The following is a 288,358-nucleotide window of genomic DNA, read 5'->3' as shown; positions in this document are numbered from 1 at the left end:
TTTCCCTAGGAATATGGCTTCCTGAGAGCTGAACTGTAGTGTTTGTTTTTGTTCTTTTGGGTCTTACCACCCAGCAGAGCTACGAGGCTCTGGGCTGGTACTGAGGAGTGTCTGCAAAGAGTCCTGTGATGTGATCCATTTTCAGGCCTTGCAGGCATGGATACCAGCACCTGCTCCAGTGGAGGCAGCAGGAGAGTGAAGTGGACTCTGTGAGGATCTTTGGTTGTGTTTTTGTTGAGTGCACTGGTTTTGTGTTGGTTAACCTCCAGGCAGGAGGTGCCACTTTCAAGAGTTTATCAGCTGTGGCCCTGTAAGGAGGATGCAAATTTGCCCTAGGGAGACCTGGTTAAGTGTTCAGGTTTCTCAGGCAGTGGGCAGGGCCATAGAGCTCCCAAGAGATTATGACCTTTATCTTTTGCTGCCAGGGCAGGTAGAGAAAGACCACCAAGTGGGGATAGGGATAGGTGTGTCTGTGCTGAGCCTCTCCTTGGGCGGGGTTTGCTGCAGCTGCTGTGGGGAATGGGTGTGTGGCTCCCAGTCCAAGGGAGTTATATTCCCTGGAGGATTATGGCTGCTTCTGCTGAGTCATACAGGTTGCCAGGGAAGTGGGGGAAAGCTGGCAGTCACAGGCCTCACTTCACTCCCACTCAGCCCACAGTCCTAAAGGCTGGTCTCACTCCCACCGAGGCCCTGCAACAGCACCAAGTCTATTTCCAGGCAGCCCGTGACCAGGGCTGAGAACTTGCCCCAGACCATGAGCCTCCCTGCTGAGAAAGCAAGTTAACTCACAGTTTTTCAGCATCTCAGGGAGCCTGCAGCAGTGATCCAGTTCCTTCAAACTGTCTGTGGATTCTCTTGGCTTTCCTGGTATGTTCCTGTGCTACAAGAATTGTAGCAAAAAAGCTCATGATGTGAGTCTCCACATGCTGCTCTCCCCATATGAGCAGGAGCTGCAAGCTAGTCCTGCCTCCTATTCGCCATCTTAATCCTGGTTTGGGCTGATTCCATGTCTTTGCTATTGTGAATAGTGCTGTGATGAACATACATGTGCATGTGTTTTTATGGTAGAACAATTTATATTTCGCTGGGTACATACCCAATAATGGGATTGCTGGGTCAAGTGGTAGTTCTGTTTTAAGTTCTTTGAGAAATCTCCAGATTGCTTTCCACAGTGGCTGAACTAATTTACACTCCCACCAGCAGTGTCTAAGTGTTCCCTTTTCTCTGCAACCTTGCCAGCATGTTATTTTTTGACTTTTTATTAATTGCCATTATGACTGGTGTGAGATGGTGTCTCATTGTGGGTTTGATTTGTATTTCTCTAATGATTAGTGATGTTGAGAATTTTTTCACATGCTTGGCCATGTGTATGTGTTCTTTTGAGAAGTATCCGTTCATGTCCTTTGCCCATTTTTTAATGGTGTTATTTATTTTTTGCTTATTGATTTGCTTAAGTTCCTTACAGATTCTGGATATTAGACCTTTGTCAGATGCATAGTTTGCAAATATTTTCTCCCATTCTGTAGGTTGTCTGTTTACTCTGTTGATAGTTTCTTTTGCTGTGCAGACGCTCTTGGTTTAATTAGGTCCCACTTATCAATTGTTTTGTTTGTTGCAATTGCTTTTGGAGTCTTTATCATGAACTCTTTCCAGGGCCTGTGTCCAGAATGGTATGTCCTAGGTTTTCTTGTAGGTTTTTTATCATTTTAGGTTTTATATTTAAGTCATATGTCTTTGTGTAAGTATTTATGAGTTGTAATTTTTTTTTTTTTTTTTTTTTGAGACAGAGTCTCGCTTTGTGGCCCAGGCTGGAGTGCAGTGGCGCTATCTCGGCTCACTGCAAGCTCCGCCTCCCGGGTTCACGCCATTCTTCTGCCTCAGCCTCCCGAGTAGCTGGGACTACAGGTGCCCACCACCACGCCTGGCTAATTTTTTGTATTTTTAGTAGAGATGGGGTTTCACTGTATTAGCCAGGATGGTCTCCATCTCCTGACCTCGTGATCCACCCACCTTGGCCTCCCAAAGTACTGGGATTACAGGCGTGAGCCACCGCCGGGCTAAGAGTTGTAAATTTTTTAAGTGGAATTACGGATGAGAACGTGGCCAGGCACGGTGGCTCATGCCTGTAATCCCAGCACTTTGGGAGGCCAAAGCAGATGAATCACTTGAGATCAGGGGTTTGAGACCAGCCTGGTCAACATGGTGAAGCCCCATCTCTACTAAACATACAAAAATTAGCCGGTTATGGTGGTGCATGTTTGTAATTCCAGTTACTCAGAAGGCTGAGGCACAAGAATCGCTCGAACCTGGGAGACAGAGGTTGCAGTGAGCCGAGATCACGCCATTCTACTCCAGCCTGGATGACAGAGTGAGACCCCATCTAAAAAAAATAAAAAATAAAAAAGAATGAGAATGTCTTAGAATACCTAGGACTGCAATCAAGGTGACCTAAGTTTAATTTCTGGGAAGCAGATTTGAAAGTGATTGAATTTAGTGAATAAAAACTGAATCAATTTTATCATGGGATGGTGAGAATGAAGCATAGAAAAAGAAAACCCGATGAGCAAAAAGTATACATTGTTGTCCAGCACGCTCAGTCAGTCCAAAAATATTTATTGAATATCTATGATAGAGCAGGCACATGCAAAGGAGTGAGACACTGACTCAAACAGGAATTCAGCCCTAGAAAGATTCTCTCTCTGAGGAGGCACTGCTAATCTTTTGCTCCTGTCTATGGCCTTGATCAGATTCCATCTTCACTGAGCAACTTCAGGTTTATGCCCTGATCCTGCACATTATACATGAATCTTTCAGGCATTTCAAAGAATGTCTCCCAATAAAACAACCACTTTTAGAATCATAATAGCAACATCAGTGTTTACTTTGCACCTGACAGCCACTAAACACTTTACAATCTAATTTAGTCTTTGCAGTTATTCTCTGAGGTACGTAATATCTCCATTTTCTAGATGAGGAAACTGAGGCTCAGCAAGATTAGGTCAATTGTCCAAGATCACATTGCTCCACATAGTGGCAGAGTGAAGATAAGGACATAGTTCTGAGTCCAAAGCCTGTGGTCATAATCCCTGAGCTATCCTGAGTCTAGGATTCTGGTTTAGACAATTGGTCCTTCTTTAATCAGTTGAAACAAATCAGTGCTTTGCTGCCCGTCAACTTTGAGTGACCTGATATAGCTTAATTTTTGCCTGACGAGTAGGCCTTGACCCAAGGTTACAGAAATTCATGGCACCATAGTGAAAGGCTTAGCTTGGGAGCCAGTGCACATCCCAGAAGGACATCTATCTTACTTTTGCCCTTCTAATCCCAAAAGAGGTAAACAGCAACAAGGACCATGGTGTTTATGTAACAGGAAAAATGGCCCATGTGTGAAAGACATTGTGTTCTTCCTGAAAGGTTTTCTTCCATGTCACTGCTACTCATCCTTTACCAGGAACCATGCCACTGGCTTCAAAGGAATAAGGGAGAATTCATCCTGAAAACTGCTTTGCATCAGCACCTCTGTCAGTGAAGGTATTTTTGGACCACCCCCATCTTTATCCAGAAGATTTCTTCCAGAGGCCAAAACAATGAAGAGGTCACAGATGAGGTGGAAGACATTTTGGGAAACAAGACATAATACTATGGAAAATGTCATTAAATACCAACAAAATAATGTCAAATACATACACCTATTTGGAAAGGCAGAGGTGGAGGAGGAGGAAATAACAGAAGAACAGCTCAAATACAGAAGACAAGCATAAACAAGCAATGGCAAATGAATAGTGGCTACTACGTGTTGGTCCTGTGTGCCAGGTACTTTATATGTGCTGTCTTAGATGATTCTCAAAAGGGCCCAATGAGGTAGGTTTCTCAGATGAGGTCTCTTTCCTGTAGTGACTGCTGAATCAGGATTTTTCCCCACTTGGCCAGCTTTTGAGCATTTCCAATTCTGATGCTGGGGGAGGGGAGAGGGCACCAAGTGCCTGATGCTAGGTGCTACTGGAGGGATGGAGTGGACCTTGGGCACCTAGAGGATAGCACAGCCCCAAGAAGAGGAATGAGTGAGCCCAGAGAAAACAGCCAGACCAGGAACACCCACACTGGACTATGAGTGAGCAAGAAATACATTTTTGTTCATTCATTTACTTACGCATTCATTCATTCAGCAGCCACTTACATAGGTTTACTATGTGCCAGGCACTACTCTAAGGGCTTCATATATATTCACTCCTTAAATACACAAAACAGCATTGTGAGGCACATGCTAATATTATCCCCGCTTTACAGATTAGGAGACTGACACAAGAAAAGGCTAAATAACTTCCCAAGACACAAGTATCTTACAAGGCTATTGATTTTAAGAGTTTTATTCATTACAGCAGTGAGGTTACCCTAACTAATACAGTTTCACTGTGAAGATATTTTCTGTTCAGACTTAAAAGACTAATTTTGCCAAGGAGTTTGCAAAGCCCGGAAGAGTAGCTTTAAAGACATTGAAAGTGAGGTTCAAAGGACAGCTCATATTTTGTTGTGGCTTCATTCAAAACATTTATGGCAATGATAAGTTTATTCGGATGATATGAGAGGGAATAATATTCTATTAATGATTTTTTGAAGGCATCTATACAATTTTATCTAAAAAATCTCTTGTGAAATTCACAGTCTTTAAACTAAAATGAATAGGCTTATCATTTGGGTTCTGATGCCTGTGTTCTCGTCTGCTGAATGGTGTGTTCTCATCTGCTAAATGAGGGGTAGAGATGAATGAGCTGGAAAGTACCTTCCAGCGTCGACATTCTAGGCTGGCTCAACATGGGAAATTTAACTTAAAGTAGGAGTAATTGCTTATTACAAACAGTTCAAGACTTAAGGACAAATCAAGCTTCTCGCTCGTCTTAACTCTGAGCTTGGAGCAGAAGTCATGAAGTGTCTGTGTAAGAATGTGAGCATATTTACAGACACCAGCTGATATAAAGGATTCTAGCTACATTTTAACTTGGCTATCATTTTTTAGAAAGTCACATACATTGTATGACTCTACCTTAAATAAAATGATTAATTGAAGTATTTCTTTTTTTATGCAAAGTAGCGTACTGCTAGATCCTGGAAAGGTTTCTAAGAGAAAACACATCAAGGCTCAGCGGCTCACGCCTGTAATCCCAGCACTTTGGGAGGCCAAGGCGGGCGGATCACGAGGTCAAGAAATCGAGAAAACACATCAGCTCAGCTAAGCCAATTTGACTTCCTCTTCCTTCCGTCATTTTCTTCACCCCTTTATTCTCTGTCCTTTGAACTCCTCCTCATTACAGCCCCTAGCTCTCTAATTTCGCAGTCCCACCATTTGACATTGAATTCACCTTTCCTTTTGACAGGACCTGCTGCTTTATCTTTTCCCTTTTCTAACTTTGCAAAGATAAAATCTTATTTCTCAATGAAAACTGAGACTCAGTTACAAGGTATACCCAAGAATTGACTTAATTGTCAAAGAAGATTAGTGATGAGTCAGATAACTGAGCTAACCCAAATCCAACTTTAAATCTGGCATAATAATGGTCCTTTTTCAAACTCAGAGCATAACCAAATCACTACTTTTTGAAGGCTTCATGAAACTCAATCAAGCATGCAGTAGGGTGTGTGAATGGCAATCTTTACAAGAATCATTAGTACCAGCCTGCCTTTCACCGGCTTGAACCTAACCAAGCTGGAACAACCTCAGGTGTAACTAGAAACTGAAATCTAAATAGCAAATTTTAAACTTCTGCTCCATTGAGGGTTAAAGTAGCAACTGCAATTAATTTTATCAGTTAGGCTGAGTAGTGTCTAAAAACAGATTTGAGAATTTGATTTTACTCTTCAGATAATTGAGTTCTTATTTATTCCATAAGCTAAAGTTAGACTCTAAATCTAATATTCTCTCTTTCTCTTTTCCCCCAGCTCTGTCTCCTCACCTCCTTTACCTTGGTCCTCCCACTTCCTTTTTATCTCTCCCTCCCCTGTCCTCCCTCTTCTCTCTCCTTTACCTTTGGTTGCTGGTGGGGGAATGTCCTCCAAGGCTCAGGCTTTTTACCATTTCTCCTTTGAAGGGTCCAATCCATTCTTGTGAATCCACCTCTCTTATCTCTGTCTGTGATTTCTATTTTTGGTCTCTAGTTCTATTCTTTCATCTAAATTCCAGGTCTGCATGACACATTTGCATGAATGTTGTAGCTTGTCTCCAAGAATGCTGCATCAATTTCTTCTCCTGTTAGTAGATTCTATCCCTTCACCCCCTTGAATCTGGGCTGATGTGTGACTGTTTTAACCAACAGAAATAGTGATGCTGTGACACTTCTAAGGCTAGGATTTAAGAAGCCTTGCAGAGTCCACCAGGGTCCCTTGGAACACAAATTGTGGTAGAAGCAATCCCTGAAGAAAGCCAGCCATCATGGAAGAAATCCAACTACCCTGAGACCACTATGCTGTAAGGAAAACCAAGCCAGCAAACAAAAAGAAACCATGTCCGGGTGCGGCGGCTCATGCCTGTAATCCCAGCACTTTGGGAGGCCGAGGTGGGCGGATCACGAGGTCAAGAGAAAGAGACCATCCTGGCCAACATGGTGAAACCCCATCTCTACTAAAAATACAAAAATTAGCTGGGCGTGGTGGCACGTGCCTGTAGTCCCAGCTACTCGGGAGGCTGAGGCAGGAGAACAGCTTTGAACCCGGGAGGCGGAGGTTGTAGTGAGCCAAGATTGCACCACTGCACTCCAGCCTGGCAACAGAGTGAGTCTCCGTCTCAAAAAAAAAAAAAAAAAAAAAAAAAAATCTCTCTGTTTCTGGTGGAGACAGAGATGCTCCACCAGTATACCCAAATGTCTCAGACATCACAGGCATCAGGCACATTAGTAAAGAAGCTGTAAGCTAACCCCAGTCATTTGACTGGAATCATATGAGGAACCCCAAGTAAGAACTACATCTCTGAGCTCATCAAGGCCACAGAATGGTGAGAGGTAATCATAAATGGTTGTTTCAAGCCACAAAGTTCAGGGGTAGATGGTTATATGGAATAAATAATTAGCAGAGGTGTCTAACTTTCATTCAATCACTGACTCTTTCATTCAGCAATTGTTTATTGAACACTTACTGTATGTGCATCAACTTGCAAGGCACTAGGAACAAGAATGAACAAGACAGGCCCAACCCCTACTAGTTTTATGGGGTTGACTGTCCTTTGGCAAGACATTGAAAAATTGGTTGATTGATCATTTCAACTTCTAATACCTGTTCCCCTGTGCTCACTCTAAGCTGGTGACTTTTCTCATTTTTCATTGAGACTTTAGAAAGAATCAGAAAGGAACTCCATCAACCTTGAATGTAGACTCCTAACCTACCAGCATCTATGTAAAATTCTCCACCTTTTCTTTTCTCTGGATGAAGTGTCTCCAGAGATTGCCCCATCCACTTGAGCTCTGGATCCCATCCCCTTAACAATGACTTCTCAATCACTTTCATCAGAAAGCAAACATGCTCCAGATGATCTCAACCAGGATCCCAGCTTGAATACCATCTTTGGGCTGATGGTCCTGGAACCCATATCTCCAGCCTTGATCTATCTGCAGAACCACAGACTTTTATATATTCAGCCTTCTGCTTGGCCCTTCAACTTAGATATCTGATCTATCTCAAACTTAGCATGACCCAAATAGAACGTGAGATGTTTCACCTGCAACCTACCCGCTCTCACATTCTTCCATACCCCCATAAATGGCCTCTTCACCAATTCTATCTCTAAAATAGATAAGTTATCCTTGTTTTCTTTCTCCCCATTCCCCCCACATCCAACCCAGTAGGCAGTCCTATTGACTTTACCTTCAAAACATATCCTGAATCCACCCACTCCTCTTCAGCTTCAGCATTTCTATCCTGGTCCAAGCCACCATCCTCTCACTGAATTGCTGAAATTTCAAGCCTCCTAACTTGCCTGCCCCATTTCACTCTGACCCACACAACCTGAGCCTCCTCTTCATATGGGTGACTGACTGGAAACATCCAAAGGGCACTGAAAAGGATGTTAACATTCTGCTGGGGTTTAAGAACAGGCCTAAAGCAAGATACACTGCATGACTCACAGCAAATTACTCTAAAATCCCTCTCCAGCCATCCATGCCCGTCTCCACGGCAGCCACTCAGAAATCTCTCCTGGCTCCTTTCCCCACCCTTTCTTTGCAAACTCTCCCGCTAAACTCCTCCGGCGTTGGCTGTTTCCCTCTCCCCTCCCCACTTCTGCTCAGCTCTTCACTAAGGAGACCCAATTAGCTTTTCTAGGTCTCCTTCAATTCATTTTTTATTCCAAGCAGCAACACAAAGCCAGGCTCTAAGACCTCCTTAGAAAGAAAGGGGGAGGTTGCAAACATTTGTTATACTATTCTGTTTCCTTTTCACCCAGTCACAGATTCTCTCTAGGGAAAACTTTACTGTTCTCTGAAATGAGGACATCATACTCTCCGGGTCACCTTCCAGACACCCCAGCATACTTCCCCCAATCCTTTTCTCCTATTGGGTCCAGCCAGGTTCTGCTCTGACATAGGCCTTGTGGGGGTGGGGTAGAGGGCCACTACTGAGGTTGCTGGTGAGGACCAAGTCCTCTAGACTTTCTCCTAGAAAAGTGACTTTCACACTTTTCTTTTGCAACTCGTTGTAAGAAATACATTTCACATCTCAGCCAAGTGCACATATGTGTACACACACACATCTGAAGCAAAAGTTTAATATTACTTAACCTTCACTCTGATATTTTCTATTCTATGTATGTCATTTCAAAATGGTACTAATCATCTTTTAGTGATACATACCAAAATATTTACAGATGAAACGATATGAGGTCTGGAGCTTGCTTCAAAATAATTGAGACAGACGACTAGATGAAACAAGATTGGTCATGAGTTGATCATATCAAACTGGGTGATAGGCACGTGGGAGTTTGTTACACTATTCTAATATTTTATATATTTGATATCTTTAATAATAAAAAATTTAAAACAAAATAAAATTATTGGTCATGCCCCACTAAATTGGTTTCAGAACCCACTAATAGGCCAAGAACTAGTTTGTAAAGTACCTTCTAGAAAAATCTAGGAGTTGGGAAGTTTAAAATTAGATGGCAGGGAAACAAATCTACAACTAAATTTAATCTAACACTCTCTTTACACCCCACCCCCTAATGAAGTCTATTTCTTCTTCCAGGGTTAGGAGGTAGGATATTTACTGAGTTTTCTGCCACCCTCAGAGTATGATTTCATATCAGATGTCATTATTTGCCAGAACTGAAACAAAGAGGTGATCTCCACCCACCAAGATTCAAGCCAGTTTCTCATGAACTGCAGTTTCCTAGACATCAGGGGATTTGTCCCTGGGGGCCACAGGGCCAGCCACCTGGGAGATTCTATCTGTGAGCAACCCAGTCATGTTGGAAGCAAACTAAGGGATATTGTCTGTGACCAAAATCCTGGAAAGGATCTGGTAGGATCCTGGGCTGGGCAAGAAAGGCTGCTCAGTCTCTCCTCCACAGCCAGGCTGTTCACCACTTCTGGTTCATTAGCTGCTCCCTGGTGCTTTCCTGGTGTTCTCTGATGACCTCCATGGTCACCCCATGCTCTTCTTATTTTTTAATTAGTTTCATGGAAGTAAGAGCTCAGGCAGCCCTTTAGTTTGTGGCCAAATATAAGGTTGTTGGTATCTCTTGGTCACAAGGTTTTCCTGAACAAGCCTCAGCTCTGCTTCTCCAGAGCTCTCCATTGTGCTGAGTGGATGCCTCAGCCGCCTCTTGTGTCTGAAAGCACACATGGACCATTTCTCTATTCCCTTTGCTAGGTAGCTATGAACTCTACCTAGAAATCCCACTTTGGTTTGAAAAAAGAAAAAAAAAAAAGTCTTTCCATAGCTAAAGCAACTCTGTCACACAAACAAAGGCCCCGCGAATTTTGAGTTCACAATGCTGACTTGGCAAACCCAATCTTTTCCCCACCTGAGGCCTGTCACCTTCATAACTCAAGGTTCCCTTCTCCCATCTGGCCCACATTTTCGGTAGTTTCTGAAAGCAAATAATTCCTACTAGTGGTTTCTAAACCCTTATCAATTGAAACACCACAGCGGCCCAATTCCCAGTGGATCCCAACACTATTATCGTCTGTATGGATAAAAATGAATATGGTTCAGGGAGGAAAAACAATGAAAAGATGGTAAAGACAGTCAAGGCAGTTTTGTCTGGTGTCTGTTTTAAGTGGGGAAAAAAAGGAGGTAATCATTGCATTCCATCTAGACATGACAGTGAGATTTACTGGAAGTATTTCCAGTTGTGTTCATCTGCCAACCCTCCAGGAATGCTTGATAAAGTTTATGTTTGATGTCAAGTTGCCAGCCACCTGGGATATGATCTCCATAGTTGAGGTTATGTTTATGAAAAAAGGCAAGCGCCCAGTTGAGGAAGGATGGGCAGCACCTATTGCCTGTAACAGAGAGTGTGATCCCATATACTATTTAGACCAGAAGGCTATAAAGCTCATTCTGAGGCCGACTCCACCATCCCAGCTTTCCTGAAAGGCATCTACTGGGTAGTGATAGACCTGTCTCATAAGGACTCTGGTTATGGGGCTCCTGACATTGTACCTGCAACACCCATTGACCTGTCAGATCTTCTGAGTGGGGACTGGCATAAAACTGCAGCGCATCTTTCCTGGAAACCATCAGCAAGAAAACCCAAGCCCGAGTCCTCTGACTCCTAAACAGAAACATGGAAAAGGAGGCCCCTAAATGCACTACTGAATTCTAAGATTACATAAACAACGCTGCAGAAAGATACTGCTAACTTATAAAAGTATGGACCTCCTGGAAGAAATTAAAAGCTATCCCAATTTCCATAAAATGTACTATTAAAAGGTTGCTAACATCCTTCTTAATAACCTACATACATAAATAGCTGATTCCAGTGGTAACCTTCCTTACCACATTGGAAAATGTGGCAGTCTACCATGGCGGGATGACAGTGAACTTTATTTTATTTACTGTAATTCTCTACTGGAACCTATTTCTCAACCTGCCTTTGGGTTGCTATCAACAGCTCTCTTGGAGACTCCCTGGTTGTGGAGCCCTCATGAAGCATCAGTTCCTCCAATTGGCTGAGAAAACTGACCCATTCACAGTGACTCTGAGGAGTAAGACTCTGAACCCTGGTAAAAAAAAAAAAAAAAAAAAAAATTCATACACACTCAGAAAGCTGCTTCTGTAAGCCATGACATGGTGATGCTGCTGCTTCTAAAATGCACACTAGTCCAACTTCTCTGGGGTCTCTAGCCACCAGAGATGGGGATGAGGTCTGGTCTAGGACTAGGCCACAGTACAGTCCCTTGGTATCAGGAAGTCTGGCTGTCAGAGTCTTTCATCACTACAGCAGACAATGGTGTTGCCAGATGGTGTTGCTGGATGACCAGTGTCAGAGGAACAGCAGTCTGAGTGGTGGGACTCAGGAACCCACTGACACTCCTTACACTCCTTATACTACCTACCCCATGATGTGTGCCCCTGACTTCCTTTTCTTTTCTGAAATGCATTCACATTTCCTGAAAAAAACTTATCTTTATGGAGGCTCAAATAAAAATTTTTTAATTAAAAAAAACAAACTGTGTTTAGCCTATAAGCTGACGAGGGAGTGGATAGTCTCAATCTAAAGCTGTCTCAAAGTCCCCGTGCAAGTGTGACTCGATATCCATTCACCCAACTCTGGGTCAGACATTCTTACAAAGATTGGTTCTGCAGTTTCGGAGTGGGTTCCATCACTTCCTGATGATTCCAAGGTGCTGCTCCATGAGGAGATCTGCTGAGACTGCATGCACGTCATTTGCTTTGCACGTCAGTCTGCTGGCAGGCCCTCTTGCTGAAGGTGCCCCTGAAGTTCAGTTCTGGGGGGACATTCAACTATATTTACAAATAAATATGTATGTTTATCTGGAACTGAGGTACTGGTGAGTTGCTGCTACTTCAGGGCCAAGGTCCAGGACACCTTCTCTCAATTTTGCCTTGTAGGCAACACACAGGAACTAAAACCAAAGAGAAAGGCTGGGAAAGGATAAGAGATTGTAACTTATGTTTTCTCGGTTTCCTTTGCAGCTCGTGGCAGAGAGTTGAGACTTAAGTAAGAGTCAGGGTCACTTTATGAATTTCTTTCTTTCTTTCTTTTTGAGATGGAGTCTCACTCTGTCATCCAGGCTGGAGTGCAGTGGCGCTATCTCGGCTCACTGCAACCTCCACCTCCCGGGTTCTAGCGATTCTCCTGCATCAGCCTCCCAAGTAGCTGGGAGGCGTGTGCCACCATGCCCGGCTAATTTTTGTATTTTTTACTAGAGACAGGGTTTCACCATATTGACCAGGCTGGTCTGGAACTCCTGACCGCGTGATCTGCCCACCTCGGCCTCCCAAAGTGCTGGAATTACAGGCGTGAGCTACCGTGCCCGGCCTTCTTCTTCTTCTTTTTTTTAAAGTATTATTAAAAACTTTTATTTTAGGTTCAGAGGTATATGTGTAGGTTTGTTATGTAGGGGAACTCGTGTCACAGGGGTTTGTTGTACAGATTATTTAATCCCCCAGGTACTAAGCCTAGTACCCAATAGTTTTTTCTCTGATCCTCTCCCTCCTCCCACCCTCCACCCTCAAGTAGGCCCCAGTGTGTGTTATTCCCCTCTTTGTGTCCTTGTGTTCTCATCATTTAGCTCCCACTTACAAGTGAGAACATGTGGTATTTGTTTTTCTGTTTCTGCGTTAGTTAGCTGAGGATAATAGCTTCCAGCCCCATCCATGTTTCTGCAAAAGACATGATCTCATTCTTTTTTATGGCTGCATGACATTTCATGGTGTATATGTACATTTTCTGTATCCAGTCTGTCATTGATGGACATGTAGATTGATTCTTTGTCTTTGCTGTTTCTAATAGCGCTGCAATGAACACATGCATGCATGTCTCTTTATGACACAATGATTTATACTCCTTTGGGTATATGTAATGGGATTGTTGAAGTGAATGGTAATTCTGCTTTTAGCTCTTTGAGAATTGCTACACTGCTTTCCACAATGGTTGAACTAATTTACACTCCCACCAACAGTGTATAAGCATTCCCTTTTCTCCACAACCTTGCCAGCATCTGTTATTTTTTGACTTTTTAATAATAGCCATTCTGACTGGTGTGAGATGGTACTTCATTGTTGTTTCTCTAATTGCATTTCTCTAATGATAGTGCTATTAAGCTTTTTTTCATATGCTTCTTGGCCACTGTATTAATCAGGGTTCTCTAGAGGGACAGAACTAGTAGGATAGATAGATAAATATAAAGGGGAGTTTATTAAGGAGTATTAAATTCACACGATCACAAGGTCCCACAATAGGCTGCCTGCAAGCTGAGGAGCAAGGAAACCAGTCCAAGTCTCAAAGCTGAAGAAACTGAAGTCTGATGTTCAAGGGAAGGAAGCATCCAGTATGAGAGAAAGATGTAGGCTGGGAGGCTAAGCCAGTCTGGCCTTTTCACGTTTTTCTGCCTGCTTTATATTCTAGCTGAACTGGCTGCTGACTAGATGGTGCCTACGAAGATTAAGGGTGAATCTGCCTTTCCCAGCCCACTGACTCCATTGTTAATCTCCTTTGGCAATACCCTCACATACACACCCAGGATCAATACTTTGCATCCTTCAATCCAATCAAGTTTACACTTAGTATTAACCATCCCAGCCACATACGTATTCTTTTGAAGAGTGTCTGTTCGTGTCCCTTGCCCACTTTTTAATGAGGCTGTTTGTTTTTTTCTTGTCAATTTGTTTAAATTCCTTATAGATGCTGGGTATTAGACCCTTTGTCAGATGCATAGTTTGCAAATATTTTCTCCCATTCTGTAGGTTGTCTGTGTATTCTAATGATAGTTTCTTTTGCTCTGCAGAAGCTCTTAAGTTTAGTTAAAGCCCATTTGTCAATTTTTGCTTTTGTTGCAATTACTTTCGACATCTTCATCATGAAATATTTTCCAGTTCCTATATCTTGAATGGTATTGCCTAGCTTGTTTTCCACAGTTTTTATAGTTTTAGGTTTTACATTTAAATCTTTAATCCATCTTGAGTTGATTTTTGTATATGGTATAAGGAAGGAGTCCAGTTTCAGTCTTCTACATATGGCTAGCCAGTTATCCCAGCATCATTTATTGAATAAGGAATCCTTTCCCCATTGCTTGCTTTTGTCAAATTTGTCAAAGATCAGGTGGTTGTAGGTGTGAGACCTTATTTCTGGATTTTCTATTCTGTTCCATTAGTCTACGTGTTTTTTCTTGAATTAGTATCATGGTGTTTTGGTTACTGTAACCCTGTAGTATATTTTGAAGTTGGGTAGTGTGATGACTCCAGCTTTGTTCTTTTTGCTTAGGATTGCCTTGGCTATTCGAGCTCTTTTTTTGGTTCCATATGAATTTTAAAACTTTTTTTTCTAGTTCTGTGAAGAATGTCACTGGTAGTTTGATAGAAATAGCATTGAATCTGTAAATTGCTTTGGGCTGTGTGGCCATTTTAATGATATTGATTCTTTTTATCCATGAGCATGGACTGTTTTTCCATTTGTTGGTGTCATCTCTGATTTCTTTGGCAAGTGTTTTGTAAATCTCATTGTAGAGAACTTTCACTTCCCTGGTTAGCTGTATTCCTAGGTATTTTATTCTTTTTGTGGCAATTGTGAAAGGGATTGTGTTCCTGGTTTGGCTCTCAGCTTGGCTGTTGTTTGGTGTATAGGAATGCTAGTGATTTTTGTACATTGATTTTGTATCCTGAAACTTTGCCAAAGTTGTTTATCAGCTGAAGGAACTTTTTGAGTTGAGATTGTGTGGTTTTTCTCTATATAGAATTATTTCACCTGCAAACAAGGATAGTTTGACTACCTTTCTTCCTATTTGGATGCCCTTTATTTCTTTCTCTTGCTTGATTGCTCTGACCAGGACTACATTTGGTACTGTGTTTGAGCAGGAGTGGTGGGAGAGGACTTCCTTGTCTTGTGCCAGTTTTCAGGGAGAATGCTTCCAGCTTTTGCCCATTGAGTGTGATGTTGGCTGTGGGTCTGTCATAGATGGCTCTTATTATTTTGAGGTATGTTCCTTCAATACATATTATGAATTTCAAGGGCCCTTAGCACTTTTACTTCCCTGGGCTTCTTCCTTCATTAAAAATATTTGAAATTATATTTTGTCACTGCATTGCTGTAAAGACAAATAATATTAGTATGAAAACATTTTCTTCAACTGAAAAGTTATTTTTTCTTCTAATTTTAAAAAAAATTAAAACATTTTCACAGACCTCTGAAAATAGTGTGGATCTTAGTTGCTGTACCTACTGTGCCTGTTAAGATATGCCCGTTAAGTATCTGTTGATGGATGGGTGGATGGATGAATGTTATAAAAAAGTTAACTTTAGGGGTAAGAACACGACATAGAAGAGAGATGGAGGTATGAGGGAATCATTTACTGTGCTTCCTTCTATCTGTTCACACTGCCCTCAGCTCCCTGTTCTCAGCCATGATGTCTGGATCTCCAATTCACTTTGAAGGATGGGAGCATTGATGTGAAGCTTCATTTCCCACATATAAGTCACCACAACACTAATACAAGATTATAGTTTTCAGATTTAAAATAAAATTAATTTAAGCACACTGACAGAAATATCAAGAATAAATTTTGTCTTCTACTGCAAACATCACTGCAGATGTCTTAGCATTCGTCATTAGAAAGACTATTCTAAAAGATGTTTAGAAAACTACCTTCAGAATCTTGGGCCTTATTATCATAATATTTTTCAGCTGTTGATTAACTGAGTATCTAGTCTTATGATCCACTGAGTCACAAATAGAAAGACATAAGATTGGCAGTGGCTCCTACAATATTTCATATTTGTTATTTTCAGAACATATCAACAAGAGAAAATTTATTATAGTATTTTTTGTTGATGTGGCCCTAATTTGCTTTTCCCCACTGTTCTACAGGTCTACAATGGTGAGAATCTAAGATGGAATCCTGAAAATCCTATGCTTTTCAAAATATATTTTGAGTTCCCTTTAACCTAACACAGAGATGCCAAGTGGTGTGTTTAGCAGTAGACTGTGTGTGTCCTCAAGCAAGGATGGAGTGGCACACTAGAGAGTTTGAAAACGGCTCTTAATATTGTCAGAACTAAGTTAACTGAGTTATTATCTTAGAGCGGCAGTAGGCAAACTACAACCTGTGAGCCAAATCTGGCCCACCACCTGTTTTTGATTAGACCAGGAGATAAAATGGTTTCTACATTTTTTCAATGGTTGGAAAAAAAGCCTAAAGAAAAATAATATTTAGTAACATGAAAATTATATGAAATTCAAATTAAAATGGTAGAATAATATTTAGTGACATAAAAAATTATGTGAAATTCAGATTCCAGCATACATAAATAAAGTTTAATTTGGAACATAACTATGTCAATTTATTTATGGATTATGGCAGCTTTCATGCCAAAGAGCAAAGTTGAGTATTTGCAACAGAGATAATATGGCCCACTAAGCCTAAAATATTTACTACCCGGCTCTTTACAGAAAACACTGGACCCCTGTCTTGGAGCACAGAAATTCCTGAACAAGATCTGAAGCACCAAGTTTCTTTTAGTAATCCCATTATGGGAACTCTTTTTTTCTTTTTTTTTTTTTTTAAGCATTCGTCATTAGAAAGACTATTCTAAAAGATGTTTAGAAAACTACCTTCAGAATCTTGGGCCTTATTATCATAATATTTTTCAGCTGTTGATTAACTGAGTATCTAGTCTTATGATCCACTGAGTCACAAATAGAAAGACATAAGATTGGCAATGGCTCCTACAATATTTCATATTTGTTATTTTCAGAACATATCAACAAGAGAAAATTTATTATAGTATTTTTTGTTGATGTGGCCCTAATTTGCTTTTCTTGTGGGTGACTCTTGTCACCCAGGCTGGAGTACAATGGCACAATCTCAGCTCACTGCAACCTCCACCTCCCGGGTTCAAGCAATTCTCCTGCCTCAGCCTTCTGAGTAGCTGGGAATAGTGGTATTCCCAGCTAATTTTCTGTATTTTTAGTAGAGACGAGGTTTCACCATTTTGGCCAGCCTAGTCTCAAACTCCTGACCTCAGGTGATCCTCCCGCCTCAGCCTCCCAAAGTGCTGAGATTACAGGCATGAGCCACTGCATCCAGCCGCATTACAGGAACTCTTACCCATGAATAATGCATAAATCATACTGCTAGTTCACCTGTGTTAATCTTTTACTATGTGCTGGGCCCCATGTTAGATGTTTCCATTCATTATCTCATTTAATCTTCACAACCTAGTGAGGTAGATAATGTCAACATCTCTATTTTATAGGTTAGAAAAATGAAGTTCCAGGGAGATTACCTAACTTGCCCAAAGTCACTCTCAGCAAATGGCATTAAGGATGTTTGTCACTAGTACTTCCCCTCTGAGAAAAGACTGCATAAAACTTAACTATCTTAGTCTGTTTGGGCAGCTATGCCATGGACTGAATGACTCTAACAACAGAAATTTCTCAAAAATTGTGCAGGCAGAATTTTGGGAGATACAAAATCCAGGCATTGGCAGACCCAGTGTTTGGTGAGGAGCTGTGTCCTGGTGGAGAAGGAGGGAGCAAGCTCTCCCCTGTCTTTTATAAGGGCACCAACCCCATCATGAGAGCTCCATCCTCATGACCTAGTTATCTCTCAAAGGCCCCATCTCCAAATACCGTCACACTGAGGATCTAGGCTTCAACATATAAATTTTATAGGAATACAAATATTCAGTACATTGTACTTACTAACTACTGTGCAAAGTAATTCTTCCTTTTATTTGTCTTAAATTTGCAACTTTCAAGCTTCCCATGAGACTTACTCCTGGTGAATTTGTGTTTATCTAGTCACAGCTTTCTCTGCTGTATGTATTTTAATCTTATCCCCTTCTAGGCCTTTCTTCAGGGGAAATGGAGGCTCTGTGCTTTCTGTATATGGAAGTCCCCCCTGCTCTTCTTCAAGCCTGCTATGATTTGATTTCTTTGAATGCAGTGACCAGAATAACACATGATATTTCTAGGTTCAATAAACTGGCAGGATAGTGGTTATTTTCATTTCCCATGTCTCCTTAATGATTCATAGCATTTCACTGTTGTTTTAGTTCATCTTCTTGGGGCTACAGAAGCAAAATCGGTAAATGTTTTCAGCTTACAATTTCCCAATCATATTCCTGGAGTATAACTTTGCTCAGAGCCAAGCATCTTATTATATTGCTCACATTAGGTTTCTCTGAATAGTTTAAATATCATTTTTCTGCAGAGTTAAAGGTTTTTGGTTCTTATTCTAGAGAGAAAGGCACAGTACAAATAGCGTGAGTGTGTGTCCGTGCACTGGGAAAGGCTGACCAGTGAGGCAGGAAAAACCTATATTTCTTTAAAAGAAGCAGAACTTCCGCATTTTCCCAAGAGTAACAGATAGGATCTAATCTCTAACAGACTCTGTTCCTGTGACTCATGACTCTAGATACATCTTGTAACAATCAAGCTTTATCTTACCATGGATGAGAGTATCTATCACCTGAGCAATGCGGATAAAGCAGATCTTTTTAAAGGCTTCTATGTCTTCCAAAGAAGTAGAAACAATATTTTGATTCAGATACATCTTATGCCTATCTTCTTAAATATATTTTTGCAAAACATATATTTCTGACAGGTTTGTAGGTAAATTTGCATGTAAGCTTCAGTGTAATTGCCAGTTGATGGTGGGGGGTTGACCCTGACACAGCTCCTGACAGTACATGTCTAGGCTCTCTAAGGTAATCAGTCTCACAGGCTGTATAATTTGAGATGATGCCATTCATCAACCTGGCTGAGAAAGACTGTAATTCCTGCCTAGCAATTCATCTCCACAATGAAAGATTCTATTGATGAGGCTCCTTCTGGACATTCATGCAACTTTTTCAAAGTCTTCAGTGTTTTTCGTGACCTCTCCCCTCTATGATATTCATGTTTATTCTGTCTAGTCAGCTAGTTCCTTTTGTACTAACTTCTCCAGTCTCTTTTTAGAAAACCTAATAAAAATTTCACCCACTCTCACTATTTAACACATTTCCCATTCTATATGTTTTTTTTTTTTAATAAAATTAAGTTTAGAAGCCAAGAAAAATACTTTTGTGATAAGGGAAACCAAGTGTGTGGTATCCCTGTTGACTGTACTGGGCACCTTTCCTCAACCAAGGTGAACATCACACTGGCCTGAGTTCTCTCAGGTTCCCAACACCTCATGGCAGAAAGAAGAGTTCTGGCTCCATGGAATAAGTATAAATTGTGAAGAATGAATAATTAATTAGGATATTGCTTTAGAACTTATTTTTATAACTATTATAGTAAATGAGTGTAATAAATCCATGTGTGAAGATAAAATACAAACAGAATACGTTTTATTTGCTTAACGAGAATCTATACTATAGAGTAGAATCATGTCTTACCCAGAACATAGACTCTAAAATCAATCTGTAATAAGAAGATTACATATAATCCAATCTTCTCTTAAAAAGAATCAAACACAGTATTCATGGCTTTGGACTTACAACTTTTTGCTATGTGTGCAGGATGGACAGAATATAATAAAGAATACACATGCCAAATATGTTTACAGTATTTTATTTCCATGAACGTAGTTGAACTGGACTCACAATATGCACATATTATGTGATATTATGTGACTCTACTATATCGCATCTCTTCTGAATAGTAGTAGTAATGATGATGATGATCATGATGACAATGATTATGCTAAAATTGTGCAGTATGGTTACTGGTAGACACTAAAGCCACTGAGATCATCACAGCACCGCTCAGATCTCCGTCCATGTTGTAGGGTCTACCTTAGCCAAGGACAAAATGGTGCCAGCTAAGTTCAAAGGTAAACTAATTTAGCATATTTCAAATGTCTTAATATAATAGCCAACCCAAACTTTTGGAACCTGTTTTCTACTTATTATCTTTCTTTCCATATAAGCAAGTAATTTGCTTATATGGAAATATATGGAAATCACTTAGTAATTTCCATGTCTCATTAATAGTCTGAGACCGGACTCAGTACAGACCTGAAGAAACAGCTTTCTTTGGCATTTCTTCCTGTAACCTCTCCCTGTCATCAGACACTTCCATTGACAAGGAATGTACCCCAGGGTGGGTCTCATTTGCTGATTTTAGGCTTTACTCTATAGCTCAGCCTCTCATGTATTTTGTGAGTGGAGATTCCCCACCCACCCTACCCTATGATTGACTATGATATTGACTTATAGTCAGTCTCCATGAGACGGAGATTAACTAGAATTACTAATTCATCTTCCTTATTACTCATTAGATAAGACATAAAGAGAAAAATAGTAATTAGGTATCAATGTTCATAATTCACATATAGAAGTCAGCTGGATTACATTATCTAGAATGCACAAACTCCAGGCTTGCTGAAAGGCTACAGAATGTGACAATGTCACACATTCCTCAGGTGGTCATAATTCCACAAAAAGGGGCTTGCTTACTGGGCTTTTTAGAACTGGTACAATTTTATCAATAACATTTCACATATTGACAAACAATTTATTTAAACTTGGTGTAGATATTGTGTCACAGCATCAGCCAATGTTCTCAGAGGAGGATCCAAAGCATTTCTGGACAATCAAAGCTCGGGGACAATGGATCAAGGTGTCTGCAAGACCAGGTTTGACCTAAAGCCCATGGAGCTCACTGGGAGCCAAAAGTGAAAAAGAGCACTGTCATTCCCAGGCTCTAAATGGGTCCTACAGGACAGAGCCTGAGATTGAACTAATGCTTAGTTAAAGCAAGAGCAACCAGCCATATTTGAGGCTTGCATCAAGGTAAAGGGGCCATAAAACTGGCAGAGCGTGAAAAAGACAAAGCTTTTAGCCCATGTCAAAAATAATTATGTAATGTGAATCTCTAATCTTGTAATTATCTATACTAAATAAAATACTCTAGAACTAGAATTATTTCTAATTTATTTCTAATTATTTCTGTATCTAGAAATAATAGTCTGTGGTCATGGGCTTTCTATGCATGCCAAATGTGCAGTGAGGTGTTCGTGAGAGGAGAGACAGGACAAAAGGTTATAAATCTCAGGTTTGTATCTTTTAGAGACCTTCTTGGCCCTTTTCAGAATTGTGGAATGTTAGCTATCACCTAGAGAGACTGCCCTACATAGGGCACTTTTAATACATTAGGGACCCAAGAAACCAGGAAAAATCTTACTTTAGGAGAGTAGGTTGCAGGTAGCCCTTGAAACAAAGAATTTCTACAGCCAATTTTGGACTCTCCCTGTTTTATTAAAATGCAGTATACATGTGAACTCTTGCCTATTTAAAAAAATTCTGAACCACAGAATATCACAATAAAAAGCCAGAAAGAAGAAGGTAAAATGAAACCCTGCATTTTGTCATGTAGTCATTCTGGTTTCTACAACAACTGGAGAAGAAACAAATTAAAAATTACCAATGCTTCTTAAACATTTTGAAAATTCTTATGAAAAGTTTTTCTCTAGTTTTACATCCTTACTGATTCCCCAAATTGACCTCATTATTGATAATGTAATGGAACATAAACAGGGAAATATAGTCATGAATATGAAACATTTGTACTTAAAAATCTAGTCTGAACCATCATAGTTTTATACACTATGTTCATCAAAATATAATATCACATGTCATAATCTGTCAGATTTTGGAAAGAAAAATATTTTTATCAAATAGTGTTAATCCTTCTTTTTCCTAGTTGAAATCTTATTTTTGAAGCAATTAATACTTTATATAACTCACATAATTTGTCAGTTGTTCAGTAGGCCGCTAGGAGGGCAAACCCAAAATTCAGACCGTAGTGTTGTCTATCATTATCAAAATTAGTTATTTTCTCTAGGAAACAGCCTAATCAAAAATTAACTTGCCACTTTATTTTTAATTGATACGTAATACCTGTACACATGTATGGGGTACATGTGATGTTTTGTTACATGCACAGAATGTGTAATGATCAAGTCAGGGTATTTAGGGTACCTATCACCTCAAGTATTTATCATTTTTATGTGTTGGGAATATTTCAAGTCCTTTCCTCTAGCTGTTTTGAAAGATACAATATATTGTTGTTAACTATAATCACCCTACTCTGTTATCAAACATTAGAACTTATTTCTTCTATCTAACTGCATGTTTTTACTCACTGACCAAACTCTATTCATTCTTCCAACCCCCAACACCCTTCCCAGCTTCTCGTAACTATCATTCAACTCTCAGTCTCCATGAGATCAACTTCTGTAGCTCCCATAGATGAGTGAGAACATGTGATTATGTGATATTTGTTTTTCTGTGCCAAGCTTAATTTCACTTAACATAGTAACCTCCAGTTCTATCCATGTTGCTGCAAATGACATGCATTTATTATTTTTATGGCCAAATAGCATTCCATTGTGTAAAAAGTATAGCACACTGTCTTTATCCATTCACCTGTTGAGAGACACTTAGGTTGATTCCATATATTGACTGTTCTGAATAGTTCTGCTGTAAACATGGGGGTACAGGTATCTTTCTGATACACTGATTTCTTTTCCTTTGGATAAATATCCAGTAGTGGGATTGCTGGATCATATTATAGTTCTATTTTTAGTTTTTCTGATAAATCTCCATACTGTTTTTCATAGTGGCTGTACTAGTTTTTATTCCTATCAACAGTGCATAAGAATTCCCTTTTCTCCATATCCTCACCAGCATCTGTTATTTTCTGTCTTTTTAATAATAGCCCATTTAACTGGGGTAAGATGATATCTCATTGTGATTTTAATTTGCATTTCCTTGATGATTAGGAATATTGAGTATTTTTTCATATACCTGTTGACCATTTCTGTGTCTTATTTTGAAAAATATCTATTCATGTCTTTTGCCCACTTTTTAATGGGATTGTTTGGTTTCTTATTGTTGAGTTGTTTGAGTTCCTTGTATATTCTGGATATTAGTCTCTGACTGAATGAATAGTTTGCAAATATTTTCTCCCATTCAAGAGATTTTCTCTTTATTGATTGTTTCTTTTGCTGTGCAGAAACTTTTTAGTTTAATCAAGTTCCACTTGTCTGTTTTTGTTTTTGTTTTTGATACTTGTGCTTTTGGGGTCTTAGGCATAAAATATTTCCCTAGACCAGTGTCCTGAAGTGATTCCCCTATATTTTCTGCTAGTAGTTTTATAGCTTTGGTTCTTACACTTAAGTCTTTAACATATTTTGAGTTGATTTTTGTGTATGGTGAGAAATAGGGGAACATTCTTCTGCATATGGATATCCAGTTTGCCCAGCACCATTCACTTTTTTAAAAAGGCATATTTATTCAGCATCATGTTCAGACAGACTATTACATCTGGCAGTCAACAGTATGAGTGGAAAAAATCTACATTAAACCCCTTTTGTTGGGATGCTTTACACTTTCCACAGAACAGAAACATTAAGCTGTTATACAATTAGTCACAACTACAGTCCTCAAGTTTTTTTCTAATACAGATGAGTATTGTCTAAAACATGTCCTTTTTTGTGTGTGTGTGGTAGCTAGGCCCTGCCAGCACTGTGCTTGGCCCAGTTCACAAATCTCTTGTAACCTATAGCTTCCTTATCACTTCTCTAGGTTTCCTCTACTGCTAAGCTTTGTTTCCTGGCAGTAACTAAAATCTTCTGCTACTGCCATAGCTATTGCTGCTACTGGAACCACCATAGCCACCTTGGTTTTATGGTTTGGCAAAGTATTGGCCTCCACTACCATAGGAACCAGAACTTCTGCCTCCAAAGTTTTCTCCCTTCATGGATTCAAAATTTGAAGACTGACGGTTGTAATTGCCAAAATCATTGTAGCTTCTGCCACCTCCAAAATTGCTTCCACTGCTAGCACTAACGCTGCTTCTGCCTCCTCCATTGTTATAGCAGTCATAGGTGCCAGTCCTGCCATAGCCACTGCCCTGGTTTCCGTAACCGTGTTCACCACTTCTGTAGCCTCTGCTTCCGCCTCCAGAATAACCAGGGCTTCCTCCTCCATAAGCACCAACATTACAGAATTCATTATAACTATGCCCACTGCCGCCAAATCCATCACCACCACAGCTGCCACTAAAGCCCACACAACCATTAAAGTTTCCTCCATGACCAAAATTGTCATTTCCACCAAAACCACCTTCACAGCTACCACCAAAGTTTCCAAAACTACTGTGACCTCTTTGGCTCCGTGAAGCCATCTCTTGCTTTAAAAGCGCTTTCCTTACTTCCCCATTATATCCATTCACAGTATGGTGTTTCTGAATGACAGTCTTATCCACCGAGTCATGGTTGTCAAAGGTTACAAAAGCAAAGCCCTTTTTCTTGCCACTGCCTCAGACAGCCATGATTTCAATCATTTAAATTTTCCCATACTGTTCAAAATAATCTCTTAGGTGATGCTCTTCAATGTCTCCTTTAATAGCACCAACAAATGTCTTCCTCACAGTTAAGAGGGCACCTAGTCTTTGGGAATCTTCGCTTGAGACAACTCCCTTTGTTTCCACAACTCTTCCATCTACCTTGTGTGGCCTTGATTCATGGCGCTAGGTGTTTGGATCTCTCGTTACCACAGATTCTGTGAGTGTTTCCCATTGCTCACAATGGCTCCTCACACTCCCGTTGGTTGTTTCACCAAGCCTTTGATGAAGACCTTCCACAGCTGTTTGGTCTCTTTAGGAGACTCTGACTTAGAGTGGCAGATGGCAGATGGCAGAATTAGACAGATGGCAGTGGGAGGATACTTTAATGATACTTTTTCCACAGATAGAAAAGAGTAAGCTAACAAACATATATCTCATTTATTATTTGTTTGTTTTTATACATTTAAGAAATACAAGTGCAATATTGTTACATGGATATATTGTGAAGTGGTGAAGTCTGGGCTTTTAGTGTATCCGTCACCCAAATAATGTATATTGTACCTGTTAAGTAATTTCTCATCATCTACCTTCTCACACTCTTCCACCCTTCTCAGGTTCCATTGTCTCTCAGTCCACGTATATACATTATTTAGCTTCCATTTATAAGTGAGAACATGCAGTATTTGTCTTTCTGTGTCTGACTTGTTTCGCTTAAGACAACGGCCTCCAGTTCTATCCATGTTGCTACAAAAGACATGATTTCTTTTTATGGCTGTATAGTATTCCATTGTGTATATATACCACATTTTCTTTATCCATTCATCCATTGATGGACACTTAAGTGATTCCACATCTATGCTATAGTGATTGTAATTTTGTGCTGTGATAAACATGCAAGTGTAGGTATCTTTTTGATATAATGATTTATTTTCTTTTGGGTAGATACCCAGTAGTGGAATTGCTGGATCAAATGGCACTTCTATTTTTAGTTCTTTGATACATTTCCATACAGTTTTCCAAAGAGGTTGTACTAATTTACATTCCCACCAACAGTGACTGGCATTCCCTTTTCTCTATATCCTTGTCATCTGTTATTTTTTGTCTTTTTAATAATAGCCATTCTGACTGATACAAGGTGATAGCGCATCATGGTTTTAATTTCCCTGATGATTAGTGATGTTGAGCATTTTGTATATGCCTCTTGGCCATTTGTATGTCTTATTTTGAAAAATATCTATTAATATCCTTTGCCCACTATTTAATGAGATTATTTGGGGTTTTTCTTGTTATTGATGAGTTGTTTGAGTTCCTTGTAAATTCTGAATATCAGTCTCCTGTTGCATGCATAGTTTCCAAATATTTTCTCTTTTTCTGAAGGTTGTCTGATCACTCTGTTATTTTTTCTCTGCAGAAGCTTTTTAGTTTAGTTAAGTTCCATTTGTCTATTTGTTGTTTTTGTTGCTTATGCTTTTGAAGTCTTACTCATAAAATCTTTCCTAAACCAATGTCCTGAAGTGTTTCCCCATATTATCTGTTAGTAGTTTTGTAGTTGCAGGTCTTATATTTTAAGTGTTTAATCCATTTCAAGTTTATTTTCATCTATGGTGAGAGATAGGGGTCCAGTTTCATTATTTACATATAGATATCCAATTTTCCAAGCACCATGATTGAAGATGTTCTCTCTCCAATGTCTGTTCTTGACATCTTTGTTGAAAATCAGTTGGCTGTAAATATGTAAATTAATTTCTAGATTTCCTATTATGTTCCATTGGTCTATGTGTCACCAATACCATGTTATTCTTGTTACTATAGCCTTATAATGATGCCTCCAGATTTGTTCTTTTTGCTTAGAATTGCTTTGGTTTTTTGGGTTCTTTTTTGGTTCCATATGAATTTTAGGATTGTTTTTTCTATTTCTAAAAATAGCATTGGTATTTTCATAAGAATTGCATGGAACCTGTAGATTGCTTTAGGCAGCATGGCCATTTTAATGATATTAATTCTTCCAATTCATGAGCATATGATGTCTGTCCATTTGTTTGTGTCCTCTTTATTTCATCATAGTTCACTAGTTTCCATTATAGAGGTCTTTCACTTCCTTAGTTAAATTTATTCCCACATATTTCATTATTTTATAGCTATTATAAATGGAATCACTTTTTTATTTCTTTTTCAGCTGGCTCAATATTGTTGTATATTAATGCTACTAATTTTTGTGTATCGATTTTGTATCCTGCAATATTACCAAATTTATTCATCAGATCTAAGAGTTTTTTGGTGGAGGCTTTAGGCTTTTCTAGATATAAGATCATGTCATCTGAAGAGAGGAGCAATTTGACTTCCACTTTTCCAAGTTGGATGCCTTTTATTTCTTTCTCATGCCTGATTGTTCTGTCTAGGACTTCCAGTACTATGTTCAATAGGAGTGGTGAAAGTGGTCACCCTTGTCTTGTTCCAGATCTAAAGGCCTTCAATTTTCCATTTAGTATGGTGTTACCTGTCATATTTGGCCTTTATTATTTTGAGGTATGTTCCTTCTATACCCAATTTGAGGAGGGTTTTTTTTTATCATGAAGAGATGTTACATTTTATCAAATGCTTTTTCTGCTTTTATTGAGATGATCACATAGTTTTTGTCCTTTATTCTGTTGATGTGTGTATGTTGAACTGTACTTGTATCCATGAGATAAATCCCACTTGATCATGGTGTACTGCTGGATTTTGGGGGGTTGTATTTGTTGAGGAATTTTGCATTTAAATTCATCAGGGATATTGGTCTGTAATTTTCTTTTTTATTGCAAACTTGTCTGGTTTTGATATCAGGGCAATGCCAGCTTCATAGAATAAGCTATGGAGAAGTCCGTCCTCCTCAATTTTTGGAATTGTTTGAGGTGTTAGTTCTTCCTTGTAATTATGGCAAAATTTGGCAGTGAAGATATCCAGTCCTGGACTTTCCTTTGTGGGGAGACTTTTGATACTGCATCAATCTCATTACTTGTAATCGGTCTGTTCAGGTTCTCTCTTTATGATTCAGTCTTGATAGGTCATATATGTCCATGAATTCATCTATTTCCTCACAGTTACCTGGTTTGTTAGTGTATGGTTGTTCATAGCAATCTCTGATTATCTTATGCATTTCTGTGACAACAGTCGTAATGTCTCCTTTTTCATTTCTGATTCTATTTGTGTCTTTTTTTTTCTTAGTCTAACTAGTGGTTTGTTGATTTTGTTTATCCTTTCAAAAAACAAACTTTTCAGTGTGTCGATCCTTTGTATGGTTTTGTAGTCTGTTTCATTTAGTTCTGCTCTGATCTTTATTATGTCTTTCCTTCTTTTCTTGCTCTTCTAGTTTCTTAACGTGAATTATTAGAACTTACTGGGGATCTTTCTACTTTTTTTGATGTCAGATTTATTGTTATAGAATTCCTTCTTATCACTGCTTTGGTTTTATCCCATAGGTTTTGGCATATTGTGCTTTGATTTTCATTTGTTTCAATTTTTTTGAGCTTCTTCCTAATTTCTTCCTTGACCCAGTGGTCATTTAGGAGCATGTTTTTAAATTTCCATGTAATTGTACGGTTTCCAAAGTTCCTCTTCTTACTGATCTCTAGTTTTATTCCATTGTGGTCTGAGAAGATACTTGATATGATTACAATTTTTAAAAATCTGTTGAGACTTGTTTTGTGTCCTAATATATGGCTTATCCTGGAGAATATTCCATGTGTTGATGAGAAGAATTTGTATTCTGTAGCTGTTGGATGAAGTGTTCTCTGTCTGTTTGGTCCATCTGGTCTAATGTGCAGCTTAAACTCAATGTTTCTTTGTTAATTTTCTGTCTAGATGATCTGTCTAATACTGAGAATGGGATGTTGAAGTCCCCAACTATTATTGTGTTGGAGTTTATCTCTCCCTTTAGATCTAATATTTGCTATCTGTCTGGGTGTTCTGGTACTGGGTGCATATATGTTTAGTATAATTATATCCTCTTGCTGAGTTGATCTCCTCATCATTATATAATGACCTTCTTTGTCTCTTTTTACTGTTTTTCACTTTAAAGTCTGTTTTGTCTGAGGTAAATATAGCTATTCCTGCTTATTTTTGGTTTCTGTTTGCATGGGATATCTTTTTCCATCCCTTTATTTTCAGTCTATATGTGTCTTTACAGGAGAGATGAGTTTCTTGTTGGCATGTAGTTGAGTCATGTTTTTTAATTCATTCAGCCACTCTGTATCTTTTAAATGGACAGTTTAATTCATTTACATTCAAACTTTTTATTGCTATGTGAGGGTTATTCCTGTCATTTTATTAATTGATTTCTGGTTGTTGTGTATATCCTTTGTTCTTTTCGTTCTCTTTTATTATTTATCACTGTGGTTTAGTGGTTTTGTGTAGTAATAACATTTGAATTCTTTTTCTTACTTATTTATGTGTTTGCTCTACCAGTGCATTTTATACTTTTGTATGTTTTAATGAGGATAGATATCATCTTTTGCTTCCACATGTGGGACTTCCTTACGCATTTCTTTTTCTTTCTTTTTAAATTTTCTTTCTGTTTTTGTTTTTTAAGAGATAAGTGTCTTGCTATGTTGCCCAGGCTGGCCTTGATCTCCTGGGCACAAGTGATCCTCCTGGCTCAGCCTCCCTGGTAGTTATGACTATTGGTATGCACCACCACATCTGGTCAAGTATTTCTTGTAGGACCAGTCTAATGGTGAAGACTTCCTTTAGCTTTTGCTTCTATAGGAAAGACTTTATTTCTCCTTCACTTATGAAGGATAACTTTTCTGGGTGTAATATCTTTGGCCGACAATTTTTTTTTCCTTTCAGCATTTTGAATATATAATCTCATTCTCTCCTGAGCTATAAAGTTTCTGCTAAGAAATCTGCCATTGGTCTGATGAGGCTTCCCTCATAAGTAACTAGATACTTTTCTCCTGCTATTTTTAGAATTCTCTCTTCATCCTTGACTTTCGACAGTTTGACTATAATGTGCTGTGGAGAGGACCTTTTTGAATTTTATCTGTTTGGAAATCTCTGAGCTTTCTGTTTCTAGGTATCTAAATTTCTTGCTAGACTTGGGAAGTTTTCAGCTAAATTTCATTAAGTAGGTTTACTATCCCTTTTATTTTCTCTTCACCTTGTGGTACATCAAAAATTCAAATAATTTGGTTGCCTTATGGTGTTCCATATGTCACATAGGCTTTGTTCATTCTTTTTTCTTTATTTTTGTCTGACTAGGTGATTTTAAAAGACCCTATTTTGGCTGGGCACGGTGGCTCACGCCTGTAATCCCAGCACTTTGGGAGGCCAAGGTGGTTGTATTGCCTGAGGTCAGGATTTCGAGACCAGCCTGACCAATATGATGAAACCCCGTCTCTACTAAAAATACAAAAATTAGCCGGGTGTGGTGGCATGTACCTGTAATCCCAGCTACTTGGGAGGCTGAGACAGGAGAATGACTTGAACCTGGGAGTTAGAGGTTGCAGTGAGCCGAGATCACACCATTGCACTTCAGCCTGGGCAACAAGAGCAAAACTCCGTCTCAAAAACAAACAAACAAACAAAAAACCTTTTTCAAGTTCTGAAATTATTTCTTCTGTTTGGTCTAGTCTATTGTTAAAGCTTTCATATGTATTTTGTATTTTATTCAATAAATTCTTGCATTACTGAATTTATATTTGGTTCTTTTTTATGATATCTATGTCTTTAGTAAATTTCTCATTTATGTCCTGAATTTTCTGATTTCTTTGTATTGTTTTTCTGAGTTCTCTTGTGTCCCACTGAGCTTTTTAAATATTATTTTGAACCATTTTGAATTATTTTTCTGAGATTTCGTAAATTTCTTTTTCATTGGAATCTGTTGCTGGAGAATTATTGTGTTCCTCTGGAGGTGTCATATTTCCTTGTTTTTTCATGTTTCCTGTGTTCTCATGTTGATGTCTGTGCATCTGGTGTAATGGTCACTTCTTCCAATTCTTTGAATTTGCTTTCATAGCGGAGGACTTTTTCCTGAAGATGTCCCTATGGCATTGGTTGGCAGGGTACTTTGGCTTTGAATTAGGGTGTGTGCAATAGTGTAGTCTCTTTTTGATTTCTTTGCCTATAAACAGTGTCAAGAGTGTCTGTAGTTCCCTCAGTGGCTTAGGGTGTAATCATTAACGGAGGGCGTGGTGAAGTTTTGCTGGAGACAGGCACATCAGGTGGGCCAGCCATTGGGTCCCAATGGTGGCGGCAGCATGCCAAGCATGCCTGTCCTTCGCTCCCAGGGAAGTATATGCTGGCATTGTTTTTAGCAGGTACAGGTGAGCCAATTCTTGGGCCTCTAGGCTGCTTACTTGGGAGCCAGTAGTGGCAGTGGTGGGTCAGGGAGGTGGGTGGGTCCTTGGGCCTCTAGGCAGTGGGTGTAGTGTGGCCAATGACAGTAGCAGTAGTGGGACAATTCTCTGGCTCCTAAGTGGTGTTGACGGTGGCTATGATAGGCTGGGTGAGCCAGTCCCCAGGCCTGAAGGTGATACACATGGGTGAGTGCCAGCTATGGTACTAGCAGCAGGTTGGGTGGTCTGTTCTCTGGCCCCCAAGAGGAGTCCTCACATGCCAATGGTGGTAGACGGGGAAGGGAGATCCCCAGGTTCCTGAATGGCGTGCCTGGGCACTGGTGGATATGAGCTGGGCCATGTAGACCTGTCCTCAGACCCCTTGGAGGTGCATGCAGGTACTGGCTGTGGTAGGCAGGGGTGAGATGATCACCAGGCCTCTGGCTGAAATGCTCAAGTAGGGGGAAGCTGCGGCTATGCTGCAACTCTGCTCCTGTGAAAAGCAGGGTTGCTTTCAGTGGCTGCAGTCTTAAATGTATGGCAGGGGGGCATACAAACTTGGGCCCTTGGTGGCAGATTTAAGGAGGATAGCCTGTCCTCAGGGTGCTTTCAAAGCAGCCATGCTACTAGGAGTGGCAGGGTTGCTCCCAATAGTTTGCACTTCAGCCCTGGTGGCAGCAACTAGCAGCAGCACCTGGCTGCATGCAAGGTATGTTAGTGGGGCTCTATGGATATGGAGATGCAAGGGCTACTGAGCCCCAGGGCAGGATGCAGGCTGGTGGGAGCTGGACTCTCAAAATGGCACTTTGCTGTAGCTGCTTAGGACTCCGGGCATCTGTGGGACCCCCCTCTGAAGCAATCCTGTTATGCAGTCTCCAGGCAGATCCCTATGTTAGTCTCAGGGCCCTCATGAGTTGAGGGGCTCTCCCATGGCTAGGATTGGGAGAGTCTGCAGTGAGAATGTAGACCACTGGGAGTCACTCACTTACTCTTTCCCCACATTGAGGAGCCTCTGCAGACTCCAGCTGATCCTGTCATCCCTGAGCTGACTACCTCACTCCCCTCTCCTTTGTCTTAGGTGTCTACTGTCATTTCTTTGTTGAGTTCCAGTGTTCTTAGGTGATCTGTTAGAAATGTGATTATCTGCTGGGCGTGGTGGCTCACACCTGTAATCCCAGCACTTTGTGAGGCTGAGGCGGGCGGATCACGAGGTCAGGAGATTGAGACCATCCTGGCTAACATGGTGAAACCCCGTCTCTACTAAATATACAAAAAATTAGCCGAGCATGGTGGCGGGCACCTGTAGTCCCAGCTACTCGGGAGGCTGAGGCAGGAGAATGGCGTGAACCCGGGAGGCGGAGTTTGCAGTGAGCTGAGATGGCACCACTACACTCCAGCCGGGGCGACAGAGCCACCTGCTCCCTCCTCTGTTTAGGAAGATGATTAAGTGCCAAACTACGTAGGTTCAATCAATCCATCTCCTAACTAAATAACTTTAGGCAAGTACTCACCTTCTCCATGCCTTAACTTCCTTATCTGTAAGATGAGTAACACCAACCTTATATGATTTATGTGGATTAATTGAGTGAATATTTGTAAAGCACTCAAAATAATGCCTGTATGTAGAAAGCATTATATAAGTGTTTGCTAAATAAAATGAATACTTCCTTGATTTAACATTTAATTAAGATGACTTAAATAAATCACCATTATGTCTGACAAATAGTAAGTAGTCAACAGGAGTTGCCATTACCATTACAGGAGGTGATGTGGTGATCATTGCTAAACATTTCCTTACTAGCAGACTTTCAATCCTACACTGGGGAGAAGTCTGTTTGCTCATTAATAATGGGAGTTCATAACCCTTATGCAGTTTTTTTCCTTATAGGCCATATAATCAAGTAAAACAGCGATGGTAAGGGAAAATCTGTTCAAGAAGAGATCCCGTAGGAGTTTAAAAAAAAAAAAAGGGGGTGGTAATATAAAGTTGTAACTGTCAGGACTGTTCAAAGCTGATGAAAATGTTAGCGAAGAACCAAGGCTTTACCTTTAGGGTGGGCATAATTAATACGGAAGAAATCAAGCTTTCAGAGCCTTTGCCAGAGACTGGCAGCAACAGCATCCCCTGGGAGCTTGTTAGAAATGCAGAATATTGGGCCCTCCCAGAATCAGAATTAGCAAGATCCCCAGGTGGTTCTTATGCAAATTAAAATTTGAGAGGCATTGTTGTATAATATTTTTACTTTCCATGTTTTTTTCCTGTAGTTTATTTTGAATATGCCATATCAATAATACTAACGTTTTGGCCATATTAGGTCTTTTTTAAAGTGATACATGTTTCTTTGAAGGTGTGACTAAAATTTGGCTACATGCAATGGTTTTAGTATATCCCAGGGACAATTTTTTCTAATCAAAAGTCACTTCTGGTTTTATAATACAAATAAGCATGAAAGGAGGCACCATGCATGTTTTATAGCAAATGTCACTGTCATTTCTCAGGTTTATTACATGAAGGATGCATGTTTTTAAAAAAAAATCATCTCCAAATCACCAGAGTTCAGAATTTTATCACTTTTCACTGTTCACTCTTGCTTAACCTGAAGGTGACAAATGAAAACCGATCTCTGATTCATGCTTCTTCTGCTATAATGAAGCCACAACTCACTGACTTTTAAAATAGAATGTTTCAAGACCAAATATTTTATTTGGATGTATCTGAGGGGCTAAAATATTTCTATTGAAACTCTCTGTGAGAAAACATTCTAGATATGAAACATCTGTTTTTGGTCATTCCAGTTAAAGACTAATATTTGCACAGGGCAGAGAGGCCCATGGTAATATTGTGTTGTTCTAAGTACAGTATTCCCATGATTCAATATTCCTGAAGGATTGGGTCAAAGTATTCACCCAATTAACATGGCTCAAACATTCCCAACATATTTGTGAATATGTACATCTGCAAATATATTAAACACACTTTCCCACTTCCTCTTTTTCTATGTTTTTGGGGATAGAGGGTGGGGAGAGTGTGGGTGGGGTTGGACACAGCTATGGAAAAACCCTGAAGCTCAAAATCAGGGGTAAAGTGCCTAGAAAGAGTCAAGGGAGACAGGAATGTCAGATTTAGTATTTCTCAGTAGGAGTCATTACAACCAGTGGCTCTTTCAGACGACCTTCTGGGTCAGAGTGAAGATGATCAAGACACCTGCCATTTACTATGGTGTGGCTGTGGGGGCCATTCGTCCCCACCTTTTGCAGAGCAAGAGGTCAGAAAGTTCCATCGTCTAGTCTAACTTTCTTTGTGTAGGGTACTGGAGCTGAAGGCCTTGTGATCAAACCTTTAGGTTTTCAACCTTGGCTGCACAATTGGAATCACTTGGGGAGCTTTAAAAGTTACTGATGCCCAGGTTTCACCCCCAGACATTCTGATTGAATTGTTCTTGAGTACAACCTGGGCATTGAGATTATGATGACCAGTGTGCAGACGGGGGCCTCTGTACCACAACCCTTGGCGCTCCTCTCTCACTTCCTCAGAATACACCCTCCTCTCTGATTTCTGCTCCTCGTATCATTCAATTCCTTTTCTATACCCCCAGAGTTTCCATCGCAGTTCCTTTCCAAGGCTGGGTTCTTCTGCCCACAGTGTTTGAGCCCTCAGTCTCTTGGTTCTTGGAAATCATTATGAGCTGAATTGTGCTCCTCAAAATTCACACATATGTTGAAATCCTAACACCCATCCAGTACCTTAAAGATGTGACTATAGAGCCAGGGCCTGTAAAGAGGTAACTAAGGTAAAATGAGCTCATATGGGTGGGCCCTAATCCAATATAACAGGTGTCCTTACAAGAGGAGGACATTAGGAGACAGATAGGCACAGAGGAAAAACCATGTATTACTACAGAGAGAAGATGGCCATCTACAAGGCAAGGAGAAAAACCTCAGAAGAAAGTAATCTTGTCGACACCTTGATGTCAGACTTCTAGCTTCTGTAATTGTGAGGAAGTAAATTTCTGTTGTTTAAATCCCCCAGTCTGTGGTACTTGATACAGCAGCCCAAGCACACTAAGACAGAAATCTTCCCAGCACACAGGGTGCATTTTGAGTCACAGCCCTTCTCTCTGCAGAGACTGAGTTTGCTGGCATGTAGATTAGCCTTTAATATCTGAGAGAGTTTTTGCATAGAGAGGAACACCAACAATTATATGAACCTTAATGTCAGTGGAGTGAGCATTTAGGTATTGATATAAAATTTGATTAAATTCCTTTAAACAGCAATTGCAAACTTAGTATGTCTGATTCTTTTGAACATTTCAACACCTTAAAATACAAAATACACAAAATGCATTTTGTAGATAAAACAATAAAACTTATTACAACATTTAACCTTAAGCTATTCCAAACATCAAGTACCATGTGGTGAATTTATTTCTTCCTTAAAGTTGTTTTATACCTTTCTAGGATTAGAGATAAACTTATTTTGATTTCTTCCTAATGTTTCAGTAATATTAGTTGGATACCTTCTGGGTAATAATTTTTACTCAACCCCAAATTCCCTGGGGTCCTGGATTTTTTTTTCTTTTTTCTTTTTTTTTTTTTAGATGGAGTCTCGCTTTCTCGCCCAGGCTGGAGTGCAGTGGCACGATCTCGGCTCACAGCAACCTCCGCCTCCCAGGTTCAAGCGATTCTCCTGCCTCAGCCTCCTGAGCAGCTGGGATTACAGGCACCCACCACTACACCCAGCTAATTTTTTGTATTTTTAGTAGAGATGGGGTTTCACCATGTTGGCCAGGCTGGTCTCAAACTCCTGACCTAGTGATTCTCCCACCTCAGCCTCCCAAAGTGCTGGGATTACACAAAATTCAGTTTTTTCTTCTAAAGTGACTTAAACCTAAGACAATAGCCTCTCTTTCTTATTATTTAACTTTGTTGTTAGGTTGCTTAAACTTTTTAAAGTCAACTCCTTTCTCTAGATTTTAGTTTGTCCCCAGAACTTTGTGTTTGTTTTCTGAAATAATGTATTTTAAAGTCTCACTTGGTCAAGACGATATAATACATTACCCTGTATTGGGGTAGATTGATCTGTCATATTAGGGTTTTAAACAACATATATGTTCTTATTGGTACTTTATTGCCTTTGCTGGAACCACCAGAGTTTCATTACCTCAGTCTGTGTGCTTAGCAAACCTCTGTAGGACATTTAGGAAATTTATCGTTTTGGAATACACGAATGGACCTCTTTTTTATTTGGTTATGCAACTGACCCCTGGTGCTAATTAACAATCCAATTATTCTGTACTTTTTGTTAACTCATTAGTTAGAAGCTCATAACCCTTCATAAACACCACTTGTTTCAATTTAAACTTATTCTATTTTTATGCTTATATCACCACATAATGACTAGAGCCTATCTTCTGCTTGAGCTTGAGTGACATCACAAGCAAAATATCTTCTAATTAGTTAACCTTGGAAGATGCCATTTTCAAAGCTTCTTACCCAATCCATGGCTTCTTCACATCCTTACTTCACCTAGGGGAGCAGGGAGAAGGGCAGTTTTGGCCACACACACAAATGGGATCTTTTGTGTTGAGCTGATGAATAGAGATAGGATGGCATGTCTTCTTTTTTGGCTGATTTTGAACCTCTTCGGAGAGGCTAAAAGCAGACACAGTCAAGTGGGACTTTGTGAGATTTACCCAAACTGAGCTGCTTTGGAGGCATATGCAACAAAGAATGGCCCAGAGTTAAAAGGAAGGTTCTCCTTGTTTTTTTGGAGACAGAGTCTTGCTCTATCCCCTAGGCTGGAGTACAGTGGTGTAATCTCAGCTCACTGCCACCTCTGCCTCCCAGGTTCAAGCGATTCTCATGCCTCAGCCTCCCAAGTAGCTGGGATTACAGGCGTCTGCCACCACACCCAGGTAATTTTTTATTTTTAGTAGAGACAGGGCTTCATCATGTTGGCCAATCTAGTCTTGAACTCCTGACCTCAGGTGATCCTTGGCCTCCCAAAGTGCTGGGATTACAGGTGTGAGCCACCTCGCCCAGCCCCCTTTGTTTATTATAATGATGATGATGAGGATGATGATGATGACAGCTTTTTATTGTCTATTGCACCAGAGCCTGTGGTCCTACTTTGTATGTTTTATATATATATTATATAGTCCTCAAAATAGTCTTTATTTAGTCCTCAAAATAGTCTTTTGAGCTAGGTATTACTTATTGGGCTATTATAAATAGTGCTGTTTTTCAACCTCTTTTAAAGGTTTTTTGGTGCAAAAAATGTGAACACGTTTTTGTTGCATGTATACCTATGGTTGGAATGGATAGGTCCTGGGGTATGGGTAGGATCAGCTTTGGGAGATTTGATATATATCACATCATAGGAGCTCAAGACTAGCGTGGGCAACATGGTGAAACCCTGTCTCTACCAAATATACAAAAAAAAATTAGCCAGGCGTAGTGGAGAGTGCCTGTAGTCCCAGCTACTCAGGAGGCTGAGGCACGAGAATTGCTTGAACTAGGAGGCAGAAGTTGCAGTGAGCTGAGATCACGCCACTGGATTCCAGTCTGGGCAACAGAACAAGACTGTGTCTCAAAACAAACAAATAAACAAATGAACAAACCCCAAAGATACATATTTATCACATATCAGCAGGCACATTATATCAACGACTTATTGTTGATGCTAACTTTGGCCCACTTTCAAGGTCATGCTTGCCACTCTTCTCTTGCTATTTTTCCCTTTTCATATTCTATTCATTAGCAGTAAGTCACTAAGTCTAGCCTACACTCAAGGGAAAAGGAGATAAACTCTACTTCTGGAGGAGGGTATATATGAAAGACTTTATAGGCTTATGTTAAATGACCACAGTAATTAATAAATATTTAGAAGGAGACACTTTGAGGTTATGCAAATATCTCACTCATCCTAAAAGTTTCACTCACTAATTTTAGCATTCATCAGTGGATCCTGCTCATAGTAGCTATTACTGTGGTGTTCTAATGGTGATTTTCTATTTCTCTCATTCCTTGTATATTTAGTACTTACAATTCTTCTGTAAGGAAGATTTGTCCCTTCTTACCCATTTATGTATGTATGTATGTATGTATGTATGTATGTCAGTATGGAGTCATGAATATCACGAAGATTCTATTTTGGGGCTTTAATTCAATACTACCATTACTTAATTTGTTGCTCAAATTGTTCCAACTTTGGCCATTGGTAGCACTTTCAGTTGGTTCTTGTATGTCTTCAATATACACCATCCTTTTTTCTTTCTTTCTGTCTTTTTTTTTGAGACGGAAGCTCACTTTGTTGCCCAGGCTAGAGTGCAGTGGTGCCATCTTGGCTCACTGCAACCTCCGCCTCCCAGGTTCAAGCGATTCTCTTGCCTCAGCCTCCCAGGTAGCTGGGACTACAGGTGTGTGCCACCACACCTGCCTAATTTTTTGTATTTTTGGTAGAGATGGGGGTTTCACCGTGTTAGCCAGGATGGTCTTGATCTCCTGAAGTCATGATCCCCCGGCCTCGGCCTCCCAAAGTTTTGGGATTACAGGTGTGAGCCACTGTGCCTGGCCTTTTTTTGTTTGTTTTATAGAGCACTTTCTTCTTAATCAGCTTTGTTGAGGTATAATTTATATACCATAAAATTTATTGACGTGTATGCACATATTCAACTTTCATACTCATCACATCAGGAGGTACATGATATCAATATGAATTTTAGTATATTTACAGAGTTGTAAAACTAATAGGACAAACTAATTGTAGAATACTTCTACCATCTCGAAAGGAAGCCTCATCTTCATTTGCAGTCATTTTCCCATTCTCAATCTCAGCCATAGGCGTTTACTAATCTAATTTCCATCTCTATAGAGTTTTTTTCTGGACACTTCCTTTCTGGCACTGTAAGATGCTCCAGGCTTATATTGTATTTACTCTGCTCTAGATCTAGAAACAACTATTTCTTTAAGGAGCACTGGTTCTGTTTGTTGGAAAAAGGTATTTAGATTTGGGAGGCCAAAGCGGGTGGATCACCTGAAGTCACAAGTTTGAGACCCTGGCCAACATGGTGAAACCCCATCTCTACTAAAAATACAAAAGTTAGCAGGGCATGGTGGTGCGTGGCTGTAATCCCAGCTACTTGGGAGGCTGAGGCAGAATTGCTTGAACCTGTGAGGCAGAGGTTGCAGTGAGCCGAGATCATGCCACTGCACTACAGCCTGGGCGACAAAGTGAGACTACATCTCAAACAAACAAACAAAAAAAAGGTATTTAGAAATAAAGATCTAAGTAGTATGTGTACTTGTTACTACTCGACTGTCATTGCTTCAGCTTCTGTTAGTGAACAGAGGTAGGAGATATATGTATGTATACTAACCCATGTATCTACAATACCTGTATTTATGCTCATATATCTGTATACATATTAATATAAGTTCATGCTGATAAATGTGACTCTAATCCAGCACCACAGGGGTCATTCTAACCTTTCACTCTTGCTTATTTGTAACTTCTTTCTCATGTCAGTGAGAAACCTGGCTCTCATTATTTACAATATATTGTCTTATTCAATTTTTATTTTTTATTTTTTGTTGTTTAGTTTTTATTTCATGATCATAAATGTAACTGTGTAATCCAGCTAGACATGGAAGGGAATAAGGAAAATATGGAACCTAAAGAATAGCAGAGATAGCACAAAGATTATAGGATACTGTGAGCAAATGGGTTGGAGGGGGCTCTCCTGAGCTACAGAAGCAATTCTCTTGTGGTTAACATAAAACACGATTCAAATTTATTAGCGTTTTCCACAGTCAGCAATGATTTTCTTGCTGGTCTTGCCATTCCTGGACCCAAAGCATTCCATGGCTTCCACCTTATTAGTGCCCTCTTTCACCTTGCCAAAGACCACATGCTTTGCCTACCAACCACTCAGTCTTTGCAGTGCAAATGAAAAAATGGGAACCGTTTGTGTTGAGTACAGCATTTGCCATGGACAAGATGCCAGAACCTGTATACTTCAGGATGACGCTCTCATTATTAAATTTCTCACCATAGATGGACTTTCTACCAGTGCCATTATGGCATGTGAAATCACCACCCAGACACATAAATCCTGGAATAATACTGTGAAAGCAAGAACTCTTTATTATTATTATTATTATACTTTAAGTTTTAGGGTACATGTACACAATGTGCAGGTTAGTTACATATGTATACATGTGCCATGATGGTGTGCTGCACCCATTGACTCGCCATTTAGCATTAGGTATATCTCCTAATGCTATCCCTCCCCCCTCCCCCCACCCCACAACAGTCCCCAGAGTGTGATGTTCCCCTTCCTGTGTCCATGTGTTCTCATTGTTCAATTCCCATCTATGAGTGAGAACATGCGGTGTTTGGTTTTTTGTCCTTGCGATAGTTTACTGAGAATGATGATTTCCAGTTTCATCCATGTCCCTACAAAGGACATGAACTCATCATTTTTTATGGCTGCATAGTATTCCATGGTGTATATGTGCCACATTTTCTTAATCCAGTCTATCATTGTTGGACATTTGGGTTGGTTCCAAGTCTTTGCTATTGTGAATAGTGCCGCAATAAACATACGTGTGCATGTGTCTTTATAGCAGCATGATTTATAGTCCTTTGGGTATATACCCAGTAATGGGATGGCTGGGTCAAATGGTATTTCTAGTTCTGGATCCCTGAGGAATCGCCACACTGACTTCCACAATGGTTGAACTAGTTTACAGTCCCACCAACAGTGTAAAAGTGTTCCTATTTCTCCACATCCTCTCCAGCACCTGTTGTTTCCTGACTTTTTAATGATTGCCATTCTAACTAGTGTGAGATGGTATCTCATTGTGGTTTTGATTTGCATTTCTCTGATGGCCAGTGATGATGAGCATTTCTTCATGTGTCTTTTGGCTGCATAAATATTTTCTTTTGAGAAGTGTCTGTTTATATCCTTCACCCACTTTTTGATGGGGTTGTTTTCTTCTTGTAAATTTGTTTGAGTTCATTGTAGATTCTGGATATTAGCCCTTTGTCAGATGAGTAGGTTGCGAAAATTTTCTCCCATTTTGTAGGTTGCCTGTTCACTCTGATGGTAGTTTCTTTTGCTGTGCACAAGCTCTTTAGTTTAATTAGATCCCATTTGTCAATTTTGGCTTTTGTTGCCATTGCTTTTGGTGTTTTAGACATGAAGTCCTTGCCCATGCCTATGTCCTGAATGGTAATGCCTAGGTTTTCTTCTAGGGTTTTTATGGTTTTAGGTCTAACATTTAAGTCTTTAATCCATCTTGAATTAATTTTTGTATAAGGTGTAAGGAAGGGATCCAGTTTCAGCTTTCTACATATTAGCCAGTTTTCCCAGCACCATTTATTAAATAGGGAATCCTTTCCCCATTGCTTGTTTTTGTCAGGTTTGTCAAAGATCAGATAGTTGTAGATACGCGGCGTTATTTTTGAGGGCTCTGTTCTGTTCCATTGATCTATATCTCTGTTTTGGTACCAGTACCATGCTGTTTTGGTTACTGTAGCCTTGTAGTATAGTTTGAAGTCAGGTAGCATGATGCCTCCAGCTTTGTTCTTTTGGCTTAGGATTGACTTGGCGATGCGGGCTCTTTTTTGGTTCCATATGAACTTTAAAGTAGTTTTTTCCAATTCTGTGAAGAAAGTCATTGGTAGCTTGATGGGGATGGCATTGAATCTATAAATTACCTTGGTCAGTATGGCCATTTTCACAATATTGATTCTTCCTACCCATGAGCATGGAATGTTCTTCCATTTGTTTGTATCCTCTTTTATTTCATTGAGCAGTGGTTTATGGTTCTCTTTGAAGAGGTCCTTCATGTCCCTTGTAAGTTGGATTCCTAAGTATTTTATTCTCTTTGAAGCGATTGTGAATGGGAGTTCACTCATGATTTGGCTCTCTGTTTGTCTGTTATTGGTGTATAAGAATGCTTGTGATTTTTGTACATTGATTTTGTATTCTGAGACTTTGCTGAAGTTGCTTATCAGCTTAAGGAGATTTTGGGCTGAGACAGTGGGGTTTTCTAGATATACAATCATGTCGTCTGCAAACAGGGACAATTTGATTTCCTCTTTTCCTAATTGAATACCCTTTATTTCCTTCTCCTGCCTAATTGCCCCGTCCAGAACTTCCAACACTATGTTGAATAGGAGTGGTGAGAGAGGGCATCCCTGTCTCGTGCCAGTTTTCAATGGGAATGCTTCCAGTTTTTGCCCATTCAGTATGATATTGGCTGTGGGTTTGTCATAGATAGCTCTTATTATTTTGAGATACGTCCCATCAATACCTAATTTATTGAGAGTTTTTAGCATGAAGGGTTGTTGAATTTTGTCAAAGGCCTTTTCTGCATCTATTGAGATAATCATGTGGTTTTGTCTTTGGTTCTGTTTATATGCTGGATTACATTTATTGATTTGCATATATTGAACCAGCCTTGCATCCCAGGGATGAAGCCCACTTGATCATGGTGGATAAGCTTTTTGATGTGCTGCTGGATTTGGTTTGCCAGTATTTTATTGAGGATTTTTGCATCAATGTTCATCAGGGCTATTGGTCTAAAATTCTCTTTTTTGGTTGTGTCTCTGCCCGGCTTTGGTATCAGGATGATGCTGGCCTCATAAAATGAGTTTTAGGGAGGATTCCCTCTTTTTCTATTGATTGGAATAGTTTCAGAAGGAATGGTACCAGTTCCTCCTTGTACCTCTGGTAGAATTCGGCTGTGAATCCATCTGGTCCTGGACTCTTTTTGATTGGTAAGCTATTGATTATTACAATTTCAGATCCTGTTACTGGTCTATTCAGAGATTCAACTTCTTCCTGGTTTAGTCTTGGGAGAGTGTATGTGTCGAGGAATTTATTCATTTCTTCTAGATTTTCTAGTTTATTTGCGTAGAGGTGTTTGTAGCATTCTCTGATGGTAGTTTGTATTTCTGTGCGATCGGTGGTGATATCCCCTTTATCATTTTTTATTGCGTCTAGACATCTACAGAACTCTCCACCCCAAATCAACAGAATATACATTTTTTTCAGCACACCACACCTATTCCAAAATTAACCACATAGTTGGAAGTAAAGCTCTCCTCAGCAAATGTAAAAGAAAAGAAATTATAACAAACTGTCTCTCAGACCACAGTGCAATCAAACTAGAACTCAGGATAAAGAAACTCACTCAAAACCACTCAACTACATGGAAACTGAACAACCTGCTCCTGAATGACTACTGGGTACATAATGAAATGAAGGCCGAAATAAAGATGTTCTTTGAAACCAATGAGAACAAAGACACAATGTACCAGAATCTCTGGGACACATTCAAAGCAGTGTGTAGAGGGAAATTTATAGCACTAAATGCCCACAAGAGAAAGCAGGAAAGATCCAAAATTGACACCCTAACATCACAATTAAAAGAACAAGAAAGGCAATAGCAAACACATTCAAAAGCTAGCAGAAGGCAAGAAATAACTAAAATCAGAGCAGAACTGAAGGAAATAGAGACACAAAAAACCCTTCAAAAAATTAATGAATCCAGGAGCTGGTTTTTTGAAAGGATCAACAAAATTGATAGACCGCTAGCAAGACTAATAAAGAAAAAAGGAGGGCAAGAACTCTTAATAACCAAATTCTTTCTCTCCAGTGCTCAGAGCATGAAAGTTTTCTGCTGTCTTTGTATTAATAGCTTTGTCTACAAATGGATCTAAGGAAATGTGGCCCAAGGGCTCGCTACTGACAGTGATGTCAAAGAGTATGGTGGGGTCGACTATGGCTGGTGTCAGGGGGTCTGGGCAGTGACAGTGTTTGCAAAGCACTGATTCGTTTTATATACATGTGTATTAGGTTGATTGGTGATCCTCAAATATATATGCCTATGTCTTAACCACTGGAAGCTGTGAATGTAACCTTATTTAGAAAAGGGGTCTTCACAGACATAATCAAGGATCTCAAGATTCATTTACATTAGATTATCCCGGTGGGCCCTAAATCCAATGACAAGTATCCTTATAAGAAACACACAGAGAAGAGAAACATAGAGGCAATAGGAGAAGACCAGGTAAAGACAGAGGCAGAGACTGTAGTGAAGCAGCCACAAGTCAAGGAACACCTGAAGTCACCAGGAGCTGGAAGACACAAAGAAGGATTCTCCCCTAGAGACTTCAGAGATACCGCAGCTCTGACAACACCTTGATTTTGGACTTCCGGTTTTCAGAACTATGAAAGATTAAATTTCTCTTGCTTTATGCCACCAAGTCTGTGGTAATTTGTTACAGCAGCCTTAGAAAACACAACATGTAAAAGAGTTTCAGAATTGCTAACCATGCTCCTATGAGAAATAAATTTACCAACCAGAGTGTAGTGTTTGTATACAGTTTTGTCTGCCTTGTAGTATCAAGTCAAAATATTGCATTTCAAAGCTTCTTAGGTCAGCTCTATCAGTAAGTGCTCTTTTGTGGTGGGGAGTGGTCTGGCTTCTTTCATTAAGCATGATTCACTGTTGTTGGATGTATCAGATGTGTTATTTTTTATTGTTGAATAATATTCCATTATATGAATACATCACAATTTTCTAATCCATACCTCTGCTGATGGACATTTGGTTTTTTACCAGTTTGGGGTTATTACAAATAAAGCTGCTAAAACCATTTTTGTCCAAGTGTTTGTGTAAACATGTGATTTAAAGTTCCATGATAAATACTTAAGAGTACAATAGCTCAGTCATATGGTGGGTTTGTGTTTAAAATTTTAAGAAACTGCCAAGTTGTTTTCCAAAAGGCTGTACCATATTTTACATTCCCATTATCAGTGTGAGTTTGTCGTATAAAGAAAGAAATTAAAAACTTTTTGATAAGATTCAATTTATCATTTTTTTCTTTTGTGATTCATGCTTTTCTGTGTCCTAATTAAGAATTCTTTGCCTAATTCAAGGTCACAAAGACTTCTTCATTTTCTTTTAGAAATATTATAATTTTAGCTCTTAAATTTAGGTTAGGATCCCCTTCAATTTTTTGCAGAGAGTGAGATGTAAGGGTAGAGGTTCTTTTTTTGCACAGATGTCCAGTTGTTCCAGCACTATTTTTGGAAAAAAATCATCTTCTCCCATTACCTTGACATCTATTTGAAAAAGTGATTGACCATACATAGATCTATTTCTGGAGTCTCTATTGTGGCCTACTGACCTATATGTTTATCCTTGTGCCACTATTACACATACTGTAGACTTGATAGCCAATAGTGAATGTCCTCCAATTCTGTTGTTCTTCAAGAAACATTTTCTTGGTTATTCTTGGTCCTTTGCATTTATGTATGAATTTTATTAACAGTTTGCCAATTTTTTCTCTCTCTCTGTGTCTCTCTCTCACTCACTGTCTCTCATACAGACACACACATATGCACACACACATAACTGTTGGGATTTCAAAATTTCTCATTTTAATTATGATAAAAATACAGAAAATTGCACCAGTTATAGGTATATAGCTTGATGAATTTCCACAGAGTTAACACATTCATATAAATAGCCCCAAGATCAAGAAACAGTACTATAACACTAATCCAGGGCACCCTTCAAATAATCCACCCAAAGGATACACTTTATCTGGCATTTTTTAACTGTATGTTTGTGAGTTTCATTCATATGTTGAAAATAGTTACCATTATGTTTATTCTCACTGCTGTATAATATTCCATTGCATGAATATAACATTTATTATCCATCCTATTTTTGATAGGCATTTGGGTGTTTCCAGTTTGGAGTTACTATGAATTGTGCTGTGAACATTCTTGCAGTCTTTTAGGGAAGACATGGAAGCATTTTTACTTGGATATATATCTAGGAGTGGAACTGTGAAGTCTTAGGTTTGTGTATGTTCAGTTATAGTAGACACTGCAAGCATCATCCAAAATTATTGTATTATTTTACGCTTCTAATAGCAGTCAGTGTATGTGTTGTTCTGATTGGTAACACATGGTATTTTCTCTCTTTTTCATTTTTGCCATTCTAATAGGTAAATAGTGATATTGCATTGTGGTTAAACTTCAATTGTGGTAAAATACACATAACAAAACTTACTATCTTAACCATTTTAAAGTGTACAGATCAGTAGAATGAATTCTATTCACATTATTGTGCTACCATTACCATCGTCCACATATAGAACTCTTTTCATCTTCTTAAACTGAAACTCTGTACCCATTAAACAATAATTCACTTCCTCCTCCCTCCAGGCCTGGCACCTCCATTCTATTTACTATCTCTATGATTTGAACTAATCTAAGTATCTCATATAAGTGGAATCATACAATATTTGTCGTTTAGCGACTGACTTATTTCACTAAGTATAATGTCCTCAAGATTTATCCGTGTCTTAGCATGTGTCAGAATTTTCTTCCTTTTTAAGGCTAAATAACATTCCATTGTATGTATATACCACCACGTGTTTATCCATCTGTCATGGACACTTGGGTTACTTCTACCTTTTGGCTATTGGAAATAATGCTGCTGTGAACATGGGTGTGCCACATCTGTTTGAGTTCTTGCTTTCACTTCTTTTGTTTTTATACCCAGAAATGAAACTTCTGGATTATATGGCAATTGTATTTTTAATTTTTTGAGGAACCACCTTACTATTTTCCATATTGGTTGTACCATTTTACATTGCCACCAAGAGTGCACAAGGATTCCAGTTTCTCCACATCCTTACCAACACTTACTATTTTCTGTTTTTTTTTTTTTTTATTATAATAGCCATCCTAATGGGTCTAAGACGGTGCAAAAGATAATTTGCTTTTTCCTGGTGAATAACGCAGTTAAACATCTTCTCCTGTGGTTATTGGCCTGTAATCTCTTTTGTAGATTTTCCATTCAAGCCTTTGCCCACCTTTCTTACAAGTTGTCACCCTTTTTCTGTTGTCCTGTAGTTTATTTACATATTTTGAATGAGTACTATATTAATCTGTTCTCACATTGCTATAAAGAACTACCTGACACTCAGTAGTTCATAAAGAAAAGAGGTTTAATTGACTCACAGTTCCACAGTCCGTACAGGAGGCAGGGCTCGGGAGGCCTCAGGAAATTTACAATCATGGCAGAAGGTGAAGGAGAAGCAGGCACAATCTTCACATGGTGGAGCAGGAGAGAGAGAGACTGAGCGAAGAGGGAAGTGGTACACACTTTCAAACAACCAGATCTCATGAGAACTCTATCACAAGAAAAGCAAGGCAGGGAGTCCACCCCATGATTCAGTCACCTTCCACAAGGCCCGGCCCCTGACATGTGAGGATTATAATTCAACATGAGATTTGGGTGGGGACACACAGCCAAACCATATGAAGTACTTTGTCAGATGTATGTGTTGCAAATATCTTCTCTCATTCTGTGGGCTGCATTTTCTAGTGGAAGGGGGAATCAGTGGCTTATGCTGTCTCTATGATTTTGAAAACCAAACTTCAGTTCTACCCATTCCTTAAGGTCTAACAGTACTTGGGTCTTTTCTATGAAACATTGTTTTATTAGTTTCTTATAACTCCAGCCTCCATTAATTTTCACCATCTCTGCCCTTCTAGAGTGTTTACCACCTGATTTTGTGATCTACTGGTAATATAATTAGTTCGTATCCTTGTTTGCCTCTCACATACTCTACAGCCAGACCACATTGCTTACGTGCTTTGCATGCACTACTTTCCTGCCTGACTTTAAATCAGAGGGCAAGGGCCTTTTTAACAAATGTTATCCTTAATACATACCAACAAGTACAGCTGTAGCAAGAGCTACAATACTTGTTATCTGTAACAAGAGCTACAATACTTGTTATATGTTATATGTAATACTTGTTATATGTAACAAGAGCAAGAGCTCAATACTTGTTATATGACTTGAAAAATGTAAATATTACCAGGAATATCTACTATCCACTAAAGGAACTGATAGCAAATAAATTGTTCCAATTAAATATTTTGTTCAAGAGGTCTTTAAAACAGAGCCAAGTAAGTCATCAAGTGAGTCTAACCTCTACAACATAAAGGAATCGTATTGAAAGTGTTTCACTTTAACCTCCCTGGATTCTATTTGGAATTTCAGTTATTAACAGTCCTGCATACCACCTTCATCATCTACTTCATCTAGTTACTCACTTACTTCTAAAACTACTTCCTTTTGACCTCAGGTTGGTAAAATTAGCCTACTCTCATGTTTGTTTATGCTTTTGTTCTGCTGCTGGTCTCTTTGGTCAATGTCCGTCTATTCGTATTATGAGTTTGGATCAGCCTGAAATAGTAAAGTGGGATAAGGTGTCAACATGATCTTTGACAGTCTTATTATGTGCACAATTAGCTACCTAATATAAATTTCTCAACAAGTATGCGGGTGCTGTAGCTGGTGGTGGCAAAGTTTACATTCTTTGAAAATCAAATGATTTAGACATCTATATATTTGACATTCACTTTTAAAATGCTTGTAAATGGAACACAGCCATTGCTCAATTTACACTTTCCTTTTAGTTCTCTGTCAGTATGTTTGTGAACCCAGAAAGAATTTTTCCCAGAAGTGATATCTGAGTTTCATTGGGTAAAAACAAAAGATTTTAAAAGCCTCATTTAATATTTTTTTGGTGGAAACAGCTACTTAATTAAATTTTATTATTTGTCCTCTGGGACTGAGATGAAGAAAAATTAGACATGTAATCTCTTTGGGGGGTGTTTTGATGGATTGCCTGCATTTCTCTCACATATCAGATAACAAGATGGCCAGTGTTTTTATAGGCTTTGTGCCTTTACCCTTGGAATTCTACAAAACACATCTCTCAAGTTCACATATAACTTGGAATGAAATGCTCCACATGTGCTTCCAGAATTCTCTTTTCTGCATCAAATCAGAAAAAATGAGTCATAACTCCTAAGGAATTTTCTATCAGCTAATGTGATATTTAGGGAGGTACACGGAATTGTTGAAGCCTCTAGGGCACTATTTAATGTATTATTGCCAAAAAAAAAAAAAACAGTAGAGCAATTTTCTATGATATGGCTAATTCAGTCATTATTACAATAGGGATGCAATAGATATAAAGCATTTCCTCAAGAGCTTAACTCATTATGGAAAAGCAAAACTGGGTAAATTAGAATGCTTAGAAACCTGAGGTGGGATAACAAAATGGATATTCTGGTTAGAGCGAGGTCTGGTTGCACTTAACACAGACTGATTACAGTACTTTAACGAAGTAAGGAGTTTATTTACCCAATGTAACAAGAGTCTGGGGGTAGGAAATGTATGGATAGTGAAGGCCCTTGAGAGAACAGGCCCCTTTCCCCTCCTGCTCCACAATGCTCAGCACTTACGAATGACTGCCCCACTTTGACACTGAATCACAATCTGGACAAGAGAAAAGACAGGTTAAAAGTAGAAAGCTTATGCCAGCTGAGCAGTCCTTTACAGAAAGATGTAGGTATCAAGGAAAAAATAGTTTTCCATGAAGTAGCTTTTGATCTAGTTTATTGGCCAATGGAATAGATGACCACCCTAGCTGGAAGGGTGTTTATGGAGGTATTTTAAATTATTTACTATTATCTCAAGCAAATTCAAGATTCTGTTAGCAAGGAAGAAGAGTACATACTCGATAGGCAAACCAGCAATGTCTATCACATTTCACTAACTGAATTAAGTGCCACACTTCATATTTTAAATCTTGCCATCAGACATTTAAAAGAATGTATTTCATCCATTTCCACACAATTCAAAGTTCACCACCACACAGGTCATAAAGAAGTTTTCTTTTGGTTATTGTTTCTCAACTTACCTGATATTTCAATAAGAAATGATAACTTATGATACAGCCACTTGATGGACTACTACACAGTCATTAACAGTGAAAAATATGTAGCAAAAGATTTGCACAAGCACTTCACAAAAAAGTAAATGACTAACAACATGAAAAAGATGCTCACCTTTGTCATTGGAAATATGCAAATTAAAGCCATAATTAAATACCATAATACACCTAGCAAAATGTTTAAAATTAAAAAGACACACAATATCAACTGTTGGTGCATATGTGGAGCAACTGAAATCCTCATACAGAAATTATTAGAAAAATCTTCAAAATACCCTTTTCCCGCCAAATAAAGGGAAACAAATCTTGAGCAGAAAGCAGAGCTGAAGTCTGCATGTAACCAGGAAAAATGGGGCTAGTCTGAGTGCAGATGCCAGTGGTAGCTATGTGAGGAGCTGAATCAGATACTCCTGCATTTAGGGGGCACCACAGAAAGGGTTAAAGTGCCCCCAGGTTGCTAGCACCCTGGACATATAGTAGAAGCAGATACAAACTGTTTTTGAAGAAAAGTCTCCACACTTTAGGCCATTAAATTTCCCACATATTAAGATCAATGAAATATCATTCACAGTCTTTAAGATCGCCAAGCATACAAGGAGGCAAGCCACTATGGGTGAGGTAGATTAAAAACAACATACAACTTGTTTATATATTGGAATGGTTTCATTGGGCAAAAACAAAAGATTTTAAAAGCCTCATTTAATACTGAGTACTGAGATACAGATACAGAGTACAGAATAAGTAGGTAAGAAACATTTAAAGAAGTATGGAACCACAAAGATTGGGAAAGAATACAAGAGTATCAGGAATAACTGGGAAGATATGCATAACAATAAAATGGAACTTCTAAAATGAAAAATAGACTTTTAGAAATTAAAAAAGTCTCAATGTATGGGTTTAACAACAGATGAAACATAGTTGAACAGTGATCTGGAATACACATCTGAGGAAATTACCCAGAATAGAGCACAGGGAGTAGTAAGAAGATGAAAAAGATGAAAGAAGCTAAGAGATATGGAGAACAGAAGAGGAAACAGAAACATATGTATTCTGAACTCTAAGACAGTAAAGAGAACTGAGAAAAAGGAATTAATTGAAGAGATAGTGATTGAGAATTTTACAGAAGTGATGATAAATATAAATCTGTAGAATAAAAGAAACCCAAATGTAGACACATCATAGTGAAACTGTAGAAGAGCAAACACAAAAAGGTTCCAAAGTAGCGAGAGGAAAAGAGACAAATCATCCATATGATACAACAGCAGTGACAAAAACCAAAATGAGATGGCATAACATCTTCAAAGTGTCCATTTTGCATTGTAGATCCAACCCATTGTCAGAGGATGACAGTGATATAAATACATTTTCAGATAAACAGTTTCTCACCAAGAGACTGCTATTAAAGGAACTTCTAAAAGATGTACTTTAGAAAGAAAGAAAAATGATCATAGAATGATCTGAGATATGAAAAGGAATAGTAAGTAAATAAAATACAAACATGTAAGCACATATATATACACACATACATAAACATCTGTGTATAGTCTGGAGAGAGGTATCCAGATTTAAAACATTCTAAGGTTTTTGGATTGTCTAGGGGTAATGTTTAAGATCTTTAACTTAAAACTTTATTGTATTAAATATGCAAGGCAAAAATTTAAGGGTAACACAAGAATTGTTAGCATAAATTTGAAAAAAATATGGAAGAATAAAACACACATGCCCCACATTTTTTTAAAGGCAAGGAAGAAAAAAGAAGCATAGAAAGAAAAATGAGACTAATAAAATTAGTTCAAACAAGTCCAAATATATGTCAATAATTATAATGAATGTAAATGGAATAAACTTGCCAATTAAAGGTTATACTGCCATATTGGATAAAAAAACAAAATCCAGCTGTGTGAAGTTTATGAGACACAAATAAAAAGGACAGAGAAAGGTTGAAAGAGAGGTGGGGGAGAGAAAAGACATATAAGGTAAACACCAATAAAAAGAGAGCTGGGATGTTACCTTAATATTTGACAAAAATTTTAAGACAAAAAGCAGTATTGGTGATAAAGAGGGCAACTACTAAATAATAAAGAATAAATTCATCAGAAAGGAAAAATATAACAATTTAAATTTCCATTTTCCTGATAGCCTCAAAATATAAAAAGCAAAAATTCATAGAATTTCAGGGTAAAATGGCCAAATGCAGAATTATAAGTCCTCCTTGTTCTTTACTGTAAAAATCATAAATAAAACAATGAATACATTCAAAAGATATTTGTATTAGCTTGTGGGATTAAGGATTTTTCTCCATTTTCTAAACTTTATTGCTGTGATATTGCTTTTATAATTCATATATTTTTTTCAGAAATGAAGTATGCACGTGAAATTTTTAAATAACCGATGGTTAAGTATGGTTTTACTAAATTTGGGGGTAATTACAGTGTATAGTTTTAGATCCTGCCCCCAATGATTATCAGGTTGTGTACATTTTAAAGGTAATTTCTTGTTTGTGTTTTGCTAAAATTTCAAATGATTTTTACATGGACTCAAGTGGTTCAGACACCACTTGACTTATACATTAAAGAATGTGGCTTACTACACAGTTTCTGCTTTACTCAATAAGAATAAAATAATTCTGGAAAGAATGCATAATAATGCACTCCAAACTTAAATATGCTACTGATTGTTAATGGCTACATTATTCTGGATATTTGTATCAACACAGCCACAACTTTTCTAAACTTCTGCCCAGATATTACAATTATTATCCTAGGGATTACTCACTCTCAGAAAAGTAGAGGAAGATACAAATTGGCAATTCTTTTTCTCACATTGATACTCCTTTGGACTTAAGTGAACCAATATTGTTATTACTAAAGCTCAGTATTCCACCTCTATTTATACTTTCTGAAACGTATAAGCAACACTTAGATGAAATAGGAAGAGATCACTGTACACAAATGGAAAATAAAGCAGCATGCAAGGAAGCTTGTTCTAAAGAAAACAAGCACAGGTGGCCGGGCATGGTGGCTCATGCCTGTAATCCCAGCACTTTGGGAGGCCGAGGCAGGTGAATCACGAGGTCAGGAGTTTGAGACCAGCCTGGCCAACATGGTGAAACCCCGTCTCTACAAAAAATACAAAAAATTAGCTGGGCATAGTGGCAGGCGTCTGTAATCCCAGCTACTTTTGGGAGGCTGAGGCAGGAGAATCACGTGAACCCAGGAGGCAGAGGTTGCAGTGAGCCGCGATCATGCCACTGACCGCACTGCAGCCCTGGTGACGGAGTCTCATCTCAATAAACAAACAAACAAAAAAGCACAGGTTACTTTATTACAGTATTGAAAACCGAGACAGCACAGGGATTCTCTTTGAATATATAACCTAAAAATTGAAACTGTAAAATTTAATCTATTATACAGAATTTTTTTTCATAGTTGTTTAAATTTTACTGTTTGCAATTCTAGAAAAATAACATCATGTTGGAAAAGTAGCAGTAATTTAAAATGAATTATATTTTGAAAAATATAGAAAAATGACAAGAATTCTAAATTTTTGTGAATATTTTACCCAAGAAATGTGTTTTAGAATCTTTTGAGATTTGAATTAGAAAATATTGTTGGTCCAGTTCTTTCACTGTTTAAAGCCAACAGTAAAAGAATAGGAAAAGAATATAGTTATTTCCAACTCTGTGCTATAACAATAAGATAGTAACGTCTAGAAATTATATCTTAAAACCTTCAGAGTAAATTAATAAAAATTCAACATACTTCAAGTTATCACTTTATTTTTTCTATCATTACCTTTTTGTTTACTGTTTCAATTTATTGAATTATACATACAATGAAGAGTACAATAATAAATGTACATACAGCTTGATGAATTCTCACATAGTGAGCCTGTGTTACAAGTAATCTATTATTAACTTTTAAGATGATACAGTGCTATGATCGAAGGACTAAAATGATCAACATCACCATAAAAAGCAGAGTCATAAACAAGAACAATTAAGTGTAATTAAATCAGGTGGGAGGCACACTTACAAAAATGAAACAATTTTTGGCTCACATTTTACACCGCACAGGTATTCTGTATCTTTAGAACATGAGAAAATACATATTCTCAGTCTGATAGGTCTCTGACTTGGGGGTTCTTTTACTGTACTTTTTTTTTCTCTAGTAGCTGAGCATTTTAAAGCAATCAGCAGAAAAAAATATAAAACTTCAGAACCAATTAGACTTTTAAAAGCAACGTTCTTGCCCTTTCCAGAGATACATTCCTTAATCCTCCTACAAATCATGACCTTACACGGTAACTTTAAGGGTGAACATCAACTTATCTACATTTTGGTGCTTTCTTTCCGTTAATTGGCAGATGGTTTATATTAACCTAAAATTGAAGTCATTGTTGGAGGACCCCTAATTCCATGTCTAGTCCTAGTGCCCAGAGGCTACCAAAGACGATACGAATAGCTTCTCAGGCACTCTGCCCACCATTTACCTTGTTAATACAAATCTTTCCCAGACCTGGGTCCCGAAATAATTTTACCCTGCAGAGCAAAGGTGTTATGGTGTTCATTCAGTGAAGTCTTCCCTGGTTTTTAATCTTTGTATTTTCTGCGTATACTTCAAGCCACCGTAACTTTCCCAGTTACCAAGAAACTGTGTAACACAGGTCGCTATTTGTTTTGTTCGGAATTTACGAACAATTTAACCACACACGTAATTAGCAACATTAAGGGGGCTCCTGCAGGCAAAGAATCCACAGAATGAGAGGCCCTTGGTACCCAAATGAAGCAACAATGAAAGATCGGCGAAGCTCAGCAAGGTTCCTGAGCGCCACGGACGCCTGCTCTGATTTCAGGTTGCCGGCGCGCGCCCGCGGGTCTGCCTTTATGGATGAGGCGCAAGAGGGGTCCAGGAAAGAGGGTGCCCTTAGAGACTCGGAGATTAGCGTGGGCAACCCTGCCACCAGCTGCCCCTGCCACCAGCCGCCCCCACCACAAAGAAGAGGAAACGCTCCGCATCCCGTCACCAGGGCAACTCTGCAACCCGACACCAAGGCTCAAGATTCCGCATCCCGGGCAGCGGACACAGGAGAAAAGCACATCGCGGCCCGGCCGCGGGGCTCCAAAGCGTCCGTTTTGCCGCTGTTCCTGGGGTGCCGAGAGGGACGCGGGGGCCACCCTTTCCGCCGGCCCAGGGTCCGACGCTCCGCCCTTCACCGCAACGCCACCGCGCCCGGCCGGAGCCTCCCGCACGTGGCGGCCGTGATTGTCCCGGGGCGGTATCCCTCCGCGCCCCCGCCTCAGTCTCCCCCCGCCCTTCCCGGGACCCTCCGTGCCCGGGCGCCGCGGAAGGATCGCACGCACGCGCGCGCGCACGCCCAGCCGTGTCCGCGGAAAACGGAGGGCGCTGCGGTAAGGAGCAGCCGTCGCCGTCGCCGCCGCCGGCACAGCCGCTTCGCAGCCTGCCGCCGCTGGTTTGTCAGCCCCGCGGCTGCGGGCGGCCGGGCGGCCGAGCGCGCTCTGAGGTTCGTCCCTCATCGCTGAACCCGCGTCCTCCCTCCGCAGCTCCTCGGGGAGGGGGGCGGTCGGTGCCTGCGCAGAGCCGCCTCCTCCCCGCCCCCGCCCCGCCTCCCCCCGCGCCGCCGCCGCCGCCGCCCGCTACCACCGCCGCCGCCGCCGCCGCCGCCGCTGCCGCTGCGCCTGCTGCTCCTCGCCGTCCGCGCTGCAGTGCGAAGGGCTCGAAGATGGCCGGTTGGCAGAGCTACGTGGATAACCTGATGTGCGATGGCTGCTGCCAGGAGGCCGCCATTGTCGGCTACTGCGACGCCAAATACGTCTGGGCAGCCACGGCCGGGGGCGTCTTTCAGAGCATTACGGTGAGGACCAGTGGCGGCCGGTACCTTGGTCCCTGCACCGGAGCGGGGTTGGCCGGCCGCGGGGGCGCCGCAGCGCGGGGCTGGAACACTGAGGGCCGAGCCTGCAGGTGTGCTAGGCAGCGGACGCCGAGGATGCGGCTGCCGGGCGGGCGGGGAGGCCAAGGCCTGGGGACGCCCCCTCACCCGGGGCTGCGCTGACAGGCGGGGGGCGGCGGCCGGACTCCTTGCTGGCCCTGGCCGGGGCGCCCCTGGCGTTTCCAGCGTCGGTCCAGGTGCCCGGGTTGGGGGAGGGGGCACGCACCGGCCAGGGCAAGGGGAGGGGTTCCTTTTTTCTCGTAGTGCGGTTCCTCTAGGTTCTCTTGAAGCCCTGAGGTTTGCTATGCACGTCCTGGGGTGGAAGCGGGGGTCGGGGATCCGGGCTGGGGAGCGCGGGCCCCGGGTGGAGGTCCCCAGGCTTTCTGGCCGCCTCTTGCTCCGCGGACAGCGCGCCTCCCGCGCCTCCGGCTGTGGGAGGCGGCGGCCCCGGCCCGGCCCCCGGGATTCTCGAAGCGACTTTGCGTAGGTTTGCCGATGTCCAGGCCTCTGGGGCTTGCGAGAGATGTACGCCGACCGCGTAGGTGGATTCGTGAATCTCGACTTCAGCTCTAGCTCTATAGGCTGTTTTTTTTTTTTTTTTAATTCTCCAAGATGGCGAACTGCCATTGATTTCTCTCCTCATATGGAGATTCATCGATATACGGTTATCCCCAGTTACGCAACATAGCTCAAAAAAGGGGTGCTTTTCGGGGGCTTTCAATTATCTGTGAAGACCAGGAGCACACTTCACTTCTCTAAAGTCCCTCCCTCTTTAGTGGTGGCAGTAGAGGAACTACTGCAGTTTTATGCTTCACATTGCCTGATTTTCTTGAGACTTGATGGTTTTGAGTTGGTTGCAGTATGTTTGGGGAATATTTGCCACTAAGCCTCCAGCTTATTGTTTTGCCTGTTTCTGCCCAAGGCTGTTTCTAAAATTATGATAATTGTATTAAATACGAGACCATTCCCTTAATTTCTTAGCACCGCGCTCCCTTCCCGTTAAACACCAAAATTCAGGTCCCCTATTAAGGGTGCTAATTATTCTTTTACTACTTAACATGGTTTAAAGTCTAACTTTGGAACTCAGTCCTTGACAGTAGTACTTTAAGGTCTCGTATACCCGCAGTGGACTACAATTCTTGTAGGGAATTGGCATCTGGTCATCAACTTTTTTCCTGCAGTCCTCTTGTCTTTGTGTGTGAGTTCCCGCTGTCTGACTAGGAAGATTGCGGGAGTGTGCTTGGAAATGGCTGGGGCCTGCTATGACTCTGCAGTTCTGATGGGGGCGACGCCTTCCTTCTTATTCATGGAATGTTAGAATGCACGTTTTCTCCTTTCCGGTTCTGGTGGCTACCTCAGTTTCTTTCCCAATCTCCCTCCATTTTTTCTGTTTTACTATTGCCTACCGCAGTGCTGTAGACAGAATCCACTTTGCGTTTGCCCAGAAAGAAAACTGATTACTGAGTTGGGAGGGGAAGGGAAGTTGGAAAGAAACAGGAGTCGTGGCTAGAAAAATAGGAGGGAAATATGAATTTGGAAAAGCACTGATGTCCAGGGATTGAAGTCCATATCATCAGGTATATTTCTAGTTATTCTAAGCAGAAAAGTGAACAAAGAACAGGCTTTATTTTGGGAGACTTTGAAGCAACTTTAAATTTGATGAAACATGATTTACTGTAATGGGACTGAATATGATAGACCAGCTGTGTTCAGAGTTGATAGCTGAATTTTTACCATTACGTAAACACTTTCAGGCACCAGCTGACTTAATACAGTTTATAAATAACTCTTTAAGTTTGCACTTTGTCTAGTGTCAACTATCAACTCTTTAGAGTTTCTTTGTATAAACTGGTCTTGGTTAAGAGACGACACCGTTAACTGAAGTCAAATCAACTGATGTAAAAGATGTGATTATATAGGATTAAGTAATTATTTAGAAAAGACTGAATCTTGGTTTTACATTAGTGAAATGTGGTTATCTGGCAGTGGTAGTATAAGCCTAGCACACAGCCTTTCCTGTTACATCAAGCCCTAAAAGGAATTAACTACAACTTAATTTTTTTTTTTTCTTTTTGGTGGGGGGCAGCCAATAGAAATAGATATGATTGTAGGAAAAGACCGGGAAGGTTTCTTTACCAACGGTTTGACTCTTGGCGCGAAGAAATGCTCAGTGATCAGAGATAGTCTATACGTCGATGGTGACTGCACAATGGACATCCGGACAAAGAGTCAAGGTGGGGAGCCAACATACAATGTGGCTGTCGGCAGAGCTGGTAGAGGTAAGTAAAGCATTCTTTTGGTTAAAGTTGCATGCCACAGTTACAATTTATTAAGCAGTTTCTTTTAACATTTTGAATAAAAGTTAGTCTATAATGGCTATTAAGGTGGTTTTTGTGAACTGCCCAGCACTATGGAAAAGCACTGCTTTAGTTTTACCTACTCTACAGCATCTACAGCCTGGCCTCTTAGATCCTGATTTTGTTTCTAGGATAGAATATTCGTATCAACTCACTTTAAGCTTTAGTAAACTTAAAAGTCTCTTAAACTGCTTGACATGTCAAATCATAATCCTGTGGTGTTTCAGATTGTTAAATTCTTCGAATCACTTGGTTATTTTAGTCCCTTTCGGTGCGTGTTTGACCTTTGGATCTCCTTTTTTTTCTTGCTTGTATTCTAACCATTTCACTGCTCAGCATAAAGAAGGAAAAATTAACATCCGTTCATTTTTCAGTTAGGAACTTTGCTGGGGAAAAGATAATTAGATGAGGATTTTGGAGTAAGTTGTCCATTCACTGTAATGTTTTCAAAGATTGTGTCTGAGACTTAGATTTGAAAAGTAGGAAATTACATTTAGTTTGTATACTTGGTCCAAAAATCAGGTGTCTCCAGACTGTTGTCAGCATTTTAGAAACTCTTAATTGCACTAAAGAAGTCTCCCTACTTTTTCAAAATAAACTTTTGAAATTGAGGTTTATTATGACATTTAATTGATTTACAAATACATTTTAATGTGTTAACGCATACGAATATTTTGTAAATAGAGAGTGCTTCTGTAGCCTCACATAGCTGACTTGGCACATCTAATTTTAATAACAGCTCTACCATGTGAGGGGAGTTGAAGCTGCCGTGAGTTATAATTAATGCTATGGCTGTACCAGTTCCCTGTGATTATCCTAAAAGTTACTCGTATTCTGGTGTGAGTTGATGTTTATTAAAGTATTTATAAGAAAATTAGATGACTTTGAAATAGTGACAAATCTCTTTAAACCTTAGCTGCACTATACGCTAAAAAGAAGTGTCAAACACAAGACAAAAAAACAGAATATTTTATACGATACAGCACTACTGACATCTAGTGGTAGTGAATATAAAATTTGACATATACATATATTTTGGGTTATAGACCTTTGAATTGCATCATAGAAGAGCAATTAGAAATCGTAAACCTATTTTTTTAGACGCAATTAAAAACAAGGCTACTACGGTGAAGTTATCAGAATTTTTTTGCCCTAAAATAGAAGACAAATGATCCCTTTTTTTTTTCTGTAGCTAGTGTAAAGATAGTTGTATAGAACTTTTGCTTGCATTGATTGGCTTCCAAGATGCAGTCAAGTTTACTATTTTCTGTTTAGTATATTACTAGTTTGAAAGTTCTTTTCGGAAACCTACTTGACTTCAGTGCTTGGCAGTTCATGGAAAACTAACTTAATGTTAACTTATTAATCGGGGTTCTGTCTGCTAAAACTTATGTGACTTTCTTGATTAACACTTCTTTTGAAACACTTTTCTTCTTTCTCTTTCAGTCTTGGTCTTTGTAATGGGAAAAGAAGGGGTCCATGGAGGCGGATTGAATAAGAAGGCATACTCAATGGCAAAATACTTGAGAGACTCTGGGTTCTAGCTGCTAGGCAGACTGTTAAGTATTAGGGGAAAATTGCTCTTAAACTTTCCTAGCTGTAAGCTTAAGTCTTAATTCTGGAAATTTTATTAGCAATGCAGGGTGATGGGGTATGAACCTGTGTCTCCTTTGTATCCCTCTGTTGGTGGGGAAAGGTGTCTTTCTTTCTGCCCTCCCCCCCCAAAATAATTCTGTTCACTTTTGTTTTGTTTCCTTGTGTACTCCAGCATTGGTTATAGTCATGGGAAAGGAAGGTGTCCACGGAGGCACACTTAACAAGAAAGCATATGAACTCGCTTTATACCTGAGGAGGTCTGATGTGTAAGCAGCCTCTCCCCATCTACCTAGCAACTGTCTTCATCAACAACCCTAATTATGGTCACAATGCTACCAAACTATAGATGGTAGCTAATTTTTCTTCACCTATTTTCTAATGTCATGATTCCTGTTTGCCCAATGGATCATTTGTATGTTAACCATTGTATGTAACCAACCCTTATCTGGCAACATAATTGCAGCACAATAATGATTTGCATGATACCTTGAAATTGGGGGGAGGGGGCATGCCAAGTTGGGCATCACTTTGTCTTAGCAATTAATGGGATATTGATTACTAAAATAAGTTAATATTAAGCAAGGTGCCGGTTGTACAATCTCTGATCAGTGTCTTTTCAGCACTTTGAGCATTTACTTGGCTCATTTAGTCTTCCTTTTGTAGCGCATGGTTGGGAGGAAAAAGTGCATGCATCTTTCCTTCACTCTTCTCTTTTTCCTACCCGCCCCACCCCCCGCCGGGCCCCCGACTCCCTTCGGACATAGGCATTTGGTTTGCGTCCATCTTTTTTAATGCAGTGCCTGTTTTTTTAACCAATTAATATCCCTTTTGTTGATGAGCTATTGAGAGCTGCAGTAGTTTGCTTTTAGTATTGTTGTTGCACTTGAGTAGAGACAAACCTTTATTCATAGTGTCTACAGGACATATGAAGAGTGCAATGGCAAAACAAGAGCAAAAAGCACTTCCTCCCATGACCTTACAGTAACCATACTGATTGAATCCCCAGGGACATTCCATCATTGCAATAGCTCAGATTTTTCTTCCTTTTTCTTTGCACACCAGCTCTACTCTTTAGTAAAATTGTAAAAGGCTGCCATTATGGACATTAGGTATCCCAACATAACCATCTGGAGTGTGTCCAGTTTGTTCTTCATAGGACCAATTTTTATTTGCAGCTTGAGTTTTTATATGAAGTTGCATTTTTGTGGACTTGGCTGTCTTGTGATGAATTTTTTTCATATGTATTCTGTGCCATACTATTGTTAAAATGAACTGTTGCTATTGTGAGATGGATTTTAACTGACCTATTAAGGGTTTCTTTCGAATGGCACTACTTTAGGGACATTCTAGTGTTTGCTTCTATTGTTTGGGCCTTGTGGATAATGTACAGATTTAAAAACAAATCTTGTTGCTGATTTGTCCATTTCTTTCCCTGCACTTTGTTACATCTGGGATACAGTCTAACTCATCTGATTTAATATGCATTTAAAAAAATGCCATAACTATTAAACACCTTGTTTACAGACAGATGAAATAAATTTATTCCAACCAAATACTCTAGGCTCCTGTTGTTTATATACATTGTTTATATAAACTGTTAAAAGTTGATTTTTGACAAAGCGGGAATACACAGAATAGGCCAAAGTCTGCTGCAAGCATAAAACTTTAACAACATTAGGTGATGGCCTACTTCAAGTAATATTACAGATAAAATTAGCGCCTGGGAATTCCTTTTTAATGGGCTTTGATCTGTTACACATAGCTTTTGGTCATTTCAGGCTCATCTTCAGGCGTATGTGAGAAGCAACTGACTTATCTGCTAGAAAATAAGTATTTTCCTCTTCTTGCTGGTTTCTAGATGTGAAATCTAATAAACAGTAAAGGGAGTACCAAGAAGGGTTTCTGCACTATTGTGGATTTTTCTGTGTTGAAATGTCATATGACTTTAGATTTGGAGGCTGTGTTGGCAGGCTGAAGTCAGCCAGCTGGGGCCCTCCCACATAAGAGCAGAAGACATTCCTTAGGCAGCATATAAGATAATTGGGATGCTTTTGCATTTTTTGGCTTTGTAGTGACATGTTGACCATGGCTATGTAATAGGTTTAAATCCAGAGGCCATAAAATCCCTGATATGTATTGAAGTTCGGTAAATATGTAAATTTAGGGCTATTTAGATAAATCATTATTACCAACAACTGTCAAGCAGACGCTTAGAGCCAGGGGTGCTCAAAAGTTAGTAGGGCTCAATAAAACTGGGGAGCTGGTTATAAGGCAGATTATGGACTCTGGGGTTCCACTCTGGAGATGGAGAGTCCATAAGCCCAGGAATCCCTTTTCAAAAACAATCACTGGGTCAGTCTGATTCATTTTAAGTGGTATATATGCTACCTTTTGAGAAACAATGGGTTAGGGAATAGGAATTAACCTCTCTGTCTTAAAATACGCATCATGAAAGAAGTTTTTTTTTATTTGACTAGTTGTCAGGCATAGGTTGTGAATATGGTTGTACATAGAGATGTACAAATATGGGAGATAAAGGATTTGGGGCTATTTTGGTAGTTGGACATAACCTAGAAATAGTAAAACTATAATAAAAACCTGGTATCAGTTTCTTGACCTGTTAAGGCCAAAAGATTGGGCAAATGAAAATTCAGTGGTTGAGTTGTGATGATTTGAGATTTTACAGTAATACACATTCACTTTACATGTAAAGAACTATTAGGGTAACCAATTATAGAAGGCAGTGACCAAAATTCTGAAACTGTCAATGAACTAATCTGTAAGTAGGTGAGGGGGCAGTGTGTATGTGTGTGTTCAGAGAGGAGGTTGGGGGTAGAGAAGGTGGTAAAGGGTGACTGTATCATTAAAATAGTATATAATGAAATTATTCATTGGCTCTCTACCCACAATTTCATTAGAAAAATACTTAGGGAAATATATACCTGTGTACTTTGCTTTGTACTTAGTTGTAGGAATTTAGCATATGGAAATGAAGCTATACAAATTTGTATACCAGAATGTGCATCGTGCCGCATTACTTATGACATCCGAACTTGGAAAATATCTACAAAGTTCAGCTTTTTAAGGGGTATGGTTTGAATAAATGATTTTAAGAAGTCCATAGGACAAAATAGTCATTGAAGAATGACATGAGAATGCTTACCAATGAATGTTAATGATATAAATATGTCACGACAGTGCACATACAGTATTAATATACATGTATTTTACATATGTATTTGTGAAGGCAATATATTAAGATAAATTTATTTCTGGAGTGAAAGTTTCCAGGTGACTATATTTTGATTTCTAGTGTTTTAATGTTACTTTTGTAATCAAGAAAATTTTAAATGTTTTTTAAATAGAAATTGGATTTTAATTGGACCTACTGTCCTGTTCAAAAAGCTATACCATGAAATTACAGAACATTTCAAGTGAACATTAACAGAACCTAGTAACAGCCCTAGCCAGTGCTGCTAAGTAAGACACTTCGTAGATTTTCTTTACAATTAAAGTAATAATTTGGAATTTCAAAAAAATTTTTTTTTCCATGAAAACTCCTAACATAAAGGAACCAGGTCCTTGTTCTAAACTTTGGATTAAAGACTGAGGGAATATAACATCTAATACATACTTAACCATTACTGTGACTTTTTTTTCCCCCTTTTCCTATTTTAAAATACTGTTTTAGGTTTGTTTTTATTTAATAATTATTTTGAAGGCTATTACTTATTGCGCATTTATGTGCCAGATACTGAGCTCAATGTTTTGTCCTCACACCCTCACTCAGGTTAAATGAAAATTATGCAAATGACCAAGCAGGTTTAAAAAGGTTAGGGCCATACAATTATGTCAAATTCCAAACTCTGCTTAACTAACTACTGTGGTAATCTTTGATGTCCTGTTTCTCAGCCCTGTGGTTCTTTAATTTTCTATAAAAAAGGGGAAGAGGAATGAGGTATCAGCTAGCTGATGTTGAATTCAACCGTTTATTTTCCAAAGTAGAAATACCTATTTTTTTCCTGATTATGAACATTATTTTTTAGAAGGCAATTTGGAAAGTGAAATTTTCCCTTGATATACCATAATTTACAACAGGGTACCAAAATGTACACTGTTTATTTTTGGAATAATTTTGGCAGCAGTCTGAACTTTTTGGGATATTACCTAACTAACTGCATGTGAATGGTCAGTTATCTTGTATAAACTAAGGTGATGTGATTTCTCTGACCTCAATTATTATCCCTTTATAGGATATATATAAATAAGGCTAATATGTTAAGTAATACTACAGTAGAACAAACATTTACTGGATCTTAAAGTGGAAAACATGTTTATTAACATTCAAACTCCTCTCATACAAGGCCATATAAAAATCCTTAGCATTTTGATTATACATTAGTCTACATTTTCTACATAGTTACAATGATGTATAATTTAGCTTTTCATAATACAGTGTTTCAATACATCATTAGTTCTGTTAAACATAAGTCACTTACTTTCAAATCCAATACTTGAACAGTTTCCTCTGTACATAGTTTAGCAGGGCTAATTAGCATAAGATGCCGTTTATTAAGAGGTATATGATCTGAGTATTAACAGTTGCTGAAGTTTGGTATTTTTATGCAGCATTTTCTTTTTGCTTTGATAACAACACCACAGAACCCTTAAGGACACTGAAAATTAGTAAAGTTCAGAAACATTAGCTGCTCAATCAAATCTCTACATAACACTATAGTAATTAAAACGTTAAAAAAAAGTGTTGAAATCTGCACTAGTATCGACCGCTCCTGTCAGGATAAGACTGCTTTGGAACAGAAAAGGGAAAAAACAGCTTTGAGTTTCTTTGTGCTGATAGGAGGAAAGGCTGAATTACCTTGTTGCCTCTCCCTAATGATTGGCAGGTTGAGTAAATGCCAGAACATATTCCAACTGAACAACTCTAGGTAACTTTATGGAGGTGGAGGCTGGGTTAGTTCATGCTAGGTGGCTGTAGCACTGACCTCATGTATAAAACGCAAAACACTTAAATACTGTGGTCTAGGTCTTAATTGCAAGCTATACTGAGGATTTTTTTTTTTTTTTTTTTGTATGTTTTGGCTATACTTTCATTCCAAAAGAAGAGCTGAATTGATGCTTGAGTTACAGCACCAGTCTATTATTAGTGAATGAAGTATACTCTTGCAGATAAATACCAGATCAAAAGTCCCGTTTCAGTAATTTGATTAAACTGTAGAATACTAAAAAATAAGTTATTTCTACAGAAATCTTTGAAGGGAGCAAAAAATCAAATTACAGTATATACCTAAACATTTTAAAGGGAAATAAACCAATCATCTTCTGAAAGTCAAACAGTATTTGCTATGTTGTAATCTCGTTCACCATTAGGCTGCAACTGGACCACGACATCATGTTCATTAATTTCATTTTCTGCATCACTACTGTCAGTATCTTCATTGTCGTCTTCCTCATAGTCTGAAGATTCTGTCATGTTCTGATGTGAGCGGGATTCTGATAAAGCCCCAAATGACTGGGCACTGACAGAAGCTAAAGGTCTAAGTAAAGGGGTATGTTCTGTCACTTCATTTTCTTCTTGACTACTATCTGTGTCAGAGTCTGAATCGCCTTGAGAAGGAACAACTTTTTGCTTGCACACTGGACAGGTTTTTTTGGTTTTAGTTAGCCAAGGGTCTACACACTTGCAGTGATAAGCTGTTGAAGCAAAATATACATCTTTAGTTAGTATGCTGCGGTTGATACTTTTATATTTAATCTCTTGGCATATTTATTCAGTGTTCTGTATGTATCATGTAGGGACGGGAAGAAAATTTATAAATTTTTTTTTTTTTTGAGATGGAGTCTTGCTCTGTCACCCAGGCTGGAGTGCAGTGGCACGATCTCGGCGCACTGTAACCTCTGCCTCCCGGGTTCACGCCATTCTTCTACCTCAGCCTTCCTAGTAGCTGGGACTACAAGCGCCTGCCACCACGCTAGCTAATTTTTTTGTATTTTTAGTAGAGACGGGGTTTCACTGTGTAAGCCAGGATGGTCTCGATCTCCTGACCTCATGATCTGCCTGCTTCAGCCTCCCAAAGTGCTGGGATTACAGGCGTGTGCCACCATGCCCGGCCTGAAAGTTTATAAATTTTTATAAATACACCACCATCCTTGAATGAGACCACTAATTAGTACAGGGCCTGGCTTATGGTGTGCTAATAATGATTTTCCATCTCTTCCCCTGGAATATGGAACCTAAATATAAATTACTATATGTAAATTCAAAGCAGTATGTAATTACTCATACCATGGGAACAGGGAAGGATTCTGAGTTTGTCTCCATCTTCATACTCATCCAAACAAATGGCACATACATCATACTCATCTCCTGAAAACAGAAAATATGTAGAGAACTATTTTTTCACCTTTCAAACTTTTCAAGTTAGTCCTCAGTTATTGCCTTTTGATGTATTTATTTTATTTTTGAATGATGCTTTTTGCGTCGGACTCAAGGATCTGCTTATCTAAGTCCTAGGACCTGAAGTTTCAATTTAAGTAATTAACATTTTACCTAAACTAGTTAAAAATTGATGACAAATTTGTTTACCTTGATTATCTTTGCAAAATATTTTAATAAGACTCATAATTACATCAGTATTCTACCTAATCAGATGCTAGTTTTGAAATATTTAATGCCAGAGAACAAAATTTCACTACTAAAATGTTCAAATTCTGAGTCATTTTTTAAATAAAAATGGAAACATGAGAATATACTCAAATGTTTAACTATATTAGCAAATAAAAACGGAATCGAAATGAGTCACACTGGGCTTCAAATCTCCAACATTTACCAAGTTCTGTGGTGCTTGGCAAGTTGTTTAGTCTTTGCCATCCAGTTCTTTATCAGTAAAAAGATTAACTTACCTTGCAGGTTATAAGGATGAAATGAGCAAAGGGCCAGACACATAGGTATTCAATAAAGGGTATACTATTAATATTGCCACTTTAATTGTCTTACTGTGGAATTTATCAGTTTTATAATCATAGAAATTTATTAATTCATAGCTCTTTTTGGAATGCCAGTGTAGTTTTTTAAGTTTTTAAAGGAACTAGCAGTTTTTTTTTTTTGGAGACGGAGTCTCGCACTTTTGGCCCAGGCTGGAGTGCAGTGGCGTGATCTTGGTTCACAGGAACTAGCAGTTTTTTAAAATACAGCAGCTTTTTCAATTAATAGTGGCTTAGACACCACTGTGAGTGCTTGAAAGCACTTTTGTGAGTTTTTTCCCACTACATGAATATGTTAGATAAAAACTTATAAAACTTTTAGGGAAAAAAGACAGTTAAATTCATTGCCTATCCCACACAGAAGGGTAACAACCTTGGAAGACATATCAGAAATAAAGCCATTATCTGGATGGATAGTCTGGATGAACATGACACATAAAAAAGGTGCTGATAGTTCTTCTGAAACAATCCCTTTAATGTCCTAGTCATTTAAAACGCACATTCAGGAGGAGCCCAAAATAGCTTTAATGAGAATTACTAATTTTTGTCCATTACCTTGAGTTTGGTTACTATAGTATCTAAATTACATTCTGTAACAAATGCATGTGTACATGTGTTAGACTCTTGTGTGTGGAATTTGGTGAAACTTACTAGACTCAACTATTAGAAGACTAAAGGACCTCTGATATATCTGTAATTATTGTTTTTAATTATAATTACATAGATCTATTTACATGGACTTTGAGGACAGATAGTTAGGCAATTCAATCATGACTGATTTCTCATACAAATCAACCTCTGAGTCACATCACCTTTTGAAAACGCCTACTAAAAACAAAACAGTTAATGTAGCTGAACAGGAACTGACTGTGGCTCAAAGCTGTGCCAAGGCTCTAAGGCTCATTTTATTGAGGTAGGGAGATCAGCCTGTATTATCCATGTGAGCTCAATGTGATCACAAGGGTTTTGAAAAGTGGAAGAAGGAAGCAGGAAAATTCAGAGTCGGGGCGATGTGGCTACAGATGAATGGTCAGGGAGATGCAACTACTGGCTTTGAAGATAGGGGGAAGAAGGGTCACAAGTCAAGGAATGTGAGTTCCCTCCAGAAGCCAGAAAAGGTAAGGAAATGGATTCTTCCCTGGAACCTCCAGAAAGGAACACAGTCCTGCTGACACCATGGTTTTGGCCCTGTGAGACCTGTGTCAAATTTCTAACCTATAGATAATATATTTTTGTTGTTTTAGGGCATTAAGCTTTTGGTGATTCGTTATCAAAGAAATAGGAAACTAATACAGGTATATTTGGGTTATCTTTAAATGTACAGACTTGATGATTTGGAGTCACTGAGCTTTGTTATCAATCCTTTGAATTGTTCAAGTAGTAGATTTATATTAATATCCCATATTTTACTGCCACAGCACTTAGTTTGAAGATGACAGGTCAAGATTCCAAGGTACAGTTTGTGATCATGGACCAAACTGGAGCTTAGTGTTCTGTAGAAAATTAACCTTTATGGCCTTGGATTTGTGATGAAATGGTAAAGCACATATTAGAATGCCTGAGGTTCCCATCCTGGTCCTTTTATTAGCTATGTAACTTTATGTAAAACACTTATCTTTATGTTTGTTTTCTCAAAGGCAAAACACAAACATTAATATAATTATGTATAAGGGTTATTGTGAAGATTAAAAGAGATAATGCAAGTAGAGTAATTTACATGGTGTTTCACACATACAATACCTCTTAACCAATTTTTACCTAGTAAAACTAGCCGATAGGCATACCTACTTATCACATGGTAGAAGACTGTGGCTAGGAGGCTATTCTCTAATCAACCTTATGCTTTTGTCCCACCAGATGATCAGCTGCATGCTTACAAAAGGCTAGTGGCAGTGGTCATTGAACCTGTTTGTTTTACTTAGGGTAATTATGTAATTCAGTTAAATATTCAGCAGTCCATAAACTGTGAGTGTAAAAGACTTCTGGTTTTATTTGAAAGTTAGGTTGAATGCATTAGAAATACTTAAAAAAAAAAAAGCTAATTGCTCCCCTCAACCCATCCCCAGCCAAAAAGTCGTTAAATTGGGTATGGGTAAAAAAACTAAAATACTGGACAAATGTAGAAAGCAAGGATGAAAGCAGAATCCAGTTTTCCCCCCACTAAAATACTTGAAACTAAAAATGGTAGAAAATGCTTCATGTACCATGGCAATTTGGAAATCCAGCCAGTGGATTCATACTCAAAAGGCTGTGGTCCAACATCAATTGTTGAGTGGATTTATAATTACATTTAAAATAGAAATTAAAGGCATTTATCTATTTTTATGATTTATAAGATTTTAAACATTACCTACTGTCTCTGGCAGTATAAGATAAAAGGGCTATAACAAGTGCTTAAGTGTTAGTTTTGTTACTATTAGCACCATGAGTTGGGTTCTAAACTGGGGATGATTTTGCTCCCAAAGGACATTTGGTGATATCTGGAAACATTTTTGGTTTTCATATCTGAGAGTTGTGGCTGGCATCTTGTGGACCAGGGATGGTGCTAAACATCCTATAATGTACTGAACAGCCCCCTAAACCAAAGTACCCCATCTAAATGTCAGTAGTGCTGAGGGTGAGAAACCCTCATAGAAACCCCTGCTGGCTAACAAAACTTTGCTAATTCACTGGTGGATAAGATGTCAGAAGTTGTGGGAGAAATCAGATTCATGTCTGTTACATGAAACAATAGGACACGCTTTTGTCTGGAATGTTTTTGGCACTACTGTAGAATAAAGTTTCAGAAAAATTTCATGAAGGTACTTTTAAAGTAAATCTCATCAATCTGGGAATGTTAAAACATGTAGCTGGACAGAACTTAGATTGTCTCCTCTTTAAACTTGTTCATCCATGATTTTTCCCCATTTCAAGCCCAAAACTTTGGCTCATCAGATACAGAAAAGCATTGGCCCTTCATAACAAGACTCACACAAAGACCTAGGCAGCCAAGGCAGTGGCATGAACTGAGTATCAGGCCTAGGCCTATCTTTGATGCTGCTTTTCCTTAGAGCCTTCATACAGTCTGTCACCAGATCCTGGAACCTTTTATCTGCAAAACATACCCTGAATCTTTCCCCTTCTATCCATCACCTTGATTACTCTGGTCTAATCTTCTAGATTATGCTAAGAGCGTCCTCTCTGGTCTCCCATCTATTCCTGCCCCATGTAGTTTTTAGCACCTAGAGTGATCTTTTAAAAATGAAATATCACATCATGCCATTCTAATTTAAATGGCTTCCCTGAGAATAAAATTTGACCTCCTTATTATGGCCTTCATATAACTATATATGATCTGATCCGCCTACCCCCCCATCCTATCTCATCTCATACCAATCCACCCTTCATTCATGCTTCATCCTTGTGGCCTTCTTTCAGTCTTTGAATAAATATGATAGTAAGTTAGATGGGGACCTGAATTTGGCCAGGCTGTAACAAAAACATTTGGACATAAAATTAAATTTAGAAAGAGGAATTACCATTTCTAAACAAGGCTTAAAACTGAGCTAGTTAAAATAGTCACAGTGCAGACAAATTGATGTAGAAGTTAATTGTTCAATTCTATACCAAACTAGCCTGGGTATCAAGTAAACCAAGAATAGGTTTCTTCAAAGTAAAAGATAAAAGAGATTGAAGATTCAGGGTTAAATACATATAGATTTCACTAGTGATACTGACTTTACATATGCATTATAAATAATCTGCCTAGGGATGATGCATCATTAGAGTCATGAGTTGCCACTTACTCGCTGCTTCTGCCAGTGAAGAAAACAGCAGCTTTTTTTTCTTAGTATTGAATTCTTTTTAATTGCCCTGTAGTCCAAAAGTGTGTTTGGTATGAATAGCAGCTTTTTTTCTAGCAAATAAGAAATAAATGAATCTTATTTTTTATTCTTCTTTTCCCTATACCAGTTCCCAAGAAATCTGAACAAAATACAACAGGATAAAATATTTTAAAAAGCCAGATTTGCCTGAGAACTCTTTCTGATTATTTCCAAACCCTGGGCAAAGGAATTAATATTTATTATTAAGGTTAGATTAAAAGCTGTTAAAATGTAGTTATAAAAAAAGTCTTTAATAGCTAAAGTAAAAAATTATAAAAATTAACTATTGCTCCATTTTTATGCAGTCTACTAAAATGCTATGTTGCTTTTTTCCAGTCTCTGAAATAAAAATCTTTCCCCTCCTGTACATATAATCTTCAAAAATCTCAATGATTAAGCCATAAAGGAAAAATGCCTGGTAACTTAAAATGTCAGATATGAAATCCACTTTTATCATTTATATATCAGGGATCTGGCTGCTTTAACATGCTAATGGGGCAAGGGAGACAGCTCCCAGAGAGAGCTGCTTAATAGAGAGGGATGTTAAGTGAAAACATAAGGATTTTCCATCTGTTAGGAAACTGTGTGTGGTATCTAGTTCTTATGGTTAGACTTAGAGAAATACATTAATTGAATGACACAGGAAATACAGGAAACCACATTTTGCTTGAAGAGCAATTTTTGAGGACAATTAATGAGTAATGAAAAAATGTGTAAGGATGCTGGCTGCTTCAGAAGCAAGAAAACAACTAAAAGGCTACTACTATATTATATGTGCTAGAAATGGGTAAGTTAATACTTAAATCGTTTAACTATTAATCAGCATGAACATTTCTGAAAGAACTTCAAAAGTGAAGATGAATAAGATAGGAAGATTTAAGATCCTGTCCCCAAAGTGTGGTAAATAGGAAAGTTGACAGATACTACATTCAAGTTGTTTTTAAAAGTTTCTGTGAATTGTATTACAAGCTATGCCAATGGAAGATATTTCCAAATGCCAAATTATTTTTGGTTCATTGGCAAATATTTCCAAAACAGAAGTACTTTTTAGCACAATGAAGCAGCTGATTACTAGAATAGTTTCTTTTTTTCTTTTTTGTTTTTTTGCAGGTGGGTGGGTAAGGAGTAAGGGTAAGGGTGGTAATACAAATGTTATAGAGTCCCCTAACATTTTCACTACATTCTAAGCCTACGGGAGTTCTCTTAAAGACTTCCATGGCTTCCGTGGTACTATCACTGGTATGAAAAGTACCCACAGACGTGTTCTACACTTTCCTCTATGTTTTCAATTAGATGCAATAAGGAGAAAATTGCAACAACCAAAGGGTTTTTTTTTTCTAACATCTATGTGTATACCTTGTTGAAACCACTAGAGCACACCAGAACATAGTATAACAAATAGACCTTTTACTTAAGATGTCAAATCTCATGATAACCAAAAAATTCTAAAACAAAAATACAACTAGCTCAAACTTACTGTTATTGAAATTTCAAGTGTAATGTTTTTATTTTCCAACTGCTTCATGATTTTGGCAGTCTTCTTTTTAATCATAAAATATGTTTAATGACTGAATTTTGATGACACTAATATTTTATGATTTTTATTTAAGAGGTTGTTTTGCTTTTATAATAATAATTGCTACCACTTGTTGAGTTCTATGTGCCGCCAAGCACTAGTGTAGGCATTTTTCATAAACTGATATAAATCCCTCCCACCACACACCTTGTGAAGTAGGTACTATTAGGTACATTTACACATGAATGGGTGTTTGGCAAGGTTAAGAAACTTGCACAAGGTCACACAGCCAATAAATGGGGGATCCAGAATTCCAGCCCAGGTCTTTTGGGCTCTAAAGCCTTTGCACAGTCTTAGCTGTTATGTTGTATTATATTGCCTCCTAGGTTATGTATGTAGAATTTTGGTCACATTTAAATATTTCCCTTTGGTTCATAGTGTTAAGAAATATACTTAAGTAGCTACATATTCACTAGGAATGAAAATGTTTCCAATTCATAAGCCAGAACACTTTTTTCTTCAGATATTTAACACAAAGAAGGGATGAAGACCATTTTTTATTCCCATCTCCCATGGTTTCATACTTTTATAAACATTTCTAGAATGCTACACAATAGCAGCTAATATTCTGCAATATCAAACATTTCTTATATATTCTGATGGTGAGATGATAGTGCCTGTGCTAAAACAATCAGATGACTCCACTGAGGGAAAGAGCATTGCATTAGCAACTCTCTGGGAGAAATGTGTTAGTGAATTATTTCATGAATGCAGTGAGAATAAAATGATTGTCTTAGAGGCCATAAATAAATCCATTTAAGTTAAAACCCAAGTCTAGGAATTGATATCCACTTTGGCCAAAGTTAACTTTGGGTAATCTAGCTTAAAAAAAAAATCCAACTTTTCCCTATAGTATTTTAAACAGTCATTCTCTATTACTCTTTATTGGTTCTAACTTGGTTGATATTATCCATGCAGATAAACTACAACTGTACCCAAAGCCTTTCTGAATAAAGATTTATCATGCTGAGGAGAAAAACCAAAGTTAATGGGAGTTTTGGAATGGTAAATATTGTGCCAGACCTCAAGTACTTAAAAAGCATTTCCTAGGCCAGGCATGATGGCTCATGCCTGTAATCCCAGCACTTTGGGAGGTCGAGGCAGGTGGATCACCTGAGGTCGGGAGTTCAAGAATAGCCTGATCGACATGGAGAAACTCTGTCTCTACTAAAAATACAAAATTAGCTGGGCGTTGTAACACATGCCTGTAATCCCAGCTACTCAGGAGGCTGAGGCAGGAGAATCGCTTGAATAAGGGAGGCAGAGGTTGTGACGAGCCAAGATTGCACCATTGCACGCCAGCCTGGGCGACAAGAGCGAAACTCCGTCTCAAAAAAAAAAAAAGCATTTCCTTTTACTAAGTACAGAAGATTCATTATTCTTCTTTTATTATTCTTTTTCAGGCCACTAGGAAATGAGGGTATACAACACCCTTCCAGAGCCCGCTTAAACAAACTCAAATTTATGTACATCCTAATCTAAAATTTTTCTTTTCCAACATATAAAGGAAATTAAATAAAAAACCTGTCCGTCTCAGTTACACTTGCGGCAGTGGGCCTACATTATTTTTGCATAAAGCCCAATTGCTTCTAGATGACTTCTGCTTGTTGATTAGATTAGTCTAATATATGTTGCAGCTCTCAGAGTGGCAAAGGTGACTACAGGAAGTCATACATAAAATTTCCTTCTAAATAGTGCATACAAATCAATAATAAAATAGTATGATCCTAACAGAAATGTGAACAAAGGGCATGCCAGGTTTCAAAAGCAGAAATATAAATGGATATTTTACCTTGTTAATGCAGAATATGATGAAATGAGTATTATATACTGCCAGTAGACTTGAACTTTCAGCAAATTAAGTTTGTCTCCAAAATGGTCTTTCCTTTTCTCTTTGACATAGTGAGTTAAAGAGGAGAAGGAAAAGCAGGAGTGGGTGGAGGGAATGACGAGAGAAGGAGAATGGGAAGAATGAAAGCCATGAAATGGCAGTGACTGAAGAGAGTAGGGGAGTATTTACTAGTGTTTGGAGTCAGGAGGTTCAATTGCAGCCCTGCCACTTACCTTTAGCTGCTTGTGTATCCTCAGGTAATTTACTTGACCTTTCTAAGTCTCATATTCCTTATCCATAAAATAGACATGACAGTACTTCCCTAATTAGGCTGCTCTGAAAACTAAGTGAATTCATGTATGCAAAGTACACAGTTTGCTTTAATACTACATAATAGTATGTGTTACATGCTTATAAGACCTAAAATGCAAAATTACCAAATTTTGATTTGGTGCAATGCCCATCCCAATCCAACTTAATTCCAAATAACCCATTTGGTACAAACAACACGGACTAAAGTAGAAAGAGGCAGGGGTGGACTGAAGCATGGTTCTCCTAAGCAAATACAGCTACAGGCAAATGATAAAAGAGTGCCATGATACAAATCAACCTATAGCACCAACTCTCTCAGTCTCCTTCAGTCAAAGCTATTACAGTACAGACCTTAGGATCTTTATCTCTGGACATGAGGTAATAAAACAGTTCCTTTTCAAATAACTCATGAATGCACTGATTTCTTAGGAATCATGGTAGTAATTCCTCACCCAACTTGCATCCTCAGTTATTTCACTGCTTTGTGGGCCTTCTGAAAAGTATTCCTTTAGAACAGCTGAGAAACATTCCCTTTTCTGACAGACAGCAGATACAAAGAGTCACAACTTAGCAGAAACCCTGAGTAGAAAAGCACCATAAGAACCAGTACTGGTAGCAAAGCCTGAACTGTAATAAACAAATTGCCAGAGACTCAGTGTGGACAAGTCTGAGAGTTAAAAAACTTCCAGGGGACCCAATGCTTTGAGTTTTACCTCCTGAAGCTCTACCAGGAAAAATCCCCTCAGGTATTGGGGGTGGTTGGGAGAAGCATTATGTTCTGAACAAGGCCTTCCCCCAAGAAAAACTATTTTACCAGATCATAATCTACTGTGGTTTTAGAATCTAACTGACCTGGGGAAAGGGCAAAAATACCCAACTCCAATCAGCTCTAACCTATGTAGAACAGAAGATACCCAACTCCAGCTCCCTCCAGCCATCTGGTCCCACCTAATTCTGGGAAAAGAAGTGAGGGGCACTTGTGAAGTTCAGACCCTTGGGCCACAGGCTCACTTAAAGACTGAGACAGGCCAAGTGTGGTGGCTCACATCTGTAATCCCAGCACTTTGGGAGGCTGGGGTGGGAGGAGTGCTTGATTCCAGATGTTCAAGATCAGCCTGGGCAACATAGAAAGACCCCATTTCTACCAAAAAAAAAAATTAGCTGGGCATGGTGGTGTGTGCCAGTAGTCCCAGCTATTCAGGAGGCTGAGGCAGGAGGATGGCTTGAACTCAGGAGATAGAGGCTGCAGTGAGTCAAGATTATGCCACTGCATTCCAGCTTAGGTACCAGAGTGAGAGCTTCGCTCTGTCCTAATTTTAAAAAAAAGGTTCAGATATAATTATAAAACTATAGAATGCTTCCCCTTCCCCTGTACCTCACTACTACCTGACTAATGGCCTATTTACCGCAATTCTTTTCACCCAGTATATCATGGCATCATGTCCCACTTTCAACCAAAAATTACAAAGCATACTAAAAGGCAAAAACACAGCTTGAAGAGACAGAGCAGGCATCACAAACAGACTCAGATATGGCAGGAATGTTGGAATTATCGGATCAGGAATTTAAAACAACCACCATTAATATTCTGAGGGTGCTAGTGGAAAAATTACGCAACATGCAACAATGGTTGGTTAACGTAGGCAAAGAGATGGAAATTCTTAGAAAGAATTAAAAAGAAGTGCTAGAGATCAAAAACACTAACAAAAATGAAGACTGCATTTGATTAGCTCATTAGTACACTGGACACATCTTGAGCAAAGTATCTTTGAGCTTAAGGACATGTCACTACAAAACTGAAAAGCAAAGAGAAAAAAGACGGAAAAAAATGGAATAATGTCCAAGAATATGGAACAACTACAGAAAATGTAGCATATGCATAATGGAAACATCAAGAAAATTAAAAGAGAAAAGAACAGAAGCAATAAATAAAGTAATAATGACTGGGGATTTCCTGAAATTAGTTTCAGACACCCCACCACAGATCCAGGAAGTTAAGAGAACACCAAGCAGGATAAATCCCAAAAAAAGAAAGAAGAAAGAAAAAGAGAAGAAATGAAGAGGAGCAAAAAAAAAAAAAGAAAAAAGAATGAAGGAAAATGAAGAGAATCTGAGGGACTTCTGGGATAGCATCAAACAGAAGAAAACATGCATTATGGGAACCTCAGAAGGAGAAGAAAGAAAGGGGTAGAGGACTTATGTGAAGAAATAATGGTTGGAAACTTCCCAAATCTGAGAGAAATGGATATACAAATTCAAGAATCTCAGATAATTCCAACCAGAATAAATCTAAAGGGATCTAAGGGATCTACACTGAGACATATCATCATATTATAATTAAACTGTCTAGTGACAGATCTTGAAAGCAGCAAAAAAAAAAAAAAAAGCAACCCAGTACATACAAAGGAGCTCATATTAGATTCTCAGCAGACTTAGCAGAAACCCTCCAGGCTAGGAAATGGGATGATGTATTCAAAAGAAAAGCAGTGCCAATCAAGAATGCTATGTTTAGCAAAAGTGCCCTTTCAAAACCAACTAAAACAGAAATTAAGACCTTCTCAGATAAAAATTGAGGGAGTTTATCACTACTAGACTTATTCTATAGGAAATTCTAAAAGAGCATCTACAAGTAAGTGAAAAGCTGATAAACAGGAACATAAAACCATATATAAATAAAAACATAAGTCTCAGGTAAAGTTAAACATATAGACAAATATAGAATCCTGTATTATTGTAATGTAGGTGAGTAAATCACTTATAAATCTGGTATATAATTTTTTTTTTTTTTTCCGAGACAGGGTCTGGCTCTGTCACCCAGGCTGGAGTGCAGTGGCATGATCTCGACTCTCGGCAACCTTCGCCTCCCAGGCTCAAGCCATCCTCTTGCCTCAGTCCCCCAAGTAGCTGGGATCACAGGCACTCGCCACCATGCCTGGCTAATTTTTGTGTTTTTTGTAGAGATGAGGTTTCACCATTTTGCTCAGGCTGGTCTCAAACTCCTGAATTCAAGTGATCCACCCACCTTGGCCTCCCAAAGTGCTGCGATTACAGCCATGAGTCACTGCACCTGGCCCAGAATTTTTCTAAAAGCATAAAAAGTAATAATCTATGTTAAATGATAAGCAATGTAAAAACAGGCAATTTGAGTCATCAATAACATAAAATGGGAGACAGAGAGACAGGTAAAGGAGCATGGTTTTTATACGTGATTGAAGTTAATTTGTCAGTTTGAAATATTTAAAATGTTAGTTTAAAATAGATTGTTAGAACTTTTAAGATGTTTTATGGAATTGCAAGGGTAACCATGAGGAAGATATCTGTAGAATATATACAAAGGGAAATAAAGGAATCAAAATGTCACTAGAAAAAATCAACAAAAAACACAGTGAGAGGAAAGACAAAGCAGTAAGACAGACAAAAAAACAATGAACAAAAGTAATACTAAGTCCTTTCCTATCAGTAATTACTTTAAACATAAAAGTATTAAACACACCAAAGTAATACTAAGTCCTTTCCTGTCAGTAATTATTTTAAATGTAAAAAGATCAAACATACCAAGACATTGATTGAATGGCTAAAAAATATGAGATCCAACAATAAAGTGCTTACAAGAAAATCACTTTATATCTAAAAACACATGGGGGCCAGCCATGGTGGCTCACACCTGTAATGCCAGCACTTTGGGAGGCCGAGGTGGGCAGATCATGAGGTTAGGAGTTCGAGACCAGCCTGGCCAGCATGGTGAAACCCTGTCTCTACTAAAAATACAAAAAATTAGCTGGACATGGTGGCATGTGCCTGTAATCCCAGCTACTCAGGAGGCTGAGGCAGGAGAATTGCTTGAACCCAGGAAGTGGAGGTTGCAGTGAGCCGAGATCGCGCCACTGCACTCCTGCCTGGGCGACAGCGAGACTCCTTCTCAAACAAACAAAAAACACACATGGGCTAAAAGTGAAAAGGTGGAAAAGATATTCTATGCAAATGAGAAACTGGAGAGCAGGAGCGGCCATACATATATCAAACAGAATAGACTTTTAAGGAAAAAAAACTATCATAAGAGAAAAAGGGGGACATTACATAATGATATAATGGTAAATTCACCAAAAAGATATAACAATAAATATATACACATCTAACATCAAAGCAGTCAAATACGTGAAGCAACATTGACAGAACTGAAGGAAGATGGCCAAGTGCGGTGGCTCACGCCTGTAATTCCAGCACTTTGGGAGGCCGAGGCAGTTGGATCACCAGAGGTCAGGAGACCAGTCTGGCCAATATAGTGAAACCTCATCTCTACTAAAAATACAAAAAATTAGCTGGGTGTAGTGGCAGGCGCCTATAATCCCAGCTACTCAGGAGATTGAGGCAGAAGAATCGCTTAAGCCCAGGGGGAGGAGGTTGCAGTGAGCCAAGATTGCACCACTTCACTCAAGCTTGGGCAAAAGAGCGCAACTCCACCTTTAAAAAAAAAAAAAAAAGAACTGAAGGAAGAAATGAGCAGCAACACAACACTAACAGGCAACTTCAATACCCCACTTTCAGTAAGAATAGAACAACCAGACAGAAGATCAAACAAGACACAGATGACTTGCATAACTCTTTAGACCAATTGGAACTACCATATACAGAACACTCCACCCAACAACAGGGGATACACATTCTTCTCAAGTGCACATGTAATATTCTCCAAGAGAGACTACATGTTAGACCACAAAAAAAGCCTTAAATGTAAGAAGATTAAAGTCATACAAATATATTCTCCAACCTCAGCACAATGAAACTACAAATCAATAGCAAAAAAACAAACAAAAAAAACCCCAAAAAACAAAAAAACAGGCAAATCCACAAATGTATAGGAATCAATGCAGTTTTAAACAACCAATGGGTCAAATAAGAAATCACAAGGGAATTTAGAAAATATCTGGAGATAAAATGAAAACACAGCATACCAAAACTGATGGAATGCAACAAAAACAGTATTAAGAGGCAAGTTTTATTAAAAAGGAAGACAGACCTCAAATCAACAACTTAACCTGGCACTTAAAGGAATAAAGAAAAATAAGCTAAATCCACAACTAGCTTAGAGCGGAGATAAATGAATCAAATAGGAAAAAAGATAGAAAAAATACAACAAAACCAACAGTTGGTATTCTGAGAAGATGAACAAAATTAGCAAATCTTTAGCTGCAATAACTAAAATGGAGAGAAGATTGAAATAGCTAAAATTAGAAATAAAAGAGAAGATATTCAACTGATGTCATAGAAATAAAAAGAATTATGAGGCTAGTATTAAATTACAATCAAACCAGATAATCTAGAAGAAATGGATAAATTCCTAGAAACATACAGCCTACCAGTACTAAATCATGAAGAAATAAGAAATCTATGTGAACATACCTATAACTAGTAAAGAATTGAAATAGTAATTAAAAACCTCCCAACAAAAAAGGCCAGGACCAGACAGATTCACTGGAGAAGTCCATCAAATAAGTCCATCAAATAAGAACTAACACTACTAACACTAATCCTTCTCAAACTCTTTGAAAGAATCAAAACAGAAACTCTTTGAAAGAACTGCAATCACTGATACCCTTTCTTCCAGTTGATTGAATTGGCTACTGAAGCTTGTGCATCCGTCATGTAGTTCTCGTGCCATGGTTTTCAGCTCCATCAGGTCATTTAAGGACTTCTCTACACTGGTTATTCTAGTTAGCCATTCGTCTAATCTTTTTTCAAGGTTTTTAGATTCTTTGCGATGGGTTCGAACTTCCTCCTTTAGCTCGGAGAAGTTTGATCGTCTGAAGCCTTCTTCTCTCAACTCGTCAAAGTCATTCTCCATCCAGCTTTGTTCCGTTGCTGCTGAGGAGCTGCGTTCCTTTGGAGGGGGACACGTGCTCTGATTTTTAGAATTTTCAGCTTTTCTGCTCTTGTTTTTTCCCCATCTTTGTGGTTTTATCTACCTTTGGTCTTTGATGATGGTGACGTACAGATGGGGTTTTGGTGTGGATGTCCTTTCTGTTTGATAGTTTTCCTTCTAACAGTCAGGACCCTCAGCTGCAGGTCTGTTGGAGTTTCCTGGAGGTCCACTCCAGACCCTGTTTGCCTGGGTATCAGCAGCAGAGGCTGCAGAACAGCGAATATTGCTGAACAGCAAATGTTGCTGCCTGATCGTTCCTCCGGAAGCTTCATCTCAGAGGGGTACCCGGCCGTGTGGGGTGTCAGTCTGCCCCTACTGGGGGGTGCCTCCCAGTTAGGCTACTCAGGGGTCAGGGAACCACTTAAGGAGGCAGTCTGTCCGTTCTCAGATCTCAAGCTGCGTGCTGGGAGAACCACTACTCTCTTCAAAGCTGTCAGACAGGGACATTTAAGTCTGCAGAGGTTTCTGCTGCCTTTTGTTCAGCTATGCCCTGCCCCCAGAGGTGAAGTCTACAGAGGCAGGCAGGCCTCCTTGAGCTGTGGTGGGCTCCACCCAGTTAGAGCTTCCCGGCCACTTTGTTTACCTACTCAAGCCTCAGCAATGGCGGGCACCCCCTCCCAAGCCTCGCTGCCGCCTTGCAGTTTGATCTCAGACTGCTGTGCTAGCAATGAGCAAGGCTCAAAAAAGAGCCCGCATTGCCAGACAATCCTAAGCCAAAAGAACAAAGCTGGAGGCATCACGCTACCTGACTTCAAACTATACTACAAGGCTACAGTAACCAAAACAGCATGGTACTGCTACCAAGACAGAGATATAGACCAATGGAACAGAACAGAGCCCTCAGAAATAATATCACACATCTACAAACCATCTGATCTTTGACAAACCTGACAAAAACAAGAAATGGGGAAAGCATTCCCTATTTAATAAATGGTGCTGGGAAAACTAGCCATATGTAGAAAGCTGAAACTGGATCCCTTCCTTATACCTTATACAAAAATTAATTCAAGATGGATTAAAGACTTAAATGTTAGACCTAAAACCATAAAAACCCTAGAAGAAAACCTAGGCAATACCATTCAGGACACAGGCATGGGCAAGGACTTCATGTCTAAAACACCAAAAGCAATGGCAACAAAAGCCAGAATTGACAAATGGGATCTAATTAAACTAAAGAGCTTCTGCACAGCAAAAGAAACTACCATCAGAGTGAACAGGCAACCTGGAGAATGGGAGAAAATTATTGCAATCTACACATCTGACAAAGGGCTAATATCCAGAATCTACAAAGAACTCCGACAAATTTACAAGAAAAAAACAAACAACCCCATCAAAAAGTGGGCAAAGGATATGAACAGACACTTCTCAAAAGAAGACACTGATGCGGCCAACAGACACATGAAAAAATGCTCATCATCACTGGCCATCAGAGAAATGCAAATCAAAACCACAATGAGATACCATCTCACACCAGTTAGAATGGCAATCATTAAAAAGTCAGGAAACAACAGGTGCTGGAGAGGATGTGGAGAAATAGGAACAGTTTTACACTGTTGGTGGGACTGTAAACTAGTTCAACCATTGTGGAAGACAGTGTGGCGATTCCTCAGGGATCTAGAACTAGAAATACCATTTGACCCAGCAATCCCATTACTGGGATATAGCCAAAGGATTATAAATCATGCTGCTATAAAGACACATGTACACATATGTTTATTGCAGCACTATTCACAATAGCAAAGACTTGGAGCCAACCGAAATCTCCATCAGTGATAGATTGGATTAAGAAAATGTGGCACATATATGCCATGGAATACTATGCAGCCATGAAAAAGGATAAGTTCATGTCCTTTGTAGGGACATGGATGAAGCTGGAAACCATCATTCTCAGCAAACTATTGCAAGGACAAAAAACCAAACACCGCATGTTCTCACTCATAGGTGGGAATTGAACAATGAGAACACTTGGACATAGGAAGGGGAACATCACACACCAGGGCCTGTCATGGGGTTGGGGGAGGGGGAGGGATAGCATTAGGAGATATACCTAATGCTAAATGACGAGTTAATGGGTGCAACACATGAACATGGCACATGTATACATATGTAACAAACCTGCATGTTGTGCGCATGTACCCTAGAACTTGAAGTATAAAAAAAAAAAAAGACAAAAGAAGGAACACAGTATGCCAGTATGCTAGCCTGAAGAGGCAATATACTATATGATTCCAACTACTTGACATCCTTGAAAAGGTGACTGTGGAAACAGTAAGGTCAGTGGTTGCTAGGGGATGTGAGAAGGAAGAGATAAACAGGCAGAACACAGAGGATTTCTAGGGCAGTGAAGCTACTCCGTGTGATACTATAATGATGGATACATGTCACTATAAATTTGTCTAAACCCATAGAACGTACAACACCAAGAATAAACCCTAATGTAAACTATGGGCTTTAGAGGATAATGATGTGTCCATGTAGGTTCATCAGTTGCAACAGATGTACTACTCTGGTGCAGGATGTTGATAATAGGGGAGGCATACAACACCGAGAGTAAACCCTAATGTAAACTATGGGCTTTGGAGGATAATGATATGTCCATGTACATTCATCAGTTGCAACAGATGGACCACTCTGGTGCAGGATGTTGATAACTGGGAAGGCTTTGCCTGTGTGAGGGCAGGGGATATTGGGATATCTCAGTACATTCTACTCAATTTGGCTGTGAACCTAAAACTGCTCTAAAAAATAAAGTCTTAAAAAAAAAAAAAAAGAGAGAAAGAACTGCAACACTTCCAAACTCATTCTATGAGGTCAGAATTACCTTAACACCAGAATGAGAGAGAGACACAAAAAAAGAAAACTGCAGGCAAATATCCCTTAAGTATACTGATGTGAAAATCCTCAACAAAATACTAGTAAACTGAATTCAACAGTACATTAAAAGGATTATACACCATGACCAGTGGGACTTATTTGTGGAATGAAAGGATGGTTTAACATATGAAAATAAATCTATTTAATACACCACATTAACAAGATGAAGGACAAAACCAGATGATCATTTCAATTGATGCAGACAAATTCAACAATCTCATGACACAAACACTCAATAAACTAGGAATAGAAAAAAACTATCCCAGCATAATAAAAGTAATATATGAGACGGCTACATTTAACATCATAGTCAACAAAAGAAGACTGAAACTTTCCCTTTAAGAGCAGGAATAAGGCAAGGATGCCCACACTCACCACTACTATTCAACACAGTACTAGGAGGTCTATCCAGAGCAATTAGACAAGAAAATGAAATAGAAAACATACAGACTGGAAAATTAGTAAAATTAATTCCCTTCACAGGTGACATATTCCATACAAACTGTTAAAATTAGCAAATTCAGCAAAGTTACAGGATGCAAAATCAAAATTCAAAAATTGCATTTCTATACACTAACAATCAATTCACAAAGGAAATTATCACTCAACCAAAGGAGCCGTAAAAAAAAAAAAAAAGGAAATTAAGAAAACAATTCCATTTACTATAGCAACAAAAAGGATAAAATACTTTGGAATAAGCTTGAGCTTATTAAAAGGTTTCTACACTACAAACTAAACACTGCCACAAGAAATCAAAGACAGAAATAAGTGCAAAGATATTCCAGGCTCATAGATTGAAAGACTTATTAACATTGTCAAACTGTCCATGCTACCCAGAGTGATCTACAGATTCAATGTAATTCTTATCAAAATACCGATGACATTTTTTGCAGAAACAGAAAAAAGCATCATAAAATTCTCAAGGGACTATGAATAGCCAAAACAATCTTGAAAAAGAACAAAATTGGAAGACTCATACTCCCTGATTTCAAAACATTCTACACAGCAACAGTAATTAAGATGGTATGGTACTAGAATAAAGATAGATATATACACCAATGGAACAGAATTTAGAGCCTAGGAATAAACCCTTGTATGTATGGCCAAATGACTTTTGACAAGGATGCCAAGATGACACAGTGAATAAAGGACAGTCTCCTTAACAAATGGTACTGGGAAAACTGGGATATCCACATGCCTAAATAAATAAATATTAAGCTGGACCTTAACCTTATTAAGCTACACCTTACATAAAATTAACTCAAAAGGGATTAAAGACCTAAATGTAAGGCCTAAAACTATTAAACTCCTAGAAAAAAATATAGGGGAAAAACTTCAGGATGTCGGATTTGAGAATTATGTCTTGGAAGTGACACCATAAGCACAGGCAACAAAAGAAAAAAATAGACAAATGGGACACGAGAAACTTTTGTGCATAAACAGACATGATTGACAGAGTGAAGGGGCAGCTTATGGACTGGGCAAAAATAACTGCAACTCATGTATCTGATTTGGGGTTAATATCCAGACTATATAAGGAACTTCTACAACTCAACAGTAAAAAAAAAACAAAAAACAACAAACCTAATTTAAAAATGAGAAAATGACTTGGATAGAAAATTCTCCAAAGAAGATATACAAATAGCCAACAAATACTTGAAAAGATGCTCATCATCACTAATCATCAGGGAAATGTAAATCAAAACAATGAGACATCGACTCATACTCACTAGAATGGCTACTATCAAAAGAGCAGAATGTAAGTGTTGAGCATGTGGAGAGCCCTTGTGCACTGGTGATGGGAATGTAAAATGGTGCAGGTAGTACAGAGCGCAAGCAGTAAGGAGATACTTCTAAAATTAAAAAGACAATTAGAATATGATTCAGCAGTCCCACTTCTGGATATATATCCAAAAAGAATTCAAAGCAGGATCTTAAAGATAAATTTTCACCCATGTTCACGGAAGCATTATTTATAATAGACAAGGGGTAGAGTGGAAATAATACGAATGTCTATTGATAACGAATGGAAAAGGAAAATGTTATATACATAAAATGTAGTATTATGAAATCTTTAAAAATAAAAGAATATTCTGTCACATGCCACAACATAGGTGAACCGTGAGGGCATTATGCTAAGCAAAATATGCCAGTTGCAAAAGGACAAATACTGTATCAGTCCACTCATATGAAGTATCTAAAGTAGTCAAATTGTAGAAAAGAAACAGCAGAAATGTGGTTAGCAAGGGCTGGAGAGAAAAGAAAGAGGGAATTATTAGTGTTTAGTGGGTACAGTCTTAGTGTTATAAGATGAAAAAATTCTAGAGATTGGTTGCACAATAATGTAAATATACTTAACACTGTTGAACTGTACACTTAAAAATGGTTAAGATTGTAAATTTATTGTAATGTGTTTCTTTACCACAATAAAAAATGCAAGCAAAAAAAGGTGAAGAAAAAATAAAAACTTTCATAAACACAATTTGAGGTAATTTTTGCCCACAGAACTGACTTGTGAGAAATGTTAAAATAAGTTCTTTAAAGAGAAGAAAAATGATATAGGTCAGAATCTTAAATCTACATAAAGAAAGTAAAAGTCCTGGAGAAGAAATAAGTAAAAGGAAAATAAAAACTTCTACTTTTCTTATTCTTACTTGATTTTACTTGTGAACAAACAAATAGCAGTTTGTTCAAAATAATAACAGCAATAATATATTCAATTATGTATGCTACAAATGTATAACATATATAAGTGAAATGAATAACAGCAATGATATAAGGGATGGAGGGTAGAAATTAGGAATATTTTGTTATTATTAGGAACTTGCACTACCCACAAAGAAGTATAGTGTTGTTTGAAAGTCAAATTGGATTAGTTGTAAATGTACAATGCAAATTCTAGGGCAACCACTAAAAAAGAAAATACATACACACACATAAATAACATTAATATGCTAAGAAAGGAAAGTGGAATCATTATGAAATGCTTAATTAAAACCACAAATGGTGAAAAAAGACTGAAAGAGAAAAACAGAAACGGGGCAACAAATACAGAACAATGATAAATATAATAGATATTAACCCAACTATATTCATAATCACTTTAAATATCTATGTCCTAAATATGCTAATTAAAAGACAGATTGTCAGAGTGGATCAGATAAAAAAAAATAAGACCAGCTATATTTTGTTGAAAAGAAATCTACTTTAAATATGAAGACACATACCCTGGTGTGATTCCATCCTGTGCGGCTGTTCTCTGGAGCAGCAGTCGTTTATCTCCGTCCACCTTCTCTCCCACCTAAGTGCGTGTCACCACCCCATGGAAGATTTGATGGACATGGACATGAGCCCCCTGAGGCCCCAGAACTATCTTTTCAGTTGTCAACAAAAGGCCGACAAAGATTATCACTTTAAGGTGGATAATGATGAAAATGAGCACCAGTTATCTTTAAGAACAGTCAGTTCAGGGACTGGTGCAAAGGATAAATTGCATATTGTTGAAGCAGAGGCAATGAATTATGAAGGCAGTCCAATTAAAGTAACACTGGCAACTTTGAAAATGTCTGTACAGCCAATGGTTTCCCTTGGGGGCCTTGAAATAACACCACCGGTGATCTTACGGTTGAAGTGTGCTTCAGAGCCAGTGAATATTAGTGAACAGCACTTAGTAGCTGTGGAGGAAGATGCAGAGTCAGAAGATGAAGAAGAGGCGTATGTGAAACTCTTAAGTTTATCTGGAAAGCGATCTGCCCCCGGAGGTGGTAGAAAGGTTCCACAAAAAAAAGTAAAACTTGCTGCTGATGCAGAAGATGATGAAAATGACGACGATGATGATTTTGATGATGAGGAAACTGAAGAAAAAGCACCAGTGAGGAAATCTATACGAGACACTCCAGCCAAAAATGCACAAAAGTCAAATCAGAATAGAAAAGACTGAAAACCATCAACACCAAGATCAAAAGGACAAGAATCTTTCAAAAAACAGGAAAAAACTCGTAAAACACGAAAAGGACCTAGTTCTGTAGAAGACATTAAAATGCAAGCAGTTCATCAATTATGTGAGGAATGCTTCCGGATGACTGACTAGGAGGTTATTCAAAATCTCTGGCAGTGGAGGAAGTCTCTTTAGGAAAATAGTTTAAACAATTTGTTAAAAATTTTCCATTTTATTTCATTTCTGTAACAGTTGATATCTGGCTGTCCTTTTTATAATGCAGAGAACTTTCCCTACTGTGTTTGATAAATGTTGTCCAGGCTCTATTGCCAAGAATGTGTTGTCCAAAATGCCTGTTTAGTTTTTAAAGATGGAACTCCACCCTTTGCTTGGTTTTAAGTATGTATGGAATGTTATGATAGGACACAGTAGTAGTGGTGGTCAGACATGGAAATGGTGGGGAGGCAAAAATATACATGTGAAATAAAACTCAATATTTTAATAAAGTAAAAAAAAAATTAAGACACATAGATTAAAAGTAAAGAGATTGACAAAAATATCATGCTAACCCTAATCCAAAAAATGTGGGAGTAAGCATATTTTCAGACAGAGCAGACATCAGTGCAAGAAAAATCATCACAGATAGGCATTACATAACAATAAAGGGATCAATTCTCTAAAAAAAAAATAATAATAACAATATGGCTGGGCACGGTGGCTCATGCCTGTAATCCCAGCACTTTTGGAGCTGGTGGATCACTTGAGGTCAGGAGTTTGAGACCAGCCTGGCCCAACATAGTGAAACCCCATCTCTACTAAAAAACACAAAAATTAGCTGGGCTTGATGGTCTGCACCTATAGCCCCAGCTACTTGGGAGCCTGAAGGAGAATTGTTTGAACCTGGGAGGCAGAGGCTGCAGTGAGCTGAGATCGCACCACTGCACTCCAGCCTGGGCGATAGAGCAAGACTCTGCCTCAAAATAAATAAATAAAAATTTGTAAAAATTATATATATATAAAAAACAATATTTAATGTGTATGTACCTAATAACACAGTGCCAAAATATACAAGGCAAAAACTGATAGAACTGCAAAGAGAAACAGATGAATCTGCTATTACAGTTGGAGACATCAACACCCCTCTATCTGAAATGGACAGATCCAGCAGGCAGAAAATGAGTAAGGACACAGTTGAACTCAACAGCAGCACCAGTCAACTGGATTTAATTGATATACACACTACTTCATCATCCAACAAGAAATAGAATATACATTCCTTTCCAGCTTACATGGAACATTCATCCACTGAGAGACCACATTCTGGGACATAAAGTATACTTTATTTTTTAAAAATAAGTCTTACAATATTACCATGCAGACCACAATGGAGTTAAACTAGAAATATATAATAATATATAAATACAGATAGCCGGAAAATTCCAAAACGTGGAGATTAAAAAACACACTTCTGAATAACAAGTAGGTCAAAGAAGAAATCTCAAGAGAAATTTTAAAATATTTTGAGCTAAGTGAAAATAAAAATACAACATATCAAAATTTTTAAAATGCAGTAATGTTACCAAAATGGCAGAGTAGAAGCAATCTGAGTTGATTTTCCCATACAGAAAATGAAAAACAACTATACAGTGACAACATTATCACCACCAATATTCCAGAACACAAAACTGAGGCTGTGACAATCCTTAGTGTCACAAAGAAGTGAAAAATTATGAGAAAAGAGAATGGACTTCTCTATCCATGATGCCCCTCGACTTCTCTATCCATGATGCCCCTCCCTTAAGTTATTAGGCACTGGGTAAAAAAGTCTCCCAAGACTTATTGTTCCTATCCTGGAGAAACTAAGACTAAGGTAGTTTCCCCACCATCTAGGGTTACTATGTGGGAAAGCTGTTACTGCCTTAACCCACAGGAAGCATTGCTAGTGCCTGTTGGGAGAAAATCTGAAGACAGCTATGGACAAACATGGAAGTAGGGCTAGCAACTCCAGTGAAGGAAACTTGGGGCTGCTCTTCATCTCAGCCAAAGGAGATGCCAAATCAGAGGGACAGTGGATCAGTAGCAGTAGGAGGCACATTCCACGGGTCCTCTGCGCACAAACTCCTAGCTAATTCCCTTCCCCGCCAACCCCAGCCAGGGAATCCCCTTTGGAAAATCCCCTAACCCAAGATGGTCAGTGCTCTGAACTTTCGTGAAAGCCAGGCAAACCTGGGCTTAGGGTGCCATCTAGTGCTGAAAAGAAGGCAGTGATTTAAGTCTAAGAGAATGCAACAAACCACACCCAAAAGACCAAGCAAAGGCAGATAGCAAAAACTAGAATAAATAACAAATCAATGTGAAGACATAAATGTACATCTGTAAGAAACAACATCAAACAGGGAACCACGACCTTCCCAAATTTACAAAGCAAGGAGCCAGTGATACCCTACCAACCTGAGATGAAGATGTGTAGGTTCTCTGATCAAGAATTCAAAATAGAAATTTTGGAGAAACCTGGGGAACTCCAAGATAGCACAGTAAAACACTTCAGAAACTTACCAGAAAAATTTAACAAAGAGATTTAAAAAATTAAAAACACAGAAATCTTGGAACTGTGAAATACATTGGCTGAACTGAAAATGCATGAGAGAGTTTTGACAGAACTAATCAAGCAGAAGAAAGAATCAGTGAGCTCAAAGACAATTTGAAAATATATAAAGAGAGGAGACATAGGAGAATAAAAAGGAAGAACACATATAAGATCTAGAAAATAGCCTAAAAAGAGCAAATTTAAGAGTCAATGGCCTTCAAGACAGAGTTAAGAAAGAGCAAGGGGTACAGAGCTTATTCAAAGAAATAATAACAGAAAACTTTCCAGATCTATAGAAAGATAAATATCTAGGCATAGGAAAGTCAAAGATTACCAAACCGATTAAACCCCAATAAGACTATCCCAAGGCATACAATAATCAAATTCTCAAAGGTCAAAAACAAAAATAGGAGCATAAAAGCAGGAAAAAAAGAAGAAGCATAACATATAAAGAGCTCTAATTCATCTGTTAATGGACATCTAGTAGAAACCATACATGCCTGAATGGAGTGGTATGACATATTAAAAAGCTACAGGAAAAAAAAACAAAACTGCCAACTGAGAATAGTGTCCCCAGCAAAGCTATCTTTCGACCATAAATGAGAGATAATGACTTCTCTGAAGACAAACAAAAGCTGAAGGAATTCATCTTATAAAAAATGTCAAAGGTAGTTCTTCAATCTTGAACAAAAGGACACTAACATGCAACAAGAAAATATCTGAAGTTATAAAAGTCATTGGTAAAAGTATATAGACAAATTTAGAATACTCTAATACTGTAACTGTAGTATCTCTAGTATGAAGACTAAATCTACCAAAATAAAAACTACAACAATCTGTTAAAAGTCAGGCAATATAAAAAGATGTAAATTGTGTCAACAAGAGGTCAAAATGTGTGTCAGGGGATGAAATTACGATGTAAAGTTTTTCGTCTTTTTCTTTGTGATCAACATTGAGTTCTCATATATTCAAAATAACTTACAAGATGTTTTTTGTAAGCCTCATAGTAACCACAAAGCAAAACACCTATAATAGGTAACACTAAAAATAAACAGCAATGAATTAAAACATACTACCAGAGAAATTTGCACAATCACAAAGAAAGATGAAAGAGAAAGAAAGAAAAGAAAGTAAAAGAGGAGTTACAAAACAACCAGAAAACAAACAACAAAATGACAGGAGGAAGTTCTCACCTATCAATAATAACAATGTAAATGAACTAAATGTTCTAATTAAAAGACATAGAGTGATTAAATGAATAGAAAAACAGAACTCAATGATCTGCTGCCGATAAGAAACTCACTTTACCTATAAAGACACATAGACTGAAAGTAAAGGGGTGGAAAAAGATACTCCATGCAATTGGAAAACAAAAAAGAGCAAGAATAGCTATATTTATATCAGATAAAATAAACAAACACTATAAAAAGAGACAAAAAAATCACTATATAATGATAACTGACATTTACAGAACACTTCATCCAACTCTGTGGAATATACATTCTTCTCATTAGCACATGGAACATTCCCCAGGACAGATCACGTTAGGAGAAAAAACAAGTCTCAGCAAACTCAAAAAAGTCAAAATTGTATCAAGTATCTTTTCTGACCACAGCAGAATAAAACTAGATTTTTATTCTTTTTTAAAGAGGAACTTTGGGCCAGGTGTGGTGGCTCATGCCTATAATCCCAGCAATCTGGGAGGCTGAGGCAGGCAGATCACTTGAGTCCAGGAGTTCAAGACCAGCCTTGGGCAACATGGTAAAACCTCATCTCTACAAAAAAATTAGCTGGGTGTAGTAGTGCATGCCTGTACTCCCAGCTACTTGGGAGGTGGATACTGCACTGAGCTGAGATTGTGCAACTGCACTCCAGCCATGGGCCAAAGAGTGAGACACTGCCTCAGAAAAAAAAAAAAAAAAAAGGAACTTTGAAAACTATAAATACGTGAAAATTAAACAACATGCTCCTGAATAAAAAATGGGTCAATAAAGAAATTGAAAAGGAAATCTAAAATTTTTTTTGAGCAAATGAAAATGGAAACACAGCATATCAAAATCTATGGGACAAGCAAAAGCAATACTAAGTAGGAAGTTCATAGCAATAAGCCTCCATCAAAAAAGGAGAAAAACTTCATATAAACAACTGAACAATCCACCTCAAGGAACTAGAAAAACAAGCATAAACAAAATCTAAAATTAGTAGAAAGAAATAATACAGATCAGAGCAGAAATAAAATTCAGACTGAAAAAATACAAGATAACTGAAAGAAAAAAATGTTTTTTGAAAAGATAAAGTCCACATTCCTTTTGCTAGACTAATAAAAAGAGAGAAAACGCTCAAAGTATAAATGAAAAAAATTACAATCAATACCCTAGAATATAATGATCACTAGAGATTTTATGAATAATTATATGCCAACAAATTAGATAACCTAGAAAAAATGGGCAAATTCATAGACATGTACACGTATCGAGACTGAACCATAAAGAAAGAGAAAGCCTGAACAGACCAATAGCAAGTAATGAAACTGAAACAGTAATTAAAAGTCTCCCATCAAAGAAAAGCCCAGGACTGGATGGCTTCACTGCTGCAAACTACCAAACTGGAAAGGAAGAAGTCAAATTAACTTTGTTCACAGACGACATGATTGTATATTTTAAAAACCAAAGAAAACTCCATTAGGAAACTGTTAGAGGCCGGGCACGGTGGCTCATGCCTGTAATCCTAACACTTTGGGAGGCTGAGGCGGGTGGATCACTTGAGGTCAGGAGTTCGAGACTAGCCTGGCCAACATGGAGAAACCCCATCTCTACTAAAAATACAAAAATTAGCCAGGCGTGGTCATGGGTACCTGTAGTCCCAGCTACCTGGGAAGCTGAGGCAGGAGAATTGGTTGAACCTGGCAGGCAGAGGTTGCAGTGAGCCAAGATCACACCACTGCACTCCAGCCTGGGTGACAAAGCTAGACTCCATCTCAAAAAAAAAAAAAAAAAAAGAAAGAAAGAAAAAATAAAAGAAACTGTTAGAATATAGCAAATTCAGTACAGTTGCAGGTTATAAAATCAACATACAAAAATCAGTATCATTTGTATATGCCAATGGCAAACAATCTGAAAAATAAATCAAGAAAGTAATCTCATTTACAATAGCTACTCTGGAGAGCACAAGCTGTAATTCTTGGTGGCTTCCATGCAGTATTAAGGTTGTAAGTGTGCAGCATTCAAAAGAATACAAGTGGGCTGTGAACCAACCACTTGCTAGATAGATTAGCATTACTAAAAGAGAGCCAAGTGCTAATATCCAAGACAATTAAAAAAAAAGCCTCAAAAGGCAGCTCCTCCCATAACAAGCCCAGAGGCCTAGGAAGAAAGAATGGTTTAGTGGGTCAGGCCTGGGGAGCCACTGCCCTGCAGCATCTTAAGAGGCTGCTCCCTGCATCCTGGCTGCTCCAGCCTCAGCTCAAAAGAGCCCCTGGTACAGTTTGGGGCACTGCTCTGGAGAGCACAAGCTGTAATCCTTGGTGGCTTCCATGTGGTATTAAGGCCATAGGTGTGCAGCATTCAAAAGGAAAGAAGGCTCGCCAGGTTCCAACCTAGATTTCAGAGGATGTATTAGAAAGCCTGGGTCCCAGGCAGAAGTCACAGGACATAGCCCCCACACAGAAACTCTGCTAGTGCAGTACTGAGGGGAAATGTAAGGTTGGATCCCCAACACAGATTCCCTACCAGGGCAGTCTAGTGAAGCTATGGGAACAGGACTGCTACCCTCCAGACCCAAGAAGCGTAGAGCCACCAGCAGCTTTCACCCTCAGCATTGAAAAGGCACAGACACCAGACTCCAACCTGTGAGAGTGACAGGGATGGAGCGTCCCAAGGCCTCGGGAGCCCACCCCTTGCACCAGTGTGCCTTGGATGCAGGACACAGAGTCAAAGATTATGTTGGAGCTTTAAACTTTAATGTCTGCCCTGCTAGGTTTCAGACTTGTGTGGGGCCTATTTCCCTTTCTTTTGGCCAATTCCTCCCTTTTGGAATGGGAATGTTTACCTAATACCTGCACCACTATTGTATCTTGGAAGTTAAGAATTTGTTTTTGATTTTACGGGCTAACAGGTGGAAAGAAATGTGTCTTGAGTCTCAGATGAGACTTTAGACTTTGGATTTTTAAGTTGATGCTGGAATGAGTTAAGACTTTGGATACTACTGGGAAGAGATGATTGTATTGTACAACACAAGAGGAACATGTGATGTGGCGGGAGAAAGGGGACCACTCGTACACTGCTGGTGGGAATATAAATTAGTATGGCTACTAAGGAAAACAGTATTGAGGTTCCTCAAAAAAGTAAAAATGAAACCACCATGTGATCCAGCAATCCCATTGCTGGATATGTGTCCAAAAGAAAGGAAAATCAGTATATTGAAGAGATATCTGCACTCCCATGTTTACTGCAGCACTATTCACAATAGCCAAGATATGGAATCAACCTAAGTTTCTATCAATGGATGACTGGATAAAGACAATGTGGTATATATACACAATGGAATACTATTCAGCCATAAAAAAATAAAACCCTGTTATTTGCAGCAACATGGATGGAATTAGATGACATGATGCCAAGTGACATAAGCCAAGCCCAAAAAGACAAATATCCCATGTTCTCACTTGTATGTGGGAACTAAGAAAACTGATCTCATGGAGGTAGAGAGCAAACCGGTGGTTACCAGATGCTGGGAAGGGTGGAAGGGAGCAGTGAAGGGAGGCTGGCTACTGGGTACGAAAACAGTTAGAAGGAATAAGTTCTAGTTTTTGATAGTATGGTAAGGCAACTATAGTTAACAATAAAGTTATGTATTTCAAATAGCTAGATGAGAAGCTTTGAAGTATTCCCAACACACACAAAAATGATCATTGCTTGGGGTGATGAATATCCCAATTATCCTGATTTGATCATTACATATTGTATGTATGTATCAAAATATACCATGTACCCCATAAATATGTACAACTATTACATATCAATAAAAAACTGTAAAATGCAATGAAAGCAGTACAGGGAAATTTATAGCACTGAATATATATATATGTTAGAAAAGAAGAAAGAGCTAAAATCAATAATCTCAGCTTTACCTTTAGGAAACTAGAAACAGAGCAAATTAAATTCAAAGTAGCAGAAAAAAAGAAATGAAAATTGAACAAATCAATGCAAGTAAAAGCAGAAAATCAGGCTGGGTGTGGTGGCTCATGCCTGTAATCTCAGCACTTTGGGAGGCCAAAGTGGGGGGATCACTTGAGGCCAGGAGTTCGGACCTGGCAACATAGTGAGACCCTGTCTCTAAAAAAATAAAAAAAAAAAAATTAGCCGGTCACAGTGGTGCACATCTGTAGTTCCAGTTACTTGGAAGGCTGAGGTGGAAGCGTTGGTTGAGCCTGGGAAGTCGAGGCTGCAGTCAGCCATGGTTGTGCCACTGCACTCCAGCCTGGATGACAGAGTGAGACCTTGTCCCCCCAGAAAAAAAAACAAAAACACAAAAACACACACACACAACCAAAAAAACACCAGAAAATCAATACAGAAAAATCAACAAAACCAAAATATTGTTATTTGAAAAGATAAATGAAATCAATATCTAGCTAGGTGAACCAAGAAAAAGAGACAAAAGATACAAATTATTAATATCAAAAATTTTAGAAAAGGGGTCATCACTATTAATCCTATGAATATAAAAACAATAATAAAGGAATACTAAACAATTCTGTGCCTACAAATCTGGTAACAGATGAAATGTACCAATTACTCAGAAAGGCACAATCTGCTGAAAGCCACACAAAAAGAAATATACAATCTGAATAGGTCTAGGTCTATTAAAGAACCTGAACCGATAAATAATAACCTTCCAAAACAGCAGGCACCATATCCAGATAGGTTCACTGGTGAATTCTACCAAACACTCAGGAAAGAAATTACCCGAATTCTTTACAATTTCTTCCAGAAAACAGCAGAGGGTATATCATAACTCATTCTGTGAAGCCAGTTATTATCCAAATCTCACAACTAGGCAAAGATATCACAAGAAAGGAAAACTACTGACTAGTAACTATCATGAACATAGATGATAAATCCTAAACAAAATATTAGAAAATTGAATATCTGTATATAAAAAATTATATACCATGACCAAGTGGGGTGCCCAACTTGATTTATAAATTCAATGCAATCCCAATAAAAATCTCAGCAATTTATTTTTTTGGATATCAACAAACTAGTTCACAAGTATATATGGAATGGCAAAAGACCAAAACAGCCAACACCATACTGAAGTAACAAAGTCAATGAACTGACACTACCCAATGTTAAGACTTACTATAAAGTAATCAGCTGGCGTGGTGGCTCACGCCTGTAATCCCAGCACTTTGGGAGGTGAGGCAGGTGGATCACTTGAGGTCAGGAGTTCAAGACCAGCCTAGCCAACATGGTGAAACCCCGTCTCTACTAAAAATACAAAAAAAATTAGCCAAGCATGGTGGCACATACCTGTACTCCCAGCTACACGGGAGGCTGAGGGAGAAGAATTGCTTGAACCTGGGAGGCAGAGGTTGCAGTGAACCGAGATTGCACCACTGCACTCCAGCCTGGGCAACAGAGCAAGACTCCATTTCAAAACAAAACAAAACAAAAGTACAGTAATCAAGGCGGTGTGGTACTGGTGAAAGAATAAATAGATAAATGGGACAGAATAGAGATTCCAGAAAAAGACTCACACAAATATAGTCAACTGCTCTCTAACAGTGGAGCAAAGGTGATTCAAGGGAGAAAGGACAGTCTTTTCAACAAGTAATGCTGGAACAAGTAGATTTCAACATGCCAAAATATATAGTAGGGGACTTCATCAACTTGATAAAGGGCATTTATTAAAAACAACAACAACAACTCACAGCTAAAATACACACTGGTGAAGGACTGCAAGTTTTTGCCTTAAAATCAGAAAGAAAGTAGAATGGCCACTTTCACTACTGTTATTCAATATTGTACTGTAAGTTCTATAAGCAGTTACACAAGAAAATGAAATAAATCCATGTTGGAAAGAAAGAAGTAAAACTACACCTATTCACAGATGACATGATCTGTGATATGGTTTGGCTGTGTCTCCACCCAAAATCTCATCTTGAATTATAATACACATAATCTCCACGTGTCAGGGGCAGGACCAGGTGGAGGTAATTGGATCATGGAGGCAGTTTCCCCCATGCTGTTCTCATGATAGTGAGTCTCACGAGATCTGATGGTTTTATAAGCATCTGGCATTTCCCCTGCTTGCACTCACTCCGTCCTGATGCCCTAACAAGATGTCTGCTTCTCCTTTGCCTTCCACCATGATTATAAGTTTCCTGAGGCTTCTCCAGCAATGTGGAACTGTGAGTCAATTAAACCTTTCCTTTATAAATTACCCAGTCTTGGGTATTTCTTATAGTAGTGTGAGAACAGTCTAATACAATCTGCTATATAGGAAATCCCCAAGAATCCACAAGAAAGCTACCAGAGCTATATACAAATCCATCAAAGTTGTAGGTTATTAAGATCAATGCATAAAAATCAGTTGTGTTTCTCCACACCAGCAATGAACAATCCATAAAAGAAATTTAGAAAGGAATTCTATTTATAATAGTATCTAAAATAAAATACCTAGAAATAAATCTAAGGAGATGAAAGACCTATAGACTGAAAATTACATGACATTGCTGAAGGAAATTAAAGAAGACCTCAATAAATGGAAAAGCATCCCATATTCATGGATCGGAAGACTTAATATTGTTAAGATGTCAAGACTACCCAAAGCAACCTACAAATTTAGCACAATCCCTATCAAAATTCTAATAACTTTTTTTGCAAAAATAGAAAGTTGTATCCTCAAATTATTCTCAAGTTATTATGGAATTACAAAGGACTTTGAATAGCTAAAATACTGAAAAAGAACAACAAATGTGGAAGACTCATAATTCTCAGTTTCAAAATTTACTACAAAACTAGAGTAATCAAAATAGTGTGGGACTGGCATAAGGATAATCATATAGACCAAAGGAATGTACCTGAGAGTCCATAAATAAAACCATGCATCTATGGCCAATTTATTTTTGATGAGAGTGCCAAGATATTCAATGAGAAAACAGTCTCTTCAACAAATGGTGCTGGGATAACTGGATTTCCACATACAAAAAAATAAGTCGGGAGCCCTACCTCATATTTACTATATATGAAAATCAACTCTAAATTGATAAAAGACCTAAATATAAGCTAAAACCATAAAACTTTGAAGAAAACATAGGAGTAAATCTTTATGACCTTAGATTTGGCAATGTATTCTTAGATATGACATAAGGTAAAAACTGGACTTAATCAAAATTTTTAAACTTTTCATTTCTGCAAAAAAAGTTCTTGGAATTTTGATAGGAATTGTGCTGAATTTGTAGACTGCTTTGGGTAGTCTTGATATCTTAACAATATTAAGTCTTCCAATCCATGAATGTGGGATGCTTTTCCATTTATTGAGATCTTTAATTTCCTTCACAAGCAAAAAAAAAAAAAAAAAAGGTTTTTGCTTATGCTTCATATCATAAGCAAAAAAAGAAAAAAGGTAAATTGGACTACATCAAAATTTGAAACTTCTGTACACAAAAGGACATTATCAAGAAAGTGACAACTGACAGAATGGGAAAAAATATTTGCAAATCATGTTATCTAGAATATACAAAGAACTCCTATAACTCAAGAACAAAATGATAAACCACCCAATTGAAAATGAGCAAAGTACTTGAACAGATAATTTGCCAAAGGAAATATCCAAGTGGACAATAAGCACAAGAAAAGATGCTCAACATTATTAGTCAGTAGGGAAATGCAAATAAAACCACATTAAGGTACCACTTCATACCCATTAGGATAGCTATATTAAAACAAAACAACAGAATACAAGTGTTGACAAGGATGTGGAGAAATACGAACCCTTAAGCATTGCTGCTGGGAATGTAAAATGGTACAGTAACTGTGGAAGACAGTATCCAGGTTCCTCATAAAGTTAAACAATATCACTCCTTGGTACATACGCAAAATAATTGAATCCATGTACTTAAACAGATACTTTTTTATCAATGTTCATTGCAGTATTATTTACAATAGCCAAAAGGTGTAACCAACTCATATCCACTAATAGATGAATAAATAAACAAAATGTAAAAATACACAACAGACTGTTATTCAGCCAGAGAAAGTAAAGACATTCTGATATATGCTACAACATGGATAATCCTTGAAAACATTATGAGAAATGAAATAAGTCAGAAACAGGACAAATATCAGGTAATTCCACTTACGTGAGGTACCTACAGTAGTCAAATTCAGAGACAGTAAGTAGAATGGTGGATGCCAGTGGCTGGGGGGAAGTGGAAATGGGGAGTTACTGTTTAACAAGTACAGAGTTTCAGTTTGGGAAGATAAAGAAGTCTGGAGATGGATGGTGGTGATGGTTGCATAACAATATGAAGGTACTTTAAAATGATTAAAATGGTAAATTTTATGCTGTGTGTATTCCGCTACAATAAAAAATACAATCACTTGTGCATATATTTGGAGGTGGGGTGGCCTTGACAAGTCGATTTTTACCTTTAAGTGGAAAGGCAAAGTGTTAAACATAGGTAAACACTACTGAAAAAAAACAAAGTGGGAAGACTAGCTCTATCAGGTCTTACCATAAACCTACTGTAATTGAAACAGTGTGATACTGATACATGGTTAAACAATAAAACCAAGAGAAATCCAGAAACAAACTCACACATATCTGGACCTCAATTTATATCAGAGGTGACACTGCAAAACAGTGTATTATCAATAATTAGCTCTGGAACAACTGGATACCCTTATATAAAATATCAAACTGGAAAAAAACTTAAACTGGACTCCAGTTTTACACAATCAATTCATGTGGATTAAACACAAAAGACAAAAATATAAAGCTTTCAGAAGGTAATATAAAATAACATCTGTATGATCTTGGGATAAAAACATTCTCTAAAAACATAGAAGAGGCTGGGCGTGGTAGCTCACGCCTGTAATCCCAGCACTTTGGGAGGCCAAGGTGGGCGGATCATGAGGTCAGGAGATCGAGATCATCCTGGCTAACATGGTGAAACCCCGTCTCTACTAAAAATACAAAAATGAGCCAGGCATGGTGGCGGGCGCCTGTAGTCCCAGCTACTCGGGAGGATGAGGCAAGAGAAGAGTGTGAACTCAGGAGGCAGAGCTTGCAGTGAGCTGAGATCACGCCACTCCACTCCAGCCTAGGGGACACAGTGAGACTCCATCTCAAAAAAACAAATCAAGACAAAACAAAAATAGAAGAACACTACCATGAAAGTCAAGAATTTTGGTCCATAAACTAGAAAAAGACAGTTAAAACACATAGAATTATTGAAGAACTAAATTGCCATACACTACACCTCCAGAAGGGCTTGTAGGAACATATAAAGAATTCCTCCTGTATATGAAACAGACACATCGGCATATATCATGAAAGGTACTTCGTGAAAGTGAAAATCTAACTGGCAAATAATGTGAACAGATATTTAATCTCATTGCAAGAAGGGAAATAAAAAGTAAAACAACAATGAGTTATAAACCCACCAGAATGCTAAAATTTAGAAGTCCATCAGTACAAAGTATTGGATAAATACATGGAACAACAGCAACTCCTATAGACTGTTGGTGAGAGTAGAAATTGGTACCATCAATCACTTTGGAAATGATTTTGCATTATCCAATAAAATTGAAAATAGCTATATACTATGATCAAATTAATCTACTTCTAGGTATATATGCTAAAGAAATTCATGGACATACGCACCAGGATATATATACAAGTATATTCTCAAAAGTATGATTTATAATAGCCCTAAACTGAAAAAAAAAGAATGTCAATTAACAGTAAAGTGGGTAAGTAAAATCTTTAAAAGACAGAATGAAAGTAAATGAACTATACCTAAATGCAACTAAGTGTATAAATTTCATTAAAAAATTAATAAGAGGTAAGAAAAATACAATTCAAAAATAGGCAAAATTAAGCCAACTGTTTAGGTATGCATTCATATGTGGTACAACTTGAGAAAGGCAGTGAAATTATCATAAGCCAGGATAGTGATTACCTCCAGAGGACAAGAAAGGATTATTTATCTAGAAGGGAACATAATAGCTCCTGGGGTGACAGTAATGTTCTATCTCTTGAACTGGATGATATCTAGAAAATATGATTCTAGAAATCCTACATACTCTTCTGTATAAATGTTATACTTTACATTTTGAAAAAAGTGATGATAAACACCACTCCATAGAGAAAAACAGTTATGCTGATGGGTTCATAATGGGTTCAGGCTGCCAAGCAACCATATTATATTTCCCTAGTCCATTCCTCCTCCTACTCTCCTGGAATAATAGTATTTCATACCTCTGTTCTTAAAAGCTCCAATACCTCCTCCTCTGTCCTCACCCTCAGTTGGTGATTTCCTACCTAACTGAGAGAAATGAAAGCAAAGAACATTTCCACAGACTCACCACTACAAATACCCACCTACTATGATTTTTCACCCACATATTCTACTTTCCCTTAGCTCAAGTCTCTATGATACTACCTAAGGCCAGTTCACCTTTTTGTGCAAGAGATCCAATCTCCTCTTGCCTTCTCAAGAACATTACAGGAACTCTCCCATCTGTCACCTACATCAGCAATTTCCTTTAGCAAACAAACATGCTGTTATTTCTTGACTCAACTTCCCCCAGCAGCTATGACTCCATTTCTTTGCTTTTTTAGTTAAACTTCTTACAAATATTATCTCCAATTCCTCTCTTTCCACCATTCTCTCTTAAATCAGCTACAATCAGATTTTTGGCCTGACCACTCTGTCAACTGCTCATCAAGATCATCAATAGTCTCTAGTGGTCAATACTGAGCTCTCATCTTACTTATGTTCAGCAGCATTGACACAGGTTATCATTCCTTGCTCCCTGATAGATTTGCATCACTGGATCTCTGGTAAATCACGCTCTCCTGATTTTCTTCCTATGTAATTGGTCACACCTTCTCAGTCTCCACTGCTGCCACTTCTGATTCCTCTTCTACTGAATGATGGAATGCCCCACAGTGTCTTTGGTATTCTCTCTATCTGTACTCACTCTCTTGGTAATCTCATCCAGTCTAATGATATAAATACATTTTCGTGCTGGTATTTCCAGTTCAGACCTCTCTCTTAAACTTCTAATATCTAATAGACATCTGAAATTCCATATGTTCAATACCAATCTTCCAATTTCCCTCCTAAAACCTGCTCTCTCATACATTAACTATCCTTATTCTATTTAAGGACTTTCCTTAAATAGACAGACCATCCATTTTGTTGTTCAGACCAAAAAATCTGGAGTCATCCTTGTCTCCTCTCCCAATATCTAGTCCATCAGTAAATTCAGTGTATTCCATCACCAGATACAGCCAGTATTTAAAGATTTCTTCTCCTCCACTGGTATCAGCCCAAGCCACATTTATATCACACCTGAATTACTACAATAACTTTCCTGTCTGTTCTCTCTGTTTATACCCTTTGCCATCTAATAACCTATTCTTAATGTCAGCAGAAGGATCCTTTTAACAGTTGACTGAGACATTCTCTCTCTCCTCTGTTCAAAATCCTACTATAGCTACCCATCTTACTCAGAGGAAAAGCCAATGACATGCATTCCCTTTAAACCCAGGACAGTATCACCATTTTTTAAACTTTTCTTTTTTTTTTTGAGATGGAGTCTTTCTCTACCGCCAGGCTGGATTACAGTGGTGTGATCTCAGCTCACTGCAACCTCTGCCTCCCGGGTTCAAGTGATTCCCCCGCCTCAGCCTCCCGAGTAGCTGGTACTACAGGCATGCACCACCACACCCGGCTAATTTTTTTGTATTTTAGTAGAGACAGGGTTTCACCATGTTGGCCAGGATGGTCTCGATCTCCTGACCTCGTAATCTGTCTGCCTCGGCCTCCCTAAGTGCTGGGATTACAGGTGTGAGCCACCGCACCCGGCCTTTTTAAACATATTTTTAAACACACAAAATGAAGCCTAAAAAGTAATTCCTAATCTTCAGACTAGTTCTTGTCTATGTGGAAATCTTAACTAATCCAAGCTGGGCCCAGTGGCACATGCCTATAGTCTTAGCTACATGAGAAGCTGAGGTGGGATGATCACTTGAGCTCAGGAGTTCAAGCTCAGCCTGAGCAACACAGTGAGAACCCATCTCTTAAAAACAAAACAAAAAAAAACTATTAACTAATCCACACTGTATAATGATAATGTAAATGTAAAATGCAGTGCATTTTTAGAAATGTCTATTCATTTCTTTATTTTAAAATGATGTTCTTTTTCCTACTTTTTTTTGTTGTTAAGTGTTCTATTTTTTAATGTTAATGGTAAATGGCAGGTTTATAAACATTTTATCATTTGAAAAATAAAAATGTGGCAGAACTATGTTTTATTGCCTTTTTCTCTATTTTCTCCCTCCACTCCCTACACTTTTTCACTGCTGAATTAAAAAACAGAATATTTTTACTGGTATATGAAAATGAAGTCTGGGAAGTGCCAGCCAAACGGATTTATCAAGTAGGTATCTGCACTAAAAGGTCACTAAATCACAGAGAAACTATTCTATAGGGGAAATTTACATTGGCTATGGTATTATAGTCACAACTCTCCTCTAGCTCTGTCAATACTGGCTATATGATATTAAAATTCCTAATGTCCCTGACCCGATTTTTCCTCATCTATAAAGGGAAAATAATAATAGTATACAGTTCATAAAAGTATGAAAATTAAGATGAGATATATAAGTGATGATATATAACAGCTACCTACCTATGTGTTTAGTTAATACAACACTATACAGTGTTATATCGTGGGAGACAGAATAGGAGGAAGGTAAGTGAGAGTAGTTCACCTGGTGCAGAAAAATATTTTATCCACTGACATTGTTTAGAATTAATGGCACATGGTGATAATATTTAAAAGCATTTTGGTTAGTTTAATTATTGTTTTTAAATTCTCTGCAGACTGTGCATCCCTCTCCTGCTTTCACCAGGTCATCACAGCAAAACATCATCTCTCGCATTCATTCATTCATTTATTCATTCATTCATTCTTAACTGAAAGTCTACTTAGCGTTAGGCATAGTTTATGGTAGGGACACAGAAGGTAGTATAAGAGTATAGTCTTAAAAAGTCAGGAAACAGGCCAGGCACAGTGGCTCATACCTGTAGTCCCAGCACTTTGGGAGGCCGAGGTGGGTGAATCACGAGGTCAGGAGTCCAAGACCAGCCTGGCCAAGATAGTGAAACCCCGTCTCTACTAAAAATACAAAAATTAGCCGGGTGCGGTGGCAGGCACCTATAATCCCAGCTACTTGGGAGGCTGAGGCAGGAGAATCGCTTTAACCTGGGGGGCGGAGGCTGCAGTGAGCCAAGATCGCGCCACTGCACTCCAGCCTGGGTGACAGAGTGAGACTCCATCTCAAAAAAAAAAAAAAAAAAAAAGTCAGGAAACAACAGATGCTGGAGAGGATGTGGAGAAATAGGAATGCTTTTACACTGTTGGTGGGTGTGTAAATTAGTTCAACCATTGTGGAAGACAGTGTGGCGATTCCTCAAGGATCTAGAACTAGAAATACCATTTGATCCAGCAATCCCATTACTGGGTATATACCCAAACGATTATAAATCATGGTACTATAAAGACACATGCACACGTATGTGTATTGTGGCACTATTCACAATAGCAAAGACTTGGAATCAACCCAAATGTCCATCAATAATAGACTGGATAAAGAAAATGTGGCACATATACACCATGGAATATTATGCAGCCATAAAGAAAGATGAGGTCATGTCCTTTGCAGGGACATGGATGAAGCTAGAAACCGTCATTCTCAGCAAAATATCACAAGGACAGAAAACCAAACACTGCATGTTCTCACTCATAAGTGGAAGGTGAACAATGAGAACACATGGACACAGGGAGGGGAACATCACACACCAGGGCCTGTTGTGGGGTGGAAGGCTGGGGGAGGGATAGCGTTAGGAGACATACCTAATGTAAATGACGAGTTGATGGGTGCAGCAAACCAACATGGCACATGTATACCTATGTAACAAACCTGCACGTTGTGCGCATGTACCCTAGAACTTAAAGTATAATAATAAAAAAAAATTTTTTTTTTAAAAAGAGTATAGTCACCCTGCAGTCTTAAATAAACTAAGGATAATTATTTAGAAAACAAATACTTACCTTTCTTGAATTTATGTACAGGAAGTTTCTTAAGTTGATCTTTACGAAGTCTGTTTCTTCTAGCTCTATGTCTATCCTGGACAAATTTTGTGATCTAAAAATAAAAGAGTAAAAAAAGGAGTCAGATATTAAATGTGCAAAGAGAAAGTGACCATTAAAATAACAAATATCTTTTAAGTTTCTGGATAGCTACTGCAAATCAATTCAATTCATTTAAATTCTAATTGCAATAGTATTGTTAATTAAAGCATTAAATTACATTAGTGATTAGTTAACCCATAAATTACCCCTTGAATTTTTTATTAATTGATCTTGGTTATCTCTGAATTACCTACAAAGACATTATAAAAACTATATAACTGTTTGCTTGCAAAAATACAGATGGTAAACTATAGATTTTATAAAGACTCCAGTGGGTTAAAAAAAAAAAAAAAGAATGGGAAGGTTGATATTCCTATATATTACAAACTGATAAAAATTTCAAACATACACTTATTAGTTACTGCAGAATAATGGGCAGAAATAATGCAGAACACCTTCACTACAAATATTCAGAAATGCTGGATAAAATATACAAAATATTTTAAACTATAAATTGCTATGCTTGCAAGAATAAAAAGAAAGTACACAGGGCCAAAAACCAAATACCAAAAACACCCTCTGTAAAGGAAAAATTTGACTATGTCAAAGTTAAGAACTTCTCTGCTTAAAAGGCACTGTTAAAAAAATAAAAGACAACTGAAGCAAGAGGATTGTTTGAGGCCAGGAGATCAAGACCAGCCTGGGCAACATAGCGAGACCTCATCTCTAAAAAGAAAAAAATTAGCCTGGCACAGTGCCGTGTGCCTGTAGTTCCAGCTACTTGGGTGGCTGAAGTGTGAGAATCATTTGAGCCCAGGATGTCAAGGCTGCAGTGATTCATGTTTGTGCCACTGTACTGGAGTACAACAGAGTGAGAGCCTGCGCAACAGAGTGAGAGCCTGTCTCCAAAACATAAATAAGTAAATGAATACATAAATAAAATTTAAAAATTAAAAATACAGATGAGCCACAGACTGAAATAAAATATTTGCAAATTGTATACAAGATAAGGGATTTGTATCCAGAATATATAATATATAAACCTCTCAAAACTCAATAATAAGAAAACAAGTTACCCAACAGAAGAAAATGGACAAAATATTTGAAGATACTTCACCATACAAGACATACAAATAGCAAATAAGCTCTTGAAGAGATGTGCAACGTCTACTAGTAGTCAATAGGAAAACAAAAATTCAAATCACAAATACTATAATACAATATACCTATTAGAGTGACTAAAATGTAAAAGACTGACTATACCAAGCGTTGGCATGGAAGTGGAGGGACTGGCACTCTCATACACTTTCTGGTGGGATTGTAAAATGGTACAACCACTTTGTAAAAGAGCTTGGCAATTTCTTATGAATCTAAACACACATTTATCCTGTGACCCAACTGTCCCACTCCTAGATATACTTACCCAATAGAAATGAAAGCATAATTCCATACAACAAATGTCCATGTCAGCTTTATTTGTAATAGCCAAAAACTAGAAACAACCCAAATGTTGATCAATAGGTAAATGGGTAAACAAATCATGGTATATTCACACAATGGAATATATCTCAGCAATAAAAAGGAAAGAACAATCCATGCACTCAATAACATATACAAATCTCAAAATAATTATGGTGACAGAAAGAATACAGACACAAAAGAGTACAGACTTTATGATTCCATTTATATAAAGCTGTAGAAAATGCAAAGTAATCTATAGTGACTAAAATCAGATTTGTAGTTGTCTGGGCATGGAGAAGGGTAGGGAGGGGAGGATGAAGGAAAAGTTGGAAGGGGTAGAAGGAAGGCATTGCCAAACTTTTTAGGGTGGTTAATATTTCATTATCTTTCATTAATATTTCAATATTTCATTATTAGGGTGGTGGTGGTGGTTTCGCAGGTATATACATACATATCTGTTACATATGGATGATATATGTGATATACACATGTATAAGTGATATATATGCATATAAACCTACGTCAAAACTTACAAAAGTGTACAATTTAAATATGTGTAATTTATTATGTCAAATCATACCTCCATAAGTTTTTTTAAAGTTTAATGGTAACCACTAAAAGAACAGCAATATAATGCAAATTTTCATATCAATAGGAAAAAGAAAGTAAAAGTTACTATCGCAAATTTACACAGAAGAAAATACAGAATAAAAAGTAAACAATAGAAATTAATCCAAATACATGTGTGATCACAATATATGTTAAATGGATGAAATTCACCAGTTTTCAAAAGGAGTGTATCACATTGTATAAGAAAAAAATTCTAATCATATGCTATTTACAAGACACAAGATTAAAACTGAATGATACATTAGGACAAAAATAAAAGTAAAAAATAAAGGGATAGGACCAGGTGCAGTGGCTCACACCTGTAATTCCAGTGCTTTGGGAGGCCAAGGCTGAAGGACTGCTTGAGCCCAGGAGTTTGAGACTAGCCTAAGCAACATAGAGAGGCCCCATCTCTACAAAAAAAAAATAAAAACAATTAGCTGGGCATGGTGATATGCGCCTCTAGTCCCAGCTACTTGGGAGGCTGAGGTGGGAGGATCACTTGAGGTTATAGTGAGCTATGATTGTGCCACTGCACTCCAGCCTGGGTGATAGAGCAAGACCCTGCATAAAATAACCAAATTAACATAAAAAATAAAATAAAGGGATAAAGATCTACCATGAAAATATTAAGCAAAAGAAAAGCTAGACTATCAAGCAAATAGAATTTAAGGCAAAAAGCATCATTAGGAGAGTCATGACAACAATAAAAACAACACCTCATCTAGAAACAAAATAGTGAAATACATACATTCACAAGCTCGGCAACTTATAGCTTAAGCACACAAAAAATTTAGAAGACTATAGACCTGTGCTGTCCAATATGGTAGCCACCAAGTACATGTGACTACTGAGCACTTGAAACATAGATAGTCTGAATTGGGATGTACTGTAAGTATAAAATAGACACCAGATTACAAAGACACTATACAAAAAGAATGTAAAAATATCATATATTTGTATTAACTGAATATTGTTATATATTTTAGATTTATTGAGTTAAATAAATATAGTATTAAAATTAATCTCATCTGTTTCCTTTTTTTAACCTTTTAAATTTGGCTACCAGGAAATTTAAAATTACAATAAAATGTGCGTCATAATATTGTTCTATTCTTAGCACTGCTTCAGAAAATAGAAAAAGAAGGCAGAAAATTATTAACGATTGTGGTGATGGTTGCATAATTCCATGAATATACTTAAAATTATTGTACTGTGCACTTTAAATGAGTTAATTTTAGGTTACATTAATTATGTCTCAATAAAGCTGTTAAAATAAAAGACTAGACAAAACAAATTCACAAGTTCGAACTAATGGACATAGAACTGCACTTCACATGTTTTCACACACATGGAATGTTTACAAAATTTAATCAGAAAACCATGCCACAAAGGAGGTTTTTGAAAATAATCAAAGAATCCATAACAATGTTTTCTTACCTCAACACAACTGAATTAGAAATCCATAAGGAAAAAAATACATATTTTGGAAATGTAAAACTGTACTGAAATAATTCATAAGTCACAGAACAAATCATAATGAATATCTACATTTCTAAGGGGGTGTTATAATCAGCATGCCCCTTTGCCACCTGGATTCTAAATAACTTGAGAAATAAGACCATGTACTGGCCAGAAGGATGAAGGTGAAACAACTCACTGGAGAGAGAAACAGAACTTTCTGTACTCGTTTCAGCAACACAAATACTAAAATTGGAATGATACAGAGAAGATTAGCATGACCCCTGTGCAGTGCAAGAAACAGAACTTTTTATTGAGCAATAGAATTAGGTTGCCTTAGCCACTCAGATATAGACAAAGACAACTTTGGAATGAAGTAGGCCTTCCCTTCACCCTGCCGCAGAATTGCAGAACCAGCCCTAACCCTGGAGGAGCTGAATGAACATCTATGTCCCAAAGTCAGGTTAATAACAAAACAAAGATGGTGGAGCTGAACCAAGTGTGCCCAATTTGCCCTTCCTAAAGTGTCAGACAAGACACTTTATCTCCTCTAAGGTGGAAAGAGTAAATGGGCAGAGAAGGGCTAAGAGCTATAGTAACTGAGTTCCCCCTTCATATGGATTGAAACATTAAGAGTGATAAAGAAACATCCTATATTAAAATGAAAAACTTTTAAATTTAAGTCAAATGAAAATAAGAATTTTCCTTATCAAAAGTTGTGGGTTTCAGCTAAAGTTATTGTTGCAGAAAAATTTATAACCTAAATGCATATACTAGAAAGAAAAAAATAAGCATTTGGCTGAATAAACTAGAAAAAGAAAAGCCATACAACCAGACAAGGTAGAAGAAAGAAAATGATAAGAACAAAAATTCATGATAAAGATAAAGTAAAGAATTTAGCATTAAGTTCTACTAAAATGTAAGCTGCTTAACATCATGGATTTTTACTGATTTTGTTTACTGATGAATCTGCAGACCCTTGAACAGTGCCTAGTTCACCATAGGTACAGAATAAATATTTATTGAATGAAAGCCTACTTCTTTGAAAGACTAATAAGGCAATAATTTCTGACAACATTGTGAAAGGCACAGATGGATATGAATAAAGATAACTTATTCCACAAATAGTAGAAATTCTCTTTAAATTGTTGAGTATATGAATATTATAAATCACTTTATTCCAATACACTTGAAAACAGGAAATTTCTTAGAAATACTTTAGTAGGAACTGGAAAACCATCTGAATGTCTATATAACTATGAAAAGGTCACTAGACCTAGATGATTTTATAGGCATCCTCTATAAAAATGTCAAGTAACAGATAACCCCAATTTTCTTTAAAAAAAAAAACTACTTTAGAAAGTAAGAGAAAGCTTAGTTTTATGAGGCTATAATTTTGATTGCCTAGTTAATTTTAAAATTATGGTAAAATATACACAACATAAACCTTACTATCTCAACCACGTTTAAGTGTACAGTTCGATGGCTTAAGTACATTCATACTGCTGTGCTACCATCACTACCATCCATTCACAGACTTCATCTTATTAAGCTGAAACTCTGTATCCATTAAACAATAACTCCCCCTTCCTCAGTCCCCTCAGTCCCTGGCAACCACCATTCTAGTTTCTGTCTCTATGAATTTCGCTACTCTAGGTACCTCGTATAAGTACAATCAGTATTTGTCCTTTTGTGACTGGCTTATTTCACGTAGCATAAAGTCTTCAAGTTTCATCTATGTTGTAGCATGTGTCAGAATTTCCTTCCTCAATAACACTGAATAATATTCCATTGTATGCATACTCCACATCTTGTTTATCCATCCATCCGTCAGTGCACACTTGGGTGCTTTCATCATTGGCTATTGTAAATAATATTGCTATGAACATGGTGTACAAATATCTATTCGAGTCTTTGCTTTGAATTCTTTTTGGTATATACCCAGAAGTGGAATTACCAGATCCATGTTTTATTTTTTGAGGAGTTGCCATACTGTCTTCTTTAGTGGTTGTTCATTCTACCTTCCTACCAACAGTGCTCAAGGGATTGTCTAGTTTTGATGTCAAGGTTATTCTGGCCCCATAAAACCAAAGCTTTCTTTTACCTGAATATTCAGATTGCTAATATTCTAGAATTTTTACATCGATATCCAAGTATAAAAAAGTAATCTATATTAGAAATCTGAATAATCCAGAGATGTAAGGACAAAATTTATACATCATAAACAGGATTTATCCCCAGAATATAAGGAATTTCAAAATTTACAAAGCATATTAATGTAACCCAACATAAACATGATAAAAGAGAGAAAAACGAATTATTATTACAACAGATAAAAAACATATAATCCAGTACCCATTTTAAAAAGTCAAGCAAATAAAAATCTGATTTATGTCCAGGATTTATACTGCTTTTTCCCCTTTATTTTCCCAAAAAATATAGCACAATGTTAAAGGAGGTACAACAACAGACATCCATTTCCTGTTCTTCACTTTTTTTTTTTTTTTTTTTTTTTTTTTTTGAGATGGAGTTTCGATCTTGTTGCCCAGGCTGGAGTGCAATGGCGTGATCTTGGCTCACTGCAACCTCTGCCTCCTGGGTGCAAATGATTCTCCTGCCTCAGCCTCCCGAGTAGCTGTGATTACAGACGCCTGCCACCATGCCCAGCTAAATTTTGTATTTTTAGTAGAGACGGGGTTTCACCATGTTGGCCAGGCTGGTCTTGAACTCCTGACCTCAGGTGATCCGCCCGCCTTGGCCTCCCAAAGTGCTGGGATTACAGGTGTGAGCCACCGCACCCGGCCCCGCTGCTCTTGCATTTCAAGGGAAGGCTTCTAGCATATCACCATTTAATAATGTTTATTTTAAGATTTTAGTCTATATTCTTTCTACAAGGATATTTACTTGTACTCCTGGTTTTCCAAGGGTATTTTTGTTTGTCTGTTTTTTGGTTTTCTAACTTACTCTCTACTTTCTTGCTTCTATGCTGAAACCCCAAGGGAATCAACAAACAAATTACCATAATGGAATCTGTTACATGATTACATGATTAATGACATGATTACATGATTAATATATAAAAATCGATAATGTCCCCTGACCAAACCTTGCTTTCTAAATATAGCTCTCTAATTAAAAAAAACCACGACTCCTTGGGAAAAGGTCTGATGCTAGGGCTGGGACAAGAAAAATATAAAAAATATAAGATGAACCTGAAGCATCTTATAGTACAAGGTAGTAGTCAAGAAGTGCTTAATAATAAAAAAAAAAAGGGATAGCATTGAATCAAAGGAACACAAGATCCAGCATGACAAGAGCCAAAGTTAAACAATTTAAAAACAATCAAAAAACAAAAATAATGTATGAATATTACTGGATTATAACCTAAGTATAAAATAAATATACATGAGTGCATACTAATATAAGTGGTTGAATAAATAAATGCTGAGAAGAGAAAAATCTTCCTTGCAGAAGAATTTCAAATAATGCAGATATGCCCTCCCCTTCCCACCTTAAGGGTGGGCTATACTTAGTGCCTCACTTCTAAAGAAAGAAAAGAGTAGAAAAAGGAAAAACTATTAACTTTATAAGTGGAGAAATTCAGCAAACACTACCTTAACCAAGGGATGAAGGTTAGCATCATCAGTGATGTTCTACAGATACCATATACCCCCAAATATGATGTGATGAGAAGGGCACTTCACGTCTGTGATACTCTTTTGAAAAACCTGTAGCCTTGTCTAATCATGAGAAAAAAATCAGGTTGAGAGACATTCTACAGGATACCTGGCTAGTACTCCTCAAAACTATCAAGGCCATGAAAAACAAGAACAGCAAAATTGTCATAGACCAGAGGGAAGACAGGATAATGAAATACAATGTGGTATCCTAGATTTGATCCTGGAACAGAAAGAGTACATTAATGAAAAACCTGGTAAAATCCAAAATGTGGAGTTTAGTTAATAGTAATGTACCAATGTCAGTTTCTTAGTTTTGACAAAAGTCTCCCGGCAATGTAAAATGTGAACAATGCAGGAAAGTAGATGACGGATGAACAGGAATTCTCTTCTTTGCAAACTTTCTGTAAATCTTAACATTATTCCAAAATTAAATGTTTAATAAAAAGCAATGCTCTAATACTCAATTATAAGAATAACCAATTATAAAATATAATTTCAAAAATCTCTTTTTTGGTAGCAAGAAAAACTTACTATATGTGTAATAAGTCTAAAAAAAGACATGCAAAACATTTATAGGAAAAAAATTATTTAACTGATGGAAAGACCTAAATAAGTAAATTTAAAAATACCATAGCATCATAGGAAGACTGAACATTTTAAAGATAGCATTTAATCTGTAAACTAATCTATGAATTCAATATAATAATAAATGTACTGAATATTAAAATACGTATTCTTTATGACAAAGAAGTTGGCAAGAAGAGTGGGACTGTTTTATATCTTTGCAAATCTATTTTAATATCTGTCCAAATAGAATACAGAGGGATTTTCAAACTGCTTCTGTTTTCAAATATTTTGATATTGCACATCATGTAGCCTCTAGAAATTTTTACTATACACCTCTAAAAGAATGAGAGTGACCAAAGGAAATACTACCTTAATATTATTGCATAATAATTTTGACCTTGCAGACCTACTAATAGTCTTGTGACCATATTTTGATAAGCACCGTTATGGAGAAATAATATGTCATTCCCCCTTAACCTTAAGCTCTCACATTATTTTTTTATACTTTAATATAAAAAATTGCAAACATACAGAAGAGTTGAATTTTATAATAAATACCCATATATCCACCTGGATTATATAATTAACATTTTACTATGCTTTTTGTCACATCTCTATTTACCCATCAATACATCTTACTTTTTCCTCTTATTTTTTTACAGTGTATTTTAAAGTAAGTTGCAGATATCAGTGTACTTTCCCTAAAATACTTTGGCATGCATATCATTACTAGGTCTAGTAAATTTTTTTTACAGTTCATTTTGAGGTAAAATTTACATATAATGAAATGTACAACACAACTAATTTTGTGAATCCAGACACATACCATGCATTTTTGCAACCCACATCTCTAACAAGATACAGAACACGACTGTCATCCCCCAAAAGTTCCCTTATACTCTTTTCAGTAAATTGATCACTTCTCTCTAACCACCCCCCCGAGGAAATCACCATTCTTACTTTTTCCTATTCACATTATATTTGTTTCTTCTAGAACTTCATATAAATGAATTTATACAATATGTACTCTTTTATGTACATATTGTTTAAATTCTCTCACTCAATACAATGTTTTAGATTCATCCATACTATTTTTTAAAAATTATTAAAAGTTAATGTACCTACCATGAAAATGACTATCAAGATGAGACAGATGCCCACTATAATAAGGAAGGGAATTAGGTAGTATTCCAAAGGAAGACTAAATTCTGGAACTAAGATAAGGTGGCCCCTAGAAGAAAACAAAAATCAATAATTGAGAAATGAAGAGTTGTCAAATTCTGATGTTAATTAAAAACAAGAAAAAATATTTTTAAAAACAGACATATAGACATTACAATTAAATCCACTACATACATTTCATTTTCTAAAATATGACTTTCAATAATTTAAGGAATGCTTTCTACATCTTTAAGTCTATTTTATATATTTTTCCTAATAGCATGCCTATATGATTAAACCGGGTAAAGAAAACTAGCCAATCAATACTGTCTATCCTGGAGATATGTTATTTATTTATTTATTTTATTTTACTTTATTTTCTCGAGATGGAGCCTTGTTCTGTTGCCCAGGCTGGAGTACAGTGGTGCAATCTCAGCTCACTGCAACCTCCACCTCCGGGGTTCAAGTGATTCTCCCACCTCAGCCTCCTGAGTAGCTGGGATTACAGGTGCCTGCCACCATACCCTGCTAATTTTTGTATTTTTATTAGTAGAGAGGGTTTTGCCATGTTGGCCAGGGTGGTCTTGAATTCTTGACCTCAGGTGATCCGCCTGCCTTGGCCTCCCAAAGTGCTGGGATTACAGGCGTGAGCCACCACGGCAGGTCTAGAGATGTTGTTTATTGAATTTAGTAACTGGGGCAAAAGTTATATTTTATATGTAAAATCATGGTAGTACCTTGGGTACCAAAAAGAACCTCCACCTCAATCAAATTACTATTCATAAGTTCTTCCTATGGAAAAACTCTAGAGTCAGTATTGATAAAAATTATACTGTTTCCTCCCTATCTGCTTTACGTGTATCTGTTGTGTCAGGTACAATGGATACAGGTCCTATACTCTACAATTATCTATGAGATATGGAATGAAAAACTGGTCAAATAATTCATAAGAGTTATGGCTTCCTGTATATCCCCCACCTTCTCCACCACTGGACTGAAAAAAACTACAGAAATGTGTATGTTGTAAGGTGGGGAATAGGAAATGCTACATGCCTTAATTCTCATTTATCGTTAACCATGTTATTACTGTGACATTATCATTACAAAAATTGACAGGGACCCATGAAATAAAACTGTAATCAGAATAAGCACATCATTTGTGTTGCATGAGGAAATTTTAACATGGCATCAAAGCTCTGCATTAAAAATATCCTTAGTTTAGGGAAGAGTCTATATAATGTTCGGTAATATGACAGATATGACAGATGACTCCATTGGGTCCACTGTGCTACTAGACTAGTATGGTGCCAGCAAAGCTACTCTGTTATCCACTGCTAGTTAATTTTTTAAGTAGTAAAGCCAGCTATTTCATAACAGAAAGGTTCAATGCAAAACAATCGTTCTCAGTATAAAGGAAAATAAAAACAAATTTACTCCTTTCCTCATACAGAGGTGCTTAGGACACCATAGCACTTAAGACAAATAACATGTATGCAACTTATTTTTTTCCGAGACTATTTTTAAATCTTCATGCTATTATTTCTTATACACTCACACAAGGGGCTCTATCAAGCTTCAACAAACAAAAAAGAAAATACCAGGAATTTACCCCAATAATTTAAACTTTCCAAAAATTGCTACGATTGCTAGAATACAAGTAGCTTTTTACTTCACTTTCCAGCAGAATGGGGGATGACAAAGGATTTCACACACATTTGTATAGCTTTGCACAAAATACTAAAGTAACTAATATATCATCAGTGTAAAAAAGAAAATCAGCAGCAGCAGGGCCTAAGCTGCTCTATTTGATACCATCTCTTCCAGCACGAGGCCAGCCAGCTCTGCAAATAAAATCCCTGTTCCTGGCACATACCCTCTGAAACTGCCCTGAGCCAGTGGTACCACTTTTAAGTATAAGAGCCTTTCCATGAGACGCTAATCCTCTATAACCTCCCTACCCCACAGCCACTAACCTGCTATAAATAAACACTGTCAGGGTTTAGAAGCCAGACTATTGCATATCCTAAATTCAACCCATTGTAACTTAGTATCTCAGCAGTAGGAAGGCTTACAACTCTCGTGTTCTGTTTTTTTTTTCCTTCTCTTTTTATGTTTATGACTTCCTAAGGCACATTCAGCCTTGATGAGATAAATAAATCCTGTCCTATGAGACAAGCCCCAGGGTTGCTCAGAAATAAACAGAGCTTCTAGGTGAGAAGGAGCAAGCTAAAAGAACAAATCAAGAAGTCCCAGTGAACTAGGAACTTCCTGTGTGCTTGTAACTATAGAAATGGAATCAATTTCAGAATTTCCCAGTAAGCATTATGCTAAGATTCATACGCCCAGGTTCTAAATCTAATATTCCACATATCCTATTAATGCTTTCCATTATAAACTAAATACCATTTTAGTTTACTGTCAAGATATATTGTGAGGATTTTAAAGGGTCAACAATTGATAAAAGATTCTGAGCATCTCGCCTGTAATCCCAGCACTTTGGGAGGCCACGGTGGGTGGATCACTTGAGGCCACAGGAGTTTGAGACCAGCCTGGCCAACATGGCAAAACCCCGTCTCTACTAAAAATACAAAAAAAAAAAATTAACCAGGCATAGTGGCCAGCACCCCTGGGCTGTAGTCCCAGCTACCCCAGGGGCTAAGGCTGGAACCTTAGCTTGAACCCAGGAGGCAGAGGTTGCAGTGAGCTGAGATCGCACCACTGCATTCCAACCTGGGTGACATAGTGAGGCTCTGTCTCAAAAAAAAAAAAAAAAAAAAAAAAAAGGTTTTGAGCATCTTGAATCAAAAGCTCAATGTACACTCAAGATACTGTTTTTTTCTTAACCAAATTGCTAATGGTGGATGTAGTGATAGTGATGATACAGGGAACTACAACAGAACTACAATGTAATTTCAGTCCTCTGGCTCCATTTCTATTTCTTCTGTCAGCCCAGGTCTCCCACAGCTGAACTTGCAGACTTATCCTTGCCCTAGTCCCAGATTAATCTGTATTTGAGGAAGAAGGTATTTAAACAGGTTAAGTATCCTACCACACTGCCTCCATGTCCATGCCTAAATACAGCACATCTCATGAGCTCTGCAGCTAAGATTTGATCATTGAAGCAGAGTCCTAAGCAACCCAGAAAATAAGGTCTTATTTTCCTTTGTGTGACTTCCCAGGCTAATTTCAAACCAGCTGCCTAGGCTTAAGCTTGATAATAATAACCTGTCTAATTTCCCCATCCTTCTGTTGACACATGAAGTCTTGTCTGTTCTTTTCTGACATCCAACCCCCACCAATCAAACTACTGAGCCTCAGTGGATTTACAGCCACACAGCAGAGCCTTCTGTCTATAGATCAGCTTTCCAGGCAATAACCTGTATTCAGCCCAACTGCTGGATATCCCCACCATTTCATCCGACTACTTGCTTGAACTTGCTCCTTTCAGACAAAGCTCACAGCTGCCTCATTAAACATCTTACATCACTTAATAAACAGGCTCTGTGCTCAGCCCTGTGTCCCCATTTACTGCCAGTGCACTGCTCTGTCTTCTTGAGGAATTCTGAGGTAGCATAAAAGCAGTTTAATTTCATTAGAATTTACTATCTACTGTGATATAGTCAATGGGCCCGGTGCTAGGGATTAAATGTGAAAAAATAGAATCCCTAACCATCAGAGAGAATATAGAAATCTTAAAGGAACCTCAATATTCTTTGTTCTAACTCTTCATTTTCAAAAGTGAAAATATGTCCATGAAGATTAAATACCCTCCCAAAGGCCACACCCCAGCAATCCCTCCAGTGAACTGCACTCTGATCAAAAACAAGCTTTGTCTCTGCCCACAACTTGTAAAAGTTGTATGTTATCCAATAATTTGCCTTCCCTAATTAAAGCTACAAAATGCTTCTAGAATTTAAGTTTTTAAAAGACCAAAATTGACAAAGGACATCAAACAGTTTATGAAACTATTCCCTGTGAATAAAGAAATGCTAATCGGACCAACTCATTTTCTTCTTGTCAGATTGGGAGGTCATAAAAAGACTGATAATATGTATTTCTGGCAAGAGTAGGGGAAAACACTGGCTTTCCTAAAATGTTGGTGGAAACATAACTGGTTCCCCTTTTTAAAGAGCAATATGACAATTGTTTACTGAAATTTAAAACTGTTTCTCCTTAATCAAAAAATTCCACTTTTAGGTGCTTTTGCTAAAGAAACATTTGTGCAATTGCACATAGTATATGGTCAAGGATATCATTATGGCACTTTCTGTAATAGACAAGAATTGGAAGGTAAGCGTTAACATTTATGAAGCATTTACTATGTCCCAGGTATTCTTCTAAGAATTTTATTAATGTGTTTAATCCTTCCAGCAATGCTATATGCTGTAGGTTCTATTATTGTTCACATTTCAATGAGGAGAGAGGCTACGGCCCAGAGATAATAAATTTTTTGTTGAAGATCACACAGCTAAGAAGTTGGAAGCTAGGATTTGAATCCACACAGCTCTTACTCCAGAGGTCATGCTTATAGCCAGTGGCTTACTGGCAAAGTAAATTAGAATATATCTAAACAATGGACTATTGTTAAATCCAGAATATATCATCCTTTTTAAAAGCAGTTAAAAGAGTGAACAGTAGCTAAAAAGAATAATGGATGAATAATAATTGATGAATACTTCATTAATATGACAAAAAACCAGAATCTTACTTAAAGAGGAAATGAGAAGCTTTCTTACTAAAGGGAGTAACAAGGGAAAGATGCCTATCTCTACTACTATTTAACATGGTGTTAAAGTTATTACCAATGCAATTAGATAAGGCAAAGCAATTAGAAGCATAAGAATTGGAAAGGAAAAGATAAAACTATTCCTATTTATATGAAAAAACTGCTACCAACAGTAAGAGAATTTAGTCAAATTGCAGGTTATAATATCCATACTCAAAAATGAGCTTTCAGCTGTACAAATAAAAACCAGTGAGTAGATGTAATGAACGAGGAGACTCCACTTATGATAGCAAACAATAAAATATCTTGGCATAAATTTAACAAGAAATGTTTATCTCACATAGATTTTGGACTAAAAAAACTAAACAAAGCTGAATACATAAAAACAGAATTGGCTGGGCGAAGTGGCTTACTCACACCTGTAATCCCAGCACTTTGTGGGGCTGAGGCGGGCAGATTGCTTGAGTCCAGGAGTTCAAGACCAGCCTTGGCAACATGGCAAAACCCCAGCTCTACTAAAAATACAAAAAATTCGCTGGGCAAGGTGGTGCATGCCTGTGGTCCTAGCTACTCAGAAGGCTGCAGTGGGAGGATCACCTGAGCCTCGGAGATCAAGGCTGCAGTGAACTGGCGCCACTGCAGTCCAGCCTGTGCAACTGGAGTGAGACCCTTTCTAAATTGAAAAAAAAAAAAAAAAAGCAGAATTGAACAAATGAAAGGACATACCACACTCTTGAATAAGGAGACTTATCCTAAAAATGTCAATTCTTCCTAAATTAATTTATGAATATAATGTAATCTCAATAAAAATCTCATCAGGTTTTTCTGAAGCTAGACCAGTTGATTATTAAATTCCTTTGGCAGGAAAAACTGGAACCCTCATACATTGCTGGTGTGAATATAAATTGGTGAAGGCACTTTGGGAAAAAGTCTAGCAGTTCCTCAAAGTGTTAAACATAGAGTTACCACATAATGCAACAATTCCATTCTAGGTATATACCAAAGAGAAATAAAAACATATGCACATGTAAAAATTTGTGCACAAATAGTGAAAAAAGCATTATTCGTAATAGCCAAGTTGTGGAAACAAGCTAAATGTCCACCCATAAACTGATGAATAGATAAACAAAACGTGGTATATCCATACAATGGAAAACTATTCAGCAATAAAAAGAATAAAGTACCAATACATGCTACAATATGATGAACCTTGAAAACACTACACTAAATGAAAAAAAATCATACAATATTATATGATTCCATTTATGTGAAATAACCAGAATAGACAAATCCATAAAGACAGAAAGTAGATTAGTGATTGCCTGGGGCTGGAGTGGACGAAGAAGGACTGGGGAACAGGAAGTGACTGCAAATGTGTACGGGGTTTCTACTTGGGATACTGAAAAAGTTCTAAAATTAGAATGTGATGATGGTTGCAGAATTCTATAAATACACTCAAATCACTGAATTTTACACTTTAAATGGGTAAACCTTATGGTATGTGAGATATATCTTAATAAAATTGTTTTAAAAATTTCATTGGGAAGGACAAAAAAAAACCCATTGGAATAACTGATGGCTATTTGGAAAAAGATTTCATTGGATCCATTCTTCAAGCCATATATAGGATAAATTACAAATGAACCAGAGATTTAATGTTAAAAACAAAATCATACAAGTATAAACGTGGGTGAATTCCTCTATAACACAGGAGTAGGGAAAACTTCATTAAGACTCAAGATCAACAGCCCAAGGGAAGAGAGATTTGATTTTTGGTTACATTAAAAAAAAACTAACACCATAGTGAAATAAAAATTTCAAAATACAAAAAAAAATTGTAATATTAAAAAATAAAGGACCAACACACCTAATAAAATACAGAAGTTCTAAAAATAGGGAAGAAAATGACCAATAATCTAATAGGAAAAACTGGCCTAGAGGTAAACAGCTAATAAAAAATAAAAGTAGTGCTTAAGCCTAAGAAAAAAATGCTCAAATGTGCTTGTAATATGAGAAATACACATGAAAACTATAATAGAATACCATTTCTCACCTATCTGATTAGTAAAAATAAAAAAATCTGACAACAACTTTGTTGGTGAGGGTACAATAAAAGAGACACCCTCATAAACTGTTGGCATGACCCTTATGGATGGGAAATGACAATATCTAGCAAAAATACATATACATTTAACCTCTGAACTAGCAATCCCACTTCTAGAAATCTACTCCAAAAGTATACTGGCAAAAACATGAAAACATTTAGGCATAAGGTTATGCATTACAGCAGTATTTATAATTACAAAATAACATAACCGATTCAAATGCTGATCAACAGGGGACTGGCTGATTAAACTGGAACATCCACAAAATAAGAGTTCTATGCAGCTGTACAAAAGAATGAAAAATATCTCTATCTACTCAAGGATAAATGATTAAGTCAAAAGCAGGATGGGGAATACTGTTTATGCAGTAAGGGTAGAAGATAGGGGAGAGGAGATATATATTTTCCTACATATTTTTAAACTTAATGAACTAAAGAATAAATTAAAATCTTTTTTAATTGTTACTTATAAGGTAGGGAGAGGAACAAGATGGACAAGATGGATGATACTTAGAATCTGAACTTCTTTGAATATACATTGTTTCACTGATTTTGAGTTAAAGTTTATATATAATTTTTAAAATTACACTTGGGGGTAAGGGGAGCAATCTCCAAACTCTGAAAGCAAATGAATCAAATAAACCTGTGTTTTCAATTTATAACATCAGCACACAGACTATTTCACTTATCTTTTAAAAAAAGAATTTGCCTGTAGCCCCCAGCTGCTGGGGAGGCTGAGGTAGGAGGATCGCTTGAGATCAGGAGGCAGAGGTTGCAGTGAGTTGAGATCATGCCACTGCACTCCAGCCTGAGCAACAGAGTAACAGCCTGTCTCAAAAATAATAATAATAATGATAATAATTTAACTTTATCTATTATGACATACTCTAAGCAGAGAAAGAACTGTTTTTTAAAAAATGTTGGTAATAGCATTGATATTCTTCTTCTGAGTCTGTTGTATACGTACTTTACAATTAGAAAAGACAATATATTATTATGTTGGTGTCTTTCAGCATAGAAAAATAAAATACCCATTTAAGATCAATAAAGTAAAAATTCTAGACCTTTGAATTTAAATTGGAAGCAACAGTATATACTCATGATTTATTGTATCTTTAAAAGCCATATATATTTCCTAGTTCTGCCCACTGAAAGAAAGAGAGGGGGCTTGAGGGTAAAGTAGGTGGTAGACAGATAATAAATAGACAGACTGATAAATAGATAGATGATAGGTACAGGTAGGTAGGTAGGTAGGTAGGTAGATAGATAGATAGATAGATAGATAGATAGATAGATAGATAGAGTAGATCTTTATGTACAGGTCTACAATTCCTTATGACCAATTCTAAAACCTAAAAAGCTTTAAAAAATAACGTTTGCAATTCATTTGACAGTCAACTTGAAGTGAACTGACATGAAAAAATAGCCATATATTTACTGCAGATACATTAATTTGTTTGATTATGGGGTGTTGCCTCAAATTCTATTTGGAATGTTATTTAACTTTTTAAAATTCAAACATTTTTCAATGCCACAATATATCTGTAGCCAAGAGGTGGGATAAGAGAGTTTGTAAACTTGTATTCACCTGGAAAGGGTCAAAACATTAAGTAAATAAAGCAGGTTACAAATTATTAGGTACTGTATGGTTCCATTTTATGAGCATGTGATCACTAATTAAGGTGAATAATCAAATATGGGGAAAAACAAAGGGCTTTTTAAAAAACAGTAGTTGTTAAACAATAGTGTCATATAGAGACTTTCACTTTAAATGTTTCGTATTTCAATTTTTCCATATTTTGCTAGTATCTATATATTGCTTTTTAATTTAAAAAGTATGGTTTTATAATTAAAAACAAAAAATACTCTTTAAAATACATATTAAAATATATAGAATATTCTAAATGAGGGAGCAATATTGAGGTAAAAGCAAGTACTAATTCTCCCCTCTTTTAACCAAGCAAATACGGCTGACAAAACACCACTTTGCATAATTGTTTTTTGATACAACTTCCAAAATTACATTCCTTAACTTAAAAATATGTTCTGAGCATATAATATGTGAACAGTATTTTAAATATCAACACTGTAGTGGGGAACTAACAATAACAGTAAACAGAAAACCTTGCCCTCTTCTTTTTATGCATTTTCAAACAGAAATATTCCTGGATTTCTTTTCCCCCTAAATAATTAGAATCGGATTTCATTGTGCCAGTTTCCTCTTCTGGCAAATGTAGATAATAAGTGATAATAATAACAACCACTAGAGGGTTGTTGTGAGGATTAAATGGATAACAAAATGTAGAAGTCTTGCTTTCATGAGTGCCCAGCTTTGCTAAATGCTCAATAAATATTTGCTGCTTTTATTATTATTTTTGTTGTTGTTCCTCTTAGACCAAAGTCTGTTCTGCTCAACTACGTTTTGGGGATCTGTGTCATGGAAGTTCTGAAGTGTTCATTGTACCATTTTCTCTCTGTTTTCTGTATTAGCTGAGACAGCTGTGCCTTAAGTTAATTTCAATCTGTATATTATCTTTGTAATGAGATTATTTTGTGGGGGTAGGGGAGAAGAGTTTCATATAAAAGTTCTCATTCAAATCAAGCTTCTAAAACTTGAAAACTGACTTTTTGCCTTTGTAAATGTTAGTCACTTAACACAATGTTTTGGATTCTGTGTTTATAATATATAAAATATCTTTTTAGTAATATACAAACATTTCTTAATAGAAAATGTCATATAAGCATAAATTGCATTGTTTTAAAATACCAGTAGTTTGATTAAACTTTAAAATGAAAAGTTATCTTTTTAGCAACAAGAGTGACTTACTCTCACTAGCATGAATATATTTTCAACATAATCATACAAAGTAGTAAAATACTTTAAAATACGTCTTAAAAGCATAATGATTTAAAAAGGGATAATTTAGCACTACAGAGTTCATTCTGAAACATAATCTTGATTACAATATTATATAATTCTACCTTAATATAAAGCAGAATTTTAAGCAACATGATTTTTTATATCCATTACTTACCCTTTTTCATATGTGAATTCATCTTTCAGAGAATTAGCTGATGATTCACCAATAAAGACAGATGGAATGTCAATTTTCTTTAGTACCTCAACTGTATAAAAGAATAATGAAATTATTCTTAAAAGCCCATATTTAGTGTATAATCAACTTAACTTTCTTCATAATAGCAGCAAATGCAACTGGAAACAATTACAATCAACTTTAATTGTCTATTGCTTGATTTTCCAGATTGCAGATTTTATTCATCTTCAAAATGGTTGAGAAACATAACATTTACAGTAACAAAACTAACATTTTGCATATACACATTACCTGAATTCTCTCAATAGTCTATAAGATTGAGATGTAATTTTTATTTTTAATATTTCCATTTGATTTCTTCCTCTCTAGACATAACTTATTAAAGAAGAAAGATGAGGAAGAAATTTTAGGTTTTCTTCCCACACATAACTTAATTCCTAAATGAAAAAGAGAAAAAGCTTCTTTTACATACCCATTTCCAGGAGACGTATAAGCCAGAGAATATAAGAAAAGACAACTTCACAACAATCTAAAAAGTAATACCACACATCTCTGGCTTTCCAGACTGAAAGGCTGACAGGGGTTGAGAAAGGGAATAGGGTAGGAAAGCTGGTCTCTACTTCCTTGTAATCCTGGCGCTCATGGCAAAGCTTTGTGTTTGATTAGTATCTTAAGATGTTTGACTCTTCTACACATATTCAAAACCAAAATCAAATGGCATCCAAAAAGAATTTTGCAAAAATTACCCATTACTCAGGAATAGAAAGAAAAACAATCCTCTTAATGTTGCCAATAGAAAAAGCAGCCTCATTATTAGCTGTGAGTTAGTTTAACACATTTGGTTTTAGTGAAGGCCCATTTGTTTCCTTTTTATAGTTTTCAAAATAACTTTGTTCTGCATTTTAAAAACAATGCATATTCATTATGCATTTAAAAGGGAGGGGAGGCAAGTAAAGAAAAAGAAAACAAAACCAAACCATAATCCTTCCCATCCAAGGACAAATGTTTTATTTAAAGTAATAAGCAGTTCTGTAAGTTGTGACAAATACATACAATTATAACCACAACCACAGTTAGGATATAGAATGTTCCATCACCCACCAAAATTCCCTCATACAGTCAACCCCTCCCCCCAAACTTACAAATTACTGATCTATTTTGCTGTTATTGTTTTCATCCTTATAAAGACAAGGTTTAAAATCTTGATATCCTTGGTAGAGTAAGCTTTTTTCACTTCTAGATTGTTTTACGCAAATATAAACATTCAACTCTCACACATTCTCTCTCTCTCTCTCTCTCTCTCTCACACACACACACATGCGCGTGCACATACACACCAGAAAAAAACATGTAAGCCCCAAAGAGGGCAGAAACAAAAAATATTAGTCAAGAAATATTTAATCACTATTTTTATATCAACGTGATCAATACAATTTTATTTTTTATATCAATGGGATCATATAATTTTTAAAGTGTAAGCTTTTTTTTTTACACAATGATACAGCTCAGATATCCTGTTATGTCAATAAATACAGATCTACCTCATCATTTATTTTTATTTTTATTTTTTAAGAGACAGGGTCTCACTATGTTGCTCAGGATGCAGTGCAGTGGCTATTCACAGATGCCACCATTGTGTACTACAGCCTGTAACTCCTGGGCTCAAGTGCCCCTCCTGTCTCAGCCTCCCAAGTAGCTGGGGCTACAGGCATTATTTCATTTTTTTTAATAGATGCAGAGGTATTGTTATAGGACTATATATTATCTTTTCATATTTGGGAGATATTTTCTATCTTGCTAAGATATTTTCTCTACCACATATGAGTTTAAAGCTTATTTTATTTGATACTTAAAACTTGGAATTATATACCCTGTGTATGATGCTTTCTTCTTTCATGAAGATACTATGACAAACTCAAGGAATAACTTTTGGTTTGTAACTATTGGCTAATAATATTGGAAGTAACCTAGCTTCTTTGAATTATGATATCTAAAGAGATGTAGAAAGCTCCTTACTTTAATAAAATGATTAAGAAAAAGGGAGAAAATATTGTAAGCAAATATGAGTAGCCATCTTGAAAATGGCAACATTACCTACTGAAAACAAAACTAAATATGTTTTACTTCACAAAATACTTTTAAAACACTCTATTTTGATCTGTAAAACTCTGTGAAGTATATATTGACAAACAAAGATAAATTACAATTTGAATGATCCAGCCCCAAACTCTCCAGATTCGTATATCCAATTGTCCATTCAGTATCTCCATTTGATTGCCTAATAGATGTTTCAAACAAAGTTTCTCAACTGAACTCTGAATGTCTCTTTTCCCTCAGTCGATCAACTCTATTTCTCATCTCTGTAAACAGCATAGCCATTCACTTAGTTTCTCAGACTAAACATCTTGGAATCATCCTTGACTCCTCCCTTTCCCTTACTCCCTATACCAAATCCTGTCAGCTTCAAAATATAGCCATATTCCTACCACTTCTCATGACTTTAACTACTAATACTCCAAACCACCATCACTCTTGCCTGGCTGCTGCAGCAGCTTTCTAAATGTTCTCTCTGTTGGCACTTTTGCTCATCTTTCACCTTCAGTGTTCTCTCCAAAGAACAGGAAAAGTGCTCCTTTTATAAAATATGTCATATTACCTTACACAGCTGTTTAAAACTTATTTTTTTATTCATTCATTGATTCATTCATTCAATCATTTGGAGACGGAGTCTTGCTCTGTCGCCCAGGCTGGAGTGCAGTGGCACGATCTCGGCTCACTGCACCCTCTGCCTCCCAGGTTCAAGTGATTCTTGTGGTTCAGCCTCTTGAGTAGCTGGGACTACAGGCATGCACGCCACCACACCTGGCTAATTTTTTATATATTTAGTAGAGACAGGGTTTCACAATGTTGCCCAGGTTGGTCTTGAACTCCCAAGCTCAGGCAATCCTCCCACCTTGGCCTCCCAAAGTGCTAGGATTACAGGCCTGAGCCACTGCGCCCAGCCTAAAACTTATTTAGAATAAATTCCAAAGTCCTTATCATGGCTGACAAGGCCCATCATATTTGACCCCGGGCTCCTTCTCTAACCTTATCCCCCGACTCCCTCCCTTGTTCACTACTCCAGCCATTGTGGCTTTATGCCACACTTTGGAAACACCAAGCATGCTTTATCTTTGAGTTGTTGTACTTGTTGTTCCGTCTCCTTGGAATACCCTCCTTCAGAAATCTGCATGACTCAGTCTCTAACTTTAGATCTGTGCTCAAATTGCAATGCCTCACAGAAGCTTTCTCTGACCACCCTATCTAAAATAGCTGCCTTCCTTTCATCTCTGTCATTCTATATCCCCTTATGCTGATACTTTTCTTCATAGCATTTATCACTACTTGACATTATAGCACATCTATTTGATTATGTGTTCATTTCTTCTCTCCTACTCTAGAATGCAATAAAATGATAATAATCACAATAGTAATAGCTGAACCATCATTAAATGATTGCTAAGAACAAGGAAGTCTTCTAGACGCTTAACAGGCCTTAATTCATTCAATCTTCTTAGCAACTAAATAACTTAGGTACTATTATTATCCCAATTTCACAGATCAGAAAAACTGAAGCATATAGATATTAGGTAATATACCCAAGGTCATACAGCTACTAGGTGGTAAAGCTGGGATTCAAACCCTGACAGGCAGTACCCAGAAAGTACTCTCTTAACTACTGCACTCTACTACCTCAATGAAAGATATGAAGGCAGAGCCTCTGACTGCATCATTACTTGCTATAGTCATGGTGCCTAAAACAGTGCAGAGTAAGCTGTCAAAAAGCATTTGTTGAAGAAAGAAATCAAAGAAAAAAATGAGAAAAAAATGACCCAGAGATATTAACAACTTGACCTGGTTATACAGTTAGATATTTGCACAGTTTGGACTCAAACTGGAGGCTTCTGACTCCTTATCTAGGCTCCTCTCATTCTGCCATTGCATGGGTTTTCTCATATACCTTCTCTCATAAGGTTTTCAAAAATTTGTCAGGTCAAATAATTATTAAAATTATTCACACTATTATAGATGAAAATAATAGGCTTATAAAGATCAAGTAACTTTCCTGAGGGCGCAGGTACCTGGTTCATATATCAACTAGCCTGGCTTAGAATAAACACATATTTCCTGGTTCTGAAGTTGGTGTCCTTCCTACCACTTTCTGCTGTCTCCTAAAGATAAAGAATGTTATTGGCTTACTGAATTAATCCATTCTGTTCCTGGCTGAAATAAAAATTGATATATTCCTTACGTGAAGTGTCAACAGGAAGGGGCTTTTACAACTTCCTTTTGTTTCCAGATGTTAGTATCTCTACTTGGTATAAGATACCAGTATTCCTAGGGAAGGCCTTGAAAAGAGGGACAGATACAAGCCCCTTCTGATAAATCCATGCTTTTCTTACCTCTACCAAGTAACAGCAAAGATGAAAATGGTAAAGATCTTTACAACATTTGTCTCTGTACATATAAAATGTTTAAACACATGTGCAAAGATGGAGCAAAATATCATAAAAAATAATCTAAGCAACAAAGAACCAAAATTCTGAGCAGTCTTTGAATAACAACTCAGTTGAAACATTTCCATGGCAACAGCAGGCTTATATGGTTATGTGCTACTTTTAATATTGAACGTATTTTCTTTAGGAGCTGACATGATTATCACAAAAAGGTTTTACAGTATTACAAAGAAAAAATAAGTGATAAAGGGAACTGACAATTTCAGCCTGCAAAATTTTTACTGAAAACATGTCAAAAGAGTAAATAGTTTACAAATAATAATCAATTTGTTCAATCCAAAACATATTCAGCCCTTGAGAGGGTCTTGAAGGTTTGCTAAATCCTGGGCTTGGGCCTTTAGCAAAACACACAAAGAATAAGTAACTTGCTCAAAGTTATACAACTGATACAAGTAGGATTCGATTTCGAATTCAGGCCTGTCTATTTCCAGACTATGCATGCTTTCCATTTTGCCAATAAATGTATACAGATCACAAAAGTTATTGACCACGGGATGTATCAACTGGGATAATTTTTTTTAAAGAGGGAAATAGTTAAAGGAGAAGTAAAATGTGTCAAATTCGCAGTACTAACATTACCAGTTTATTTGATAAGTAAACTCACTTAAGTAAGTCCTGTAATTCCCATGTAGTAGCTGTCAAACTATTCCTGAAATGCTAAAACTTCTTATGGGTACTTAACGGATTCTACAGTCATGAAGATTTAATCAGCTAGGAGGTTTAAATAATAATTTAAAATATAAAGAAATTAACTAAGAAATGTATTAATAAATTTTACTTTTTACATACTATAATTTTGCCTCACTCTATTAGGGTTAAGAAGGACAAAAATGCCCAGGCACGGTGGCTCATGAATGTAATCCCAGCACTTTGGGAAGCTGAGGCGGGTGGATCAACTGAGGTCGGGAGTTCAAGACCAGCCTGACCAACATGGAGAAACCCCATCTCTACTTAAAATACAAAATTAGCCAGGCGTGGTGGCAGGTGCCTGTCATCCCAGCTACCCAGGAGGCTGAGGCAGGAGAATCGCTTGAACCCAGAAGGCAGAGGTTGCGGTGAGCCAAGATTGCACCATTGCACTCCAGCCCGGGCAACAAGAGTGAAACTCCATCTCAAAAAAAAAAAAGAAGAAGAAGAAGGGCAGAAACAAAAACAACAGAAAACACTGTCATAGGCTAAAAGAAGACTTTTTGGTTAAGGAATATAAAATATTTCCTTTTCAGGATGTAGTTACTTAAACTCCTAAATACATTCCAGTGTTTTCTATCAGTCTATAGCTTTATGCCTATACTTTGCTCTACCCTGAAAATATGAATCAATAGGACTTAATAACAAAATATATTATGGTTATGCATTCAAAAGAATAAAATAAAATAAATTCTAATCATGAGTGTTGACAGTAAATCATCTTAGTATCAATTAGAAAGGTTTTGATAAAACCCCATAGTGCCCTGAGTAATAGAAACTACATTAAGTGAGGCGTACAGCTTAAAAGTCAGTATCTTATTACAGCCAGTTATGCCACTAAAATTGGCTCGTTTTTCCCTACAAGCTAATAATTAGTAGAGAGTCAGGAAAGACATTCCCATCTGAAATGAAAAACTATGAACATGCCAATGTATGACAAAGGGCTAATAACCAACTGGTATAAGGAAGCACAAGTATGTGGCTTTGGAATTCCAGCAGATTATAGCAGCTACTTAGTATATGTGCATACCCTAAAATAATGCTGTGAATCTCTAAATAAATTACAAAACGCCTTCTATGGCATTCTTAACTCAGCATGTTTATCCCTATTAAAGCTGTTTCCCCCACTTTGGTTTTTAACAAAATATCAATAAATAAAACACGTATGTTTAAAAAAAAACCTGTTCAGAAAAGAAAGTCATTTTCATCTCTACTACGAATAAAATCACCCGAAGAGAGTTAAGAATGAGGGATTATCTGAAAGAGAAGAAATTTTGCTTTTTAAAAAGAAAATGAGAGAAGGAAAATCCTGTTAATTTTTAGTTACAAATGATCTGTCAAACAGGAGAGAAGAAAAGTGATACCTGTACTTACTGTCGTTGGATCCCATGCTAATGAGGTCATCAGAATCAACATTGTGAACTATGGCTGCCTTGTATCCTGCTCTCTGTGCATTTAAAACCTGCAAATCAAAAAAAAAAAAAAAAAATCATGTTATAAGGAAGACAGTGGTTTGTCACAGTGTCCCTCAACTCTATAAATCAGCAAGTCTATACTATATACCTAGGACTAGATTATGAACATACATAGAAGTAAATCTCAGGTATGCTCTTGAGACATATAGATGTTTTACAATTGATTATAAAAACTTATTGAAGTAAATAAAGGATGAGGATACAAGCTAAAACATTAAAAGGACCCAAAGCAATAAATCTGTTTTGCTCTAAAGAGGTAGAAACTTGCTATAATCAGGCTTAGGAGTTACCAGACCTTGAGCATTCAATTCCCACCTCTGCCATGAATTAGTGGGATGAACTTAAGCAAACTACTTCTTTTGTAACCCTCAGTTTCCTAACCTTTGAAATGAGAATGACAATATTCTTGTCATATGTAAAATAATATTTTAAAAATACTTAATACCATACCTAACACACAGAAATAAGTCAGATAAAACCAATTCATATCACTAGCTTGATCATCCAAAATATTCTGTAAAATTCCTTTACAAAGCTTTTTAAAAAATTAAAAATACCTGCAGGCTGAAGTTGCTTACTCTGGTTCTATCTAGCTATTTGATCTTTCCTAAAGCTAGCCTCCAAAATAGTAATCTTTGCACCCTAAGAATATAGTTGGGATGTGAGAGCCAAGATGGCCGAATAGGTACAGCTCCAGTCTACAGCTCCCAGCGTGAGCGACGCAGAAGACAGGTGATTTCTGCATTTCAATCTGAGGTACCGGCTTCATCTCACTAGGGAGTGCCAAACAGTGGGCATAGGACAGGAGGTGCGCCAGCTGAAGCAACGTGAGGCATTGCCTCACTCGGGAAGCACAAGGGGTCAGGGAGTTCCCTTTCCTGGTCAAGGAAAGGGGTGACAGACGGCACCTGGAAAATCGGGCCACTCCCACCCGAATACTGTGCTTTTCCCATGGGCTTAGGAAATGGCGCACCAGCAGATTATATCCCGCACCTGGCTCGGAGGGTCCTACGCCCATGGAGTCTCGCTGATTGCTAGCACAGCAGTCTGAGATCAAACTGCAAGGCGGCAATGAGGCTGGGGGAGGGGTGCCCGCCATTGCCCAGGCTCGCTTAGGTAAACAAAGCAGCGGGGAAGCTTGAACTGGGTGGAGCCCACCACAGCTCAAGGAGGCCTGCCTGCCTCTGTAGGCTCCACCTCTGGGGGCAGGGCACAAACAAAAAGACAGCAGTAACCTCTGCAGACTTAAATGTCCCTGTCTGACAGCTTTGAGGAGAGCAGTGGTTCTCCCAGCACGCAGCTGGAGATCTGAGAACGGGCAGACTGCCTCTTCAAGTGGGTCCCTGACCCCTGACCCCCAGCAGCCTAACTGGGAGGCACCCCCCAGTAGGGGCAGACTGACACCTCACACGGCTGGGTACTCCTCTGAGACAAAACTTCCAGAGGAACGATCAGACAGCAGCATTCGCAGATCATGAAAATCCGAGGTTCTGCAGACACCGCTGCTGATACCCAAGCAAACAGGGTCTGGAGTGGACCTCTAGCAAACTCCAACAGACCTGCAGCTGAGGGTCCTGTCTGTTAGAAGGAAAACTAACAAACAGAAAGGACATCCACACCAAAAACCCATCTGTACATCACCATCATCAAAGACCAAAAGTAGATAAAACCACAAAGATGGGGAAAAAACAGAGCAGAAAAACTGGAAACTCTAAAAAGCAGAGCGCCTCTCCTCCTCCAAAGGAACGCAGTTCCTCACCAGCAACGGAACAAAGCTGGACGGAGAATGACTTTGACGAGTTGAGAGAAGAAGGCTTCAGACGATCAAACTACTCTGAGCTACAGGAGGAAATTCAAACGAAAGGCAAAGAAGTTGAAAACTTTGAAAAAAATTTAGACGAATGTATAACTAGAATAACCAATACAGAGAAGTGCTTAAAGGAGCTGATGGAGCTGAAAGCCAAGGCTTGAGAACTACATGAAGAATGCAGAAGCCTCAGGAGCCAATGCGATCAAATGGAAGAAAGGGTATCAGTGATGGAAGATGAAATGAATGAAATGAAGCGAGAAAGGAAGTTTAGAGAAAAAAGAATAAAAAGAAACGAACAAAACCTCCAAGAAATATGAGACTATGTGAAAAGACCAAATCTATGTCTGATTGGTGTACCTGAAAGTGACAGGGAGAATGGAACCAAGATGGAAAACACTCTGCAGGATATTATCCAGGAGAACTTCCCCAATCTAGCAAGGCAGGCCAACATTCAGATTCAGGAAATACAGAGAACGCCACAAAGGTACTCCTTGAGAAGAGCAACTCCAAGACACATAACTGTCAGATTCACCAAAGTTAAAATGAAGGAAAAAATGTTAAGGGCAGCCAGAGAGAAAGGTCGGGTTACCCACAAAGGGAAGCCCATCAGACTAACAGTGGATCTCTCGGCAGAAACCCTACAAGCCAGAAGAGAGTGGGGGCCAATATTCAACATTCTTAAAGAAAAGAATTTTCAACCCAGAATTTCATATCCAGCCAAACTAAGCTTCATAAGTGAAGGAGAAATAAAATACTTTACAGACAAGCAAATGCTGAGAGATTTTGTCACCACCAGGCCTGCCCTAAAAGAGCTCCTGAAGGAAGCGCTAAACATGGAAAGGCACAACCGGTACCAGCCACTGCAAAATCATGCCAAAATGTAAAGACCATCGAGACTAGGAAGAAACTGCATCAACTAATGAGCAAAACAACCAGCTAACATCATAATGACAGGATCAGATTCACACATAACAGTATTAACTTTAAATGTAAATGGACTAAATGCTCCAATTAAAAGACACAGATTGGCAAATTGGATAAAGAGTCAAGACCCATCAGTGTGCTGTATTCAGGAAACCCATCTCACGTGCAGAGACGCACATAGGCTCAAAATAAAAGGATGGAGGAAGATCTACCAAGCAAATGGAAAACAAAAAAAGGCAGGGGTTGCAATCCTAGTCTCTGATAAAACGGACTTTAAAACAATAAAGATCAAAACAGACAAGGCCATGACATAATGGTAAAGGGATCAATTCAACAAGAAGAGCTAACTATCCTAAATATATATGCTCCCAATACAGGAGCACCCAGCTTCATAAAACAAGTCCTGAGTGACCTACAAAGAGACTTAGACTCCCACACAGTAATAATGGGAGACTTTAACACCCCACTGTCAACATTAGACAGATCAATGAGACAGAAAGTTAACAAGGATACCCAGGAATTGAACTCAGCTCTGCACCAAGCGGACCTAATAGACATCTACAGAACTCTCCACCCCAAAACAACAGAATATACATTTTTTTCAGCACCACACCACACCTATTCCAAAATTGACCACATAGTTGGAAGTAAAGCTCTCCTCAGCAAATGTAAAAGAACAGAAATTATAACAAACTGTCTCTCAGACCACAGTGCAATCAAACTACAACTCAGGATTAAGAAACTGACTCTAAACTGCTCAACTACATGGGAACTGAACAACCTGCTCCTGAATGACTACTGGGTACATAATGAAATGAAGGTAGAAATAAAGATGTTCTTTGAAACCAACGAGAACAAAGACACAACATACCAGAATCTCTGGGACACATTCAAAGCAGTGTGTAGAGGGAGATTTATAGCACTAAATGCCCACAAGAGAAAGCAGGAAAGATCCAAAATTGACACCCTAGCATCACAATTAAAAGAACTAGAAAAGCAAGAGCAAACACATTCAAAAGCTAGCAGAAGGCAAGAAATAACTAAAATCAGAGCAGAACTGAAGGAAATAGAGACAAAAAAAACCTTTCAAAAAATTAATGAATCCAGGAGCTCGTTTTTTGAAAGGATCAACAAAATTGATAGACTGCTAGCAAGACTAATAAAGAAAAAAAGAGAGAAGAATCAAATAGATGCAATAAAAAATGATAAAGGGGATATCACCTCCAATCCCACAGAAATACAAACTACCATCAGAGAATACTACAAACACCTCTACGCAAATAAACTAGAAAATCTAGAAGAAATGGATAAATTCCTCAACACATACACTCTCCCAAGACTAAACCAGGAAGAAGTTGAATCTCTGAATAGACCAATAACAGGATCTGAAATTGTGGCAATAATCAATAGCTTACCAACCAAAAAAGAGTCCAGGACCAGATGGATTCACAGCCGAATTCTACCAGAGGTACAAGGAGGAACTGGTACCATTCCTTCTGAAACTATTCCAATCAATAGAAAAAGAGGAAATCCTCCCTAACTCAATTTATGAGGCCAGCATCATCCTGACACCAAAGCCAGGCAGAGACACAACCAAAAAAGAGAATTTTAGACCAATAGCCCTGATGAACATTGATGCAAAAATCCTCAATAAAATACTGGCAAACTGAATTCAGCAGCACATCAAAAAGCTTATCCACCATGATCAAGTGGGCTTCATCCCTGGGATGCAAGGCTGGTTCAATATACGCAAATCAATAAATGTAATCCAGCATATAAACAGAACCAAAGACAAAAACCACATGATTATCTCAATAGATGCAGAAAAGGCCTTTGACAAAATTCAACAACCCTTCATGCTAAAAACTCTCAATAAATTAGGTACTGATGGGACATATCTCAAAGTAATAAGAGCTATCTATGACAAACCCACAGCCAATATCATAGTGAATGGGCAAAAACTGGAAGCATTCCCTTTGAAAACTGGCACGAGACAGGGATGCCCTCTCTCACCACTCCTATTCAACATAGTGTTGGAAGTTCTGGCCAGGGCAATTAGGCAGGAGAACGAAATAAAGGGTATTCAATTAGTAAAAGAGGAAGTCAAATTGTCCCTGTTTGCAGACGACATGATTGTATATCTAGAAAACCCCATTGTCTCAGCCCAAAATCTCCTTAAGCTGATAAGCAACTTCAGCAAAGTCTCAGGATACAAAATCAATGGACAAAAATCACAAGCATTCTTATACACCAATAACAGACAAACAGAGAGCCAAATCATGAGTGAACTCCCATTCACAATCGCTTCAAAGAGAATAAAATACTTAGGAATCCAACTTACAAGGGACGTGAAGGACCTCTTCAAGGAGAACTACAAACCACTGCTCAATGAAATAACAGAGGATACAAACAAATGGAAGAACATTCCATGCTCATGGGTAGGAAGAATCAATATTGTGAAAATGGCCATACTGCCCAAGGTAATTTATAGATTCAATGCCATCCCCATAAGCTACCAATGACTTTCTTCACAGAATTGGCAAAAACTACTTTAAAGTTCATATGGAACCAAAAAAGAGCCTGCATCGCCAAGTCAATCCTAAGCCAAAAGAACAAAGCTGGAGGCATCACACTACCTGATTTCAAACTATACTACAAGGCTACAGTAACCAACACAGCATGGTACTGGTACCAAAACAGAGATATAGATCAATGGAACAGAACAGAGCCCTCAGAAATAATGCCACATATCTACAACTATCTGATCTTTGACAAACCTGAGAAAAACAAGCAATGGGGAAAGGATTCCCCATTTAATAAATGGTGCTGGGAAAACTGGCTAGCCATATGTAGAAAGCTGAAACTGGATCCCTTCCTTACACCTTATACAAAAATTAATTCAAGATGGATTAAAGACTTAAATGTTAGACCTAAAACCATAAAATCCCTAGAAGAAAACCTAGGCATTACCATTCAGGACACAGGCATGGGCAAGGACTTCATGTCTAAAACACCAAAAGCAATGCCCACAAAAGCCAAAATTGACAAATGGGATCTAATTAAACTAAAGAGCTTCTGCACAGCAAAAGAAACTACCATCAGAGTGAACAGGCAACCTGCAAAATGGGAGAAAATTTTCGCAACCTACTCATCTGACAAAGGGCTAATATCCAGAATCTACAATGAACTCAAACAAATTTACAAGAAAAAAACAAACAACTCCATCAAAAAGTGGGCGAAGGACATGAACAGACACTTCTCAAAAGAAGACATTTATGCAGCCAAAAGACACATGAAAAAATGCTCATCATCACTGGCCATCAGAGAAATGCAAATCAAAACCACAATGAGATATCGTCTCACACCAGTTAGAATGGCAATCATTAAAAAGTCAGGAAACAACAGGTGCTGGAGAAGATGTGGAGAAATAGGAACACTTTTACACTGTTGGTGGGACTGTAAACTAGTTCAACCATTGTGGAAGTCAGTGTGGCGATTCCCCAGGGATCCAGAACTAGAAATACCATTTGACCCAGCCATCCCATTACTGGGTATATACCCAAAGGACTATAAATCATGCTGCTATAAAGACACATGCACACATATGTTTATTGCGGCATTATTCACAATAGCAAAGACTTGGAACCAACCCAAATGTCCAACAATGATAGACTGGATTAAGAAAATGTGGCACATATACACCACGGAATACTATGCAGCCATAAAAAATGATGAGTTCATGTCCTTTGTAGGGACATGGATGAAATTGGAAATCATTATTCTCAGTAAACTATCGCAAGGACAAAAAACCAAACACCGCATGTTCTCACTCATAGATGGGAAATGAACAATGAGAACACATGGACACAGGAAGGGGAATGTCACAGTCTGGGGACTGTTGTGGGGTTGGGGGAGGGGGGAGGGATAGCATTAGGAGATATACCTATTGCTAAATGACGAGTTAATGGGTGCAGCACACCAGCATGGCACATGTATACATATGTAACTAACCTGCACATTGTGCACATGTACCCTAAAACTTAAAGTATAGTAATAATAAAAACATAAAAAAAATGTTTAAAAAAAAGAATATAGTTGGATATGTGGCAGAATTTTCTTACATGAAAGATCTGGAAAGTGTCAAAACATGTTATTACATCTCACTTTAAAAATAATATTCTGTTATAAGTAAAAATAAACCCAGACCTAAACTACTTATTGTATGACCTTTATACTATTAGCAAAAATGAAGGATCAGATAGATCATTATTTGCATATTGGTTGAATAAAATAAAAATTAGGAGGGCAAACATACATATACATAGTTTTGAATACTTGAAATACTTTTGAGTATATATAGTTCTGGATACTAATGATAGTAAGAAACTCTTGAAATACATTACCTTATGAGCATTCCATAACGGTATGTCTCAGAGTGTTTGAGTGTTAAGTGTTTTTAAGAAACAGGCATATTAATTTTTTAGAAGAATTTCCAAGTCTAATATTAATTCCATTTTAGTTATCAGCATTATAATGATTCAACACTCTGCTATAATTCAATAAAAATAAAACCTGAGTCATGTTCCAAAGGGCCAGGGAAAGCCCAAAGAGTCAAGTTCCCAAATGTAAAAAGGATGTGCAATTATTCAGACTCTGGATCTGAAAGCTAGGTAAGAGAAATGAGGTCTACATATTCAACCCCAGTCAGGTCAGTTGACTTGGCACAGAGAAAAATTCTTTTCTACATTATTCTTGACTTCTCTAAAACTATCCCACCAATTCAAGTTAGAGTTCTGAAAGAGACAACAGTGTGGATAAATCAGAATAATATTATCCTATTACTGAAAAAAACTAAATCTGTAGGAGCTATGACTGCCCCAAAAAATTAATACTTTGTTCATCTTATAGCCTCCATAGCACCTATGAAACAGCCTGACACAGGGTAGGCCAGTATTAAATATTACTTGAATCAATTAAATGTATTTTTTTAATGTGCTTAAATTAATAGCTCATATTATAACATTATAAACACAGGAGATAAAATCAGGCAGAAAGTGATTTTTTAAAAAACTAAAATAATATAAATTGTTTGTTGGCACAGGACTTACTGCTCTAATGTAGGAGTGGCAAGAAATCACCAGTCAACAAAACTGTGACAAGTATGTTTTAGAGTTGTGCAAAGAAAGGTCAATAATCAAAAAAGTAAGTTTAGCATTTTTGCATATGAGTACATGTTTTATTTTTAGGTGGATTTTGTTATCCAACTATGAATGTTGAGAAAATGCCAGTCCCCCACACCCTCTTCCCCTTAAATATCACTACTTTCCAAAGGGAGGAAAAAAATAATCTCTTAAGAATGTAGTCTATAAACCTTGATTATTTGTTACATATATTAACTTATTATTTCTGCATTATATTACCATGGCAGTACAGACTTCACTTGGCTTTTATTTAAACAAAAGTATACTCAGTTGGGGTTACTATTAGTTTATCTGATGCTTTCATGACCATTTTAACTTTTCCCTAAAAGCTAACCAAGGAACTGAGGAGAAATGTTTCTTTCCACACCGAAAAAGTAACTGTTGCCAAAGACACAATTTAAGAAATATAAAATTAGACCAATATCAAAAGCTGTTTCCTGCTAATACAAAACTTAAGTTTTAAATTTCTTTTTAAAGCCAATCAAAGCACATAGTCATTGAAATTACATAATTTAACTTTTTTCCCTGAATAAAAATATGTATGAAGGCAAACATGCAACATGTTAGAACACAGAGAAAAGTGGTCTCAGAAACCACAACAATGAGTAAAAACTGTGGCTGAATTCAGCAAGTATTTGCTGAGCTTACATAATGAGTAAGATAACTGTATCCATACTAGGCACAATGTGGAACTCGAGGGTCAATCAGAAAGTCATTATCCTTAAGGAAATTTCAGTACTCATGGGTAGCCAAACAGGTCAGTTGCTTTCTTGACCCTGTATAGAACTGGCTTTGTCTTCTGAATGCCTATCAGTACTTCAAATTCCATCATCTCCATGAAGCTTGCCCTGTCCTGTACCCCTGTGCCACATGTACCTATATTAATTGCTCCCTGCTTAGAGTATTTATATTAATCTATTTATATTTTTCTTCAAGATCTTATATAGTGTCTTATACTTACACATATACATGTCATACCCCAGGGGTCCCCAACCTTTTTGGCACCAGGCACTGCTTTTGTGGAAGACAACTTTTCCACTGGGGGAATAGCTTCAGAATGAAACTGTTCCATCTCAGATCATCAGGAATTAGTTCAATTCTCGTAAGAAGCGTGCAACCTAGGTCCCTTGCATGCACAGTTCAGAATAGGGTTCACGCTCCTATGAGAATCTAATGTACCACTGATCTGACAGGAGGAAGAGCTCAGGCAGTAATGCTTGCTGGCCCACCGCTCACCTCCTGCCACGTGGCCCGTTTCCTAACAGGTACGGGACCACGGCTAGGGGCTTGGGGACACCTGTACTATCCCAATTCCCAAACAGGTCTTCAGGGGGTCCTTAAATCTGCGGTTGTCTACATATAAACTTTTCTGGAGAGAAGAGACAAAGTAATAATCTTGCAAGAGGCTTTCTCGCTCTCAAATTATTAAGAATCATCAATATACATGAATGGATTTATAACAGTCTACCACGTTTAACTAAATCTAGCAATTAGGCTTTTAAAACTGTACCAAGCAACTTAGGAGAAAATATGTCTTTCACACATCCAAAATGCACTTGTTTCTATAAATACAGTACAAAATTATATCAATATCAAAAGCTGTTCTCTGTTAATATAATAATAAAACTCCTAAAATAGAAACCTTAGGAAACCACTAAAATGGGAAGAAATTCTGTAGACATAAGTGTGATCTCCAAAAAATAGAAGCATGTTTTCAAAAATGTAGCAAGTATGAAGGCTTTCCCAAGGTTTTTGTTGTTGTTTTTATTGATTTTTAAAATAAAGAAATGAAATTAAATCAAAGAACACATTAACATATGGACTAACAGGCTTATGAATACAAACAAGGAAAATACATCCATGTTTATGAACTATAAAACTCATGTGTCAGTCAAATTAAATTACATTTTCAACTAAGCAGCAGCTGGTATTTTTAAGAACACATGAGGCAGAAATAAATTTTAAATCATTTAGTAAGCATTTGCAAAGTTTCCCATTCATAAAATGCAACCTCAAACACATGGTGTCAGATGGAAGCAAAGAACTTAAAGATTCATGAAACAAAGCATGCACAGTGAACAAATCTAAATCCCAAACAGCCATCAAAACTGAAAACTACATTATAAAGCCTTCTGAATTGTATTGGCAATCTGCCTTTTTAAGGAGACCGACCAGAGCTATTAGCTCAAATTGTGGTAAATGCACCGAGTATTTTACATCCAATAAACAAATTACATGCAACTAAATTATATAGACCAGGTGGCACCTAACCAAGAGGTTTAAAGAAATAATGGAACTGTTGGCTTGTTATTATAAATAGCCAGTCTGTCAGAAGATAGCAGACTGCTAATAGAAGAGTCTTCAATAAGACAGGTTCTAAAAGGAACCCTGGGAACAACACAATAATTCATCTTATTTCTAGCCTGAACAAATTTATAATACTGACACTAATAAAACATGCCTTATAAGAAAATAGAGATGATTATGCTGTTGAGATGATCATGAATAGAGACCTTTTAAAAAGAAACCTCTGTGAGCTAGTGCTTTATACATATTATCTCTAATATTCAATACAACTCCACAATGTAGATATTCTTTTCTACCGTTTAGAAATGAGGAAAGATGGGTAAATGTAACTACCCTAAGGTCACACTTAGGCAGAGCTGAAATTTAAACACTGCTTTGTCCGGTTAGATAGAGAAGCATGGGGTTGTCCAATGGATCAGGATGAGGCCCAGGATCATTAACCTTATGTAACATTTTACAAATGTCTAGAAAGAGGAATTGAACTGAGAAAGCATCAAGATGCAGATAACATTAATCTCAAAATCTTGTGGGCAAAATAAAACCTATAAACAAAACAACACAAGCCAAGAAGAAATGTGTTAAAATATTGTGGGAAGAGCTGATAGAAACTTAGAGGGAAAAAGGCTGTGGGATGAAATACCTATGACAGATTTTATGAGACTTGAATCACACCTCAATAAAAACAGGAAATTCTGGTTAACAGTGGGAAAAGGTGGGGATATTTTTTCATATGGGAAGAAGAGAGCTACAACAGGGCAAATGGTATGTTAAAAGACACATTTAAAACAAAACAAAACAAAAAACTTAGTGACCTGACTTAAAGAAGAGTGTTACTGAAAGGCAGAACAGCAGATTAGTTAAAAGTACAGACTCTGGGAACTAGACTACCTGGGCTCAAATCCTGCTTCTATTAGACATGCAAGTGATTTAATGTCTATATTACTAGTATTACAATATACACATTTATTATTGTTTAATCTGAGGATTAAATAATTTAATATATGAAAAACACTTAAAACAGTACTTAAACATTACCTGGCACATACTAAGTAAGAGTTATGTTTATTGCCATTGCTACTAGTGTTTATTGTTGGACAGTCAGAAGTGAGAAGAGAGAGAAAAAAAGACATTGTGCAGTACCCTGAAGGCTCTATAGAAAAGTAGACTTGTGGTCTCCTCAGTCAAGAGTTCACAGTAGGCACTTGAATAAGGGGTTGACATGGCTAAAACACTGCTTTGGAACAATCTGGTAATGATTACATTGACTTGGAAAGGAGAGACTGAAGATTTAGAAGCTTTTATGACAAGGCAGGATGACAGCAACGACGTGAAAGAATACTATCTCTTATTCTTCATAACCAATTTTTGAACTTAGGGAACTTGGAGAATGCCTTTGGCCAAAACAGGAAAGCTGAGAAACTTTGTTTTGATAGGAAAGTAGCAGAGACTGGCTTTAAGCATACTAAATTTGAGAGGTAGCAAGTTTTCCTAGGTAGGTAGAACACAACAGGTTAGGACTTAAGACAAAAATGTTCAGGCCGGGCGTGGTGGCTCATGCCTGTAATCCCAGGACTTTGGGAGGCTGAGGTGGGCAGATCACAAGGTCAGGAGTTCGAGACCAGCCTGGCCAAGAAATTCGAGACTAGTCTGGCCAACATGGTGAAATCCCATCTCTACTAAAAATACAAAAATTGGCTGGGCGTGGTGGCACACACCTGTAGTCCCAGCTATTCAGGACGCTGAGGCAGGAGAATCACTTGAACCCAGGAGGCAGAGGTTGCAGTGAGCTGAGATCGCGCCACTGGACTTCAGCCTGGGTGATACAGCAAGACTCCATCTCAAAAAAAGACAAATCTGGCTACCTCGTTGTTTAAAACAAACTTCTAATAAAATGCAATCTATTCACATTGTTACATTTCCTATAATCTTCAATCCTCTTTAACTTCTATATATGAACTAAGTTAAGTGTACTTCATTGTTTCTCTGGGAAGAGATATTGCAAATAAGCAGACGTGTATATGTCCAGGCTACACACCTGCAAGAATGGTAAAAATGTAAGAGAGGTGACTTTCCTTGGTGAATAATAACCTTGAAAAGAATCCAGTTATTATTTTAGACAGGAGTCTGGATATTCATGTAAAATGACACATACTTAGAACTAGAACATTATTTACTTGAAATACAAATCTGCATTTCAAGTTCTAAAACTTTTATCTGAATTATAGTGCTGTTTTGCATGAAGAGTAATTTGTAATGTTTGAAGAACAGAGAAAAGGCAAGCCCAAAAGCAGGACTACTTCAGACAGACAGAGGATATTCCAGCAACAGCATACATGCATTTCCTGCAAATGCCCAGCGTTTCTGAGAACATCTGTCTTCAGATAATGGGCAAAAGATATCTGATGATAAACAGTAGCTTTTACAAATATACTCTCTTCTAATTTTAATAACATAAATTTTAGTTCACTATTTCAAGATTTTTATAAATACAAATAGATCATTTATTTTAATTGGGAAGTTAAAAGAGGATATACTGAAATATGTCAAACAGAGTAATGCATGCAGAATAAAAATATATGTGAGTTAGAGGAAAATTTCAGTGACAAGTCATAATTTTATTACTAAAACAAGTAAACTAACAAGAATAGAAGTAGAAAAAAGTAATAAATACTGGGAAAATTCATCTACCATGGTTTAGGAATAAACATAAAAATACGTCTCTCTCAAGGTGTATTTTAAGTGCTTACTCACTAGGAAGAGAATGACTAAATTTTCTTGAATTCCGATTTACTCATGATGTCTTCAGTAGCTTTAAAGCATCTTTCTTTTCTTTTTGCTCCCAATCTACTTTCATGTTCAAGTATGAAGTTGGCTTCATATTTTAAATTGATATTTTAAAATATCTTCTGTTAATAGTGTTATTTACAAAACTCTTACAATTAACATTCTATTTGCTGGTAAAAGATTGAATGCTTTCTCCTTAGTAACAGCAACAAAATGAAGATATTCACTCTTACTGCTTCTATTCAACATTGTACTGAAGCTCTTAGCCAATGCAATAAGGTGGTGGGAGTATGGCAAAGGGAGAGAAGAGAAGAGAGAGTGTGTAAAAGTGCATATGGATGAAGAAATGAAAAACTAAAACAGTCTTTATCTGCAGTTCACATAATCATCTACTTAAATGAATCTGTAAAAAGACTTCTAGAAGACAGGGCATGGTGGCTCATGCCTGTAATCCCAGCACTTTGGGAGGCTGAGACAGTAGGATTGTTTGATTCCAGGAATTGAAGACCAGCCTGGCAATGTAAAGAGGCCCCATCTCTACAAAAAATTTAAAAATAAGCTGGGTGTGATGGCACACGCCTGTAGTCCCAGCTACTCAGGAGGCTGAGGTGGGAGGATCACCTGAGCCCTGGAGATCAAGGCTATGCTACTACATTCCAGCCTGGATGACACAGCAAGACCCCATCTCAAAAAAAAAAAAAAAAAAAAAAGGCAATAAACGCTTAAGAGAATAGATATCCCATTCTCCATGATGTGCTTATTTCACATTGCATACCTGTATCAAAACATCTTATGTACCCCAAAAATATATATACACCTACCATGTACCTGCAAAATTAAAAATAAAAAATTTTTAACCAAGACAAAAAATGAAGGTGAAATTAAGACATTACCAGATAAACAAAAACAGAGAATCTGTCACTGGCTCTCTAAGTTATATTAAAGAGAATCTTTTAGGCTGAAATGAATGGAAAGTGGATAATCACTTGAATCTACACAAAATAAAAAATATTTGTAAATGTAACTACATAGGTGTTATAAAAACAGTATAAAAATATTTTGGTTATTAACTCTTTTCTCCTATATGTTTAAAAAGACAATTGCATAAAATAGATGTAATTTGTATGACAACAGTATTACGACAGTGAGGTAGAGGAAAAAGGAAATGAAGGTATATTGGAGTAAAGTTTTTGTGTACTATTTGAACTGAATTAGGATTAAACCTAACTACTTTGTCTCAAGTTAAGATATAAATTGTAATACCCAGGGCAACCACTATAAAGATAACTAAAAAATGTCTAGTAGAAGAAACAAGGAAGTCTTAAAGGTATGCTAGAAAATAACTATTTAACACACAAAAAGGCAGGAAATGAAAAGAGAAGGAAAACATATAGAAAACATGTATGTGATAGTTAATACTGAGTGTCAACTTGACTGGATTGAAGGATGCAAAGTATTTTTCCTGGGTGTGTCTGTGAGGGTGTTGCCAAAGGAGATCAACATTTGAGTCAGTGGCCTAAGAGAGGCACATCCACCCTCAATCTGGGTGAGTACCATCTAATCAGCTGCCAGCACAGCTAGGATAAAAGCACACAGAGGAAAGTGAAAGACTAGACTAGCTAAGTCTTCTGGCCTCCATCTTTCTCCCATGCTGGATGCTTCCTGCCTTCAAACATCAGACTCCAAGTTCTTCAGCTTTTGGACTCTTGGACCTACACCAGTGATTTGCCAGGGGATCTCGGGCCTTTGGCCACAGACTGAAGGCTGCACTGTTGGCTTCCCTACTTTTGAGGTTTTGGGACGTGTACTGGCTTCCTTGCTACTCAGCTTGCAGGTGGCCTATTACAGGATTTACCTTGTGATCATGTGAGTCAATACTCCTTAATAAATTCCCTTTCATATATACATCTATCCTATTAGTCCTGTCTCTCAGGAGAATGCTGACTAATACAGATTTTGGTACCAGGAGCAGGGCAGAATGATATAGCTTGGCGGTGTCCCCATCCAAATCTCACCTTGAATTGTAATAATCCCCACATGTCAAGGGCACAGCCAGGTGGAGATAACTGAATCATAAGGATGCTTTCTCCTATACTGTTCTCATGGTAGTGAGTAAGTCTCACAAGATTTGATGGTTTTATAAATGGGAGTTCCCCTGCACAAGCTCTCTCTTGCCTGCCGCCATGTAAGACGTGACTTTGCTCCTCATTCATCTTCAGCCATGATTGTGAGGCCTCCCCAGCCCACGTGGAACTGTGAGTCAATTAAACCTCTTTCCTTTATAAATTATCTAGTCTCGGGTATGTCTTTATTAGCAGCATGAGAACAGACTAATACAACGTAACAAAGTGACAGATGTAAAATGCTACTTCATAAGTAATTATATTAAATGTAAATAGATTAAACATCCCAATCAGAAGCCAGAGACTGGTAGAATGGATTTTAAAAACATGACCTATCTATATGTTGTTTACAAGGGACTCACTTTACATTATTCAAAGACACAAATGGGTTGAAAGCAACAGGAAAGAAAAATGTATACCATGCAAACAGCATACAACTGGACAAAATTGCTGCTAAGACAAAGAATGCTACAATGTCTTCCATCAGGAAGATATCAGAGCTATAAACTTACACAGACCTAATTGCAGAACTCCAAAATACATGAAGCAAAAGCTAAGATAATTAAAGAAAAATACACAATTCAACAATGATAGTTGGAGACTGCACTGCCCCAATTTCAATAATGAATAGAACAACTAGTCAGAAAATCAGTAAGGAAACACAAGACTTGAGCAGCAGTATAAATCATCTAGACCAAACAGATATCTATAGAATGTTCCACCCAAAAACAGAATAAAGATTCTTCTCAAGTGTATACTCTCCAGGACAGACCACATTAGGCCATAAAATAACCCTAGATAACTTTAAAAGTACTGAAGTCACACAAAGTATATTCTCCAATCATAGTGGAATGAAATTAAAGATTAACATCAGAAGGAAATTTGGGAAATTCACAAATATTTCAAAATTAAATAACACACTCCTAATCAATGGGTCAAAAAATCACAAAGGAAATTTTACAATACTTTGAGATGAATGAAAGCAAAAACAAAACATACCTTAACTTATTTCGATACTACTAACACTATACATTTGAAAAAATCATATCCTTTCATGATAAAAGTACTCAACAAACAGAAATAGAAGTGAACTCAACCTGATAAAGAGCATCTATGAAAAATCAAAGCTAACATCATACTTCAGGTTAGAAGACTTAATGCCTTCTCTCTAGGATCAGAAAGACAAGAATTCCACTCTTGCCCCTTCTATTTAGTATTGTACAGGCAGTTCTAGCCAGGAAAATTAGGCAAGAAATTGAAATAAAATGTTTCCAGATTGGAAAGGAAGAAGTAAAACTATACGTATGTGCAAATGATATCTTGATCAATCAATCAATCGATCATATGAAAGAATCCACAAATAAACTGCTAAAACTGATAAACCAGTTTAGCAATGTGACAGTATACAAGATCAATATACATAAATCCATTGTTTTTCTATACACTAGCAATGAACAATCCAAAATAAAATTAACAGAAAGATTTTTTTCTTTCTTTCAACAAAAGAAGTGCAAGGCTTGCCTGCTAAAATTACAAAACGTTGTAAAAAATTAAAGATCTACATAATAAAAGGAAATGACATTTTATGTTCATAGATTGGAAGACCTAACACTGTCAAGATGGCAATACTCCCTACACTGACCTACAATTTCAACTAAATCCCTATCAAAATCTCAATTTTATTTTGTTCCAGAAATGAAAAGCTGATACTAAAATTCATATGGGAATTCAAGAACTCAGAATAGTAATTAAAAAAAAGAAAAAGAAAAAAGAACAAAGTTGGAAGACTTGTACTTCCCAATTTCAAGCTGTACTGCACAAAGCTATAGTAATCAAGATAGTGTGGTACAGCCTAAGAATAAACATACAAGTCAACTTATTAGAAATAAAATTAACAACACAATATTTCATATTTAGAATTCCTGCCAAAATATCTAACTTGAATCTAATCATGAGGAAACAATCAGACAAATCCAAAGTAAGGGGCATTCTACAAAACAATTCTGGATTCTTCCAAAATATCAATGTCACAAAAGACAGAGGATGGAGAAACTTTTGTATCTAGCCATGAAAGAATAACTGATATGGATTTCTCTTCCCTAGACAAAATTTATGAAACAACTGCATTCAAAACTAAACAGCACAGGACTGTGCTCCAAGAAAATGAAAACAAGGTGATCTCCACAACTGCCTTGGCTTTCTGCCTGAATCATACATAACACAGCAGAGCAAGACAGAACACAGCCAACTCACTGAGTTGTGAACACAAAGATCTGATTTCAAACAAGCTGAAGTGGCTCAAATTTGAATTTGCAGGTTAGAGTACCACAGAGAAGGGAGGTATGCAGAGAAATTACCTTAAAAATGGGTGGAGCAAGATAGCAGAATAAAAGCCTACATCATTCATCCCCCTCTGCAGGAACACCAACTTTTAACAACTATGTGAATACAGAAAAGCACCCTCAGAAGAAACAAAAATCAGGTGAGCAATTACAGTACCTGGTTTCAACTTCAAATCGCTGAAAGGGACATTGAAGAGGACAGGAGAGACAGACTTGAATCGCTGACACCACCCTTCTCCATTCCTCGCCCACTTCCCGGCAGCAACCATGCAATGCAGAGTCTGTGCACTAGGGGTAGCGAGAGCACAGTGACTAGAGGACTTTACATGGAACTCAGGGCTGCCCTGTCACAGCAGAGAGTAAAGCCATGCTAAGCTTAGCCAGCACTGGTGCAGGGGGAGCATCTGGACCATCCTTAGCCAGAGGGGAATTGTCTATCCCAGTACCAGCAGTGAGAACTTGAGTTTCTCTGCAAGTCTCACCACATGGGCCAAAGTGCTCCAGGATCCTAGACAAACTTAAAAGGCAGTCTGGGACACAAGTACAGTTCCTAGGCAAATTCTAGTGCTGGGAAAGGCTCAGAGCCAGTTGACTAAGGTGTCATGGGACCTAGGGAAACACCACCTGGGACAGTTAAGGGAGGGCTTTCGCCACCTCTCTCCCAACCGCAGGCAGTGCATCTCACAGTAACAAAAGTGACACCTTCCTTCTGCTCAAGGAGAAGAGAGCAAAGGGTAAAAAGAACTGTGTCTTGCATCTTGAATACCAGTTCAGCCACAGTAGAACAGAGCACTGAACAGAGTCATGAGGCCCCCATTCCAGCCCCTAGCTCAGGGACAACACTTCTAGATACATCCTGGGCCAAAAGAAAACATGCTGCTTTGAAGGGAAGGACCCAGACCTGGCAGGATTCACCACCTGCTGACTAAAGAACCCTTGGGCCTTGAATAACAAGTAGTGATACCCAGGTGGTCCTTGGGCCCTGAGACATGCTGACTTTAGGTATGACCCAGCACATTCCCACCTGTGGTATTTATGGTAAAAGACTCCTGTTTGAGAAAAGCAGAGGGAAAGGGAAAGGAGACTTTGTCTTGCACCTTAGGTATCAGCTCAGCCACAGTAAGGTAGAGCAACAAGCAGGCTCTTGGGGTCCCTGACTCCAGGACTAAGTTCTTGGACAGCATTTCTGGACCTGCCTTGGGCCAGAGGGGAGACCACTTCCCTGAAGGGTGAGTCTCAGGCCTGGCAGTATTCACCACAAGCTGACCAAAAACCCCCTGGGCTTTAAGTAAACATCAACAGTGGCCTGGCAGAATCCCCCGTGGACTGGTGGTGGTGGCAGCCATACAGAGATGTCCTCTGCCTATGGAGAGGGGAGGGAAAAGCAGGAAGGACCTTGCCTTGTGGTTTGACTGCCAGCTTAGCTGCAATATAGTAGCACATCAGGTAAATGTCTAAGGTTTTTGACTCTACTCCCTGGTTCCCAGACAGTATCTCTGGACCCATCAGGGGCCTGGGGGAACTTACTGCCCTGAATGGAAGGACATAAACCTGACTGGCTTCACCACCTGCTGATTGTAGAGCCCTAAAAGCCTTGAATGAAAATAGGTGGTAGTCAGGTAGTGGTTACAGTGGGCCTTGGGCAAGACCCAGTGCTGTGCTGACTTCAGGTCTGACCCAGTACAGTCTCAGTGGTGGTGGCCTCAGGGACGCTTATATCACCATACTCTCAGATCCAGGCAGGCAGCTCAGGACAGAAAGAGAGAGAGACTCCATCTGTTTAGCAGACAGTAAATGAAAAGAACAAGAATCTCTGCCTAATAATCCAGAGAATTCTTCCAGATCTTATCCAAGACCATAAAGGCAGTACCTCTACAAGTCTGCAAAAACCACAACATTATTGGACTTGAAGCCTAAGTCTCTTTGAATACCTGGACAACTTTCTTAAGAACAATGTGCACGAATAAGCCAAGGTTGTGAAGATTACAATAAACACCTAACTCTTAAATGCTGAGACACTGAAGTACATTTACAAGCATCAAGATCATCCTAGAAAACATGACCTCACAAAATGAATGAAATATGGCACCAGGGACCAATCCTGGAGAAACAGAGATATGTGACCTTTCAGACAGAGAATTCAAAATAGCTGTGTTGAGGAATCTCAGAGAAGTTCAAGATAACACAGAGAAGAAATTCAGAATTCTATCAGATAAATTTAACAAAGAGACTGAAATTCTTTTTAGAATCAAGCAGAAATTCTGAAGTTGAAAAATGCAATTAACACACTAAAGAATGCATCAGAGTCTCTTAATAGTAAAATAGATCAAGCAGAAGAAAGAATTAGTGAGCTTGAAGACAACCTATTGGAAAATAGTCAGAAGAGACAAAAGAAAAAAGAATAAAAAACAATGAAGCATGCCTATAAGACCTAGAAAATAGCCTCGAAAGGGCAAATCTAAGAGATACTGGCCTTATAGAGGAGGTAGAGAAAGAGATAGGAGTAGAGAGTTAATTCAAAAGGATAATATCAGAGAATGTCCCAAACCTAGAGAAAGGTATCAACACTCAAATAAAGATAGTTATAGAACACCAAACAGATTTAACTCAAAGAAAATTACCTCAAAGCATTTAATAATCAAACTCCTAAAGATCAAGGATAAAGAAAGGACCCTAAAAGCAGCAAGAGAAAAGAAACAACATACAATGGAGCTCCAATACGTCTGATAGCAGACTTTTCAATGGAAATGTTACCAGCTAGCAGAGAGTGGCATGACATATTTAAAATGCTGAAGGAAAAAACCTTTTACCCTAGAATAGTGTATGCAGCAAAAATGTCCTTCAAGTATAAAGGAGAAAATAAAGACCTTCTCAGACAAACAAAAGTTGAGGGATTTCATCAACACCAGACCTGTACTACAAGAAATGCTAAAGGGAGTTCTTCAATCTGAAAGAAAAGGATGTTAATAAGCAAGAAGAAATTATCAGAAGGTATAAAACTCATTGATAATAGTAAGCAAACAGAAAAACACAGAATAATACAACATTGTAATTGTGGTATGCAAACTACTCTTACCTTAAATAGATTAAGTAACAAACTAATCAAAATCAATAACTACAACTTTTCAAGACACGGACATTAAAATAAGACATAAAGAAAAACAAGAGGCTGGGCATGGTGGCTCATACCTGTAATCCCAGCACTTTGGGAGGCTAAGTCAGGTGGATCACCTGAGGTCAGGAGTTCGAGACCAGCCGGGTCAACATTGTGAAACCCTGTCTCTACTAAAAATACAAAAAATTAGCTGGACGTGATGGCAGGCACCTGTAATCCCAGCTACTTGGGAAGCTGAGGCAGGAGAATCACTTGAACTTGGGAGGCAGAAGTTGCAGTGAGCTGAGATCACACCATTGCACTCCAGCCTGAGCAATAACAGCAAGACTCCATCTCAAAAAAAAAAAAAGAAAAGAAAAAGAAAAACAAAAAATTGTAAAGCAGAGGGATGAAGTTGAACTATAGAGTTTTTATTAGTTTTCTTCTTCCGTGTTTGTTTGTTTATGCAATCAGTGTGAAGCTGTCTTCAGTTTAAAATAATGGATTATAAGATAGTATTTGCAAGCCTCATAGTAACCTCAAATTAAAAAACTGAAAACAACAAATATACCAAAAAAAAGCAAAAAATTAAATCATACCACTAGAGAAAATCACCTTCACTAAGAGGAAGACAGGAAGGATAAAAAGAAGGAAAAGAAGATCACAAAACAACCAGAAAACAAATAACAAATGGCAGAAGTCAGTCATTACTTATGAATAATAACACTGAATGTAAATGGACTCATTTCTCCAATAAAAACAAAGCAGCTGAATGGATGAAAAAACAAAACCCAATGATCTGTTGCCTACAAGAAACATACTTCACTACAAAGATAAACATAGACTGAAAATAAAAGGACAGAAAAAGATATTCCATGCCAATGGAAGACAAAAAAGAGCAGGAATCACTATGCTTTTATCAGACAAAATAGATTTCAAGACAAAAACTGTAAGAAAGAAAAAGAAAGTCATTATGTAATGATGAAGGGGTCAATTCAGCAATAGATATAATGATTGTTAATATACATGCACCCAATAGCGGGGTACTCAGATATACATTAGTAGAGCTAAAGAGAGAGAAAGACCTCAAAACTATAACATCCCACTTTCAGCATTGAACAGGTCTCTCAGAAAATCAACAAAGAAACATTGGGACTTAATCTGCACTATGGAACGAATGAACCTAATAGATATTTACAGAACATTTCATCCAATGGCTGCAGAATACACTTTCTTTTCCTCAGCACATGGACCATTCTCAAGGATAAACCATATTTTAGGTCACAAAACAAGTCTTTTTTAAATTTTTATTTGTGTGGTGAGGTCTCACTATGTTGCTTAGGCTGCTCGCAAACTCCTGGACTCAAGCGATCCTCCTGCCTTGGCCTCCTAAAGTGCTGGGATTACAGGCATAAGTCACCACACCACACCCAGCCAGAAAACAAGACTTAAAACATCAAAAAACTTGAAATAATACCAAACATCTTCTGACCATAATGAAATATAACTAGAAACCAATAACAAGAGGAATTCTGGATACTATATAAACACATGGAAATTAAACAATATGCTCCTGAATGCCCAGTGGATCAGTGAGGAAATTAAGGAGGAAATTTAAAAATTCCTTGAAATAAATGAAAATGGAAGCACAACATACCAAAATCTAGGGGATACAGCAAAAGCAATACTAAGAAGGAAATTTATAGCTGTAAGTGGCCTACATCAAAAAAGAAGAAAAACAACAAATAAATAACCTAATGATGCATCATAAAGAACCAGAAAGCAAGAACAAATTGAACCTAAGAACCCAAAATTAGTAAAAGAAATAATAAAGATCAGAACAGAAATAAATGAATTTGAAATGAAGAAAACAATATAAGAAAATCAATGAAACAAACAGTTTTTTGAAGAGATAAATGAAACTGACAAAACTTTAGCTAGACTAGAAAAAGGGAAGATGACTCAAAGAAAAACAAAAATGAAAAAGGAGACATTACAACTGATACCATAAAAATTCAAAGCACCATTAGTGGCTACTATGAACATCTGCCAATAAATTGGAAAATGTGAAAGAAACGGATAAATTCCTGAACACAAACGACCTAAACATAAAGATATCCAAAACCTAAACAGACCAATAACAAGCAAAGAGACTAAAGCCATAATAAAGTCTCCCAGTAAAGAGAAGCCTGTGACCTGATAGCTTCACTGCTGAATTCTACCAAACATTTAAAAAACTAATACCATTCCAAATAAAACTATTCCATAATATACAGAAGGAGGGACTGCTTCCAAACTCATTATATGAGGCCAGTACTACCTTCATACCAAAATCACACAAAGACACATAAAATAAAGAAACTACAGGCCAATATCTCTGATGAATACTGATACAAAAATCCTCAACAAAATATTAGCAAACCAAATTCAACAATACATTAAAAAGATCATTATTCATCACCAACTAGGATTTATACCAGGGAATCATGGATGGTTCAATATACACAAATCAATCAATGTGACATATCATATCAATAGAATGAAGGACAAAAACTACATAATCATTTCAGTTGATGCTGAACAAGCACTGGATAAAATTCAAGATCCCTTTATAATAAAAACCCTCAAAAAACTGTATATAGAAAGAACATACCTCAACATAATAAAAGCCATATACAACAGACCCACAGCTAGTATCATACGGAATGAAGGAAAACTGAAAGCCTTTCCTGTAAGGTCTGGAGCACAACAAGGATGCCCACTTTCACCACTGTTATTCAACATAGTACTGGAAGTCCTGGCAGGAACAATCAGAAAAGAGAAAGAAATAAATGGCATAAAAATTTGAAAGGAAAAAGTCAAATTACACTTGTTCACAGATGATATTATCTTATATTTGAAAAAAACTAAAGACTCCACACATGAAAAAAAATAAAACATTAGAACTGATAAATCTGGTAAAGTTGCAGGATATGAAATCAACATACAAAAATCTGTAGCATTTCTACATGCCAATAGTGAACAATTTGAAAAATAAATTTAAAAAGTAATCCCACTTACAAAGTAATCCCACTTACAAAAGCCACAAATAAAATTAAATAAATAGAAATAAGCTTAACGAAAGAAATAAAAGATCTCTACAATGAAAACTATAAAACACTGATGAAAGAAATTAAAGAGGACACAAAAAAATGGAAAGATATTCCATGTTCATAGATTGGAAGAATCAATATTGTTAAAATGCCCACACTACCCAAAACAATCTACAGATTCAATGCAATCTCTATCAAAACCAATGACATTCTTCACAGAAATAGAGAAAAACAATTGTAAAATTTACATGAAACCACAAAAGACCAAGAATAGACAAAGGTATCCTCAGCAAAAAGAACAAAACTGAAGGAATCACATTACCTGACTTCAAATTATACTACACAGCTATAGTAACCAAAAGAGCATGATGCTGGCATAAAAAGATACACAGAACAATGGAATAGAACAGAGAACACAGAAACAAATCCACACACCTACAGTGAACTCATTTTTGACAATAATGTCAAGAACATACACTGGGGAAAAGACAGTCTCTTCAATGAATGGCGCTGAGAAAACTGGAGGTACATATGCAGAAGAATGAAACTAGACCCCTATTTCTTGCCATATAAAAATATCAAATCAAAATGGATGAAATACTTAAATTTAACACCTCAAATTATGAAATTACTACAAGAAAACATTGGGGAAAATCTCCACGATATTTGTCTGGGCAAAAATTTCTTGAGTAATACCCCGTAAGCACAGGCAAGCAAAACAAAAGGGACAAATGGGTTCACATCAAGATAAAAGCCTTCTGCACAGCAAAGGAAACAATCAACAAAGTAAAGAGACAACCTACAGACTAGGAGAAAATATCTGCAAACTACCCATCTGAAAAGGAATCAATAACCAGAATATATAAGGAGTTCAAACAATGCTATAGGAAAAATGTCTGATAATCCAATTAATAAATGGGCAAAAGATTTGAATAGACATTTCTCAAAAGAAGACATACAAATGGGAAATAGGCAAATAAAAATGTGCTCAACATCACTGATCATCAGAGAAATGCAAATCAAAACTACAATGAGATACCATCTCATCCCAGTTGAAATGGCTTTTATCCAAAAAAACAGGCAACAAGAAATGCTGGAGAGTATGTGGAGAAAAGGGAACCCTGTACACTGTTCGTAGGAATGTAAATTAGCACAATCACTATGGAGAACGGCTTGGAGATTCCTCAAAAAGCTAAAAAACAGAGCTGCCATATGATCCAGCAACCTCAGTGCTGGGTATATACCCCAAAGAAAAAAAATCACTATATGAAAGAGATACCCAAGCTCCCATGTTTGTTGCAGCACTGTTCACAATAGCCAAGGCTTGGAAACAATCTAAGTGTCCATCAACAGGTGAATGAATAAAGAAAATGTGGTACTTACACACAATGGAGTACTATTCAGCCATAAGAAAAAATGAGATCCTGTCATTTGCAACATGAATGAAACTGAAAGCCACTATGTTAAGTGAAATGAGCCAGGCACAGAAAGACAAACATCATATGTTCTCACTCATTTGTGGGATCTAAAAATCAAAACAATTGAACTCATGGAGATAAGAGAGTAGTGTAGTGGGGAGAGATGGGAATGGTTAATGGGTACAAACACACACACACACACACACACACACAGAATAAATAAGACCTAGTATTTGATAGCACAACAGGGTTACTATAGTTAATAATAATTTAATTGTACATTCTAAAGGAAGTAAAAAGTAAAACTGAATTGTATGTAACACAAAGGATAAATGCTTGAGGTCACAGATACTCCATTTTCCATGACGTGATTATTATACATTACATGTCTGTATCAAAAGATGTCATGTATCCTATAAATACATACACCTACTATGTACCCACAAAAATTTTAAATAAAAAACTAAAAAAAGTTGTAGATGGTTCCCTTTAGGTCTTTGGCTAAATATAAGAATGGTGTATGCATGCATACAGTGAGACCTTATAAGCCTGGACAAACAAGCTCACTAGGGGAAAAAAAAAACAATTACTGGAAAAAAGATTAACAATTTCTAGAATTCAAACAGGGTCAGGAAAAGTTCAAGCTCTGACCAGCCAGAAAGGGGAGACTTCCTTGAATACTAGATCATTCAGAGGACACCCTAGAAGGGTTATATCTTATTAGTACAGCTAAAATAGTAGTGCTACAGTAAAGGCAACTCTTCATCAACTTAACAAACTTTAAAAACAAGCCTGAAAATAACCAAGTTCATCTGCAAGTAACTTAACTGCCAGCCAAAACAAAATTAAAAGGTCTTTAAAGAAAGACAATAAAACCAAGACATATGACAATACAACACTATGTCCAACATCTAATCAAAAGTTACTAGACATGCACTATTCACAACAAAGATGCGGAATTGACCCAAATGCCCATCAATCATAGACTGGATAAAGCAAATGTGGTACATATACACCATGGAATACTATGCAGCCATAAAAAGGAACGAGATCATGTCCTTTGCAGGGACATGAAAGGAGCCGGATGCCGTTATCCTTGGCAAACTAATGCAGAAACAGAAAACCAAACACCATGTGTTCTCACTTACAAGTGAGAGCTAAACAATGAGAACACATGGACCCAGGGTGGAGAACATACACTGGTACTTCTCAGGGAGGGTCGGGGGAGAGAGAGCATCAGGAAGAATAGCTAATGGATGCTGGGCTTAATTCTTGGGTGATGGGTTGATCTGTGCAGCAAACCACCATGGCACACATTTACCTATGTACCAAACCTGCACATCCTGTACATGTACCCCAGAACTTAAAAAATGAAACTTGAAAAAAAAAAAGTAGACATGGCAAGAAGCAAGAAAATGTGACCCATAACCATGAGAAAAATCATCAACAGAAACAGACCCAGAAATTACATGGATACGGAATTATGAATAGCAGACAAGGATTTTAAAACAGCTATAAATTATAATTTATTATTATAAGAATACATTTACATGTAATATAAATAGACATAAAATTATAAATTATGTTCAAGGATTTGAAGGAGAATATAAACATAAGGCTCAGAGAAATGGATGATACATACACACACACACATTTTAAAGATCCAAGTGAAACTTCTAAATAAAAGAGATACAATATGAAAAGTTCACTAGGTGGGCTTAAAAGATTATAGACATTGTAGAATAAAGGATCAGTAAATGTGAAGACAAAGGAATAGAAATTATTAAACTGAAACACAGAAATGCACAAAGTAGGAAAAAAAGAATCAAGAGCTGCTGTAGATTAAAGGAGATATGACAACTAAGCTGAATATGTTTAGTTTGGGATTCATGATTGGATCCTGAAATGGTTAAAAAGAAAACAACTATAAGAGATATTTTAGACACAATTAGGAAATTTAAACATGTAGTTTATATTATTAGATAATATTTATCAATATTAAATTTCTTAAGTGTGGTAACTACATGTAGGAGAACGCTGCTGTTGTACAGAGAGAGAATGAGTAAGACATAAAATATGGGGCTTATTTTAAAACTGTTTAAGAAAAAACACTTGGTAGTTACTAACAATGGATTAACTTCAGAAGTATACCTGTATTTTCATCTTTGTTATAACATGAACCACAAGCTTTTGTCTTGAGGGCATTATTTTTTAAATATCCAGCCGAGTACTGTGACAACCTGATACATTTTCATCAGGCTAGCTTCACATACTTAACTTTAAATAGATTAATTTTCAACTACCATCGCTCATTAAAAAAATGATATAAATATGGACTAATTTCATCATGGTCTCAAATTGAAAATAAAAACAAAATCATCCTGCACTTAGTAAAGATAAGTGCATAGCACAATACTAGTAAGCAAAATTTGTGAAAATTTATATTTCAGAATATTACTTTAAAAATTAACAAAATATCTGTTTTCATGCTTCTTGGTGTAAACATTAATTACTAGAAAACTAAGCCTGTTTTCACCTTGAAAAACAGAGATCTGACAAAATAACATTTAGAGCATTTTAAGTGCCAGGCTTTAATGTTCCTTAAGAACAATCTGTTTTGTTTATGTATATCTCAAGCCTAGAAAAATATCTCTCATATAAATAGTTGTTTAAAGTAAACTACAACTAAGGTAACTGATTATCCAGCCCTATCCAGCAATATATGTCAAAAAAATAAAATTTCCTCGTATCTGTTGGTTAGTTCCTTCCTACCCCCATCCCCACCTACCCTCCGTGAAAGCACACAGGAAATTTTACTTTAGTCATTTTGGATAAAAATTTTTGTGATATGTTGCATTTTCCCCACCTTTTTACCAAATGTGACTTGACCTTTTCCAGTTACTCGGGATCATCATGAACATGCTTCAACAGACTATAGTTTTTCTCCTTAATGTTAAGTGTCAAATGTTACTTCCTCTCTCTGTGCTTACCACTGGTACTCTACTAATAGTCATTCTGGACTTCCTCCATCCATATATTCTTCTCTGTGGCAGAGAAAAAAAAAAAGAACTAAACCTGATAAGAATTCTATTCTTTAAAAAAAAAATTAAGTGCATAAGAATTCTGAGAAAAACTGCCAGGAAAAGTACATGGTTTTAACGCTGAAGCTTAGCAACATTCATAATGGTGGTACAAAGGCAAGTTTCCTTCTCTTCTCTGAGGCTATGTTCTGAGAGAGTTGACCTTTTGCTAAGTGGCATATTACCACTGTACATGTTAAGCTTAGAGGTAAGCTAAATTTATTTATTTCATTAGAAAACATTTTTGGTAGGGCTGGTAAAATCTTCTGTGTGATACAAAAAGCCATACTTATTTGTTTCAAGTACAGTATACCAAAAAACAGAAGCCAAAATGCTTGTAACTTAAATTATTAAAGATCCTATGTTGGCCGGGTGCAGTGGCTCATGCCTGTAATCCCAACACTTTGGAAGGCCGAGGTGGGTGGATCACTTGAGGTCAGGAGTTCGAGGCCAGCCTGGACAACATGGTGAAACCCCATCTCTACTAAAAATATGAAAATTAGCCAGGCGTGGTGGTGGGTGCCTGTAATATCAGCTACTCAGGAGGCTAGGGCAGGAGAATCATTTGAACCTGGAAGGTGGAGGTTGCAGTGAGCCGTGATCAAGCCACTGCACTCCAGCCTGGGCGACAGAGCAAGACTCCATCTCAAAAAAAAAAAAGATCTTTTATTTTTTCCAATGGCATCATTTTAAAGTCAATCTATGGTATATGGACAAACAATTTTAAATACTGGGAGACACAATTTAATACGAAAATTACAAATAAAAAGCAATTTTTGAACTTAGAAGTGCTTAGGCAAAAAGCATACTTCTTAGTGTCCCTGCCAGTTTTCACTGCTACACAGAAAAGACTGGCCTAAATCTGCATTTTTCAAACTATAGGTCATGATCATTACCAGGCAGTAAAGTCATTTAGTGAACCCAAGTGAATTTTATTTTTTAATAAAAAGGAATTTCATATACCAAGTTATTATCGTATAGGTAGTATATTATCGTATATCGTATAGAATAGTACTTACTATTCCATGAAATTTTATTGTCAGACTGTGTGCTGTATACATACTAGGGAACAAGTAAAAATAAACTTCTTACTGTGGGTGGGTTGCAGTCAAAAAAGTGTGAAACCCACTCATATAGATAGTTCTTAATATTCCATAGGTTGTTGGCAATCAGAAAAAAGACTGATGCCTTTCAACATGATTGTTCCATGTTGCAACAATCATGTTCTGCAACATCCCATTAAAAAATCAAAGTCATTAGCTTATAGGTCTTTGAATGTGGCTATTTCCAGTATTATGAAGCTTAATACTATAGCTGGAACAAGATTAGTACTAAAGATAATAAAATGAATAACATAAAATTAAAATTAATTTAAAAGTTAAATTACATTCGTCTTTTTTTCCCAGTGACATTAAGAAAATCTGAATAATCTTTATGTGTAGTTATGCTTGCTATAAGTTAAAACTTATAAGTTATGCTTGCTATAACTTAAAACTGCTTTAAAAAAATCTTTACTTTGTAATGAACCACACAAGTTAAAATAAACTATACTAGTTAAAAGCTGCCTAAATATTTGTCAGAATTGCAATTTAAGTCTAAAAAAGCTATTCATAAAATATTCTCTAGTTACCTATGTATATTAAAGTAGATATTTAAAATAAAGAATCTGATCTAAGTTCATATTTTTTAGACATTGATAGGATTCATATTCCAATCAAATCTTAATGATTTCTCATCCTAACATAGCAGAGGCCCCATTTCAGCCCACCCACCACTGAAAATAAAGGCTTTAGAATAACTTTCTGTGCAACAAGAGGATAATTCTCTGTACTTACAATCAGCTTACTAGGAATTTCACAAGTAACAGAGCAACTCCCATTGCACTTGAAAAGTAACTGTGATGGAGCAATTACAGTAAGAATTTTGATGTTCAGCGCCACCCAGTGACAGATCTCTGAGTATACTCCTCCAGTACTGCCTGTTAATTGTTTCTGGTATTGTAGGCACTGTACTAAAAGCTCAGTACACAGAACTGCATAAAACGTAAGCTCTACTCCCAAGAATCTGAAATTAGAAAAGATATACCCATGGGTTTTTTAGGTTAGGATCAGGCTAGACGTAATGAAAACAGTATAATGTAGCAAAAAGAAACAACTAGAAAATACACAGTATTGCTAGAATTTGTTCTGGCCTTACAAAGAGCCTTTCCCATTGCAAGCTATTATAAACACAAGATAAAAAATGAGTAACTTTAATGAGCAGTCACTTTATGGTATACTTAACATCACTTTATTTAAAACATTTGAAATCAATGTAAAAATAGTGCAAATATAGAGCTTTCTCATTATGAAGATCAGCTCATTTAACATAATCTGTAGATGGAATAAAATCTTGAAGATAAAGAATTACCAGGCCAGATGCAATGGTTCACATCTGTAATCTCAGCACTTTGGAAGGCCACGGTAAAAGGATCACTTGAGCCCAGGAGTTTGAGACCAGTCTGAGCAACATAGCAAGACCCCCTCTCAACAAAACAAAACAAATTAGCCAGGCATGGTGGAGTGTGCATATAGTCCTAGCTACTTGGGAGGCTGAGGTGGAAGGATGGCCTGAGCCCAGGAGGTCAGGGCTGCAGTGAGCCACGTTCATGACACCACACTCCAGCCCAGGCAACGGTGTAAGACCCTGTCTCAAAAAAAAAAAAAAAAAAAAAAAAATTACCTGATAACAAGGTCTTTAATGAAGTCTGATTAAAGTGATACATTAGAAAGTAACAGGTCTCTCTTAAACTAAGTATTGAGTACACAGAAATTCATTTTACTATTATTTAAATTGCACATATACACATTATGGATACTTTTACTGTGTCTGCTATATTTCAAAACACAAAAAGGTGAAAAGTCAAAACGAAAAAGAAAACAGCATAATACAGATACTGGATGGTTTTAGAGGCTGGCCTCTTCTATCTAGTTATAAATTGGGTTTTTGCAGTTCTAGCAACGTGACACAACTAGACCTTCACTTTAATGTCTACCTTCTAAGGATTCCCTAAAGAAAACACACTCTAACTCTGCTTCTAAATCTTTCCAAGTGCAAAATGGAAAAGTTCTCTGGAGAACTGATTTTCTCTTCCTTCAGCATAGCCACAAAGGAACAGTAAATTAACCATCAGCCTGGACACAAAATACCTTTTCTCTCCACCCAGATGTCTAATAGAGGAGAAAAAGTATTTATTCTATAAGGGAAGAAAATGAAATAAATTAATGAGAGACATACAGAATAGAGATAATTCTCAAAACCTACTATGATCATCTTTTTGAGTCCAAAAAAATAAGAAATTAAGAAGTAGAATCTGTTTCTCAAGTGCTCAAAACAACGCAGATGAGAATGGAGCAATAGATCTGAGGATTCAGATTGTGAATGTAAATCATTAATTTCATCTATTGGATAAAAACTCCTGGGAACTTTGCAGTATCAAATAATCAATTATTGAAATAAGATCCAGAATTGTAGCAAGCAATCCTGCCAATATTACATTCCATTTCAACATTGTTCTTTCCTGGACATTATTTTAGGACTACTGCAGCCCATGTTGAGAAGAGCTACTCCTCAGAAGAGAGTATCAGGCTCTTATGACATTTTAACTCTCATTAATATTATAGTTCAGTGATAAAAACTATCTTTCTCTCCTTCTTTAGATCCCATCTTTCCTCCTTACCTAGACATTGTTCATTTATAGTATATCTGAGTAATCTGAATATCTTGATTTTAATACATTTCATTGCTTGAGTCCAAAATAAAGCAGTAAGTCTCTTGAAAAGTATATGGTCTAGCATTCTGATGTCTGTGATTAAAGGATACCTATGTAAAAATTCTGAAGCAAAAGAATGTTTGGGGAATAGATATATAAATAAAGTTACTGGCATTACATTGCTTCATTAGATTAGGATAAAGCACATGTAAATTAATATTTTTCAGCTTTTTTCATTCATGAAAGATTAACTTCCTGGTAAAAGAAGGGAATTTTGCTTTGTTTTTTTAATATTGAATAAATTTATCTATAAAGAAACCTAATCATGAAAATGCAAGTATATTTACCAATTAAAGAGTGGAAGAAATGAATGAACAAATGAATGAATGAATTAGCAGCACAAAGCTGTTTGATTGAACTATATATGGATAGAACTGCTTCCAACCATCGAGTATCCTTGAATATGTTCCTTTAGTGGAATCTTTTAAACATGATTCTGAAGTAGATTAATAACAAATGTTATACATCACTTTATAGAAATAAATACATTATGAAAAATTAAATGATATTAAATGACTTTCAGATAATTTGCAGAGTTTAATTTCTACTTAAGGTCATATCTACTTGCTTACTACTACTGAAGTAGTAGTGCAGAGTATGTTCTGGGGACAACAAGCAATGTGTTTGCCTGAAGGCCTGAAAGGGGATAATGTAATGAAAGATAAGTCTAGAAAGGAAAACTAGAGGGCTACTTTCTGAGATAACAAAAAATCAGCAAAAAAAAAAAGACAGAAAGAAAAAGAGTTATTATGATATGATCAAATAATCCCAAAAATGTTTATGGTAATTTAAAAAAATTCTATAAACATTGAGAACTAGAGAAAAATATCTGTGGGATAAACAAATATCTAGACTTAGAAATAATGCCAAAAGCATTAAGTGAAATGAACATGAAGCAAATGGAAAGTTCCAGTGATACTGCTTAGGCTCTAATCTTTTCACATTTTATTATAAGCCCTTAAGGTTTTTAAAGTAAATCACTTTGCAAACATTTATTATTCATCTACCAATGCCATATAATGCATTAGGCACTAGCACTACAGAATCTAAAACATGATTTTTTTCTCTCACAGAGAGAAACAGAGACTGATGTGGGATTAAATAGTATATAAAAGATAGGGGCCGGGTGTGGTGGCTCACACCTGTAATCCCTGCACTTTGAGAGGCCGAGGCAGGTGGATCACCTGAGGCCAGGAGTTCAAGACTAGCCTGGCCAACGTGATGAAATCCCATCTCTACTAAAAACACAAAAAATTAGTTGGGCGTGGTGGCATGCACCTGTAATCCCAGCTACTCAGGAGGCTGAGGCAAGAGAATTGCTTGAACCCGGGAGGCAGAGGTTGCAGTGAGCCAAGACCGTGCTACTGCACTCCAGCCTGGGCAACAAGAGCAAAACTCCATCTCAAAAAAAAAAAAAAAAAAAAAAAAAAAAAGATATGATGAGTTCTACCTTGAAGAAAATCAGGAAAGCTTTCAGACAGGACACAGTTTATCTCAGATTTAAAATAAAGTCAGATTGGCCAGACAGACAAGTAGAAGGAGGACATGCCAGATGGAGGACATGACAGAAACTAAGACAGAGTGGGAGAGACTGCTCAGCACATAAGGGGACTTGTAAATTCTTACGAGGTGGGAGGAGTGGCAAAGTAGAGATGAGACTTGAGAGAGAGGCAGAAGTCAGGTAAAGTATCCCAGTTAAGTTTTGTATCTGTATCCCAGTTAAGTTTATAAAAGCCACATTACAGCAGAAAATAGCTCTGAAGAGACCCAACATATTCCTTATCATCTACAATCCAAATGTACCTCCATTTGGAGGTACATGCCCAAAAAAGGGGGGTGTGGGAAGGGAGAATAATATCTAAGTCCTTTCAGTCTTGATAACTGGCCTAGATGGCTTTGCAGCTGCATTTTTCAAAAATACTCATTCACACATAAGATAGAATAAGATTCAGCACACACTGCTGAATAAAGTGCATATGTTGCACCATTTCTGTTTACCAGCCTTCGCTAAAGTCCAGCTAAAATACAGTAAATTGGCTACTCAAAGAAATTGGTGACTTGCCATTATACCCAAGTAATGAAAGCATCTGGTACTGAAATGACAATGGACAGATTTTTTTATAACTTGTCTTTATTCAGTTATAGACACAGAAAATTGTATAGCTCTGAAAGTTCAATGTTAAGTGATTATTTTAATGGCCTTTCAATTACTAGGTATTTTTACAGATTTTTTTAAAGTCGTATTTCTCACTGGGATGCCAATTCAAGCCTTTTGAGAAATGTCTCCCTCAAAATGCTTCACAGTCAATTTTCTAATTAAAAGATTTAATATAGCCTTAATTTATTTGCCAAAGTGCCAACAATGTTTTTTAATCTCAAATGCTCACCAAAAACTAACATTTCCAAACAATTATATTTTGTCATAGTAAAGAACAGCATCATACAAAGACAAAATAGCACTGTTTTGCTTTTCCTCTAAAGAGCTGTATTTTTCAGAGGATACAGTTTTTGTAAAACAGTATAAGTGATTACTTTTAGAATAAGTACCTGACATGTAATCAATAGTTCTTCTTACTGGCTTTTTGGATATTCTACATATTCAAACATTCATTCTGAGCATGGGTTTTGCTGCATCTCCTCAAGGCAAGACAGATTAAAAGGTTCATATGTGCTTCTCTCAACAGAAGATAAAAAATTAAAACAATGGCTCTCTTTATTTGGAAAGCAATTCCCTTTCCTCCAGGAATTGTTAATTGCATTTCCGCTGCCTTCGTGGCTATCTTTGAGTCACAAATCACTTGGGATGGTTTGTATGAAGAAAACATGCCATTTTAAAAATTATAACATACATTCCACTTATTCATTTCCTTTTAAAGAAGTAAGAAAAGTGTAGGTTTCTTTAATCTTTTTAAAATAAAACTAAAAGAGTTGTAAAAATCCTGAAATACCCACCAACATTAATCATCTGAAATGTCTCAATAAATTTTTATTCCTTGTTTCTTTTCTCTTTGTGGTCTACAACAAAGAGTTCCTTTCTCCAAGGAAAACTTTAAAAGATAGAGCCAATTCTCCTTTGTCTGAGATAATTTGTATGTCACTTTGGATAAGAGGCATGCCGAAATATAACCCTGCACTACCATCAATTGTAGTATTATGTATGGAGCTGAATTAAGTTGTCCTCAGTACTCAGTCCTAGTAAGCTATGTAATAAATAAGGAAATATATCATTTTTCTAAGTATCTTAAGTCAATGCATCATACAAAATTGTGGATACACATGAATGAACCACTACTGATTATCTACAAGAGATATTTATCTGCAATTCTGAAAGAAATATTGTACATATTAACACTGATGACCGAATTCCACAACACACTTAATATAAAACTGTATATAACCATTTTGGAAGCTCATTAAATGCAGTCAGAGATTTCTGATATGAAAATTACAGCTAATAAGGCTAACAGCTTATCCATCAGTAACCACTCTAGAAAGGAAATTTTCTTTAGGGTGCGATTCCAGTTGTTTTTCCAGTAGCCATAATGACTTTATCCTTACCCAGTCACACTACCTTGATAGGTGATCCATAATTCTTACTATTACAAATTTATGAAACATACTTTCCACAATGGCATGACTAAACTGTCATTATAAGCCAAGTTAGAAATTTACATCAGCTGACACTGAGTTGCTATATCACATGTGACTTATCAGACAATTTAATTTCTGAAAAGTCAGCAATTTTGCCATTTTTACCCTTATTCTATTTAATTCTAATGGTAAAAAGCATAAAACATCAACAGCTAAGACCCACTGCCTCCTTCCTGTGTGCAAGGTGCTGTTTGGTAGGCATTTAACATTGATTAGTTCATTTGATCCTCCCAACAATCCTATCATATAGGGAACATTATAATTCTTATTTTACAGATAAGGAAATTGAGGTACACAGATGTAAAATAACTTGTCCCAGATCATACTGCTAGTAAATGATAAAGATGAGATTGAAATGTATACAGTGTGTTTCTAGACCTTGATTATAATCAATGTGTCTCCCTTGTAAACTGATATTCCAGAAATTTATACAACCCTGACAAAGACAGAAATCACTAGGAATGATATAAGTAAGGAATCTTTAGCCTTAAATGGCCAGAATACACTCCACTGTATATTTGTGGAGGAAAAAATAACCACGTTAAAGAACACGTACAACAGACTATACCCTTATTCATTAAAACTGTGCCTACATGGTAAAGGACAATGAAAATTTTTTTAACATTTCCCTGTCTAACATTAGAATGGCTCAACTGAAACTGTCTTCCATGTTTTTCATACGTACATGTTTTTCAAGAATATATTAGACACATAAGCAAAAGGCTATTACATAGTTTGATTTAATAAGTCCTTATTGATTGTTTACCACGCACTATAATACAAATTGGATATATAAACATGATTAAAACATGAACTCTAAACACCTTCAATTCACAAATAAGTGAGATATATATATTCAATAAACAGTAATAACAATGTGATAAAAAGCAATGAAGGAAGTATTTACAAATTGGAAGGGTGGCACATTGAGCTGGAATGGTCTGCACTGCAACATAGGAAGTAGAAAGAAAAGTAAGGCTTCCTGAGGAGGTAACATCCTCAGCTAGCATGTAACCGATGAGACAGATAAATGGGTGGTAAAGATCATTGGAGACACGGATCTTGGACAGAGAAAATAGTACATGTAAAGGCACAAATGTATGATCAGCATGGCACAGCCAGTTGAGAGAGTTCAGGTAGGCAGTATGGCTGCAGCATAAAATTCAAGGCAAGCAGTGAAAGATGAGCTGGAGTAATGACTAAATCATTAAACTCCTTTAGAAGTACTCAAAGACACAACATACCAGAATTTCTGGGACCATTCAAAGCAGTGTGTAGAGGGAAATTTATAGCACTAAATGCCCACAAGAGAAAGCAGGAAAGATCCAAAATTGACACCCTAACATCACAATTAAAAGAACTAGAAAAGCAAGAGCAAACACATTCAAAAGCTAGCAGAAGGCAAGAAATAACTAAAATCAGAGCAGAACTGAAGGAAATAGAGACAAAAAAAACCTTTCAAAAAATTAATGAATCCAGGAGCTGGTTTTTTGAAAGGATCAACAAAATCGATAGACTGCTAGCAAGACTAATAAAGAAAAAAAGAGAGAAGAATCAAATAGACGCAATAAAAAATGATAAAGGGGATATCACCTCCGATCCCACAGAAATACAAACTACCATCAGAGAATACTACAAACACCTCTACGCAAATAAACTAGAAAATCTAGAAGAAATGGATAAATTCCTCAACACATACACTCTCCCAAGACTAAACCAGGAAGAAGTTGAATCTCTGAATAGACCAATAACAGGATCTGAAATTGTGTCAATAATCAATAGCTTACCAACCAAAAAGAGTCCAGGACCAGATGGATTCACAGCCGAATTCTACCAGAGGTACAAGGAGGAACTGGTACCATTCCTTCTGAAACTATTCCAATCAATAGAAAAAGAGGAAATCCTCCCTAACTCAATTTATGAGGTCAGCATCATCCTGACACCAAAGCCGGGCAGAGACACAACCAGAAAAGAGAATTTTAGCCCAATAGCCCTGATGAACATTGATGCAAAAATCCTCAATAAAATACTGGCAAACTGAATCCAGCAGCACATCAAAAAGCTTATCCACCATGATCAAGTGGGCTTCATCCCTGGGATGCAAGGCTGGTTCAATATATGCAAATCAATAAATGTAATCCAGCATATAAACAGAACCAAAGACAAAAACCACATGATTATCTCAATAGATGCAGAAAAGGCCTTTGACAAAATTCAACAACCTTTCATGCTAAAAACTCTCAATAAATTAGGTACTGATGGGACATATCTCAAAATAATAAGAGCTATCTATGACAAACCCACAGCCAATATCATAGTGAATGGGCAAAAACTGGAAGCATTCCCTTTGAAAACTGGCGCAAGACAGGGATGCCCTCTCTCACCACTCCTATTCAACATAGTGTTGGAAGTTCTGGCCAGGGCAATTAGGCAAGAGAAGGAAATAAAGGGTATTCAATTAGTAAAAGAGGAAGTCAAATTGTCCCTGTTTGCAGACGACACGACTGTATATCTAGAAAACCCCATTGTCTCAGCCCAAAATCTCCTTAAGCTGATAAGCAACTTCAGCAAAGTCTCAGGATACAAAATCAATGGACAAAAATCACAAGCATTCTTATACACCAATAACAGACAAACAGAGAGCCAAATCATGAGTGAACTCCCATTCACAATCGCTTCAAAGAGAATAAAATACTTAGGAATCCAACTTACAAGGGACGTGAAGGACCTCTTCAAGGAGAACTACAAACCACTGCTCAATGAAATAAAAGAGGATACAAACAAATGGAAGAACATTCCACGCTCATGGGTAGGAAGAATCAATATTGTGAAAATGGCCATACTGCCCAAGGTAATTTATAGATTCAGTGCCATCCCCATCAAGCTACCAATGACTTTCTTCACAGAATTGGAAAAAACTACTTTAAAGTTCATATGGAACCAAAAAAGAGCCCGCATCGCCAAGTCAATCCTAAGCCAAAAGGACAAAGCTGGAGGCATCACGCTACCTGACTTCAAACCATACTACAAGGCTACAGTAACCAAAACAGCATGGTACTGGTACCAAAACAGAGATATAGATCAATGGAACAGAACAGAGCCCTCAAAAATAATGCCGCATATCTACAACTATCTGATCTTTGACAAACCTGAGAAAAACAAGCAATGGGGAAAGGATTCCCCATTTAATAAATGGTGCTGGGAAAACTGGCTAGCCATATGTAGAAAGCTGAAACTGGATCCCTTCCTTACACCTTATACAAAAATTAATTCAAGATGGATTAAAGACTTAAACATTAGACCTAAAACCATAAAATCCCTACAAGAAAACCTAGGCATTACCATTCAGGACACAGGCATGGGCAAGGACTTCATGTCTAAAACACCAAAAGCAATGGCAACAAAAGCCAAAATTGACAAATGGGATCTAATTAAACTAAATAGCTTCTGCACAGCAAAGGAAACTACCATCAGAGTGAACAGGCAACCTACAAAATGGGAGAAAATTTTCACAACCTACTCATCTGACAAAGGGCTAATATCCAGAATCTACAATGAACTCCAACAAATTTACAAGAAAAAAACAAACAACCCCATCACAAAGTGGGCAAAGGATATGAACAGACACCTCTCAAAAGAAGACATTTATGCAGCCAAAAAACACATGAAAAAATGCTCATCATCACTGGCCGTCAGAGAAATGCAAATCAAAACCACAATGAGATACCGTCTCACACCACTTAGAATAGCAATCATTAAAAAGTCAGGAAACAACAGGTGCTGGAGAGGATGTGGAGAAATAGGAACACTTTTACACTGTTGGTGGGACTGTAAACTAGTTCAACCATTGTGGAAGTCAGTGTGGCGATTCCTCAGGGATCTAGAACTAGAAATACCATTTGACCCAGCCATCCCATTACTGGGTATATACCCAAAGGACTATAAATCATGCTGCTATAAAGACACATGCACACATGTTGATTGTGGCATTATTCACAATAGCAAAGACTTGGAACCAACCCAAATGTCCAACAATCATAGACTGGATTAAGAAAATGTGGCACATATACACCGTAGAATACTATGCAGCCATAAAAAATGATGAGTTCATGTCCTTTGTAGGGACATGGATGAAATTGGAAATCATCATTCTCAGTAAACTATCGCAAGGACAAAAAACCAAACACCGCATGTTCTCACTCATAGATGGGAATTGAACAATGAGAACACATGGACACAGGAAGGGGAACGTCACGCTCTGGGGACTGTTGTGGGGTTGGGGGAGGGGGGAGGGGGGAGGGATAGCATTAGGAGATATACCTAATGCTAAATGACGAGTTAATGGGTGCAGCACACCAGCATGGCACATGTATACATATGTAACTAACCTGCACATTGTGCACATGTACCCTAAAACTTAAAGTATAATAAAAAAAAAAAAAAAAAGTACTCAGACTCATGATGAGGATCCACTAAAGGGACAAGAAGACTAACAAGCCTACTGTATTCATTCCTGAGTTGTGGTTTCATCTTCAAAAACAGATATTCAATAACAGTATTTCCCTAATTTTCAAAGTGTACCATCTGCCATCCCTGCCTATAAAGGAAAGTTATAACAACAGCAAAAAAGTATTCTAGTTTCTAATTATCAGACTGTACCAAGTCCAGAAATTACATAGCATAATAGTGTAGTAAACCTTGGGATCAATAGAATTAGTTTACTTTTAATTTCTTAGCAGCAAGAAATTAATGAAACATTACAATAACATTTAATTTTAACTGAAGCAACCTGTAATTACTATAGTTTAGTTCTGGATAAAACAGTTAAATTTAAACTATCATAAACAACTCTGAGGAGTAGGAAGTCTACTACTTTGACTTCAAGCTCTAATTTATTCCCATTTAAAGGCAATTGAGAGTCTATATTTGGAACTAACATAAAGTAGTAACAATACCTATCATTTACACAGTGCTATACATTTTCAAATCCCTTCATATTTATTATTTTATTCCTCTCATAAGTTTATTATGGAGGTATCATTTCTTCCATGCAATCAAAATTGCAGAGAAAATTCATGCGCAGCATGACAAGGCGGTTTTTCTTGCTGAACAGACAAATTATCTAAGACCAAGCAACATCAAATAATAGCCCATGTCCTATTCTGGGAGATACATGCAAGACACTATATGACACTCAGCTCTGAGGTAGTCCAGTAACAGTTACATCAAGGTTTATTTTACATAGGCCTCAATGTGGCTCCTTTGCCAATGCCAATCCCAAAACAGACTTTAAAAAACCATACACCTAGAGCGGCACTGGTGATATATGGTGAGGGAGGTGGGTAAACCTTGTTTTATTATCTGAAATGCTAGCTTAACCCATGTCAGAGAGAAAAAACTTTATACAGGGGCAGATTTAACTTATTACAAAAGAGAAACCTCAATGACAATGTAGATACAGGTATAGATGTAGGTTTGAGATTGATACTTGAAGGGTAAAAGCATAAAACTAAAGGCTGAAGTTAAGTTTTCATTCCTAGACGAGATCAAGTAACATTCCACTGTTAAACCACAGTTCAAGATGTCCAACAAATGCCTGAAAATTCTTAGGACCAGTAAACATTATTTCTATTCCATGCATCCAGTTTATTTTCAATCTTACTGGATTTTAAATTTTAAATGTTTTCTGAAACAAGGGAGGATTTAAATGATTTAAATTAGCTAACTGAACAAATAGGAAACAAAAAATGAAAAAAGAAAATCATACCTTTATATCAAAATTACAATCAAGTCTTCTAATTAACACAATGAAAGTGCCAGATGAATTGTCTTTTACTGGTGGAGGCACTATGGGTTCACAGGCATTCTCTGGTTTTGAGTTAATCAAAAAACCCTGAAAAAGAATTGGTAAAAATTATCTCTCTTTCACTCAATAAATCAATCAACTTACTTCTACAAATATCTTTTCAATTTGTCATGTGTTTTGCATTATGCTAGATGTATTATTGGGCATGTAAAATTGCTCACAATCACAGAACTTCTAAAGCAGCATTTGCTTTCATAAGCATTTAGTTTTCTAAAATAAGTTCTATCTTTCGCATTGAAGTTAAAAAAATAATAATAATAAGCAAACTCATGCATAAGCCAATCACCCCAAAGACAACCACCGGTATATTTTCTAACAATATTTGACATTTTCAAACCAAGCAAATATGTCTTAAAAATTAACTTTCTTTCATGTTAGCAGACAATGAAATGCACATAATAAATAAATTTCTAGAAATTTAGTCTGCAGAAATGCTAGCCTGAGTATGTAAGGTGTATGTGGAAAGATAGTCATTGGTACATTATTTTTAATACCAAAACTGGAAATCATGCATATCCACAAGGCAACTATTTAAACAATTATAGTATATTTATACAATAGGAAAATAATACAGCCATTTAAAAAAATAAAGAAGACCTGTATACACTAAACTGAAAAGACGTCCACAAGATAACTATGAATTTAAAAAGTAAACAGCAAGTTGTTTTCCCAGGAATGCAGGATGGTTTGACATAAGAAAATGTAGGAACAGGCTGGTCACGGTGACTCACACTTGCAATCCCAGCACTTTAGGAGGCCGAGGCAGATGGATCACCTGAAGTCAGGAGTTCAAGAACAGCCTGGCCAACATGGCAAAACCCCGTCACTACTAAAAATACAAAAATTAGCCAAGCATGGTGGCACACACCTGTAGTCCCAGCTACTTGGGAGGCTGAGGCAGGAGAATGGCTTGAACCCAGGAGGTGGAGGTTGCAGTGAGTCAAGATTGCGCCACTGCACTCCAGCCTGGGCGATAGAGCGAAACTCCATCTCAGAAAAAAAAAAAAAAAAAAAAAAAAATCTGGTAACAGATTAAAACAGAAAAATCAAATGACTATCTTAACTTATGTAAAAAGTGAATAAACACATAAAAAGATGATCAAATTCACTGATTTCATTTATAAAGGAAGGAGGCAATTAAAGCTATGAGACAATGCCTCAACAACAGTTCTGTATGGTCCCTGAACTGGTCACACCAATCATCTATTCCACAGGATTTGGCAATTTCTCCTCCCTGAAATTATATTGCTCAGCTTGTGATATGGAAAGTGTTTGTACATATCTTGGGTATAAAATGTATCACTCTTTCATTTGCTCATATAATAGCTCCTCTTCTTAATCCCATAAAGCACTTGGTTTTTGTTTTGCAAGGAAGTACAACTGTGGTCATCCTTCCAATGATAAATATTTGCTTTATTCTTGTTAAATTTGCACCCTGCTCTGAGTGCCTTTCTGCAAACACTAACTTTTTGCTCCAATGCTAAATCAAATAGTGTAGGAAATATTTTTCAACATGGTTATTATAGCAATTAAACTCAAGCCATATAGGTTGGCTTTCAGTTCCAAAATGGTGATGCAGAAGCAAGCTGGTTTGACTCCCCCCACAGAAAAAGAAAAACAAATGTACAGCAATGAGATTATGGCCAGAGATAAGCCAGAACTCAAATACGAGGAGAGATCATTCCCAGGGCCACAGAGAAGTGAAAAAAAAACTCCCAGCAGACACAGAATCAGACTTCCACATCCACTATGCCCCTCCCCACATTTTGCCCAGCACCAACAGCAAGGAAAATTTCCCTCCAACTCACTGTTTCTACACTGGAAAAGTAAGACCAAAGCGGAACCAGATTGCCCACTATCTTGGGTTCCCTATGAGGAGATTTGTCCCTTCCTTAACCCACAGAAATCATCACAAGTACCTGAAGGGAGAAATATCCATGAGGTAGATAGAGACTAAGAGGGGAAGCAGGACTACAATCCCTAGCCCTGGAAAGGAGAGCCCTCCTTTGTAACTCTACCAAAGGAGATGCCAAATCACAGTAGCTATTAAGTAGCACCATACAGTAGGTTTATCCCACAGGTCCACTGGGCATGAACAGCCAGCCTTCCCACACTGCCAAGATATCCCCGTTGGGACCTGCCCCTTTGGGAAGGGCAGCACTTTGATAATTTACTAGAGCCAAGGTGAACCTAAGCTTAAGGCATCACCTAAAGCCAAAAAGGAGGCAGTAACCTAGCAGTAAATAACCTCTAACCAAATACACCCAATAGAAACTAAAACAAGCCAGACAGAGAACAGAATAAATAACTAATCTTTCAATGCAAAGACACTGACATACATCCACAAGAAACAAGAGCAAGCAGGGAACCATGATCCCCAAATGGACGAAGCAAGAAACCAATAAGCTACCCTAACAAGATGGCAATATGTGAACTTTTTAACCAAGAATTCAAAATAGCAGTTTTAAGGAAACTCAGTGATCTCCAAGATAACACAGAAAAGAAATTCAGAAATTTATCGGAAAATTTTAACCAGAAAATTGAAATAATTTTGTTTAAATCAAACAAATTTTGGAACTGAGAAATACATCTGCTGACCTGAAAAATCATTAGAGGCTCTCAACATCAGAATGGATTAAGGAGAAGAAAGAATCAGCCAAGTCAAAGACAGCCTATTTTTAAATACACAGAAGAGAAAAAAGAAAAGAGTGAAAAGCAATAAAGATCTCCCACAAGATAAAGAAAATTACCTCAAAAGACTAACTCTAAGAATTATTGGTGTTCAAGAGGGAGCTGAGCAAAAGCAAGGTATAGAAAGCTTATTCAAAAAAATTATTAAAAACTTTCCAAAACTTGAGAAAGATATAAATAACCAGCTACAGGAAGGTCAGAGAACAAACAGATTTGACCCAAATACGACTACCCCAAGACATACACTAATCAAACTCTCAAAGGTCAAGGACAAAGAGAGGATCCTAAATGCAGCAAGAAAAAAGAAAGAAATAATATACAAAGGAGTTCCAATTCATCTGGCAACAGACTTTTCATTGAAAAACAATACAAGCCAGGAGGGAGTGGAATAACGAGAAAGAGACAGCGAAAGACAGGAAAGAACAGAAAGAGAAAGGAGAGGGAAGGAGAAGGGATGGGAGGAAAGGGAAGGGGAGGAGAGGAGTGGAGAGGATAGGAATAAAGAGGAGCAGAAAGGAAAAAGGGAAAGGAGGGAGGCAGGGAGGAAGAAAGGAAACCTATCATCCAAGAATACCAAATCCAGTAAAGTTATCCTTCAAATAATAAGAAACAAAGTTTTTCCCAGATAAACAAAAGTTGAGAGAGTTTACCACCACCAGGCCTGTCTTAAAAGAAATGCTAAGGAAAATTATTTAATCTGAAAGAAAAAAGACTAATGTGCTAAAATTAAAAAAAAAAAATAGTTGAAGGTCTAAAACCCACTGGTAAAATTAAGTACATAGACAAACCCAGAATACTCACACCATAATTGTGGTGTGCACTCCACTCATAACTCTAGCTATGTCCAGAAGACAAATCTATTTAAAACAATTGTTTAAAAAAAGAAAAACAAAAAAAATTATAGCTACAGCAACACAGGAAGAGATACGTAATATAAAAACATGTGAACTGAGACAACTAAAAGCCAAAATGTGAGGGATACAGTTAAAATGTAGAAGATTTTTTTTCATTTTCCTTTGTTTCTATTCTTTTCTATGTCACTTAAAATGTCACCCTTTAAATAACTTGTTATAAGATGGCTTTGTAAGCCTCATAGTAATGACAATGCAAAAACCTGTACCAGATTCACTAAAAATAAAAAGCAATGAATTAAAAAGTACTATCAGAGAAAATCACTTAACCACAAAGGAAGACAGTAAGAAAGGAAGAGAAAAATTACAATACAAAAAACAATCAACAAAATGGCAGTAAAAGTCCTAACTCATCAATAACACTAAACGTAAATGGAATCCATTCTCCAATTAAAAGGCACAGAATGGGTGGATGGATAAAGAAACAAGACCCAATACTATGCTGCTTACAAAAAAACCATTTCACCTATAAAGATACACATAGCCCAAAAGTGAAGAGTGAAAAATGAAATTCCAGTAGTAGCTATACTTCTATCAGATAAATCAGACTACAAATCATCAAACAGTGTAAAAAGAGACAAGGGGCCAGGCGCGGTGGCTCACGCCTGTAATCCCAGCACTTTGGGAGGCCAAGGCGGGTGGATCATGAGGTCAAGAGATCGACACCATCCTGGCTAACACATGAAACCCCGTCTCTACTAAAAATACAAAAAAATTAGCCAGGCGTGGTGATGGGCGCCTGTAGTCCCAGCTACTAAGGAGGCTGAGGCAGGAGAATGGCATGAACCTGGGAGGTGGAGCTTGCAGTGAGCCGAGATAGGGCCACTGCATTCCAGCCTGGGCGACAGAGCAAGACTCCGTCTCAAAAAAAAAAAAAAAAAAAAAAAAAGAGACAAGGAAGGTCACTATATATGATAAAGGGGTCAATTCTGCAAGATGATATAACAATTATAACTATTTATGCATCCAATATGGGGCAGCCAAGTATATGCAGCAAACATAAACAGATCCAAAGGGAGAGACAGACTACAATACAATAATAGTAGGGAACTTTAGCACACCACTTTCAGAAATGTACAGATCATCCAGACAGAAAATCAACAAAGAATCAATAACCGAAAGGTCCTGACATTTACAGAACATCTCACCCAACAGTTACAGAAAAGACATTATTTTTATCAGCACATGGAACATTTTCAGAATATACCATATCTTAGGCCACAAAACAAGTCTGAAAAATTCAAAAAGTAGCAATCATACCACTATCTTTTCTGGCCACAATAGACTACAATAACAAGAAGAACCTTGGGAACTTCACAAATACATGGCAAGTAAACAAAATGTTCCTGAATAACCAATGGGTGAATAAAGAAATTAAGAAAAGAAATTTAAAATTTCCTGAAACAAATGAAAATGAAACTACTACATACCAAAATATATGGGATACAGCAAAAGCAGTATTAAGAGGGAAGTTTATAGTAATAAATGTGTCAGAGGTGTCTGAACCAAAGCAACTCCATCTTGAATAGGAGCTGGGTAAAATGAGACTGAGACCTACTAGGCTGCATTCCCAGATGGTTAAAGCATTCTAAGTCACAGAATGAGATAAGAGGTCAGCACTAGACACAGGTCATAAAGACCTTGCTGATAAAATAGGTTACAGTAAAGAAGTCAGCTAAAATCCACCAAAACCAAGATGGTGATAAGAATGACCTCTGGTCTTCCTCACTGCTACACTCCCACCAGCACCATGACACTTTACAAATGCCATGGCAACTTCAGGAAGTTACCTATATGGTCTAAAAAGGGGAGGCATAAATAATCTACCCCTTGTTTAGCATATCATCAAGAAATAATCATAACAATGGGCAACCAGCAGCCCTCCAGGCTGTTCTGTCTATGGAGTAGTCATTCTTTTATTCCTTTACTTTCTTAATAAACTTGCTTTCACTTTGCACTGCAGACTCGCCCTGAATTCTTTCTTGTGTGAGATCCAAGGACCCTCTCTTGGGGTCTGGATCAGGATCCCCTTCCTGTAGCACCACCAGTGCCATGACAGTTTACAGATGTCATGACAACGTCAGGAAATTACCCTATATGATCTAAAAAGGGAAGGCAGAAATAATCCCACCCCTTGTTTGGCATATCATAAGAAATAATCATAAAAATGGCCAACCAGGAGCCCTCTGGGCTGCTCTGTCTATGGAGTAGCCATTTTTTATTCCCTTATTTTCCTAATAAACTTGCTTTCACTTTACTCTATAGACTCACTCTGAATTCTTTCTTGCACGAGATCCAAGAACTCTCTCTTGGGGTCTAGATCGGGACCCCTTTCCTGTAACAAATGCTTATATCAAAAAAGCATAAAGATTTCAAATAAACCACCTAACAATGAACCTCAAGGAACTAGAAAAACAACACCAAATGCAACCCAAAATTAGTAGATAGAAAGAAAGATCATCTATTCCAATTTTTTTGTATACAGAAAAATACAAAATTACAAAAATACAAAATACACAAAAAATACAAAAATTAGCTGGCTGTGGTGGTGCATGCCTCTGGTCCCAACTACTTGGGAGGCTAAAGTAGGAGGATTGCTTGAGCCCAGGAATGGAAGGCTGCAGTGAGCCACGATCATGCCACTGCACTTCATCTTGAGAAAGAGAGTGAGACCCTCTCTCTCAAAAAAACGAAACAGGAGGGTATAGGGCTGGTCAATGAACAAGACAGCTTTTGAGGTTATATCTTAAATATTCCTGTTTTTACTATTAATGTTGATGATTATTACAACAAACATAATGTCTGTTATATATCTATATCTATATCTATATCTATATCACCAAAACATCTAGAAAGAAGTTTCATGAATGTGTTGAAAGGGTTAGCCCCTTTGCACAGGCTCCAGTCTACTGTAACAACTGATAAGTACCACTTCTGCAGACAGCCAGAAAAGACACTTTTATGGAGATGCTTGTTTTTATTTTTTTTTTATTTCTTAGATCACACTGGTTAAGGAGAAATATACTCCAAATGCCTAATTTTTCTTCTCCTGGTTTTGGAATTTTGGTTGTCCCATCTAAATACAATATATCTTATTAAACATCCACTATAACTTTCTTTATATCATCAGAATAACCTGATTGCAAATAAAATTTCATTTACATATAAATTAATAAATATCTTCTCCCAAAGTTTACTACTTCAAATTAATCTGCAGACATAAATAGTTTGCTAGTGACCTTGACATTAAAAGAAAAAAGGAGGGAGGGATGGCAACAAATCATAGTATCCAGAATAAAGCTAGGAAATACGATCAATAATTTCTTTTTTATTTGAGCTGATATGGAGAGATTTAAGCAAAGGGAAATCATAAAAGACCAGTTGACATTCTTTTTGTCTTTATCAAATTTAGTTCTTAATAACAATAGCATAATTGGCAAACATTTAATGATTATAACCTTCAGTTTTCTTTTACTTAACACAGTACTGATTTGTCAGGATTTTGATTTTATGATACTCCAGCTTTATGAAGAAAAGGTCATCTGGTGTGTGCCTCTCATTTGGTACACACAGATAATGTGTGTTCACTCAATGGATATGATACCTTGACATTTTAGAAAACAAAATGAATGTGCATTCTGGAGAACAATGCCTTTTAATTGATGTTACTGTCTTGGTGCGTTTATATTGCTATAAAGGAATACCTGAGGCTGGGTAATTTGTAAAGAGGTTTATTTGGCTCATAGTTCTGCAGGCTATACAAGAAAACACACACACACACACACATACACACAAAAGGCATGGCACCAGCATCTGTTTCTGATGGCCTGCTTCCACCCATGCATGGTGGAAGGTGAAGGGGAACCTGCGTGAGAAGAGATCACATAATGAGAGAGAAGAGAGAGGCCAGACTCTTGAACAACTAGCTCGCACAGCAACTAAGAGTGAGAATTCATTCATTACGGCAGCAGTAACCAAGCCATTCATGAGGGATCCACTTCCCTGACCCAAACAACCTCCCATTGTGCCTCACCTCCAACACTAGGGATCAGATTTCAACATAAGGATCAAATATCCAAACTACAGTAGTTACATTCATACTAATACTACAACCACATCATCATTCTAAAAAAAAAAAAAAAAAAAAAAAATTCCAATCAAACATTGCCATTCTAGCTACATGCAACAAAATAATTTCTCTAAAAACAAGACTTCTAAGTGGATTGTGCTTACACTAGCAATGCATGTCCTCTACAATTGCCACATAATCAGTACAACCCAGTAAACAATATTTATGCATAATTCATATTCTATAGTATTTGACAAATCCTGTAAAAACATAAAGAGGTTAAATGTAATAACTACAGAATTCTTAACAAAATCTTTGACAGCAAGAGTTCAGAAACAAATACAAAAAGTAAATCCATGAAAACTTAACAGGCATCAGAAAAATTCTCCTTTGGTATTATAAACAAATGTAGGCCAGGTGTGGTGGCTCACACCTATAATCCCAGTACTTTGGGAGGCCGAGGCAGGGAGATCACCTGAGGTCACGAGTTCAAGAGCAGCCTAGCCAATATGGTGAAACCCTGTCTCTACTAAAAATACAAAAATTAGCCAGGCGTGGTGGTACACGCCTGTAATCCCAGCTACGCAGGAAGCTGAGGCACGACAATTGCTTGAACCCAGGAGGCGTAGGTTGCAGTGAGCTGAGACTGCACCATTGCACTCCAGCCTGGGTGACAGAGTGAGTCTGTCTTAAAAAAAAAAAAAAAGAATCAAGACTAAGAGGAATTCTTTGGTAATGAAACAAAAAACATACTGTTTTCCAAAACATAACAAACACAACCACAACAACAAAAAAGACCCTCACTCATTCATTACTTACCACAGCACTTGCCATTTGCAATTTGTCATTATAACTCAGTTTATAGTTGAACACAACCAGGTTAATTAAAGTTGATACAATTTGCTTATCAATCTGATTAAAGGGATCATAATGATGGAAATGGTCAGATCCTAACTAGAGGAATTATTTCAGTATTCAGAATTCAAAGAGAATGGCAACTGGCAAGAAGGGATAGTGCAGGCAAACAAAAGTAGGGAGAACAATTACAATACCTTAATAAGGGTACTGTCATTAGTTATTCTGTTAATTTCAAAGGTGATGATTACTCATTCATTTATTTCATGAAACAGCGAATATATCAAATGTAAAATATAATGAATTATTTTATTACTTATCACTTACAGAAGAAGGGAGATATTACTAAACTCATCAAAGTGGCTGGACATTCTTTTATACCAGCAGTATATAAAAGTACCTGGTTTCATATCCTTGCCAGTTGTGGATATTGTTAGACTCATACTTTTACTAATTTGATGAGTGTGAATTGGCATCTAGTTATGATGTATACAAGGAGACATATTTAAAAGATGTTCACTAAAAAAGAAAGTAAAAAACTGGCATCTACCAGCAAATGAATGAAAAAATAAATTGTGGTATATTCATAAAATGCAGTATGCAACAGTTAAAATGAATTAGAAATATGTAATAACAAAAATTTCAAATATAGTGTTAGATGAAAAAGCAAGTTTTAAAACCAGAGCAAAGAAAATTTAAATGGAAGCACAACGTTTATAGATATATATATGGTAGAAAAAATATATATATATGTTTTATAACATAAATGAGAAAGATACACATAAGTTTCAGGATAATGATCATCTATAAGGAGCGAGGTAAGGGAACAGAATATGGTAGGATAAAAAGGATGTTTCAGTAGTGTCTGTAATATTTTATTTCTTCTTTCAAAAAAAAGTAAAATATTAACCTCTAGGTAGCAGATATACAGGATGCTCTGTTTTTATATCAATGTGTCTGTTTTTATATCAATATCATACTGTTTTGGTTCTTATAGCTTTGTTATATATATGTGTGTGCATAATATGTATATATGTGTTTGTATATATATGTATAAATACATTATATATACACATTATATATACATATATATATATATATTTTTTTTTTTTTGTAGATGGAGTCTCTCTCTGTTGCCCAGGCTGGGGTGCAGTGGCATGATCTCAGCTCACTGCAACCTGCATCTCCGTTCAAGTGATTCTCCTGCCTCAGCCTCCCAAGTAGCTGGGACTACAGGTGCCCACCACCATGCCCGGCTAATTTTTGTATTTTTAGTAGAGACGGGGTTTCACCATGTTGGTCAGGCTGGTCTCGAACTCCTGACCTCAAATGCTCCACCCGCCTCAGGCTCCCCAAGTGCTGGGATTACAGGTGTGAGCCACCACACCTGGTTGCCTTGTAATATATTTTGATGTCAGGTAGTGTGATGTCTCCGGCTTTGTTCTTTTTGTTCAGGATTTCTTTGGTTATTTGAGGTCTTTTCTGGTTCCATATAAATTTTAGGATAGTTTTTTCTATTTCTGTGAAAAATGACATTGATATTTTGAAAGAAATTTCATTGAATCTGTAGACTGCTTTAGGCAGTATGGTCATTTTAATTACACCAATTCTACTCCATGAGCCATATTCTTGTTCATATCTATATCATCTTAATTTTAATGGTGAGCATATATCACTCTTCTAATGAGAAAAATATTTTTTCATGAGCAGAAGAATAAAAAATTAGTCTTTTGCCATATTGAACTTAGAAAGCCAGTAAGAAAATCTAATAAAAACTACTAAGTGAACAAAAAAGATGCCCAGTAATGCAATGAGAAAATGAAGGGAGTGTGTTGATTTATTAAATCAAAAACCTGAGCCTCCTTTGACTTCCTCTCTGTGTGTGTGTCTTTATCTCCCCTCTTCTCTAAGTGATAATTTGCCATGATGAAATAATTATTTTCTAAATCAAATGAAATGCTATATTCCTGCTTCATTTAATAAATGAATAAGCAACCATTACTTTTTGAAATTAAGAGGGAAGGGTTTATTTTAGAAGCTCAAAATTCACTACAAAAGTATTCTTTTTATATCATCTAACTATGTGCATTTGAAAATGTCCTTAGATGTTAGAATTCTTATTTCATGTATAACCAGATGGTTTTACTCTTTATTTTGACAATGCTATTTCTTTATTTATCCTTTGAAAAAGGAACTCTGACCTTTGTTTTAGTTTACAAACTGAGGGTGATACTGTAACATAAGGGTGAGGAAGTCCAGCACATTGAGCCTTAACCAAGGCTTTCTTCACATCACAAAACTGTGTAAGTGTTCTGAGAGGAAAAATATACTAAGTGGCACTGAGCTTCTTTCCTGCAAAGAAAGCAGGCAAAGGAAGTAGAATAAATAAAACATCCAAACAACCACATTTCTTTGCAATGTTTGCATTTTCCTTCACCAGGGAAAAAAACTCTCTTCTAATCTCAAGACTTTATATTAAACAAAATCATTTCCTGTAATAAGAATTTTGAAATTAACTAGTAAATTAACTTTCAAAGAACAAGCCTAGTTTGTGGAAAATTAACTGGTGATGATATAGGGCACTAATTTAATGAATAATGATGAGGGGAAATAAATTACACATCATATAAGAAAAACTGCTTATTTGCAACTTTGTTCTGGATAGTAGGAACAGCATAGTCTAGGACAAATCCGCATCCCATGATCTTCATCTCTTCTATCTTCTTCCTCTTCAACATAAAGAATATACCCTGACTACCAGGTTACAAAACACAGTATATGTGGATCATGGCAAATCTAGCCCAAAAGTTGTGTTGCTGAAAATGAGATTTGCCATTGATAATTATACTCAGATAATCTGACACTTGGCTTACTGATCAAAGCTTCCTTCTCAGAGATAAATCTTGTTTTCAATTTTTTAATAATCATTATCTCCTCCACCTATCAAGGCACTTCCTAAAAATATAGAAACAAGAAATCTGGAGAAGCTTGATTCTCCTGAGACTGGCCATCAATGTGTAACTAAATTATTCCAATTATACTGATAATAAAAAGTATAGCAAGAAACCTTGCTTGCTAGCATTACAAATCTACATGTAAAGTCTTGACTACTGTCTTGGTCTATTTTGTGTTTCTATAACAGCACACCTGAGGCAGGTTATTTATAAAGGAAGGAGTTTTATTTAGCTCATGGTTGTGCAGGCTGTTTAAGAAGCATGGCACTGGCACCTGCTCAGCTTCTGGTGAGGGCTGCATCAAAACATGACGGAGAAGGCCAAAGGAGAAGTGGGCATATGTGAAGAGGGACCAAACCTAAGCGGTGTCCTGGCTTTATAACAACCCACTCTTGAGGGAACTCATCTATTCCATTAGAACTAATTCCATCTAGCCAGAGAGAGAATGGCATCAAGCCATTCACGAGGGATCTGCCCCCATGACCCAAACACCTCCCACTGGGCCCCATCTCCCAACACCCCCACAATGGGGATCAAATTTCAACATGTGATTTGGTGGGGACGAAAAAACCATATCCAAACCATAGCAACTACTCAATAATGATTCTTTAATACTTGGTTATCCATTTGAAAAAAGTAAAAATAGAGTCGTATGTTACATTATACAATAATAATTCTTGGCCTCCTAAGCATAGAGTGGAGGAAGGGGATGGGGAAAGGTAATCTTTACCAATTTTTTGAGGACAGGAAAGTATATTTATACTGCTAAGTAACATTATTTATCTTTTCAAAGACAAAATGTGTTTTCCAAAAAGAACAGTTGTATCGTCCTGAATTTTGCCAAAACATATAAATATACTGTTCAAATGAACTGTAAACTAATTACTAATGGTACTCAAAGGTTACAAGGTCTAAAAAGGTTGTCTGGAAAAGGTAACTTCCTAAACAGCCAATTAAAATATAAAACTACAAACACAGGACTTACCTAGATACAAAAATAAAATCTTTCTTTTAAAACTTCTGTAACACTGATGTGCCATATTTTGATCCAGGAAAAGATTTACATTTTTGCATTAAAGTTCAAATAGCTCAAGATTCCTTGGCTTTCCCATTTTCTTATACTTGAATAGTATTTTTTAAAATACAGGAGAGGACAGAAAAAGGCTTTAAATACAATTAACCTAATATTGGGGCATATATAAATAGAATGCAAACAGAATTTCAACTGATATGTTATATCTGACGTCTTATAAATGATTCTGATGGAATCCAGGGATGTTATAAAAGCTACAAAATATAGAACATAAATTAGAACTACAAAAACTATCTCACCTAAACTTTCCGGACAGAGTTTAAAAGTAAGATATTTTGGGCCGGGCACGGTGGCTCACGCCTGTCCCAGCACTTTGGGAGGCCAAGGCGGGTGGATCATGAGGTCAGAAGATTGAGATCATCCTGGCTAACACGGTGAAACCCCATCTCTACTAAAAATACAAAAAAATTAGCCAGGCGTAGTGGCGGGCACCTGTAGTCCCAGCTACTCGGGAGGCTGAAGCAGGAGAATGGCGTGAACCCAGGAGGCCAGAGCTTGCAGTGAGCCGAGATCGAGCCACTGCACTCCAGCCTGGGTGACAAAGTGAGACTCCGTCTCAAAAAAAAAATTAAGATATTTTGGCCAGGTGCAGTAGCTCATGCCTATAATCCCATCACTTTAGGAGGCCAAAGCAGGAGGATTGCTTGAAGGCAGGGGTTCACAACCAGCCTGGGAAACATAGCAAGATTCCATTCCTAAAAAATTTAAAAATTAGCCAGGCACAGTAGCACACTCCTATAGTCCTAGCTACACAGGAGCCTGAGGTGGGAGGATGGCTTGAGCCCAGCAGTTGGTGGTTTCAGTGAGCTATGATCATGCCACTGCACACCAGGCTGGGCAACAGGGGCGAGACTCTGTCTCAAAAAAAAAAAAAAAAAGGTATTTTTCAGCTAAGTCTCTTAATAACCATATTATATTTTTAAATTAGTTATATTTTTAACATATTTATTTAATTGGTTTTACAGACATTATACTATAGTGAGCTACCTCACTTCATTATTATCAAGTCCTTGTAAACAAATGTAAGTCTTCGTATGGCTGGCATTTTAAATTCTGATTCTGGGCAATGGCAAAACCAGTCACGCAACTATAAAAACTACCCATAATAATCCGATAATTTTGTTAGAATATTTCACTTCTCTTCTTGCCCTATATTGTCACAGTGTAAAAAGCAGACAGATATCTAACACCATTTTTTTTTTTTTGGTCAGGCAGTGAATAAACAAATTCATCAACATATCTTTTAAATGTAAACCAAATTTACAGTAGCATAGTAATTGAGGAGCACCAATAAAATTATGCTTATCGAGAATTAATGGAGCTCTTTAAAATAAGCTTATTCAGCAGAAATAGAAGACTATTCTTCAGTGAGAAAGAATAGTCTGACTCCTTATAGTAGAATGAAAGAAAGGTTGCCAGATCATCATTAGTAATCAGAGAAATGCAAATTAAAACAAGATAATACTTTTGCCCATCAGATTGGCAAGAGTTAAAAAAACTGATAATATCCAGTGTTGGCAAGAGTATAGGGAGATAAGTATTCTCCTACAGTGTTAATGGGAATAAATTAGCACAGCCTTTGCAAAGGTAATTTGGCAGTATCTATGAAACTTTTAGATGTATATACCATTTGGTTTCATCAGTTCTACTTCCAGACCTCTATCCTAGAGAAATAACAACTTTGGGGGAAAAAAAATACATATATATATATGTATATATACATATATACAGACATATATATACACACATATATATACACATATATACACGTGTATATATACACATATATGTATATACACACATATATGTGTATATATGTATTTTTAACACATAAATGTAAAGATACATATATGTATTTTTTAATACATAAATGTAAAAATACATATATATGTATTTTTTAAGAGGAAATTACTAATAAACTATGATCATTCATATCACAGAACACCATGCAGTGCTTAACAGGAACATACTAGATTTATAGATGCCGCTGTGGAAAGAGCTCTAAAACAGAAGAAGTAGGGGAATCAAACTGCAGAGTAATTATTTATTTATTTTTATTTTTGAGACAAGGTCTCACTCTGTCACCCAGGCTGGAGCGCAAAATGGCATGATCTCGGCTCACTGCAGCCTCACCTTCCTGGGTTCCAGTGATTCTCCCACCTCAGCCTCCCAAGTAGCTGAGACCACAGGCTTGCGCCACCATGCCCAGCTACTTTTTGTATTTTTTGGTAGAGACAGGGTTTCACCATGTTGCTCAGGCTGGTCTCCTGACCTCAAGTGATCTACCTGCCTTGGCCTCCCAAAGTGCTGGGACTGCAGATGTGAGCCACTGCACCCAGCCTAGCCTTGCAGGGTAATTATTGCAGTAGACATCTGTCACTCATGGTGCTCCAAATTTTCTGAACCCACTACGCATTCCACCTTCCCAAAGTAGGCTAAAACAACAAAAATAACAACAAAAAAAACCCTATACTGTATTTCCCAGTCTTCCTCATAGCTAGGTATTTCACCAAAATATGTAGCAAGTAACTATGTGGCCAAAAGTCTATCAATCAGAAAAATCCAAGTGTTGGATTTGGAAGTAGACATGTAAGGAAACAGTCTGAAAAAGGGTAACTCTTTGATTAGCTTGGGTGGCAGAAGAGGCCGAATGTTGTGAGGTAAAACCACAAAGGCTTCCTGATGAGAGAAAAAATAACGTGGTGTGAGGGTCCATTGGCTGCACCACTCATCTATAAAGCCAGTCCTGCAAGGTGGTTCTGGGTTTTATTCCTGAAACAGTTTAGAAACTGCCTGTCCAGGCTATGATACTCTGAACATCTTTATCCCTTAATAAATCCCTTTCTGGGTAAAACTAGCTAGAGCGGATTCCATTGTAAGAATTAAGAAACTTTTCATATATACAAATGATAACCATTTATGAACTATACATGTTCATTAGTTTATGAACAAAAAAGAACGAAAAAGCATTACATGTTCAGAAAAGGATCTGAAGGCCTGTAAAATCACTGATAATATTTAACTCTGAAGAGGGAAGTGTGACTGCTACATATAGGTAAGGAAAGAATAAAAGAAGGTGTTTCCTTTTTCTTATGTATATTTCTTTTCGGTTGAAATATTTTTATGAGAAATAGTCATACAATGCTATGAATTTTTTAAAATCATTTAAAAGTTGAATGCCCCTCCCAGAGGTGTCTGCCATCCTAATTAAGAATAATAGGTTTGTGATATCTTACTAAGAAATTCTGGCTAGGCACAGTGGCTCATGCCTGAAATACCAGTACTTTGGGAGGCTGAGGTGGGCGGATCACTTGAGCTCAGGAGTTCAAGACCAGCCTGGGCAACATGGCGAAACCCCATATCTACATAAAAATACAAAAACTAGCCGGGCATGGTGGTGCACACTTAGTCTCAGTCACTCGGGAGGGTGAGATGGGAGGATCACTTGAGCCCAGAAGGCGGACGTTGCAGTGAGCCAAGATTGTGCCACTGCACTCCAGTCTGGGCAACAGAGTGAAACCTGACCTTAAAAAAAAAAAAAGAGAGAAATTTTAAGAAAATTAGAATAAACTGAAAACATTCTGTGGTACATATCCACACAACTTCATGTATTCATATAACAAAAAAATAATATTATCTTGGAACGAGAAAGGACTTTCTAACCCCCAGAGGTAGAGGAAAAAGAAGAATTTTTAACTACATAAACAAAACTTTTGAAATCTTAAAAAAAATTAAAAGATAAACGAAAAACTGAAAAAGGGATAATCTGAAGCATATATGGCAAACAATAAATTGATACTTCCACTACATAAAGAACTCTTACAAAGCACAAGGACACTTCAATTTCAAATTGGGCAAAGAGCATTAATAGTCCATTCTCTCTCTCTCTCTCTCTCACACACACACACACACACACACATACACGCACAGCAAAAAATATGTTTAAGTTCATTAGATTTTTTTAAAATCAAATTAGCAAAAGTTTGATAATATCTAGTATTTAAGAGGGTATGGGGAAAAAGACAGTCTCAGATGTTATTGATGGAATTCTAAATTGTTCCAAACTTTTTGGAGGAAGAACTGAAAATACAGAACAAAATTTTAAACATTCATGCCATAAAGCAATTCTACATTTGGAAATGTATCCTATGGAGATAAATGGATGAATACACAAAGACAAAAACATTCATTGTAGCACTGTATAGTAAAAACTAGACAACCTAAATATCCACTATGAAAAACTAAAGCAATGTTCAAAATCCATACTATTTCATGATATTGCAAAACCATGCAGCTGTTACAATTAATAATGTAAATCCTTACCTATCAGCATGAAAAAACATGATCAAAACATACAATTAAAAGAAAAAGGTAGGTAACCAAATAGCATGTTTCTATTAGTGTTAAATATAGACTCACTGTATATGAAAGCATTTACATATATATGTAAATGTGTGTATACATATATATATACATGTACCCACACATACATATATCTACAAACACACGCATAGCACGTATCCTAAAAAAACAGGTCTGAAATGTGATATACCAAAATGTTAACCACAGCTAGTTCAGAATAATACAATCCTAGGTGATTTTCACTTTCTTTCTGATATCTTTTGAATAATCTGACCCTTCACAAATGACTATGTATAGGTTTTATAATAATAAACAGTAAGAAATGATTTCATTCTTTAAATAAGAAACAATAAAAATCACCTTATTAAATACCTTGTGTCTTTACAATGTATTACCAACTATCTTACCTTTAAACCTTCAGCTGGAAGTCTATAACCAAATCTTGCAGGGAGGTCATCAAATGTCTGAGATGCATTTTCAAAGTTATACTAAAAATAAAATTTTAAATATTCAAGTTAAGACCAATTTATATATTAACATTAAAAACAAAGATTTATTAAATTATGTATAATTATTATTTTGACAATTCTGATTACCATCACAGCTTATCAAAATAAAACTTAATTTGTAAATGTACATCCACTAAAATAGAAGGAATATATACAATTTACAACATACACAACTGCTTAAATTGGATTCTGATTTCAAATATTATTATTGAGCAGCAACACTAATTCAGCCTACTGTTTTCTGAGTTTTTCCCATAGACAATTTCCCAGCAAGGAATTTTCCAGACAGATCATCTTCCAGGAGGAGTGTTCCATTTTAATTTCTCTGTATTATAAAGGTCTGATTTACAGGAAGAAATTTACAGCATTTCTGGCTCCAGCTATGAAAAATGACTTTCTTTTTGGAAAGAAGCAGCATCATATCATATTTTTAAGGCATGTCAATTTTGTATAAGCCGAACATTTTTATCCAGGGTTGAACACTGAAAAGACCAAATTCAATGAAATACATACACGGAAAAAGCTGGAGGTATTCAAACTCTTTAACAACTTTCCCCCTTCCACACAGATATAGATTCCAATGCTACAATATTTATTAGTCTTTTACCAAAACAAAAGTTCTTTGTGCTTTTAGAAGATAACAGTAATGATAATAATTGTGAGAAGAGTTTGCTGTATCATTTAATAATGCTCAATTTGCTATACAGAGAGCAACAGAAACAAGGGCTATGGATGAAACTCAGCATAGATAGTGAACAAGTAACTTTTGAAACACAAGTGAAAATTATGTACTAGAAATTAAGGTAGGTGTTCACAACCTGTAGGACATAAATACAAAAAAAAGAGCACATTTGTTTTGCATATAGATCAAAGGATGGTTTGAAGATAGACAAAAAGGAAGAAAGCAAGAGCGTTATATATAGATAAGAAAAGATGGAAGGATCAAGTAAACCTTAAGTATTCACAGAGCATGGATTAAGTCACACATCCAGATTGATAGCTACATCATCCCTGAATCAAACACCCATTGGTTAACGCTATCCTAGCCTCTTATGTCATCTGCCAGAGGCATGCAGATAAGCAACTCCACAGTTTCACAGCCAATTATAGCTGTGACCAGTTGCCTTGCATCTCTCCAGTAGAGCAAGCAAATGTTGGATCTAGACACCTTCCATCTGTCAAGTCCCCTTGGCTCACCATCAACTCAGGTCCTAGTAACCGTACCACACTGTCAGCAGGAAAAGTTGATGCAGCATACAGGAAGACTGGACAAACTACAACAAGTGACCCAGGATTCAGGTAGTGTGGTTCTTGCATCCCACTGGAACCCTATCTTGAGTGTCTTAGCATGTCCATCTTATACCTTTGCCTCTCACTGTATGCTTGTAATTAGCTCAGGAAACTGTGTGATTCAAGCATCTAAATGCAGTCACTAAACCTATACATTCTGTCATTGCTGGGATAATCATCCTAGTAGTGTACTTGGAGGCCATCAAGTATATGTGGTAATTGCTTCAGTGCGATTTCCCATTGCAACAATAATTCATATTTGCAGAGTACTCCATAGTTTACTAAGTACTTTAGAGTTACAAAATGCTTTGAAACCCATTATCACAATCTATCATTTAATCTCTTAATTAAAACACGTTTAATTGATTTAATTCACCTATGATCAGGTTAATGTTGAACTTGAGAAAAACATTTAATTCCTCCCAGCCAAAGATGCCACTGTGAAATAAAGTAACTTATCTAGATCAATGGAAATAGAACGAGGACAAATACTAATGTGTGTAAGCAGTATTTTTTAATGTACTTTTGAAATTAGGAAAAGAGGAATCTACAAACTATACTAAAGTATTATTTTATCTCTTCCTATTACTTAAGAGTTTCACTATTATAGCTAAAATTATAGAAATAAAATATCTAGCTTGAACTACAGTACTTGTAACATTGAGATGTGGATTAAGTTTTGTTACTGAATGAAACCCTTTTTGAAACTGCTTTGTCTTTCCTTAACAGCAAAATAAGGATTGTTTCATATTGCCTCTTAAAATCATATTGTTTAAAACAAAAAATGTTCCTACAGTGAACAAGACTAACAAAGGTACTTTACGTTTTTGGTATAAGGAGGGACGGGAGTGATGCTCATAAAATTAAAGCATGTTCACTGTTTAAAAATCTGAAGTAGTAGGCCGGATGCGGTGGCTCACGCCTGTAATCCTAGCACTTTGGGAGGCTGAGATGGGCAGATCACCTGAGATCAGGAGTTCAAGACCAGCCAGGCCAACATGTTGAAACCCCATCTCTACTAAAAATACAAAAATTAGCCAGGCCTGACGGCAAATGCCTATAATCCCAGCTACTTGCAAGGCTGAGGCAGGAGAGTCGCTTGAATCCAGGAGACAGATGTTGCAGGGAGCCGAGATTGCGCCACTGCACAACAGCTTGGGCAACACAGCAAGGCTCCATCTCAAAAAAAAAAAAAAAAAAATCTGAAGTAGAAAATAGTTACTCCTCACTAGAATCCCATTCTTAGTGATTACCACATAACAGTTCGAGTCCACTTATTTTGAAAAGGTCTTTTCCTTAATCAATTATTTTTGACAGCTTCCTTAATAAAAGGTTTAATTTAATTTAGAAAGTAATAAATATCTAACAATTATTGAGCACTCATTATGTACAGACATCATGCTAAGCACTTTACAGGTAATAATTTATTTAATCCTAACAACAACTCTACAAAGTAGGCCACTATTACTATCATCCTCATTTTACAGATTGACAACAGAATGTTGAAAATAACTAGCTCTGGTAAATTAGAAGAACCAGGATTCTAACCGAGGCAGTCTGGCCACAGAGCCCCAGCCCTTAACCCACTACCCTACACAGTCCTTCACAAACTCTCACTTCTACAAAGTTAACTGCGACTTAAGAAATGTTAAGTAATCTGACCAAGGTCATGCAAATACAAAGTGGTAGAGCTGGATTTCAACTCTGATTATAAATCCATTTCTGGAGCCTGGACTACCCATGCTATATAATCCAATCCATTTGCACCACCACCCACTGGGTGTGTCTTTGCTACACAGCAAAGAAACACCTCATAATCACTACCCAGCAACCAATTCTCTCTGACAAGTCCAGACAAAAGAATCAAAAGGCAGACTGGGCACCAAGCAACACGGGTTGTTTGACTCTCATATAAGATGGATGTTACTTCTCGGTAAAATCATGGGCACAACTCAAAACTAACATGTCACCTGTGGACTATAAGTCTCAGAATATACAGCACTGATGTAGTTATCTCTTAAGTGCAATTCTAAAATTCCATGTTTCTAGTACAAACCTACATAATTAATAGTATTATGTTTCTTTTTGGGTAAAAGAAAAATGATAAGAGATAAAAACAGTAATCTAAAAGTACTAAGAAACAGATGCTATTAAAAGAAAATGTGATGGTACAAAATCTCTAAGAGAAGGCTTTTAATTACTTCAAACGTTTATTGAATTCCTACTGTGTAACTGACACCAGGCACCAGGAATAAAGTTTAGTAAGACACTGTCATGCCTTCCAAGTACTCATGGCCTAGAGGTCTGTCTGACTAGTCAGCTAGTCATGCTACAGTAGCATCTCCATAGCCTCTTAGAACTCAACAACTACTTGGACAAACACTGTGAATTGAATTCAACTGCCAAAAAAAAAACACACACACAAAACAAAACAACCAATCAACCAACCAAAAAACCAAAGGCATCTGGCATTACAAATAGCAGAACTGAAACTTAATTTTTCAAAAGCAGCATCCCAAGCCCTGTGCAAATGGAACTAGAATCAACCTAGTTGATTGGAACTAGATGTCTAATTTATTTACATCTGTATTACTGCAAACTCAGATTTCACAGATGCTCTTATTGCATTAAAAGGAAGAGCTCTTATTTTCTACCTCTTAACTCACTTCCTTTGAATGATTGTCACCCATCCAGTTCCTCTGTCTCAATTTTTAGTTCCCTGTTTTACCAGTTATATGCCTTCACAAGCCATTCCCCTCCAGCCATCTTTGCATTCGTGTCAGCCTTCTATCCTTATGGTCAGCATAGAGACCAGATTTAAGCAGCTCCCATCTTACAGTTCCTTCACTAGAGGACATCAATGTACATTCCACAAGTACCTGTGTAAAGCACAGGGAACCCTGCTGGCAAAAAGGATTGACTATTCTTCCATACCTAACATTTTTTTTTTTGTCTCTACATTAAAAAATACAGCTCAGGTAGTTTCGTATCTTCTCAAGGGGCTGAATGAAGTATAATCAGAATGATAATTATAATGAAGATTAAAATCATATATAAAACATTTACTATGTGTCAGATACTATTCTAAGCAGTTTATCTTATTTAATCACCACCACAACACTCCAGTTTACATAAAGAAATAAAGAAACTGTGGCACTTATAGCAGCTGAGTAATTTGATCAAGGTCCTATACCTGCTTAAGTTCCCAGAGCACAACACTGAAAATCATTTAACCCATCAGGGAGCTCGACCACAGAATAGCAATCCACCTTGGGTATAAACGAAAGAAAGAAGGCAAAAGGTATTAAAAACAACAGAGAGGGAAAAAGAGAGACACAAAATGGAAGAAATCAAAGGAGAGAAAGGAGACAAGGAGAACTTTATTCCCTGATCAGTCCATAAATCCTCTAACTCATTTCAAAAGTCATGCCAAGAATATTCTAAAGATTTTAGGGACCAATTTAGAAGGGAGATTTGGATAGCAATGGACTCAGTCTTTAAAGGCTCTATTTCCATTCCACCTCAAAAAGACCAAGACTATTCCCCAAAACAAACCTAATCAACCAGTTCCCTACTACAGAGGACAACAGGGGGTGAGAAATCTCGTATGGATTACTAGCATCCTCTGCCTTCAAAAGCTATGGTATGGAAACCAGCCTGGCTCTCTCAAGTGCTACAATGATCTCAGAATCTTCCAGAATTGCTGCAATGTGCAGAAGCACAGCTGGGTACCATATCAAGCTTTGGTCAGCAACAATTCTTGCCCTTTTATTTCTCACCTGATATCATTAAGCAAATCCGTTGCACCCAGAAAGTAAAACCAAATCCTTAGCACAGACCTAGAGTATAGGCATGTATGTTCTTTTTCTACCTTCACAGAAAAAGAGAAATAGAAGATATATATCCTCAACTTACAATGGGGCTACATCTGGATAAATTCATCATAAACTGAAAATATCTAAGTCAAAAATGTTTCATAAGTCAAATTCTACCTATGATATTTTCAACTTATGATGGGGTTGTTGGAACATAATCTCATCATAAGTTGAGGTGCATACTGAATGCATATCACTTTCATACCATCATAAAGTCGAAAGCTCACTAGTCAAGCCTTATCTTAAACTGGAGACCATCTGTATATTCCCCAGTGCGGAGGAAAGTAAGACAGTAGCTAAGAGAGGCTATGCTAAGGTTTTGAGCAGCACTCTTCTTCTCTAAAAACTTTTCTATCCACCATCAAAGATAGGACCACTGTGCTTCTCTTCTGACTCATTAATGCTAATCTTGGGTTGAAATTTTCTATGGACATCTTATAGAATTTCTTAAATATTATTATCAATAGAGATACTACTGAGATCTTACAGTCATTAAGAGATGTACTAGGTACCAAGAAAAACAGTAAAATTCTATATAAGTACACAGCAGGTAGGTATGTGTGCAAAGCACCCACATGTGTACACATACCCTCAGGAGCAACATTATTTATCAGGTACTGATTGTTCATGAGATCTTACATTAGATATGAAGCAACAGAAAATGAATAAAGAGCTGGGTGTGGTGGCTCACACCTGTAATCCCAACACTTTGGGAGGCCAAGGCGGGAAGATCACCTTAGGTCAGGAGTTCAAGACCAGCCTGGCCAACATGGTGAAACCCTGTCTCTATTAAAAATACAAAAAAAATTAGTCGGGCATGGTGGCACATGCCTGTAATCCCAGTTACTCAGGAGGGTGAGGCAGGAGAACTGCTTGAACCTGGGAGGTGCAGGTTGCAGTGAGCCAGGACCGCACCAATGCACTCCAACCTGGGCAATGAGAATGAAATTCTGTACCAAAAAATAAATAAACAAATGAATAAGGTACCCTAATGTCAAGTAACTGTGTATATGTGTTGGGGTATGTTTTTAGACAAAAATGTCTTCTAACAATGTCTTATAAATATCATTCTGGGCTTTTTTTAAGCTTTTCTTTAAGGGATGTTTCTAGACATGAATAAATTTTACAGTACTTACTGCTAAAATGTCTGCTTCTACAGGCAGTAGGTTTAAGAATGCAAAGAGCTGGACAGTCAAGATGGTATAGACTTGTGTGGCTGACAGCATGAGCATCCCTATGGAGAGCAGCATCTCGTTGTAAAATCACCTGGAAGACAAGGATGTGAGTAACTATGAGAGCTGGTGCTTTGTCCCAGGGAATAGATCATTTGATATATTAATTCCCAATGTCCAAAAATATCCCTTTTAATTATAAACATGTATTAACATTAAAAGTAAAGTTTTTATTTCAAAAGCATAAGAACTTACACAGATTTGGACATTTAGGTAAACACCCATGTTTAGTCAATACCTATATAACTCACGATGACAAAGTTCTGTGTTTTAATCACAAAACAAACATCCTCCCATAGTGCTCAGTTTATAGTACAGCTTGTCTTACTAACCCAAATTTCAGAGAAACTAGATTTCAACCAAAATAATGGTTAAAAACATACACACAAACATCTTTGCTTTAAAATTGAAAATTTTCTACAACTTAAAAAATTTTTACTTCTGGTTCAATATAAATTCACATGTAAATTTACTTTTCATTTGCTACTGTATATTGTACCAACATCAGAGAATACCAAAAAATTAATAGCCACTTATAATAAAGGAAAACTTTTTGTCCATTACCTCCTAACAATCTACACTTTTTTCCCCTCTCTACATCTGAATGGCAACAGCGTAACTACCTCTCCCAACTTCATCCTGTTCACTGAGTCCCTTTCTCTCTTTTAGCAAAAAGATACCACGAAAAGACTAAATGTCAACCCATAAATATAAAAATTCTCATTGGTAAGCCTCAATTAATTGTATTATATACTCTTAAACAAGTGAGAACGAACATTACAAAAACAAGGGCTTTTATAATGAATTATTTCTTTTTTTTAATTATTTTTTATTTTATTTTATTATTATTATACTTTAAGTTTTAGGGTACATGGGCACAATGTGCAGGTTAGTTACATATGTATACATGTGCCATGTTGGTGTGCTGCACCCATTAACTCGTCATTTAGCATTAGGTATATCTCCTAATGCTATCCCTCCCCCCTCCCCCCTCCCCCCACCCCACAACAGGCCCCAGAGTGTAATGTTCCCCTTCCTGTGTCCATGTGTTCTCATTGTTCAATTCCCACCTATGAGTGAGAACATGCGGTGTTTGGTTTTTTGTCCTTGCGATAGTTTACTGAGAATGATGATTTCCAATTTCATCCATGTCCCTACAAAGGACATGAACTCATCATTTTTTATGGCTGCATAGTAGTCTACGGTGTATATGTGCCACATTTTCTTAATCCAGTCTATGATTGTTGGACATTTGGGTTGGTTCCAAGTCTTTGCTATTGTGAATAGTGCCACAATAAACATACGTGTGCATGTGTCTTTATAGCAGCATGATTTATAGTCCTTTGGGTATATACCCAGTAATGGGATGGCTGGGTCAAACGGTATTTCTAGTTCTAGATCCCTGAGGAATCGCCACACTGACTTCCACAACGGTTGAACTAGTTTACAGTCCCACCAACAGTGTAAAAGTGTTCCTATTTCTCCACATCCTCTCCAGCACCTGTTGTTTCCTGACTTTTTAATGATTGCCATTCTAACTGGTGTGAGATGGTATCTCATTGTGGTTTTGATTTGCATTTCTTTGATGGCCAGTGATGATGAGCATTTTTTCATGTGTTTTTTGACTGCATAAATATCTTCTTTTGAGGAGTGTCTGTTCATGTCCTTCGCCCAAGCTTCTGCACAGCAAAAGAAACTACCATCAGAGTGAACAGGCAACCTACAAAATGGGAGAAAATTTTCGCAACCTACTCATCTGACAAAGGGCTAATATCCAGAATCTACAATGAACTCAAACAAATTTACAAGAAATAATGAATTATTTCATTAAATATCCCAAACTCATGTAATATCCGTTTTGATGATGATTAGTGTGGATAAGTGCTCTAGATGTAGAAGCTGCCATACAGACTCAAACTCTGAATCTTTGACTCACACACTAGAAGCAAAATACTTGTGAATAATTTTTAAGGTACCATTTACAAAGCCACTAATATCAGAGACGAAATAAAAATGAAAACATGCTAAAGTATAGATTTGTTCCTTAACGACAAAAAGTAAATTAGTGGTTGCCTAGGGATTGGCAGGGCGTGGGGGTAAAGCTTGAGGGAGGGGAAAGGTGGGAATGAGAAATGACTGCTAATGAGTAAGGGTTTTGGGGGGGAGATGATGAAAATGTTCTAAAATTAGACTCTGGTGATGGTTGCACAACTCTATAAATATACTAAAAATCACTGCATTGTATACTTTAATTGGTTGAATTTTATAATGTGAGAATTGTATCTCAATAAGGCTTTTTTTAAATGTCTAGATTTGTTGACATTTGTTTCTTAAATAAAATACATTTCATAATATACCATGGTACAGAAAAGAGTTAACATAGCAGGCCTGAGATTGTTATCCCTAGAAAGGTCTGCTTGCAAGGTTGGCCCCTCGCTGGCATCTGGAAATTTACATTTCAGGACAGTTCCCACTATTTCCTAGTAAGAACAGCTCAGTGTGCCTACACTTTACAAACAATGTGATTTGTGCTGAATACCTGTTTTCCTTCTAGGGTCTAGAATTTTGGTACATGCTAGGCAGAGAGTGTCTATATTAACAACCCCTAATATAAACCCTGGGCACTGAGTCTCTAATGAGCTTGCCTGGTAAACGTTTTACATGTGTTGTCACAACTTGCTGGACGAATTAGACACATCCCATGTAACTCCACTGGGAAAGGACCCTTAGAAGCTTACACTGATTTACTCTGGACTTTACCCCATGTGCCTTTTCTTCTCACTGATTTTGTTTTGTATCCTTTTGCTGTAATAAATCACAGCCGTAAGTACAACCATGTGCTGAATCTTGTAAATCCTCCTAGTGAATCACTGAATGTGGACAATTTCTGGTTAGAAATCATACCATAAAAGCATACAAATATTTACAAAATAAGGTATAGTTGCTATTAAATTTTAGTAGGAAGAAGAAGTATGCACCGTATTGACCACTGACCTCTTTGGGAAACTGAATCTGAATAAAAACTATGACTTTCCATCTACATTTCCAGCTAACTTTGGGGGAGGGAAAGGGAGACAGAGTTTGGAGGGAAAATAAAAGATTGGAATAACAACCAAAACAACTAATACTGATCTCTTACTAAGTGCCAGGCATTGCTGTAAGCATGTTATTGAGTTAACTCATTTAATCCTAACCTCTCTATAAGGTAGGTATCACTTCACAAATGGGGAAAACTTAAGAACTGTTAAGCAACTTGCCCAAGATAAAACAACAAATAATAGCAGAGCCAGGATTCAAACCTAACAGTCAGTTTCCAAAGTCCACATTCTAAACCCCTACTGAAAACAGCATCAATATCCATCCAAGGTTGATGTTCGAAGAGTAAAGTACAGCTTCTTGCCTACACATGTATTCAAGAGCTTCAAAAGCCAATGCTCATAGAGCAACAGTCGCCCGTTTTCTTTTACTTTGTATATAACAGTGTATGCGTGTATATTGTGTGTATTCAACAATATGTAGTATGTTTTGAGGGTTTTTTGCATTTATTGCCTTTTTTAATAATGTTCAGGAGTTTTGCTTTATAGTCTCTATTTACGAAACTAATTTTTGTTCACTGCGGAAAATGTGGGGAAAATGAAAATTATAAATAATCCTCAAATTAAGGAACAACTAGTGTTCATACTTTGATGTATAACTTTCCAGTCTTAGCGATGTATAGAGTTGTCCCTTGGTATCCATGGGGGATCGGTTCCAGGACTCCCTGCGGATAGCAGAATCTGAGGATGCTTAAGTTCCTTATATAAAAGGATGTAGTATTTGTATATAATCTACACATGTCCGTCCAAATACTTTAAAACATCTCTTGATTGCTTATATCTAATAGAGTGTAAATGCTATGTAAATAGTGGTTATGCTGTATTGTTTCAAGAATAATGACAAGAAAAACAGTCTGTACGTGTTCAGTATAGACGCTTTTTTCCCCAAATATTTTCACTCTGCAGTCGATTGAATCCATGGATGTAGAACCCATGGATACAGAACCCATGGATACAGAGGGCGAACTGCACATTCAAATACATTTTTAGCAAAATTGGGGGCACACTGTGCATACTGTTTTACTAATTTTATTTTTTTCACTTAAGATATTATGAATATTTTCCTAAGTCTCCTCAAAAACCATTGCAGATAGCTGTCCATGAAATACTGTGGAGCTTCCCTCCCTTTCAAGCACTATTTTTTCTTAATCTATTTCACACATTGGGTTTCCATATGTAATTTGTTTATACAAAATAAAAACTACTGGTCAAAAATATGATGTATAAATGGCCACGTGGTATTCCTTATGAATATTCTTTAATGGGCTGAACAGAAATTCTTACTGTTGGAATTTTTTTTTAGAAAAACACTGCAATAAATATTCCTTTAATTACACCTATAGGTAAGCCCTTAATATTTTTTAGATTAAAGTGATAGAAGTGGTTGGCATTATAATAATTGCAGTAAAAAATATGGAATTTATACATATGGGTTTATATCCCAGCACTGTCCCATACTAATAGTGTAATTTGGAGGTAAATATTTAAACTACAAGAATTGCTTTATCTCTAAAAGAAGGACCATAGGACCTATAAGACAACTCTGTAGAATAAATACAATTATTCACAGAAGGGCTTAACGTAGCAATGGAATATAGAAAGAAAGGACTTTGGACAGGGATGCCAACAGATGAAACAGGAAACACAGAAGGAAGAACACAGTGAGAAAGTAAGTACAATTTGAGAATTTCTGAACTTAGTATTTGTGGAACAGTCTGGTGGACATGTACACAGGCAACAATAAATAAAGATCTTGAGCTCCATACAAGGCAAAAAGAGACTTAGGAATCATCAGCAGATAGGAATAATTGAAGTGCTCTTAATGTAAAAGTGAAAATCAAAAAGAGAAGAGGACTAAAAAAACTCTGAGGGATGTCTAAGTTTCAAAGGCAGGTGGAAAAAGAGAAAAGAGAGAGAGACTGATTTCACAAAAGTCAAGAGAGAAAAGAACTTTAAAATGAATGTGGGGGGAAGTAAGGCATTGGTCAACAGAAGTAAATATTGGAGAAGACGCAAGAGGGTCTAAAATTTTCACATTTAAGAATCTGCAAAGGCCAAGCGTAGCAGCTCACACTTGTAATCCTAACACTTTGGGAGGCCAAGGCAGGTGGATCACCTGAGGTCAGGAGTTCCAGACTAGCCTGGCCAACATGGGGAAACCCCGCCTCTACTAAAAATACAAAAATTAGCCAGGCATGGTAATTTTTGTAGCTGAGTAGCTGCAATCCCAGCTACTCAGGAGGCTAAGGCACGAGAATCACTTGAACCCGGGAGGCAGAGGTTGCAGTGAGCCGAGGTCATGCCACTGCAGTCCAGCCTGAGCAACAGAGCAAGACTCTGTCTCAAAAAATAAAAATAAAAAAAAGAATCTGCTCAACCTAAACAATTTTACTTCCTCATACTCTACCACTCACCCTTGCTCTGATCAATCAGCTCACTGTTTCCAGCAATCACCCTGCTGGCATTATATCTTCATTCACATGTTACCCAGGAACTAAAATAAACTCTCTCCTATCTTCAAAAGAGAATTTGGGGGAAAACTACAGATCCTATGAAATTGTATGCAAAATTTTGTGTATGTTCAACTACACAAAGTTTCTGCGAAAAAGACCCATGCTTATTAACATGTTCTCAAATAAGCGCATAGGTTTTTTGTTGTTGCTGCTGGGTTTTGTTTTGTTTTCACTTAAATCTTCCCTTTTCCAGGAAGCCTTCTGAGGAAGAAGGTTAGCAAGCTTAAATTCTTTGATATCTTCTTCTAGCACTTAATCAACTGGATTAAAATAAATGCAGGCTGTCAGCTGTATTACTAGGCAATATTATTTATGGTAAAAATGACTCCTGATTGGTGAAAAGTATTTAAACTGAAAAGACTGTAAGTTAACTATAAAAGCTTATTACAAAAACATAAACAAAAAAAGTCTCTGATTCCCTGCAGTGTCTGTTTCTTGAAAGAAAGCATGATGCTTGATGGAAGCTGGAGCTACTCACGGACTATTAAAAGAAGTGGTTCCTTTCATACGTGACACTTTTGTATGCCGAGGTTATACACATCCATATATTTATCTCACTGGTTACAATCCAGTATACTCTTTGGTAGGTATGAAAGGTTTATCTGAATGAATGTAAGGATTCTCAATGAAGATGCATTTTATGTTGAAATGTTGTGCTCCCAGTCTCTATCCTCCTACCTCCTACCAAGCTAGTGAACCTGGTACCAGGTAATAGCCCATCAGTTATTGAGAGTGTGAATGCCAATCAGAACCCCTGACCATGCAGGTGGACAGTGAGTGTGGTACCTTTCTTCCCCATTACAATTCTTACTGGCCTCTCATGCTTTAACTTATTCAACTGTTGGAGTCTCTGCATGGACTACAATAAAGTACTGTTTGTCGAGACTCTTATCCCCCAGCAAATAGAATACATCCATCTTGAGGATATTCCAGAACCATTATGGGAAGCAGAGAACACATAGAAAAAAATCTAGTAAAATCTTGCTGATAACAAACATCTACCCTTTATCCTTTTCCTCCTCCTTGTGCCCCTCCTCCTCCCACTCTTATTACCAAAGACAGAATATAACTCTGTATTCATTTTGAGTATGCCCATAATAAAAAAAGTCACACTTCTTCAAAGGAAGAAAGTTCAAAGTAGAGAATATACAAGAAACCCTTGAGAACTACCAAAAAGGCTTCTAGAGATGTGTCCACTACCACCATCCTTGATCACATCTAATTTGGCCTACTATTTGACATAATTCTACTAGTTATTAACAGACATTTTAACTGAAATCAGCTTCCTGACTCTCAAGATTTTTCCAACTGTCAAATTCTAATTTTACTTTCTGTTCAGTCTGTACTATAACACTTAAGATGTATTCTTGCAAAACTGTTTTAAACCAGTTCTAACAAGACTTTAGCTCTCATTGCAAGTTTACAAGAATGAAAAAAAAATAAATAAGATACCACAAGATGGGTGTCTTGCTTGAGGGTAATGCCCCAATTTCTACAAAATTCAACACAATAAACAGAGACAGTACAAGAGGATAGAATGAGGAAATGGCATGAAATTGTTATACATCAAAAGAGATGAGAAACAGTAAAGACAAATGCAACATACAGTTCCATTAAACCAACAATAAAAATACATTTTCGGAATAATGGAGACAACGGAAATATGGCCCAAATATTAGACATCCTTTTAAAAAATCCTTAGCTATGATGATAGTATTATGGCTGGTATGGGTTTTGCTGAGTCCCCAACCAAATTACATCTTGAATTCCCAGGTGTTGTGGGAGAAACCTCATGGGAGGTTAATTGAATCATGTGGGGCAGGTCTTTCCCATGCTATTCTCATGAGAGTAAGTCTCACGAGACCTGATAGGTTTATAAACAGGAGTCTCCCTGAACAAGCTCTTCTCTTCTCTGCCACCATGTGAGATGTGCCTTTCACCCTCCACCATGACTGTGAGGCCTCCCCAACCACATGGAACTATAAGTCCATTAAACCTCTTTCTTTTGTAAACTGCCCAGTTTAAGGTATGTCTTTAACAGCAACATGAAAATGGACTAATTCAGTAAATTGGTATCAGTAGAGTGGGGTGCTGCTGAAAAGATACCCGAAAATGTGGAAGCAACTTTGGAACTGGATAACAGGCAGAGGTTGGAACAGTTTGGAGGGCTCAGAAGAAGACAGAAAATGTGGGAAAATGTGGAGCTTCCTAAAGATTTGTTGAATGGTTTTGACCAAAATGCTGATAGTCATATGGACAATGAAATCCAGGCTGAAGTGGTCTCAGAAGGAGATGAGGAACTTACTGGGAACTGGTGAAAAGGTGATTCTTGATATGCTTTAGCAAAGAAACTGGTGGCATTTTGTCCCTGCCCTAGAGATTTGTGGAACTTTTAACTTGAGAGAGATGATTTAGGGTATCTGGCGGAAGAAATTTCTAAGCAGTAAACCATTCAAGAGGTGATTTGAGTGCTCTTAAAAGCATTCAGTTTTATTCATTCACAAAAATACGATTTGGAATTGGAACTTACGTTTAAGGGAAGCAGAGCATAAAAGTTCAGAAAATTTGCAGCCTGATGATGCAATAGAAAAGAAAAACCCATTTTCTGAGGAGAAATTCAAGCCAGCTGTAGAAATTTGCTTAAGTAACGAGGAGCCAAATGTTAATTGCCAAGAAAATAGGGAAAATGTCTCCAGGGCATGTCAGAGGTTGTCATGGCAGCCTCTCCCATCACAGGCCCAAAGGAAAAAATGGTTTGCTGGGCTGGGCCCAGGGCCTTGCTGCTTTGTGAAGTCTTGGGACTTGGTGTCCTACGTCCCAGCCGTGGCTAAACAGGACCCAGGTACAGTTCGGGCCCTGGCTTCAGAGGATGCAAGCCCCAAGCCTTGGCAGTTTCCACGTGGTATTGAGCCTGCAGGTGCACAAAAGTCAAGAATTGAGGCTTGGGAACTTCTGCCTAGATTATAGAATCTGTATGGAAATGCCTGGATCCCCAGGCAAAAGTTTGCTGCAGGGGCAGAGCCCTCATGGAGAACCTTTGCTAGGGCAGTGTGGAAGAGAAATATGGGGTTGGAGCCCCCACACAGAGTCCCTACTGAGGCACCACCTGGTGGAGCTGTGAGAAGAGGACCACTGTCCTCCAGATGCCAGAATAGTAGATCCACCAACAACTTGCACTGTGCACCTGGAAAAGCCGTAGACACTCAACGCCAGCCCATGAAAGCAGCCAAGAGGAAGGCTGTACACTGTAAAGCCACCGGGGAGGAGCTGCCCACCTCTTGCATCAGCGTGACGTGGATGTAAGACAAGGAGTCAAAGGAGATCATTTTGGAGCTTTAAGATTTGACTGTCCTGCTGGATTTTGGACTTGCATGGGGCCTGCAGCCCTTTTGATTTGGCCAATTTCTCCCACTTGAAACAGCTGTATTTACGCAATGCCTGTACCCCCATTTTATCTAGGAAGTGACTGATTGGCTTTTGATTTTACAGGCACATAGGTAGAAGGAACTTGCCTTGTCTCAGATGAGACACTGGAATGTGGACTTCTGAGTTAATGCTGAAATGAATTAAGACTTTGGGGGACTTTTGGAAGGCATGATTGGTTTTGAAATATGAGGACATGAGATTTGGGAGGGGCCAGGGCAGAATGACATGGTTTGGCTGTGTCCTCACCCAAATCTCATCTTGAATTCCCACGTGTTGTGGGAGGAACCTGGTAGGAGGTAATTCAATCATGGAGGCAGGTCTTTCCCATGTTATTCTCGTGATAATGAATAAGTCTCATGAGATCTGATGGATTTATAAAGGGGAGTTGCCCTGCACAAGCTTTCTTCTCTTGTCTGCCGCCATGTGAGATGTGCCTTTCACCCTCTGCCATGATTGTGAGGCCTCCCCAGCCACATGGAACTGTAACTCCACTAAACTTCTTTCTTTTGAAAATTGCCCAGTCTCAGGTGTCTTTATCAGCAGTGTGAAAAAGGACTAATACAACAGCTGTAAGAAAAAGCCCTTATTTTGGGAGCTATCTATTATAGTAAAGTACTTAGGAAAGAAATGTCATGATACCTGTCATTTAAAGCATTTCCGAAAAAAAACACACTATAAATCTAGGTGATAAATCTAGGTGAAGATTACATTGAGATTCATTACACTATTTCTCTGCTTTTCTATATGTTTGAGAATTTATATAATAAAAAGTTTACTAAATGAATGAAAAATTATTTTAACTCTTCAGTGATCTTTTCAGAAGGCCTTCAGCCTCTTTTCTTAATGTGGCATATAGACATAAAATTTACCATTTAAAAAATTTTAAAGTATACAGTTCAGTAACATTAACTATATTCACATTGATGTGTAAATATTACCACAATCCATCCCTAGAATTTTCTCATCTTCCCAAACTGAAACCTGGTACACATTAAACATTAATTACCCATGCCCCATCCCCTGGCCATTGGCAAGTACAATTTTACTTTCTGTTTCTATGAATTCAACTACTCTAAGTACCTAATATAAGTGGAATCATACAATATTTGTCCTTTTGTGACTAGCTTATTTCACTTAGCATGATATCTTGAAGTGTTGTACCACATGTGAAAATTTCCTTCCTTAGCAGGCTGAGTAATATTCCATTATATGTACATACCCCATGTTACTGATCCATTCATCTCTCAATTGACACTTGGGTTGCTTAGAGCTTTTAGATATTGTGAAAAAAAAAACTGAGTTCCTGCTTTAAATTATTTGTGGCATATACCCAGAAGTATTGCTGGATCATATAGTAATTCTACGTTTGATTTTTTTTTTTAAAGAACTGCCATACCATTTTCCAAAGTGGTTGCATCATTTTATTTTCCCACAAATAATGCACAAACAGTTACTATTTCTTCACATCCTTGCCAACATTTGCTATTTTATGTTGTTTTCCTTCAAGACCAGAATGAGATACCACTTTACATCTATTTTATGATAGACATATATATACTATATATATATATACATATAGCCATACTAAAATACATGTAAAGTGGTATCTCATTGTGGTCTTGACTTGCATTTCCCCAATGATTAGTGATGTTGAGCATCTTTTCATGTACTTTTTGGCCATTTATATGTCTTCTTTGGAAAAATGTCTATGCAGCTCCTATGTTCATTTTTTAATTGGGTTGCTTGGTTTTTTGCCACTGAGTTAACAATCCCATCAAAAAGTGGGCTAAGGACATGAATAGGCAATTCTCAAAAGAAGATACACAAATAGCCAACAAACAAATTAAAAAATGCTCAACATCACTAGTGATCAGAGAAATGCAAATCAAAACCACTATGCAATACCACCTTACTCCTGCAAGAATGGCCATTATCAAAAAAAATAAAAAAATAATGGAGGTTGGCATGCATGTGGTGAAAGGGAACACTTCTACACTGCTGGCAGGAATGTAAACTAGTACAACCACTATGGAAAACAATGTGGAGATTCCTTAAAGAACCAAAAGTAGAACTACCATTTGATCCAGCAATCCCACTACTGGGGATCCAGCAATCCCACTACTGGGGATCCAGCAATCCCAACCCAGGAGAAAAGTCATAAAAAAAGATATTTGCACACACGTTTATAACAACACAATTCACAACTGCAAAAATATGGAACCAGCCCAAATGCCCATCAATCAACTACTGGATAAAGAAATTGTGGTATACACACACACACACACACACACACACACACACACACACACACACACACACAATGGAATACTACTCAGCCATAAAAATGAATGAATTAATGGCATTTGCAGCAACCTAGATAGAACCGGAAACTATTATTCCAAGTGAAGTAACTCAGGAATGGAAAACCAAACATCGTATGTTCTCACTCATTAGTGGGAGCTAAGCTACGAGAATGCAATGGCATAAGAATGATACAATGGACTTTAGGGACTCAGGGGAAAGGGTAGGAGAGGGGTGAAGGCGTATACTGCTCAGGTGATGGGTGCACCAAAATCTCACAAATCACCACTAAAGAACTTACTCATGTAACCAAATACCACCTGTTCCCCAAAAACCTATGGAAATAAAAAAATTTTAAAAAAAGAATTCTCTATATATTCTAGACAGCAATTCCTTATAAAATATATGATTGAAAAGTATTTTCTCTCATTTTTTTCACCCTGTTGGTACTGTCCTTCAATGCACAAAAAGGTTTTTAATTTTCATGAAGTCAAACATCTGTTTTTTTCTTTTGTTGCCTGTGCTTTTGGTGTCATGTCCAAGAAATTATTGACAATTCCAATGTTGTGAAGCTTTCTCTATGTTTTCCTCTAAGAGTTTTACATAGTAGCTCTTACGTTTAGATCTCTGATCCATTTCGAGTTAACTGTTGCATATGGTATAAGGTAAAGGTCAAATTCATTCTTTTGCATACAGATATTCAGTTTTCCCAACACCATTTGTAGAAAAGACTGTGTACAATGCCTTTCTCCATCAAATGATCTTGACACCTTAGTCCATTTGTGTTGCTATAAAGGAATATCTGAAGCTGGGTAATTTATAAAGAAAAGAGGTTTATTTGGCCCACAGTTCTGTAAGCTGTACAAGAAGCATGGTGCAAACATCTATATCTGGTGAGGACCTCAAGCTGCTTCCATTCATGGCAGAAAGCAAATGAATGCTCTTGCTTCCATCACACAGCAAGAGCAGCAAGTGAGAGAGAGGGAAGAAAGTGCCAAGCTCTTTTCAATCACCAGTTCTCAAAGGAACTAAGAGTGAAATTTCAGTCATTCCCATGAGAACGGCATCAAGTCATTCATGAGGGATCTACCCCCATAATCCAAATAGCTCCCATCAGACCCCACCTCCAATACTGGGGATCAAATATCAATATGAGACTTGGTGGGGCCAGACAAACCATTTCCAAACCATAGGAGGACTTCTGTCAAAAGTTATTTGAGCATGTATGTGAGGCTTTATTCCTGAGCTCTTTACTCTATTCCACTGCTCTATATGTCTATCTTTACACCAGTACCACACTATTTTAATTACTGTAATTTTGTAATTAAGTTTTGAAATCAGGAAGTATACGACCTACAACTTTGTTTTGGCTATTTGGGGTCCCTTGAGATTCCATATACGGTTTAGGATAGATTTTCCTATTTTTGCAGAAGGTTATTGCGATTTTGATAATATTACATTGAATCCATAGATTGCTTTGGGTAGTACTGACATCTTAACAGTATTAAGTCTATCAATCCATAAACATGGAATGTCTATTCATTTATTTATGTCCTCTTTATTTCAGCAAAGTCTTATAATTTTCAGTGTATGATTCTTCCGCCTCCTTGGTTTAATTTATTACTACTTTATTTTTGTTGATATTGTAAATGTAATTGTTTTCTTAATTTCCTTTTTGGATAGTTCGCTGTTACTTTATAGGAATGCTACTGATTTTTGTGTGTGATTTTGTATCCTGCAACTTTGCTGAATTCATTTATTATTAATAGTTCTATCAGATATTTTTTCTTTTGTGGAATCTTAGATTGTCCACATGTAAGGTCATATCATCTGCTTACAATGGTAATTTTACTTATTCCTTTCTAATTTCAGTGCCTTTCATTTCTCTTTCTTGCCTAATTGCTCCGGCTAGGACTTCTGGTACCACAATAAATAGAAATGGCAAAGGCAGGAATCCTTGTCTTGTTCCTGATCTTAGAGGAAAAGCTTTCAGTCTTTTATGACCAATTATATTAGTTGTCGGGTTTTTACACATGGACTTTATTCTGTTGAGGTAGTCTCCATCTATTTTCAGTTTGTTGGGTGTTTTATCATGAAAGAGTGTTAAATTCTGTGAAATGCTTTTTCTGCATCTATTGAAGTGATTATGTGTTTTTATTCTCTTAATGTGGTACATTACATTGATTATAACACTTTTCACATGTAGAACCATCCTTGCATTCCAGGAATAAGTCCAACTTGGTCACGTGTATAATGCTTTTAATGTGCTGCTGAATTCAGTTTGCTAGCATTTTGTTGAGGATTTTTACATCAGCAGTCATAAGAGATAATGGCCTGCCTGGCCAAAATGGTGAAACCCTGCCTCTATTAAAAATACAAAAATTAGCCGGGTATGGTGACAGGCACCTGTAATCCCAGCTACTCAGGAGGCTGAGGCAGGAGAATCTCTTAAACCTGGGAGGCAGAGGTTGCAGTGAGCCAAGATCGCATCATTGCACTCCAGCCTAGGCAACAGAGCAAGGCTCCATCTCAAAAAAAAAAAAAAAAGAGAGAAAGAAAGATAAGTTCTGTAGTTTTCTTTTCTTTCTTTTTTTAGTATCCTTGTCTGACTTTGGTACCAGGGTAATTTTGGCCCCTTAGAATGAGTTAGGAGGTGTTCCCTCTTTATCAGTTTTTTGGGAAGAGTTTGAGAAAAATTGATGTTGATTCTTCCTTAAATGTTTGGTAGAATTCACCAATGAAGCCATCTGATCCCAGGCTTTTCTTTCTTGGAATGTTTTTGATTATTGCTTCAATCTCCCATAGGTCTGTGCAAGCTTTCTATTTTTTCATGATTCAGTCTTGGGAGGTTGTGCCTTTCCAGGTATTCATCCATTTCATCTAGGTTATCCAATTTCTTGGCATACAATTGTTTATAGTACTTTTACAATCCTTTTTAGTTCTATAAAATTGGTAGTTATATCCCCTCTTTCATTTCTGATTTTAGTTGAGTCTCCTCTCTTGTTTTCTTTAATCAGTATAATGAAAGATTTGTTAATTTCATAGATTTTTTTAAAAACCAATTCTTGGTTTGGCTGAGTTTTCTCTTGGCCTCATTTTTGAGAAACTGAGCAAACTGGCTGGCACACATGATTATCTGTATGGTTTTAGAGGATAAATGACAGTTACTTGTCAAATGCTGGTCACTGAAAAATGTGAAAATTTCCCAAGCATCACAGTAAATCCTAACTTCACATTTAAATCTGTGACAATGAATTTTTAAGACCAGTATTACTTTCAGGAAATTCACTTCCAAATAAATTTTAATTCTGAAGATGAGTCAACAGTGTGATACCAACTGCTTCACTGCCAAATAACACTCATGAAACAGCCAACCATCTCCATAAGAAATCCACCAAGTAAGCTCAGATTCCACTGGTTCTGAAGCTACATTCCTGACCTTCACTGGCATCTCAAGAACTGGACCAAAATATTCCACTACTAAAAGAATTGTTATCTTTTCCTAATTTGCGAAAAGAATAGGCAAAGAGTAATTTCTATTCTTTTTTTCAAGAAATGTACCTTATACTACAATAAGCATCAAAAGAATATATACTGTACCAAGCACTAACAGAAAAAAAATCAGTGAACAATTAATTAACTATTTTAGTGGAAAATTTATAATAGCCAGTCACACATCATTTAATAGGCTATTTTTCCTACAAATGTGATTATGGTCACATATGTATATAACATACATATGGCACTATAAAATTTCCTCCAAAATAGTGTTCTCAGCTCACACACCACCTAAATATATCAATAACTTCCTAGTGTTCCTTAAAAAGCATCAAGATTTCCAGGAATTCTGGCAACTAGAACTTCTAACACATACTGTATTAGTCCATTTTCATACTGCTATGAAGAAATACCTGCCCCTGGACCCTCCCAAATCTCATGTCCTCATATTTCAAAACCAATCATGCCTTCCCAACAGTCCCCCAAAGTCTTAATTCATTTCAGCATTAACTCAAAAGTCCACAGTCCAAAGTCTCATCTGAAACAAGGTAAGTCCGTTCCACCTATGAGCCTGTAAAATCAAAAGCAAGTTAATTATTTCCTAGATACAATGAGGGGACAGGCATTGGTTAAATACACCCATTCCAGATGGGAGAAACTGGCAGAAACAAGGGGGGTACAGAGTCCATGCAGTCTGAAATTTTACAGTGGGGCAATCAAATCTTAAAGCTCCAAAATGATCTCCTTTGACTCCATGTCTCATATTCAGCTCATGCTGAGGAAGAGGTGGGCTTCTGCAGACTTGGGCAGATCTGCCCCTATAGCTTTGCAGGGTACAGCCCCCTTCCTGGTTGCTTTCATGGGCTGGCGTTGAGTATGTAAAGCTTTTCCAGGCATGTGGTGCAAGCCGTTGGTGGATCTACCATTCTGGAGTCTGAAGAACAGTGGCCCGCTTCTCACAGCTCCACTAGGCAGTCCCCAGTAGGGACTCTGTGTGGGGGCTCCAACCCCATATTTCTCTTCCACACTGTCCTAGCAAAGGTTCTCCATAAGGGCTTCACTCCCGCAGCAAACTTCTGTCTGGACATCCAGGCATTTCCATACATTCTCTGAATTCTAAATGAAGATTCCCAAACCTCAGTTCTTGACTTCTGTGCACCTTGCAGGCTCAACAGCACGTGGAAGCTGTCAATGCTTGGGGCTTGCCTCCTCTGAAGCCAGGGCCTGAACTGTACCTTGGGCCCTTTTAGCCACAGCTAGGACCCAGGACACCAAGTCCCAAGACTTCACAAAGCAGCAATGCCCTGGGCCCAGCCCAGCAAACCACTTTTTCCTCCTAGGCCTCTGGGCCTGTGATAGGAGGGGCTGCCATGAAGACCTCTGACAGGCCCTGGGCCCAGCCCAGCAAACCATTTTTTCCTCCTAGGCCTCTGGGCCTGTGATAGGAGGGGCTGCCATGAAGACCTCTGACATGCCCTGGAGACATTTTCCCTATTTTCTTGGCAATTAACATTTGGCTCCTCGTTACTTAAGCAAATTTCTACAGCTGGCTTGAATTTCTCCTCAGAAAATGGGTTTTTCTTTTCTATTGCATCATCAGGCTGCAAATTTTCTGAACTTTTATGCTCTGCTTCCCTTAAACATAAGTTCCAATTCCAAATCGTATTTTTGTGAATGAATAAAACTGAATGCTTTTAAGAGCACTCAAATCACCTCTTGAACGGTTTACTGCTTAGAAATTTCTTCCACCAGACACCCTAAATCATCTCTCTCAAGTTAAAAGTTCCACAAATCTCTAGGACAGGGACAAAATGCCACCAGTCTCTTTGCTAAAGCATATCAAGAATCACCTTTTCACCAGTTCCCAATAAGTTCCTCATCTCCTTCTGAGACCACTTCAGCCTGGACTTCATTGTCCATATGACTATCAGCATTTTGGTCAAAACCATTCAACAAATCTTTAGGAAGCTCCATATTTTCCCACATTTTCCCACATTTTCCTGTCTTCTTCTGAGCCCTCCAAACTGTTCCAACCTCTGCCTGTTATCCAGTTCCAAAGTCACTTCCCTTTTAAACATAAGCTTTCGGGTATCTTAATAGCAGTACCCACTCCACTGGTACCAATTTACTGAATTAGTCCATTTTCATACTGCTATGATGAAATACTCAAGACTGGATAATTTATAAAGAAAAAGAGGTTTAATGGACTGACAGCTCTACATGGCTGGAGAGGCCTCAGAATCATGGCAGAAGGCAAAGGAGAAGCAAAGGCATGTCTTACATGGCGGCAAGCAAGAGAGCATGTGCAGGAGAACTTCCCTTTTATAAAAACATCAGTTCACATGAGACTTATTACTATCACGAGAACAGCACAGAAAAAACCACCCCCATGATTCAATTACCTCCCACCGGGTCCCTCCCACAACACATGGGGTTTATAGCAGCTACCATTCAAAATGTGATTTGGGTGGGAACACAGCCAAACCATATCACATACTATATTTAAATCCCCATAGTTTTTTAAAGCTTTTAAAGACACTGGATCAGAAGTTGTCATAAGCAAAAAGTGTTACATCAGAAACCAAAACAAAACAAAAACAACAATAATAGGGCTTCTCTTTTAAGCAAAAATAAGATGTCCAATATTTTTTGCAAGAAAGCAGAAGTTTGCCCAGCAAATTCCTCTAACATAAAGCCTTCCAAAGTAAAAGCAAGCATAGTCTAAGATTTTTAACTACCACAATCAACCAAAACAAAATTTTTTCACCTATGCAATAAATGTTTTACAATTTGATTTTTCAACAAATGAAACAAAATGCTCAATTTCTTACTTTTAATAGATTAAGAAAAAACAGGTTTTTCCGGCCGGGCACAGTGGCTCACACCTGTAATCCCAACACTTTGGGAGGCCGAGGCAGGAGGATTGCCCGAGGTCAGGAGTTCGAGACCAGCCTGGCCAATATGACAAAACTCTGTCTCTACTAAAAATACAAAAATTAGCCGAGCCTGGTGGCTCACGCCTGTAATCCCAGCTACTTGGGAGGCTGAGGCAGGAGAATCGCTTGAACCTAGGAGGAAGAGGTTGCAGTGAGCCAAGATTGCCACTGCATACCAGCCTGGGTGACAAAGCAAGACTCCATCTCAAAAAGAAACAGGTTTTTCCAAAATATCAAATTCTTTCCAATCTCAGGGCCTTCATACCAGTTGTTCTCAACCCCAAAGTTATAGTTTCTCACTCAGTATATATGAGATGTGATCTGGTCATCTATACTATTCACAGTATTAACATGTACTCCAGGTGATTCTTATAAATGGAAAATACATTTTTAGTTCAGTATATCACAAATCTCTCAGTGCCTGTGACAAAAATAAACGTTCCCAGGCCCCTCCCCTTGAGATGCAGACAGAAAACCTATAATTTGACTTTTAAAAAAGTTCCCTATTGAATCCGTATAATTAAGTCAAATTTGGAAAGCACTGTTTTGAACCAAAGATTGGCAAATGGCGTACCAAGTCATTATTCATAAGCTTCTTGCAAGTCAATAGGCAGTGGGTAGAGGGTCAAACTAGAGAAGAAAAAAAAGAGAGAGAGAGAGTGATAGGAGTGCTAACAAAAACAGACTTCATAATTCTTTCAAATACCACTGTTGTCACCAGTACCATAGGTTGCCAACCCTAGCAATCAGCCACATAGCAAACAAGAAAAAGACAATTGACAATGAAATTGCTTTCATGAATAGCAGAATATTAAACACTAGGGAAAGATGGTAGAAAATTCTGGTTTTCTTGATTATCAAAATATCAAATATCATGCACAGTGTACTTGAAGGTATCAATGTCATCTATCTCCCAAACCAGAATGTTTTATTCTCATGATTCCTCACATAAATGTCAGCATCACTGTAGCCAACATTGACAGAAAACTTAATTTTGTGCTAGGCACTGTGTTAAGCATCTGACATTAATGTTTTTCCTTCTAATCATCAAAACAACATTGTAAAATAAAACAAAAACAACACAGGAAAATAGTAACTTGCACTGTCATTCCATTTTCCCTATTTTAGGGGATTCAATTTCTATGTTTAAGTGCTACAGTCTAACTGACCGACTAAATGAACCAGTTCCCTCATCCCAATTCCTCCTTTAATTTTTGCAATTTCTGAACAAAAAGCTGAGAAGTCCAATGACTCACACTTAGTTCAGGTGTTAAACATGAAACTTAACATGGCTTACCATGTTAATGGTGGAGCACCAGATCAAGTTACACCATTCCCATTGATTATAACAACTGTTTCTTTAAAAAAAAAAAAAAAAAGAGAGAGAGAGGGAGATAGGGTCTTGCCTTGCTGCCCAGGCTGGTCTTGAACTCTTGGCCTCAAGCGATCCTCCCACCTTGGCCTCCCAAAATGCTAAGATAACAGGCATGAGCCACCACACTCAGCCTATAACAACTGTTTATTTAAAACATCACCCACAGCCCTGTTCTTGGTCTTTTCTGGACACCACGCTCTCCCTTGACAAGTGTTTGCAGCCTGCCTATGCACCTACCATGCCTCACTCTTCTTATAATCATCTTTCCTTTTTTTATTATAATATGACTTTCTATCACACTATAATACTTGTTATGTTTATTGTTTAGTGTTCAGCTTTGCGACAAAAATATATGCTCCTCAAAGACAGGAATCTTTATTTTATGGATGTATCACAAGTACCTAAAGAGTGAGTGCCTAGAATGTATTAGGTGTTTAATATTAATATTTATAGACTGAATGCCTACATAGCCTCTCTTGATATCTTCTGCAGAGCCTCTATGCTCAAAAAAAATTTAAGACCTTAACATTAAAAATGTTAAAAGTTTATATATACTTTATATATACAGTCATCCTCGGTATCTGTGAGAGATTGGTGCCAGGACTGCCCGCTCATATCTATGGATGGTCAAGTTCCTTACCACAGATGGTATAATATTTGGATATAACCTACGCACATCCTTCTATATACTTTAAATCATCTCTAGATTAGTTGTAATACTGAATACAGTGTAAATGCTATGTAAATAGTTGTTATACCATATTGTTTAACATGTTCAGTACAGATGCAACCATCCATTTTTTTTTCCTGAATATTTTGAATACTGGTTGAATCCACAGATACAGAGCCATGGATACAGATGGCCAACTGTACATTAATATTTAAAAATATATAAATATGGCTAGGCATGCTGGCTAATGCCTGTAATCCCAGCACTTTGGGAAGCTAAGGTAGGTGGACTGCTTGAGCCTAGGAGTTCAAGACCAGCCGGGCCAAGACGGCAAAACTCTGTCTCTACAAAAAATACAAAAATTAGTTAGTCATAGTGGCATGCACACGTAGTCCCAGCTACTCAGGAGGCTGAGGCGTGAGGATCATTTGAGCCCAGGAAGCAGAAGGTGCAGTGAGACAAAATCGTACCTCTGCACTCCAGCCTGGGTGACAGAGCAAGACCCTGTCTCAAAACGAAACATAAATACTATGAAATAATAAATTAATTTGCTGAATCATGTAAACTCTGGATGGTAGGACTCTGTGGTTTTTATTCTTCTTTATATTTATCTGCATGTTTCATAATAAAAAACTAAAACTCCGTAGACTATTTCATTTTACATAATATATACAGGAGACTAGAAAAAAATACACGAAAATATTAAGAGAAATCTGTTCTACTTGCTCAAGTTTTCTAAGTGTGCGTTACTTTTATATGGCAAAATATTTCTTAAATGAGCAAGCAACAAGTCTTTTAATTCACAAGTTTATTCATAATTTGGAGGAGATGAAATGATTTGAAGTAAAATGTATAATCAAAAAAGAGAAAGGGCAGATCTTGAGCAGAGTTAACAAATCTGAGCTGTCATTTTCTGTCTCTAAGCCTTTAATTATACTCAAAAGACTATCCTACACTATAGTCCATATAGTTATTATTGCCATAAAGGTCAAATGTAGCAGCCACTTGGGCTCTGAGGCATCTGCATTCATTAGCAACACATCATAATCAACCACAGGTGATAGCTTAATTAATTGTGATGCCATGGATTACCAGCATTCCATTTCCCTCTGACAAGGAGCTTAGCACTGTGCTCAGGCCCAAAGGCATAACCACCCAAATGCCAAAATCTCAGAATTTCAGATCTATCTGCTGGAGCCACTCCAGACACCAATTCTGTACCAGTAGAGATTCAAACAGGAGAAACTATTCAGTAAGTTAAACAAAAGGTATTCAATATAAATGATTATTAAGCTATGATAGGACAGTAAATATAAAGATACAAAGAGGGGTAGGGAGTGGCAGGAGAGAGGGATTCCAAAAGGGCATCAGGAAACTTCTAAGAGTGATGAATATGTTCATTAACTTCATTATATAGGTGGTTTCATGATTATATAAATATATCAGAACTTATCAAAGTATACACTTTGTGTAGTTTATTGTATGTGAATTATAAGTCAGTAAAGCTGTTTTTAATTTTTTAGAGAAAAGGAATTATTAAACTATAAGAGAGTAACACTGAGGGAGACATTACAAAGGGACAAACGTGGAAGAGAGCCTGAGGCTGAAATTCAGTTTTCAATGGAGCAGGTGTGGTTGCGGCCCACTAGGTAACAGAGAATCTCACTGGGTTGACCAGACCAGAGCTGGTCCAAGGTTGCCTGGCAAACAATAAACAGCCCACTAGGGTGCTAATGGGTAGGTGTGCAGAGGCAGTCAGGGCACAGCTGCAGGCACCAGGCCTGGAATGTACAACATCTGCGTCAAGAGGGTTGCTGGAGGCAGGGCATGGTGGCTCATACCTGTAGTCCCAGCACTCCAGGAGGCCGAGGTAGGCGGATCACCTGAGGTCAGGAGTTTGAGACCAGCTTGGACAACATGGTGAAACCCTGTCTCTACTAAAAATACAAAAATTAGCCAGGCGTGGTGGTGCCTGTAATCCCAGCTACTTAGGAGGCTGAATCACTTGAGCCCGGGAGGCAGATGTTGCAGTAAGCAGAGAATGTGCCACTGCACTCCAGCCTGGGCAACAGAGCAAGACTCAGCCTTAAAAAAAAAAAAAAAGGGTTGCTGGAGCCTGGGCAACATAGCAAGACTCTGTCTCTACAAAAAATACAAAAATTAGCCAGGTGTGGTGGCGTGCGCCTACAGTCCCAGCTACTGAGAAGGCTAAGGTAGAAGGATTGCTTGAGCCCAGGATTTGAGGCTGCAGTGAGCTATGATCGCCAGTGCACTCCAGCCTGAGGAACAGGGAAAGACTTTGTGTCTTAAAAAAAAAAAAATCAGGAAAAATAACTAACAGGTACTAGGCTTAATATGTGGGTGATGAAATAATCTAGTCAGCAAACTCCCATGACATGAGTTTACCTATATAACAAACCTGTACATGTACCCCTGAATTTAAAATAAGTTAAATTAAAAAAAAAAAAAAGAGGATGACCCTGACCTAGTTTTCTTTTGGAGCTTTTTGATACAGACATACTTACAAATGGACATGAACTAGACATACTCATATAATCCTGTATGTGTCTGTTTATCAATCTAACTATATTTGTGTGTATATCTTAAAAAAAAAAAAAAAGCCCCAAAGGAAACCTAGGACAGAGGTCATTTCCTTTCACAAAAAAAATATATATTTTTTCTAGTCTAGGATATTATCCATCTGTCTTTTTAAATGAAAGTGTTTTACATTATACAACAATTTGATTGTTATACTTATCAGCTTCTAGAGGCTGCCAACATCCTTGGCTTGTAGCCTCTTCTTCCATCTTCAAAGCCAGCAATGGCAGATTAATTCCTTCTTATAGCACATTATTCCAAACTCCTCTTCTGCCTCCCTCTTCCATTTTTAAGGACACTTGTGATTACACTGGGCCCACACAGATAATCTTCCCAACCCAAGGTCCTTAATCACATCTGCAAAGTTCCTTTTCTCATAGAAGGTAACATATTCACAGATTCCAAGTATTATGATATGGACATCTTTGGGCAATCATTATTCTGCCTACCACGGTAATTATCACATTTCTTGGCAACATTCTAATTTATTCATTTACTTATTTATATCAGTGTGGAATCACAGATTACTGTTTTATTCAATGGGTTATAATCTGCTATTGTATTATTGTTTTGATGTCCAATTGTTTGGCCAGTGGAGGCTTATTCAAGCTAGCTTTTGTGTCTTTTTGATATGTTCCCAACATTCTTGAGCACTTCCTTGTTTTCTGGCACAAGATTTTCCAGTCCTGTCTTACACTTCTTCTGCCCCAGCCCTGAAATCAGCCATTTCTTTAAAGAGAATATTGTTGTTTATAGGAATATACAGCATCAGAGAAACAACTTTCTCTCAAATAACAAAAAACATAAAGGTCTTTGTACTGTTTTTACAACTTTAACTCCGTAGCTACTTCAAAATTTTAACATGTTATTTTATTTTAATAATATAACGTCTTCCAAAGTTCAAAGTAATCACTTGTATCATATTGTATTATGATTTGTATGCTTTTTTACTTGAAATTATAACAAACATTTTCCCTTGTTGTTCAAACTCTTCATAACCACTATGTTAACAGCTACTTTGTACTGCTTTATATGGCTGACACATGACTTTGTCTATTTTCTTGCTGTACAACATTGAACTGAACTCTTACTATTACAAGTAATTTTCCAGTGAATATAAATCTTTCCATACTTCTGATTATCTTCTTGGGATAGATTCCTTGACATGGAATCACTACACCAAAGAAACATTTTAAGACTTCATACGTATTGCCCAATTGCTTTCTGGAAAAGAACATTCCTATTTATATTTCTAAATAAATGTGCATTCATTGTATCAATTCTCCTTTTTTGGTTTTTTGTTGGTGTTAGGTAAAATTACAAATGACAAAAATAGCTAATATTTATCAAATGCTTACTACATATCTGGCTAAGTACTTAATATACATTATTTCTTTTAATCCTCACAACTCTATAGTAGGTTCCACTGTCTTTCCATAAATATAAAAATAAAGACTTAGATCAACAGCATAAAGTGCTTAAAACAGTGCCTAACACACAGTGAGCACTTTATAAATATTTCCTCTTATTTTTAAGTGTTTTAAGTGTTCAGTTACTTGCCCAGTAATACTTACCTCTTAAATAGTGAAGATAGGATTCAATTAAAAGTCTATGTCATGAAATACTGCCCTTCCCAAATCATCCAAGTATTGCATAAATTTGCATTTCTTTAATTACTTAAGAGGTTGAAATTGTTCACATTTCTATTCATAATGAAATTTTAAGGCTATTTGAAAACTTCAAGAAAAAACAGAAAAACTAACGGATATTAATGGTAATTTACATATTCAAATTAGCTTCTGTTCTAATTTTATCTTTATTATACATGGATCTCTGTACCAGACTCTGTGATAAATATGGTTTATCCCTGAGGCTTTCTCTGGAACATCAAAATTAAGTTGCAAAATAGTTATAACTTTGAAAGTGAATTATGTATTGACACTTCTCTCCAAACCTAAAGAAAATGAAATGATCTACCTTCTTTAATAATGACCAAATATATGTAACATGATACCAGAAATGGAATAGCCCAAGTATAGTAAGATAATACTTCAACACTACGCTAAAAACATATTTCACAGTTTTCACATTCAGGGAAATCAGACATCTTACAGATCAAGTTCTTCAGTGTTCCACTTTCCACTTTCTTATTTACCCATGTGATTCAGCTTGCACATGGAAAAAAGAAAGTAAATGACTGTTAAAGGCAATAAATGTTACACACAAAATCCATTGTGTTTCTACATACCAGCAATGAACTATCCAAAAATTAAATTAAGAAAAACTTCCGGCCGGGCGCGGTGGCTCACGCCTGAAATCCCAGCACTTTGGGAGGCTGAGGTGGGCGGATCACAAGGTCAGGAGATCGAGACCATCCTGGCTAACACGGTGAAACCCCGTCTCTACTAAATATACAAAAAATTAGCTGGGCGAGGTGGCGGGCGCCTGTAGTCCCAGCTACTCGGGAGGCTGAGGCAAGAGAATGGCATGAAATCCAGGGGGCGGAGCCTGCAGTGAGCCGAGATTGCGCCACTACACTCCAGCCTGGGCAACAGCGAGACTCCATCTCAAAAAAAAATAAAAATAAAAATAAAAATAAAAACTTCCATGTATAATAGTATCCAAAAGAATACAATACCCAGGAATAAATATAACAAAGGAGGTGAGAGACTTGTACACTGAAAACCATAAAACACAAAAACACTGCTGAAAGATATCAAACACACATCCAGGTACTCAAAGACTTAACATTATTAAGATGGCAATACTACCCAAAGCAATCTACAGATTCAATATACTACCTATCAAAATTTCTATGGCCTTTTATGCAGAAATGGAAAAGCTGATTCTCAAATTCATATGGAATTGCAAGGGGCCCTAAACAGGCCAAACAATTTTTAAAAAGAAGAACAAAGCTGGACAACCCACATTTCCCAATTTCAAAACCTCACCACAAAGCTACAGTAATCAAAACAACATGGCACTGGCATAATGATAGATATACAGACCAAAGGAGTAGAATTGAGCATCCAAAAATAAACTGATACATCTATAGCCAATTGATTTTAAAGATGCCAAAGACCATTTAATGGCAAAAGAACAGTGTCTTCAACAAGTGGTGCTGGGACAACTATTCACATGCAAGACAATGAAGTTGGAATTTATACCATATACAACAATTAACACAAAATGAATCAGTGACCTAAATATAAGAAGTAAAATTATAAAACTCCTGGAAGAAAACATAGGGTAAATCTTCATGGCCTGGGATTTGGAAATGGATTCTTGATATAACACCAAAAGCATGGGTCAAATAAATAAAATGGACTTCATCAAAATTCAAAACATTTATCTATCAAAGGACATTATCAAAAAATTGAAAAAAAAAATCCACAGAATGGAAGAAAACATTTGCACATTATATATTTGATAATGAACAGTCTGGTATCTGGAGTATATAAAAACACAACTCAACACAAAAACACAAACAATGTAGTTTTTTAAAAGGGCAAAGAACTTGAATAGACATTTCTCTAAAGCAGATATACACATGGCCAACAAGCACATGAAAAGATGCTTAAAATCATTAGTTATCTGGGAAACGCAAATCAAAACCACAGTGAGATACCACTTCATACCCATAAGGATGGCAATTATAATTTCTTAAAAACAGAAAATAAGTGTAGGCAAGGATGTAGGGAAATTGGAACCCTCACACATTACCAGTGGGAATGTAAAATGGTTTAGCTACTGTGGAAAGGAGTTTGGCAGGTCCTCAAAAAGCTAAACAGAATTACCATAAGACCCAGCATTCTATTCTTGGTATATACCCGAAGAAGTGAAAACAGGTTCTCAAATAAATCCTTGGGCACAAATATTCACAGCAACATATTCATAATAACTAAAAGGTGGAAACAACTCAAATATCCATCGATGGATAAATGGATAAACAAACTGATATATATACATGGAAAGGAATATTCTTCTGCTATGAAAAGGAAAGAAGTACTGATACATGCTACATGTGGGTAAACCTTGAAAACATTTTGCTAAGTGAAAGAAGCCAGGGATAAAAACACAAATATTGAAAATTCAATTTATATAAAATATACAGAATAAGTAGTAAATCCATAAAAACAGAAAACAGATTTGGTTGCCATGAGCTAGGGGCATCAGGGAATGACTGCTTAATAGGTATGAGATTTTACTTTAAAGTGATAAAAATGTTTTGAAACTAGACAGAAGTGATGGTTGTACAACACTGCAAAGGTACTAAATGCCACTGAACAGTTGCTTTAAAATGGTTAATTACGTGAATTTTTACCTCAATTTTTTTTCCAAAAAAAGCAATTAACATTTATAATCCATGTTGGATAAATGTGGAAATTATAAGCAGCTCTTCCTCTTTGAGGGTCAAAAGTGTAAATGACAAGCATAGTAAGTATGCAAATAAAGTATTCTTCAACATTTAATGAGGTGTTTTACATCTAAATAAAGTAGATGTTTCTCCCTCATGACTTCATTCAGAAATATTCATTTATTACCAGCTCCTCACTAGGATTATTTCCCAGTGGAAATTCATTCCCTCTATAAAGTTTATCTGGATATTTCTATCAACAGAAACAGAGCCTGGGCAGGGAGTGGTGACTCACGCCTGTAATCCCAGCAATTTGGGAAGCTGAGGAGTGAGGATTGCTTGGGGCCAGGAGTTTGAGACCAATCCAGCTGACAGAAAAAGATGGTCTCTTTAAAAAAACAAAAAAAAAGAAAGAAACTGAGCCTGAACTACATTCACTTTCAATCAATTCAAGGTCAACGTATTTCTAACTCCTTAAAAATGATTCTAAGCCAAATTCTTGTAGCTGACCAAGAAGAGCTCTCTTACATCAAGGCGCAAAACATCCCAAAATTTCAGTTTTCTTTTCAGTTTACATTAATGTGGCAATAAACATTTAAATGTTTTAATGTCTGAATATTTCATAATTATTAATATTTAATAATTATTAACTTTATAACCACAAAATTGACAATGTTCCTCAGACTTTATTTCAAAGTTAAAAAGACTGATTTCCTCAGGAAGATCTACATCATTGAAACAACTAGAAATAACAAATACCTTCCTCAGGGAACACCTTCTCTTAAGAGGAATATAAAGGTAGATATAAAAATGCCTGATTATGTTACTGCCTGCATAAAATTCCTTAACAGATTAAGCAGTTTTCAGAATACAGTCCAGAATTAAACTGTGGTTTAGCACAGAAGTTCTTCATAAACTGGCTCATCTCTGTATATTTAGCTTAGTCCCTTGCCATTCCTCCAGTATTTTTTCTCTGTAACCATGAACACTTTCTCTTCTCCCAGACTCTCATTATATGCTTCTCTATGCCACCAAAACACAACATAACTAAATGGTCTGTCACTCCCATTATTCCGTAAGCTCCTTAAAGTTAGGAGCTATACATTTTCTAATTCTGTATACAATACCTAGCATCTAGCACAATATCAGAGGCAAGTGACTGTTGTATAAATTAAAGTATGAAAGTGAGTAACTATTATGATCCATTATTAAGGTCTAAAATACTATGGCTTATTTTTCCTTTACATAATGGCAAAGGGGGAAACTATATATTAGGTACTATTTTGCTCTATTTTTTAAAATTACCATGTAATCTTACTGGTAAATAGTATCAACAAATTTTGTAGACATCTTTTCTTAAACATTAGTTTATTAACTAAGAGTATATATTTAGCTTGATGCTTATTCAATGGAAGCTCATGCTTGGCTCTATATTATCTACATTAGTGGAGTGAAACATTAGTGCAAGAGATATTTTACAAGAAGTCGTAAAAACAGATTTTAACTGGACAATTCCAACTACTTCATTTACAGGTGAGGAAATGAACTGAGAGGTTAAGATATTTATGCAAAGTCACCTAGCTAATTAGTGGGAATGGTAGGTGACACCCAGACTCCCATAATGTTGATGCTTTCAGCTACAATATAACTTTATTCCTATTCCAACCTTATAGATAAGCCAGGGGATTCTCTTTTTATTTTTATTTTTATTTTATTTTTTTTTTTGAGACAGAGTCGCGCTCTGTTACTGAGGCTGGAGTATAGTGGCGCGATATTGGCTCACTGCAACCTCCGCCTCCCAGGTACAAGCAAATCTCCTGCCTTAAGTAACTGGGATTACATGAGCACGCCACCACGCCTGGCTAATTTCTGTATTTTAGTACAAATGGGGTTTTACCATATTGCCCAGGCTGGCCTCGAACTCTGGCCTCAAGTGATCTGCCCACTTTGGCCTCCCAAAGTGCTGGGATTACAGACGTGAGCCACCGCGCCCAGCCGGATTCTCTTCTTCTCACCCTCCAATCTAGGGGGCACATGGGTCCTTAATACATGCCACATTTAACTGACTCCTTTAATGTTTAAGATCTAGCCTCTGCCTTAACACCTTCTCCCTGTAATAAACATTTGATGAGTACCTACGTTTGTTGAACATTAAACACATCTAAGCCATTCCACTGGGAGGAAGGGGAAAAGGGAGAGACAAATGTGAATAAGAAAGACATGGTCCCTTCCTTCAAATGCTCTGCAAAATTAGTTACAATCTGGTATAGTATTCATTATTACCATCTGCTTAAATAGGTACAAATACACAGTACGAGAAAAATCTAATTACCGTCTATTATGAAAATGCACCTTATTTCTCCCATCAGCAGATAAGCTCCATGAGGGCAAGGATTTTTCTCTTTAGAACAGTGCCTGACATAGAAGGTACTCAACAAATATTTGAGTGAATAAATGCTACAGAAAAACCCCTAAGTAGTAGGATCCAAGTAATGTTTCCAAAAATGGTATGACAAGATATGTAAACTTTCTCATGCTCAACAACATTTTTCTGTTGGTTTACTGAGAACTTGACAGGAAACTGAAAATAGTTGAGATGGATATATTTTACTACTTAATTCAACATCATGCTCTACCCAATTGTACCAAACCCTAGAAAACCTTCCAAGAAAGGAAACCTACAGTCCTTCTATGACTTAGTCCTGAGCCCTTTTTCAAGTACAAAGGGTCTCCAGATGTTTTCCTTTTTTTCTTATAATAGGTTCTGGGATCTCTGTGTTTGCCCCCACTTGTGAAGATAATAATACTGGTAACAAAAACATCTCAATTACTATCTATCATGTACCAGACACTTTTCATATATTAACTCAGTATTTCAAAACAACTGTCAGAATTGGTATTGTCATCAACATGGTTTTACAGAATGGAAAAAATGGTAAGCCTCCTTTGAGTCTCTTCTTCCACAATCCTGGCTATAAGTAAAATACAATCTCATCAGCTGCACCCTGACTTTCATTGTTGCCCCCCATAACAAGCACACAGGCTCTCTGATTCTAAAGGTTTTGCTATTAACCAATTCAAGGTAACAAACACGGGATAATAAAAATAACAAATCTGGAGATGTTCAAATGTTCAACAATTCAACATTCAACGTATGTTTATAAATGCCTGGCATCACACAAAAATCAGACTCTCAAAATTCTTAGGGTAAGAATCCCTAGCCTCCAATTTACTAGCTATTTTTTGAATAAATGGGAGCCTTGCTAGGTCTAAAAATTTTTCCTCCTGATCTCCTGATCTCCCAGGACACGAATCAAAATACACTAAAGGGAAAAATAATGGGTACGCACCTTCAATGCATCTTCATTGAGAAATCTGTACTTGCGAGTAATTTAAGGAGTCACATCACTCTTATGAAACTCTGACCCACAGAGGAGTGGTTACTTTTAGGTCATTTCCTTACCACGTAAGCATTTGTTCTCTTCCCTTTTCACAGAATACGCAGAGCTTCCAGTTTTCATTCTACATTTCCAAATGTCTGAACAACTCCTCAGCTCCAAAAGTAAACTTCCTATCATCCTCTCCTCCTAAATCTCCTTCCACCAAAACCTGTTCTTCATGATAATATCCTTATTTCTGTTAACAACATCACTATCCTCCCAAAAATTTGTCCTAGGCCTATACTCTGGTCAGTTCCCAGTGTCAATGTCATTATAATGTCAACACCTTTCAAATCTATACCTTCACTACAATCATCACTTCTTGCCTCAACTACTATAATTAAACTGCATGGTATTCTTACTTCTAGGCTTCCACTCTTCCATTGGACCTGTTCACAAATTATTATCCATAAAGAGAGTTTCTTCTTAACTAAAAATCATATATAAAATCTTTAGTCTGACATTTAAGAATCTCCATAATCTGTATCCATCTATCTTTACCAGTCTGGTCCTTAAACATATATCCTTACCAAATGTATTCTGCTTTTCCTATCTCTATACCTTTGCTTGGGCAGTGTCCTTATGTGGAACTTCTTTTTTCCACCCTCCTTCAACTGCTAACAATCTTTCAAATGACCTCATCCTCAACGAAAAAAAAAAAAAGGCTAAGGCATATAATTTACTAAACATATACTCCATCTGATTGCTTCACAAATTATCTGAATCCCCACAAAAACAAGTAAGAAAGGAGTCAAGGAAATTGAGGAGGAGCTTCCCCAGGGTCACCAGCAAGTAAGAATCCACAATAGCCCCACAGCATTCCATATTTTTTAATGAAATAAGACACAAAAGAGACAGACGTTCCATAGTCAGAATACCTGTGTTCAAATTCCAGCTACTCCACCAGCTACTTGTGTGAACTCACAAGTTATGTATCTGTGATGCCTTAATTCCCCCACTTCCCACTTAGAAAATGGGATATCACACCTGTAATCCCAGCACTTTGGAAGGCTGAAGCAGGTGGATGACTTGAACCCTGGAGTTTCATACCAGACTGAGCAACATAACGAGACCTTGTCTCTACAAAAAAAAAAAAAAAAAAATTTAATTAGCCAGGCATGGGGGTGTATGACTGTAGCCCCAGCTACTTGCCGGGCTAAGATAGGAGGATCCCTTGAGGGTGCAGTGAGCCACAATCGCTCCAGCCTGGGCAACAGAGCAAGACCCTGTCCCAAAAAAAATAAAAACAAAAAGGAAACAATTTACTATCTACCACATCAATGACTGTAAGAACCACCTGAGATATTATAAAGCACTTAGAATTGTATTTGGCTCATAGTAACCAATCAATATTAGCTACATTACTGTTTTGTTGTTATTGATATACTATGCTATATAAACTTTGACAATACCAATCATATGCTGTGTTGTTCCCAAATCAACTTTTGTGTAATGTAAAAGATTCATAAAAGTTTAATATTTTACTTTTATATATGCTCAATAGATATCTATAGAATACCTACATTTTTAAACAATGACTCACCAGTACGCTTTATTAAAAGGAATTTGCTTCTAATTTTGTTTCCTCTTTTGGGAAAAGTAACAATGCTTACCAACTTTCTTCCCCTTTTTATGTCATCTGAAACTATCATATGCAATGCCATATGGTAAACATGACAAATGGTGCAAAACACTGGAGCCCTAACTTAAATTTCAACTTAAACACTAGGGCTTAAGTTGAAAGCCCTAACTTAAATTTTGACTGAAACTCATTTGCCTCCTGCTAAACATCATTAATTCCCAGATTTAAAAATATTGTTATTTAAATGCCAACCATTTTTAGGTCACACCTACATGAAGTAAGCAAAACATACCATGACAGTTGACCAAACTATTTCATTTCATACACCTCTTATGGCAAGAACTATAAGGCATAAAATGCCTTCCTAGCCAACTTAACTCAAAGACATAAATCTATCCCTTTAGTCATACCCTCAGTCCTACCCTCACTTAGCTAAAGTTAGTGCCTGTAAAAGTTCTGATAAATCTACGTTATTCTGGGATGCAGAAAAATATTAAGGGAAGAAAGCTGAATGCTAGCAACAATTTATGCCCCTCTAAAATTATTGAGAAAATTAGCTTTATACAAGCATAGATGAGAACTTATGCCAAACCCTTCAGTATTATACCTCTCAAACCAAGATTTTGTCTATGATTTGCATTACACATACAGACAAGATGTAAAGCTGCCTAGCTTCAAACAAAGGCAGAGGTTAAAAAAAAAAAAACTAACAAAACAGTTCTCATTCCCTACATAGAGAAAAATAACTGTGCTTCTCTCCAACGGTTTCCAACAAAACAAAACAAAAATGTATGTAATAGACAAATTTTGTTTCATTTAATCCTCATAACAACTCATTTCTTATTTACGGAAAAAGTCACAGAATTAGTAAATGGCAGAGCTGAACCCAGCTTGACTCCCAAATTTGGAATCTAGTATTTTGAAACATTTGTTTTTGCCATAATCCATAACACACGTTACATTTCCATCTTCCTCTTGACACACACATATTGTTAAAAACCGAAACAAAAGCTTCTTGCCATAATATTTACTTTTATTCCATACAATGTCCTCTGGTATTTTTTTCTTTCTTTTTAATGCTTATGTCAATGTACTAAATTGATTCTAAAATCTATTAATGAATCCTTATGGGCCCTGCACTACAGCACTGCACTACACTTCTTACCTCCTGTTTAAAGTTCTTTTTAATTGCTACCACTGTCTAGTTTTGTTACTTCGAGATGGAGCTAATGTCCACCCATTAAAAAACTGTGCTTAAATAGAATAAACCCTTGAAAGCCCTAACTTAAATCTTGAATTGATCTGTTTCTCCACAAGAACTCTTTGAAGGCACAGCCACCTTACTTATTTATATTGTATCAAAAACTGCAGATGTTCTCCTTGGAGAACAACACATCATTGTTGAAAGGAATGCATCAGTTTTCACTGTTCCTGCTGCATCACTGACGAACAGTAATAGCTGGGCAGGATTGGGGCAACAAGAGAGGACCCAAGCAGCTGCCCACGGTTCTGAAACTGACGATGAAACGACAGTTTTGGAAATTTACTATTTACTATTGTCAGATTAGGACAAAATAGAGGAATTTACCAGACACTGGCAGAGAAAACTGAGTGGCTGCCACCAAAGTTGCATGAGTGCTTCCGGGATACTACTGTTTGGCTTCGATGTCTGCCCACTCTCTTTCTCTCTGGGACAAAGTTCTTTAATAAGTGCAAGTCAAGTCAAGTCAAGCATACAGGCAGAGCTGCTGACTGACCGTAGTATCTGGCCTTAGCAGGGGTTAAGTCCCAAACCTGCAATCTGAGCTTCCAGGGAAAGAAAAAGGGGGTGGGGGTAAAAGAGAGGAAGTGACTGCCCTCCTTCTATTCAAAGACAAAACAGCCCCCTCAATTAAAGTCAAGCGATTTGCCGGAGGACGTTGCGGCAGGTGCTTGACCAAGAAAAGCGTTCCAAACATGTTTTCCAGGCAGGCTCTTGCAGCCTCAAGGGAATGAAAGAAGCAAAACCAGTAACTCAACTTTGGACACACACAAACTCGCGGAACGAGAGTGCAGGGGAGACTCGGTCCCCCGAGGGCAAGGCTATTTTATTCCTTTTGCAAAAAGCCTAATTCACTTCTCGCCCAGCTCTAGAGGAGCAGCAAAGACCTCAGCAGCAGGGCCGACTCCGAGCTCGAGGGCCAACAAGCGGGGTATGTTCTCTAGGCCGCTCGATAACCCGCTGCCCGGCTGCCGCGAAGCCGGACAGGGTCTTACCTTGAAGTCCGGCCCCCGCAACACAAACAGTCTCGCCAGCCGCGTCGCTGCGGGAGAAGTCCCTACCCCGACTTCATGACTGAATATCCGCACCGACTCCCACAGCCCGGAGTAGGTGCAGGGACGACAACACCGAGGCGAAGCGGAAGTCTCTCCCCACACGCCTCATTGGTCCGCACCCAAAGGCACAGAAAACCTATTGGGCAACATGGTTGCCTGTTAAGGCTCTTTCCCACTCTCACGCGGAGTCTCGCTACTTGCTCTAGCCCGGCTGGGAGAAATGCCCAGTTTGCGAGTCTCGTTCTTGGCCGCGTGATCAGTCTTCCCTGGAAGGGAAGAGCAGGGTGGGGCAGGCGTCTGCGGAACTGGAGCGCGGCTGAAGAAGCTGCTCTTGGCAGAGGAAGGGGCAGGCTGGCAAAGTGGATTGGCTGTGGGCGCCTGCCGCTAACCATGTGCCCCTAGAAACGGAGACCGTAGGGTCTGGAGGGCGCGGGACCGAGCGGGTAGGGCCGGTCGGTCTGATCCGCTCCGGCTGTTGGGACAGAGTAGCCCAAGATCCGGCTGCCAGGCTGCTCCCGGGCGGGCCTGGCCCTGGCGCTGACGCGTCTCTTCCCTGCACACTATACTCACCCGACCTACTAAAGAGGCGAGGGCAAGGCCTCATCCGCCCGCTTTCCGTACCGTGCCCAGTCTGAGATCAAGGTGGGTGGGGACCGTGGCCACACCTTAAAGTAGGGCTCAAATTGTTAGAGATGCGAGCGGCCCGAGGTCTGAACGCCAGTCCCCTGAGGCCTGGCTCAGATCCGCGCTGGCATCAGCACTCTGGGCCTGACACGCGCCATCCCCGGGGCTTAGCAAAAGTCAAACCATGTGATTCAGGCCCTAGGTCAGCCTTTTAAAATCCTTGCCTCCTTTTTATGAACCAAAAATCTCCTCCCCTGCCGCCCTTCTGATAACCCTTCCTTTCTGGTTGTCTCAATCTTAAACCAGTCGAAACTTAAATTACCGGATTGTACCATCCACATTGATTAATCATTGCCAACTGGCCACCTTACAAAAGCAGTGCGATTTAGTGCAAATATTACAGAGTCCTGAACAAAATGTCAGGAGACATAGAATCAGGCACTACTTCTGCTTCAAATAATAAGGCACCTTTAATAAGGCCTTTACAGGCTTCAACTCCTTCAACATCATCTTTTAAAAATGGTGGCGAGGAGGCTATCACACAGAGTATTAGTAGAATACCATTGTATGTAACTTGTAATTTTGATTGCTTGAAGAGCCCTGAGTAGGTGGGACACAGCAATGGGGGAAAGACTCTTTCCTTATTGTGTATCCTTTTGTGCCTTTTGAATTTTGAACCTTGTAAATACTACCTACTCAAATAAAATTCAAATACAAGAAATTTAAAATCAAATTTTAAAAAATTAAATAAAAGCTATCAAAGGTACTTTCCTCTTCTGTGTATCCTGTGAGTATTCTATGTAGTCTTAACTTTTCATTGGTTGTGAAGATATTCAATACTTAAATCACAATTCTGCCTTTAAGAAAGTCATAAATAAAAGTCAGCATTGGGAATATTACTAAGAAGACTAGTTAATTAGTATAAACACATTTATAATATATCTATAAGCATTTTTTCATTAAATTATCCCAAATTGGTATATTAAGTCAGATTTCTTGCATAACATCAAAATAAATTTTTTTAGGCCGGGTGCAGTGGCTCATGCCTGTAATCCCAGCACTTTGGGAGGCCGAGTCAGGCAGATCACTTGAGGTCAGGAGTTCAAGACCAGACTGGCCAACATGGTGAAACCTCGTCTCTACTAAAAATACAAAATTAGCCGGGCATTGTGGTGCACACCTGTAATCCCAGCTACTTGGGAAGCTGAGGCAGGAGAAATGCTTGAACATGGGAGGCAGAGGTTACAGTGAGCTGAGATCCCACCACTGCACTCCAGCATAGGCAACAGAGCAAGATTCCATCTCCAAAAAAAAAAATTAAGTCCACAGAGAGGAGCTTTGGGTTTTGTTGTTGTTGTTTTATTTTTATTTATTTTAGAGACAAGGTCTCACTCTGTTGCCCAGGCTGGAGTGCAGTGGTGAGATCATGTCTCACTGCAGCCCAGAACTCCTGGGCTCAAGTAATCCTCCCACCTCAGCCCCTGGAGTAGCTAGGATTACAGGCATGTGCCACCAGGCCTGGCTAATTTTTTTATTTTTTGTAGCCATAGAGTCCGGCTATGTTGCCCAGGCAGGTCTCAAACTCCTGGCCTCAAAGGATCCTCTTGCCTCAGTCTCCCGAAGTGCTAGGATTACAGGCATGAGTCACCACGCTCAGCCAAAGACCTTTGCTTATTCCTTAAAGGCACCTTGAGTACAGAATATTTTACTTCTGGTTTCAACCTGCTCTTCAAATAACAATAGGTATAGTTCTCTCAGCTATGAACAAGGTAATGTGTCATTTGTACTGCATTTAGGCTACACTCTGCAAAAACATTTACTCTCCCAACCTGTGCTGAAAAAGGTAAATTGGAAAAAAATATATTGGAAAAATGTATTAATTTTTCTAAAGCAGATTAGACAGTAAGATTGACAGATATCGTAATTACAATTTTCAAGAACATGAAGGGTTAATAAGGCACATGATACTAATATACCACCAATTATCTTTTTAAAAAACAAAATGTGCTTTTAGGGTGTTGTATCTAACAGGTTTTTTTTTTTAAACCTTCCTAAAAAGTACAAACAGCATGTAAAAGTAATTGTAGAATCTCCTACTTCCAAAATATTGTAAGGCAACAACAACAAAAAAAGAGAGATACCCAATTATGTAACTGTCTGAAATGGCTTAGAAATAGTTCTCCCTAAATACCAGAAAGAATGCAGGCGGTCTCCTTAAGCACAGAGATTAATCAGAAACCTTAAACAATTCTATATATTATCATATTTAGAAACAGAAAAAAAAGGTAATTTTAGAATCAGAAAAAAAGTTATTTTCATTTTGAAAACAAAATAAAATTATTACTATTAAAAGAAAGAATAAGATCCATAAAGAATTTATATATGTATGGAATAAGCAATTTTGAAAAGTACCAAACAGAATTTCTACAAATAGCATCAGGGAACTTTTAGCCAAAGATTCTAAAAGATTCTCATTTCTTTGCCAAGTTCCAAATTAATGAATGGGTTCATTAAGATAAAAAGTGAAAAGTTCAGAACCTAAGGAGATACATATCAGTCAGAGGGTTTTTCAACAAAGTTTAACCAAATTTATTTTCAAGGAGTTGAGAAAGATCAGACAAAAAGAGGTATGCTTAATATTCAATGCCTTCACAAATTTACAAGAAAAAAACAAACAACCCCATAAAAAAGTGGGCGAAGGACATGAACAGACACTTCTCAAAAGAAGACATTTATGCAGCCAAAAAACACATGAAAAAATGCTCACCGTCACTGGCCATCAGAGAAATGCAAATCAAAACCACAATGAGATACCATCTCACACCAGTTAGAATGGCAATCATTAAAAAGTCAGGAAACAGGTGCTGGAGAGGATGTGGAGAAATAGGAACACTTTTACACTGTTGGTGGGACTGTAAACTAGTTCAACCCTTGTGGAAGTCAGTGTGGCGATTCCTCAGGGATCTAGAACTAGAAATTCCATTCGACCCAGCCATCCCATTACTGGGTATATACCCAAAGGACTATAAATCATGCTGCTATAAAGACACATGCACACGTATGTTTATTGCGGCATTATTCACAATAGCAAAGACTTGGAACCAACCCAAATGTCCAACAATGATAGACTGGATTAAGAAAATGTGGCACATATACACCATGGAATACTATGCAGCCATAAAAAATGATGAGTTCACGTCCTTTGTAGGGACATGGATGAAATTGGAAATCATCATTCTCAGTAAACTATCGCAAGAACAAAAAACCAAACACTGCATATTCTCACTCATAGGTGGGAATTGAACAATGAGAACACATGGACACAGGAAGGGGAACATCACACTCTGGGGACTGTTGTGGGGTGGGGGGAGGGGGGAGGGATAGCATTGGGAGATATACCTAATGCTAGATGACGAGTTGGTGGGTGCAGCGCACCAGCATGGCACATGTATACATATGTAACTTACCTGCACATTGCGCACATGTACCATAAAACCTAAAGTATAATAATAATAATAATAATAATAATAAAAGAAAAAAAAAAAAGATTAAAAAAAAAAAAAAAAAAAAAATTCAATGCCTTAAAAATGATCTAGTCATTGTTTTATGTGGGATGAGTTACTTCTCTCTATATATCTAAGATGACTAACATGCAAATTCAGCTTTTCCTTTGGGCACTGAGAACCAGTTTTCTCCTCTGTTTGCTAACAAAGGAATTACAAAATAAGCATGCAAAGTCATATGACATAATGCAATATAAAGATGGAAGAAGTCATTGGGGTGTGAACTGATACAATCACATTAGCAAACAATTTGAAATTGTCTAGGGAGGGTGAAAAAGAAAATTTTCTATGACATAGCAATTCAATCCAAGGAATATACCCTAAAGAAACACAAAATAAATTCATATTTAAGCACATTGTAGTAAAATTTAAAGAGGATCAAAGAAAAATAAAAGGTTTTAAACAAACAAAAAAGATAAAACACTTACAAAGGAGTGACAGCTGATAGCTGAGTTTTTTTTTTTTTTTTTGAGATGGAGTCTCGCTCTGTCGCCCAGGCTGGAGTGCAGTGATGCGATCTCGGCTCATTGCAAGCTCTGCCTCCCAGCTTCATGCCATTCTCCTGCCTCAGCCTCCTGAGTAGCTGGGACTACAGGCGCCCGCCACCATGCCTGGCTAATTTTTTGTATTTTTAGTAGAGACGGGGTTTCACCGTGTTAGCCAGGATGGTCTCGATCTCCTGACCTCGTGATTCGCCTGCCTCAGCCTCCCAAAGTGCTGGGATTACAGGCGTGAGCCACCGCACCTGGCCCGGACTTCTTAGTAGCTACAAAAGAAACTAAAAGTCAGTGAAATAATATCTTCAAATGCTAAAATAAAATAGTTACAACTGTCAATTTAGAATTATATGCCTAGTTAAGCTATCATTTAAGAGTGAGGGCAAAATAAAGACATTTTTAGGGAAAATCAGCTTTTACCACTAACAGACTTCTACTAACAGAACTTGTAAAGAATATCTTCAGAAAAATGAAAATCAAACCCAGAAAAAAGAGATGCAAAAAAAAGTATGGAGACCAAAGATATCGAGTATGATTTCCAAACCAGTAGACATAAAAAGGGAATAAAGAAAACAATATGCAATATAAAGCAGAAAAGGAGAGATGGGAAGAAGCAAATAAAATATATTTTAAATGGCAAATTCAAAATGAGATGGAATAAGTGACATCAGCAAGATGGTGAAATAAGAACTCTTTACTGTCATCGCCCTGCAGAAGCATCCATTTTGAAAACTACCTCCAGATGAGAGTACCTTTGTGGAAGTCCAGGAGTCCAGTGGAGAAGTTCCAGCACACTGTTGGAGTTTTTTGAGGCCAGGAGTTTGAGACCAGCCTGGCCAACATGATGAAACCCTGTCTCTACTAAAAACACAAAAAAATTAGCTGGCTGTAGTGATGCACACCTGTAATCCCAGCTGTTCAGGAGGCTGAGGCAGGAGAATCGCTTGAACCCAGGAGGCAGGGGTTTCAGTGGGCCAAGATAGTGCCACTGCACTCCAGCCTGGGGGACACAGCAAGACTGTGTCTCAAAAATAAAATAAAAAATAAAAATTTTCAGAACAGATAAATTGAAGTGGCTAAGAATAGTTTTGCTTTTCCTGCATCACTGCGTCCACTAGGTGGCAGAGCTCAGTGCCAAGAGAGACCGCCCTTGGCCAGCGATTTCTCCCACGGGAAAAGTGAGAGCTTAGTGAGTGAGCGCATGTCTCTCCCAGCCATGTGGAACACTGTCCATGAGACCCATAGCCAAAAACAACTATCAAAATGGCAATAGTAAGTCCTTACCTATCAATAATTACTTTGAATGGGAAATGGATTTAATTCTCCAATCAAGACATAGAGTAGCTGAATGGATTTTAAAAAAAACGAACAGAGACCCAGTTACATGCTCCCTATAATAAACTCACATCAGCTTTAGGGACATACACAGGCTTAAAGTGTGGAGATGGAAAAAGATATTCCATGCAAATAAAAAACAGAAAAAGAGTAGAGATTACTACTCTTGTATCACACAAAATAAACTTTAAGTGAAAAGCCGTAAAAAGAAACAAATAAGCATTATATAATGTTTAACAAAAAAAAAAAAGTCAATTCATTGAGAGGCTGTAAGAGGCCGGGCGCGGTGGCTCACACCTGTAATCCCAGCACTTTGGGAGGCCGAGGTGGGCAGATCACTTGAGGTCAGGAGTTTGAGATGAGCCTGACCAACATGGGGAAACCCCGTCTCTACCAAAAATAGAAAAATTAGCCCGGTGAGGTAGCGTGCATCTGTAGTCCCAGCTACTCAGGAGGCTGAGGCAGGAGAACTGCTTGAACCCGGGAGGCAGAGGTTGCAGTGAGCTGAGATTGTACCACTGCTCTCCAGCCTGGGAGACAGAGACTTTGTCTCAAAAAAAAAAAAAAAAAAAAAAAAAGAATAAAAGAAAAAGAAAAAAAAAAAAAAAGAAGCTATAAGAATTGTAAATATATGTTCCCAGGGGAGAAACAGTAATAGAACAACAAAAGGAGACTTCAGTACCCCACTTTCAACAATGGATAGATCATCCAGACCAAAAATCAATAAGGAAATAGTAGATTTGGACTACACTTTAGGCCAACTGGACCTAACGCACATATATAGAACATTTTATCCAACAGCAACAGAATATACATTCTTCTTAAGTACACGTGGAACATTCTCCACAATTGATCATGTTAGGCCACAGATTGAAATCATACCAAGTATCTTTTCTTGACACAATGGCATGAAACTAGAAATCAATGAGGAGGAAAACTTGTGGAAATTAAACAACATACTCCTGAACAAGCAATGGGTCAAAAAAACCAATCAAAAGGAAAATAAGGAGACATCTTAAGATAACTAAAAATGGAAACACAACATACTAAAATACATGGAATGCAGCAAAAGAGAGTCTAAAAGTAAATTTTATAGTGATAAACACCTACATAAAGAAAACATAAAGATCTCAAATAAACAACCTAACATTATACCTCAAGGAACTAGAAAAAGAACAAAGCCAAGTGTTACTAAAAAGAAAGAAATAACAAAGATCTGAACAAAAATAAATCAATAGACACTAGAAAAGCAATAGAAAAGATCAATGAAACTCAGGGATTTTTTTCTGAAAAAATAACAAAATTGACAAACCTTAGCTAGACTAAGAAAAAAAGAAAGATAAAATCAGACATGAAAGAGAAGAGATTATAATTGATACCACAGAAATACAAAGCAGCCTAATAGAATACTATGAACAATTATAAGTCAACAAATTGTATAACCTAGAAGAAATGCATAAATTCCTAGAAATATACAACCAAGACTGAATCATGAAGAAACAGAAAATCTAAACAGACCAATAATGAGGAAGGTGATTGAATCAGTAATCATAAATCTCTCATGACTTAATTAAACTAGAAAGCCACTGCACAGCAAAAGAAATAATCAACAGAATGAAGAGACAACCTGTTGAATGGGAGAAAATATTTGCAAACTGTCCAACAGGGGACTAATATCCAGAATATACAAGGAACTCAATAGGAAAAAAAGAAAAAAACAAATAACTCCGTTAAACAGTGAGCAAGAGACACAAATAGATACTTCTCAAAAGAAGACATAAAAACAGCCAAAACGTTTATAAAAAAACGCTCAGCACCACTAATCATCAGGGAAATGAAAATCAAAACCACAATGAGATATCATCTTACCTCAGTCAAAATGGAAATTGTTAAAAAGACAAAAAATAACAATTGTTAGTGGGCATGTGGAGAAAAGGGAACTCTTATATACTCTTGGTGAGAATGTAAACTTTCATAGCCACTATAGAAAACAGTATGGAGATTTCTCAAAAAAACTAAAAGTTTGATCCAGCAATTTCACTGCTGAGTATCGACCCAAAGGAAAATATATCATTATAACAAAGGGATACCTGAACTTGTATGTTTATTGTAACACTATTCACAATACCAAAGATTTGGAATCAACCTAAGTGCCCAACAATGGATGAATGGATAAAGAAAATATGTATACACAGTGGAATACTATTCAGTCATTCAAAACAATGAAATCATATCATTTGTAACAAAATGGATGAAACAGGAAGTCATTATCTTAAGTGAAATAAGCCAGGCACAGAAGAACAAATATCGCAAGTTCTCACTTATATGAAGGAGATGAAATATCTGGACACATGGAGGTAGAGTGTAAAACCAGATCAAAGAGACTGGGAAGGATGAGTAGAGTAGGAAAGGAGGAGGTTAAAGAGAAGTGGGTTAAAGAGTACAAACATACGGTAAGATAGAAGAAATAAATTCAATGTTTGATTGCAGAGTAGGATAACTATACTTAACAAAAATGTATCATACTTTGGTGACAGACACCCTTAATACCCTGACTTCATCACTGCACATTACACACATGTAATAAAATAGCTCATGTACCCTACACATTTGCACACATAAGAAAAAAATCCCATCAAAGAAAAGCCGAGGACCTGACTTCACTGGTGAATTCTACCAGACATTTAAAGAAGAATAAATACCAATCCTTCTCAAATTTTTCCAAAAAATAGAAAGGCAGGGAATACTTCCAAACTTATTTTATGAGGCCAGTCTCACCTTGATATCAAAGCCAGAGAAAGACATTACAAGAAAAGAAAATTACAGAATAATATTCCTGATTAACATGGATGCAAAAATCCTCAACAAAATACTAGCAAACCAAATTCAACAGCATATTAAAAGAACCATACACCACAATCAAGTGGGATTTATCCCTAGATGCAAGGATGATTCAATATAAGCAAATCAATAAATGTGATACACTACATTAAAAGAATGAAGGCAGGTAGCGTGGTGCCTCCAGCTTTGTTCTTTTGGCTTAGGATTGACTTGGCAATGTGTGCTCTTTTTTGGTTCCATATGAACTTTAAACTAATTTTTTCCAATTCTGTGAAGAAAGTCATTGGTAGCTTGATGGGGATGGCATTGAATCTATAAATTACCTTGGGCAGTATGGCCATTTTCACGATATTGATTCTTCCTACCCATGAGCATGGAATGTTCTTCCATTTGTTTGTATCCTCTTTTATTTCATTGAGCAGTTGTTTGTAGTTCTCCTTGAAGAGGTCCTTCACATCCCTTGTAAGTTGGATTCCTAGGTATTTTATTCTCTTTGAAGCAATTGTGAATGGGAGTTCACTCATGATTTGGCTCTCTGTTTGTCTGTTATTGGTGTATAAGAATGCTTGTGATTTTTGCACATTGATTTTATATCCTGAGACTTTGCTGAAGTTGCTTACCAGCTTAAGGAGATTTTGGGCTGAGACGATGGGGTTTTCTAGATATACAATCATGTCATCTGCAAACAGGGACAATTTGACTTCCTCTTTTCCTAATTGGATGCCCTTTATTTCCTTCTCCTGCCTGATTGCCCTAGCCAGAGTAACCAAAACAGCATGGTACTGGTACCAAAACAGAGATATTGACCAATGGAACAGAACAGAGCCCTCAGAAATAATGCCACATATCTACAACCGTCTGATCTTTGGCAAACCTGACAAAAACAAGCAATGGGGAAAGGATTCCCTATTTAATAAATGATGCTGGGAAAACTGGCTAGCCATATGTAGAAAGCTGAAACTGGATCCCTTCCTTACACCTTATACAAAAATTAATTCAAGATGGACTAAAGACTTACATGTTAGGCCTAAAACCATAAAAAACCCTAGAAGAAAACCTAGGCAATACCATTCAAGACATAGGCATGGGCAAGGACTTCATGTCTAAAACACCAAAAGCAATGGCAATAAAAGCCAAAATTGACAAATGGGATCTAATTAAGCTAAAGAGCTTCTGCACAGCAAAAGAAACCACCATCAGAGTGAACAGGCAACCTACAGAATGGGAGAAAATTTTTGCAATCTACTCGTCTGACAAAGGGCTAATATCCAGAATCTACAATGAACTCAAACAAATTTACAAGAAAAAAACAAACAACCCCATCACAAAGTGGGCAAAGGATATGAACAGACACTTCTCAAAAGAAGACATTTATGCAGCCAAAAAACACATGAAAAAATGCTCATCATCACTGGCCGTCAGAGAAATGCAAATCAAAACCACAATGAGATACCATCTCACACCAGTTAGAATGGCAATCATTAAAAAGTCAGGAAACAACAGGTGCTGGAGAGGATGTGGAGAAATAGGAACACTTTTACACTGTTGGTGGGACTGTAAACTAGTTCAACCATTGTGGAAGTCAGTGTGGCAATTCCTCAGGGATCTAGGTCTAGAAATACCATTTGACCCAGCCATCCCATTACTGGGTATATAGCCAAAGGTTTATAAATCATGCTGCTATAAAGACATATGCACATGTATGTTTATTGTGGCACTATTCACAATAGCAAAGACTTGGAACCAACCCAAATGTCCAACAATGATAGACTGGATTAAGAAAATGTGGCACATATACACCATGGAATACTATGCAGCCATAAAAAATGATGAGTTCATGTCCTTTGTAGGGACATGGATGAAGCTGGAAACCATCATTCTCAGCAAATTATCGCAAGGACAAAAAACCAAACACCACATGTTCTCACTCACAGGTGGGAATTGAACAATGAGAACACATGGACACAGGAAGGGGAACATCACACACCAGGGACTGTTGTGGGGTGGGGGGAGGGGGGACGGATAGCATTAGGAGATATACCTAATGCTAAATGACGAGTTAATGGGTGCAGCACACCAACATGGCACATGTATACATATGTAACAAACCTGCAGTATGTGCACATGTACCCTAAAACTTAAAGTATAATAATAATAAAATAAAAAAAGAAAACCATAAAAAATAGAATAAAAAAATGAAGGACAAAAATCATATGATCATCCCAATTGATACAGAAAAAATCATTTAACAAAATTCAATATCCTTTTATGATTAACAAATCCACTCTCGACAAATGTCGAGTATATTACCTCCATTACAAACGGAAGTAATATACTTCAATACAATATAAAGATCATATGTGGCCAGCCCACAGCAACATCAAACTCAAGGGTGAAAAACCGAAAGCTTTTCCTCTAAAACAAGAACAAGACAAGGATGCCCACTGATATGGTTTGGCTCTGTGTCCCCACCCAAATCTCATCTTGAATTGTACTCCCATAATTGCCACATATTGTGGGAGGGACCCGGTGGGAGACAATTTGAATAATGGGGGCAGTTTCCCCCATATTGTTCTCATGATAGTAAATAAATCTCATGAAATCTGATGGTTTTATCAGGGATTTCTGCTTTTGCATCTTCCCCATTTTTCTCTTGCCACTGCCATGTAAGAAGTGTCTTTTGCCTCCCTCCATGATTCTGAGGCCTACCTAGCCACATGGAACTGTAAGTCCAATTAAACCTGTTTTTCTTCCCAGTCTCAGGTGTGTCTTTATCAGCAGCATGTAAACCGACTAATAACCCACTCTCACCAATTATTTTCAATATATAATACTGGAAGTCCTAGTCAGAATAACTAGGCAATAAAATGAAATCTAAGACATACAAATTGGAAGGGAAGAAGTAAAATTGTCTTTGCAGATGATATGATCTTACACATAGAAAACTCTAAAAACTACATCAAGAAACTGTTAGAACTAATAAATGAATTCAGTAAAGTTGCAGAATACAACATGAACATTTAAACGTTTTGTAGGATTTGTATACATTAACAATAAACTATCCAAGAAAAAAATTAAAAAATAATTCAATTTATTATAGTATCAAAAAGAATAAAATACTTAGAAAAGAATTTAACCAAGGAGGTAATAAAAGATCTGTACACTGGGATTAAGTGCAGTGTCTCATGCCTGTAATCCCATCACTTTGAGAGGCACTTTGATCATTTACAGGCAGCCTCCTTTGCACCTTTCAAATAAAACTACTATACTAAATAAATATATTTAAAGATAGTCTTTAGCATACGTCAAGCAGGTTTTGAGAATCCTTGGCTCCTGCCTCACAGTTTTTTCCACATGGAACCCTTACAATGGTATCTCAAATGCCTACATTAATTCTTTTCTTTGGATCCAGAAAAAAGAAAGATTTCAAAGATTTAATTGTCAGCTATCGCCACCTCATATTTGATCAATTCTCACCCCTGATCCCAACACTCTTCCGCAGACTGCATGACCAAACACATTCTTAAGGCAGAGAAGGAAAATCCACAGAATGGGGAATACTGAACAAAAATGAGAACACAGAAGATCAGAGAAGGCACCGTCCTTATCTGTGGGGCTTCGATGAATATTTAAGAGCTTTCTCTACAATTTAAACACAAGATAGGGGATGTGATAGCAGAAAGGAGACTGCTAAGCATGAGGTGTTTCATTCTACTAAATGGGACAGTGGTTAAAGTTATAATTTAATTTACAAGTCCTGCACTGATATAAAACATTCCAACTAACACAATGGTACATAGTACTTCAATTAGCCTACTGTTTGTTCGATTTTAGTTGACAATAAACTGTTTTATAACTGCTATTTTCCTAAATACTGCTTATTTTCCGAATTGTAGATTTCTTTCCTGTTTACTGCTTGTTATTTCCTATATCAAGCATGAGTTTATTCTGGCTATCAATTGCACAATTTCACTTCCTTGAAAGAGTCTTTGCATCTAGTGATGAGCTCTAATGTCTGGAAATTCTCCCAGCTTCCATCTTGGTTATAGTTAAGTCTTTATTGATCTTAGCAATTTAATGAGATGCATCTGCCCCTAGTTTTTTCACTTCCAAAAATAAAGACATGAGGGAACTGTTCAATTGCATTTGCCATGTGTTTAGATGATCCAATTAAAGACACTAGGTATATCAGATAATAGTAATAACCAAATAATGCAAGATTAAAACCACTGTTTTGTGAAACTATTTTTAGGTGAATTTTAAAGGACAATATTCTTTTGCTTTTCTTTGTATTAAATTGGGAGGCAGCTGGGACAAAAATTCTTTCTCTTTACAATTACTTTTTTAAAAGCTCCATATAACTTCTAGTTCCTTGCTATTCAAAGTACAGTCCAGGGAGGCCGGGCACGGTGGCTCAAGCCTGTAACCCCAGCACTTCGGGAAGCCAAAGCAGGCGGATCACTTGAGGTCAGGAATTCAAGACCGGCCTGGCCAACATGGCAAAACTCTGTTCGTACTAAAAATACAGAAATTAGCCAGGCATGGTGGTGTGCGTCTGTGTTCCCAGCTACTTGGGAGGCTGAGGCAGGAGAATTGTTTGAACCCAGGAGGTGGAGGTTGCAGTAAGCTGAGATGGTGCCACTGTACTCCAGCCTGTGCGACAGAGCGAGACTTCACCTCAAAAAACAACAACAACAAAAACAAACAAATAACAAAACAAAGTATGGTCCAGGGAGTTTGTTAAATTGAAAATCCCAGGTCCCACTCTAGAACTTCTCAGTGAGAAACAACATATAAAAAGGATCACCAGATGATTCAAATGCATATTTATGCTTTCTTAGATGGAAAGAAAGAACAAAACTCAATGACAAATTTTAAAAGTCACAATAATAAAAGCATAGTTAGATATTAAAAATAGATACTATCAATTCTTTCTCAACACATCAGCATTGACATTTTAATACCAAAGCAGATACTTCTAAGGTAAATAGTATCATAAAGGACCACCAATCATTCAGCATTGATTTACAATACTATTTACCATGTAACATAAAATTCTTCTTGTTATTCTGTACATATCAATAACATGTATGGCATGTATCAATATGTCATAAATCAGAAAATATTTTAAAATCAATATAAGCATGTAATTATTTCAAAGCTTTATATATATATATATATAAAGTATATATATATATACTTTAAGTTCTGGGATACATGTGCAGAATGTTCAGGTTTGTTACATAGGTATACACGTGCCATGGTGGTTTGCTGCACCCATCAACCCATCATCTACATTAGGTATTTCTCCTAGTGCTATCCCTCCCCCAACTATCTCCTAATGTTCCCCTCCCTATGTCCATGTGTTCTCATTGTTCAGCTCCCACCTATGAGTGAGAACATGCAGTGTTTGGTTTTCTGTTCCTGTGTTAGTTTGCTGAGAATGATGGTTTCCAGTTTCATCCATTTCCCTGCAAAGGACATGAACTCATCCTTTTTTATGGCTGCATTGTATTCCATGGTGTATATGTGCCACATTTTCTTAATCCAGTCTATCACTGATGGGCATTTGGGTTGGTTCCAAGTCTTGCTATTGTGAATAGTGCTGCAATAAACATACGTGTGCATGTGTCTTTATAGTAGAATGATTTATAACCCTTTGGGTATATATCCAGTAATGGAATTGCTGGATCAAACGGTATTTCTGGTTCTAGATCCTTGAAAAACTGCCACACTGTCTTCCACAATGGTTGAACTAATTTACACTCCCACCAACAGTGTAAAAGCGTTCCTATTTCTTCACATCCTCTCCAGCATCTGCTGCTTCCTGACTTTTTAATGATCACCATTCTAACTGTCATGAGATGGTACCTCATTGTGGTTTTGATTTGCGTTTCTCTAATGACCAGTGATGAGCTTTTTTTCATATGTTTGTTGGCCACATAAATGTCTTCTTTTGAGAAGTGTCTGTTCATATCCTTTGCCCACTTTGTGATGGGGTTGTTTGTTTTTTTCTTGTAAATTTGTTTAAGTTCCCTGTAGATTCTGGATATTAGCCCTTCGTCAGATGGATAGATTGCAAAAATTTTCTCCCATTCTGTAGGTTGCCTGTTCACTCTGATGATATTTTCTTTTGCTGTGCAGAAGCTCTTGGTTTAATTAGATCCCATTTATCAATTTTGGCTTTTGTTGCCATTGCTTTTGGTGTTTTAGTCATAAAGTCTTTGCCCATGTCTATGTCCTGAATGGTATTGCCTAGGTTTTCTTCTAGTGTTTTTATGGTTTTAGGTGCTATGTTTAAGTCTTTAATCCATCTTGAGTTAATTTTTGTATAAGGTGTAAGGAAGGGGTCCAGTTTCAGTTTTCCACATATGGCTAGCCAGTTTTCCCAACACCATTTATTAAATAGGGAATCCTTTCGCTCATTGCTTGTTTTTGTCAGATTTGTCAAAGGTCAGATGGTTGTAGATGTGTTATTTCTAAGGCCTCTGTCCTGTTCCATTGGTCTATATATCTGTTTTGGTACCAGTACCATGCTGTTTTGGTTACTGTAGCCTTGTAGTATAGTTTGAAGTCAGGTAGTGTGATGCCTCCAGCTTTGTTCTTTTTGCTTAGGATTGTCTTGGCTATACTGGCTCTTTTTTGGTTCCGTATGAAATTTAAAGTAGTTTTTTCTAATTCTGTGAAGAAAGTCAACGGAAACTTGATGGGAATAGCATTGAATCTATAAATTGCTTTGGGCAGTATGGCCATTTTCATGATATTGATTCTTCCTATCCATGATCATGGAATGTTTTTCCATTTGTTTGCATCCTCTCTTATGTCCTTGAACAGTGGTTTGTAGTTCTCCTTGAAGAGGTCCTTCACATCCCTTGTAAGTGGTATTCCTAGGTATTTTATTCTCTTTGTAGCAATTGTAAATGGGAGTTTGCTCATGATTTGGCTGTTTGTCTATTATTGGTGTATAGGAATGCTTGTGATTTTTGCACATTGATTTTGTATCCTGAGACTTTGCTGAAGTTGCTTATCAGCTTAAGGAGATTTTGGTCTGAGATGATGGGGTTTTCTAAATATACAATCATGTCATCTGCAAACAAGGACAATTTGACAAAGCCTTTTAAAGGAACCTAAAGAGTTAAACTATAATAGGTAGAATGCTACGCTTTAAGCTCAGAAATAAGAATCAAGAAACTGATTTCCATTTTTGAAATGTAGAAGAGGACAGTGGACTAAAATATTAGTCACTGATTGTGGCATGGCTGTTTCTTTTCATGTGCATCCAGATCTTCTTGTAACATTATTTTTCCTTCTCTTTCTCTCTTGATATGTGTCATCTTGCTATTTATTTGTTTTCCCTGCATTTAATCTAATTATTCCCTACTGTTATTCCCAGCAAGCAATTCCTTTCCTAATTCGTTATATTTATTTTGTATTATTTACTTTTTCCATGTTTAGCCCTACTATTTGACCATTCTCTTTAAACAGAGCTTCCTTATTTATTAGTTACTTAATTATTGTATTTGCCTTCCCCCGATTCCCTACCTAGTCTTACTCTCCTCTCCACCCCAAAGACACATACACACATATACACACTACACTGGAAGCTCCATGTCTTGTTCACTGCAATAATCCAGTGCAGAACAGTGCCTGACACATATTAGGGGCTCAGTGCTGCTCAGCTTAGAAAATGATACTCAAAAGTATGTCACTTTGGTGTACTGAGTACTTTGAATTAAGAAAACTGGAAGGCCTCAGAAGCAGCCTCAGAAGCAAAGTCTCTCTCAACCTTCTCCTGCCCTCTGATTTCCCACACTTCCTCCTCCCCTGAAGGGAGTGAAAGAAACCAGAATTCCTCTTCCCCAATGCAGGACATAAAAACTAGAACTCCTCATCTCTAATGTAAGCTATAAAACCTAGAAAGGTGACTCTCTCCCTTCTCCTTTAAAGACCCTCATTCCAGAGGGGTCCTGTCCTACACCTGGGAGGAAGGGGTGCTACACAGAGAGGCCAAGAAGACTATGAACAGACAGGCCTTGCTGAGTTTTCCCCCTCAGTCAATTACCATTAGATTATACCCCTTTGTCCAATTTCATTTCTACATGGCTGTTCATTCTTCATCAAATCTAAGCATTAAAATGGACAGTTTTCCCTGGGTCTTTGAATCTTCATTTCTGAAGTTCCCCATGTCACTAAAGCTTTGATTAAATTCATTTGTTATGCTTTTCTCTTATTAATCTGTCTTTTGTTATAGGAGTGTTGGCCATGACCCTTATGATGGATGAAGAAGGATACCACAACTTTCCTACAGTGTGCATGTATTGAATGAATAAATGAATTAACAATATATCTTATCTCAGATCAAATGTGTCTTCACCTCCATACCTTCTATTTTATTCACACCTTTCTTATACTTCATCCTATAATACAGTCCCTGGTCCAGGTGTTTTGGACATCTGTCATCTTCCCTACTCATAGCAAATCCCTTAAGATCATATTTAGGACCAAATCTTCCAAAGACCTAGCATGTTCCATTGCATGTAGGAGGTCACCAGTAGGCTAACTAACTTAGTTTTATCACTCTTGGAAAAAAGAAAAATAACTCAAAAAGGGCCTCTAGATGCTAAGGCAAGCTGTTCCTAAATTGCAACTGAGAGAATCAAGTGTAATCCTTATCATTTTAAGCTGTCTCTAAACTGCTATGAGTTTTTCAAGTCTACCTGTCATTTTATTGTTACAAAGCAATTTTTAATGATATTAATCTAGCTTGTCTATTCATTCATTGTGAGGCTCTGGGCTAGGCCACTGGGGATACAAAGGAGAATAAGACACTGCCCCACCATCAGGAAGCTCACAGTCTAGTGGAGGAGGCTGTCACTGACACAATAAATTGATGCAGTATAAAAGATCCTGTAGTTAAAGAATGTATGATGCAGCAGGGGAATAGAGAAAACAAGTCAACTTCCCTGGTGACATCAAGAAGGCTTCTTGGAAGGGCTGCAAGTTGGACTCTTTTTTTTTTTTTTCATTTTATTTCATTTAATGCATTCACATGGTTCAAAATTTAAAAAGAATAAAAAGATAATAACAAACACTGTATTAAGCCCTGGTGAGGATGTGGAGAAACAGGAACTGAACTCTCATTCATTACTGGTGGGAATGCAAAATGGTACAGTCACTCCAGAAGACAGTTTGGCAGTTTCTTAAAAAACTAAACATACTCTTACCATACGATCCCCCAGTCATGATCCTTGGTGTTTCTTCAAACGAGTTGAAAACTTATATCCAAACAAAAACCTGTATACAGATATTTATGCCAGTTTTATTTATAATTTCCAAAACTTGGAAGCAACCAAGATGTTCTTCATTGCCAGGATTGGGGGACAGGTGAAGGAAATGGGCGATGAATAAACAGAACACAGAGGATTTTTAGGGCAGTGAAATTACCCTCTATGATACTATAATGGTGGATACAGGTCATTATACATTTGTCAAAATCCATAAAATATACGGCATCAAGAGTGCTGTACAACACCCTAGTGTAAACTACAGACTGTGGGTGATAATGATGTATCAATCTATGTTCACCATTTGTAAAAAAATGAACCATTCTGGTTCAGGATTTTGATAGTGAAGGATACTGTCATATGTGGAGGGAGGGGGCATATGGGAACTCTCTATACTTTCCACCCAATTTTGCTGTGAACCTAACACTACTCTAAAAAATAAAATAAAAATAAAAATAAAATAAAATCTATTTAAAAGAAAAATATAATATGATGAAAAATATTGTCCTCACCCTTGACGCTTAAGTCTCCTCTCCACAGGCACCAAATTTTCCAGTTTTCTGAATATATTTCCAGAGATTTTGAGGTATATGCACAAAACAGATTTATGTCCATATCTATAGATATAGATACAATTTTTCCCCTTTTTTCCACAAATGGCAATGTACTGCACGCTGTATTTTATAGCTTGCTTTTTTCACAAAATGATATACCTTAAAGATTTTTAAATAGTGGTACAGAAAAAACTTCTTTGTTCTTTTCAATAGCTGTATAGTCTTGTATGAATGAAAAATAATTTGTTTAATCAGTTCCCTATTGATGGACATGAAAGGTGTTTCTAATCTTTTGCTATTACAAACAACTCTGCAATGAATAATGTCACACCTATATCATTTTGCAAATAAGCATATAAATATTTGTAAAAATAAAGTTCTAGAAATTAAATCGTGGGGTCAAAGAATATGTGCATTTGTAATTTTAATATATATTTCCAAATTTTCCTTTATACAGGGTTGTACCAAATCACATTCCCTATGGCAAAGCATCATTGGAACAAACTCAGCAAGAATGTGTAATCAAACTTTTGGATCTTTTCCAATTTCCTGGTAAAAAATGGCATCATGTCCTTAAAATTTTTGTGGGTGCTCTTTATATATTAAACGCACCTTTTATCTCTACCAAGAATTGCAGGTATTTTTCTTTTTCTTTTTCTTTTTTTTTTTTCGTTTTTTTTGTTTGAGACAGAGTCTCGCTGTGTCACCAGGCTGGAGTGCAGTGGTGCGATCTCGGCTCACAGCAACCTCCACCTCCAGGGTTTAAGTGATTCTCCTGCCTCAGCCTCCCAAGTAGCTGGGATTACAGGCGCCCGCCACCACACCCGGATAATTTTTGTCATTTTTAGTAGAGACAGGGTTTCACCATGTTGGCCAGGATCGTCTCTATCTCTTCACCTTGTGATCCGCCCGCCTCTGCCTCCCAAAGTGCTGGGATTACAGGTGTGAGCCACCATGCCCAGCTGCAGATATTTTTCTAACTTTATTTATCCCTGGCTTTATATCAAATTACTTTTCCATGTAGATGTAAAAAAAAAAAGTTGAATTGATCAAAGTTTTCTTTTACAGCTTTAGGAATTTTTGTCACAGTTGGAAAGGTCTTATTACTCAAGATGATTGAAAAATCTCATGAAATGTAAGAAGACTAAAGTTTCCATGATTCAATTTTTCACATTTAAATTTTTAAACTTGTTTTAGACTCATTTTTAATTTCTCCTGCTGTAAGGTAAAAAGTAAGGCTCCAGTGTTTTTTTCAGGTGACTACCTGGTTAATCCAACACTACTAATAATTTATCTTATTTTCCCACTCTACCTCCACTGATTAGTTAGATGTCACTTTTACCATACACTAAATTCTTTTATGTATTTGAATCCATTTCTATGCTTTCTATTTTTACATTGATTTTTCTGACTCTTCATGTGCCTGTACCATCCTGTTTTAATTACTGTAGCCTTATATTAAACTCTAACATCTAGTAGGTGAGTGCCCCCTCATTACTTTTCTTTTCCAGAGTTTTTCCAGTTATCCTTGCCTGTTTTCTCTACATGAATTTTAGAACCATCTTGCTTACATAAACAAAAAAATCTTGCTTGTATTTTTATTGAGATAATATTAATTTATAGATGAATTTAGGAAGAATTGATGACTTTAAATAATTTTGAACCTTCCTTCCAAGGTTATGATATACCTGACACTTGTTCAGCCCTTTTTTATGTTTATTGATTGTATTTTATGTTTATGTTATACAGCTCTTACACATTTCTTGTTAAGATCTTTCTTTCTTCTTTCTTTCTGTCTCTCTCTTTCCTTCTTTTTTTCTTTTTCTTTTTCTTTTTTTTTTTTTTTTGAGACAGAGTCTCACTCTGTTGCCCAGGCTGGAGTGCAGTGCCCAGGCTGGAGTGCAGTGGTGTGATCTCAGCTCACTGCAACCTCTGCCTCCAGGGTTCAAGTGATTCTTGTGCCTCAGCCACCAGAGTAGCTGGGATTACAGGCGTGTGCCACCACACCTGGCTAATTTTTGTATTTTTAGTAGAGACAAGGTTTCACCATGTTGGCCAGGCTGGTCTCGAACTCCTGACCTCAAGTGATCTGCCCGACTTGGCCTCCCAAAGTGCTGGGATTACAGGCGTGAGCCACTGCACCCAGCCAAGTTTATTCTTAATACATTATCTTTCCTTTTATAAATGGAGTATTTTCTTCTATTATATTGAAGAGACAGATTCTTGCTATGTTCCCTGGGCTGTAGAGCAGTGGCTATTAGCAGGTGTAATCACAGCACATTACACCCCCAAACTTCTGGGCTCAAACTATCCTCCCATCTCAGCCTCCTGAGTAGGTGGGATAGCAGGCATGTGCCACCATGTTCAGCTTATTTGCTCACTTATTGAGCGGGTTTGAAATATTTTCCACCAACACTAAGTGGGGGTTGAAGGAGATAACAATGGGAAATTGTTCTAAATAACATAAAGGCAAAGATTAAAGAAAATACCAACTATATTGTGTTGCTACTCAGCAGATTCTAATTACACAGAAATCAGAAGAGAAAGCCACAGAATGATTTGCCTACACATTCATCTCCCTGGTGCAAGTGGGTATTGTTCTGTACCCTGTGGCAGGATTATAAATACTGCCAGAGAACAAGTACACAAAGTTGTTATGGAAACCAGAATGTTTCAGCTCAAGAGTTATTTACAGAGAACTTTCAGGATTATCACATTCAATAAAATCAACTCTTGTTTTGCTTCACCCTGTGCTAGTGCATCCCAATCAAATATCTATTTTTAAGGGTTCTTCAATCAGCTGTACTTATGTAAATAAGAATTCAGGAGTCAGTTGATGGGGACCACATCACAAAAGTGTAATTTATGAGTAGCATTTTTGTATCACATGCTTGAAGCTTGTCCATACTTGCCTCAACCATTGTCAAGTTTGCTGGTTTCCGTAATATAGGAATAAGGTGGCTATTGACTACTGCCTTCCGCAGATAAATATTTCCTCCAAAGTAGCTGGTGTCTGTGTTGCCTGATACTGTGGCACTGTGGGACTAGGCTCTTCACATTCTACAACTTACCTTTGAGGCTAGACAGTGACAGCTGCCTCTGGCTATCATTTTTGTCCATAATTGTGAACTGGAATTTTTCTAGCCATCCAGGAGGATCTTTGAAAAAGTTGGATATTTTTTGTTTGAAAAGGTAATTGTACAATGAGGATTTTCATCGCCTTTGAAGGATCTTTTGAACCGTTTGATGTTTCAGCAGATGAAACTGTGGAGGTTGTCAAGCTGATGATAAAGGTATGTACTTCGTTCCCAAGCCACCAAAATGTATATTAATTTTAACAATGCAGTGCATTTAAAAATGTACAAAGGGTAGAGATGCTATTGGGTACATTTTCAGCAAACAGGGAACGAAAACTATTTGAAAATACTATTATTTGCTTACACAATAGATTTATAAGAAGATAGTAACTCTGGTGGTGTTAGACAAAAAAGCAAAAAGAGCCAGTCAATTATCAAGAAAAAAAAAAAGTCTGACTTCTTTTTAGGGAATGTGTGGGTTGTGCATAGGCCAGATAATATTATTGCTATTCTTCATCAAAGGACAAAAGCAAGACACCAACTTCAGGCTATATACGTGGGACATGCCAGTCATCAGATAAATGTCTTATTTGGTGAGCAAACAACTACAAAGAACCGAAGGATTTTGGAAGCAGAGAGGACTTTAGAGAACTTGTGAGCTATGGCTTCATTTTGCATTCAGGAAAAACTGAAGCTCAGAGAGGTTGACTATCTTACCTAGGATCACAGAGCCAGGATAAGAAATAACTTGGGTACAGTATCTTCCTTATAAATTTCATATAAATGTTCACTCTAAAATAAAAAAATTAAGCAAAATGTTTAGTTTCTGATCATCAAATATTTAACTTGGAGATGGTCATTCCTATTTGCTAAGCGGCATTTACTGAACCATAGTTACATGATATTCAGTATATTATTATGATGATTGAAATCTAAATCTTGTAACACAAGGGATCTTAACCTCTATGTTTTATTAATCCCTTTGGAAGTCTGGTGATGTCTATAGACTGCTTCTCAGAATGTCTTTAAATGCGTAAAATAAAACAGATATGATAGAAATGAAATTTGTTATATTGAAATACATTTTCAAATATTAAAAAGCAAATGTATGATATAGTGACATGTGGACTTCCTAATTAACACATTAACTAACATGCTCTAGCAGCTCATCTAATAACTATTGTATTTTCAAAATACAGATCAGTAGAAATAATATTTTGAAATATTTGCAACAACTATAATGTGATATGAAAACATCTGTGACTTTTATTGGTGTCAGTCACAGGTACAGCGACTACTCCTACTTTAATTTGCTGCCTACATGTATAGTTGAAAGAAAATCTCAATTTCATTTAGAGTTAATAAAATAAAGATGTAGTTTCTTCCCATCTAAATTCTACCCATAAATGTTTTGGAAGTTCTCTAAGTTAAGAACCCCTATTTAATACTTCTTCCCTTTGTCCCAAACAATTATAATGCCCAGAGGAAAACAATGTAAAGGGAAAGAGAGTATATTTCTGGTCTAGTAATGTAGGGATGTACTGTTTTCATAATATGCTATTGATTTTTAAGGATTATTTCCACATTCCTCTCTCTGAAGACAAACAAGGCAGGCGGTATCTGGAGTTAATGTATGCTGGAGCCGCTCTAAAGGACAGTTGGAGTCTTGCTGATGTTGGAATACCTTTCTGTTCAACTCTCAAATGCTTTGTTAAGGTATGATGGTCAGGATAATATTCGTCTAAGATATGTATCTCATTTTGAATAAAGTTGGGGATAAATCAACCAAAGTAATTCCATAACTTAAAAAGAAATTGTCTCTTTTTGCCTTCTCCTCACTTCCATTTGTATAACAGGTCTTATGCATGCTTTGTGCTGTAAGGAGAAGTAAGACATGGAGAAGGGTTAGAGTTGCCCCCTCTTTACTCTTCTTCCTCTTGCCTCCCCACGCCCTTTATTGCTTGCCCAGTCCTGTCATCACAGAACCGATATGAAAACAAAGCCAAGGGGCAGATCTGGAATTTTGATGTGGGAAGAAGAGCATTAGATCACTTCGGTGGGGCCACAGTGATTACCGGCAGTGGAATGAGGAAGGAGAAGAAATTCTCAGTAACAATAAGAATGAAAGGGGGAATTTTCTACATCCAAATCCAGCCAAAGTAGCCATTCCAATTAGGTGTACAGGCAATAAAGATATTTTTTCATTTATAGAGGGTCCTTAATCAATGGTGCTTAACTTAAGATGCACGGTTGGGCTTTAAGAACCTTAAAAAACCCCAAAGTTGTAATATAAACAAAACTAATGTGCCTGGAGATTTTCTGAGTCTAAGATCCTTTATGATCAACAATTTTTTTAAGGAATGGGTGGTCCAAAGAATTTAAACGCTGCTGCTCTAGGGTAGAAGTATTATCCTGTGTTAGTGCTTTACCGTATATAAAAATATGAACTTTAAGAAACTTAGGAAAGTATACATTCTCCACTAAATGGGGCACCAAGTTTCTCATATTTAACATTTTAAAAAATTATGGTAGTCAAAGTTAACTCTTTCTTTTAATATATGTTAGTACTTGACTAAATGGATGTTTAAAAGGAATACTCTGGGCCGGGTGCGGTGGCTCACGCCTGTAATCCCAGCACTTTGGGAGGACAAGGTGGGAGGACCATGAGGACAGGAGATAGAGACCATCCTGGCCAACATGGTGAAACCCCACCTCTACTAAAAATACAAAAATTAGCTGGGCTTGGTGGCACACGCCTGTAGTCCCAGCTACTCGTGAGGCTGAGGCAGGAGAATCACTTGAACCCAGGATGGGGAGGTTGCAGTGAGCTGAGCTCGAGCCACTGCACTCCAGCCTGGGCAACAGAGTGAGACCCTGTCTCGAAAAAAAAAAAAAAAAAAAGAATATTCTTCAATATTTATTATTAAGTAGGAAAGACAAGTCACAGAATAATGATCATTGAATCATCCCATTTACATAAACAAAAGACCATATTTACATACGTTTTTAATGTTTTATTTTCTGTCTCTTTTACTGAGAAAATGGAAGTATAACATTACATTTCAAAGCAGACCAAATTCCAGCCACTTCTTAATGTCTTCTCTTTAAATATTTAAATATATTTCCATACTAGGTTTTTGGTGCCATACAGGATCAACTCTCTAAAATTTCCCAGAATTCTGTAATGCTAATCATAAGGTTCAAGACTTTTTATTGTTTGCTTGCTTAGACATGGTAGTGTAAGTTCAATACTAACATTTGAGCTGACTGGAAGAATCTGGTGGCTTTTCAGGGATGTAGACAAAGTTTTTAACAGTATGGATAAGATACTTTTATTTAAAGGATACTTTTATTTAATTAAGGACTGATTTTATTTTCATTATACAACATTTTAAAATTTATTTTTGACTAGGTAGTATGTTCACATAGTTCTCAATTCAAAAGGAACAAAAAGATAAACAGTAAAAAGTCTCCTGGCCAGGTGTGGTGGCTCACACCTGTAACCCAGCACTTTAGGAGGCTGAGGTGGGAGGATCACCTGAGGTCGGGAGTTCAAGACCATTCTGGCCAACATGGTGAAACCCCGTCTCTAATAAAAATACAAAAATTAGCTGGGTGTGGTGGGCACACCTGTAATCCCAGCTACTCAGGAGGCCAAGGCAAAAGAATTGCTTGAACCCAGGAGGTGGAGGTTACAGTGAGCCGAGATCACCCAACTGTATTCCAGCCTAGGTGATAGAGTGAGACTTCGTCTCAAAAAAAGAAAAAGAAAAGAAAAGAAAAAGAAAAAACTCTCCCTTCTCTGGCCCCCAGTTTCCCTCCGCAGATGCGACCTATGTTCACAGTTTTACTTACAAAAACATTTTCTAAATTCTGCCAATAAAGCATCATATATCACAGTGATGCAAGCTTCACGCTGAACTCTTTTACCTGAAGTTTTAAACTGCTAATTCTATAAATAAAAAGTAGGGGTAAAAGAGGTTATTCAGTGAAACCAACCTGAGCAAGATGGTGAGACCCCATCTCTACAAAAATATTTTAAAAATTTTCCGGGTGTGGTGGTGCACACCTACAATCCCAGCTACTTATGAGGCTGAGGTGGGAGGATCAATTGAACCCAGCCTGTGCAAGAGAGTGAGACCCTGTCTAAAAAAAAAAAAAGAGGAATTCATTCAAGAGAGCCAGGGCAAAAGTCACAGGACTGGACAACACACAGAGTTTAATTAAAAACTCTCAAGTTCCCTAAAATTTTACTAACTGTACTCTTCATTCTGTCCAGTAGAATCAATCACATTTAGAGAATATCCCAGGCCTCAAAGAATGCAGTCACACCAGCTCTATCATGGTTGATCTATCTCAGGTTACCAAGGCTGATTTCCAAGTCATGTTAGTTGCTTTACTGAATAATTAAATATATACACATTTAAGTAGTACCTTCCCTACTTAACTATGTTTAATCATGTTACTTTGTGAAAGTTAGTTTGCCTTGAGAGAGATGGAAGATGCCACAGTAAGGGAGGGAATGAATCCCTGAAGTGTGTCTCTTTAGTATCTCTAAATTTTGGTACAACTTAGAAATATCATAATGTGAACCCAAAACTTTTGTAAAGCTCAAAAACTTGGCAAGTAAGTGGCTTTTCTTTCTAAAAAGGTACAAGTAGATATTATGTCTCATGAAATAAATCCAAAATAGTTGGCTTCTTGTGCTCATATTTTTGTGTGCTTACAAGGTTCTGCTTGTGTGAAAAAGAGAGAAAGACACTGGATAAATACAGAGATTATCTACTGTTAAATACATTCTTTAAATAGTCAATGCTTTTTCCAGCTTCCCTGTATATTATGCTTTTCTTTTAATGGTAATATAGACACATTTGGAAAAGAAATGGAAATAGGGGTAATACAAGAATAGTGGGAAAAGAACATTGTATTCTCACCACTCCTATTCAACATAGTGTTGAAAGTTCTGGCCAGGGCAATCAGGCAAGAGAAAGAAATAAAGGGTATTCAATTAGGAAAAGAGGAAGTCAAATTGTCCCTGTTTGCAGATAACATGATTGTATATTTAGAAAACCCCATTGTCTCAGCCCAAAATCTCCTTAAGCTAATACGCAACTTCAGCAAAATCTCAGGATACAAAATCAATGTGCAAAAATCATGAGTATTCCTATACACCTATAACAGACAGAGAGCCAAATCATGAGTGAATTCCCATTCACAATTGCTTCAAAGAGAATAAAATACCTAGGAATCAACTTACAAGGGATGTGAAGGACCTCTTCAAGGAGAACTACAAACAACTGCTCAATGAAATAAAAGAGGACACAAACAAATGGAAGAACATTCCATGCTCATGGATAGGAAGAATCAATATCGTGAAAATGGCCATACTGCCCAAGGAAATTTATAGATTCAATGCCATCCCCATCAAGCTACCAATGACTTTCTTCACAGAATTGGAAAAAACTACTTTAAAGTTCATATGGAACCAAAAAAGAGCCCGCATTGCCAAGACGATCCTAAGCCAAAAGAACAAAGCTGGAGGCATCATGCTACCTGACTTCAAACTATACTACAAGGCTACAGTAACCAAAACAGCATGGTACTGGTACAAAAACAGATATATAGACCAATGGAACAAGACAGAGCCCTCAGAAATAATATCACACATTGACAACCATCTGATTTTTGACAAACCTGACAAAAACAAGAAATGGGGAAAGGATTCCCTATTTAATAAATGGTGCTGGGAAAACTGGCTAGCCGTACGTAAAAAGTTGAAATTGGATCCCTTCTTTAAACCTTATACAAAAATTAATTCAAGACGGATTAAAGACTTAAATGTTAGACCTAAAACCATAAAAACACTAGAAGAAAACCTAGGCAATATCGTTCGGGACATAGGCATGGGCAAGGACTTCATGACTAAAACACCAAAAGCAATGGCAACAAAAGCCAAAATTGATAAATGGGATCTAATTAAACTAAAGAGCTTCTGCACAGCAAAAGAACCTACCATCAGAGTGAAGAGGCAACCTATAGAATGGGAGAAAATTTTTACAATCTACCCATCTGACAAATGGCTAATATCCAGAATCTGCAAAGAACTTAAACAAATTTACAAGAAAAAATCAAACAACCCCATCAAAAAGTGAGCGAAGGATATGAACAGATGCTTCTCAAAAGAAGACATTTATGCAGCCAAAAGACACATGAAAAAATGCTCATCAGGCCAGGAGTGGTGGCTCACGCCTGTAATCCCAGCACTTTGGGAGGTCGAGGCGGGCAGATCATGAGATCAGGAGATTGAGACCATCCTGGCTAACATGGTGAAACCCCATTTCTACTAAAAATACAAAAAATTAGCCGGGCACGGTGGCAGGCGCCTGTAGTCCCAGCTACTGGGGAGGCTGAGGCAGGAGAATGGCGTGAACCCGGGAGGCACAGCTTGCAGTGAGCCGAGATAGCGCCACTGCACTCCAGCCTGGGCAAAAGAGCGAGACTCCGTCTCAAAAAAAAAAAAAAAAAAATGCTCATCATCACTGGCCATCAGAGAAATGCAAATCAAAACCACAATGAGATACCATCTCACACCAGTTAGAATGGCGATCATTAAAAAGTCAGGAAACAACAGCTGTTGGAGAGGATGTGGAGAAATAGGAACACTTTTACACTGTTGGTGGGACTGTAAAATAGTTCAACCATTGTGGAAGATAGTGTGGTGATTCCTCAAGGATCTGGAACTAGAAATGCCATTTGACCCAGCCATCTCTTTACTGGGTATATACACAAAGGATTATAAATTATGCTGCTATAAAGACACATGCACACATATGTTTAGTGCGGCACTATTCACAACAGCAAAGACTTGGAACCAACCCAAATGTCCATCAATGATAGACTGGATTAAGAAAATGTGGCACATATATACCATGGAATACTATGCAGCCATAAAAAATGATGAGTTCATGTCCTTTGTAGGGACATGGATGAAGCTGGAAACCATCATTCTCAGCAAACTCTCGCAAAGATAGAAAACCAAACACCGCATGTTCTCACTCATAGGTAGGAACTGAACAATGAGAACACGTGGACACAGGGTGGGGAACATCACACGCTGCGGCCTGTCGTGGGGTGGGGGGAAGGGGGAGGGACAGCATTAAGAGATATACCTAATGTAAATGACGAGTTAATGGGTACAGCACACCAACATGGCACATGTATACATATGTAACAAACCTGCACGTTGTGCACATGTACCCTAGAACTTAAAGTGTAATAAAAAAATAATAATAATAAAAAACATTGTATTAATTTTTCCTTCTTTGGAAAAGAACTCTTATGTAAGCCATAATCAATATTTTCTATGGTATATACCTCCAATTTCTATTAATACAGGAGCCAGTCCTGACGATTTATTGCTGATGCTGTTGCAGTTCACTGTGTTCCTATAAACCATAGCACGAGGCACTGCAAAAGTGTATGTTTTTGTACAACGTGCAGAGACACTGTCACTTTTGTCCCCTTTATTTTAACCTGTGTTATCACGGAAATGATTGCTTAAGTTTTGTCCACTGTTTTCACCCAGTGCTTAGAATAGTACCAGATAAGATACATAGTAGGCTGTACATAAATAGGTATTAAATAAATGAATTGATAAAGGTTTGAGAGGTAAAGTATGGAAATTAACAAGATGGTATATGATTGTCTGCAATTCATAGCAAGGTACTGAGATGCATTTCAGGGATCCATTCTCTCCCTTACTGTGGCATATCCCATTTTTCTCTACTCTTAGGGCAAAGCACTCCCCAGTATTCTTGGCTTTTCCCCTGACCAACATCATGGTTCTTAGTTGGAAGAAGAAGAAATAAAGCCTAGATAATTTAAGCAGAAAATAAATATTGAAAAGCTATGGAGTAGTTTTCGGAAGATTGGAGAATCAGTCTTAGCGATTATGCAGCCAGAAACAACATCTAAAGCATGCCCCAGAACTAATCTGGGAAGGTCACCACTGCAGGCAACACTGAGCCCTCAAAACAGGCACTGGACATGCTGCCAGCCCTGCTGCCAGGCCGGCAACTTCAGAAATGCCATTGCCCAGAGACTTTCCTGTGTCTGTTGCTTCTCTGCCTTATTGGCTCCTAATTCAAAGTGGGGGTGGATAGGTAGGTCTGATTGGGAGCACCCTGTCACATGTCCATGCTCTACTGCAAAGGGGCCAACTATCCAGCAGGTTGTGCTTTTCAGAGCGTGAAGTGGGCTCAGCCTCTCTAGGACTCCTTCTGGTTTCCCTGCCTCCTTCTATAACCAGACTTGTACCAACCAAGTGCTGGGGTCAAAACATAGTTAATCCCTCCTGACATCCCTGGAATGTTGTGAAAAGCTGTTTTATGCTGAGAGATTGAGTTAACTGTAGTACCATTGAGTAGATGTCTATCAGATAAGTTAGAGAAGTTTGTACTATCTTGACAAGTCTAAATTTGATTCAAAATGATAAACATTTTAGCCTTCAAAAGGTACTGTTAATGTATAAACACCAAAATCCAATATATGTGGTTTTACATTAATGCATTTTTATACACAAAAACATGTATAAACATGTTTCTTTAAAATTTACACATGAAAGCATATTTCTTAAAAATGGCCCTCTTTTCTAAGATGAGTCATAACAAAAGGTATGAAAAGAATCTGGTGAAGAAAGGTGTTCCAATTCAGTGTCCAAGACTCCACGGATAATCTCTCCAGAATGACTACCACACAAGAGGAGAAGTTTATGGAGACATCTCACTGGAATTCATTCGGTTCAACAAAAACAAATATTATTTCCCCTTTTGTTCACTCTGGAATAGTTCAGCAAGCTTCTGCTTACTTAGTGCTGTAACTCCAAAACAGCAAAATATAAAAAAGCAGAACTTGAGAAAAAATACAGCAGTACATTCAAAACTTTCATTAACTTGTTTTCTTTCAGTCAGTTCTGTTTAGCTTTTCCTTTTTTATTGTTAAAGTACATGTGTGAATTTACAGTAAGTTTGCATTTGTTTTTTGAAGGTAAGCATGGAATTATTCTCATGAGATAGAACGTATTTGTTTTTATTGAAAAGTAAGATACTTTGTGTATATCTCTTGGGTTGGTTTGTTTGCATCTCAGTTTCTTTATAAAGGAAAAAGTCTAATTTTGTATATGTCCAACAATGATTTGTGTATGGCATTATTATTTAATAGCATCTGACTTCCTTGGTTGTGACTGACCAGCCTTCTCTGATTCAGAATACTTGGGGAGGAGTATCATATAGAGAGAGAGGTAGAGATGCCTTCTCTTATGTGGATAAGGCGGGTTAACAAGTTGCTATTAATTGGCATCTACCTACTCCCTCGTCATACAACCAAATTAGAAAGTACCGACAACTAATGTGCCTCACTAGAACTCAAAATGGGTTTTCCCATAAAAACAAGGTTTATACAAAGGTGAGTACATAGAGTTAAAAAGTGCAATGAGAACTATTATCCAGATACATTATTGATTAAAAAGGACTGGGATGTCATTCAACATTTATTATTTATTTATGTGATAAAAAGTTCCTGAGTGCTAAAAAAAAAAAAATGAACAGACTCTGCAGGTGTTAATTTTCTTGAGATTTAAGAACCTGGCTTCATTAATAATTAGTAATATTTTCTTCCTTGCACTTTTTATTTTCATCTAAAGATTGTCAGATCAGCTGGGCACAGAAGCTCACTCCTGTAATCCCAATACTTTGGGAGGCTGAGGTGGATGGATTGCTTGAGGCCAGGGGATCCAGACCAGCCTGGAAAACATAGCTAGGCCCCGTCTCTACAAATAAGAATTTAAAATGTAGCTGAGTGTGGTGGTGAGTGCCTGTACTTGGGAGGCTGAGGCGGGAGGATTACTTGAGTCTAGGAGTTTGAGGTTACTGTGAGCTCTGATAGTGCCACTGCACTTCAGCCTGGGCAACAGAGTGAGACCCTATCTCAAAAAAATTGCCAGATATTTTGCAATTCTCCCTTACTACTTGTTCCAGAGTCGGTTATATGTATACTAAGTTATACATGCTTATCTTTATAGATATAAGTATATGATTATTCATATTCTGAGAAGCTTCTTTTTAACTTATCTAACCTCATATACCTAGGTAACTTAAGAGTGACTTGAGAGCTGGGAATGGAGGAGAATTCTTTCCCCAGCTACTCAGGAGGTGGGAGACTGCTTAAGCCCAGAAGTTCAAGATCAGCCTGGGCAACATAGTGAGCCCTAGACTCTAAAAAAAATTTTTTTTGTAAAGAGTGACTTGGGACTCTGTTATTTTGTTTGCATGTTATTCTATTTGGATTTATTTTGTCATTTGCTTGCATTTAATTTGTTATTTGCATTTAATTCTAAATATAAATTAGGAATTTTTAAAGAAATAAAAAAGAGCTATTACATAAAATATAATTTTTCTCTCTTTCCCACTATCTTTTTATTCAGTTTTCATAGGAATTTCTGCCTGCCCATAAATATTATCTACATTAGCTTGAACAGATACTTCCCTTATGGAACCATAGGAAAGCACGGCATGGCAAAAGTGAAAGAGTGAATCCTATGTCCTTTAAATTTGTATTGCATGGGTTTATGAGAAACTATCATGAAAAATTGTTCTAAGCACTTTAGGCTCAATGGGCAGCTCAGCTTGCTGATCTGGCTTCATGCACAGCCACAGAGGGACCGAAACTGTTCCTAATCACTTCAGTTACTGAAATGGGCCCTAGATCAAAGTACTGCAGCCTTAAATTTCATCAGTAACATCACTCCTCAAAGGCTTTTTCAAAAAGGTCCGCATGTTGACCATATTACTGCAATGTGTTATGTGGGAGGGGAGCATTTAATGTATTATAAGTCTGCAGGATTGGGGGGGCCCTGGAGGAACCAGAGAGGGATTCTGATGGAAGTAATAGAGGAAGGAAACAAAGGAGGGGCAAGACAGCATTGACAGGTTGGAGCCCCCTGAAGAACCTGAAGGCCAGATACCAGGTTCTGAGAGAGTCCCACATTCATGGGCATTCCGTGACGGCGCCATGCACTGACATCTGCCAACCCAACAACAGGCCGTTGCAGAAAAATATTATTGTCCTGAATCTGCTAAAGAGGAAGTAAAGTCAGTTTCATTTTTCATGAGAAAAGTGGAAATGATAATCATCTTTTCCTCCCCACTTGCTTCCCATTTTTCCTATTTGCTGTATTTTGAGTTTTGGTTTGGCTTGTTTAAACTGTTGTTAACAGAAGGATTAATATTTTCCTCAAACTTTCCATCTTAACTCTACTTCAGATATCTCAGTTCTACTTGCTTTCCTACTTAGATTACAAAATGAAAGAAACAAAAGAAACTTTTCTAAACCTATGTTTAGTATTTCCCTTTTTAAATAGTAAAAGTAGGCCACAGTGGCTCGCGCCTATAATCCCAACACTATGGGAGGCCAAGGTGGGAAGATTGCTTGAGCCCAGGAGTTTGAGACCAGCCTGGGCAACATAGTGAGACAAAAAATAAATAAATACATACATACATAAGAAAGAAATAAAAGAAAAGAAAGATAAATAATAGAAGTAAATATATCTGGCTTTTTAAAAAGTCAAACCATACAGACAATGAAAAGCACAAAATGATAAGCAAATACTCCCATCCCACTCTCAACTCAGTTCCACTTGCCAGGAATAACCTCTCAGAAAAAAATAATAATAATTGACTGAAGATTTCAAATCCACAGTATTCCAAATTAAAGTACTGCATAATAGAGGAATGTTTTCTAAACTAACACCTCCATAAGCACAGGATGGATATAAATTATCAACACTCTTATGTATCTGGGTCTGTAGACTAAGAAGTCAAAGGGTCTCAAAGCCTTGCCAAGTCTTCTTCACTTCACTCAAACAGGGGGACCTGTTAATATCTCAGGACATAAGAGCTAGACTCAGACCAGAAGGCAGAGAACTCAACTGACTTGCTTTCACATTAACACCCATGTCATGGAGTTAGAGGTGCTCAAAGCTACCCTCTGAAATGCTTGGCCCTCATCTCAACCTCCAGACAATAAGTTCCCTCCTTTTCTCTCCCTTTAGGAAGAAGACAAGCCTACTCTATACGTGTTCAATGCTGTAACTCAAGACACAATGCCAGTAATGGAGAGCATTTCCCTTCTTGATAAAACAGTGTCTGATCTGAGAACACTGGTAACTCTGAGATGTGGGCTCCCCGTGAGTGTCTACTGTCTCCGAACCCCAAGGGGCCTGGAGATGTATGATTGCAACAACCTCAAGGACTACCAGACTGATATCGGTACTGCCCAGTATATTTGATATCAGCTACCATTCGGCACTAGGGTCCTTTGATACCAGATTTTGCAGCTTTTCAAGAGAAAATGGAAATCTAGATTTTCATATACAATCTGTTAACTTTATTTACATATTCACTTTAAAACAGTTAATACATTTACATGGTTTAAATATCAGAAGTGAAAAAGGATGTGTAGTGGTAAGTTTCCCTCCCTCTCCTGGCCCTACAAGCACTTAGTTCCCTCCTCACAGGCAACCATTATTGTTTTGAAGATTTACAATCAAAACAATTTCCAAATTAAATCTGAACAGATGGAGGCATTATTTCTAAATGGAAACCTCTGTAAGTTCAGTATGGATATGAATTATCAACATTTCATTCTTGGGTCTGGGTCTACAGACTAAGAAATAAGGAGAGTCTCATAGCCCTGTCAAGTCTTGTTCTCAAAGCAGATTCATTAATATCCTCAAGGTGGAAGAGCAAAACTCAGACCACTTCATCTTTTTCTCTTTCAAAATATGCTTCAAGTATGTATAAATGCAAGTTCAAGTACATATTCTTTTTCCCCTTTTTAATGCAAGGTAGCATACGATACATGCTATTCTGAACCCTGCTTTGGGCAATTTCATCCTAAAATGTTGCTGATTATATTAAAATAATCTTTTTAACAATGTGACACCAATGCTATACTGGCTGAAAATCTGCCTTAGTGGAATAGCATTTATCCGTTACAGAAATTACAACCTCTCTCTAAATACTATACCTTGGCTGGGCATAGTGACTAGTGATTCATACCTCTAATGCTAGCATTTTTGGAGGCCAAGGGAGGGGGGATCACTTGAGTTCAGTAGTTCAAGACCAGCCTAGGCAACATAGTGAGATGCTCATCTACACACACACACAAAAAAAAACAATAGCAGGATGTGGTGGTGCCCAGCTGCTTGGGAGGCTGAGGTAGGAGGATCACTTGGGCCAAGAGGTTAAGGCTACAGTGAGCTATGATCACACCACTGCACTCCAGCCTGGGTGACAGCAAGACCCTGTCTCGAAAAAAAAAAAAAAAATCTGTACTTCCAGGTCATGTCTGCAGTAGCCAAACATCAATAAGACAAACAAAAAAGGCTGTCGGATTTGTTTTAAGCACACTAAAACATGATTTGACTATATAGAGATGATTAACATGGCCCCTACCTGACGATGACACACAAGTTCATGAAGCATTTCACATTTTTTAAAAATGGTTAGAACCTTATAGAAATTACTTGAAGTAAATGAATCCTTGCTGACAATCAGCACAACCTTAGGTAACACTGTGTTGTAACATTGCAATGAAATTTGAGTTCTCCCAACATATACATTGGGCTTTGTAGGTATCCTTAGTTAAGTAGTTTTGCTTTATATAACTGCTAAATTTGCATTTATTGATACTTCTCCTGACTATAGTATTTGCTTAGCATTATTCTTTCCCGTTATTTTAAATTAAGCCTCTCAAAACTTTGACATAATTTTTTTCTTTGTTTTTGATCAGGGGAAGTGAAGTTCTACAATTTCTCCTCAGAGTACTTTGCTATAATACACATACCTGCTCTACATTCTTGCTGGAGGCTGAACCCTGCCTAGAACATGATGGGGGCTTACATAAGGAAGGGCACACAGTGGCATTTGTCCCCAACCAACAGATAATCTAGTTATTTAATGAAGTACCAAAGGATGAAACAAAACTAGGATAAACTCGGGATGACTATTCTTCAGGCCTATACTGCTCAGATTATAATGTGACGTTTTAAGCTGGAAGATCATTTGAATTGACCCAACCCCAACTTTTACAGACTTGAAAAAAAGCAAATCATCTTAATGATTAAATGACTTGCTCAGCGTGTGTCAAGGACAACATACCTACTCCTTAAAATGACCCTCTGGGAGTAGGAACTTTAGGAAATGAGGGTGTTCAGATATAAGGTTAAGGGTCTAAACATGACCTGAGTAGGCTGTTTTGGCCACCATAAGGACACAGGGCATCAGAGGAGAGGCAAGGAAAGAAGGACCTCAAAGGGAAGGGAGGAAGGGCCCTTTGGCCTGCTTCATATGCTTCATACCTTTACCTAAAGCATAACTAGTATTCCTTAAGCAGCCAGCTCATCTTTTTTAAAACTAGAAGGTAAAAAGAGTCCTTGATCAGCTTCTCTTACAGGATCTCTCTTTCTAGCCAATGAATCATCCCTGCTGCTATCAGGAGTTGAACCTTGGCCCCTTTTCCACAGGGAGTGGAAAATCAGAAGAGTTTGGAGAAGCAGTCATGTCCAGGTTGAAAATCAAAGATTTAAGTAGCTCAATTAATCACTGCACATACTAGCTCATACAAACATTTACAAAGCTGCCTCTGCACTCTGGGTGTTTACAGTAAAGTGATAGAAATGAGACATGTATGCACACTCAGTTAAAATCCAGTAAGTCAGCTCAATGCAGACTGAAGGCATGTAGGGAAGGCATTCTGGAGAAAGCGGGGCTGGAGCACACAAAGATGTGGGAACCATGGATCATCTGAGAAGAGGAAGGGAAGACATTCCAGGGAGGGACAGAAAGCAGGAGACTGTTCTGGAGAGTGGAGGAGCCTTGCTGAGAGCACTGGGAAACACAGCCAAGGGCGCTGGGATTACAGGCGTGAGCCACCGCACCCGGCCTAGAACAGGAGTGTTTTAGGAGAGGTTTAATCTGGTAGCAAGCAATATGAAATATAGAAAGGAATGAGGAAAGCCTGCAGGCAGAGTGATACACTAACTGGCATGTTTGATAATCCCAATATTAATTAGGTCCATTAGCAGTGGAAGAGACAAATCTGTGAAACACAGAAGGCAGAATGGGACAGAACATCATGCTAGATCACTTTTTTTTTGAGACAGGGCCTCACTCCATCACCCAGGCTGGAGTGCAGTGGCACAACCTCAGCTTACTGCAACCGCTGCCTCCTGGATTTGAGTGATTCTCTCACCTCAGCCTCCCAAGTAGCTGGGACTACAGGTGCAACCCACCATGCCTGGCTAATTTGTATGTGTGTGTGTGTGTGTGTGTGTGTGTGTTTTTAATAGAGACAGGGTTTCGCCACGTTGGCCAGGCTGGTCTCAAACTCCTGACCTCAAGTGATCCACCCACCTTGGCCTCCCAAAGTGCTGGGATTACAGGAGTGAGCTATGCACCTGGCCCTAGATCACATTTAAGTAGAGGAAAGAATCAAAGCTCTCACACTAGGACAGTGGTGGGGAAATTGAGGAAAGGAGCTATGTTCTGGGTTTTAAGCTTTAGATATGAGGAAACTCAGAGAGCACTTTTTTTAAAAAAAGTTACTCAGCTGATCAGTTAGTGGCAAAGCTGTAAGTACAACTGAAGTCTTCTGATTTCCCTTTACTGCAAACATGGAGCTAGTGCTTGAGTGATGGTTTGGGTTAGCAGATACTGATCCTGCCCATGTAGGTGGAGACCGAGCCCTATGAGGGGTGCATTCCTCAGAGAACAAATATAGAGAGGAATGTCTTAAGGGCCAATGGCTGGCACTCAGGACATGCCGAGGTCAAGGCAAGCACACAGAAGAGTCAAAAAACGAAACATGGAAAGCTGTCAGAGTCAGGAGGAGAACTGGAACTTTGCATTGTAACAGATGATGAGACTGTTTTCAAGATGCTGGTAAAAGTCCAAAGACAATTCTGAGATAAAAAAGCTTTGGATTTGCTTTAAAGGTCTCTGGTGGGCTCAGAGAGAGCAGCTTTAATAAAGGAGATGGAGAAAGAAAGATTTCAGGGATTAAGAAGAAGATAAGTAATGAGGGGATAAGGGAATTCTGGTGGTAGAACATCTAATGACTAACTTATCATAAATCTATCATGATAAGTATATCTTAATATGTGTGATTTTGTGACTTGAGGCTTAGTGACACATCACATAGGTCCAATACATACATATACATGCACATATACACACACGCACACACACACCTAGTCTTACATCAACCTATATGGTACCAGATGTTCATTTTAGACCTGCTTCTAGCTCTGAAATCTCTGCTCTGGCTTTTGCTTTCCTCTTTCTGATCCACATGCTTATCTGCTTGTTATTCTGTTTTTATTTCACATACATTCATAAACTGGCATTCATCCTTTCTGAAACAAGGAGTACCTAAACAAATGAGTGAATGAATTAATGCCTTTCTTTACAGATGATATCAATTGGTACTCTTCACTATAAACACCTCATAGGATATATTCATGGCTGCCTGGGCACATCACACCTGAGAAACCACTCCAGGAGCAGGGTTGTGTCAGCTCAGATCCTGAAATCTGAGCTGGCTCCAGGGTCCTTTTACTAACCTTTAGGCTCATGGAGACATATGGTCCCATTTTAATTCCTTTTATTGATGAGAAAACTGAAGTTCAGAGAAGTTAAGTGATCTGATCAAGGTCACACTGCTAATAAATGATAATCATACACCCAGGATTGGGTTCTTTCCAACAATTTATACTGCCAAACCAGTATGCCTTTATTGATGGCCTTTAAGTTCTAATCAATGTTTTATTTTGTTTCTTCCATCACAGGAAGCTCAAACCAGAGAAATAATTTCCATATTCAGGAAGAAAAAGTCCAAATCAGATAGTCATACATTGACTCCTGGGGTATGAACGAGGAATCCAGAAACTTGGGAATTAGGGGCCACATGTGGCAAGGTTGAGGATGATTGCCTAAATAGGCACTGTTGCTCCCATGTGCTGTCCTGTGTGGCCTGGGCATAGTAGATACGTTTGCAAGCACAGAATGGACAGATCCAGGTTTTGTAAAGTTAATTCAATTCTGTGGGCCCTCTTTTTAAAAATCCAAAACTAAGACAAGAAAATTAGAAGGCTCTATAGAAGGCAGTGAGGGGCCCTAAAGCTTATTAATTTTCCTCTCTCTTCAGTAATAGGTTTTAGTTGTATTTTCCGGAGCAATATAGCGTTTTTCAAGTAAATTTCTATTTCCCAACAGAATTCCTAAGCTTATGAAGGAATTTAATATTTGACAAAGAGGGCATTACAAAGCAACAGGGGTGAAAGGATAATCTAATAAACAGTGCTGGCTGACTTGCTTAGAAATTCTCTGGATATTCAACAGCTGAGCATTATCAGGACTGTTTCATTGCAAGGAACTGAATTGATGGTTATAACACCCGTAATATTTGCTACTAGACAGGGAATTAAAATGAAACAAAATACAGGGTCTGATGGAGGTGCCCCACCAATGTTAAGGAGATTTAAATCGTACAGTCTTCTCTGTAGTTTTCAGAATCAGGTCTCATTCAGCAGTAGGCAGGAGGGCTAGAGATAGCTGAGACTCTGAGGATAGGCAACCATCTGGAGAACAGGTAGGCCAGGAAAATCCCATCTATAGACATCTAGCAGGGGAAGGTTAGCCTCAAATAAGTCCTTCTGGTGGAAGTCCTGGAATAGGCAGGTCAGTCTGCAGCTGTCAGTTGGTAAGGCCGAGGAAGGCAGAGGGTGACCCTCAGGGAGATCCATCAGGGACCCGGTGAGTGAACCACAGCACCAAGGTAGTGAATGAATGAATGAATGAATGACAAAAGAGGCAGGAAACTAGATAAGCTGATGTTGACATCAGAGGCTCTGACAACATGTGACAGAAATCTAACCCCAGAGATTGGGATTTAGAGTAGGAAATTCAGAAATGAAATCTTAGTCTTAAACCCAAAACATGGGGTAGAATATTGGGATTCACAATATAGGGCACAAAGTGGGGACTTGCTCAGGAGGAACAGAAGTGACTAGAATATCTGACCAGGATGAACAGGAACACTGACTTCCTACCAACCCTCTGAGTTACTGACCTACATCTTTTTCAGTTTCTGTAGAGATGGGGTCTCGCTGTGTTCCTCAGGCTGGTAAACTCCTGGCCTCAAGCAATCCTCCCACCCAAAGTGCTGGGAATACAGGTGTGAGCCACTGCACTGGGCCCCTGGCCTAAATCTTAGTAAATTCCCTCCTACGGGAATTAAGGTTGTTCTCTGGACCTGGGGCTGGCTGGTCCTTCAAATGGAGACTGTGTAGCCTCGGCTGTGGAGGACTAAGGAGGCTACGGTATGGAGCCAGGCTAAAGCTTTCTACTGCTCATTTGGGAGTGATTTTCACAATAAACTAAAAACATAGATCATTTCAGCAGGAGATAAAATAAATGCACTTGGAGCAGTGTTTAAAGTCCTTTGTTTCCAGTGCATGAGAATTAAACATTTTATGAGAAACTTTAAGTACAGCAAGAAGCTTTAGAGAAATTAATCTATTGTAGCAAGTATGGTCCATATTTTCGAAAATGTTTATCAAGGTATTTCTACAGAATAGCTGCAGGACCACTGCTTTATGTCTACAGAATAATTCCAGAATTCCCCAGCAAGGAGAGTAAACTCTCCAAGCTGAGGCCCAAGTTATGAGGATCGAGGCAGGTGACGGGGATGAGGGTAGTAACGCAGGTCAGGCCTGTGAGTAAACAAGTATGCAAATAGGAATCAACTCACAAAGAATAGCAAGTCCAAGATCAAGAAATCCAAACCAGAGTAAGGAGTAACAGAGGAAGAGCCCCATTTCAAGATTACAGGTTATAACATAGAACGTCCAATAAGGGAGGGACTGGCAGGGAGATATCCTTTGTCGTGTGCGCGTAGAGAGGAGGCAAGAAGGAAAAGAGAGGGGAAGCAGAAAGGAAAGAAAGAGAAAGGCAACTGAAAGGGGGAGACTCTCTAGGAATTAGAAAGAATCCTAAAGACACATTCCAGGGAATTCTGGAAATTCCCAGCTGGCTGAGAAGCCTCAGGCAATTCATCTATCTCTGAACCTCAGCTTCCTAGTCTATAAAAGGGGGCTGCTGAGTGGGCTGGTCTTTTAAGATCTATCTTCACCATTGTGTGATTCTAAGATGACTGGTGTTCTGAAATCTCAGCCAACAAAGATAAGCACAGTTTAGACACCACCAAGGCCAGAAACAGCCTGGTGTGCACAGGGAAGTGCTGGCTAATCTGCTTGGTTAGGAGGGCAGAGCATGGCCAGAAGAAGTTTGGGAGTCCAGCAGAACTTCATTCAACAAATACTTACTGAGTGTCCACCATAAGCCAGGGACCACTGTGGAAAGCAGGCACAGTGGCAGTGTCCCTACCCTCCTGAAGCTTGGATCTCAGTGGAGGAGGCAAACACCATCAAGCAAACAGAAAAATATCTCATTTTAAGCAGAGATTAAGAACTACGAAGTAAAAGAAGGCAGGATAATGGAATAAAGAATGATGCAGTAAACTGATGGGAGGCTATTTAGATAGCTGGTCAGAAAAGAAGACGACATTGAGCAGAGACCTGAATAAAGAAGGGAAGGCTGCTGGGAGCTTCTCAAAGTAGATTTAGGTGAAAGATTATCTAGGCCTGAAATAGGGCAGGACTGGTTGAGATGGAGGTAAGGAAACAGAGTTCTTCAATATTGATCAGGTAAACTTGTCAGGCCTAAGCAACCGTTTAGATGTAGGACATGAAAACATGAGAAGGATGCCGGGCGCAGTGGCTCACACCTGTAATCCCAGCACTGTGGGAGGCCAAGACGGATGGATCGTTTGAAGTTAGGAGTTCGAGACTAGCCTGACCAACATGGTGAAACCCCTTCTCTACTAAACATACAAAAAAATTTAGCTGAGCATGGTGGCCTGTAATCCCAGCTACTTGAGAGGGTAAGGCAGGAGAATCACTTGAGCCTGGGAGGCAGAGGTTGCAGCGAGCCAAGATTGTGCCACTGCACCCCAGCCTGGGCGACAGAGCAAGACTCCTTCTCAAAAAAAAAAAAAAAAAAAAAAGGAAGGATGAAGAAAAACTCTCTAATATATGGCTTAGGTAGCAAAATAGATATACCACTCACTGAGAAAAAAAATGCAGGCGAAAAAGCAGGTTGGGTGAAAGATAATGAGCGGTCTTTTAGAATGATGGGGTTGTAGTGCAATCCCTCCTTTGGTAATATCGCCAGCAGGGGGAGTCTGGAGCTGGAGCAGAGGCTGGGCTGGAGAATGGGACTTGGGAATGAGTGACACCTGGGTGGTCAATGAAGCCATCATCGCCACTAAGATTGACAATTAATCAGCCATCAAGTATTTAGTGAGCACCTACCAAGTGTCAGGCTATATGGCAAGTCGTGAAGGAATTTTCTTGTTAATGGGAGCATGAAAAAAAAAATCTTCAAGCAAGTAAAATGATTTCAAGTACTGATGACAGGGGCAATAAACATGTTAAAATAAAGTCATGGGATACAAAGTAATGAAGGTGAGGAGGTAGTCATGGCAGAGATTGCTTTAGCTATGGTTGAAGTGAAAACTGAATAAAAAGGACACAGTCCTGTGAAAATCTGATGAAGATCCTTTCAATCAAAAAATTATAAGTCATTAGGTCCTGAGATGGGAGTAGACTTGGTGTGAGGACAGGTGAAAGGTCAAGGTGGCCATAATAAATGAATGAGGCAGAGTGAAGAGAGGTAAGTGAGCTAGGTTGGGTCACATAGGGAGAAGGCTGGGTTTAATCCCAAGGGGAACCTGCGTAAATTGAGAAGAGCGGAAGGCTGAGGAAAGATCCCTGGAAAACACCAGCCTGAAGGATAAAAGGAATGTGGTATCACAGCAAGGGTAGACTTTGGAGGAGCAAGTGATAAGTTCTCCAGCAGCAGTGAATTACTTTAATGTTTGTAACAGAGAACAGCTCCTGTTTCATAAAGGATAGAACAAGCAAATTCGCTGGTGAGCATCATTCCACTCCCTCACAGCCCACTCATAAGCTAAAGGCCCCAGAAGACCGTTTGTCCTGCCACAGGTTCCTTAGTTTCCTCTTCCAATATAACAGCTTCAGTTTACACGGTAATATATACAGCAGCATTGAATCAATCTCCACAAGACTGTTTTAAGATAGCTGCAAAAAAATATTTCAGTGCTGTATGTCATCATTGAGCAGATGAGGAAATGGTAATACACAGGGGCCAAACAGCTTCTCCAAGCCAATAATGGCCTATGCTAAAAATAGCATCCTTGTCTCCTTGTTCCAAGGTTATTTTTCATTTTGCATCTAGCTAAGCCTCTGTTTGGGGAAAGCTATCATTAGAAGTTTTATGGATTGTCAAACCACACTGCTGGACTAGAACCATAAACCACCTCTCTTGATCCACAGGCACAATACTTCGCTTGGACGTCTGGGATGGATGGAAGGAATTTCTGATGGGTTGTCTCCTTGGACAAAAACTTAAAGTCCAACACTACTTATCAAAAGAAGGACCAGTACTCAAGTATGAGAAATTAATTTTAAATTAACTTAGCAAGTGCTGTGATTTTTACTAAACTTCCATCATACCTTGAGCCTGCAATTCACTCACTCTACAGCTGCGGTGCTGCTCTATGCCAGTTCCACTTAGTATGTCTCAACCAAATATTATTATTGTCATATTTGTTGGAACAAAACAGCAGGGATGCCATCAGGACTGATAGTCTTGCGATTCAGGTAGACTTTCCTCAGGAAATGCTAACTACAACTAACCTTCGAACAATGCAGGGGTTAGGGATGCCAACTCCCCACACAGTTGAAAATTCCCATATAACTTTTGACTTCCCCAAAACTTAGCTACTAATAGCCTACCATTGACTGGAAGCCTTACTGATAACACAGTCAATTAACACATTGTGTATATGTATTATATACCATATTCTTACAATAAAGTAAGCTACAGGAAAGAAAATATTAAGAAAATCATAAGGAAAAGAAAATATATTTCCTAGTCATTAAGTGGATGTGGATCATTATAAAGGTCTTCAATCTTCAGGTTGAATAAGGCTGAGGGGGAAAAAGAGGAGAAGGGGTTTGTCTTGCTGTCTCAGGTGTGGCAGAGGTGGAAGAAAATCCCCAAACGGAACCCTGACAGTTCAAACGCAAGTTGTTCAAAGGTCATTAAATGGTGATTAAATGGGTGACTTCAATTTGGTTTAGATATGAGACTTTCAGCAACATTTTTAAAGACTATCAGAATAAATACAGACAGTCCACAACTTATGATGGTTCAACTTAGATTTTTCAACTTACAATGGTGTAAAAGTGATATTAATTCAGTAGAAAGCAAACTTCCAGTGCCCATACAACCATTCTTTTTCATTTTCAGTACAGCATTCAATAAATTATAGGATATGTTCAACAGTATATCATAATATAGGCTTTGTGTTAGATGATTTTGCCCAACTGTATGCTAATCAAGGTAGGCTAGACTAAGATTTGATGTGCAGTAGATCAGGTGTATTAAATGCATTTTAGACTTATGATACTTTCAGCGTATGATGGTTTTTATCAGGACGTAACCCTATCATAAGTCAAAGGACGTCTGTATCTTGCCACTTTCACATTCAGTTATTCTTTAAGAAAACACTTGTTAATTGGCTGAAAACATTGGCCACGTCTTCCTAAGCGCACATGTAATTTTTCAAACTGCATTTATTACCAGCATTCACACTTTTGCCATACATAAAGTGTAACGGATATAGCTGGGGCAGGAGGAGGGTTGGTTCAGAGAGGCAGGTGGTCATTTTAATGTGTTAATACAGCCATCAGCTTCTCAAATACATAAATTGCACTGATCTGTAGGTTTAATAGTACTTTAGAAAAGTGCCCACTCGTGGGTGATTTAATCATGTTTTGCAGAAGCCGACACACCAGGAGGTCTGAGGCTCTGTGAAGTGATGGATTAGAAGAGCAGCTTTTACAATTTTATAAAATATTCTAATATTTTACACTAATTTCTATTGTGGGGTAGTGATATTTCTTTTTCCATGTTCTGCATCCAAAGAAATAGCTGTGTTGCTTTGTTACTTTTAATAGTGTATATTTATTTAATACTTTATGGCAGGCACTGAGTTATATTTATTACCTCATTTTATGCTTGTAACAATTTGATGAGGCGGACACTTTTTAATCTTATTTTACAAATGAAGAAACTAAGAGCAGAAAATCTGCCCCATGTTGGCTGGGCGCAGTGGCTCACACCTGTAATCCCATTACTTTGGGAGGCCAAGGTGGGCAGATCACTTGAGGTCAGGAGTTCGACACCCGCCTGGCCAACATAGAGAAACTCCTGTTTCTACAAAAAATACAAAAATTAGCCAGGTGTGGTGGCTCGCGCCTGTAATCCCAACTACTGAGGAGGCTGAGGCAGGAGAATTGCTTCAACTCGGGAGGTGGAGGTTGCAGTGAGCCAAGATTGCATCACTGCACTCCAGCCTGAGCAACACAGCAAGACTCTATCTGGGGAGGGGTGATGGAGGAAGAAAACCTGCCCCATGTCACACAAATAGCAAGGGCAGAACTGGATACTGAATTGTAACATTTTAACTCTAGTGTTCATGTGCTTGACCATCTATACTTGACTTCATCTTTAAATAAAATCTAAGAGCTCAGAGAACATACATGGTCAGACTTAAAAGCTCCTTGTATTTCCCCATGCATGATATTTTTCCTGAGGATTTAATTTCTATAAGAAAGATGACCACTTCAAGGAAACTATTTACATGTGCATAGTAGGATAATGTGTATAAGCAGGACTTGTGCAGTTTAACCTGTATGTCACTATATGCCTTTTCTAAAAATATTTTAAGGTAAAAGTTAAGAAGAAATAAATATTCAACTAGAATATTTCATGAGCATTTAGTGTAACTACATTTGTCTGTTTGCTGATTTTCTAAACACCCCCTCCCCACTTGTTTCACTCATTTAGGTATCAGAAAAGGGTAGCCCTGTACATTGCTGCTTTTTGTGGGTACATTGAACTCACTGAATGGGCCCTGAAGCAAGGTGCGCGGCCCCACGAGGCAGTCGGTGTTCACCCCTATCGAGCATGGTGCCATGAAGCCCTTCATGCAGATGTCTCTAAATGCCCCATTCATGCAGCCGCAGAAGCAGGCCAACTGTTGATTCTGAAGGCCTTTGTCAACTGCAGTGTGCTGTGCCTGGAATGCAAAAATGCAGCAGGACAAACTCCCCTGACCATTGTGTTCAAACACAAGCATAAAGACTGTGTACTATATTTGCTCAGTAAAATGTGGTCCACAGTTTCTTTTCCAAAAATTTCAGTCCCAATGAGGATTTATATTAAAATAAAACAATGGATCCTCAGAGCTCAGAGTCATAGTCTTCATAAAAGCCAGTTTTGTGGAGCAAGGGTCTTTGGGGCAAAAGTTGGAGACACTGTGATGGTGGATGGTTTCACCAAACCAAAAATGACCTCCAAGAGCTGGCATAAGGCTGGGAACAGCGACTCACAAAGCATCGTGCTCAAGCTACCATCTCTCAGCAAACAAACTGCAAGCAGCAAACCTGTCAATCCTTTGGCAATTTCACAGCCGGACACAAGAGAACAAGCCCTCAAATTTCATCCACTGGTGAATGCAAGTACATTCTCTGAATTACAAAAACATCAACAACAAAATCAGAAAAAAATTCCTGCCACAGCTAGAAAAAAAGAAAAGCTCATAAAAAACACGTATCTTCCCCAAGTCCCCCTCCCTCCAGTTTCAAGAGTGGGATATTCACATCCATCGTTTTTCTATGCAACACCCAGTGCTGACTTTTTACTGAAGTCCTCCTTCTCATCTTTCTCAGAGCACAGTGGGAAGACTCCAAGGGAGAATGCAATCTACTGCTTAGCTGTGGCAAGGTAATGTTCTCCCCTTAAACATATAAAGGGCAAACCTTTTATAAGGCAGGTCCAGGATAAGGAATGGTCCGTAATGCACTACTATGCCACTGAAAGTAATACAAGTTGTTCCAATGCATCAATACCCAGCTTCAAGGACCTCATCTTAGCCTCATGACTAGGACAAAATGAATTAATATTATTGACCAATCCAATCTGTGCAGTACTTTACTCCTCAAACTTTCAGGAGGGAAAGAAACACAGTAGAAAGAGTTCTATCAATTCTCAAGGTCACTTACTGCTGCTGCTGCTGCTGCTTTTCTTTTTTCTTTTTGTTTGAGACAGGGTCTCGTTCTGTTGCCCAGGCTGGAGTGCAGTGGTTTTATCACAGCTCACTGCATCCTTGAATTTCTAGGCTCAAGCAATTCTCCCATCTCAGCCTTCCAAGTAGCTGGGACTACAGGCACATGCCACTACACCTGGTTGATTTTTTTTTCTTTTTCTGTAGAGACGGGGACTCACCACGTTGCCCAGGTTGGTCTCAAACTCCTGGGCTCAAGCGATCCTTCCACCTTGGCCTCCCAAAGCACTGGGATTACAGGCATGAACCACTGTGCCTAGCCTGCTAATGCTTCTTCTTTTTCCTCCTCTTCTACTTCTTTCTCTTCCTGTTCTTCTTCTAAAGCTAATAAAAAATTAATTGTAATTAGAGGGGAAAGAGAGAAAACTGAAATATGGGAGGGAGACATCAAAAGTGTCATAGAAAATTAGATGGTAATGAAAATGGGAGGAAAGAAAGGAACACATTAATGACAAATTGAATGATTAAAGACTTGAATTGACTTACTAGGCAAGATACATATATGGGGTGAGATCTGTATTGGACAGGGTGCTAGAATTGACATTAATATTTACAGTGAGTTAAAAGGTAATCCGTAGCACATCTAAAGAGATAAGAAAGTGTATCAGAATTAGATGTTTAAGGTACACAACTCTCTGATTACAGCTCAGATCCCATCCATTACTTATGAGGTATTATTTGATGCAAATTTTACAGATAGAAATATAGATTTACGAGTGACTTTTCCCCTTACTCAATATAATGAGAAGGAAAAAAAAACAAGGCTAGATTGTTTTACTTTTTTTCTGTACTGGTCTTTAGCTCAGCGAACTTTATTTCAGTTAGGTTGTTGCCACCTTGTGGTGAGAGTAATTTGGGCTGTAAAACGCAAAATTCAATATCCAACAGAGTGAGGTTGACAATAGAAGAAGACACTTAATAGCTTAATAGCCTCAATCTTTGTAATTTGTGAGATATCTCTGACTAGAATGTATAAAAAGAGATCACCAAAAATTCTAGAAATATACTAGGAAAATCATTAATTGAAAAAACTATATAGTCCGTCTTAAAATAAGGCTGTAAACAAGAAAGGAAATTTTGATTTGTTTTATCAACAGATACATGCTAAAAATGAGTTTATTTTTCAAACATTCAGTAAGTGTTTACTATAGCCCAGTGCTGTGCCCAGCAGAATGGAAATGTGCATGAAAAAGCATCTGTTTTTAAGGGGTGTGTGTGTGTGTGTGTGTGTGTGTGTGTGTGGTTTTAGATGAGAAAAGCTGACGGTGTCTGTTGTTGTATACAGCACTTTCTTGGGGAGGAAATGAGTTATGAAATATATAGTAAAATTCATAAGGACCACTAATCTCACATATATGGCTTGTTGAATTTTTATGTTTTCATACAAGCACTACTCAGATCAGATGCAAACTATTTCCAGCACCCCCAAAAATTTCCTTCATGCCCCTTGCCAGTCATGATCCTTCCCGGATGTAACTATTATTCTCATCTCTATCACCGAAGATTACTTGAGCCTGTTCTTGAACTTCATATAAAGGGCACATATGGCATATACCTTTTATATTTTGCTTCTTTTGTTCAACACATTGCCTATAAGATTCATCAATGTTTTTGCATGTATTGATCGTTTTTATTTCTATGTAGTATTCCATTTGTATGCAGTATTCCATATCCTAATTTATTTATCTATTTTCCTATTGATAGGCATTTAAATTGTTTCTAACTTAGGGGCTACTTTGAATAAAAATGCATGATTATTCTTGCATATGAGGTTTGGTGGACATCTGCGTTCACTTCTCTTGACTCTATACCAAGGAATAGAATTGCTGGGTCATAGGATAAATTTATGTTTAGCTTTAGTAAACATTTCAAAACACTTCTTAAAAGAGACTACCAGTGTGCTTTTTTTTTTTTTTTGTAGCTACATTTCATAAGGATTGGAATTATTAATGAGTGGCAGTTTCAAGGTCAAGAAAGAAATTTCTAGAGAAAACATTTTGTTAAATAAAGGGTTATTCTGTGAAGGAAAGAGAGAGAGGAAAGAAGAAAAGAAGGAAGGAAGGAAAGAGAGAAAGAGGAAGAAAGAAGGAAGGAAGGAAGGAAAGAAGGAAGGAAAGAAAGAAAGAAAGAGGAAGGAAAGAGGAATGGAGGAAGGGAGGAAAGGAGGGAGGGAGGGAGGGAGGAAGGGAGGGAGGGAGGGAAGGAAGGAAGGAAAGGAAAGGCAGGAAGGGGAAGGAAGGAAGGAAGAAAGGAAGGAAGGAAGGGAGAGAGGGAGGGAGGGAGGGAAGGAAGGAAGGGAAAGGAAGGAAGGGATTAGTGCAGAAGGGAGACCCATAGGGGGAGTGGTGGTCAGTCTGACTGCACATTTACTCTGGCAGTGTTACTCCTAGCAAATCCTCTTTCCATTTCTCTTTTCCCAGTATTTTTCTCTTTCCTGTATTCACATCCTCCACCTCCCATCCATTTCTGCCCCCTTTCCACTGAATCTTTCCCAGGATCTGTTCCACCTTCCTTTGTTGGTGGGCTGTGGAAAGGAAGATCTACAGTCTCACACCCCTGCAGTCTTCTTGATCGAGTTCAAGTTCCTCACAGAAGTCACAAAAGCACTTACATCTACCTGAAGTAGACAGTCAAGGCAGACAATCAGGTGGTCTGAGCACCCCTCTAAATGACCAGTGCAGCTCTTGTACCACAAAGACACAAACATGAGTAATGGATGGACACTATCTTGATGGCTACAAGCACCATCACCAAGCTAGTGTCATAGCCAGGAAATGGGGAAGAACCTAACGTAATCCTTCAGGATGCTGACCCAGGGATCAGGTGGGTAAAGTGACTGTCAGATGTTCCTGTTTTACAGAAAGGGAGTCTCCCAAAGCAGACAAGTCATCTGGCATCATGTGAAAGTACTTGTTGGAGCACATGTCATTCAGGAACTCCTACCTTTAGATTCATAAAACTAAACCTCTCAGGGTTGACTCCAAGATGGCATTATGCAGTTTGCACAGATCAAGCACTAATGTGGGTTTGGGCTGGTGAGTAAATGTGGCTGGTGTAGATAGTCACTGAGGCCAGAAGGTCACATAGAGTCTCATTCCTCAGCCTAGAAGTCAGTATAGGCTTTACACAGGTCAAAGAATATCTGTAAGGAGTGTCTAGAAAATAGCTTTCCTTATTGCTTATTGTCCAACTCCAGAGAGGTTTATGTGACCTGGGAGTCCAGTTAAGTAAAGATTCAAATGTAAGGGATTGATCCAGAAGGCTGAGAGTTTGAGTGGAATGAGAATAGATGATAATCTCAAATGTTATGAGCTTTGATGGGCTCTTGTACTCTGGATACAAGTACAGCTCTTTGTTTTTATTCTTTATTTAAAAAGGCATATCTTGTATGTTTTAATCACCTTTTGTATCTCCAGCACATAGAATAGTGCTTGCCATAGAGTAAGTGCTCAATATGCATCTTTTTCTTAAGGTAAACAGTTTTTGAATGAATGCAGAAAAGCCAGGTTTCAAATGCCAGGGAGAGAATCAGGATAGGCTCTGAGCCTAGGAAGAGCAAGGATATGCATCAGAACAGGAGAGGACTTCAATTAAGTCTGGTGGGATATGGGGAAAGGCTGAAAGTGCCTGAATGATTTCTTTAAGACTTAACACCTAATTTTATGGGCTGCATGGATGGGTTAACTCAGTTTAGAGGGCACAGAAAGACACAGCCATTGAGGTAAAGCAAGAAGTTAATCTAGAACAAAGAAGTTGAATCAGGCAGACATGGACCTGGTTCAAATGTTGGAAACACTATGGTACTTTTAAACAGGGTTAGTCCTAATAGATTGGGTGAAAGCCTTTTAAAAATACCAGACTTTGCCAGACAACATGGGCAGAGGTGAGGTAAAGGATCCAGGCAGAGCTAGTAACATGGTCAAAGGCACTGTTTTGTGAAAGAGCAAGCAAGAAATTGAATTTTCAGGAAAGTACGTGGATTTGCAAAAGGCATCCTAGGCAATAAGGAAGAACTGGTTGGAGATAAGACTGGCACAGTAGACCGCATCTACACTAAGAAGCATCTTGTGTGACCAAGTGAAGAGATTGCTTCTAATTCCCCCTTCCATGGGGTAGGAGGTAGGTGGGAAGCTCATAGAAGTTCTTTTTCATGAAGTAAGTTACATAATCAGTTTTTGTTTGTTTTTGAAGACAAATCTGATAGAGATGCATGGAAGACTCATTGGAAAGATGTGGAAAGACTATAGTAAAGTTAGGAAGCTGTAAAAAGAGAAATAAGAGAAAATAAAGACCTGGACTAGAACAACAGTAGTTAGGGAAAAGAGAAAAGGCCAAATACGAGAGACATTTCTGGGGAATAATCTACAAAATTTGGTCACTGACTGGGTGTGAAAATAGAGAAAAGAGGAATTTAGTTAAATTTCTGGCTTTGGAGATGGTGAGGATAGCAAAATCGAAGTGTTAGAACAAGGAAACAGAAGTGGGACAAGTTTAGGAAGAAGATAAAAGATATGTTAAATTAGAAGTGTCTATGGGATAAACATTTTTATTTGTTAATTGGAGATACGCCACTTTTAAGAAAGGTCAAGCTTTAGGAGTTATGGATAAAAGAATTGAAACAGTGAGTAAATGAGGACTCCTAGGATGAGGGTGTAGAAAGAGAGGAGGACCAAAGATAGAATCTTGGAGGACCCCAACATTTAAGGGGATGTAAAACACCTCTGTATTAAATCACATTTGCATCCTACAAAGAGTAATAGTATTCAAATTTGCAAGTCTTAGTATATAGCCAGAGAATAACTATCATAAAACATTAAGTTCCTTTGCATTTTAGTTAAAGACTATCAAAATACCTAATATCTTTTCAATTAAAAAAATCCTCATGTGTGTTCGTAGGGGTAGAAAGAGGAGAAAAGAGAAGAGGCCAGGGAATATGTGATGTATAGGAATATCTAGGGAGGAGAGAGAAAAAGTTTCAACCCAGAGAATTCTACATGATATTGAGTGGCTTTCTGTTTCTAGTTGTGGATTCTAAGTTTTTAGTGTTGCCTTGAGAAAATATCATTCCCACTGCATCACAGGGAACTTGTTTTAGAAAGATTACTGTTTCTATTTCACATCTACCTATGTGACAAGACAAACTAGCCCTAGCTACAAAATCAACCTGAAGATTTCCATCCTTTTTCAGCTATGTATGCAGACAAGATCAGACCTCCTTATAAATTATATCTTGTTTTCTTGCAGTGCCTTTAAAGAGAAACGATGGCTTCAGCAGTTAGAAATAGCAAGAGTCCTGGCCAAAAAGAGCATTTCTAACTTGACTACCCGAGGAGGTCTGACAGCATGTGAAAACTCTCTAGAAATTGTGCTTTGAAAAGTCATGACAACCTCAGTTTGGACGAAGACCTGATCAAACAGAAAGTCCAGTTCTAATGTTAACATTTCTAATAACAGTTCTAATGTTATCATCTCTAGTAACAGTTATAATGCCACATAACTTTTAATAGGATATTTAACACCATGTTTTCTCGGACTTCATCACACTAAGTGAAACTTTAGTGCTATTTTTGCATAAAGAATATGAGGAAGAATTCAGAAGAAACTGAGAATAGTAGTGGTCCACAGGGTAGGGGAGCTGAGACAATGGAAAACAAGGAAGTGAGAATTTTTACAGTTCCTTTGTTTGTTTTTCTTTTTTTTTTTCTAAAAAAAAAATGTGTTTGGGTTTTTTAAGCCTTATGAATGTAGAACATATTTAAAAACAAATAAAAATTTTAAATTCTATGTAAGGAAAGTTCTTAAGAAAGTTAACAAATACCATCCAGGTCTAAAGCTGATCTCAGACATCTTTTGAACTTCTGCTAAAACATTGCTTCCAATTAATTTTTTAAATTGAGTTAAAATTTACATGCAGTGAATTGCATGAATCTTAAATGTAAGATTCAATGGGTTTGAAAAATATCCCAGTGAAAACATAGAACATTTTTGTTACCCCAGGAAGTTCCTTCAAGCTCCTAAGTCAATCCCAACTTCTTTAGGTAACTGCTATTCTGATTTCTATCTCCGTAGATGAGATTTTCAAATCACTGGTATCATGCAGTTGTTCACTTTTGTGTCTGGGCTATTTTGCTCAACCTAATGTTTTAAGAATCATTTGTATTACTGCACATATCAGTAGTACATTCCTTTTTTTCTTTTTTTTTTTTTTGAGACAGAGTGTTACTCTGTCATCCAGGCTGGAGTGCAGCAACACAATCTCAGCTCACTGTAATCTCCACTTCCCAGGTTTAAGCAATTCTCTGGCCTCAGCCTCCTGAGTAGGTGGGATTACAAGCATGTGTCACCATACCCTGAGTAGCTGGGATTACAAGCATATGTCACCACACCCAACTAATTTTTGTATTTTTCGTAGAGACAGGGTTTCACCATGTTGGCCAGGCTGGTCTCGAACTCCTGACCTCAACTGATCCACCTCCCTCGGCCTCCCAAAGTGCTGGAATTACAGGCATGAGCCACCATGCCCAGCCATACATTCCTTTTTATTACTAAATAGTATTCGATTATATGGATGCACCGCAATGCATGGTGTATGGACTGTATGGATGTTTGGGTTGCCTCCAGTTTTGACATATTATGAAAAAAGCTCTATGAACATTATTGTAAAAAGCATTTTTCTGGACATGCTTTCATTTCTTTTGGGTAAGTATCTAGGAGTAGAATTGTTGGATAATAGGGTGAATGTACATTTAACATTATGAGAAACTACCTAAGAGTTCTCCAAAGTGGTTTTATGATTTTTAACACTTTGACTAGCAATGTACAAGAGTTCTGGTGGCTTCACACACTTGGTGTCATCAGTGTTTTTTACCTTTAAGTCATTCTAGGGGGTTTGAAATGGCCTATCATTGTGGTTTAATTTGCATTTTCCTGATGACTATAATGCTGGACGCCTTTTCATGTGTTTATTGGCCATTTGTGTATCTTTTGTGAAGTATCAATGCAAATTTCTGCCTATTTAAAAAATTGGGTTATCTTTTAATTATTGGCTTATTGGAGTTTTTGTATTTATGATACAAGTTCTTCATCAGATATATATAGATATAGATATATGGTGCATATTTTTCCCAGTCTGTGGGATCACCTTTTCATTTTATTAATAATGTTTTTTGATAAACAAAAATGTTTTAACTTTGATGAAGTAGAAGTTATCATTTTTTTCTTTTATGGTTCATGCTTTTTATTTCCTCTGTAAGAACTCTGCCTGGCCTGATGTGGTAGCTTATGCCTGTAAACCCAGCACTTTGGAAGGCTGAGGTGAGCGGATCACTTGAGGTCAGGAGTTTGATACCAGCCTGCCAACATGATGAAAACCTGTCACTACTAAAAATACAAAAATTAGCCAGGCATGGTGGCACATGCCCATAATCCCAGCTTCTCAGGAGGCTGAGGCAGGAGAACCGCTTGGAACCAGGAGGCAGAGGTTGCAGTGACCCAAGATAGTGCCCCTACACTCCCGCCTGGGCAACAGAGTGAGACTCTTATCTTAAAAAAAAGAACTCTGCCTACTCAAAAGTAATGAAGATATTCTCTTATATTTTCTTCTAGAAGTTCAATAATTTTAGGCTTTATGTTAGGTTTATAATCTATCTCAAATTTGTGTGAGTGATGTGTGGTAAGGGTTGGGATTAATTTTTGAAAAGACTTTCCTTTTCCTCACTGAATTACCTTAGAATCTCTGCTGAAAATCAATTGGCAATATAGGTACAGATCTATTTCCAGGCTTTCTATTTTGTTCCATTGATCTATTTACTTGTCCTTATACTAATACTACACTGTCTTAATTACTATGTCTTAATTAGCCTTGAAATCAGGTAATATGTATCCTCCAACTTTGTTATTGTTTTTCAAGTTTGTTTTGGCTATTTTTAGTCCTTTGCATTTCCATATAAAATTTAAAATAAACTTGTCATTCTCTATTTTAAAAGCCTGTTGGGTTAGCCCAAGACTTGAGCCAATTCTCATACCTGGACACTCTTGTCCTTCAGTACATGGATGATTTACTTTTAGCCGCCCATTCAGAAACCTTGTGCCATCAAGCCACCCAAGCACTCTTAAATTTCCTCGCCACCTGTGGCTACAAGTTTTCCAAACCAAAGGCTCAGCTCTGCTCACAGCAGGTTAAATACTTAGGGCTAAAATTATCCAAAGGTACCAGGGCCCTCGGTGAGGAACATATCCAGCCTATACTGGCTTATCCTCATCCCAAAACCCTAAAGCAACTAAGAGGGTTCCTTGGCATAACAGGTTTCTGCCGAATATGGATTCCCAGGTATGGCGAAATAGCCAGACCATTATATACACTAATTAAGGAAACTCAGAAAGCCAATACCCATTTAGTAAGATGGACACCTGAAGCAGAAGTGGCTTTCCAGGCACTAAAGAAGGCCCTAACCCAATCCCCAATGTTAAGCTTGCCAACAGGGCAAGACTTTTCTTTATATGTCGCAGAAAAAACAGGAATAGCTCTAGGAGTCCTTACACAGGTACGAGGGACAAGCTTGCAACCTGTGGCATACCTGAGTAAGGAAATTGATGCACTGGCAAAGGGCTGGCCTCATTGTTTACAGGTAGTGGTGGCAGTAGCAGTCTTAGTATCTGAACCAGTTAAAATAATACAGGGAAGAGATCTTACTGTGTGGACATCTCATGATGTGAACAGCATACTCACTGCTAAAGGAGACTTGCGGCTGTCAGACAACCGTTTGCTTAAATATCGGTCTCTATTACTTGAAAGGCCAGTGCTGCGACTGCACACTTGTGCAACTCTTGACCCAGCCACATTTCTTCCAGACAATGAAGAAAAGATAGAATATAACTGTCAACAAGTAATTGCTCAAACCTATGCCACTCAACGGGACCTTTTAGAGGTTCCCTTGGCAGATCCCGACCTCAACTTGTGTATTGATGGAAGTTCCTTTGTAGAAAAAGGACTTCGAAAAGTGGGGTATGCAGTGGTCAGTGATAATGGAATACTTGAAAGTAATCCCCTCACTCCGGGAACTAGTGCTAAGCTGGCAGAACTAATAGCCCTCACTCGGGCACTAGAATTAGGAGAAGAAAAAAGGGTAAATATATATACAGACTCTAAGTATGCTTGCCTAGTCCTCCATGCCCATGCAGCAATATGGAGAGAAAGGCAACTCCTAACTTCTGAGGGAACACCTATTAAACACCAGGAAGCCATTATGAGATTATCATTGGCTGTACAGAAACCTAAAGAGGTGACAGTCTTACACTGCCGGAGTCATCAGAAAGAAAAGGAAAGGGAAACAGAAGGGAACCGCCAAGTGGATATTGAAGCCAAAAGAGCTGCAAGGCAGGACCCTCCATTAAAAATGCTTATAGAAGGACCCCTAGTATGGGGTAATACCCTCCAGGAAACCAAGCCCCAGTACTCAGCAGGAGAAATAGAATGGGGAAACTCAAGAGCACATAGTTTCCTCCCCTCAGGATGGCTAGCCACCGAAGAAGGGAAAATACTTTGGCCTGCAGCTAGCCAACAGAAATTACTTAAAACCCTTCACCAAACCTTTCACTTAGGCATTGATAGCACCCATCAGATGGCCAAATCATAATTTATGGGACCAGGCCTTTTCAAAACTATCAAGCAGATAGTCAGGGCCTGTGAAGTGTGCCAAAGAAATAATCCCGTGCACTGCAGTCCACACATTTCAATCCCTGTATCTTTAACCTCCTTGTTAAGTTTGTCTCTTCCAGAATTGAAGCTGTAAAGCTACAAATCGTTCTTCAAATGGAGCCCCAGATGCAGTCCATGACTAAAATCTACCGCAGACCCCTGGACTGGCCTGCTAGCCTGTGCTCCGATGTTAATGACGTCAAAGGCACCCCTCCCAAGGAAATCTCAACTGCACAACTCCTACTATGCCCCAATTCAGCAGGAAGCAGTTAGAGCGGTCATTGGCCAACCTCCCCAACAGCACTTGGGTTTTCCTGTCAAGAGGGGGGACTAAGAGACAAGACTAGCTGGATTTCCTAGGCTGACTAAGAATCCCTAAGCCTAGCTGGGAAGGTGACCGCTTCCACCTTTAAACAAGGGGCTTACAACTTAGCTCACACCTGACCAGTCAGAGAGTAAAGAGAGCTCACTAAAATACTAATTAGGCAAAAACAGGAGGTAAAGAAATAGCCAATCATCCATTGCCGGAGAGCACAACGGGAGGGACAATGATCAGGATATAAACCCAGGCATTCGAGCTGGCAACGGCTACCCTCTTTGGGTCCCCTCCCTTTGTATGGGAGCTCTGTTTTCACTCTACTGAATCTTGCAACTGAAAAAAAAAAAAAAACAAAAAACAAAACAAAACAAAACAAAAAACCCTGTTGGGATTATTCTGATAGGGCACAACTGACATTTTAATAATATTAAATCTTATAACCCATGACATATATTTCTGTATCGGTGGTATATATCTCCATTTATTCAAGTCTTAATTCCTCTCAGCAAAGTTTTGTAAATTTTAGTGTATAGGTCTTGCAAATCTTCTGTTAAAGTTTTTTCTAAATATTTTATATTTTTGAGGCAATTTACTAAGATGATTATAAGATAGATTTTGGTAAAACAGTCAGAGGCACCTAAAATCTAAGGCTTATTCTAAAAAATGTCTTTGAGTTCCCAATTAGATATTGCTGGGTTGGGGCACAAAGGTTAATACAAACACACACACATGCATGTGCAGACACTCACACACGCATTCACACACATAGATGATTCTACAGGGATGTTGTAAGGCAGCATGTGTATAGGTATTAGTTCACTATAGAGAAAACAAGAGATGATAGTGACTGGCAGGAGGCACAGCAGAAATTCTGGGGTGTTGTAACATTCTATTTCTTGTTCTGGAGTAATAGGTGTGTTTAATTTGAGAAGATTCAACAATGAGTATTTAAAAAATCTGTACCCTTTTCTGTTTGCATTTATAATACTTTTTTTTAATGAATTAAAATAATTTTTTAAAATCTCAGAAGCTAATTCATGCATTTGCTGCCAGCTTTAGAGTCAAGAGAAGGTGGCTGGTGTGAGTGAGGCTTATCACCACGTTATTGTCCTCTTGACAGTGTAGTGAATTGAGCTGTAATTCCTTGCAGGGGGTGATAATATTTTATGTGTCATTGAAACACAGCTAAGGAAATATCCTGTGCAAGGATTCTGGGCTAGAATACCTAAAAAGGAGAAAAAAATGGGAAAATATAAGAGAAAAGAAAGACATAT

The 288,358-nt window shown here is 37.7% G+C and overlaps 3 protein-coding genes, 1 non-coding gene and 3 pseudogenes across 11 annotated transcripts; 5 read left to right on the top strand and 2 right to left on the bottom strand.

The window, feature by feature from the left end:
• Positions 1-23,776: 23,776 nt before the first annotated feature.
• On the bottom strand, positions 23,777-38,656 carry LOC129032940 (heterogeneous nuclear ribonucleoprotein A1-like; annotated as a pseudogene).
• Positions 38,657-55,042: 16,386 nt separating this feature from the next.
• Positions 55,043-61,121, top strand: PFN2 (profilin 2). 2 transcript variants are annotated; one of them, XM_054480251.2, is made up of 3 exons: positions 55,043-55,540; positions 57,702-57,894; positions 59,741-61,121. In XM_054480251.2, the coding sequence occupies exons 1-3, from the start codon at positions 55,409-55,411 to the stop codon at positions 59,836-59,838; spliced, it is 423 nt and encodes a 140-aa protein (XP_054336226.1). In that variant the 5' UTR covers positions 55,043-55,408; the 3' UTR covers positions 59,839-61,121. The 2 variants fall into 2 exon arrangements, with proteins under 2 accessions (XP_054336226.1, XP_054336227.1); XM_054480252.2 differs by having other exon boundaries at positions 55,353-55,540; positions 59,419-61,121.
• A 2,763-nt stretch (positions 61,122-63,884) lies between these two features.
• On the bottom strand, positions 63,885-230,068 carry RNF13 (ring finger protein 13). 7 transcript variants are annotated; one of them, XM_063662336.1, is made up of 11 exons: positions 227,755-230,064; positions 226,991-227,696; positions 195,699-195,828; positions 189,296-189,376; positions 171,855-171,980; positions 130,350-130,437; positions 123,712-123,802; positions 113,811-113,916; positions 104,827-104,920; positions 65,873-65,953; positions 63,885-65,280 (listed from the first exon to the last, which is right to left on the bottom strand). In XM_063662336.1, exons 3-11 carry the CDS (start codon positions 195,810-195,812, stop codon positions 64,916-64,918), a joined length of 1,146 nt encoding a protein of 381 aa, XP_063518406.1. In that variant the 5' UTR covers positions 195,813-195,828; positions 226,991-227,696; positions 227,755-230,064; the 3' UTR covers positions 63,885-64,915. The 7 variants fall into 7 exon arrangements, with proteins under 7 accessions (XP_063518406.1, XP_054336220.1, XP_063518409.1 ...); XM_054480245.2 differs by lacking the exon at positions 226,991-227,696 and having other exon boundaries at positions 229,842-229,852; XM_063662339.1 differs by lacking the exons at positions 195,699-195,828; positions 226,991-227,696 and having other exon boundaries at positions 229,842-230,058.
• On the top strand, positions 65,987-96,532 carry LOC129032649 (nucleophosmin-like; annotated as a pseudogene).
• Positions 108,661-108,753, top strand: LOC129034372 (U6 spliceosomal RNA; annotated as a pseudogene).
• Positions 230,069-251,312: 21,244 nt separating the features above from the next.
• On the top strand, positions 251,313-282,830 carry ANKUB1 (ankyrin repeat and ubiquitin domain containing 1). Its single transcript, XM_054480244.1, has 6 exons — positions 251,313-251,892; positions 253,249-253,392; positions 263,783-263,999; positions 273,209-273,323; positions 275,790-276,728; positions 282,313-282,830. Exons 1-6 carry the CDS (start codon positions 251,803-251,805, stop codon positions 282,440-282,442), a joined length of 1,635 nt encoding a protein of 544 aa, XP_054336219.1. The 5' UTR covers positions 251,313-251,802; the 3' UTR covers positions 282,443-282,830.
• Positions 265,127-265,228, top strand: LOC129034380 (U6 spliceosomal RNA). Its single transcript, XR_008501869.1, has one exon. It is a non-coding gene; the product is annotated as a U6 spliceosomal RNA (small nuclear RNA).
• Positions 282,831-288,358: the final 5,528 nt, after the last annotated feature.

This window comes from Pongo pygmaeus, chromosome 2 (genome assembly GCF_028885625.2).
Source record: "Pongo pygmaeus isolate AG05252 chromosome 2, NHGRI_mPonPyg2-v2.0_pri, whole genome shotgun sequence".
Classification (NCBI taxonomy): Eukaryota; Metazoa; Chordata; class Mammalia; order Primates; family Hominidae; genus Pongo; species Pongo pygmaeus.
This window is presented reverse-complemented; position numbering and strand designations above follow the sequence as displayed.

Bases quoted from the DNA above. Each gene is read 5' to 3' on its own strand.
- PFN2 (XM_054480251.2), top strand. From the start codon at position 55,409: ATGGCCGGTTGGCAGAGCTACGTGGATAACCTGATGTGCGATGGCTGC. The intron at 55,541-57,701 runs GTGAGGACCAGT...GGTGGGGGGCAG, and splicing joins GCGTCTTTCAGAGCATTACG to CCAATAGAAATAGATATGAT. The intron at 57,895-59,740 runs GTAAGTAAAGCA...TGTGTACTCCAG, and splicing joins TGTCGGCAGAGCTGGTAGAG to CATTGGTTATAGTCATGGGA.
- RNF13 (XM_063662336.1), bottom strand. From the start codon at position 195,812: ATGCTGCTCTCCATAGGGATGCTCATGCTGTCAGCCACACAAGTCTAT. The intron at 171,981-189,295 runs GTAAGATAGTTG...ATTCTTTTTCAG, and splicing joins TTCCAGCTGAAGGTTTAAAG to GGTTTTTTGATTAACTCAAA. The intron at 113,917-123,711 runs GTAAGTAATGGA...GTTTTCTTCTAG, and splicing joins GAATTCACATATGAAAAAGG to GGGCCACCTTATCTTAGTTC.
- ANKUB1 (XM_054480244.1), top strand. From the start codon at position 251,803: ATGAGGATTTTCATCGCCTTTGAAGGATCTTTTGAACCGTTTGATGTT. The intron at 251,893-253,248 runs GTATGTACTTCG...TTGATTTTTAAG, and splicing joins TTGTCAAGCTGATGATAAAG to GATTATTTCCACATTCCTCT. The intron at 276,729-282,312 runs GTAATGTTCTCC...GTTTTCTTGCAG, and splicing joins TACTGCTTAGCTGTGGCAAG to TGCCTTTAAAGAGAAACGAT.